Genomic DNA, 267113 nt, shown 5'->3' with positions numbered 1-267113 from the left:
TCAGACCCTCCGATATATAAGATGGAGTGAGATTATTTAAGGCTTTATGAACCATAAGCAGTATTTTAAAGTCAATTCTGAATGACACAGGTAACCAGTGTAGTGACATCAAAACTGGAGAGATGTGCTCGGATTTTCTTTTCCTAGTTAAGATTCTAGTAGCTGCATTCTGCACTCGTTGCAAATGATTTATGTCTTTTTTGGGTAGTCCTGAGAGGAGTGCGTTACAGTAATCTAGACGACTGAAGACAAAAGCGTGAATTAATTTCTCAGCATTTTTCAATGATTCAAGAGGTCTAACATTTGCTATGTTTCTTAAGTGAAAAATCCTAGTGGTCTGATTAGTATGCAATTTAAAATTCAGGTTACAGTCAACAGTTACCCCTAAGTTCTTTACCTCCGTCTTGACTTTTAATCTTTAAATAATAAAGTTTATTTCTAATAATCTCATTGTCTCCATTATTGCCAATCACTAAAATTTCTGTTTTCTCTTTATTTAGCTTGAGGAAATTACTATTCATCCAATTAGAAACACAAGTAAGACATTGTGTTTGTGAAGCATAGCTGTGGTAGCTCACGTTGTGCCCCAAGATAATCTGACCTAACAGAAGCATGTAGATTGAGAAGAGCAGTGGACCCAGGATAGAGCCTTGTGGAACACCATATAGGATATCATGTGTCTTTGCGTTGTAATTACCACAACTAATAAAGAATTTTCTCCCTGTCAGGTAGGATTCAAACCAATTTAAGACGCTGACATTGAGGCCCACCCATTGACTAAGGCGATTTCTAAGAATGTTGTGATTAATGGTGTCAAATGCGGCACTCAGATCTAAGAGGATGAGAACAGATAAATGGCCTTTGTCTGCTTTTACCCGTAAGTCATTTACTACTTTAACAAGTGCAGTTTCTGTGCTGTGATTTGTTCTAAAACCTGACTGAAATTGATCAAGAATAGCATGTTTATTGAGGTGGTTATTTAACTGCATAATGACTGCCTTCTCTAAAATTTTACTTAAAAAAGGCAGGTTAGAAATGGGTCTAAAATTTTCAGAAGCAGAGGGGTCGAGATTATTTTACTTAAGTAGGGGTTTAACTACAGCAGTCTTAAGACAGTCTGGGAAGACCCCTGCCTCTAATGACGAGTTTACTATGTCAAGAAAATTATCAATTAGCACGCCTGATTCTTCTTTGAAAAAACTTGTTGGTATTGGGTCAAGGACGCAGGTGGAGGGTCTCAGCTGAGAATTTTTTTTATATAAATCAGGTAAATCTATCCTGGAGAAAATTTAAAATGTTTAAAATGGAGTACCAGGGCTTAAGTGGTTCAGTATTGCGGAGATATACTTTATTATTTCTAATATCATTAATTTTTTGATTGAAAAAGACAGCAATACCCTCACAGGTTTCACTGGAAGTATTTTGGAGGCATTCCTTTGCATTACCTGTGCTTAGCAGATGATCAATCATAGAGAATAAGATTCTGGGATTACTAGCATTGTTATTTATAATCTTAGAGAAATAGCAGCGCCTCTCAAGATGGACTGTGATATTGTATTCTGTTATTTTAACCTTCAATATTTCATAGTGGATAGTTAGTATAGTTTTTCTCCATTTACGCTCAGCTCTCTGGCATGTTCTCTTTAAATCAGACACTCTTTGGGTCTTCCATGGTATAACATGGAGATTGTGTGTTTGAAGCCAGGGCTCCTAAATTGTGAAACTCTTTTCCTGTAAATGTGAGATCAGTAGAGCGTGTGGACATTTTTAACAGGAACCTTCAGATCCATTTTCTTCATGCTCTCTCTTGTGTAATTTCTCTGTGTTTTTCTGTGTATGTATATGCACTTTTACCTGGTCTTAATGTTTCTGAAGCTTGCTTTTGCAGGTTATCACGTTTTATTGCATACAGTATGTCTATGCATATTATTCATAGTTTAATTTGTGTGTTACTGTTTTTTATTGTGTTTATTCTTGGTTTTAATTTATTAGCTCATGTCTGTGATAACTTTTTGCAATGCACTTTGTGCTTAATGGTACTCATGAAGGCATTTTGTAGATTCCCTGAAAACCAGATAATATTTTGCAGTTTTCTGATACTAACACTAAGGTAAAAAATAACAATATAAAGAAGAAAAGGAAAAAGAATATTCAAAGAAATGTAATTAAGTTCAAATAAAAAGTTCATACCACTCTCATGAAGTACTCTAGAGTCATGCGTTCAACCAGGCCTTTTCACCACAACCTCAAGAATAATACTGCAACAAGCACTAAGATGATACACCAGATAAGAATTGAGTGTGTTTATTTAACAATAAATGATTTCATAGTGGCACTTCAAGAATTATCACCCCTGTTTCAGTTTGAGCCATAGGAAACATCTCAGAAAGTAACTGTTACTAATAATATGTATAAATCTACCTATTACCTCATGTCTTACAAAAGCAATCAAAGTTTGGTGCAAATACATGAAATGGTTGGTTGTGACCCTAACCCTAAGCCTAACCCTCAGAGCACAGATCTATCTTGCTCAGGTGCCACTTACTGCTGACCCGGTTTTGAATAGGAAGTTGTTCCAATTTAATGAGCAGTTACTTAGATGCGATATGACAAGAGTGATTTTGTCTCCAAGATTTAAACTATATAGGGAGGTAGATCACCCGGATCGTTTGGCTGTGGTTTCTGCTCATGAATTGGTCAACTACTGGGTGAATAAGACCTTGAGTAGTGATTAATGTGCTGCCTACAGGAACTTTTATGTATTTTTTAGTGTAGTGGGTGAATGTGGGAGTGAGTGATTATTGCTTTCTTTATTTCTTTTCTTTTTAATTGTTTTTCTTTTCCTTATTTTCACCCAACGTTAGCATCTACTTGGACTAGAAGCCCTTATGTTAAGACCTAGGGGTCATTGGCATGACCCAGGTTTAATATGCAGATAGGTGGGTGTTTCTGGTGTCTTGTTGTTTTTATAATAGGAACTACCCCTTGCCCAGGGACTAACCTTAACCACAAGGGGGTCAGGAGCCCTAATGTTAAAATAGCACATGGGACCCTGATGTTAAGACCGTGGAGATCGACAACATTGGATAAGGTGTGTAGGTTGATCCTTGGCAAAATTTCTTTTTTTGAGGGTTTTTTCTGTTATGACTATACCTAGCCCAAATTCTAACCCTAACCCCAGGTGATGCAGGGCCCTAAGGCTAAAATAGTATATTTAACCCTGACGTTAAGATCGTGTAGATCGGCAGCTTGGGTTGGTGATAGGTGGATGGTTTGGGATTTGAACTTTTTTTCTTGTCTTATGGTTAGTGTTTTTTCATTTAGTGAGGTGTGTAAGGGAAAGAGGTGTGGATGGGAGTGAGGATGTTTTGGTTATGATAGGCACGGTAAAATAAATAGAATAGGCCAAATAGGGGACGTGTAGGGATAGCTAGGGCAAATTAGAGTGTGTTTTAAAATACCGGATTTGAAAAATTAATAGGAGTGTTATTAATAACTGGTTGGTAGTGATTCCTTGATTTCTTTAAAAATTTCAATTTAGACTTTGGTAGGGGTAGTAGGAACAACTTTAGAAAGTGATGATTGTCCCTAATAAACCCGCTTTTTGGGACGGCAATCGATAAAAACAAAAAACATATTGTCCCATTTAAACCTTTATGGAAGTTTAGTTGAGGATTGTTAATAGGACAAATTGGAATTAATTAAGAGCAGTTTAAATTAGGAGCATTCTGGAAATATAGATGGAATGAGGGTCCATAAAAAATATAAACAAATATAACTGTAGCTGTGTACCAATGCACTTATACTCACCGCAAGGTGGGAATCCCCTACCCTAATCCTAACCCAAATCATCACAATTGCAAAGCTGCTTTTTTCCCATGACCAAAAAACATAACGTTACCACACTGTCATTTCGAAATGAGTAAATGGCTCAGCAACTCGATGACTGAGTTCTATGCAAGAAGAAGACTTGCCCACTAATTGATATGGCCAATCCTAAACATATAAACATGTTGAAAGAAGCTGAGAAATTTATTAAATAAAATAGCAGGAAAATTGAGATGAGCAGAAGGTTGGAACCAAGAGTGGTTGGGGAGTGGTTAGCACCCACCCAATGAATAATCAGAATTTTGGCTGTTAGTTGCCTCCCTAAATATTCAAGCACTTAATTTTTGATGATGTTGTAGTAATGCGACTCGTTGGTACAGTTGGTACAGAGCGGGGTATTACCAGGGGTATGGGAGTCTTAAGAATGCTCAACAAAGCTGTTAATAGCAATCATGAAATACTCTGAGGCTGCAAGCAAAATGCAGAAGATCACAATCATGGACATCATGAACATACCACATATCCTTAGAAAGATTTTGGTGTGGATCTCCTAGAAATGTTGTTAAAATATGAGTCTGCAATGCACTAACTATTAGACAGGGAAGAATGACACGTAACAATAATAACAATAAAAAATGTTATATTTATTTGCTTAGCAGACACTTTCATGCAAGTGACTCACAATAAAGGTCAACATACTTGAGTAACATCAGTCTAGAGGACTCTTTGGGAATAAGTGTGACAGGGCAAGGGAATAAAACTGATCACCACAAGTGAAGAGCTCACAACAAAACGCAAGCGAGTTACAATTTCTAGGTTGCAAAGACCTTACAACTAATATCGGTAAGACAGGAGTTCACCAAACAAAGCGGGTCTTCAAGCATTTCTTAAGTAAATTTCAAATGGAGGTGAGCAGCCTATTCTACCAGCTAGTAGCAAAACATAAAATGAGATTGGACTGACATTTGTTGCCATCACCAGATGCCATTTACCCGAAGACCTGACTGGTCAAGAAGAATCATAGAAACCTCACGAGTGTCTTCATATACATAGGTGCTGACCCATTGATTCCGCTGTAGGCAAGCATCAAAGATTTGAAATTACGGTAATACTTGCCACTACAGGAAGCCAGCATAGCAATCTGAAAAGTGGAGTGAAACTGGTGACACATGCTAGTAATCCTGCCAAAAGAGAGATGCAGTCCAGATATGAAAGAGCAATGCTTGGATCAGGAGTGGTGCATCATACTCTGTTATATACAATCTGATATTGGGGATATTGCATAGAGTGAATCTGCAAAATCAAAAGTCCATAGCAAAGAGGACAGTTTGTTATCTATCACCACTCCAAAGGGACAGGTACAGCTGCATGTCATCAACATGGCACTGATATGTGATAGGGCCTAGTGAGGAGATGCATGGAGAAAAGAGGAGAGGGCCCAGCACCTATCCTTGGGGCACCCTGTGCTTTCCTGATGCACTCTTGACATCTCTTCATGCCAGAACACACAGTAGGCTCTGCCCAAGTAGTAGGAGTCAAACCACCTGAGGGTAGTCTCAGTGATGCCAGGCAAGTAACATCTGGTTGGTGACTGCATTCAAAGGCAGAGAATAGACCAAACAAGATGAGGACACATGATGTTTTGGTAACTCTAGCTTGTCACAGTGTGTTGACAATAGTGAGTAGAGCTGTCTTGTTGGAATGGCCCTTCTTGATGACTGACTAGGAAGGAATAGTTTACTCTGTAGAAGGTAGGAAGAGATCTGGTTAGAGGCAGAATATTCCAGTGTTCTGGATAGAAAGGAGAGAAGAGAGATGGGTCTGTAATTACATACTTATTATTACGGGTCGAGAGTGGGCTTAGTGAGGACTAAAATAACACATATTATTTATAGAGAATCTTTCTCATGCTCAAAACAATTCTCAGTATTACAAATCAAGGACTCAATCGAACAATCTTAGTTTTTCAGTAAGTGCTACCCCTAAGTGCATCATCAGAATAGGATGAAAGGAGACCATTCAGTCTATCGAGCTCATTTGGTTATAAGTCACTGATTTAGAAAGGAGCTACCCTCTGATATCCCAAGACTGCATATTCAGAGCAGTCATTTAAGCAAACCTTATTTTATTCAGCTGTTTGGTTTGGTAAAGATGATTCATTATTTTGTTGTGCTGAGACCCTAGATGTTTTGAGATGGAGAGCCCTGCTGCCACCTAGCTCCAGATATTTGATTGATTGACATGATGAGCTACCTAAACATTTGCAGACATTGAAGAAGTTCAAATTCTTTCTGAGTCCACTGAATTTGGTGAAACCCCACACTTGCTTCATTGTGTGTCCCCCAGAAAATCAAATAACCAGTCTGGGCTTATATTATACTGATTATTATCTTATGGTATAATGACCTTGTAAGATGCTTAATGAAAGGGATATACCATTAAAGTGGCTAAAAAAAAGCAAAGATTGTATAAAACTACCTCCACCTACAACTATTATCATTTCTGTGTCTTTCTTTCTGCAGATTAATTGTTGGCCTGCTGCCTCAGCTGACAAAAATGCTTTGTGCTCCCAGCCAGCACACAACATCTCCGGTAGGCTGGTAACAGTTTGTTGTGACAATTACTTAGAAAAGCAGGAAAACCAGTTTGGAGGCACATTGCCTTTTGAGCTACTGGTCTGCATGCTTGTGTTAGCAGCAGGCATGGGTGTAAACCTTGAAGACAGTTTTTATTGCTTGTTGTCAGATGATTATGAGAGGCCATTTACCACCTTTGCATTTTAAACAAACTGAAAGTGTGGCTCCGGAGATGGGCATGTCGGTCTGTGGGTGGACCTATGACCCATAACCCCATCTGTCACACTGTGTCCTGTTCATACAGTACATGGCTGACTGTCTGTCAGACGCAGAATGGGGTGTGTGTTTCTTCCCCTCCCTGTCTTCTCTATGATTGGCATGGATGCTTACCAGTGCGTCGTGCAGGTGTGGCATTGAAAGGTGGGGTGAGTGAAGGGGTAAAGCTGTTCAGAGGCACTTAACTGGCATGTGGTGACTCAATACTGACGAAACACTGAAAAACAAACCAAATGATCATTATGTACACACAAAAGGGAAATGACTAGAATGTATCAATTAGAATAATAACACTTAAAACAAAAATGGACAACGAATAATCACAAATAAAATAATTTCCATGTATTTGTTTTCATTGTTTTATTTCACTGCGGTGGGCTGGTGCCCTGTCCGGGATTTGTTCCTGCCTTGCGCCCTGTGCTGGCTGGGATTGGCTCCAGCAGACCCCCGTGACTCTGTGTTAGGATATAGCGGGTTAGAAACTGACTGACTGACTGAGTGACTGTTTTATTTCACTGCATATTGTACTGTATGTATAATGTGAATGTAACAAATAAAATTTGATTTAAATAGATTTGAACCAGCACATTCCAGTTTTAGAGTAGCATGGCACTGAGCCTACCACCATAAGTTTAGTTACAAGGCACAAACCAGCCCTGGACGGACTGACAGTGCATCACAGGGCATCCACACCAGGCAAATTCAGAGTCACCAGTTGATCTGATCTGCACATCTTTGGGATACTGGAAGAACACCGGAGAAAAACCTCATAAAGATACAGGGAGAACACGAAAAGCATGTGATCAGGCTGTGATCTGAACCCAGTCTGCTGGAGCTGTGACCTAACAGCACGACCACCGCATTGTCATCCTGTCCATTTTTAAATGTGTTCTCCTACAATGCAATAATCACCATGTCTGTCCATCTGTGTGAAACAACTCTCCTCCCAGTGGACTGATTTGGAATGCTTATTCTTAGAGGAAATTTGCTAGGAAGTCCAATTTTTGTTAAGGTAACTCAAATAGAACTAACTGTACAAGTTTTTGAAATTGTAGAATCTCCCATAGAAACGTATTGGTGAATTTTTGAACTATGCAGTTTAAAACAGAGAAATATTCTTCAATTACATATTAGGGTATGATTTAAATTTCCCTTGGGAGAGGTCACTTCAGCTTGTATAGGTTGTGTACTTTAATCTTTTACTCTTTCAAAAGACGCCCCTGACAGTCCTCAGTACTAGTTAGTCGAACGTCAGGAGAGGCAGACATGGAAGCCTCTGGTGCAGCAGATTAATTCTCAAAGTAATTTAACCAAAGCAAAAAAATGCTATTTATCTAGAAATTAATGTAAGAGGGAAGGAGTCATGGAAGCCTTGATGTGTAAACACAGAGTGAACAAAAATGTCCTCAGCATTTACATTACACTAAAGTCATCTTCAAGGCTACATACTAGAACAACCATAACAATTTAGTATTTCTCTGACACTATACAGTATTTTATTGGCAAAGATCAAGACATGTGGCCTTTATTTATAATACTTTCCACGGATTTGGGCATATAACTATACACAGGCCAAAAAAACAGGAAAATGTGTACAACAAAAAAAAATCAGATTTGTAAAAATCCTGGCGTATGTTTCTATACAAACTTACCCTTTATAATTCAAAATCAACTTGTAAATATGCACAAATGAACGCACATCCATATATGGCGCATGCTAATCAGCCTCATACATATGCAATCATGATGAACTTCATTGGCTGGTATAGCAGCCTCCCACTTGAGGCATCGAGACTCTGCCACCTGCATTCCAGAGTATCTGACTTTGTTCTGTAACTGAATGCAAGATCCTGCCCGGCATTACAGCACCTCTCCTTTGCATTCCGGGTGTCTGGGAAGGACATAAGGCACCAGTGTCTACTAACCTCCACTACCACCTGGTACATGTACAGGTAATTACATGATTTCTGATACAATGACAAGTACAGGCCATACAAAACACTGAGGGTTCAGCCAGTTATCGTACCAGCAAGCCATTCACCTTGTACAGCATCATCACATCTGTCAAAACTACTTTGAAATAAACAAATTGTGGGTTGACTCAGGCCACAGTGACACGATGTCTGTCACTCTCATCCTGGTATCACAGATGACTTGTGCATTAATGGCATGTCATTGCTCATATTTAAAAAAAAGTAGCTTCATTCTCACTTGGTGCCCTTATTGCAGTATGAGTGCAGTAAATTGCTCTGATTATGATAGGCAAACCAGACAATGCTGTAAATTGCCTTTTTATGTTGATAGAAACCTATTGTGTTTTATGTGTGTACATCACTACACCATACAAAAACTGAATGTAGTGCCTCATTGGTCGGTTAATGGCTGCCAGCACACCAAGAATGATGGCTTGGCTGAGATATTCCTGAACTGTTGGTCATTTCCTTGAGAAGTGAACACAGGTAGCCATTATTAGAACACAAAAACAATCTGGATGAGAACAGGCTATTCAGCCCAACAAAGCTCACTAGTCCTAGTCACTTAATTCTTCAAGTCGAGTTTTGAAAGTCTCTAATGTCTTACTATTTAACACACTACTTGATTGTTTATTCCTAGTGTCTGTGGTCCTCTATGTAAAGAAAAACTTCCTTAGGTTTGTACAAAATTTACCCTTAACAAGTTTCCAACTGTGTTTCCGTGTTCTTGATGAACTCATTTTGAAGTAACCATCTCAAGCCACTGGACTAATCCATCCATCCATTCATCCTCTTCCGCTTATCCGAGGTCGGGTCGCAGGGGCAGCAGCTTGAGCAGAGAGGCCGAGACTTCCCTCTCCCCGGCCACTTCTTCTAGCTCTTCCGGGAGAATTCCAAGGCGTTCCCAGGCCAGCCGGGAGACATAGTCCCTCCAGCGTGTCCTGGGTCTTCCCCTGGGCCTCCTCCTGGTTGGACATGCCCGGAACACCTCACCAGGGAGGCGCTCCGGACTCCTGGACTAATTCCCTTCATAATTTTAAATACTTCAAACATGTCTCATCTTATTCTTCTTTTGCTTAAATTGAAAAGGCTCAGCTCTTTTAATGTTTCCTCATAGCTCATCCCCTGTAGCCCTGGGATCAGCCTAGTGGCTCTTCTTTGGACCTTTTCTAGTGCTGCTATGTCCTTTTTGTAGCCTGGAGACCAAAACTGCACACAGTACTCCAGATGAGACCTCACCAGTGTGTTATAAAGCTTGAGCAGAACCTCCTTGGACTTGTACTCCACACATCATGTTATATAGTCTAACTTTCCGTCAGCCTTCTTAATGGCTTCTGAACACTGTCAGCCAGCTGATACTGTTGAATCTACTACAACTCCTAAATCCTTCTCATAAAGTGTACTCTTGATTTTCTGACCGTCCATTGTGTATTCAAATTTAACATTTTTACTTCCGACATCTCATACTTTACATTTACTGACATTAAAATTTCATCTGCCACAAATCTGCCCAAGCCTGTATGCTGTCCAAGTCCCTCTGTAAAGACTCAATGCATTCTCGATTATCTGCCGATCCACCTATCTTGCTATCATCAGCAAACTTAACCAGCTTGTCACTTATATTCCTATCTAAATCATTTATATGTATTAAAAATAGCAGCGGCCCTAGCACTGACCCCTGTGGAACACCACTCTTAACATCGGCCAGTTCTGATGAGGTTCCTCGCACCATCAACCTCTGCTTCCTGTGTCTGAGCCAAAACTGCGCCCATCTACACACCACACCCTGAACTCCCACTTCTTTTAGTTTAAATTGATGAAAAAATAAAAAAAAAGTTCTTCAGTGCAAATATGCAGCATTGGGTCTCTTAAAAGGGGACTAAAATACAGTCTGTACTTATTCTGAGGTTTGTCACATCAATGCATATTATTATAAGAGCTTAGTGATATGAATTATTACGCACAGCTTTTGTGATTTAGCTGCTTTTCCTTCACTACCCAACTTGATAGAAAGTGTTGTCATTTCATCAGTTTCTCCAAAATTTTGCCTACACACAGGTCAGAGTTGTAAATATACATATATTCCTCCATCTCGTTTTCTTTAATAAATCCTGACACATATGTAGGAGGTTGCAAGTTTCTTATTGTGTAAATGCAACTTTTGTAAATGAGGTCCCTGCTCTTCATCATGATCTGAAGCAGCCACCAATGTTATCTTGAGACTTCCTCAGAGGATTTAACACTCCATTAGGTATGTCTCTCTATTATAAAAGGAAATCCTGAGACGAGACTTTCTCAGAGGTAATTTCAACTCTGGTGAGAGATAATTTCAGGTTCTGCAAGACGAGACTTTTTGCCAAGAGCTTTTGACAAGTCCTGCCATCCTCTCAAACATTGACAACCACACCCACAGTCCACTCACTTCTCATTCATGTGAATGCTATTGTCAGACACAGTTCCTGCACTCTCAGCTCCAAGCGGGGTCGGAAATAAAAGACAAAGAGTAGAAGACAAACTAGCACATCGTAAAGAGGTTCAAAAACGTTGGCGCGATACGCATGCAGAACAGGTTAGAGATTATCCATCCATCCATTACCCAACCTGCTATATCCTAACTGCAAGGTCACGGGAGTCTGCTGGAGCCAATCACAGCCAACACAGGGCGCAAGGCAGGAAACAAACCCCGGGCGAGCCCACCAGAGGTTAGAGATTATGAAAGTACTAAAATTCGAAAGTCTCAAAAAACTGATAGTAAAGATCACATTAGTGGTAACAAATGGAAATTATTACTCGGGGAAATAATGGAACAGCAAAAAGAGATTGAATATATTGTTTGGATTTAAACTAAGTCAGAGACTTGTAGATCATTTAATTCATGTTGCCGTCAAGGAAAAGTAGTGTTTCTTCCCAACGAAGAGTTGTATCTGCAAGAATTAAAAGATTTGTTGTTTGGTGAAAGTGAAATCCACATATGCGAGCGGCAGAGACGCAGAGTGGTGGGCGTGGGTTGGCGAGCAAAGCGTGCAGGGGGCAAAGCTACCTAGTCTTTCAATAACAATATATTGAAGATCTTTGAATTAAAATTAGTAAAAACTAACAGCAGCACACAAATCAATGCCATTTTTGCATCACTTGAGTTGGACTCTGCTGTTTATTAAAGTTATCGAGCAATCTAATATTGTGAAAAAAAAAGAAGAGAGAACAGATAGATTGGTGAAAAGCTAGTAAGCCAATTTAACTCTTCCATTCACTTTACAGTCCTTTACAAAAAAGAGTGCTAACAATTCATAACAATTTATAGCTAGGTTCTAAATGGTGGGCATAAGTGAGTCCTGTAATGTACTGGCAGCACATTAAGGTTGGTTCCTGCCCTGCTCCACAGGCTGCTGGCATGGTTTTCAGCTTTTGATGACAGGAGTTGGATAAGCAGCTACAAGAAAGAATGGCATACTTTCTTTCTCCCAGCACTAAAAGTAAATATTCTGGAGCATTTCCAGATATCAAACTTCAGGAACTTGGAGTTCAGCCCTGCAACAAACAACCTGCTGGCTGGTATCAAACATTCAAAAAGTTGTTGAAAACCGAAAAACAAGAAAAATGCTCTCTAGTGTTCCTCTGACTATCATTTGTCTGCTACTCTTGTAAGGTGCCTGAGAACTGGTCCTTCTCCACCCTTAACCTTTTTGACTCACCTTTTGGAAATGTGCCTTTTATGATCAAAATGACATATGCATTTAACTTGGGTCACACCCAGATTTTTGTTTGGCTACATCAGTGCCTTGGACTTCAAATCTAAGACATGCAGTGTTGTCTAAACAGTCTAGCCACCCTCAGGGCAAACTGTTAAATGAGATGGAGCCTGATAGACTCACCTGGGCCTAAGAAGTGCAAGCTGCCACCTTACCTGCGCAATGGAGGTGGCAGCCGCTCAGTATTTATACCCAATCATGCAGAGCTCAGAGAAGACAGTTTGTGGGCAGCCATTTAGACTCCAGGCTGAGGTGTAAATTCAAAGCCAGTAGGCTGTTTTGACTAAACTGACATCCGTGTGGGCCCTTGTTGATGAGGCCAGCAGACCTCCAGATAACGCACACTGGGAGACCCTATTTAACCTCTAGTGACGAAGGACTTAGGCAAAGCCGCATGCAAGTGTTCTGAAATATCCATGTCTCGTACCACATGCACAATGGATTTGTAGGTTGATCCTTATCATTAACCAATTGATTCATAAACTTTAAACCATCCATATTTCACATTTTTTTATTCTTTATCACAAGTTGACAAAAACAATGTTTAATGGACAGAGCTGGAAGAAATGAAACTAAAGCATATTGAACATCAATAATATTTATTTGAAAAGTAGAAGGAAATAACTACAGATTCTATTTTTTTATAACATTATCCAAAGGCAGATAGTCTTTGGGTCAGTTACAGGACACTTCACATGATGTTGAAATTTACAACTTTCCTGATACTTCAGCACATTTTAAAAAAAGGTCTACAACTCTCTTTCACTCTACCACAAAATAAAACTCCTCTCCCCGATATTTGGGCTCCTTGCTGTACAGCCGCATGTAGTTCGCGGCCGTATGAATTTATAAACCTGACATTGACTTCTCTTACAATGAGATGTGGCACTAGGGGGGCAGTATGGAGAATTTCACTCCAGAAGAAACCAAAGGTGTGAGGTGGCCACATGAGCCTAACATGCAGGTGTACAACACTGTAGCAGGTCAGCCATTTGACATTAGCCAATTAATATCGAATGACTGATCCATTCATGCATTTTCCAGCATCATAATTATAAATCACTTTCTTTGTAATATCCACTTTATTGTTATAGTTTGCCAGTGTGTGAGACTCTCTATATTATTAAAGACTCTCTGACCTCCCACTGAAATAAAAAAAAATCACTCTGATGTAATTCCTGCTACATGCAGAAGCCCCAGAAACTCATCAGTCTGCAGAAATGTTAAGCCAGGTCTCCACCCAGACACCAGTTCACTTCGGGAGTGTCACTTGACTTTTCCAACTACAGTTGAGCCACCTGCGGCAAAATTTTGCAGGACATAAAATAAGGATCCATATACTCCACCCAAATTGTTGTTCAATAGTGAAGGCAATTAAAGCCCACTGGTGAAGGCAGGAAGAAGCTATGGATCCTCACTGCTCATTCAATGAAAGCAAGAAAAGGTCTGCATAACTTTGTGGACCACTTGTTATCTGGTGAAAGAAACAGAAGGCTCATACATGATTTTGAGTGATGAAGGTAGGTGGAAGCTGCTCACTGTTCAGCTACTGGTGTAAAAGAAGGTCACTAGGACCATACTCTCCATTTTTTTGTGGCAATTGTGATAAAAGGCTGCTTCTTCACTGTTGAAGACTGGAGAGAGTTATTTACCAAATATGTCACCCAATTTGCTGGGTGACCCCGCAGTGCCTACGTGATGTTCACTGGTGAAGGCAGCAAAAATCTTTCAGACCCAGTGGTCCAGGTGTCCATTTACAAGTTTTGCCAAGGCAACCTGGGCCAAACTGTTTCTCTTGTTGTTAACTGGCAAAAGTGAAAGGAGGCCACTGGATCCATACAACCTACTTATTCTTCACCAATGATGGCTCAAGATGGTTATTTAACCCATATATGTCATTGTACACTGATTTGTCAAGTCAAGAAGAAAACCTCTCAATTGATGTCCATATCAGAAGAAGAGGTCATGATGCCCATACATCTCCACTGATGTTTACTGGTGAAGACAAGAATAAGACTGTTGGACCCATTAGTCACATGGTTCTTTCACTGATGATAATAGCATAAGGTCTCTGGGTTCTTGCAGTCCACTTCTTGTTCATTGGGTAAAGAGAGAGGAGCCCACTGGGCCCATTTAGTCTACTTTCTAATGGGTGAATGTAAGGGAAGGCCATCTGATTCAAACATCACACTGGTTATCCACTGTTTGAGGCAAGAGAAGGTCATGTGGCCCATAGTGCTAATTATTATTTACTGATAGCAGCAGGAGAAGGCTGTTGAGTCTATCTTGTCCCAATGCATATTCAGTAGTGAAGGCAGGAGAAGGCCACTTTGTCTATATTCCCACATGGTGCTCACTGCCATTGGACTCGTACTTTTCAATGTTTGTGCACTAGTGAAGAGTGAGGGGAGGTTACTGGGCCCATACATTCCACCCATTGCTCAGTGACACGGTATTTTTCCCCGTCAGAGTATGACATGTCACGCATTCCTCATTCTTCTTGATGGTGGCTCCGTCGTCACTTCAGAACACCCATCTGCACTGGCACAAATATCACATTAAGACTGTACTTCTCCAATCACTTGTTCTCCAGTGTCTCACTGAGAAGACCTCATGTTTTCAATGGAGCCCACATATCACTGCAATAAAGCAGAGATGCCCATCATTTTGAGCATTACATCACATTACAGACTGTGACACAACCAAGTTACCTAAAGTATGTTTATCTCATTGAAAACGTTTACTCCCAATTTTGATGATTCTAAAGAAATCAGGTAAGGTTTAGGTCATTTATCGTATGAACCTGACGCAGGTAGGTTCTATACATTCCGGTGAATTAAAATGTAATGGACAGGAAAGCATCACACTGTGATGGCCACGATCACTGCCGGGCCATACATTTTAATAACACTTTAATAAGTGAGGTTACAAATGCCATGTCTCATGAAAACCACATACCTGGGAACCCATTTCCTTTCTGCCATTGCACAGACCCTCCTAGTTTAAACACTTCTTGACTAAAGATAACAAGGTGTAGCAAGGCAAAGAAAGAGTATCTGCTGCTATGCAAGAGGGATCCATGTTATAAGCCCCAATTGGTCACTCTACCAAAAGAGCTTCTCCTTTAGTTCCACTGTCTGAAAGGGCTGTTCTACAGTCCTAAGGTCCCAAGTTTGAGTCCCACTGCAGCCATCACAAGGCGGACGGACAGCTTAGAGGGGTGGGTGAACAAGACCGAATTTCTGAGCAGCGTGCCTATAATGGGTTCATCAGTAGTGAACCCAGAGTTTATGAGGTTTTACCAGAACTGGTCTTGAGCACACTGTAAATTCATGCCAGAGTACATTTCCTATTGCTTTCTAATTGTCATGTACAGTAGCATGTTGGATCTTTTATACCTTTACAGGCTCCCCTCAACATCTCGTACACTGCTTGGGGGTAGAGAGGAGGTCACTTGTAACATGAGGGAGGTGAGCTTCTACCCCAGCATCAGAGAACAACATCCAGTTTGACTTTGGCAGGTTGTCCAACCCCACCTATTGGTGTGTCCCTAGAGCTACAAAAGAAAATAAAGAAATAAAACACAAAATGTACTTACTGCACACAGTGACCAAGCAGGTGTTAATGACCACATGCTACGTCAAGATATCATCCTTCCTTAGACAAGCAACAGCACTTTCAGACATACACAGTTAATATACTCAGCAAAAAAAGAAACGTCCCTTTTTCAGGACTGTGTATTTCAACAATAATGTTTTAAAAATCCAAGTAACTTTACAGATCTTCATTGTAAAGGGTTTAAACAATGTTTTCCATGCATGTTCAATTAACCATAATCAATTAATTAACATGCACCTATGGAATGGTCGTTAAGACCTTAACAGCTTACAGAAAGTAGGCATTTAAGGTCACAGTTCTAAAAACGCAGGACACTAAAGAGACTTGTCTACCGACTGTAAAAAACACCCAAAGAAAGATGCCCAGGGTCCCTGCTCATCTGCGTGAACGTGCATTAGGCATGCTGCAGGGAGGCATGAGGACTGCTGATGTGGCTAGGGCAATAAATTGCCATGTCCGCACTGTGAGACGCCTAAGACAGCGCTACAGGGAGACAGGAAGGACAGCTGATCATCCTCACAGTGGAAGAGCTCGGAACTCAATCCCATTGAGCACGTCTGGGACCTGTTGGATCGCAGGGTGAGGGCTAGGGCCATCCCCCCAGAAATGTCCAGGAACTTGCAGGTGCCTTGGTGGAAGAGTGGGGTAACATCTCAGAACAAGAACTGACAAATCTGGTCCAGTCCATGAGGAGGAGATGCACTGCAGTACTTCAAGCAGCTGGTGGCCACACCAGATACTGACTGGTACTTTTGATTTTGAGCCTCCCTTCATTCAGGGACACATTGTGAAACATTTTTAGTTTATGTCTTATGGTCTCTTTTACTCTTTTATCTCTTTTACTGTTCATACAAATATTTACACATTAAGTTTACTGAAAGTCAGAGGACGTTTCTTTTTTTGCTGAGTATATATGCAAACAATTGCGGGAATCTGGAACAAACTGCCTAGTCATGGAGTTGAAGGAGAAAGCTAGACAACCACTGAGTGGAATCTGAATAAGGTATTGGGACATCTTAGCAATTAGCAATTGTTGTTTGTCAGAATTCTTAAATTTATTATAGCTCCATTACTCTAAACACAAGCAAGTAGACATGTATGTTCAACCACGCACTCGTCAATACTGTATTCCTTAAGTGTGTAAGTTCTTAATGTGGCACAGCTGTTTGTTTCAATTGAAAACAGTGGTTAATATTGCTAAGAAATCTTCTTGTTTCTCTAGCCGTGACTAAGGCCTACATGGAATAAAATACAAAAGAGTGTGGTGGAGAGTAGGACTTTAGGGACCTTCAGATCTCAACTTAATATTATTTTACTTAATGTGTATAGGATGAACAAGCTTGTTGGACTAAAGGGCCTCTTCTTCTTCACCATTGTTGTAATATTCTATTGTTCTAATGCACTAGAAATTTTGTAACATGTTTTATGCAGAGGGTGGTAAATATTTTTCCTGAACATCTTAGTTAAAGCCTTATTACTTTTGATTTAAAGGATGGCCATGTGTGGGCACTCACACTCTCAGACCATTATCAGCACACCCAGGGATGCATGAGGATCTCTTCCAGAGTGGGTCGCTCCTTGGGACTCCGCGACAGACATTTCTTTATAAGGCTGGCACATTCTGGTGGAAAAAGGAAAGACTGAGATGGTACTCTTCAACTGCTTGTTATTGTAGCTGTGATGCCATCTTCCCACTTACCTTTGGATATATCTGCTGTGTAGATGACATTACACCGGATGACCTCCTCTTTCCTTTTAAATGGTACTTGACCGCACAACATCTCGAAGAGGAGCACACCCAGAGACCATACGGTGGCTGGTTCTGCCTCATAGCTCTTCTTCAAGCACCATTCTGGAGGAGCATAGAAATGTGTGCCTGCGAAAAAAGTTAGATCAATGAATTCAAAGGCTGTGGGACTTCATACCGATTAGACTACTAGGTGGTCATGTTGCTCACCAGTAAAGCTTGTGTATTCTTTCTGGTTGAGAAGAGTGCCACAGCCAAAGTCAATCAGCTTAGTCTGCTGAGTGCTGGTCTCCACAAGGATGTTCTCAGGTTTGATATCCCGGTGAAGAACCCCCCGTGACTGGCAATGGTGAACCGCCTGCACCACCTGACGAAAGATACTCCCTGCTATGGGTTCCGTCAGACACTGTCCCCTCTCCCACATAAAATCAAACAAGTCCATGCAAGGGTCAGGACGTTCCATCACCAAGAAAACACATGACGGGGTAATGACCCAGTCTAGCAGTTGGATGACTGCAGGGCATGCTGGGGGACGGCTGACCAACTGCATCAATGCCAATTCAAGGGGGACTGATTCTGTGTCATTGGGCTAGGGGGCAAACAACAGGAAGATACAGAGGAATGAGATGATTAAGAAAGAGGTCCTTGCCTTCATGATAATGTTCAACAAGAGAAGTATTATAGACTTTCATGTAGGAGAGTTAATAAAAATCTCAACTCGTACTACTCACAGGAGACATCGAATGGTTCACACTTTGCCTTTTGATGCGTTTGATAGCCACCTGCAAAGAAGAACCGAAAAAACTGGCAATAGGCACATCATTTTGGCAAGTCCACATCATCTTAAGATTCGCTGTGTGGCACTTCTACTCATAAGGCATCCTTGACGAAAGCGAAAATATAAATTTGAAAGTATTCAGACCCCTGACTTATAATCTTCTCTTATTGATCAACAAATTTGTTCCTTGTGATATTCTTATTGTAAAACAATCAAAACACAAAATTATTTTGTATGTGATATTGCCAGAAGAAAAAGGCAAAGTGCTGTTTGCAATCTCCCCACCTTTATCTGCAATGGCAGCTTGAAGTCATTTTGGGCAAGTCTGCCCCAGTTTCGCACACAATTGTAGAGTGATTGTGGCCCATTCTTTCAGTTAGATTTGCTCAGAGATGTTCAGGTTAAACATACCCACACCTCAATTTTCAAACGGTGCCACAGATTTTAAAGCTTTTCTGTGTCAACCTGTATAATGCAGTTGTGTTCTTGTTATGCAAACATAAAGCGTTTCCACAACACAGTTGTTAAATAATTCTCTCTATTATAATAAAAATATCCTGGGACGAGACGTGACTTTTTCGGAGAGATACTTTCACGTCCCATGAGACGAAACTTTGTGCCAAGAGATTTAACCATGCCCAGGGCCGGATATAAAAGACAAAGAGTAGATGACAAAGTAGAACATTGTAAAGAATTCAAAAACATTGGTGCGATACACATGCAGAGCAGTGTAGAGATAATGAAAGTACTAAAATTCAAAAGTTTCAAAAAAATTATAGTAAAGGTCGCATTAGCGCAAACAAACGGAAATTATTACTCAGTAAAATAACGGAACAGTGAAAAGAGATTGAATATATTGTTCAGATTTAATCTTTAAGTCGGAGACTTGTAAATCGTGTAATTTGTGTTGCCATCAGGGAAAGGTTATGTTTCTTCCCAACAAAGAGGCATATCTGTGAGAATTAAAAGATTTGTTGTTTGGTGAAAGTGAAATCCACATACGCTGTCACGCTTGGGTCACAGGGTTGCACAGATACGCAGGAGATTTTAGAGACAGAAACATTATTCACACACTCTTCAAACAAACATAAATCACTTTCAGGAGTGATTCGAGTTCCATCTCTCAATTAAAAGAATAGAAAATCTTCCTTTTCCTAGGGGCGCACCTCAGGAGTGGGACCCCCGAAACGGAGGATGTCTAGGGGAGAAGAGAGACAAGACAGTGAGACAAAAGGACAGCTGCTGTAGAGGCTTTTAAATGTTCAAAGTGCCGCATGAGATGCAGATCACACAGCATGGCAGCAGCAAGCCAGCAGCTGATCAAGCAAAGAGGAGGTAAAAAAACACTATATTTATTTCCCTTTGTATCACCAGGGGTTTTGGAGGAATGACTGCGTCTCCTTGGGGTACGTTCAGTCCCCCTCTTCACAATGCGAGTGGCAGAGACATGAAGTGGCTGGTGCATAGTACAGGCTGGGGGTTGGGGGGGATGGGGGGGTTGTCAAGCGAAGTGAGCAGGGGGCTTTCTTTTTTTTTTCTAAAATTTTTTTAACATGAAACAATCTAAAAAAAAAAACTATTTAGAATTTTAGTATTTAAAAATATAAATATCACAGAGAACAAAGTTTAGATTTGTTATTCAGCACAGAGAAATAATCAATAGTCCAAATGCTTCTGTAACGTATTGTATAATAAAAACAAAGAACAAATAGATAAAAGAAGTACATTAAAATATCCATCAATCAGAAACTCACTTAACAGTTATAAGTCATGAGACTCCATGACAACAGGTTCAATTCTGGAACCCCAAATTATTAGACACACACACTGACACTGGGATGACTTTCGAATGACCACATCTGAACATTTACTGCTCTGGTCCAGAGTCCACCCTGGCAGTGTTTTTGTGTTGATTTCCATTTTAATTTCAATTGTTATCTAAATGTTAGAAACAATTTATCTAACTTTATTAAAACCACTAATTAAACCCAGCCACAGGGAATGCACAAACCAGTGTGTTTCTTTGTGCCGGTCCCAAGCCTGGATAAATGGGGAGGGTTACATCACGAAGGCCATCTGGTGTAAAATTCTGCCAAATCAATATGCGGACAACAATGCAAATTTTCATACCAGATCGATCGAGCCCCGGGTTAACAACGACCACCACCAGTACTGTTAGCTAACAGGGTGCTGGCGGAAATTGGGCTACTGTTGGCCAAAGAAGAAGAAGGAGAAGAAGAGGGGGGAGACGTGTCTGGAGGCAGGAGGAAAGGCGGAAAGTAAAGTAGAGTGGAACTGAGGGTAGGAACTTTGAATGTGGGCAAAGGGGAGAGTGTTAGCCGATATGAAGGAGAGAAGGAAGGTTGATATATTGTGCATGCAAGAGACTAAATGGAAGGGGAGTAAGTCCAGGTGGATCGGATTCAAATTGTTCTATCATGGTGTGGATAGGAGGAGAAACAGAGTAGGGGTTATTCTGAAGGAACAGTATGTCAAGAGTGTTTTAGAGGTGAAAAGAGTGTCAGACAGAGTAAAGATTATGAAGCTGGAAATTGGAGGTGTGATGATGAATGTTGTTAGTGCATATGCCCCGCAAGTTGGGTGTGCAATGGATGAGAAAGAAGATTTTTGGAGTGAGTTGGATGAAGTGATGAACAGTGTACCCAAGGGACAGAAAGTGGTGATTGGAGCGGATTTCAATGGACATGTTGGTGAAGGGAACAGAGGAGATGAGGAGGTGATGGGTAGGTATGGTGTCAAGGAGAGGAATGAAGAAGGTCAGAGGATAGTGGATTTTGCCAAAAGGATGGACATGGCTGTGGTGAATACGTATTTTAAGAAGAGGGAGGAACATAGGGTGACGTACAAGAGTGGAGGAAGATGCACACAGGTAGATTACATCCTATGCAGAAGAGTCAATCTGAAGGAGATTGAAGACTGCAAAGTGGTGGCAGGGGAAAGTGTAGTTAAGCAGCATAGGATGGTGGTCTGTAGGATGACGTTGGAGATCAAGAAGAGGAAGAGAGTGAGGGCAGAGCCAAGGATCAAATGGTGGAAGTTGAAAAAGGAAGACTGCAAGGTTGAGTTTAGGGAGGAGGTGAGACAGGCACTGGGTGGCAGTGAAGAATTACCAGACAGTTGGGAAACTACAGCAGATGTAGTAAGGGTGACAGCAAGAAGGGTGCTTGGCGTGACATCTGGAAAGAGGAAGGAGGAAAAGGAAACCTGGTGGTGGAATGAGGAAATACAGGAGAGTATACAGAGGAAGAGGATGGCAAAGAAGAAGTGGGATAGTCAGAGAGATGCAGAAAGTAGACAAGAGTACAAGGAGATAAGGCACAAGGTGAAGAGAGAGTGGTGAAGGCTAAAAAAAGGCATGATGAGTTGTATGAGAGGTTAGACACTAAGGAGAGAGAAAAGGATCTGTACTGATTGGCTAGACAGAAGGACCGAGCTGGGAAAGATGTGCAGAAGGTTAGGGTGATAAAGGATAAAGATGGAAACGTACTCACAAGCGAGGACAGTGTGTTGAGCAGATGGAAATAGTACTTTGAGAGGCTGATGAATGAAGAGAACGAGAGAGAGAAAGGTTGGATGATGTGGAGATAGTGAATCAGGAAGTGCAAAGGATTAGCAAGGAGGAAGTAAGGACAGCTATGAAGAGGATGAAAATGGAAAGGCCGTTGGTCCAGATGACATACCTATGGAAGCATGGAGGTGTTTAGGAAGAGATGGCAGTAGCATTTTAACCAGATTGTTTAATGGAATCTTGGAAAGTGAGAGGATGCCTGAAGATTGGAGAAGACGTGTACTGGTGCTGATATTTAAGAATAAGGGGGATGTGCAGGGCTGTAGTAACTACAGGGGAATAAAATTGATGAGCCACAACATGAAGTTATGGGAAAAGTAGTGGAAGCTAGGTTAAGAAGTGAGGTGATGATTAGTGAGCAGCAGTATGGTTTCATGCCAAGAAAGAGCACCACAGATGCAATGTTTGCTCTGAGGATGTTGATGGAGAAGTTTAGAGAAGGCCAGAAGGAGTTGCATTGCATCTTTGTGGACCTGGAGAAAGCATATGACAGGGTGACTCGAGAGGAGCTGTGGTATTGTATGAGGAAGTCGCGAGTGGCAGAGAAGTTCATAAGAGTTGTACATGATATGCACGAGGGAAGTGTGACAGTGGTCTGCGGTAGGAGCGACAGGTGTATTCAAGTTGGAGGTCGGATTACATCAGGGATCGGCTCTGAGCCTTTTCTTATTTGCAATGGTGATGGACAGGTTGACAGACGAGATTAGACAGGAGTCCCGTGGACTATGATGTTTGCAGATGACATTATGATCTGTAGTGATAGTAGGGAGCAGGTTGAGGAGACCCTGGAGAGGTGGAGATATGCTCTAGAGATGAGAGGAATGAAGGTCAGTAGGAACAAGACAGAATACATGTGTGTCAATGAGAGGGAGGTCAGTGGAATGGTGAGGATGCAGGGAGTTGAGTTGGCGAAGGTGGATGAGTTTAAATACTTGGGATCAACAGTACAGAGTAATGGGTTTGTTGAAGAGAGGTGAAAAAGAGAGTGCAGGCAGGGTGGAGTGGGTGGAGAAGAGTGTCAGGAGTGATTTGTGACAGACGGATATCAGCAAGAGTGAAAGGGAAGGTCTACAGGATGGTAGTGAGACCAGCTATGTTATATGGGTTGGAGACGGTGGCACTGACCAGAAAGCAGGAGACAGAGCTGGAGGTGGCAGAGTTAAAGATGCTAAGATTTGCATTGGGTGTGACGAGGATGGACAGAATTAGAAATGAAGACATTAGAGGCTCAGCTCAAGTTGGACGGTTGGGAGACAAAGTGAGAGAGGTGAGATTGTGTTGGTTTGGACATGTGCAGAGCCTCTGCAGCAGAGGAGAGATGCTGGGTGTATTGGGAGAAGGATGTTAACGATAGAGCTGCCAGGCAAGAGGAACAGAGGAAGGCCTAAGAGAAGGTTTATGTATGTGGTGAGAGAGGACATGCAGGTGATGGGTGTAACAGAACAAGATGACGAGGACAGAAAGATATGGAAAAAAATGATCCGCTGTGGCGACCCCTAATGGGAGCAGCCGAAAGAAGAATATTAAAATCACTAATTAATTTAATAATGGTAGTGGAATTAAAATATAAAAATAATCAACACCTTTTTATTGCTAAACAAACTGCCAAAAGATATGCTGCTACACCAAGGGTGATAATCATCAGACCTGGGGGCGCCACGGTGGGTGCAGGTTTTCCTTCCAACACAACTGTTCAATTTGAAAACAAGTCTTGCCAGTAGCAGGTCTTATTTAATATTCTGGCTTGTTAGTGTTTTAACTCTGCAATGTCAGGCCATACTTAAATTGCTGATTTGTCTTTTGTTTCTAATGATTTCATCTAAATGATTTGAAGCCCATAACGGATCGGTAATTTTTAGTTCTTCACCTTTTTTCTTTTTTAGTTTCCTTCTAAGTATTTTATTAAACCAAGTAATGCACAATGAATACACACAGGTGTAAACGGAGAGAAGTTAGATGTAGAACTGTTGGTTTCTTTGTCATTTTCATCTTATTTCCAATAAGGAGGCATTAAAAACAGTGAATGCAGCTGTTTAAAACTAAAACAAACAATTAAGGGTTCAAAACCTCAACAAGTGAGAAAATTCAAATAAAGCAAAAAAATGTTACTTGAGCAATAAGTGCTCCAACTGCAATAAATGACTCGCATGAGGCAATCGGGTGGGAACAAAAACCTGCAGCCACTGAGGTCCTCCATTGCTGACTGACATTGCTCACCTCTGATTTGAAGGGACCAAGTCTTATGTAGCAATTGCTTATGCAGCAAAAGCTGTTCACTTATTAAGAAAATGGTAAGAATGAAAACCTGCGGCCACTGCGGACCACCAGGATCAGAGCTGGGCACCTGTGTGTTAAATAAAGGGACAGTTGCAGTCAGTTCTCAGTCAGTTGTCAGTTCTGGAAGAGTGCTAAATAGCACAAAAGTAAATAAATAAATAAATAAAAAAATAAAGGAGGGTTTTAGTAGAATTAACCTAAACATTTCAGAACTTTAAGTCTGAACCAAGACCCCATAAAAAAAGACTTTTCTTCACATGGGCTTCGTCATGGATGTTCATCAAAGGATGAGGAGCAGCACCATTGACAATACACACACACATCACCAGCCACGTTCTTAAAGATCACACGAGAGTAGAGTTCAAAATAAGGAAAACTGAAGGTACATTACAGATGTGAGAAGTTGGAGAGAAATTAAGCACAAGGAAGAGCTTACATAGGATGACCATGACATACACAGGGGCAGTTTGACAACAAGAGCTGATAAAACAAAACGGCAGGACTGGGACAGGATAGTCAGTTTGAAAATAACCAGGGTAACAGCGGCGGAGAGAGCAGAGTTGGAGATTCAAGTGGGGTGGAACATTAATGAAGGACTAAGAACTTGAGCTCCACAGAGTAGGAGCCAGAAATGTAGCTGACTATTTCCACTTTAACCGGTTTCTTAAGTAGAATTGTGTTCATTTACTAATAAAGCAGTATTTTTTCAATTATAATTGTTGCTTGATTTCTTAACGAGCCATCAATTAATAATGAGGTGTAAATGACAAAGGATCAAGCAGCTCTCCAGCTAATGTGCTTCCATTTAAACCTGTATATGTGCATCGTGAAGCATCCATGCTGATAATAATAATAATAATAATAATAATAATAATAATTCTTTAACTTTGTATAATGTTTTTCTCACTACTCAAAGCACTTTCCATAATGAGTGGGGAGTTTCTTCAACTACCACTGATGTGTAGCATCCACCTGGATGATAGGACAGCAGCCATTTTGTGCCAGTATGCAAACCACACATTAGCCATTAGATGGTGAAGTGGGGTAAGAGAGAGAGAGAGACAATTAAAGACAGACGATGATTAGAGGGTCAGAATGACTAGGCCATGGAAGGCAATTTAGTCTGGACATCGGGGTTCACCATACTCTTTATGAAGGATGCCCAGGGATCTTTTATGACCACAGAGAGTCGGGGCAGCACCCGAAGGACGGCACCACTTGTACAGCACAGTGTTCATCTTACTTCAATGGGGCATTAGGATCCACATTCAGACCACAGGGTAAGCACCCCCTGCTGGCCTCACCAACATCTCTTCCAGCAGGAACCCCAATTTTTCCTACATGGTTTCCCATCCATGTAATGACCAGGCCCGGTCATACTTAGCTTAAGGTGGACGACCTCTTTTGAAGTGCATTTTGTAATACAATTTTTTGAAATGAATGAAAGAGAAAGGAAGGACTGCAAAACATTTTTATAAAGTTATCAGAAAACAGAAAATATACACTTTTTTGTTTTAGAAGAATAAAATTACTAAACAGCCGCATAATTAAATACCAAGTCTCATTATCTGCTAGGCCTGGCATCTAATTACAAAATTGGTCAATTTCCAGACCTAAACTCACTAACAATGCTGTGATAGGACATGAAGCCAACAATTCATGCTTGAAAACCTACCAGAGCTTCTGAATTAAAGCAGTTCTGCAAGGGAGGCTAAGATTCCTCAACAGCCATGTGACTGATCATGAATTTTAGATAGATAGATAGATAGATAGATAGATAGATAGATAGATATGAAAGGCACTACATAATAGATAGATAGATAGATAGATAGATAGATAGATAGATAGATAGATAGATAGATAGATAGATAGATATCAAAGGCATTATATAATAGATAGATAGATAGATAGATAGATAGATAGATAGATAGATAGATAGATAGATAGATAGATAGATAGATATGAAATGCACTATATGAGGGTCAGTAATGTCACATGGACAGAGTAAAGAAAAATTCTGTCCATATAACATGCAACACATCACCATGATCAGTGAGTTGAACAATCTTAAAATGTCTCACTCCTTTACCTGAAAAATCTCGTTTATAATTAACAGCTAAATAGAATAAGCAAATTTATATTATACAGTAACATGGAAATATGGTTGTTTCTTGGGAACTTCTTTTAATGGAATTTAAAATTAATTCAAAAGCACATTTTGTGCTTTGTATATGTGACAGATATAGATACATATTTAAGATAAATATACGCTGGAAAACAGATAGATAGATAGATAGATAGATAGATAGATAGATAGATAGTTTAGTTACAGGTACAGATGTATAACTGCGTTTAACATACAGTATGACACCGGTTTAAATAAAAGAAATGTTAGCTGGCTTTTACTTAATATTAGGTTTTGGTTGAAGACACAAAAACACTGAAGTCAAAAATTTCCAATAATGGAGGAAAACAGAAAGGGGACAAATACTATTATCAAAGTTCTGCGTTATACTTCCATACTGGATTTTTAAAAGTGACAATAAAAAATGCAAGTATTTTTGGCTGTAAATTTTAAAAAGATTCTCATACAGGTAGGTGGTCAGACTTCCTTCGCCCAGCTCGCACTTCTCCAAATCCACCAGTACCCAGAACTTGGCCAACAAAATAGTTTTCTGAGAGGGCATCGTAGTCTAAAAAAAATGCAATGGTGATGTGAGATTTGATAGCACTGTATAAAGTTAACAGCTCTTTTCATAACTGGTGGTATTCAGTGACAAATGAGATATCTTATCTTAGAAAACTGGGAACAACAGGAAAAAAATGGTGCATCACTAAAGACTCCAGTACCTGAACTCGCATCACTGTCCACACTTCCATCTTCAGAGCTCTGCTGGTCTTTCTTCTGAGAGCCTTTGCAAGAGTCCGTTTCAACCTCTGTCTGTAGAAAACCGATTCTATGTGCATTACTTGAAAAATACAAAAGATAAACACCAAGCAGAATAACCATTCCAACATATAAGGAGTCAAGCTGTGTGAAGTTCCCACTGAAAAACAACATCTGGCCAGCTTTCTCAATTTACGAATAAGGACTTTGTGACATTAGACTAATGAAGATTTCACACAAGTGTTAGGACCTGTGTTGCTAAGTATGATCTGACAAGGAAATAGCTGCATCTGATCCACCAGTCTTCCTGTGGACTGCCGTAATGCTTCTGTATGGGTGTGAAAGCCAACTTGTAACGATTCTCACCAGCTTTATTCCAATCTCACATCCCTAGACCCAACACAAGCAAAAGAAAACCAAAAATTCATTGTTTATCAGGCTCTTTCATTGTTTGGCATGAGTGATACTGTAGAAGTACTGTTGGAGCATTTGATGTGACAGAATGGCAGAATGAACATCTCGGAGTCATCACAATCGTGATTATGTACTGTTATCACCATTTAAAGGCAGTCTTCTAGTGGCCATTGATTGAGATAAGTTGGCATGAACACCTAACAATGTGTGCATTTGGCTTTGCTAATCTTTCATGATTCTTTTTGGGTAAACTAGACCAGGGGTAGGCATTGTCGGCCCTGGAGAGCCACAGTGGCTGCAGTTTTTTGTTCCAACCCAGTTTCTAAATGAGCATTCAATTGCTGCTGATGAAGCACATATTGCTTAAGTGACATTTTGATGCTTCATTTTAGTGGTCTCATTTGCCACCCTCAATTTCTTATGTCAGTCGTAAACAGCTGCATTCACTGTGGCTCCTTATTAGCAATAAGATGTAAATGACAAAGCAGTCAGCAGATCACCGTCTAGCTTATTTCGATTTATATCTCTGTGTTCATCATGCACTGTTTGATTTATTAAAACACTTAATAGAAAATGTGACAGGCTTCAAATCATTTTGATGATATCCTTGGAAAGGAAAAAATCTACGATATAAGAACCTTACATTGCAGACTAACAAGCCAAAAAATTAAATAAGGTCTGAGATTGGAAAGGATTGGTTGGGTTGAAATGAAAACCTGTAGCCACTGTGGCCCTCCAGGACCGACATTGCTCAACCCTGAACTAGACCATTATTTCTAAATCCAACTACTTTTCTTTCCCTCAAGCTGCTATTTATGCAAGTGTGTGTCAGTGTTCTGAAAAGTCTTCGTAGTATGAATGTGAACAAAGATATCAATGTGGGGAGCATGTCTGCACATTATGGCCACTATGGCTTTTGAAATCAGGCCTGATCTGCACAACAGTCCAGCTTACCAGAAGTTGCTCTCCCATCATCCCACCTGAACCAAACGGACCTCGACATTGCTGTCCGCCATCAACGTCAGTTTTACAGCTCAGGTCTAAAAGGGAAAAAGACCACTCATTTCATTAAGGCTGCACTTCTAATGACAATTCCATAAAGAAGTGACTATGCTGATTGCATTCATTGGTACTAAAACTCAAAAGGCGCACTTTTACACATACTGGCTCTTCTCTGAACTTTCAATATCCCACACTTTGTAAGCCTTTCCTGCCCCCACATAAAGAGACACAGACCTTCAGCCAGAAATTACACTCTGTAGAGTTAGGCATATAGCAGAGATACCTTAGGAGAGACTGGGGGGCATCAAAAGGGGACTTCACCTCCACAATATAATTGACCTGCCTCCTCTGTTTTGGATGAAAGGATTTTTGAACACTTAACTTGTGTCCTGCAAACCAGTCTTACTTCACCAGTTGGCAGATAACTACACTAACCACTCACCCCTAATTCACACCAAAGCAAAATGTCAGCACTGAGTAAACGCTCATCCGTCCACTTCACACCAACTCCGACTCCAATCCTTATTTAAGTGCTGCAAGCGGGAATAAAAACAGCAGCATTTGTAATTTGGTATAACATTTATATGTTATGGTGTGAAATGCATTCCTGGCGAGTGTGCATTTTTGGTTTACTAATTGAAATGAACTTTCTAATTACAATAGTTATGTGTGTTTCACATACACCTCATTCATCTTGCATTAACATTTATGAACACATTGACCTAAACATTTTTAAAGGAATACTCCACCCAAAAATATTTTTTATGTTACTTACCCCATGTACTTTGTAGTGATGATACAGAAATATTTTTATCTCATTTTTTAATGCAAAACAGAGATATAAAAACATATGACATAATACAAGCCAATGGTGACCAATGCTGAACAAAAGCAAATGATGTGAACAACCTCCATAGGAAAGAAATAAAAAATTCACATTACCCAGGTCAGTTATCCATTGGTATGCTCAAAACATGTAAAACACGTGAATATTGTTCAAAAGGTACTTTGGGAAATATCAGTGCACTGGCCAGGGTACTGAATGGTCAAGAAGAAAGGTAGGCTGCTCCCTACCTTTGGCAGGAGGTTGGCACAGAATGAATATTCTGATGTCCCAGCAAGGATGGACCGAAGACCCTCACCCAGCCTGGAGGCCAATGTAGCAGAGGGTCAAGGAGGAGGACGCCTCTTCAGGCAGTTTACTTCCCTGACATGCCGGCTGGCAGCAGCCCTGGGATAAACAGTACTGCAGCAATCCCCAGGGCATGCTGGGAATTGTAGTCCAATGGGGCACCTAGGTGGGTTCTTTGGGTGTCGCTGGGGACTGCTGCAGGGATCTGTGATCCCTAACTTGTGGGCTTCACAGTGACCCAGAAGAAGTGCTTCATACAGGCCATGCCCTTTCACTTGAAGTATTCCTGGGTCTTCAATAAAAGAAGCTACTCTGCCTCACCCAGGTGATTTGGAGCCAGTTGGAAGGAGAATAAAGTTTGCCTGGGACGTGTGGAGGAAGAAAAGAAGAGAGAGAGAACAAGTAAATTTTGCTGGTGCATATGTTTCAGAAACCTGTTTCAGGTATTTTTGGCAAAGAAATGATTATTTATGGCTGTGGAATTGTGTGTAGGGTTTGGGGTCCTGAATCCTTCCTACAGGTCACACATATAATACTTTGCCCCCTACTTGCTTTACTCACCCACCCCCAACCCCCCCACCTGGGGGCGTACTTCACTCTCGCCATTTTGCGTCTCTGCTGCTCGCGTTGTGAAGGGGGGGGCTGAACGCACACTAAGGAGATGCGGACAGATCAGCTGCTGGTACCAAGCTGCGTGTTCTGCATGTCGTGCTGCGCATCGATCATTTAAAAGCCTATACAGCAGCTGTCCTTTTGTCTCACTTCCTTATCTCGTGGGACGGTTAAAGTGTCTCTCGAGAAATTGTTTGTAAGTAGTCTCCTGGGACTTCAAAGTGTTTCTCCAAGATGATCATGTCTCGACCTAAGATTTTATATATATATATATATATATACATATATATATATATATATACTGTATTTATACACAATATATATTTGTGTGTGTGTGTGACATTGACAGACGGGTTTAATTTAATGTTATATTCAAGAAAACATCTTTTCAAGTACTGTAGCTACTGACTTCAGTGGAGAGGCAGACAAGTTTCAAATACTTTGTATATAGTAGAATACTCATGGAGTATTCCGTTAGTACAGGTCTGGGTTGGCTGTGTTTTATATATATATATATATATATATATATATATATATATATATATAAACTGCTTAAAAAAATTAAAGGAACACTTTGAAAACACATCAGATCTCAATGGGAAAAAGAAATCCTCCTGGATATCTATACTGATATAGACTGGGTAATGTGTTAGGAATGAAAGGATGCCACATTGTTTGATGGAAATGAAAATGATCAACCTACAGAGCCCTGAATTCAAAGACACCCCAAAAATCAGAGTGAAAAAATTATGTGGCAGGCTAGTCCATTTTACCAAAATGTAATTGCAGCAACTCAAAATTGTACACAGCACTTTTATGGCCCCTATGTTCTTGTATACATGCCTGAAAACATCGGTGCATGCTTCTAATGAGATGACAGATGGTGTTGTGGGGGATCTCCTCCCAGATCTGGACCAGGGCATCACTGAGCTCCTGGACAGTCTGAGGTTCAACCTGGTGGCATTGGATGGACCAAAACATAATGTCCCAGAGGTGTTCTATTGGATTTAGGTCAGGAAATTGTGGTGGCCAGTCAATGGTATCAATTCCTTCATCCTCCAGGAACTGCCTGCATACTCTCACCACATGAGGCCAGGAATTGTCACGCACCAGGAGCCACTGTACCAGCATAGGGTCTGACAATGGGTCCAAGGATTTCATCCTGATACCTAATGGCAGCCAAGGTGCCTTTGTCAAGCCTGTAGCGGTCTGTGTGACCCTCCATGGATATGCCTCCCCAGACAATCATTAACCCACCACCAAACTGCTCATGCTGAATGATGTTACAGGCAGCATAATGTTCTCCATGGCTTCTCCAGACCCTTTCACTTCTGTCACGTGCTCAGGGTGAACCTGCTCTCATCTGTAAAAAGCACAGGGCACCAGTGGTGCATCTGCCAATTCTGGTATTCTATGGCGAATGCCAATCGAGCTGCATGCTCTGGGCAGTGAGCTCAGGGCCCATTAGAGGACATGGGGCCCTTGGGTCACCCTCTTGAAGTCTTTCTGGTTGTTTGGTCAGAGACATTCACACCAGTGGCCTGCTGGAGGTCATTTTGTAGGGCTCTGGCAGTGCTCACCCTGTTCCTCCTTGCCCAAAGGAGCAGATACTGGTCCTGCTGATGGGTTATGGACCTTCTATGGCCCTCTCCAGCTCTCCTAGAGTAACTGCTTGTCTTCTAGAATCTCCTCCGTGCCCTTGAGACTGTGCAGGGAGACACAGCAAACCTTCTGGCAATGACACGTATTGATGTGCCATCCTGGAGAAGTTGGACTACCTGTGCAACCTCTGTAGGGTCCAGGTATCGCCTCATGCTACCAGTAGTGACACTGACTGTAGCCAAATGCAAAACTAGTGAAGAAACAGTCAGAAAAGATGAGCAGGGAAAAATGTCAGTGGCCTCCACCTGTTAAACCATTCCTGTTTTGGGGTCATCTCATTGTTGCCCCTCTAGTGCATCTGTTGTTAATTTCATTAACACCACAGCAGCTGAAACTGATTAACAACCCCTCTGCTACTTAACTGACCAGATTAATATCCCATAAGTTTCATTGACTTTATGCTATACTCTGATTAAAAGTGTTCCTTTAATTCTTTTGAGCAGTATATACATATATATACAGTACAGGCCAAAAGTTTGGACACACCTCCTCATTCAATGTGTTTTCTTTATTTTCATGACCATTTACATTGGTAGATTCTTACTGAAGGCATCAAAACTATGAATGAACACGTGTGGAGTTATGTACTTAACAAAAAAAGGTGAAATAACTGAAAACATGTTTTATATTCTAGTTTCTTCAAAATAGCCACCCTTTGCTCTGATTACTGCTTTGCACACTCTTGGCATTCTCTCGATGAGCTTCAACAGGTAGTCACCTGAAATGGTTTTCACTTCACAGGTGTGCCTTATCAGGGTTAATTAGTGGAATTTCTTGCTTTATCAGTGGGGTTAGGACCAGCAGTTGTGTTGTGCAGAAGTCAGGTTAGTTGGACGATCATTTATTTTTCAACAGGACAATGACCCCAAACACACCTCCAGGCCGTGTAAGGGCTATTTGACCAAGAAGGAGAGTGATGGAGTGCTGTAAATGGTCATGAAAATAAAGAAAACACATTGAATGAGGAGGTGTGCCCAAACTTTTGGCCTGTACTGTATATATATATATATATATATATATATATATATATATATATATATATATATATATGTACATGTGTATGTTTGTGTGTGCATGTGAAAGTGAGAAGCTGGCCAGACTTGTTGCTGGTTTAAATGAACCATGATCTGCAGAACCCCCCCCAGTCAACAAACTTACTGTATAAAATAACTTATGTATACTCAGGGCCGTCTCACCATCATAGGCCCCCAGACAAAGCAGTGTGCTGGGGCCCCTATTTTAATAGCTTATCAGAAACATCATGGGCCCCCTATGCTCCAGAGGCCCCCGGCCAGTGCCTGTTGTGCCCACATGTTAAGATGGCCCTGCATACTGTAATTCTGGTTGGTGTGAGAAGGTGATTCCTGCGAGAGCCACTATGCTCCATTGATGTGGCCTTACTCAAGCAGGTAGCTTATGCAAATAAGCAGGAACTCAAGTACCTGGAAAAATGTGCTCAATCAGGCCCTTCTAGAGAAAAGAATGCATTTCACGCACTTGAATGGAGCTGCAGGCAAAAGGCAATATTTTCAACTGCGTATGACAGGTAAATTGAATGTGCCATTTGGTCTGAAATTTTACAACAAGTTTTAAAAATATAAAACAGCTTGCTTTTTAAACCCTTGAAGGCGACATTCTAAAGGGGTCTCTCTCTCTCTCTCTCGTTTGGCTCCCTTTTTTTGTTTTATAGTGATGGCGCTTAATGCAGAAGGTGCTATAGAAAATGCAGTTTGGGTGAAACGTTAACTTATGGGACAAATCCACATCAGGTGGGGTCATCATCTCTGTGGGGTTTACACATTCTCCCTGTGTCTCTGTTGTGTTCATCCCACCTCCCAAAGATGTGCAGGTCAGCTTGACTTGCCACTCTGAACTGTGACAATGTGTGTGCTTTACTGTCTATTTGTGTCCCAGCCATAGTCGCTCTCTTCCAAAATCCTAAAAACGTTGTTCTGTCTCTGTGGCAGTCATTTTTTATATCACATTGACTCCTTTGACAAATTTTTGCCTGGGCTCAGAATGTTTTGTAACACCAAATCTGCCCTCCAGAGAGAGACAAATGATTTGTCACCAGCTTCTGATTCTGGGGTGTGGGCAGTCTTAATTAGACAAGAAAACGCCATTCTACCCAACAAGGCTCACCAATCGTATTCTCCAAAATAATATAAAGTTTTGAAGGTGCCCAAAGTACTTGTCAACCAAAATGACTTTGTCATTTATTCCATGCATCTATGGTTATCAGCATGAAGAAAATCGTTTGTGTGCAATCTTCCCTTAACAAGTTTTCATCTGCGTTCCTGTGATCTTGTTGGAAAATGTAACTTAAAGTAATAACTGGATCTTTATGCTGCTCCCTCAACATGGTCCATTATACCATTCTTATTGGTTATTGTAAGGAGTGGGTTGGCATTCTGGGCACTGCCATTAAGTGGTTTATAGACTGCTTTAGTGAAAAGACTTTTATTGTCAATTTTGGTAATTTGTCATCCCCCTGTTATCTTCAAAAAGGGCACTTTGTTGGCATAAGCAAGCTAAGCAACTGCTCCATCCCAGATCTAGAAGAGTTATGAGGGGCCCCAAAATACAGTTAGGTCCATAAATATTTGGACAGAGACAACTTTTTTGTAATTTTGGTTCTGTCCATTACCACAATGAATTTTAAATGAAACAACTCAGATGCAGTTGAAGTGCAGACTTTCAGCTTTAATTCAGTGGGTTGAACAAAACGATTACATAAAAATGTGAGGCAACTAAAGTATTTTTTAACACAATCCCTTCATTTCAGGGGCTCAAAAGTAATTGGACAATTGACTCAAAGGCTATTTCATGGGCAGGTGTGTTCAAGTCCGTCGTTATGTCATTATCAATTAAGCAGATAAAAGGCCTGGAGTTGATTTGAGGTGTGGTGCTTGCATGTGGAAGATTTTGCTGTGAACAGACAACATGCGGTCAAAGGAGCTCTCCATGCAGGTGAAAGAAGCCATCCTTAAGCTGCGAAAACAGAAAAACCCATCCGAGAAATTGCTACAATATTACGAGTGGCAAAATCTACAGTTTGGTACATCCTGAGAAAGAAAGCAAGCACTGGTGAACTCAGCAACGCAAAAGACCTGGGCGTCCACGGAAGACAACAGTGGTGGATGATGTCAGAATCATTTCCATGGTGAAGAGAAACCCCCTTCACAACAGCCGACCAAGTGAACAACACTCTCCAGGGCTTGGTGGCGATCGATATCCAAGTCTACCATAAAGAAGACTGCATGAAAGTAAATACAGAGGGTGCACTGCAAGGTGCAAGCCACTCATAAGCCTCAAGAATAGAAAGGCTAGATTGGACTTTGCTAAAGAACATCTAAAAAGCCAGCACAGTTCTGGAAAAACATTCTTTGGACAGATGAAACCAAGATCAACCTCTACCAGAATGATGGCAAGAAAAAAGTATGGAGAAGGCGTGGAACAGCTCATTATCCAAAGCATAGCACATCATCTGTAAAACACGGTGGAGGCAGGCAGTGTGATGGCTTGGGCGTGCATGGCTGCCAGTGGCACTGGGACACTAGTGTTTATTGATGATGTGACACAGGACAGAAGCAGCCGAATGAATTCTGAGGTGTTCAGAGACATACTGTCTGCTCAAATCCAGCTAAATGCAGTCAAATTGATTGGGCGGCGTTTCATGATACAGATGGACAATGACCCAAAACATACAGCCAAAGCAACCCAGGAGTTTATTAAAGCAAAGAAGTGGAAAATTCTTGAATGGCCAAGTCAGTCACCTGATCTTAACCCAATTGAGCAGGCATTTCACTTGTTGAAGACTAAACTTCAGACAGAAAGGCCCACAAACAAACAGCAACTGAAAGTAAAGCCGCTGCAGTAAAGGACTGGAGAGCATTAAAAAGGAGGAAACCCAGCATCTGGTGATGTCCATGAGTTCAAGACTTCAGGCTGGCATTGCCAGCAAAGGGTTTTCAATCAAGTATTAGAAATGAACATTTTATTTCCAGTTATTTAATTTGTCCAATTACTTTTGAGTCCCTGAAATGAAGGGATTGTGTTAAAAAATACTTTAGTTGCCTCACATTTTCATGCAATCTTTATGTTCAACCCACTGAATTAAAGCTGAAAGTCTGCACTTCAACTGCATCTGAGTTGTTTCATTTAAAATTCATTGTGGTGATGTACAGAACCAAAATTAGAAAAAAGTTGTCTCTGTCCAAATATTTATGGACCTAACTGTACATCTACTGCCTAGGGCTACAAAAAACCCAGACACAGAGCCCCCCGCGAGGTTCCACAGAGGCCGGTTGTGGGGTCAGTTCTTTTCTCTTTGTGCATGTTATCACACATGACAGACACACAAATCTGTCTTCCATTGGACCCCCTAACTGCTCTTTTTAACTTCCTTGAGGATATTACATTTTAGTTGGTATTTCTCCAGCTAAATGAAATAAAAAGAGAGGTCACTCTTTATGTCCCTTTGTCTTCTCTCAATGGTATCAGCAGCGGCCAGGGTCCATTAATCCTGCACATCAGAAGCCTTGGCATCACCTTTGACTCCAATTTCACAGTAAATTTGGTAAGCAAATAATTGCTGTGCTTACAGCCTTTACTTTCTTTTAATGATTTGTAAAAGCCTGTTCAGACATTCGCTTGCCCTGCTTAGACTACTGCAGTCCCCCCCACTCCGGTGCTTGCCATCAATCTCAGTCTGGCCTCCAATTAATCTAACATGTTGGCTCCTTGCCATTGGCGCCCCAAGAAGTACAGGCTGCATTATAAGATATAGACAGGTTGGCACCATCTCAACTTGGTGATCTTATTCATCTGGTGACCAGTTATTACTATCTGTTCCATAAAATCATTTGAAGCGGAGAGCGACGGTGCCCTCACAACAGTGGCTCTGGAATGGATTGGCCCTCACAAGATGATCTGCTCCAACAGCTCACCATTATAACCCCAATTAAAAATCGATTTGTGTTTGGAGGGTGGATTTCTATTGGAGCTTTGTTGTTTTATCCTCTTAATTGGATGCCCGTTGTTCATTTGCCCAGTGTTGATTTAATTTTCCTTTAATTCTTCTGATCATTCTAATCTTTTTGACTTAATTTTATTTACTGTACATACATACTGTACATACTGTATGTATTTGGTGTATTTAGGAAAGCTGTACTGCACTTTGGTCGACTTCTGTTGTTTTTATATGTGCTCTACAAATGGAATTTGATTTGACTTGACTATCTTTTGGGGCAAACACTCTGTAGCACCATTTACTATGCAGGAGGGCCAAATGTCACCTACTTAACAAAATCAAACATTATAGTGAGCTCCATTTACTAGATCAGCTACCTGACGGTAAATGCATACATTCCCATTCGCTTTAAAAATAAATAAAAATAAGAAAATTAAAATAATTCTCTCTTTTTAAGCTAGGATTGCAGTAAAACGGAATTTTTCAGTTCTCTTTTACCCTCAACCTTGATGACGACTGCAATTTCATTTTTACCATCTCCACAACAGAATAAATCAAATGACAGGACGATTCGGACACACTGAAGTTTTTAATGACGAAGTGTTCATAAGCCACGGAAAAGTTGCTCGTCACCATATTTTTGTTTGCTGCCATCTAATGACAACAGCGCGTAACTGCAGGCACATATTCTTTATGCGAGAGGCAGTATTACATTACATTAGAAGGGATTAGAAGGGATCAGGGGTCGTACACAATTCAATAATAAAATGTTGAATGTCATTGAACGTGCCCACCTCCAGCTCCACGCTCAACTATAAATCTGTATTTTATTGCGACCCCTGAAAACGTTTTTTGATCAAATGGTACTGAGTCACAGAGCTCAAAACTCTCACTTATAGGTTACCAGCACTTATGTGTATCTAATTCAGGCACTGTGAAATGTGACCATAAATAATAACAATATGAAATGTGCGTATAAATAACTAGACGTGTCATGAACAGTGGCGTAGTTGATGCAAGGTGAGAAGGCCTCCAGACCTCCACAAAGCCACAAAAATCCAAACTAATAAAAGGATAAATGTCTGTGTCAGCCAAGATGCTATGTCTGTTATTTTAATAGATGATGCATCATAAACATTTGTGGTAATAAAACACATTGCATTTGTTATTCACATACATTATTAACATTGCTTTTCTTGAATCCCATATTAAATGACATATAACAGAGACATTTGCATTGCAGTTGTCATGCCAAAAGATGGCACATCACAAAATTTGAAGTAATGCATTTTATTCTTCAAATGTTTGTGATGCACCTTCTGTTGGAATGAAAAATTGAATGCATTTTATTCCTATATGCATTACATAATATATTCCAATAGATGGTGCTCTACGAACATTAACACTGAGGTCTACATTGATTACTTAAATTTCAACGCATCTTAGACAAGTAGAATAGCTGGTACATATTTAATTTTTGGAAAGAGAAAAAAACTATTCATAAGATAATATTAAATGCTTAAATCATCATAGAAGAACTGGAAATTACTGTACCCATGGTCTGCTCTAGACAGAGCAGGCACCAGCCTAGGTGTACAATATCTATGAGGGGGAGCAGCTAAAAACCATCCGAGGGCCTCCTCACCCTCGCCCGCATCCCTACCATAGACAGAATTACTAGATGCCGCATGACGAGCAGCATCGTACGTCAACGTCGCCGCCATATTGCGAGTGGCACTGCTGTGGAGTGAAGTAATGAATATAATGTGCGCCTTGGGATTGTACAAACCGCTGTACGCTCCAAACCAGATCCCGGGGGATTACATTTCATAGGTAAGGCTGAACAATTGTTTTGGTTATATTTGGCCATTAGAAAATTCCATTTTATAATCTTAACTTTAGCTACACCAGGCTAAGCTAGCAAAAGCTATGCATTTATGTGCTCATGTGAGGCTCCAAACGACGTTTTGGCGAAACATATTTAGTCACTAACTATGTAGATTGTGGTTAGCTGTTAAAATTTCTCAAACTTTGAAGGTTTCCCAAAGAAATCCACCTCAGGAAGCAGTGGGAGATAGCCCTTAGCTGGGATTTTGAGAAAGCTGTCCTGTGATGTGTGCCGTGCTAGTTTGGTAACAGATGCAGTACCGGCATCATATGATCAAAGCTACCACTTGCTCACATTAAAAAAAAACAAAGGAGGTTTGATGATTCCTTCTGAGGGTACAGTCAAGGTGGTCAAAGTAGCTGAGCGTGTTATCCGACAGTCGACATGAGGGCACGCTGTCAGTGTAACTTTGAACAAACATTTTGTTCGGGCTGGGATTGGTTCAGATGACGTGTTTTTTCTCAAGAAGCACATGGAGGAAATACAGTTTGAAATTGACAACCATCATTTCATGCTCATGTCTTTAGTTGTGTCTGTCTTCCACAAACTAAGGCTGCATCATAATGCCAGACTTAGTATTCTCAAATTACAGGATCTGAGTGAGCGAGACGAGTGCAAGTCTGGAGGAGATCTTAGGGGGGAGTGAGACTGTGGAGAGCTTTAAATGTTAAGAGCATTAATTTGTGTTGTATTCTGTAGTGAACAGGGAGCCAGTGAAGTTGAGAGAGCACAGGTGTAATATGTCCAGTGGATTTAGAACAGCAGGTTATTATCCTGGCAGCAGAATTTTGAAGAAGTTGTAAGTGATGGACACATTTTTGTGGGATGCCAGATAAAATAGCATTACAGTAATCTATATGTGAAGTGACTGGGGCATTAACCAATACTTCAGTACTGTGTTGCATAAGAACAGGACGAAGACTAGAAATGTTTCGGAGCTGGAAGAAGGCATCCCAAGAAATGTTACTTATATGGAAGGAATTATTTAATAATAATAATTATTATTTAATAATTGCCATTATTAGTGTATAAATGGATATAAATAATTGCATTTAAATGATTCGCCAAAATCTGTTGTATGTAAACGATACTTTTTAAAGCGTTATTGTTTTTCATCAGAACACCCGGTTTCCACGTCTACCTGTATTAGTTTAAATGGCACTTTTGCCACTCGCAATATGGCGGATACGCTGACGTATCGGGTCGACTGGGCAACACATTGAATGCGCCGTCTATCTATACAGTATATGCCTATGATCACTACCCCGATCCGCCCCCAACTTGTCGAGTTCCCATGCAGCCACGTGCTTCTCCTATTACATTACGGTCACAAGTGTCGCTCTATGATGGGGCCCGCTCGTTGATTTTAGTTACTAGTGCAAGTGGCCATATTTTCGAAGGGGTGACAACTAGATTGACTTCACATAAAATTGTGAGTGAGTCGATCTACAAGGGGGGCTATCCTTTCAGTGTGATTTATTAACTGTGGGTGCCTGCACCCAACACTGCCAAGGGGCGCCATGCACCCGAGAGACCGCCTTAACTGTACCTCAGGCAAGTGAGCGTCATACTGTGGTGAGCCCAACAGAAAATGTTGCTTCTTCTTGACCTTGTTGACCACCTCTTCATCTTGTAGATGACCATGAGCCTATTAATAATGATGCACAAAGTAACCGGACAGTCCCAGACCCAGGAAGAAATAACAAAATGTGCTATATGAACACAAATAAGTAAATAATAACATTGGCGTCTCCAAATATTTCATACATTAATACCCCTGAATTGCAACAAACTGAGCAGACATCTACTGGGTGTAATTTAATCTGCTATTCGAAAAACATTTGTTCTGTTCAGTGGAGAGCACATCCCAGCCATCCTGCTGCACCTTCACGGCTCCCTGTGTCTTACAGGATTGAATATCAAATTCTGTTCTTGACTTGCCCACTAAGGTCGTCTCATTCTGTGCCCCACACTAACCTGCACTCTGTGGGTGACAGCAGGGCCTTCAGCTGTATAGCGCCCTGACTGTGGAATGACCTCCTGAAATTAATAAGATCAGCTGACTCCATTCATTTGTTTAGGAAGACATTAAACAGACCGGACATTCTGCCCCTTCTTTCAGTTTACCCCCTTTATCTGTCCAGATACTCAGGGTTTGCATTTTTATCGCAGTTCATGCTATTTGTTCAATATTTTTTGTATTATTTTATGTTGTATTTTAGTCAGAATTACTGTCTTTTATTCTATTTGAATGTTTTGTATATCCCGTATTTATCTTTATTTAGTGAAGATATTATTTGTAGCCAATGTTATATAGGTCCTGTTGTTCTTTCTGTATGTTAGGCATATAGGGTACTATATAAATAAATTGTGTTCTTATTAGTATTTTTTTTTATGGCCCATCGTTTATAATAATAAGTGACAAAAACTATAACAGCTCTATATAAGGCAAGTAATATACAGCATACTTCAGTGTAGAATATGTATTGCCGTTTTTTTATCATACATGTTTAAAAATATTAGATTGGCTTAAATGTTTATTCTAAATAGATTTAGAACAATATTGCACATATGTATAGTACATTTTAAAAAACGTAATCACTTTTATTATTAACGTTTTACTTAACTCTAACGTGGTGCAAACACTGTGATTATATTGTATATTGCGTTTCATGAATGTAAACGAAAAACTGTTATCAATTAACACAGATCTTGATGATTTTAATTTTGTCGACATGTTAAATGGTTCCCACAGACCCGAACACAACGTAAATGTTAATGGTGTATTTGACAGAAACGATCCGTATTGTTTAGTTTGATGTATGACACGACTTGATGGCAGAAACCCTCTGAACCTCACAATGATGCGTATTATTTGGTTTAAAGTACTGTTTATCCCTTCTCATTTTTATCGCTTCATTTCTGAACGGGTCCTTCACCTGACGTTACTTTCCGGGCTTTGCCGAGACCTACCGAAACCTTCCAAAAGTAATTTTACAAAGTCAGTCCTGAAATGACGGAGACGTCACTTCCGGGTCTGTAACTGGGGTCTACAACTGCGGTGACGTATGGTGAAACCAAAACGGCGCCATTAAAATACTGCAGCTCCATTCAAATTTTTTCACTCATACGTGACATAGATCTGAAGTTTTTAGAGATGTGTCATTAGCAAAAAAATAGACAAAACTTGTCAGAAACTATTTCCATTGCCCTCGCAACAGCTGTTTTGCATCCAAACCTGCCCCGCCGCGCTCTCCTCTGTCTTTTGGGCCCTTTATTTCTATAGGCACAGAGCACCGGCACTGGTAAATGCGCACAAACCAACGGGCTTACAAATTCACAGACCTTCTGCACTGCTGCAGCGATGTGAAGTAGACCAGCAACCACCATCTGGCTGACAAAATGCTTTTATACGCGTTCCGTACGTGGGGCACGTTCATGATAAACGTGTGCTTTTATCAGACTTGGATCAGTCGCATTAGGATTCCAATGTTAATCAAGGGAGGGGCTTCTCAATGCTAATACGGTGTGGAGGCACGAATTTTCCGCAACGGCAGTGGTCACGAAATATGTATGTTTTTCTTTATTTCGTTAATCCATTTCAGTGACACGTACGCAGCTTTAAATACGCTCCAAAATGAGAACTGTCATTTCAGACAGCAACAAAACATATGCAGTGACGAATGTAATTTTTATCCTGCCATTTAATGATGGTTTCGTTTATTTTTTTTTGTCACACTTCACAGTACTATCCGAAATTTTCTTCCATAATACATGTTCCTACAGTGCCGACGCATTGGTAATCGTTTAAAAATTTCCAAGTGTGGAAATGGAGACGCATTGCGAAGAATTTATTTCTCCTTGAACTTCTGTTAATCTTGCACGTCAGCTTTTTTATGGGGTTTATTAAAAAGAGTGTTGTATATTGGAATAATTGAGCAAAGGCGACTTAAACCCAAAAGGCTTTCTGGCAACACAGCCGTGAACTTCATGGGCTCTGTGGTCCAGCTTGCTGTTGAACAAAACATGAAATGTTTTTTCTACTTTGCTGTACTTAACTTTAGAATGATTTTGTTACAGCTTTCTCTTGTGACGTCATGGCTTTGCATATGAGTTTGGTAGCACATGAATAGCATAAAGAAAAACAAAGCAAGTCTTAAGAAAAAGGCTAAATGAATGAGCCCAAATTGTTAATGCGTACTTGGGCTACCGCTCCGTTCCTTGCCGGCGCTCGATCGCCTTTCCATTGCGGCATTTCATCACTGATACCTCTGTGGCTTTTCATAATACTGCTATAAAACATTGTGGAGCTAAACCTTATATAATATACATAGCGGAAATGACGTCATAGTAAGGCTTGCGGAATATTTCGGTACGTGTGCAAAAAGGAGCTGTCAGATTCAGAGGGAAAGATGCAGTAACCGTAGAATAGGAGCAGGAAGATAAATGTGCATGGAGCAAGGAAGGTGTAAATGTAACTAAAACGAAAAAAAAGAACAACAATTAACGCTTTCGATCATGTTTATGACTCTTAATGAGAATATTTAAGTCACGGGCGTTCTGCGCGTGAGTACAATAGAACTGTACATGTGAATTTCACATGCGTTCCAGATCAGGGCACTTAACGGTGGAACGCTACATTGTAACTGTATTGTGTATTTCGTGTAAGGTACGGATGCTGGGAAGAATACTGTATAAATTAGTGTTTTTGGAGCGACCTCTGGGTACCCAAAATTGTCCGAAAGAACGTGACTTAAAAATTTGTAACAGAAACTCGGCACGTGCGTTGGCACTCATAGTAACACAAAACACGTTCAGTGTTAGCCTGAAATAAACAAATGCAACGCTCAGAATTTTGCGTTCTATACAGTTTATATTTTACAGACGAATTTCACAAAGTCAGTGCAATTTTTTTTCTCATTCCATTACAATTGTGTCCAATTCATGGTCGCAGGTGCTTGGCACAAGGCAGGAACCGATCGATTTTTCAGAATCGAGTTTATTTTATTTAATTACACTCAGGATGAATTGTATGCGTTTTAGTATTCAGTGACTTGTGTTTAATTGTGGGACTAATAAGATTCATTATGCACTCTTAAAAATAAAGGTGCTAGAGTGATAACTTCAGATGTCACAGGGGAACCCATCTATGTTCCAGAAAGAAGCATTTATTAAGTTAGATCCATAACAGGCTCCATACAGTAAATAGCTATGAATAAATGGTAACAAATTTATGAAATACCAGTGGGTCATAATTTTTAAATTATAATTTTTATAATAACAAAGACTAAGTTCAGGTTTTCTTAATCTGTTAGTTACCTACTAGGTAGCCTACCATACATGAATGATTTTGTTGCATTTTCCCACATATTAGAAAGTTTTTCAAAGGACAAAGAACCAACTTCATATGCAGAGAACCCATCCCAGAATGAAATCGTGCTTTATGGAGCAATAGTTCTACAAGAAACCACACATAGCCCGTTAAAAAAGCAATATTTTTAAGAGTGCAGTGTGTGTGCACTGTTTGGTTTAGACTCTTGTGAGTATGCATATTTAAATAGATAATGTTAAGTGAATATGAAGGATATGTGTAATTAGACAGATAGATTGATAATTAACAGAAGCCTAATACATACATACACACGTACATACTGTATATATAACAAACAGTTGCACACTTGATTTACTAAAAAGAAAGAAAACATCTAACCTGACTAAAGACACGAGAGCAGTCACAGTCTAAAAATATATAGGAGTATTACCGTTGGTGTGAAGGAGCCCCAGTCTTGTTTCTTGACCCACTTCTGCTGAATAAATGTTTGGCTGGAAGTCCTCAGTGGTAGCATGTCAGAGACTGGATGTGCAGCATTGCTCATAATGGCACTCAGTTTGGTTTTCATTCTCTACTTCGCTGCTTCCTCCAGTGAACTGAGAGTGCATCCCCTGACTGAAGCTGCCTTCTGTTAGCTAATTGATTAGGTGGGTCTCTCTTGAAGTGATGTTACCAGCCCAGTACAGCCCACTGCATACGCGAGTTGAGCCGATAAAGTGATTAACAGACACACGTGCGGCAATAGACACAAATGAAACTCTGCCAGAACTTTTAAGAAGTAGTGAATAAGTTCAAGTGCATCTGATCCACTTTTCAATTTGTAACCTCTCTCTTTTGCCAACTAATTCTTAGCACTTGTTGTGATACTGAACTTAGTTTGAGTGTACAAAGTTGCAAGTTCATATTGTTTATCTAAAACACTTTGACTTTTTGTAATTAGCTATACAAATGTTTTACCCAATCCTGATATTTAAATATTGGAACACTGAGGTAGTGGTAATGATATCATGAATACTGATTACATTAAATGGATATAAAGTAGTGCTGGTCAAGCACACCAGGAATTCTCTCATGCAGAGTTGATCGAGTGCCTATTTCTGCCATTGATTCTACAAAAAGATGGGTGACAAGCTAGAATTTCAAGAGGCAAGGATGACCAAGTATTTTTGCACCCTCCCCATCTACCATGTTTTGCTTTTTGTGACTACTGAATTTAAAATTGAGACTGAAGGGAAAAAGATTTGCTACAATGGAAGAACTCCAGGATAAAACTCACCGGGTATAGCCATGGTCATAAAAGAGGAGTACAGGAATTGTTTACAGGACTGGCAAAATTTCTGAGACAAGTGTACTGCATGTCAAGGAGAGTGATGATAACAAAATGGGAATTGCTGAAAATTGTATAGTTTTGTTTAAACAATTCTGGGAAATTTGGTTTTTCTCTCATATGTGCCTCAACAGAATGGAAAGAAAAAATAAATAAATAAATAAAAAAGGGTTTAAATTGCGGCTGAAGTTGCCATACCAGGGCTGCATTTGTACAACACCAACTCTATGTCAGAAAAAAGGACCAAACTTGCAGAACTTTGTAAATGTGAAACTCTGCCAGAAAGTCTTCATGGAATTGCATAACTTGTCATGTCCTGCAATTTTTAATCGTGTAATTTGACTTTCTCAGGCAACAAGATCAGCAATTGCTGTTATCAAGTTTGATATCCTCTGCAATTAACCGTCAGTGTTTGTGTCATCAGCATTACCAACACTCACTCATTCAAAGGTAAGCTAAGTCTGCCATTAGCCTAACATCTGTATTTTGCAGAAAAATGCACAAAGAAACCCCCTAAAAACTGAGAAAACATCTTATCTCAACCTAAACACCAGGCTGGGCCAGGAACTGAACCACATCCATCCATCCATCCATCCATCAATTCCAAACAGGCAGCCTGGACTTTTCAAAAAAAAAAAAAAAAAAAATTGTGACAGGCTGTCACATAATTGGAATGTTTAAAAGAAACGAAATCAGTGAAAAAAAAGTTATTTTCTTTTTTCAATTCACTTATAATTGACATTATTAGAATGTATATAAAACTTGATTATGATAGGTACCAAAAAACCCTCTGTATAATTCATTTGTAGCAGACTTGCCATAGGATCCCAACTAAATCAGTAATGCTCTACTTTTTTGAGTTAACTCCCTTTGCCCAAATTTCTGTTAAACATTAACTGTACATACACAATAAGGGAAAGCTAAAATGACCATTTTCCAGGGCTACTTTTATTGAACAAAAATGATTATGTTAACAATGTGGTTATTTCTAAAATATCCAACACTGCATGTTTGTGGAGGTTTCTTCATTTAGACAAGCCCATTACTTGAGGAACCCTTAACAGTGTACATGCTCTCCAGCATATTTTGGAAGTGTATGTTGAGAATCTGAGATGGATTCATTTCAATGATATAAGAAAGCAATATATAAAATGTATACCTCTGTTTTTGGAACTCACGCAGATATTTTTCTTAAGGAAAATTACAAAATAAGTGCAACAATCATGAAATCAGAACTAAAAATTATTTTGCTTTCTAGACATATCAGCTCACCCATGGAAGAAAGAAGAAAATAGTAATGCACCATTAGTATGGCAGCTCTTTTAAGATACATGGCAAATGAGAAGTCACTCTTTGGCCTAGTGAGACAAAAGGAAATAATCAAAGAGGCTTACAGTGGAAGAACTGATCATTGAAAAAAAGAATAAATCTGCACCTTTTTATAAATAATGAAACTATGACATTGCATGATCATAACAATCGCTTGTTACTTCCTGAAAAATTTATAATAGCTTATAACCCTCAGTCTGTCAAGGGGCTGATGATCTTTAAATGACACACCATTAGCATGTAATTACATTACAAGGCATGTAAACAAAACAATAATTTAACAACAGAGAAATGGCTCAGGATTATGAACACATTATGATTTCTCTAAAGTTGCTAGATATGTTGATTTAATAAATGCCAACTCCTAATTTTCAAATTTTCTATTAATGAAGTAATATGTAACCTGATAAACACCATTGGTATTAAGTTTACAGATATCTACTATATAGTCTTAGCCTTTTTATAGCATGGATTTTTAAATAAGGAATATACCATAACATAATTTACCTTCATTTCCCTAATACTTCTGCATAAGCATTAAAGGAACCTGACATTTTGCAGATCCAGTGCTCAGAAACACTAGTGTATTGCACAGCAATTAATATTCCACCCTTTCAAATTCAGACATACATTTGTAGTAATATTTAAGTCTTTTTAAACTGTATCTGATCAACACTAAGAGTTTTTACAGAGTGGTCAAACATACAGAAGACCAATGGACAGCAAGGCTTTTGAAATGTTAACAAAGTAGTGGAACAAGGGATATTTTCAACATTTTGATAAAAAACATTACTCATTAGCTGATACTTTATGTAAAAGTATTTTGTTTAAAACAGAGAGATGGCAATATTAATCATACTTTTTCTCTCAAATTTTTACACACTGTGTGAAAAAAAAAAACTGTCTACACAGAGTTAAAAATAAGGCAAAAACAAGTAAGAGATTTTGTTGCAAAATGTGAAACGTTACTGCTATTGTATATCATAATTGAAAACCTGTTATAACCTGCCTAGAACAAGAAAAAATGTGGATATTTATCAGGAACTTTTAATAACACACAAAATCTGATACTTCATTTTAGTGACATGCAGTACCTAAATATGTATGGTGATTATGATATACTATGTTTGATACAGTAAACTTAGGTAAAACACCTTTTTCCCCAAAAATGTTTGCAGTAAAAGGAATTCAGTCATTTAACTGTCTTTTTAAAGTTATTAGTAGCTGCTGGGGGCATATTATTAACATTCACATCAAACAATGTAGTTCTATTAAAATGTTAAAACAAAACTTGCGCCTTTGCTAGAGATTTCCGAACAATTCAGTTCTCTTTAAATTACAAGGTAAGCCCCAGCCATCTTTATGAGACACCCAGCTCCAACAGTCACTGTGACTTGACAGTTACTTATCAACAGAATGACTTACATTTTCACGGCTTACTGTTACATGTAGCATATTATACCTGAGCATCATCTTCAGGATTTTGAAGGCCCTATCAAATTAACATTTTTCTTGTGAAGATGCTCACGCAAATAACCATTCATAATGTGATCCCTTATGTATCTTGATGAAATGCATCAGCAATCACACTACCCAAGTTACCCCAAGTCCTTACATAGGTTTCAGAGAGTTACAATGAGGAGTCTAAGTTTTTGTCAAAATTGCAGTCTAACTCCAAAATATGCTATCATTACCAAACTTACATAGAAGACTGTGGACTTCTTAATGATTACAAACATGTTTTAGTTTATTAACAGTACATACGTACTATTTAAAAAATATCAAAATTAGATGTCTTTGTATTGTGAGCAAAACCTGTTTTGTTTTTTTTTTTAGTTTTTATCAGATGCTAAATGCTAATGTTGGTAAGCTGCATATTTTCCTGAAGTTGTAGTTCCACATTTCAGAAGCTTTAAAAGTTTTTTTTTCCCCAAATAATGTTTTAATTCACTTAAGGTATAATTCACAAAATATTTCATTGGCATTATTCAGGTTTGTTCTAAAAAAGAAATGAAGTGGGCCCAACGAAAGGGGTACAACCTGATTTTTAAAAGTAAGCCTAAAATAACAAGAGTGCAATGCCTCTGGCTCGCAACTGCATTTCTTTCTTTTTAATGTTTTACATTAACTATCATCTTACTTCACTATTATCATTCCCAGGAAGGTGAGATAGTCAGTGTTTTTCTCTCCTTGTAATGTCCTTTGGTTATTTTCTATACCCAGTTCTTCACTGCCAGAGGATGAGACACACTCAAAAATACTGCCATTTTCCAAGGACTGTGTCTTTGATTGCATCAACATATTGTGTAGGCACCCAATAAACCCAATAGTAGGAGGCTTCTGTTGGACCAAGTTGAAATGCCTGAAACCATAAAGCCAGGAAGAAGTATTACTACTTTTAAACATACAATATTAAGCTTTATTTAATGCTGAAAATATTGGTCTTAAAATAAGCACTAAATTATCGGTAAAGACTCATTATTTTAATGTAGCATTTTATTGATAGTTCTGCAAGCGAGGTTCCTTATATTCACTTTTAATAGTCATAACAAGCATTTAAAAAGCAAGTTACCATTCTTTCTATACTAGGTGTCCTGTAGTAGTAATCAGTAGTCACTGTCATTCTTTGCTCTCACCAGAAACTGAAACTTGACCGTGGAGTGGATGTTCTTGCTAATTATTGGCTCCCTGTTACACATTCTTAATACATGGAAAGGAAAAGCCATTGTTTGTCTGTGCCGATTCCTGATAGCTGGGCTGAGGACCCAGTTAAACAAGGACACTTGGACAGTTAGAATTGGAGAGTAGAATATTTGTTCCATCAAGAAATATCATTTGCACTAGGATGTAGTAAATTTGTACGTGAAAGGGTACCTACTAAGAATAAAATGACATAAAGCATTAAATCAATGAATTAATTCAATTAAAGGAATCAGATTAACTGTATGCTTTTTAGAGTAATTGCTGCTGACCAAAACACTTAACATTGACAGAGCATATTACAAACAGTGATATTCTTGTAATTCCAGTGCATAGGTATTAATGCAGTTAAAATAATTTCTGTTTAGGATTGTACATCACACTGCATACCTCATTCACTGATACTTTCCACTAAGTGCTTAAAAAAGTTAGCATCTCAATTTTGTTATGTTAGCTATGCCAGACAGAATAATAAGCATATATGACCCAATATCAGAGAGTAATATAGTTCAAAGGAAAAATCAATTACAACCTAAGGTCATCAGTAAAATTATCCTACTCTATGCCATATTGTTCAATAAACAATTCAAAAGAACTAAAAACTAAAAATTGTACGACTAGTACAAAAACGCTTCATGAAATTTTGTCTTAATTGGCAGGATTTGTACATTTGTATTAAATGGTTTCATGGTACTATGTGATCTGCACAACAAGTACATAAAAAAGGTGGTGGAAGGGCAGAGACAATTGTAATGCTTTTGTTTTTATAAATAAACAACTCATTATTATTACAATTAGCAAAGAAATTTAAGTAGCAGAAAATACAAAAATACAAACACAAACTTAAAATATGTCAGGAGATTATCCTGAACATTTATTCAGCACTTTGTTGCATATACATACCATCATATGATAGTCTTCATGTCCTTCAATGGGTTCATTTACTACATTTTTAATGGAGCCCATGGGAACCTTTTCTGTTCTTTCTGTAAAATGAAACCAATGCTGAATTTTATCAAGTACTTTTCCAGGGTAAATACAAATTATTTACATTCCTGTTTATAAATTCTAAAAAGAACTGTAAGCATAGGCTTTAAAACTGGAACTGCCAAATGGTTGCTAGTAACAATAAAAAATGCAGCTATGTATATTACTCTTTTTCAAGTCTTGCTACAAAATGATGTCATTGATTTATGCTCAGCATGACAATACTTGATATTGCCAGTAATAGACTTAACTTCATCAAATTACTTCCCTGTTTTCTAATTTGATGTTTTTATTTTCCTGACTAAACCTTGATCCAGTAACTCCTAACACATATCAGTTCATTAAAAATACGATTAACGTAAATGTGCACTAGTTTTTTCAGAGACTGCAATGAAATGTCCTTCCGTTAAGGACTGACTATCCCAGTACAGGAAATAACAGGTTCCAAAAATAAATAGGTGTATGAATGTTGCCGGAGCTGCTAACAGGAAGCAAATTCTTAACAGCTTGATTTTGGATTTTGCTTTTAATTTTTGATGTGTATGTGGCCACAAATGCAGTCATTTTTTGGCAAGTTAAAAAAAAAAAAAAAAGATACTTGTTTACTAGCAAATTGAATTGTGCAGTATACAAGTTGCTAACATTCTTAAACTATGTTTAAAGTATTTCAACTTGAGAAAGCTACACCGCATAACGTCATCATTTTTTTGTTTAAATAACAACTGTCACACCTTTCCTAAGATGTCTTTTCAGATAAATATGTATAACATCTCTGAAATGTGGGAGGGTATCTTGCTTTCTGAATGTCATGACTCACTTAAGAGACATTAGCCACTGGCAGAGAACGTTCTAGAGTCTAGACTCTACTACAGACTATAACCGAGTTCTTCTGCGAGGAAAGCATGAAATAACTGAAGGATCAATAACAAAATACTGTATTGTTTCCTTCCAAATTATGAGCAACATTTTTTTTGTAAAATAAACTAATAACCATAGATTTGACTATTAAAAAGGGTCTTTTATTTAGTCATCTCTAACTTTCACACATGGGTATGTTTGTATATGCCAAGGGTTGAGCAAACAACAGTATCAAGTTCTACTCTTGCTATATTTTGGGATGCTCTGTCACCAGTTCATATTTATCTCTATGGATAACAAATAGCTCATATGTCAGACTAAGACAATTTATCTATAGTCCGCAAAATATGTTAAGAGACAAACCCATCAATTGGAGACTGATTTCTTCTTTCAGTTAACTCCAATTCTGCCAATTTCATAAGTGAAACACTCCAAGAAACAGGTAAAGAAACCAAGTTTTGGTCTGTTAGTCAGAGAGTATCTGTCTCACTTGATGAGAAACAACAATGTACCAAAATCAAGAGTATCATTTTGCTCAGTTGCACTTTAATTCTTATATTTTACCTCTGACTCCACCAAATTAGAAATGGGTTTTATCATCACTGTAATAAACTTATTCTGAAAGATAAAGTCCATTTTGCTCTGCTTATAGTATTTGCAAATGTAAAGCATAAACATTGTTGGTTAAAAATAAAACTTATTGCTGTTCTTTGACTATTATATTAGTATTATATTAGTACTTTGAAATCCTTTAATAATCAAAACCATTTCTTATATTTCTAAAACAACTGACATATATCCATATGTTCTACATATTATTTAGTGTTTACATGAATTCATGCAACTAATAAAAAAAAACTATGAATTAGCTAATGTCCAAAAATGAACCAAAAACATATTAAATCAATTATTTACTGGTGCTAAAATAATGAAAGTCCCAAGTATCCAATTACAGAGACAATCACCAGTACAAAGTCTGAGCGGTTCACTAATTTCATTACACTAAGAAAACTAATGTAGAAGCAGTCTATCACTTCTGTATTTTTGAGGTTAAAGCCTAAAAGTTGAAATCTGTGCTACTCACTTAACACCAAACTAAACTGAACTCCTTAAGAAAGTAAAACATTGTGTAAAATGGTGAGTTTCTTAGTGAAGTACTTTTAGCATAGGCCTCTTGTCATGTAATCTACACACAGACTCAACATCTGAGTCTCCATCTAATAAGACCATTGTTAACCAAAGACAATACCTTATAATTGTTCAGCAAGTGCCAAACAGGGGCCATCACTGAACTGATCAGCAACAATGATGACCCAAAACTTGCCTCTGTAATTCCTGATGGTATGAATCTACAAACAGTATCAGTTATGAAGGGGTTGGACTTATGTACATCCAAGAATCTAAACGAAAATGTCAACACCATCCATTTAAGTACATGCAGCTACCAATTTTATGCTGTCTGTTCTGTCTGCTCTGATCTCTTGCTGACCCCTCTTAGCTACAGGTTCACCTAAAGACTTAGGCTAGAAGATGGCTTGTGTGTAAGTTTCTTTGATGTCACATAATCCAAACTCACTAAAGTGAGCTTCACAACCCCTCAAGACTACATGTAAAACTAATGGTTCTGTATAGCTGAAAGAAATAGTTAACTTTTTTTTTTTTTTTTTTAAACTCTAACCAGAATTTTTGAATGACTACTAAACTAGGATTTAAGCTTGAGACCTCAAAAAAACTGTAGAAGCACTTATACGCAGACACCATAAAGTGCAATGAAGCAGAGACACCCGGATGACAGGACAGGAAAAGTTCTTTATTTGCTAATATAATAGTGAAATCCTGGTGGGAGTTGTGAAACTTCAGGATAAATGATCATCTCCAACTCTTGAGTCCACAAAATCCAACAATGACAAAGTATAATTTTTGCTTTGTGCTTTCCAAAGCTTTGTGCTTTCCAAGGCTAATGCTAAATATTCTCAAACATCTATGCAAATTCCAGAAAATGTATATTACTGGTAACCAATGGCATTCTAAATCTTTTATCATTACAAATTCTTCAGTTTTTGCAAACTAAACAGAAAAAAAACAAATCTGCAAAAACAACAGTGCTATTTCTGTCATAACAGTAGTCACTGCTAATGCAACAATAGAAATGTACAGTATATTCAAAAATAAAGGATGTTAGAGAGATACAGCAGCAGTAATCTATAAGAGCTGGAGAATCTGTAAATAAAAAATAAGGTTCAATCATTTTACAGCTAAGAATACAGAAATGTTATAGTGTTCAACAATTGAGTGTGAACAAATTGTTCAAAGATATTTAATCATTTAAGCAAAAATTACGGTCAAATGTAACTCACCTTTAAAGACACGGAGAAAGACAACCAGGCTGTCCAAACACCACAATTTGTGTTGTATTACTAGCGTCTTTGGCGTTAGTATGCATTTTATAAAAATATATTTCTATTAAAACATTTCATGTTTATTAACAATGTACTTTGTTAATTAGCATGTGTGTGCTATTTCCACAACAATGTTTAAAAGTCTTATGCACTACAACAACAACGTTTAACACTGTTTTGTACTTTTTTTTCCTTATACACAAAATTTACAAATCACAACTCTCCTACAGTAGTACATTTCAGCTGATGCATGTAGGTTAGTATAACAGCTTGTTCTACAAAGTGAAAAAAAACTAAGAAAACTTTTGCTGACCAGTCTAGAATGAGTTCTGAAACAAAAGGTAAAATATCCTGGATTCAGTCTACTGTAACAAAAAAGGACCACAAATGGAGAAAAATGAAGACCACAGTGACTGCATCTAGATGTGAACATCCTTCAAAACTATCTTACAATGCAGCAAAAACACTATTTGTGTTCTATGAAAAAAAGTAGTGGTAAGACTGGAATCTGGCTATGCAGAAAGAGGAAAGGGGTGAGGGGGTTGGGGGTTGGAGGGTAAAATGTACCCCAAGATGATGTGTGAAATTTCTCGCCATTGTCAAAGATGTTCCACGGCTTATTGAATTAAAAGGTCTGTGTTGTTTGCACAAAGTAAGCACTGCATTTGTGTTAAGCAAACTTTTTAAATACATAATCAGTTATTTGAATTGTTTTCATTAACACCTAAACTGAGGAACTGTGGCTGTGCTCTAAGATTTGTGTCAATGTCACATGCAGTGATTCACGTTTCAGATTTGTGTTTTCAGCGTATACTCAAGCTACAATATGGATGCAACAGTGCAAATAGGATTATAAGTAAGTTTTTAATTTATGCAAAAAAAGAAAGAACATGAAAAAAGAAATTTTGTGCAGGAATATTGTGAAACTATTCAGGGTGACTTTTTTTATTTGTTACTAAAAGTTGTTCACCAAGGTCTTTGATATGTAAAGACTAATATTTCACCAAATTCAATTAGACAGATAAATAAATGCCTAAAACCCTTTGCACGTCGCTACCTTTTTTCAGCAATTATCTTCCTACTGCCCAACTCTCCCTATCTCCAAGACAAAATTTTAAAGATGTTTTGGAACATTTAATAAAAACATTACACTCACTATATACGTAAATACAAGTTGCCTGCAGTATTTCAAATGTCAGTATATGCAGAATGTGAGCAATAAAGGCCGTATGATTGAATAAATAGTACAAGCTGCTTTTTAATCAAGAAACCAGTTATGGAAGTCCAGTTAAGGAGTCTTGCCGTCACTGTGGCATTACCTGTACTGGATACATATGGCAAAAAACAACAACTTCATTATCCCTACTCTATGGCCTCCAACTACAACCCGCAAAGTTTTAAACAACAGCTTAAAAGGGTTATAAACCTAAAAAATACTATTTCAGTGTCTACATGTAACTTGCTGTGAAGCTTTAATTGCAAACATCAGATGTTTAACAGATGGTATTAGCACTCTATTTCTCCGCTTTCAACAGAATTTCTTCATTATTCTCTGAATACCTCTTTTCTATAATGTACCAAAACACTTGACAACTACTGTGACTGAGTGCAAGCCAGACTGCTATTTTAACAGCTATTAATTAGTTTTTCTAGAAAACTTGGATTGCAATTTTAAAAAACCTACTTCATGAAAGGATAATTTATTTAGCTTCCTTAATACAAATGGAGACTGGTGAAGGTCAGAATATATCTAAACGTTTAAACCTACCAGTAACAGAAAATGACTAAATGCAACAGCCTTGCTTCATCCCGACAAAGCATTGTATTAAAATATTATATTTGAAACAAATGTTTAGAGGTAAAACGTAAAACTATTAAATAAATTGATTAGTTTTCAGAACCTGCTTTTTTCCCCCAATATAGTGTCACGGGAGTCACAGCGTATCCCTGCAGTGTTCTAAGCAAGGCAGGTACTGGGAAAGCAGTCCTTTGGAAAGTATACCGACTAGCAGTGGGACAATCCACAGTTCAATAATTCAGCATACTGCATGTCTGTGAAATGTGGCAAAGCACCTGGAAAGCACACACATATTTTAGATAAAAAGGTGTATTACAAGTAGTTATCAAATAATTTGTATTCAAATGATGTAAATATTTTAGAATTGATATGTAAATTTTAACTTGTTTTTTTCTATTTTCTTTCATTATTTTATTTATGTCTGTTATTAGATGCAAATCTCATGTTTTCTTGTGTTAAACATGGCTAAATAAAAACCTTGATATACATACTTCATACAGACAGTGTCCAGGACAAGAATCACAATTACATCAAAGTTTTAACTGCTGTGCCATCAACATGCCATTCAACTAATAGTAAAATGAATTCAAAAATTAAATATATTAAATTCTTTTAAAAATTATTTTTGATAGTAGCATTAAAAACAAGGGCTAGGTTCTGCAAACAAGGTCACACACAACATATATAATTACTGAAAATCAGCTACTATCTTACCCTTGGTTCCAATCCACAGTTGATCTTGTTCCAACTTAAACGTGAGCCTCACTTTTCCACCAGATTTATTGTACATTCCAGATAAAGGCACTGTTGGCAAACGCTCCTTAAAAAATGCATAATCATTGTTGGTTAATTTTAAATACTTATTACAGAAATCTCATACATATTTGTTAATATATATATTTTCAAACTAATCATGTTTCTTAAACCAGCAATAAGACATTTACTTACTTTTCCTCCTTTAATTGATGGCATTATATCATCTGGTTTTCCTTTATCTAACACTTTTCTGTGTTGCTGCAAAATAAAATTGAAATATTACATTTTTAAGTCACAACCACTCAATTATAACCTTTTTTTATTTCTAACAATCTGCAAACAATTGTCATTACTTCCTTTAAAAGTAGCTACTTGACCATGCATGAACTGTTATGCAAGGGTCTATTATGCATGAACAATGAACTGTATAAGTATTCAATCCTTTGAACAATTCTCTAACTTTAGTGATTAGTGCATCCTATATATTGGAATTTAACTGTTCGATACTTTTATTTCAAAGTGATGAAACTCAAAGTTATCTGTTCAAAAAAAAAAAAAAAAAAAAAAGTAACAGTGTTTTATATTAAAGCAGAGAAACGGTCATGGGCCTTAATACTTGTGCAAGTCAATGTATGTGATAGTGTGCCTACTAGAGGCTGGAGTCAATCCATGGTTGATTCATGCCTTGTGTCCGATTCTATTGATATGGGATCTAGCTTTCATATGCTTATAATGCTGTGTCATGTGGCACCATAATGTGTTGTCTAAACTGGATATGATCATGTCTGATGAGTACTGTATTTTAATGCAATGCTCTAATTAGATAAGAAGAAAACAGAGCACACTGTCAAGAGATGCTGCGTAAATTCAGCACAAGCTATAAAATTTACAGAGCTATTATATGTTGCAGGTAATGTAATCTGTTATTTCTTCCTCTTATGTTCTTCATAATTTTAATAATGTACTAAAACAATATTTGATATTCTACCAGAAAAAAAAAAATGAAATAAGATTTTCATATAGTACCTTGGAAAAATGAGGCAAAAAATGTCAAAAACCAAAAACATAGGTCCAAACTAACACTTTCAAAAAGGAATGTGTTAACAATAACAGCCCTACAAAGAGAAAGGCCAGTCTATGTCTCCAAAACTATTGCAGACAATGAAAATAATTCAAGAATACCATTTTCCTCTACTCAAATCTGTCTTTATTGATCAAAAGTGGCAAAACTCAGGAGTCATAGGCGCCACCATGAGTGGCGGCCTTGCCAGCAGCTCTCCGTGTACAACTTTATATTTCAACCTTTTTCTCTATCACTTCTATTACTTTCTTTTATGTGGATTCATTTCCTGGACACTTTTTACTACTTGGACATGGATTTTTACACGCCGAGACTCATCGATTCAAGTAGTCAACTTCTAGCACGGAGAACAAGGGCCCGTGCCGGTGTGGTTCCCTATTTACCTTATGAGGTAAGAAGGCGGTATCATGGCAGCAGAGCCGGCGCTAAGCAGCTAGCGAGGAAGTGGCGATACAAATCTTCGGTGCCTTCTGTAATCCTGGGAAATGTGAACTCACTACCAAATATGATCGACAAACTGGCTGTGGTGGTGAAAAATGTCAGGACCTACAGAGAATGCAGTTTGTGTTTTTGTGAAACGTGGCTAATGACTAGCATCCCAGATGCTAACATGGAGCTACCCAGGTTTAGCATAATTAGAGCGGACAGAGACGCAAATACCTGCGGGAAGCGGAAAGGAAGAGGACTCACTCTCTATGTGAACACAAGGTGGTGTAACCCTGGACACGTAAACGTTAAAATCTCCACCTGCTGCAGGGACATCAAACTGTTGGCCGTAATTACTTGCCCAGAGTTTGGGCACGTCATTGTTGTTATTGTTTACATCACTCCCTCGGGCGGACGTGGAGATAGCGGATGACATCATCAACGCCGCTGTTCCTAAACTACAAACACAGCACCCCGAGGCACTTGTGCTGATCAATGGAGACTTTAACCATATGACGCTGGACAAAACATTACCTGCCTTCTCCCAGTATGTGGATTGTAACACCCGGGGAAATAGGACTATTGACCTACGGTATGCAAACATTGCACATACGCCGCAGCACAGCTGAGGACTGTGCGTTCTCCAGTCCTGTTCAGCCTATATACATCAGACTTACAATAAAACTGAGTTCTGCCACGTGCAAAAGTTCGCTGACAACACTGCTATTGTGGGCTGCATCAGGAGTGGGCAGGAGGATGAGTATAGGAACCTAATCAAGGACTTTGTTAAATGGTGCGACTCAAACCACCTACACCTGAACAACAGTTAAACCAAGGAGCTGGTGGTGGATTTTAGGAGGCCCAGGCCCCTCCCGGACCCTGCGATTATCAGAGGTGACTGTGGGCAGAGGGTACAGACCTTTAAATACCTGGGAGTACAACTGGATGATAAATTGGACTGGACTGCCAATACTGATGCTCTGTGCAAGAGAGGACAGAGCCAACTATACTTCCTTAGAAGGCTAACGTCCTTCAACATCTGCAATAAGATGCTGCAGATGTTCTATCACACGATTGTGGCGAGCGATCTCTTCTATGCAGTGGTGTGCTGGGGAGGCAGCATAAAGAAGAGGGACACCTCACGCCCGGAAAAACTGATGAGGAAGGCAGGCTCTATTGTAGGCACAGAGCTGGACAGTTTGACATCTGTGGCAGAGTGACAGGCACTGAGCAGACTCCTGTCAATTATGAAGAATCCAATGTATCCACTGAACAGTATCATCTCCAGAAAGAGGAGCGGCTTCAGCGACAGACTGCTGTCACTGTCCTGCTCCACTGACAGACTGAGGAGATCATTCCTCCCCCACACTATGCGACTCTTCAATTCCACCCAAGGGAGTAAACGTTAACACTACACAAGATTATAGACTGTTATACCTGCCTCACACTCTCCACCTTGCTTTTTTTTAAGCTTGCACTGTGTCTTTATTGCTCTTTATTTAATATTGATTTATCAGTATGCTGCTGCTGGAGTATGTGAATTTCCCCTTGGGGATTAATAAAGTATATCTATCTATAAATCTAAGCTTACAGAAAAAAATGCGAGGAATAAGCTTTGAATTTTCGTAACAAGACTTCAAGTAAAAGACCTAGTATTACTGAGAGTAAAAGTAGTTAGATATCCCTTTAAGTACAACTACGAATAATTAAAATATTTTTATAAAGATAAATAGAAATATGCTTAAAAATGTGGTCTCGCTAATTATGTCTTCTACTTGTTGTTTTAGCTCTGTTTTGACAAGGTTTTTCAGGGATGTATATGATTGCTTATCAGACAGTCTTTAGAAAACTGTAAACTTTCTTCAGAATATGGAGGATGGCTGTAGTAAAACCCTTGCTTAAAAAGAGAGTCTGGACAGCACTACTTGTAGTATTTTTCTGGCCAAAAACCAACCTTTTTTTATTTATAAAAGTAAAATCATTGATCTGTTGATTTTTAAACAACATAGTAGGTTTTTAAATAAGAACTGCATTCTGGAAATATACCAGTCATGTTTTTATAAAACTCATAGAAGTAAGACTGCTTTCGTAAAGGTGATTTAGAACCTCAGACTAACTAGTGACAAAAACAATGTATTCATGCTTATTATTTTTGGACCACAATGCAGTATATCTGATACAATTGACTACCACATTTTACTCTACCATCTTAACAACTGTTTGGTTGTTTCTGGTAATCCACTTACATGGTTTCAAACATATGTATTAAGCATTAAATTCTTTGTATGATATGTGATCATGTATCAAAAACAGAGATGATCTGGGAAGAACTGATCCACAGGTACCAATTCTTGGTTTTCTCCTGTTTTACTTGTACATGGTCCCTTTTGGTAGAATTATTTGTGAACATAGTGTCGATTTTCATAGCTATGAAGATAAATACACAATTATATCTCTCTGTATTGCCTGATGGCTAAATGCAGTACCTTAATTAACTGTATAAGTTACATTACAAATTGAATATCAAAATATTTATCAAAATTAAACAGGACAAAACATAAACTTGTAGATGTTGATTCCTAAAACTCAAGAGGTATTTATTTAAATCCAAAGTGGTTATCTAGCCCTAAGGAAGGAAATAAGAGATTAAAAAAAACATATTGTTCATTCTGACATTAGTTTCTCATCTCATACTCACAGTGGCACAAAAACTGTATTTTTCTGATCTACAGATATAGCAAAAGTCAGATCACATTTGTCTTTGTGTGATGCAGAGAAACTGATGAATGCATTTGAAACCAGCAGATTTGATTATTGTTAGGAAATGTACACTGGGCTACTTAAAATGTATCAAAGACCCATTTTGCAACATATTTTAGGTCTGTTAAATATATTGCAAGGGTCTGGTACCATATTTAAAAAAGGATTTGAGAAAAAAAAAAACCAAATAGAGCACTAAGGAGGTCTTTACCTTTTGCCGACAAATGGGTTCTTTCTTAGTTTCCTCAGCTTTTACTTCTTGTTGAATTACCTCCTTAGGAGTATTTACTGCTAAAACATCATTGATTGTTGATCCTACTACCATGATTTTTGCACCATTTGTCACTTTTATATCACGCAATGTTTTGTCTTCTGGGAGGAGTCCCTTATACATAACTTTTTGCATAGCAGGTGGAAGCCCTAAATGGGGGAAAAAAGTGAAGGTAATAATTCAATCACACTTTTATTGAAACAAATTAACATGTAACACAAATGCACTTGTGTCTAGACAATAATACATTTTCTCTGCAACCTCTTCATTTTAACACAACATACAACTAGACTTGTTCATTTTAATGAAATGCTATATTGTCTATAAAGATTATTAAGATACATAAAACATTAAGATCAATAAATTGACATAGTGTCAAAATGCAGAAGCCATCAAGAAACATGAAGTCCCTAACCCCACTCAGCACGTATGTTAGCTAGAAGTTAATGTTTACTTTGCAGTCATATGTAAATAATAAATTAAAATTCTGTCATTTCAAGCAGAAAAACCCTTTAGCAACACTGGTAATATCCTGGCTGTATTTTTAAATCAATTTATTTGTATCTTGATAAAAGAGAAGGTATCAATGTCTATCAAAAACATGAACATTTTTGGCTATGTGCAAATACACACACATACACACACTCACAGTATACATATACATTATTTGCCCCAGGAAATCTTGATAAGATCGACATCACCGAATATAAAATATCTGGGGACACTTTTTATTTTTTAAATAAAGGATCCAACTTTTCAAACATTTCAACTTTTTTCAATCACATTAGAAAGTTCTAATTTCAAGTTTCTGAGCACATTAGGTATTTGTGAACATTACTCAAACTCGAGTATCTATAACATCTACAAAAAATCAGGTATAACTACCTTTTAAATATTCTGCATACATTTAAAAATCAGAACTATGAAAATTATAAATAATTTTATTATTTTAAAGAAGATTTTACTTACAACTGCTACTTGTGTCAAAAGACACAGTTTTGCTGCAGATACTAAGAGTAATTAATTTTAGTATTGGGGCACACATGCACCAAGCATTAATAATAAAAATGAAATCACAAATACACCAATAGGACATGCATCTGAAAAATGTTTTCGACAAAAGATTATAAGTTAATTTGCATGTGGTATATGTGTAAAATGCACATTATGTTACAGATTTCAGAGTTGGACTCCTAATGAATATAGAGGACCAGTTAGCAGTCTTGTTTTTCCTTTCACACCCACAAAAACAAGTTTGACTAACTGAGTACTTAATTGGTCCATGTATGTCATGGAATGGTGTCTGTTGGAGAACAGCCATTATACATTAAAAAAAAACTGTCAGAATACTTGCTTGCAGATGTTTATTCAGAGTTTAATTAAGCACACAGGATAGAACAAACCTTCATCAGTATAATAAGAAAACAATTTAATCCCTATTTCATGTCACTCCCCCACCATTATCACATAATGAATAAATGTTTTTGCTTCACTACAAAGGGTGCAAATGTTTTAGAAGTGGATGATGGAAAATTAATATGTAACTCAAAATAGAAATGTGACATCATTACACAGCTCTTGAAGCTAGTGGGGCATTTCCTGTCAATTCCAATTTTTCTGTACTTGGATATTACCTCTTCAGCTGAAATGTCATATAGACAACGATGCTCCTACCTCAGATGTATTAATTTATCTTCTATGGACTTTGTCCAGTTCATTCGCCATGTTCTCGTTGTCATGTTAAGCAGTATCCACTTGGCACAATATAGTTCCGGCTGTGATTCTATTTGCTATTTGTAGTTGTCTTCCTGGAGTTGTACCATAACACCTCTCTCGCTAGACTTTTTCTTCCAAAAATTTCAAACATGCCAGAAAATAACAGAAAGAAATCAGTACGTCTTTGGGCATCTGAAGGGAACAGAAGCCATTATCAGGAGGTCATAAAGCTTATGCACGGTTATGATTTTCTGGGTACTGTGTCGATTTCACTATGACCATAAACTAGTTGCAGGGATGTAAATCAGCCAAATTTTTGTCCAACTCTGCACTTCAGACAGTAGGGTGTCGCATGAGTTTGTTTTGCTACTTCCATGTATTATAACAATTTTAACATATCATCTGGGCACAACAGCTGCATTTTAGAGAGCTAATTATGTATTAAGGGAACCAATGAAGGTGTTCAGGGGCAAACTCTGTATACATATACATGCAGTTTTTACATTATATAATATATACATATATATATATTATACATATATGTATAGATACATACACACACACACACAAACCCCAACAGACTACCTGCAATACAGGTTATGAATCTCAATTAACAATGAAATGAAAAAAGAAAAAGAAAAAAACACATGCAGTATTAGAACTTTGATCTGAACCCAAGAGGCAGGTTCTGTTCAAGTAGAGGAGATAAAAATAAAATGCTGTTTATAATTCTGTAAATAAAACACAATAACAGCACATTTTTCTTTAATATATTAGAACAATTCATTTGATACATCCCTATTTAGGATTAATAATTTGATTATAAAAAATAGTACTAAAAAAAGAATTACTAAAGATGTACATGAAACAAAGTTTATAAATCAATTCAAACAATTTTTGAATAATTATTTACTAATTGAATTCATATATTACAAATAATGCAAAATTGAACAATCACCATATGTTGTGTCCATACCTGTAAGTGAGTGAATTCTCTCCTTTAAATTGGCGCCTGTGCCATCAATAGGCATTTTAAGATCATATTTATTTTTATTCCATATAATTTTCAGTTCAACCATTTCTTTTCCATCATCACTTTCACCCCCATTGCTGACAGATTCTTTTAAGGTTTGGCCTTCTACATCAGTCTGTGTGACTTCTTCATTTACTTCACCATCGCCCTCATTTCCACATATTAGAAGCTTCTTCTGCTCAAGGCCTGAGGCATCCATTAAACCTTCGCTTCCTATGATGAAGCAAACAAGACAGAATTAAAAAGACAAAATAAACAAGCAAAAATTCTCTCACTTAAAACTTTTTGTAACCTCATTTACACCCTCCATATGAACTAGGTACTACGCGATTTACAAAGTCTTACAAAGAGATATCCACTCTCCAAATCTAGTGTTTAACCCAAGAACTGAAGGATGCACTATAAGGCTGCTGGTTTCTCACTCCAACAAATACCTCAACTAGATAGTAAACTCCATTCTTTAATTAGATGGATATTTTCACCCCAATGAGTGCGTTTAAGAAATTAGCAAAACTGTGTTTGCCTACTTCCCAGTGAATGTTCACAGCATTTTTTAAATACTTAATTTTCATTTTCAGTATATTTGAAAGTCTTAGTTGCAGGACTTTTCTATCAATTAATAATGAATTATAAATAAAAAGACAGAGAAATTGACACAGCCAATTTGGTGTAATTCGCAGATGTGTATAATAATCAAAACTGAACAAAATTTTTAAAATAAGATAAAAAGGCAAAAGACTAGGATGTACCTATGTACATCTGTCCACATACCATTTTGTTGATTTTCTCCAAAAACTAAATTACATGTCACATTACATTAACTGAATTCTAATTACCAAACTGATTTATAAAAAAAAAACAAAAAAACACATTGTCAGTGTGTGCTATATTCACAGCGAAAAGCCAAGGACTTAATATTAGGAAGGCAATAAAAGTAACTTCTGTTTATGGTGTTTGTCTTCTAGTTTTTATACAGCTAAAACCTTTCTAGACAAACAGAAAACACAATACGGTAACAAGTGCTTCAGGAATGCACAGTCAGATATTTCTACATATACAGATTTATAAGGACCATTTTTGCATGGCATAAAAAATGACTAATAAAATATTAGGTGTTATGGTTTAGGAAGACTGTCCATATTCAAGACTTGCATAAATTTACTATATCTCGCTAGTATGACTAACATAGGCCAAAAGCAAGTTTAGGAATGCCAAACATTTCTAATTTAACTTCAGATTTTAGAATTGCTTTATAAAACATATTGTAGGACTGCTATTTATCTTAACACATATTGCAAACACAAAAATACTTTTATTGTAAACATTAAAGTCAGAAAAAGAAAAATGCTCCCCAATTAGAAATAAGCCATTTAATCTATAATATGGTAGAAAATATAATCAAGTAAAAAGAAAACAAGATTTTCAAAGCAAGCAGTAACTGCATTATTTATATTACCTCAAAGAATGCACCTAACTTATTTCACCACTTCATTCCCTGCACCATTATCTTTTAATTTAAAAATAAAATAATTCAATTTCAACACTAAAAAATGATGCACATAACTGTAAGGTCTGAAGAGATTTGCACCAAGTTATGAAAAGAACCATAGTATAAATAAAAATGTGTCATTACACATGGAATCATCATATGCATAAAATGTATGGTGGACTCAGCCATGCTCTTTCAAATTATTGTCTAACAGACTAGTTAGTGGATGTTTCCAAACTCCCCTCATTGAACTTCAGTTCAGTAGTCAGAGATAATTTTTGTTTTAACACTTGACCACATACAATAAAAGCAAACTAAAGTGGTGAAAGCAAAGTGACCTTTTCTTAGTCATTACTAGTTTTTATGTCATATTATTGAATTTTCCACATTTTACTTATACTTTTAAGTTTTCAAAAAAAAAAATAATATAATAAAAGCATTGGCTGGTTACACAGTGAAATTAGTAGTGGAATACTTGTGCTTTACACTTCCACATCTTTTATAATGCTAGCCAGCAATATTTACATCTTCCCACTGCTGTGTAACATTATTTAAATTAACACTTTTTAACATTCATTTAACCATATAATGAATTTTTCACATAGCCATGAAGTAACCAGATTTCCACCTAATAAACCGAAAGAACATACTTTCAAAGAATTGGACAGAGTTGAAGCAATGTTGCTGATTATATAAAGTAGTAAAAATTACCTATTAATATTTCAATACAAACATATATGACCACAAATGTAAAGGGCCATTTACTAAGCATACCAATAGATTTTGGAGTTTTTCAAGAATATTAAAGTTTGGGGCCAATGCCAATTTGACCAAACCAGACTGTAAAAAGCCACCTTGTAACGAATGTCTTAATCAGAAGTTTCACCTCCTAATGTACACTAAACAACTTGCTGAATTACGTATCTTTCTTCTGTTTATTTGACTTTTGGCATTGCTATGACAAGTTACTAAGACAAACCACATTGCCATTGTTTCCTCAGTTTGTTCCCTTTCAATTGGGTTCACAAAAGTCTGATTAAATTGTCACAAGGCTACAAATACCACTTTGTCACCAGTAATTGCCGAGGACACATTCATGTGTAATTCCTAACATCAGATTTCTGATCCTGATTTTTGAGTATACCAAGACATCAATGATACCATAACAACATCCTGGTAGATATCTGTAAAATATATATATATTTTTTTTTTCAGTAAGGCTATAATCTACTTTTCACTATTCTCAAGTATAGCCCCACATAGGCTGGATAACATGCAATTAAAAATTACAATAATCGGTTACTTCAGATTCGTTTAAAGAAATCTAACATCTCACATTTTTCACAGACTGCTGTATGCTTCCCTCTCATGTTTTTGTCAAAAGTGCATTGAATGTAAGTGGTACATAAAAAGGTTTTTTTTAATTAATACTTCCCATTAAATTATTCTTGAACAACTTATAACCGCTCATATGATTTCATGTGAGCACGATTCCCTCAATTGTCACTGAATGAATATAGATTGTGTCCGTTGCCACCCCTGCCAAATTCTCATTCCGACTCTCTTTTTCTCTACTTCAAAATGAACACGATGTGCGTGAAATGAAAACATTAATAACGCAATCGCGTGTTCCTCCTGACCGTCAGCCGGCTTCATCAAAGCATGAAGTCAGCCCGGAATGAAAGGCCACTTCAGAAAGCCATCAGAGACGCTGCAACTTTGGTGCGGGCTGATGCGCCGCCTCAGAACTTCTTGCTTGGCAGCGGTACACATGGATAGAAATGGCAGCTTTAGTTGGCAGCACCTGCTTTAAAGGCTAATTTCCAGGCGGCGGGCTGTCTTTTCCATGACACGTACAATGAAGTTTTACGCAATGACAACTCGAGCTGCCCCGCTCCCCGACCCTATAGTCGCTCTTTCCCTACCTCCCGTTCGCCACGATCTACCCATCTGTCATGTTTGTTGTAAACTTATGTAAGCTCCGCGACACTAACGCTAGGTCGGCCCACACGGGGCTCGAGTTCCTGGGACCCCGTTTGCTTACTAACAAACAAACTAAGACGAGGCACCGCGGCGACAGCAACGACGCTCTAAATTTTACCCGGCAAGTCCCTCGCTCTGTTATGCACCACGAGAAAAGTCTCACTCGCTCTGTACCCACCATCTTCAGACGCCATGATGATTGTGTACAATATTGCGGTGTGCCTGCTGGGAAACGTACGTGCTTTCCAGAAACAGTGACGCGAACTGGCTTACGTACAAACCCGGCATTTGTTTGAAATTTCCAAGAGAAGAACGAGGAGTGCGTTTCCCGTATAGTGCAGACGAGACTCTCGCGCTCGCGTCTGGTACATGTGCGCGCACGCGCGTGCCAGCTTAAAGCCCCCGACCTCTAGTTTTTTCTGCGGAATTTTAGTGCTTACACGCCGCGCAACTTAACTCACTCGAGGCCCGGTCCGGATAACTGACAACTCCCACTCAACACTAACAAGGACCAATGAGTTTGCACGTTAGATTTTTAAAACCACGATCTGCCTTGTCACAGTGGTCAGAGATAGCTTTTTGTATATGCGCGTTTTGTCTTTATTTTTTTAATTAATTTTGTATGCATACATTCAAAGATTTTCAAGCATTACTCATTAAATGGATTCCAAGCGCATGTAAAGCTTTAATTATCAATAACAGAATTAGAGATTAGAGAACTGTACTGTACTGTTCTGCAAGAACACGGTTATTCTTGTGCCCCAGTTACGGTGATGTTTAAATACATACAGTAAATAAGATGGCCCTTTCCTACACCACTGCCCCAGTTATTTTAAAATCTGTACGGACAGTCTGTAAAAGGATGAATTTATGAACCTGGCAAGTGAGGCTACAAAACCCTAACATGATGAATCCAGTCAGAATATTTAATTAGTGTGGCTGTAAAAGTTTATTAGTGTTTTGGTTCTCACTCCAAAGCATTTTATCCTCCTTAGGAAAAAGAGCCTTTTCTAGTATGCAGGCGGTTTTAACGGACCACAAAAGTCTGAAGCTGCAAATTGTCTGCAGAGAGGAGCCGTTGATGTGTAGAGTGACTGCCTTTTTTCTTTCCGATGATATCAATGAATCTCCTTTTGATTTGTCGGCATTCAGAGAGAGGTTTTTATTATGGCACCATACAGTCAGGTCTTTTACCTCCATCTTGTAGGCAGCCTTGCAAACGATGATGCTGTTGACTCAATTCAAATATAATTTTCTATTAAATAGTGCTTCTAATTATATCTGTATAAATGATACATTCCTTAAACCATGTTATGTTTATACTGTTTCCATTAAAGAGTTGCATAGAGCCAGAGGCTATTTGAACAACATCAGGTACCAGATTCAAGGTTGGACACCAGTCCTTGGTGGGCTATTGCACATGTGCTCACACTCAATTACAATGGTCTAGTTATCCATATTTGTTAGACACAAAAGCCAAGAGGGAGTAGAATTAACTCCTACACCACCATGCAACCTTAAACGGATTCAGTTTCAGTCAGTAATGCTCATTAATAAATAAACAGTTTCATTTATTGCCTACAATTAGCTGGACTACAAATAAATGTCATTTTACAGTATGTATAGTAAATTGCTGCAGTTCCGACTTGATTTACTCTATGAATAAAAATGGCACTCTACTTGAATGAGTGATTGGCGCTCCAGTTGAGTAACACACATATTGCGTAAATAAGCAAAGCAAAATTTGCATAAGAAAACAATTGACTGCATTCTGTTCTAATAAGTCAAACTTGACAAATGTATCATCCAAATATGTATTTATAATAAACCTGACAGAAGGGAAAGTGTAAAGTGGCACCATGTTATGGTGCTTGGAAGTTGGAATCTATGGATTTCAAGCATTGATGCTTTGTGTTTGGAATATATGCACGTAATAAATTTCTCTGACAATCCAAAAATGTCCTATTAGGTATACATTTAAAACTAATTTCATCTGAATGCATAATGAGAGACATGAAAGAGGTAAAGTACCTCACTGAGTTTGAAATTTACTAGAATGAAAACCTGCAGCCACAAGGGGTCTCCAGGACTAAATTTGAGAACGACTGATCTAAAATTTCTGTGTTTTTTGTTCCTGTACAATAGAGACTTAAAAAGAACCCTCTGTTTTCAACAGTTAAACTTTTACAATTTTAGTTTTACTGTCACATCCCACTGATATTGGGTTTGGTTTACTGTCCATTCAAAATTAGTCAGTGTGAGTGAGTGTGTGTGTGTGACTATGAGTAAATGTACCCAGCAACGGTGGGATGTCCCACCTAGGGTTAGTTGCTGCCACCGTGAGGCCATTGTTCCTGGCATTACTTCAACTCTACACTGAAAAGGCAGAAAGCAAAATAGATGGATGGCTATTTGATTTTTATTTCATGTTTATTTTTATTTCTTTTATTTTTTAACTCTGTTAGTCCTGAATAGAGTCTTGGGAGGTGCTGGAGCCTATCCCAGCTAGCACAGAGCTTAAGGCAGGAATGAACTCTGGACAATGTCCCAGTAAATCTCAGGGCGAGCGCAACATACACATACACACACACACAGCGCAACCACACACTATGGCCACTTTAATATCACCACCTAACCTGCATGTCTTTGGATTGTGGAAGGAAACCAGAGCAGCTGGAGGAAACCCATGCAGACATGGAGAGATCATGCAAACTCCACACAAGGTGGATCTTGGACGGAAACCCTGGTCTTTTTACTGTGAGGCAGCAGCAATACCACAGTGCCTCTGTGCCGCCCCGATGCCTTTTATTTTATTGTCTAAATATTTATAACATTCTCAAACCTGCTTAATCCAACTTAGAATGGCCAGCCTTGTTAGTCACCTGCAGGGCCATCTCATGTACACCCTAAATTCAGAGTTACTAGTTAATTTAGCATACACATATTGGGGATGTGGGAACGGGAGTGTCCACACAGATGGTTTTTGGTAGAAACATGAAAACTGCTCACAGACAACAATATACAGTGGAATTTGAACCCAGGACACTGATTTCATTAGGCAGGCATTGCAAATTACTACACCACCAAATAAGAATTTAAAATTCTTTTTATAGTACTGTGAAAATGATATAGGCTACCTAAGAAAATTATTTTTAAAGCTACTTACCTCAGCAGCAAGTTTTTAAATGCTCATGAAAATAATGTATAACATTAGAATAAATACAAAACAGTGATACAATTAAAAATGACAAGCTTTTTTGGGTTGTCAAAAAAACATATAAATATTTTGTGAGATAACTATGCAGTTCTAGCTCCCAATTCTCTTCTTTAGGTAAGGCAGCCCCATTTAGAGTATTTACTAAATCAGCACACCTAATTCCCTGGGGTGGCCTAAGGAGTGGTTCAAAAATTGCTCAGCTGACACATTTTGACAGGCATCAAATCACAATTTTGTATCAACAGTGCTATGGTCACTAATCAATTACACACCAAACTGGATTTTCAAGATGTGGTGTTCAAGTTGTCCTAAAGAAATTAAAACAAAATGGCTAAGGGGAAGAAAATGCAGTGGAAATCCAAAAAGCAGTCTGCATCTGATGAATGGCACTTGAAGATCACTTTGATTCCGGGAACAAGGAAATCCAGTGAAATGCTTCCCAAGTATCTGGTAGAGTAATCTGGGACCAAAGTACATAGTTCAACTGTGTGATGGCGTCTTAAAAGAAACGGTCTTGCAGGGTGTGATATAGCTAAGAAACCATTTATGTGGAAACAAGCAGAAGAGATTGTAGTATGCAAAATACCATAAAGCATGGAGCCACAATCAATTGCAAAAAGTCTTATGGACTAATGATTCCGAACCTGAAAATTTGGGTTCATGAAAATGCCAAAAGAAGACTTAATTAAAATTACACTGATGCTTGTCTATAAGTGAAATAATGATTGCTGAGAATTATAAAAGGACTTGGTTCATTGTGTCAATCTTCAGAAAAACAGGAAAGGTAAATCACAATTAAGAACTACCTGGAGTAGGACTTTACACAAAAAGCAACCAGACTGGCCACATCTGAGCCCCGATCTCAGTATAATCGAACCAGGGTGGAAACTTGGACAGGGAAAAGAGCAAAGAGTACGACATTTGTAATCCAGCTAGAAAAATTAGCCTCAGAATTTTACCGTTTACCAATGCAGATTGCTACGGTTTTGCATTCTATTGGAGGACATGGCAAAGACTTGTTTAAGCTGTGCAGGCATATGTAGATTGACAAGTAAGACATAAGGAGTGTTCTGTATCACAGAAAACAACTAATTTTTGTTGTTAATAATTTGAATACAAACAGCTTTTTAATGTTGTTAATTTTGAAATTTCCTTGTAAACACTAAAATCATTTTATAGAATTTAGCTATAACTATTTTTAGTTTAGTGGGTGCATTACAAATTAAATGGATCAAGAAGATTTTGTTGCATAACGAGTCAATTTGGACCATATTTCAAGAATATACTTTAAGCGATGTGGTTACCTTAATTTTCTTCTTCAGTGTGACTTTGAATGTATGAAAATCCCATGCAGGTCCTTTATCACATTTTTATGCACTAAGGGCAGGACAGCAAAAATGTAGTTTTCACATTTCCCATCAAATAAGCTGACTATTTGGAATAGTCAGGGCCAGAACCACCATTAAGAGGAATTAGACATTTGCCTAGGCCACAGATTATAAGGGGGAAAAACCCATAGCCAAACCTAGCTACCGAACAGTTGATTGGCACACTAATAAACTTGGCCTAGGGTGCAAAATAACCTAGCACCAGTACTGGGAATAGTATATGTATTTTGTATAAAAATAAGTCATTATTTTTTAGATTCTTGGGCTAAAACAAAGTTATTTTTTAGTCTAGATTTATTTGATATTGCTTGCAGTGTTTTACTAATTTACAATATATGGTTTCTTTTCCAGAATTTATTTATCTTTTAACTGTTATTCCAAAGAATTAGTTATACTTACTGTAAAGATTATCACACAATTTTTAGTTTTCCCAAGCATTCCTGATATTTTTCTTGGAAAATAAATTAAACAGCTTATTTCAAAATATTTGAAACTTACCCTGTTGATTTTAAGTTAAAAATTTCCAGATGTAGATATTAATTACACATTTTGTCATTTACAAGAAGTTCAACACCTTTTTTTTGGTTGTCCCATCTCTAGAAACTTATGGAAAGAAATGTCTACTGGGATTACCCAAAATAATTTAAATTATTTTATTCTATTTCTATTCAATTTTATTCTTTCAAATTAAGGGATGTTATTTTCTTTTATGAGAAAAAAATCTATTAAGTATACCACTTTATTTCTGATCAACTTTTTAATATTAAGTTGGAAATGTTTCATTAGTATGGGACTCAGCCAGAGCTACTGTATTACCAACCTATAAATAAATTAACAAAAACTTTGTTAGGATTTTGACTTACCTTCGCACAGGGTTGGTTTAGTCAGGGGGTGGCCCAATATAAAATCATTTCATGGAGCCCGAAATCTGTCCCTGCTCCCCTGCTGGCACATAAAGTTTATTGCTCTGTCCTTTATTGTACCTTATGACATCTGATCAAGTAAGTCAAATGATCTTCAGGTGTAGAGCGATTGCCTTGGACAACTATGGAAACTCCAAACTAATGTTTAACCTCAAAGATATTGAAGCTGAATATCAATTTGTTCATTAATGTCAGTCCCCAATTTACCTATTGCCTCTTACCACGTCTCTTTGAAACAGGCATTGCAGTCGGTGTGGCAATGGTAGAGGTCCAGGAAGGTATCACCTTCCTTATATCAACTTAGGCTATTGTATTAAAAGTAAATGCCTAACCATGACTGTGATACAATGAGAAATCTAGCAAAATGAGACCTTTTATTTGCTAACCTGTATCTGTTCAATTAGCTAATAAAAGGTGTCATTTTGCTTGACTTCTCATTACATCCATAATGGCTAACATGGTACAACAGCCTACTACTACAGACATAGCTATGATAGAAATGGAAGATTTTTATTCTAAGATGACAGTATTCTGCTTACTTTGCTGTATGTTTTCGTCAGTGTCTAGACAGTGTACAGCGTACACTCTTTGCGAATACTGTACATTGCTTTTAAGGTTGTCATTAGCACGGTTACCTGGCAGTAAACTGCATAATATTTTGGAACCAAATGTTAATTTTTATTCTTATCTGTTGTGTTGCATTTGCTTGGAACGGCAGAAGGCCGAACTCAGAGTCATGTGGATATTAAAATAGACGAGCACTGACTGACTTTAGAGCGCGCGCACAATGCGTGTGCCAGGCGGTTGGGCCATTCGTTCAACTTTACCCGCGGCCTCGAGAGCGCGCCTTCGACGTCACGTAGAGAAAAGTAGCGCTTGTTATTATTTGGGTTTGCCTATCGGACTCCTTAAGGTCGCCTTCTTTTCAAATGATCAGATGCATGAAACAGTTTGACGCCGAGTGCCAAGCAGACGCTCGCATATCGCGATGGCAAACCTGAAGACTTTCAACGTTGTTGCACTGGGGGTTGGATTTATGCTTATTTTTACGGCGTTTACAACTTGCGGAAACATTGAAGTAAGTAGTCAAGATTTGGTTATCCACTCTTGCTGTTATGCTGTTTCTTAAATTCTTTGCAAAGCTGTAAACTTTTGCTAGTGTTGGAACACTTGTAGATCCATAAGTTTCACAATGCCGCATTGTGTCGGCGACGAATTACGGCTCTGCTACTTTTAAGTCTGACGGATTACTCATTCAGCTGCGCCAATAGTTCAAAGACACACCGCCAAATAAAAATAAAAACAAGCAAATTACAGTAGCATGCCGGGCATCAGCTTCACGTCATCATGGCTTGTCGATTCGATGAAATGCAACAAGCGAAGAGAGAGAGAAGGGAGTATCGCTACACAATCTGTTTTTGGACGAGATTCCTATCTGCATGTGATGCTGGCCTGCTGCTGACCCGCGTCCCATGTTTTAAACTCATTTAGCACCTAGCGGCTACTTTAGTGCTGTCGCTTATCGTGTCATCCACAAGTGCAAATGACCAGACGGGGCTTCTCAAATTCAGACCAGCAACCTCATTGTAGATTACTCAAATAATAAAGCCACTGCGTTTATTCTTGCCCTATCAGTAACTGAGTATTGCCAAAGAACTCGGTGAACTTTAGACTTATGTCATTCTGTTGGCACAAAGAAAAAATATGATTTCTGATCGTAACAGGTGATGTCGGTCGTTTTTTTATACAAAAAACTGCATCGGTTGTTAAGAACGTAAGATACTTATCTTCATGTTTAATTCACCTAGCAATCATTTGGAGTAAGGTCTGTTGTCAGACCTCCATCCAACAATCAGACGTTTTTTAATTAAACCTTTTGTACAGTTTATATCACACTAAAGCGCCCAACCTGACCACATTGTTTCGGTGTTTGCGTGTTTTCAGAGTGCAGGCAAGTGAAATTAACTAACTCTGATAACATGGTAAGTAAAAGCTTAGATTGGAACCTTCAATCAAGTGTGTAAAGACCAACTAAATTTGAAATGTTTGGAAATATACTTCAAAGTACATAAGCAGAGGTTATACATATGCTGCAGTAAGCATACTTACACTGATTTGCTTTAGATTGAACAAGATATTAACCTATTATTGGTCCTCTGAAAAGGGTGGCATGATAGTGCAGTGGTGGTGATGCTGCCTCACAACAAGGAGACCAAAGTTTATGTCCCCAAATGCTCCCTGTGTCATGTTTGCATGTTCTCCCTGTGTCTTCATTTGTTTCCCCCAACAGTTCAAAGACATGCAGGTTAGGAGAATTTTCCCATATGTGTTTTCCATGTAATGGTCTGGTGGCCTTGGTGCCCTGTCCGGGTGCTGTTCCTAGATTGCACCCGATGCTTGCTGGGAAAGGCTTCAGTAACCCTGCTCTGCATATTCAGGTTTAAAAGATGGATGGATGGATGGTGCTTTCTGTACCTTTTTGTTTATCACCAATACATAATTAAATGTTTGTTTGTTAGTAGTGTTGCACATTAATTTCTTCCTTTTACTAATGTTAATCTAAAAAACAACTCTTAACATCATAGACCGTGACTGTTGATATACTACCATAGATGGTAAGAAAAGAATGGTGCAAGAATTAAATTAGTAAACTAATAAGCTGATGCAGATATTATATTAATCCATCCATCCATTATCCAACCCGCTATATCCTAACTACAGGGTCACAGGGGTCTGCTGGAGCCAATACCAGAAACAAACCCTAGGCAGGGCGCCAGCCCACCACAGGGCACACACACACTAGGGACAATTTAGAATCAGCAATGGACCTAACCTGCATGTCTTTGGAAGGAACTGGAGTATCCAGAGAAAACCCACGCAGACACAGGGAGAACATGCAAACTCCACGCAGGGAGGACCCAGGAAGCGAACCCAGGTCTCTTAACTGCGAGGCAGCAGCACTACCTACTGCGCCACCGTGCTGCCTATTATATTAATCTTTATGAAATTTGTAGTGACAGGTTTTACATTTATATATTTACCAGATGTTTCAATCCAGGTTTATTTACAAACTAAATAAATGCGACAGAATCATATATATACTAAACTACACATACTCAATTATTCAGTTAAGTGCAGTTTAAAAGCTGCTGTAAGCCGGAGGCAAATCAATGAACTGCATAAAGTTTTGGTTTCAGGTTACTTACACTTCAATGCAGTTAAAAAAAAAAAGAAATTACAAATATCTTCACTTAAATGTTAAAGGCAAGGAAACAGATAACAGATAGCATTAGGTAATAGTGGCCCATTGATGTCAAGTTTTAGAAATGACAAAAAGTCAGGAGAGAACATAACAAGATTCTCCCAGTTTATGTTTTTGTTAATTGAAGTCTCCCTAAACTATCTGAATTATTATTATTATTATTATCATTATTTTGTTCTTGTAGGGCGGCACGGTGGCGCAGTGGGTAGTGCTGCTGCCTCACAGTTAGGGGACCCGGGTCCTCCCTGCGTGGAGTTTGCATGTTCTCCCCGTGTCTGCGTGGGTTTCCTCCCACAATCCAAAGACGTGCAGGTTAGGTGCATTGGCGATTCTAAATTGTCCCTAGTGTGTGCTTGGTGTGTGTGTGTGCCCTGCGGTGGACTGGCATCCTGCCTGGGGTTTGTTTCCTGCATAGCGCCCTGTGTTGGCTGGGATTGGCTCCAGCAGACCCCTGTGACCATGTAGTTAGGATATAGTGGGTTGGATAATGGATGGATGGATGTTGTTGTATATTGGTGTAGTTACGTTATAGCACACTGTCAATGCTACACCACAATCTTTCAACTCTATCTTGGTTATTTTGGTTCATCTTCCATTTTAAACTGTGTGATATTTAAATCCTCCAAACTTTTTCACATTTCTTTATTCGTGTGTGTTTTATAAATATTGTGTATAGTTTACTAATTACAGATTTACAACTTGCCTTGGTATAGGAGTTAGAGGAAGGTGAGTTAGTTAGAATTTAAATTAAAAAAAAATAAAAATAAATAAAGGTAATTTCCATTTAGAAACATAAAAACAAGCTTAGGAAGGTGATTATACAGTAACCCTCATTGCATATGATATACACTGATAAACCATTATTATTCAAATATTTTGCCAAATTTTATCAGCATGGAGAAGATCTTAGCCCAGCTGCCTATATTCAAGAAATATTTTTAACAAACTTTGATGTCAGGTTTGGTTATGGGATAAGATTAACTGTAGGATTTATGTTTTTCTCAACTTTTTACTTGAAATGCAAAAGCCAGTTAGATTACTATTTACAATCAAAGTTTAGCCAAAGTATGTTTTATTTTTTGTTGATACAGTATATATTAGCTGGGATTGGTGAAACCTGTTTTATTTTTCATATAAAATACAACAACCAATGAAAGAGAATGCTGTAATATCTAAAAATGGGAATTAGATATTCTATTTTTTTCTTCTGATTTTTATCAGGTGCTAGAAATTATTGAGGAGAGAAAGCTATTTACAAAGATGCAATGATATATGCAATTGAAAGTTACACTTTTTTTTCTCCACAAAAGATTGATTGTCAATGATCTGCTGGTGTCTGTTGACTACGCTCTTCAAGGATGTTTAAGTGGAGAGTTATCAGAAGTTTCCACAGATTCAATTTTTTAGTCTTGTGATTCCATCTGAATTACATGGTGTTCAATAGAAGGTTTGTGTTACAAGTATCTTATGATTCAATGTCTTTCCTCAAGTAAAGTTCTTTGAGCTTTTCATATCACTAAAAATAGTTAGCTGTAAAATTGAATAAAACCTCCCTTTCAGAATGTGGTGTAGGTCATGTGTTGGCCTGTATCTAAGATCATAATGACTTGCTGCAGGAAAGAATGCAGTACACAAGGACTGTCTTTTAAGAATATCCATCCATCCATTCATTTTCCAACCCGCTGAATCCAAACACAGGGTTATGGGGGTCTGCTGGAGCCAATCCCAACCAACACAGGGCACAAGGCAGGAACCAGTCCCGGGCTGGGTGCCAACCCACTGCAGCTTTTAAAAATATTTATTAGAAAATCAACACTTGCAAATACTGAAACTGTAATTCATTTAAATTCAATGTATTTTTCTTAACTATTATTTCACTTGTGTTTTGTTTCTTTGTGCAGTTCTGCACTTCAGGACCACCATACCCACTTATGAGCCCAGTATGTTATACCCTGATTAGACATCCATCCATCCATCCATCCTCTTCCGCTTATCCGAGGTCGGGTCGCGGGGGTAGCAGCTTAAGCAGAGAGGCCCAGACTTCCCTCTCCCCGGCCACTTCTTCCAGCTCTTCGGGAGAATCCCAAAGGCGTTCCCAGGCCAGCCGGGAGACATAGTCCCTCCAGCGTGTCCTGGGTCTTCCCGGGCCTCCTCCCGGTTGGGCGTGCCGGAACACCTCCCCAGGGGGGCGTCCAGGAGGCATCCTGATCAGATGCCCGAGCCACCTCATCTGACTCCTCTCGATGCGGAGGAGCAGCGGCTCTACTCTGAGCCCATCCTGGATGTCTGAGCTCCTCACCCTATCTTTAAGGGAAAGCCCAGACACCCTGCAGTGGAAATTCATTTCAGCCTTGTATTAGCGATCTGTTCTTTGGTCACTACCCATAGCTCATGACCATAGGTGAGGGTAGGAGCGTAGATCGACTGGTAAATTGAGAGCTTTGCCTTACGGCTCAGCTCTTTTTCACCACGACAGACCGATGCAGAGCCCGCATCACTGCGGATGCCGCACCGATCCGCCTGTCATCTCACGCTCCATTCTTCCCTCACTCGTGAACAAGACCCGAGATACTTGAACTCCTCCACTTGGGGCAGGATCTCTCCCCAACCCTGAGAGGGCACTCCACCCTTTTCCGGCTGAGGACCATGCTCTCGGATTTGGAGGTGCTGATTCTCATCCCAGCCGCTTCACACTCAGCTGCGAACCGATCCAGAGAGAGCTGAAGATCACGGCCTGATGAAGCAAACAGGACAACATCATCTGCAAAAGCAGTGCCCCAATCCTGAGTCCACCAAACCGGACCCCTTCAACACCCTGGCTGGGCCTAGAAATTCTGTCCATAAAAGTTATGAACAGAATCGGTGACAAAGGGCAGCCCTGGCGGAGTCCAACTCTCACTGGAAGCGGGCTCGACTTACTGCCGGCAATGCGGACCAAGCTCTGACACGGTTGTACAGAGACCGAACAGCTCTTATCAGGGGTCCGTACCCCATACTCCCGGAGCACCCCACAGGATTCCCGAGGGACACGGTCGAATGCCTTTTCCAAGTCCACAAAACACATGTAGACTGGTCGGGCAAACTCCCATGCACCCTCCAGGACTCTGCTAAGGGTGAAGAGCTGGTCCACTGTTCCGCGACCAGGGAAAACCACACTGTTCCTCCTGAATCCGAGGTTCGACTATCCGACGGACCCTCCTCTCCAGAACCCCCGAATAGACTTTTCCAGGGAGGCTGAGGAGTGTGATCCCTCTATAGTTGGAACACACCCTCCGGTCCCCCTTTTTAAAGAGGGGGACCACCACCCGTCTGCCAATCCAGAGGCACTGTCCCGATGTCCATGCGATGTTGCAGAGGCGTGTCAACCAAGACAGTCCTACAACATCCAGAGCCTTAAGGAACTCGGTATCTCATCCACCCCGGGGCCCTGCCACCAAGGAGTTTTTTGACCACCTCGGTGACTTCAGTCCCAGAGATGGGAGAGCCCACCTCAGAGTCCCCAGGCTCTGCTTCCTCATGGAAGGCATGTTAGTGGGATTGAGGAGGTCTTCGAAGTACTCCCCCACCGACCCACAACGTCCTGAGTCGAGGTCAGCAGCGCACCATCCCCACCATATACGGTGTTGACACTGCACTGCTTCCCCTCCTGAGGCGCCGGACGGTGGACCAGAATCTCCTCGAAGCCGTCCGAAAGTCGCTCTCCATGGCCTCTCAAACTCCTCCCATGCCCGAGTTTTGCCTCAGCAACAACCGAAGCCGTTCGCTTGGCCTGCGGTACCTATCAGCTGCCTCCAGAGACCCACAGGACAAAAAGTCCTATAGGACTCCTTCTTCAGCTTGACGGCATCCCTCACCGCGGTGTCCACCAACGGGTTGGGGATTGCCGCCGACAGGCACCGACCACCTTGCGGCCACAGCTCCGTCAGCCGCCTCAACAATAGAGGCACGGAACATGGCCCATTCGGACTCAATGTCCCCACCTCCCTCGGGGCGTGGTTGAAGTTCTGCGGAGGTGGGAGTTGAAGCTACTTCTGACAGGGGACTCTGCCAGCCGTTCCCAGCAGACCCTCACAACACGTTTGGGCCTACCAGGTCTGACCGGCATCTTCCCCACCATCGCCAACTCACCACCAGGTGGTGATCAGTTGACAGCTCGCCCCTCTCTTCACCCAAGTGTCCAAGACATATGGCGCAAGTCCGGCGACACACCACAAAGTCGATCATCGACCTGAGGCCTAGGGTGTCCTGGTGCCAAGTGCACATATGAACACCCTTATGCTTGAACATGGTGTTCGTTATGGACAATCCGTGGCGAGCACAGAAGTCCAATAACAAAACACGCCGGGTTCAGATCGGGGGGGCCATTCCTCCCAATCACGCCCTTCCAGGTCTCACTGTCATTGCCCACGTGAGCATTGAAGTCTCCCAGCAGAACGAGGGAATCCCCAGAAGGTATGCCCTCTATCACCCCCTTCAGAGACTCCAAAAAGGGTGGATACTCCAAACTGCTGTTCGGCGCATACGCACAAACAACAGTCAGGACCCTTCCCCCACCCGAAGGCGGAGGGAGGCCACCCTCTCGTCCACCGGGGTAAACCCCAATGCACAGGCTCCAAGTCGGGGGGCAATAAGTATGCCCACACCTGCTCGGCGCCTCACGGGGCAACTCCAGAGTGGTAGAGAGTCCAGCCCCTCTCAAGGAGATTGGTTCCAGAGTCCAAGCTGTGCGTCGAGGTGAGTCCGACTATATCTAGCCAGAACCTCTCGACCTCGCGCACTAGCTCAGGCTCCTTCCCCTTCAGAGAGGTGACATTCCACGTCCCAAGAGCCAGTTTCTGTAGCCGAGGATCAGACCGCCAAGGTCCCGCCGACCACCAACCAACTCACACTGCACCCGACCTCCTTTGCCCCTCCCATAGGTGGTGAGCCCATATAATATGAAAAATGAAATGCAACACACTCAGTATTGTATAATTAAATATCCAAAATTACATATTAGTAATGTCTAGTTTTTTAAATGTAGAAGTATAGTACTCTAAAATTGTACTGTTGCCTAAATAACCCACCATTAAAGTAATGCATGTGTGAATATTGTATATTGTTAGTTGTAAGTTAATTAATTAAAAAAAAATGACCACATAATTGAAAACCATTTTGCAAGACAAGTGGTTGTTTGAGAAATAGGGTGTCGTAAAGCCTTTATATATGCTATACATCCGAAGGTGTATTTCGTCAGGAACTTCTAGAGAACAAAGGTTGTCTGTACCAGTATCATTCATCCAAGGGGACTGTTAATGGAATACAATATACAGTATTTAACTACATAGTAAACAGAAATAGAATGAGCCATAAGCTTTAGTTTGCATGAGTGCTGGTAGTAATTAGTTCTACTAGTGGTAGCAAAGCCTTACACTTTTGAACTGAGGTTTGATCAAAGACTGAGCTGCACCTGCATATATTTCATTTAAAATTTCCAGTTTTCTTTCACAATTCCAAAAAAAATGTCTTCAGGCCGCTTACTTTTATGCGTGGTTTGTTCTGTATGGAACTGATATCTAATGTGGAGATCATTCCTTTATTGAAGTAACATGACTCAGTTTCCCAACTAGGAAAAGCAGGCTTTGAAAATGGAAGGGTGGTTTGCTTCCAGTTTGGTGTGCTAAGTGGATTTATTTATTTGACAAAACATTAATTTATCATGAAGTAAACTAAAGGCATGTTATCTGAACATACTTTAGGTCAGCCAGGTGACTTGCTCAGAGTGGTATGTTTGGAAAGAACTAGATGTTTCATTTGTATACGTGTCTTTATTTAATGTACTTTGTAACTATATTACATACACAGACATCTGAACTGCTTTAGGTGCAGGAGTGAATCACCTTTTACCTGTCACAGTAATGGATAAGAGTAAGTTAGGGTGAAATAAACAGTTGATACTTGGCTTTTACAGATAACTTGGCTCTGAATGTCAATCTGAATGTTACATTAATTTAATGACCACCTATTCATAAATCATCATCTGCCAATCCAAGCTATCGAGGGTTTGGAGAAAGATTTAATAAACTGTGAAGAGTTTGGCAGCTAATCTGATGTTAGATGTTGCTAGTTCATTTTTTTGTGAAACATTACGGGCTAAACAGCTGAAGGAGACCTTAAATGTTAAAAGATAAGAAAAAACGTTTATCCTCAATATCATTCATCCATTATACAACCCGCTATATCCTAACTACATGGTCACGGGGGTCTGCTGGAGCCAATCACAGCCAACACAGGGCGCAAGGCAGGAAACAAACTCTGGGCAGGGCGCCAGCCCACCGCAGCCTAAATATCATATTGCCATTAAAAATGAAAACATTGTGAAAGATACCTTATCTTGTGATAAAGTAATATTTATAGGATTTGTCATGCCTGCTGCTGCTGAGATAGGCTCTGCTTTTCACTGACGTTGTTAGTAGATAAATGGATAAACTAATTAAAGGTATGATTATGGTTAATTATTACACTGATTTGTAACCTGTAAAGGTTTTTCTTTTGTATAAGCCATATAATTTGTGAGTGGCGTAGAATACAGGGGCTAGTGCTGCTACATCATACATCCTCTTTCCTGGGCACAAATTTCACGCACAGTCACTGTCTGTATAGTTTCCACATCCACCTCCTGTATATCTGTGTTTTTCTTCAGATGATTCAGTCTTTCTTCTGCATCAGTAAAACAGGGATCTTAGCTTGGTTGATGATTCTAAATTGGCCCCATGTTGGTATCTGTGTTCCTGACTTGTGCCCACTGTTGCCAGAGTAGGTTGAGTCCTATGCATATCCTATAATGGTAAAAGCAGAATTGAGAATTCCATGTTTTATTAAATTGTTTGTATTTTGTGTTAATTTTTCAGCAAACGGTTATAAAAAGTTTAACCAACTCTAGTTTTGAAGGCAGTGGTTACAACAGGTAAGAATTTGTTTGTACTATTATTTTAATCACTAAAGTAGTACTAATATTCTATTAACAGTCGTTGCTATTAATTCCAAAATATGTATGCATACTGTATTACTGTTTATCATTACTAAGGTAACAAATAATTTGTTCATTTAGAAGAATATACCACAGCTCTTTTTTATCTTTTTATAGAATGGATACTGCTACTCCATGTATTGTATTTTAATTTTTGAGTCTCACTTGCTGACAGAACACAAAGTTATTTTATTTTATGTATTATTATGGTAAAGGGCCATGGTCCTCAGTTTAAATCTTGTTGTTGATTGCTGCCTGTTTGGACTGTTCATATTGCCTCCATGTCTGTATGAGTTTTCTGCAGTTACTCTCATATTCCTCCCATATTCACAAGATGTGTATTAGTTTAACTGATGACTCTAAATTCGCCCAGTGTAGGTATGTGTGTGATGAGTGTGTGTGTGTTGGTATATGTGGGTGTATGCGTGTCAGTGAGAATGGGCTCTGCAATGGAATGGCAGCCTGTCCAGAGTTAATTAACCCCATATGCCTGATGCTGCCAGGATAGGCTCTAGCTATGTGTGATTCTGAGTTGGATTAAATGAGTTTATTATGTTACAGTTCCTTTTCTCAAAAAAAATATTGGTATAGAGACCAACAGTCATCCTAACACATTATTATTCTAATATTAGTGTAAAGGCTACTTATAGTTTAAAATTGTATTCTCCTTTTAAGGACTGAAAATGTTACCATTCTTACAAAAAATGTGGAGAGGTGAAGGCAGAAGTCATCGTTAGACTTGGAATCTTGCTATTCCATCAGCATACAGTAGTTTATCCATCCCGCTATATCCTAACTACAGGGTCACGCTGGAGCCAACACAGGGCTCAAGGCAGGAAACAAACCTGAGGCAGGGCATCAGCCCACTGCAGGGCACACACACACACACACACCAAGCACACACTAGGGACAATTTAAAATCACCAATGCACCTAACATGCATGTCTTTGGACTGTGGGAGGAAACCGGAGCACCCGGAGGAAACCCATGCAGACACGGGGACTACATGCAAACTCCACACAGGGAGGACCCAGGAAGCGAACACAGGTCTCCTAACTGCGAGGCAGCAGCGCTACCCACTGCGCCACCGTGCCACCCCATACAGTAGTTTAGTACAATATAAATGAAAAATATTAAAAGTCATTATCCATTGTCCATTATTTTTTCTCCAGCCGTCTGGAGTTTTTTTTTGTTTTTTCTGTCCCCCCTGGCCATTGAACCTTACTCTTATTCGATGTTAATTAATGTTGATTTATTTTGTTTTCTTATTGTGCCTTTTATTTTTCTATTCTTTATTATGTAAAGCACTTTGAGCTACTGTTTGTATGAAAATGTGCTATATTAATAAATGTTGTTGTTGTTGTTGTTATTGTGGCACCTCTACATATAGACAGTCCCAGGTTTAAATAGGGCTGGTTTTATTTTTCTTGGTTGCATTTACAATAAAGTCATTTTCTTCATCCACGCTACAACCACAGTAATTTACTATTCAGTTCTTTCCTTTTTCTTTCCTATTTTCTTCATTCCACTCCAGTCCACTTCACTCTACCCACATGAGCTTTGTACATCCTCCACTCTCAATTTCAACTATTTGAACAAAGTGGAGGGCACCCTTTTAAACCCAACCTGGAAGTACTTCCAGTGCCAAAATCATTGTCTACGAGAATCACTTCTGGGCCAGGTGGAACCTCTCAGGAACAGGGGGTTCAACTCCTGACACCTCCTCATGAAGGCACCCGTAGTACCCAACAGGGCAGCTCTATAGAACCATAATTCCCAGTCTGCCCTGTAGGTGTGTAGACAGAGACTCTTGAAGAGGGATGCTACCATCCAGTGTACAGTGGAACTGCATGAGCATGGCAGGCAGTCTCCCGCAGTTTCTGATTTCTTCTGGTCACCCATCCATTTAAGTATTTTCAATTCCTTGCTTCTCTGTGCAAGCTTCCTGGCTGTGACAGGGAATGCCAGGCCTCTCTTAACCACCCTCCCTTATACTGGCCTCCTGTTTGGGTAAGGAAACAGTGTTATCATGGCTGGGATGCCAGACCATCCATGACACCATATTAATGAGTAAGTATAAGGTTGTCTGTCGGCATTGGGTTAGGTTGCATCACATTAATAATCAGGTCATTGGATCACATAACAACATAGTTCCTGCTTTTTCTAAATCTTCTTTTCAGAATTCTGCTGACATTACGCGGTATTGTTTTTACCTTATGGCGATTTCTGAAATTAATAATTTTGAGGAAATTATAAATGTCTAATTAACTAAGAAGTTTAGCAAAGATGGTGCTGTGTCCTCTTGATTCATTCTTGTTTAATGCTAACTACTGAAAGTGCCATGAAGTGTTCTGTTACCTTTTAGAGGAAAATAAGAAAATTTACATTTACTTCGTTTTTTCACTATTTTTGCAGTCTTGCTATTATTTATGGAGTATTTTCTGCCTCCAACTTAATTGCCCCTTCAGTTGTTGCAGTTTTTGGACCTCAGCTCTCTATGCTGTTTAGTGGACTTGTTTACAGGTAAGAAGCTGTGTTAAAAGTATAAATACACCCTGAGTAAGTCACTTAAATTACTTGTGTTACAGATATCAAAACTATCTGATCTTTCAAGTTGTTTTGTCGAAAAGCATTTAACCAGATAAAGATATAAAATAATAACATTTTTCAGTAACATTCTATTCTGGGTTTCATATTATATACTTTCACATAAGAGATACCATTTTTTTGTTAGGCAAACAAAAATTGTATGTTTTCCTTAATTTTATCATTACAGTACTGGTTAGTATTATTATGTCCACTGCTTCCTCACTGATCTAGTGACATGGGTTTAAATTCCACACTTATGTTCAGTTTACATATCATCATTGTGCCTGCATGGACGGAGTGGTGGCTCTGAGGCTAAGGATCTTTGCTGGCAATCGTCAGGCTGCCGGATCAAATCCTGTAAATGGCAGAATTGACTCTATACTGTTGAGCCATTGAACAAGGCCCTTAGTGTGCAAATTCCTTGTCCTGGGTATGATGTTAATCTGCAGGTCCTCCAACTTACTAGGAAAACTTGGGGGTTGGTGGCAGGATTGGCACTCCAGCCACCATAAAAAAACTCACACTGTTCCAGTGTGGTGCTGAGGTGTTACCTGCTGCATTCGGGTCTCAATCCAGGTGGTTTGTCATGTGGTGGGTACAGCAACATACTCTTAACATCTACACCTAGCCTCTCTTGTGTCTGTGAGGGATTGTTTCTGGGTATTCCAGTTCTTCACCCACATTCCATAGAAATTAATATTAGGCTAATTGTCATTTCTAAATTGTTCCATGAATGTATTTCCTTCAATGGACTGGTGTCCTAACAATGATTGTTTCCAGCCCCACCCAAGGAGCATAATGGGATAAGCTCAGGCCATCTGTGGCTGTGAATTGAAGTTGGCAAGTATTAGAGTATTACATATTTTATAATAAGTTTATTTAAATAAAATAGAAATGGGAATTTTTCTGTAACACAGTAAAGTCAATATATGTGTGACATTAGTTAATGGTACTCCATTGAAAAATAATATTTTCTTCATGTTACCTACTCTGTGATTTGTAGTGATAATTGAGAAAAAAATGTTAATTTCACGTTTTCATAGACAACTGAAATAAAAAAGTTTATGAGAGAATACCAGCCTATGGTGACCAACACTTTGACCACAGGAAAGGCACTATATAAATAAAATGTATTATTATTATTATTATTATTATTATTATTATTATTACACTGAACTACAGCAAACATTATCAAAAATCTCCACGAAAAAGACTCAAATTACTTGTTTGCATAATGCACATATTAGTTATCCTGTCGTATGCTCAAATCATGAAAAGTGCATGCATTTTTTGCTAAAATATTGTTAGATAACTGCGAAAAATGAGCACAGGGTGTAAATAGGAAACTCAATTCAAATTGGATAGAGCTTTTGAATTGAAGACAGGACTTTTGACCAATGAATGATGGGTAGAGGCAGATCTTTTTACTCCTTTATAGTACTCCTCTCTTGTGATATCATTTATTACATTTGGACTTCACACACGTCATCTTCAAATTTTTCAGTTTATTTTCTTTCTCATGCAGTGGCTATATTGCTGTGTTCATTATTCCAATGACATGGTCATTTTATTTGACGTCAGTTCTGATTGGAGTAGCTGCAGCTGGTAAGTAAAACTTGTTGCTCTTTGCAATAAATGACTCCTAGTTTCTTTGATAAATTACCTACTGAAGGCGCATTGTGAAGAACAACTAAAAATATGAAGCTGTGAGTAGTACGCTGCCTAATGCAAATTAACTTTTCCCAGACTGTCCTAGAGATTAATTTGTCATATCTATGATAACTGCATACTGGTTATGCTTAAAGATTTAACATTGCTTTTAAAACAATATGCTGTCTGCATATTAAATATATAAGCTGTTTACCCATGGAAAAGACATGGATGTTGAGTATTTTAATTTAAAAAGTGTCTATAGTCTTTTTTAAAAGGGAAGCTTTCAGATTGTTACCAGTCATGCCCAGTTTGTGGCAGCACAGTGATACAGCAGTTAATTGTCAAGTTGAAGCAGAATGGTGGAACAGCTGCTACTACTGCTGCTTCACTGATCCAGCATCATAAGTTTAAACACCATACTTAGTCACTAGTAGTATGGAATTTGCACATTCCCACGTGTTTCCATATTATTTTTCCTCTGACTATGCCAGTTACCACTCCCTTCCAAACATTTGTGTGTTAGGTGGATGATTGTGTTTGTGGATATATGTATGAGTGGGCCCTATAATGGACTGACACTCAATCCAGTGTTGGTTCCTACCTTCTGCCTGATTTTATCTAATGGCCCTAAGTGGTTTTGAAGCATCAGATAAAGACATTGCAGCATCCAATCCTGAAACATATCAAATTCATTTATTAAGTCACTGTGAATTTTACAAAGAGGGAACACTACAGAAAAGTTGTCTTTGTTGTTTGTTTTCTTTCGCACAGTGCTTCTGTTCTTAATCTGGCTTTTTTTTTACATTGATTAGCTAACAGACTGGCCCTCACCTTGTGCTGCATGCACAACAGAATATGGAACTTGGATTCAGCGTATAAATTTGGAAACACACTTTAAATAATTTAACTTGTAATGCAAAGGAAAAAACTATTTTCTGTCTGCCTTCTTATCATAACAAGTTACAAAATGTAATTCAATTAAAGGGCAGCATGGCGGTGCAGTGGAAACACTGGTGTATCGCAACAGGGACACCAGGGTTCACATCCCAGGCCCTCCCTCCATGAAGTTTGCATGTGCTCCCCATGTCTGCCTTGGTTCCCTCAGGGTGCTCTGGTTTCCTTCCAGAGATATGCAGGTTAGGTGGATTGGCATTGTTAAATTGGCTACCTAGTGTGTGTGTTTCCCTGGTCAGGAAAAAGCAGGTTTGGAAAACTGAAGGATTCAATGAACTTTTTTTTAATGCTTTTTGTGTGAGCATGCGTTTTCTAAATGTGATTCAATTTAAAATATGTTTTATATACCTGCTTTATGGGCTTGCTTTTATTGTAATGTATTAATTTTTTATGAAAATGTACACTTCATAATATTTATTTTTTAATTATTATTTATTTATTGGTGGCACTTCCTTAAGAGGAACCCCTCCTCTTACCCTGCCCCCATCTTCCCTTTGATCAGCAACTAATGCTACAGACAATTTTTCTAGGGGAAACTTTTCACTGTAAAGAGAGCTGAACTTAATTAAAATTTTAGAAGTAAAGTTCCATAAAATGCTACACAAGCATTTTAAGGGGGAAAATGTTTGCTGTTATTTTCCCCAGTATTTAGTTAAGGTTTTATCTTGTAACTGCATCTCAGTTTGGCTTACCTTGAATTGAATAGTTAAACATTTTGTGTTCATTCATAGTTTGACCAGTTGTTCTTGATGATAAGTAGTATTACTGTGAAAAGTCCCATAGTAATGTTATCTGGTTTCGTTTTCATTTACTTTGTATCAATGGGATGCTTATACAGCATTATTTCATGAAATGAGCTAAATAAGAATGTTCATTTGGCTTCAGATTCTGAAAGGTATACATTCTTTAACAATGAAAAGAGTTTCCTTTACTCTCAGGTTTGTTATTTTAAAGGATGTTTTTGGTGATAACTCTGGGCAAAATGCTGAAGATGTACATAAATGCTACAGAGCACAAGCACATATGGACAAAAGAATATAACCATATTTTTCTCTGTAGGTGTTATTAATCATTGCAAAGGTGTATGTTGTAATAAATATGATTTCCTTTATTGATTATTTAAATTTCAAACAAAAAATGATCATCTTTTGTATTGTAATCCTTGTATAAAATATGAATTTTGAAATTTTTAGTGCTTTGGACAGCACAAGGTAATTTCCTTGTGCTAAATTCAGATGCCACTACTATCAATATGAACACTGGAATCTTCTGGGCACTTTTGCAATCCAGGTAGGTAGTTGTTCTTAGTATGAAATAAAATTTAATATTGACCTTTTTTTTTTAACCAATACTGCTCAATTGTATTCAAGGAAATTCAAAATTTTCCATGCATTTACAGTAACCATATCATGACTTTACAGAAGTTGAATGTAGAAGACTAGCAATTGCCAAGAAAAGATTTTTTTTAACTCAATGAAAGTGTGAATATAATGAGGTTTGTTAGCAGTGATATACTAGAAAATATTTTGTCTAAGAGTCATAGTGTACCTATCTTAATTTTAGCATAACATCCATCCACTTACTGAATCAGGTTCATCCAATTGCATATGGGCTAGATGTGATAACCAAATTAGCTGCCATACAACATGTTGGCAGCAATATAATGTAAAAACATTAAAATACAACTTTTCAAAGTGACCTCAGCTCTGTCTGTCTTCCCTATAAGAGACAAATTCAAGTACATTTGAAATTGTCCTTTTAGGAGTATAAAGAAAAGGTAGCTTATTCTCTGATTTGCACAATGCTGGAATATGATGCATATTGAGGGAGGAGGGAGTGACAATAATCTAGTGAAAGTGGGTTTGCATGTCAGTCTATTAAAATTATAGATTGGATTAAGGATTTGGAAGCCTGTGAGGTCTAAATAAGCCTGATATAGACCTCACCACTAATATGCTGTGTAAACCAGAGCTGTTGCCTCAACAGTAAAACATGGGCATTAGCTATCCTAAGTCTAAACCCCATTATTTAAATTAAGCAAAATCGTGATTTAAAAAAAAATCACTTTTCAGAAAATCCTTACCTGTGCGATTTTGGGTAGTGCCTGAGAGTATGATCTTAAAAGTACAGACAGCTGAGGTTTCTGTGAATAGGTGTTAATCTCAGTGTCAATGATAAGGTGAGAAGCTCAGCAATGAGGGAAACCTTAGAGTAGAAGTGCTATTTCACTGGTGCCAGTTGAGGTGACTTGGCCATATGGTTAGAATGCCTCCAGGCACTTTCCATATCTTTGTACAAGGCACTGTGACTGGGAGAAGACTCAAAGCAGACACAGAACACACTGGAGGGATTGTACCTTTCGAATGGCCTGGAAATTATCCAGGAGAAGTGGGTAAAATAGGGATAGGTATTTTTTGATTTCATCAATCATATTCAAGATCATGTCTGAAGATAACTGGCATTATCCTAGGTCAGAATGATTCTGAGTACCTGGTTTTCTTCAAGTATTGTCCCAAAGGTTCCTTATTTGCAGGCGTGAAGTGATAGCTATGGTCAACGCGAGCTAACAAAAGATCAGTGGGGTAATATTGTGGAATGTACCAGATCAGAAATGGGATGTAAATAATTTCAATAGCCTTACATACTATATATCATAGAATACTGTGAAAACACATATTGTGTATTTGCCATAAGTCACATCTGTGTTAAAATTGAAGTGATTTCTTTTTTTTTTTTTTATTGAAGTAATTTCAAGTCCATCATGTAATTTTCTGAAACTATTTGAGAAAAAGCTTATGGTCTAATGAGACTATGTTTGAACTTAGTGGCCTTAATTTTGAAAGAAATATTTGGTGCAAAGTGAACATAGACATCAATTGAAGAACAAAGTTCCTACTTATGTAGTGGCACTATCAAACTATGGGGCTGCTTCTCTTAGGGAGGACAGGTGATGTAGTACTCGAAAGGAGAAAATGAATAGCTGAACATATCAAGATACTCTGGGAGAAAACCTTGTGCCCTCCGTCAGAAGGTTGAAGGTTAAAGAAGAAATATTGCTTTCAGTAAAATAAAGATTCACAGAATACGGTAATCTACAACCAAGATGTAAAATGTTTCAAAAAAGGGAAAATTGATTTCTTTGGGTGGACCAATCTTGTCTCAGGCCAATATCTTATCGAACAAGGGTGTCCAACTCCAATACTGGGGAACCACAGCGTCTGCAGGTTTTATTCTAATGGTATTTATAATTAGAAACTCATTTTTTCTATTGATTATGTTCTTTTGTCTTAGTTGTAATTGAAAAGCACTTTGAACTACTTTCATGTATGAAAATGTGCTATATATAAATATTGTTGGTGTTAACCTTTGCCTTGAATCTTTTAATTAATATTTGCATAAGATATAACAATAAATGTATGTGTGGTTATGATTTAGATTTCAATTATGTTTGTAGGTATGTAGTTTTGCATAATTAATGGATAAAAGATGTTTAATGAAAATATGTAATTTGTACCTGTGTTTATGTTAATTTAATTTCAGTATGCTCTTTGGGAATCTGTACATTTATTTTCACTGGAATGGAAAAAGTGTTATTACAGGTACATTTTATTCTTATGTTATAAGGAGGCAAATTAATCAGTTTTGTTTCCTCAGTGCTGAAAAGAAAGTGGCCAAAACAAAGACAGAGAAAACTGTTTGCTGGGCTCTTTGCCTTTTGATTATAAGGCTTCATTGCTGTTTAGTTCTGTACCAAACTTTCAGCACAGCAGTAAGTCGGTGAATGGCCGTTCACAGTTTGATCATTTTATCACTGTATCACATATGAAAATGTAGCTGGATCAGAATTAATTGTGGTTCCAAACATGAATAACAAAATGTTTAGATTTTCTTATTATGCCTGTTAAACAAAAAAAAGAGATTTTCATGTATTGCCTTATTGACACATGGGCCTATTTAAACACTTTCTACAGCTTGAGTTAATAGTCTAAACCATATAATATCTACTGTTCATATTTTTCTCCCAAGCATAATCACTTCCTAGGGACCTATAAAAATTCACATTGATATACTCTGTAATAAACATTGGATCAGAGATTGACGTTTCTTTTTTTCTAATTTTATAAATTTATACAAAAAACAACACATAATTCTCAGTAGAACCCAGTCTATTTTATATTTTATAGACATTGTTTTCACACTTGAGACAGAATGAAACAACGTCTTTTACTACTTGATATTAAGCCAGGAAATAAGATGCAAATTGCTAGCAAAGCCTGGCTGGTTTGTAATCTCTAAAAAAAGCATTTACTTTGGAAGTTTTCCTTACTTTCCTCACTTAAAAATGTAAATAACTGAAAAAAGATCTATCTTTGAATTACTGAAATAAATGTTTTAAAAAATTTCCAGCGGTTATTTTATAAACACTATTGCAACAGTAGGCAAACAACACATGAGTTTTGATGCTGAATGAGTTTCTTTTCCGGGCGAGAGAGAGTCAGATTAAGCTTATTAAAACGTATATTTTTGTGAAAGCAGAAGATGTAAAATAAAAAGTGTTAGAATGAACTCAATATGTCAATAAGATCAAACTTTGTATAAACCTAACTATAATTTTTAAAATAGTCATGCAGCAAATTAAATTGATTTCAGATTATTTTCATTGAAGAGTTGTGTAATTATATTATTATGACAAAATTCATGATTCTTAATCAGAATTTTGCTTTCAGTTTTATTTTTTAATAATTTTACATTGCATTATATTGTTAAAATGTTTTACATCATTTCATTCATTTTGTTTCTACAGTATATTATTGTTACAGTAAATTAAACTGATATACTAGTGAATACTTTTGGTAAGATTGTAGTCTAGTTTTTTTTAAAGAACATAACATAGCCTAACTTTACAAACCCACTAAATAAAATTAAGGGGCACAGGAGGTTTGTTGTAAAATACATAAATATCTTAAACTTATGATATTGGATGAAATATATTCATCACATTACATTTTTTTTGGCTATTTAGTAAATAGCCAAATTATTTTTTATTTTATACTTTTATTTTCTCTTGGATTTACTTCTACTATAATATGTTGGTGGTTTTTCTATTAAATGAAATTTCAATCTTTTAATAATGACAGAATATTTATACACTTTCTTATTAGATTCAGACAGACGGATGCTTTTTTTGGTTTTAACAATTATTTCTATCTTGGGAACAATGGTTTTCATTGTTCTGAGAAATAATTCTTCACAAGAAGAAGAAGAACCTAAGAGTGAAGAAGAAGGCTTATTACTTCCAGCACACATACAGTAAGTAGCTGTTTTGTTTTGTTATATGTGGTAATAATGAAAAGTAATGAAAATTATTTTTGTTAGTTAAGAGTAGTACTTGGTATGTACCAACATGTTTTATGTGAGTCCAGCATAAATATGTGCTCTAAATGTATTGTTTTTTCCCAGAGAGATGATTACTGTTTCATGCATCTTTTGTAGCAGTTGCTCTAAAAAGGGAAAAAATGATCTTTTAATGTTTTAGTTACAGTGAACAAGAATAAAATATGGAAGTAGAAACAGTATACTTGAAAGGTCAGTCTTTTTATCTGTTATCTAACTGGCTATTTAATTCTGCAGATGCAAGCAAAGGGCTCTATCAGCTGTTCGGGATGTCGTCACAGAATTCAGTAAGTAATTAGCAATATTTTAAAGCTTATAAAATATGCAATTTATACTGTATTCTATAATCTACTTTAAAAATGTATTTGTTCTTAGGGGAAAATTTATCATTTTACAGAAGCTCAGTAAGATAGATAGACACACTATGGTGTATACACACATCAGAATAACTAAAAATGAATTATATTAAAAAAGAAAGAAAAACTTCTGACTTGGCATTCACAGTCCCAGTGAGGCTTTATGCAGGTGTATTGCTGTTGGTATAAAGGAGCCCCAGTAGCGTTTCTTAACACACTTCTGCTGAACAATCCGCTGGATGAAAAGATGTGCTGCGTTGTTCATAATGATACTGAGATTGTTTTTCATTCTCTCCTTGACTGCTACATCTAGGCAGTCTAGATGTGTCCCATAACTTAGCCTATCCTTTTAATCAGCTTGTTGTTTTGTCGGGCATCTCCTGAAGTGATGCTGCCGGCCAGCACATCACATTAAAGGAATGCAGTCTCCTAAGAAAAAAGAGCCTGCTCTACTCTAATTTAGTTATATAGTTTCTCTGTGGTACAAGACCAGTCTGGGTTGCCATTCGTGTGGACCCCTAAGTACTTGTAAGAGTGGACCACCTCTACATCCATTTTCTGAAAAGTGACTGGACATATAGGCTCTTTGGTGCAGCGAAATTCAATAAAAGTTCTTTGGTTTTACTGATGTTAAGTTGCAGACAATTTTTTGTGAGCCAAGGAACAAAGTTCTCCACTTGACTCCTTTAGTCTGTCTCATGCCCCTTTTTGATTAACCCCATAACTGCAGAATCATCGTAAGAATTTATGCAGATGGTAAGACCAGTGACACAGTCCTTGAGTGACAAGCCGAGGTTTGTCTTACAGATAGTCCGTTATTCAGGACACCATAGGCTCATCCACCTGCTTATCTCTGAGCTTACCCCTTAATAGGGATGACTGGATGGTATTGAAGGCACCAGATGAATTAAAACAAATATAATCTCCACAGCTACCAGCTTTGTCCAGGTGATAATAAGCTATTACCTATTTTAAAGCTATTTTAGGCAACCTTTTAATCTTCAGTAACATGATAATAATAGGGAACTAAAAAGATCAGCAGAGGTAAAGTCCTTGGATAGTTCATTGAATTTCGGTGAAGATGGGAGAGCTACAAGAAAAGCAAATAGCAGTGAGTTACAAAAGTGACAATTACTCGGCATAGTGGCCTTAGCACACGTGTATATGCTCCCGGGGAAGCCACAGGGATTGATATGTCTTCAGTTTTACTCTTAGTTCATTTTTTACTTTAAACAAAAATCATACAAACCTCTTCCAATCATTACCGTACACATTTAATTTTTCACTAGCATTGATTCATATAATTTGTTCATAGATTTTCATTTGCTTATTGCTATTGTAAACTTAATATTTTTAGGGACACTCACAAGGCTTCTAAACACAAGAACAATAGTTCTTCTTAGTTTCAGCATGGCCTACACTGGTAAGTATAAATATTTCTAAAGCATTTCATTTTTAATTGCATTATTTTAACAATGTGTAAAAATGTCAGTCAATCTGAATTAATATCTTACTGAATGTTCACAGGTCTAGAGCTTACTTTTTACAGTGGAGTTTATGGTACTTGCATTGGTGCTACTGGACAATTTGGAAGTGCAGCAAAAGGATTAATTGGCCTCTCTGGAATTCTAATAGGGATTGGAGAAATTTTAGGTAGGTTTTCCATTATTACACTTTCCTTTTTTTAGAATGTTAGCTTTAATTCATAGTTCTTGAAGAGATTGTTCACCTGCATTATCTTTAAATTTGGATATGCTACTGTAAGCATTTAAATCATTGTATTTAGTCTCTGAGATGTTACTGTTTGTTTTTCTAATGCTTTTTTTAATTAGCTCATGGTTTTCTTTGATGACCCTTATAAATTGTGTTATATTTGAATTGTAATAGAAAGAGTAAAGTTACATAATATACATTGCTTAAGATATTGTTTGTAGGAGTCAGATGTGGAGAAAAAATATCAGCATGTATATAAATTATTTCATTAGTGTTTATAAGGCGTAATAAGGACAGAGCAGCTTAGGGTGAGAAATGGATAAATGTAAAAAAGCACATCAAGTAAGTATTAATGTACATTATTACAAGCAGGAAAATGGATTACCAAAATTAAGCTTTTAAGGGATAATAACCTGTCCTCATCACAGTTGTTCTAATGGAGAATCTAGGTGAATAGGATTGGTGAGCTTGTTGGGCTGAATGGCAGTTCTTGTTCCGTATTTTTGGGATTTGTATTCATGGATAAGACTATTTATGGAAGGCAGTGGACAAGTTGGTGTCACTTCCTTAGCCCCTCACTCCCACCCCCAGCTCCACAACTAGAAAAAGCAAAAAAGCTCAGGTTGGAAAACTAACCAAAGGCCTTGTGGACTTCTTCTGTGAATACAACAAAAAATTTAATTCAAGAAATGACATTCAAAAGGAATTTCAAAGACAGTTTAACACCTTACACTGCTTTGCTGATTGAATTAAAAAAAGAAAAGCCAACTTCTTATCATGATGTTTCAGGTAATGTAAAAATATGCCAACCCCGTAACTGTATGCCAACCCCACAACTGATTCGTCCTCATCTACAGGAACAGAAACAAGTACAGAAAGCAATTAACCTCATGTGATACATCAGTTTTTTCTACATTCATTTAAATTGTATATAGGTAATTGTTAAGAGTGTTAAGTTGCATTTTTAATTCTTTTTTTGATTTGTAAAATGTATACAAGTATGTAAATGTATAAACCTATTACATTTTTTTGTTAAAGATTTATATGTTAATTACTGTTGTAAATCTCTTTTACATAATATTAAAGATCTTGTTTATCTTTTTTAAATAAACTAGTTGCTTTTGCTTACATGAAAAACATTTAAAATTGCATATTTAAGTGAGAACCATAATATTCACAGACTTAAGCTTTCATTGGTGGTGTTTGACGCGTAACCCCTGTGAATGTGCAGACATTACTGTATTCAGGCTGATGAAGCTTCAAAAAGAAACTCATGGAGAGAGCTTCAGGTAGTAACTTACTGTACTGTATATAGCATAACCTGAACTGAAATGCACTTTACGTTTTATAGCAGAAACCAAAAGCCTAACACTGAAAGTTTGTACATAATACTCACTCCTTTTTTTTTTTTTTGGATTTTAGGTGGCGGCCTTTTTGGGCTTCTTTGTAAAAACAACCAGTTCAGACGTACATCTGTAGTATTTCTGGGCATGGTAGTGCATTTTGTTGCTTTCTATCTAATTTTTCTTAATATCCCAAATGATGCACCATCTGTTAATGAATCAGAAACACAGAGTATACCTTACCTAACGCCAAGGTAATCCATTTTGTTGTTTTTTCTTATTTCTTTTTTTTTTCCTAATGAAAAATATAAAGCTGACTTCTGTGGGCTTTCATTGAGGTGTTTTTAATAAATGATTTTACAAAAAACACCATTCTTGCAAGGCTCCATGTTATGAAAAAGAGTAGATGTGGGTTTGCCTCAGAGAAATTAAACTAAAAACCTAAATGAACCACCATTTGTCAAATGATGGAATGCAATGTGGATAGGAAAGCAATGACAAAGTAGTAGGGAGGTACAGGACAAAGCAGTATCTTAACTCAAAATACAAAAAATAAGTCAGAAATTTGGAAACAATGTCCTAATCAGTCAGTGTCCAACCCACTATATCCTAACACAGAGTCACAGGGCTCTGCTGGAGCCAATCCCAGCCAGCACAGGGCACAAGGCAGGAACAAACCCTGGGCAGGAAGGCAGCTCACCGCAGGGCACACACACACACACACAGGACAATTTTAGGATTGGCAATGCACCTAACCTGCATGTCTTTGGACTGTGAGAGCAAACTGGAGCACCCGGAGGAAACCCACAGGGAGAACATGCAAACTCCATGCAGGGAGGAACCGGGAAGCGAACCTGGGTCTCCTTACTGCGAGGCAGCAACGCTACCACTGTGCCACCATGCCACCCACAATGTCCTAATGAGAATGTTTAATTGGCTTTAGTTTATTTTTACTTTAATTACCTACTTAAGAGCCAACATGCACAACACAAGATACATATATAGTATGAGTAAAACTGATAAAACCTAAACATAAAACTGCTAAAATGTCTGCAGTATATTGAAATTTCTAATCAGGCCTTTGAGATGTTACCTATTGCATTGCAATAGAAAACAAATTCATTTTATCTGTTAAGTAAATCATTCATAAGATGCAACATTTCCTAGGAGTGACTTGGTGACACTGTATGCAGGTGCCTTCATGCCCCAGGTAACTTATCTGTATCACCCGCCCGGTTATTGTCTGTGTGAACTTTGCAACATCCCCGCATGCCTGTGTGGGCATTTCTTGAGCCATTTTAGTTCCTCTCCCACATCCCATAGTGATGCTAAATTGGATCAGTATGAATTATTGTTGGTGTTTACAAAAATGTACCTTTTTAAAGACTGGCACCTTATGTAGTGCTTATTCTTGCCTTGCATCCAATGGTGTCGGACTGTGTGATCCTAAATTAGAAAATGAATGAATGGTTGAACATTTGCTATTAGATGAACATATGGACTATTGTTTTTTGATACAGAGGATTATTCTCCTATACCTTTAAATGTAGTGGCAGTAGGTTTGTTATGGTCTTTTCTGACTTTTCTTTTCCCCTAAAAATATATTAAGCTACATGTGTATCCCCAAATCAACCATTAATAAGCAATGCAAATGTATTGTTTATTACAGTATATACACATTTTAATTTTATATGCATATATCTGTTTTTGTTTTTTCTTTAGTATCCCTTTAGCCATGGTGAGCAGCTTTTTGCTGGGATTAGGAGACAGCTGTTTCAACACCCAGATTTATAGTATCTTAGGATATTTATATGTGGAACAAAGCGCTCCTGCGTTTGCTGTTTTTAAACTCATCCAGGTAAAGTCAAGTGAACAGTGATGGTACTGCATGCAGTGTTGTGATTTTCTCTCATTCTTTAACTGACTGTCTCTTTGTTTCATCTTTCAGTCCATATCTTCTGCAATTGCATTCTTATACAGCAATTACATCCTTTTATCATGGCAATTGTTGATATTAGTAATCTTTGGATTTATTGGGACAATCTGCTTCTTTTTGGTGGAGAGGATTGAAGATCTCACCTTGAATTTAAGGGATGAGTGAATGTGCCTGAGGCCAATGTTATCTTTGTAATAAGCTCTATAGCTATGCAACAGCAAAGTCAATCATAATGGGTCACCTTTAGTTGCAGAGAAGAGACAATTTACAGAAGATTTAAAATGACTGCCCTAATTGCACTAAACTGATTTATCATTCTGAAAGCACAAAATACTTATGTCATTAAGAAGCAATTGTTTCAGCAAGTTTACATTGGCTTTGCGTTATTCTTTAAAATATATATAAATGGGTAATTGCCATTAAAATGTCTGAATCTCAGCCATATCAGCTAAATGAAGAAGTGTGCATTTTACTCTCCATTATCTGAATTGTTTTATGGAAGGAAAAGTAACGTTTCATGCTGTAATAAACACCTGAATTAAATGTAATGTTTTACATGCTTGCACCAACCATTTTAATTGCAGAAACCAGCTTTATACAGTGCAATAAGCTTAAACTTGTTCACTACAATAAGAATTTCAACTAGTTTCTGTGATTGGCTATTTCTACTTAAAGAAAAGCTGACATTATCACAGGTTAAGACCAGTGAATGCATTTCTTGAAGAGGAGTATGTTATATTGTATATTTAATTTTTATATATACAGTGTATTTTTATAAAGTGGTATTTTTAATGTTTAGAAAATGAATGTGGTTATTATTATTGTTTATATTTGTATATTCAATTCAGACTCCATTCCAGAGTTTAACAACCTTAATATATGATTTAAAACTTATTTTGTTCCTTGAGTAGCCTTAAGGGAGCTTAGTGTATTTTTTATGATTCCAGGTATTCACAGGCCCCCTGCAGGCTTGAAAAAATGTTATCAAGTAACACAAGCTGCTTAGTTTTTGACAGTATGAATTATTTTGATTAATATAATTAAATATTTTAAAGGAAGACAATCCATAATGATTATAATTCGTTTCGGATTCTGATGATGCAAAGCATGTTGCTCACAATAATGCAAGATTGCTTTGCGGTATGTCAATAATTTATTATGATTTAGTTACTGTATATGTTTGGTCACTTCTAACATTTTACTTCTGTTTCATCAATGTATGTTTTGTCACACAGTAGTATTTGTGTTGTATTTTTGACTGTATTATCTGTAGTGATAAATAAATTAATGACTGATTGGCTTCTTATTTTAAATATGAGTTATACTTATGGTACATTAATATTATAAAAGGTTCCAAATTACAAGTGACATCACTTGTGACATCAAGGGCCTTTTGAACCAGAAGAAAAGGGCTTTTAAAGGTGGTGATAAGCATGAGCTGAAGTGTGTGCAGAAGGAACTCCGAGTCCAGCTCAGGGCGGCGAAAGAGCAGTACAGGAGAAAGCTGGAGCAGAAGTTGCAGAACAACAGTATGAAGGAAGTATGGGATGGGATGAAGATTATCACTGGCTGCAGCTCGAAGCGGGTGCCGCCATCGAGGCAGACGTGGAGAGAGCAAACCAAATGAACAACTTCTTTAATAGGTTTGATCACAGTAACTCACTCTCACCTCGGAGTACTGCATCCTCCAACCATCCTTCTACTGATACCAGCATAGGTGAGACATCCCCACCCACAATTACAGCAGCCCAGGTGAGCAGAGAGCTGAAAAGACTTTGTGCCAGCAAAGCAGCGGGTCCAGATGGTGTATCGCCACGATTGCTGAAGGCCTGTGCGTTGGAACTGGGGAGTCCTCTACAGCGCATCTTCAACCTGAGCCTGGAACAGGGAGAGTCCCGAGGCTTTGGAAAACATCTTGTATCACTCCTGTCCCAAAGGTATCACGTCCTAGTGAGCTGAATGACTTCCGGCCTGTTGCTCTGACGTCACATCTGATGAAGACCATGGAGTGGCTGCTGCTTCACCACCTGAGGCCACAGGTCTGTCACGCCCTCGACCCTCTGCAGTTCGCATACCAGGAGAAGGTGGGAGCGGAGGATGCCATCATCTATATGCTTCATCGATCCCTCTCCCACCTGGACAGAGGCAGTGGTGCTGTAAGAATTATGTTTTTGGACTTCTCTAGCGCCTTCAACACCATCCAACCTCTGCTCCTTAGAGACAAGCTGACTGAGATGGGAGTAGATTCACACCTGGTGGCATGGATTGTGGACTATCTTACAGACAGACCTCAATATGTGCGTCTTGGGAACTGCAGGTCTGACATTGTGTGCAGCAATACAGGGGCACCGCAGGGGACTGTACTTTCTCCGGTCCTGTTCAATCTATATACATCAGACTTCCAATATGACTCAGAGTCCTGTCACGTGCAAAAGTTCGCTGATGACACTGCTATTGTGGGCTGCATCAGGAGTGGGGAGGAGGAGGAGTACAGAAAGTTAATCAAAGACTTTGTTAAATGGTGCGAATCAAACCACTTACACCTTAACGCCAGCAAGACCAAGGAGCTGGTGGTGGATTTTAGGAGGCCCAGGCCCCTCATGGACCCTGTGATCATCAGAGGTGACTGTGTGCAGAGAGTGCAGACCTATAAATATCTGGGAGTGCAGCTGGATGACAAATTGGACTGGACTGCCAATACTGATGCTCTATGTAAGAAAGCTCAGAGCAGACTATACTTTCTGAGAAGGTTGGCATCCTTCAACATCTGCAGTAAGATGCTGCAGATGTTCTACCAGACGGTTGTGGCCAGTGCCCTCTTCTACGCGGTGGTGTGCTGGGGTGGCAGCATAAAGATGAAAGACGCCTCACGCCTGGACAAACTTGTTAAGAAGGCAGGCTCCATTGTAGGATTAAAGTTGGACAGTTTAACATCTGTGGCAGAGCGACGGGCACTAAGCACACTCCTGTCAATCATGAATAATCCACTTAACAGTGTCATCTCCAGACAGAGGAGTAGCTTCAGTGACAGACTTCTGTCACTGTCCTGTTCCACTGACAGACTGAGGAGATCGTTCCTTCCCCACACTATGCGACTCTTCAATTCCACCCGGGGGAGTAAATGCTAACATTAATTTTATTTTAATTCATTTCATTTTTATTACTATTTAATTTAATATTGTTTCTTTGTATCAGTATACTGCTGGTGGATTATGTGAATTTCCCCTTGGGATTAATAAAGTATCTATCTATCTATCTATCTATCTATCTATCTATTTAAATGAACTGTCATTCAGTTGTTCACGACACAGGACTACCAGGTAGTGTAAAGTACCAGGTTTAGTCTATTAGTGTATTTCACATTATGCATTAAAATGGAAATGGCACAGAGAGTGTAGCTTTGGCACCTCCACCACTACTCTTGGATCTCCAGGTAGACTGGCATCTTTCTGCAGCTTGTATGTTCCAGTTTTTCCACTCAGACCAAAGACATGCTTTAAAGTGTATGTGCCAAGGGATGAACTGACCACCTATTCAGCACTAGTTCCTGCCTTGAGCCCTTTATGCTAGGATTATCTTGGGGGTATTCTGTGAATGAATAAATGGGTTTTGGAAAGTCAACAGTTGTCTGTCAGATTAATTTCTCTAATGGTAACATAGGATGACATTTATATAACATCTTCAACTTGCTTAATTCAATTAAGAGTGTGAGGAGCCAGATTCTACCCTGGCAGCCCTGGGCAAAGGGCAGGAAGTCACACTGGATGGTATGCCAGTCCATCACTGTACTCACTCACACAAACACGGAGAATTTGGAATCAACAGTCAACCGCACATACATGTTCCTTGAGGCATGTGGAGAGAAAGAATGGTATTTGCAGTAAAACCTATAACTACAAAAGCAGACCATGCAAAGTCCACACAGACTTAAGATTATGCATACATTATTTCAGAGAAGGGTGCATGTTGCCTAATTCAGGTCTTCAAAATTCTCAAAGGCATCAGTAAAGCTGACCCAGCAAAATTTGATGAATTACGTAGTGAATTATGTACTTGATGACATGAGGAAAAATTAAGGGGTATTGCATTTATAACTGAAGCCATGAAGCACTTGTTCACACAAAGAGTTGTGGGAATCTGAAACAAACTACTAAAACATGTAGTCTTAAATATTGGCAACTTTTAAAAAACACCATAATGAGATATTGAAACTAGCTAACTAAATGAGCATGAAGGGCTGAAAGGTCATCCCTCGTTTGTCAAAACTTCTTATGTAAATTTAATGGGAAAGGACTTGCCTGTTCTTTGACTACTGAAGAAACATATTACAATAACTCATTTTCTGAAACGGTTTAATCCAATTCAGATACACAGATCATGTCATTAGAGCCTGTCCCGACAGCTTTAATCCTGCCGCGGTGTTCATAACGGATGAATATTTATTTCCAGCGTACAGTATATATGAGTCATTCTTATGCTAATGTACCCTTAATTTAAAAAGGAAGTTTTTATATAATTTTTAAAATTAAATTGAACAGAAACTATCAACAGTAATTATTATAAAAATAACCCTTTTTCAATTTGTCAGTTTTTGGAACAGGCTTTTCCCAATAAAGGGTTGGAGTAAAAAATGTATTAGTTCATCCAACCCAACTTTTGAACCTGCTTTTTTCTACACCAGCATAAGGAGAAGCCAGTGCCCAAAGTGTGGTTACACAGATAAAGTGTAAATGCAACCTAAAGAAAGAAAATTTTTAATTAGTTAAACGCTACCTAGAAGCTTGCGACTTTAAGACAGGAATTCGTTTGTGATTGACACGTCCGTTCACCAATGACCTTACGAGTAAGGCACAGCTCTCGCCCAATTAGGCGAACGTTCCAAACACAGTGAAGGTGGGAAACGTACAAGTCCTTGAACTGTGTATACATCGATTATTATGGTAACCTTACGATGAACAGGTATCGATCGCCTATTTGCATTTCTATTCGTCTGTATCATGACAACTCACATTTTAATCTGTGCAAGATAAATGAATGCCCGAAAAGGAAAAGTTATACTGCATGTGGGCAACGCGTGGACGTACGCAAGCAATCCGGAATCTTAAGCCCCCTTCAAAAACTCGAGACCACTAAAAGGACTTATTGCGACGACAGGAGTGAAGTAAGAGTCCGCTTTGCGCCCAGTCCTACAGGTAAGTGTCTACTGCCTTTTCACGCTACGTAACTGTACAATATCCAACACTTTCGCCTGAGCCGTCACCCCGGCTGATGTCAGTACACACTCACTTGTATTAAGGATATCCCTCCGCTACGGCACGTAAAAGGAGCCAAAAAGACTAAAGAGTATGTATGGCTTGCTGTGGACAATCTGCAGAATTGAGAGTAGCAGAGCCCTTCGCTTGTTCAGTGGAATTGTTCAAAGTATTTGTAGGTCTATTGATGCTTTGGTAATTATTTCTTTTTGGCACTTGATTTGATCCGTGCAGCTCAGTTTAAACCTTTTTTGCATATGTGTTAGGTGCTCTTAAGAGTTTCATGTTGGGTGACATAAGTGAATCCAATGTCATTATTTGATATCCTGTCTTTCACGTAGAACACAACAAACATTTTAACATTAATAATTCAATGCAGCTTGTATATTTTTAGATTTTAATTGCCGACAAGCGAGACCAATGATTTAGGGTTACACAAATAAAGATAAATAATGCTTTATGGGTGTCCAAGTAATAAGTTCTTTACATAGACAGAAATTTACAAGTTGCTGTGCACACAGACATTTTGCAGAGCAGTAACCATAACACAAATGTCAATACACAACTGCAGTTTGCAGTACTGTTCACACAACTTGAATATACAGTACTAGCCAACCCGTGGCGTACCATACACCGTATAATCAGGCCGGTTTTTTAATGATTTTTAATCAGAGGGAGAAAATTAACATTTGAAAAATCGGTAATGTAATAAATCAGCAAGAAAAGCAACATTGTAACAATGCACGGAACGAACCAACACACAATCGTCCGTGACTGAAAACTGGTGGACCGCCATTGCGCCCTGCCTGCTCATGTGCCCACCTCCAACTCGTCACTTGAGTCGTTGTCGTCTTTGCACAGTCCACATGCACCTGTGACTCACGTAGACTTTTCATTGCTCTGTTCGGTTTTGGCTGCTTTTCTATATATAATCCACCAAGACACCCGACCACGGTAGTAGCGCGAATTGCTGTATGTAGCGTGTAAAACAGTTTGCTATGGTGCACGCGGTCGTGCTTCGTAACCGAAAACCCGGTTTTTAAAGACTGCTTACTTTATTGTGTTTTAACCTCAGTTGTAAAGGATTGTTTTAAGGATCCCATGCGATACACCTCACAAACTGTTTTACACGCTGCATATGGCGATTCACCTCCGCGAGAAACATGCCTCAATGAACAGTCAACATGGCTCGGAGTTGCATGTGGCCTCTACAACAGACGAATATAAATGACGCCGTTTTTTCTGTGTCGTCGTGTCCGAGTTGGTGGGCGTGGCTCTGCGAGTTGTCGTATCCAATGGTCTTGGAGTTGGTGGCTTTTTCCTGCGTGCGCCGTAAGTGTCTTACTTGTCAGCGGCTTAGTGAATCCACGCCCCTTCCAGCATGCTTTCCATGGGTGTCTTGCCTTAGTGAATTATATATATAGAGATACTAACTGAGCAAATTGTTAATAAACACTAGAAAACCTCATTTTACTGTCAAAACAGCCTCAGTTCTTCATAGCATGTATTCCACAAAATGTTGTAAACATTCCTTCGAGATTCAAGTCCGTGGTGACATAATTACATCAAACAATTTCTGCTGGTTTGCCAACTGCTGCAAATGTCCCTTTTTGCCACATCCCAGCCACATCCCAAAGGTGCTTTACTGGATTCCGATTCAGTGATTGGGAAGACCAATGAAGAACAAACACTGAACTCATTGTCATGTTTATGAAACCAATTTTGGATGACTTTCGCTTTGTGACATGGCACAAGGTAAATTGTGGACATGTAGGGATACACATGGTCAGCAACAATACTCAAACAGGCCATGACATTCAAGCAGTGATTGAGTGGTGTTATCTGGCCTGAAGTGTGTCAAGAAAACATTCCTCACACAATTACATCACTACGACCAGCCTGGAATGTTGTTATGAGGCAGGATGGGGTGCATGGATTCATACTGTGGGTACTAAAATCTGATTCTACCATCTGTGCACCTCCGCAGAAATCAACATTCTTCAAACCAGGCTGAGTTTTTCCAGTTTTTAGCTTTGCAATGTTGTTGAGCCTGTGCCCACTGCAACCTCAGCTTTCAGTTCTTGGCTGACAGGATTGGAACCCAATGCGATCTTCTGCTGTTGTAGCCAATACACTTCAAGGTTCTCATGTTGTGGATTTTAAGATGCTTTTCTGCTCCCTATTGTGGTACAGAGTGGTTGTCTGTAATGCCTTTTTGTCAGCTCAAACCAGTCTATGGATTGTCATCTCTGACCTCTCTAATCAATAAGGCACTCCCATCCACAGACATGACGCTTCCTGGATGTTTTTTTGTTTCTCAGACCATTCTGAGTAAACTCTAGAGACTGTTGTACTTGAAAATCCCAGGAGATTAGCAGTTACAGAAATACGTGAACCAGCCTATCTGTCACCAACAGTAATGCCACAGTCAAAACCACTGAGATCACATTTTTTCCCCATTCTGGTGTTTGATGAGAACATTAACTGAGGCTCTTGATGTCTGTTTGCATTGTGGTGCTGCCATCTGATTGGCTGATTAGACAATTGCATGGATAAGCAGGTGTTCCTAATAATATGTTCAGTGAGTGTTAACTGAACAATGCGTGGTTTCCCTAAAGACATTTTGTGCTTGTGTCATTATGTCTGTTTTAACTGTCTGTGGTGTAAACAGGCGTAATGCCTGTGGCCAGAAGGTTGCAAGCATAAAAAGAACCACAGTGGTAGCACACCATGGTACAATAAGCAAGTGGATAAAGGTCAGACAGAACAATTGATTACTATTCCTGATAGCCTGTAATTTTACCACCATCCATTTTTATGCCACTGACTTTATTTAATTTAGAAATTGTTTGGTGGTATCGATTACTTTCCTGATCAGTTTGTTGTGGCCTGAGGTGTCCCCTGGGCTGGTCTTACTGTTCCACCAAGACCGTATACTATTTCTAGCAGCTTGTCATGCAAATACCTGAGCTTCCTCTAAGTGAAAAACCTCCCTTAGCTCTTTATTGTACTCAAAGTCTAATTTGTCAATCCAATTCAGTCTGCTATTCAGATGGACCTCAATATATGGTTTGCATTTCAAATCTAACCAAACGTTTACCTCTGACCAGGATTCCTTCATCTGGGAGGACTCCGCACTGCCCTTTACAATTATATATTTGCTCAGAAGCATGGAGGAGCTTTCATATTAAGGCTGGAAGATACAGACCAGAGTCGACTTGTGCCAGGTGCTGCAGAACGAATTGAGGATATGCTGGAATGGGCAGGTAAGTTATTCTGACTTTTTTTAAATTGACATATAATTTTATAGTGTACATAATATTTGGCAAATTATATAATTCAGATAAACGTTTTTTGCCTTTGTCAGTTATTTTAATTTCCAGAATTACCTTTGAACATGGAATGAGATCGGAAAAAAACGCAACTTTAATGCACCAGCATAAGCACAGTAATCAAGCAGTTTGTGATAGCAGATATGTTTGTAGTTTTCCTCCTCATCTTATCCTGGGCATCACAAATTCAACTACCCATCCATTTTAAAAGCAAAGTGTTGCAAAGGAAACATTCTTTCAGTAGTATTTACTATAAAAAGTGGTTCCATCCATTATCTAAGCTTGTTGTTTTCAGTGTATGTTTGTAAAATACAGTTATGATGAAAAAGGTAATCAGTTCGTCTGCTCATTCATTTACTACACACATAGGCATACCGGTTCATACCCGGCCAATTTAGATTTACCAGTCAATCTCTTCAGTCTGCCTCCCTAGGCCATCTTCAGTTTGCCTACCGCTCAAACAGGTCAACTGAGGATGCCATATGCTCTGCCCTTCACCTCTCCCTGACACATCTGGATAAAAAAGACACATATGTCAGGATGCTATTCATAGACTTTAGCTCCGCCTTCAACACAATCATCCCTCAAAAGCTGGTTGTAAAACTGAGCAGGTTGGGCCTGAGCACCACCCTTTGCAATTGGATCCTGGTCTTCTTGATAGAGATGCCCCAGTCAGTTCGGATGGGCTGCAACACTTCCAGCATCATCACACTGAGCACTGGAGCATTGCAGGGCTGCATCCTTAGTCCACTGCTTTTCACCCTGCTGACTCACGACTGCAGAGCCACGCGCAACACCAACCACATCATCAAGTTTGCGGATGATACAACGGTGCTAGGTCTGATAAGCAGGGATGATGAAACAGCATACAGAGATGAGGTGGAACGGCTGTCCGCATGCTTTGAACATAACAATCTATCTCTCAAAGTCGACAAGACAAAAGAGATAATTGTGGACTTCAGAAAATCACATCCTGCCCACATCCCATTCAGCATCAACGGTTTAGATGTGGAGACTGTTAGGAGTACCAAGTTCCTCGGTGAGCACATAACTGAGAAACTTACGTGGACGCGTAACACCTCATCACTAATCAAGAAAGCCCAGCAGAGACTGCACTTCCTGAGGAGGCTGAAGCGAACAAGACTTCCCCCTTCCATCCTCACCACGTTCTACAGAGGCACCATTGAGAGTGTTCTGACCAGCTGCCTCACTGTCTGGTATGGCAACTGCAACATATCTGACCGAAAACGCCTGCAAAGGATAGTGAAGACAGCGGAGAACATTATTGGAGTGCCTCTTCCTTCACTACAGGACATACAGTGCATCCGGAAAGTATTCACAGCACATCACTTTTTCCTCATTTTGTTATGTTACAGCCTTATTCCAAAATGGATTAAATTAATTTTTTTCCTCAGAATTCTACACACAACATCCTATAATGACAACGTGAAAAAAGTTTACTTGAGGTTTTTGCAAATTTATTAAAAATAAAAAAACTGAGAAATCACATGTACATAAGTATTCACAGCCTTTGCTCAATACTTTGTCGATGCACCTTTGGCAGCAATTACAGCCTCAAGTCTTTTTGAATATGATGCCACAAGCTTAGCACACCTATCCTTGGCCAGTTTCACCCATTCCTCTTTGCAGCACCTCTCAAGATCCATCAGGTTGGATGGGAAGTGTCGGTGCACAGCCATTTTAAGATCTCTCCAGAGATGTTCAATCGGATTCAAGTCTGGGCTCTGGCTGGGCCACTCAAGGACATTCACAGAGTTGTCCTGAAGCCACTCCTTTGATATCTTGGCTGTGTGCTTAGGGTCGTTGTCCTGCTGAAAGATGAACTGTCTCCTCACTCTGAGGTCAAGAGCACTCTGGAGCAGGTTTTCATCCAGGATGTCTCTGTACATTGCTGCAGTCATCTTTCCCTTTATCCTGACTAGTCTCCCAGTTCCTGCCACTGAAAAACATCCCCACAGCAGGATGCTGCCACCACCATGCTACACTGTAGGGATGGTATTGGCCTGGTGATGAGTGGTGCCTGGTTTCCTCGAAACGTGACGACTGGCATTCACACCAAAGAGTTCAATCTTTGTCTCATCAGACCAGAGAATTTTGTTTCTCATGGTCTGAGAGTCCTTCAGATGCCTTTTGGCAAACTCCAGGTGGGCTGCCATGTGCCTTTTACTATGTGCCTGCCACTGTGCTCATTGGGATCTTCAAAGCAGCAGAAATGTTTCTGTAACTTTCCCCAGATTTGTGCCTCGAGACAATCCTGTCTCGGAGGTCTACAGACAATTCCTTTGACTTCATGCTTGGTTTGTGCTCTGACATGAACTGTCAACTGTGGGACCTTCTATAGACAGGTGTGTGCCTTTCCAAATCATGTCACATCAACTGAATTTACCACAGGTGGACTCAAATTAAGCTGCAGAAACATCTCAAGGATGATCAGGGGAAACAGGATGCACCTGAGCTCAATTTTGAGCTTCATGGCAAAGGTTGTGAATACTTATGTACACGTGCTTTCTCAATTTTTTTATTTTTAATAAATTTGCAAAAATCTCAAATAAACTTTTTTCATGTCATTATGGAGGGTTGTGTGTAGAATTTTGAGGAAAAAAATTAATCCATTTTGGAATAAGGCTATAACATAACAAAATGTGGAAAAAGTGATGCACTGTGAATACTTTCCGGATGCACTGTATTTTACAAACGCAGTGTCCACAAGGCCTGCAGCATTGTGCAGAACCCCTTACACCCCTCACATGGACAGCCATCCAAGAGAAGATACTGCAGCACTACAGCAAGATCTGCCAGGCTGCAGGAAAGCTTTTACCCTCAAGCTGTCAGACTCCTTAACACAAAGCTGCCCCCTGGGATCTCCCACACTACCTCAACCACCTCTAAAAACAGAACTTTTATACATGCAAGCCACTTTCCTGTAAAGACGAGTGGGCATGTAGAAAAGAACTGAAAATCTTATACTGACCTTTAAGTTTTTTGTATACTGCACTTTGACATTCTTTGATATCCTTCTGCTGTAAAACATTCTGACCTCTCATTGTTTTCACATGTCTTAAACAACTATTATCATACACTGATAATTTCTGTATTATCTCTGCCTATTATTTATTTATTATATCACATATTTATTGACTGTATTTATGTATCTAGATTGCATAATACCATACATTCCATCAATCTTGTCTTTGCACAATGTCTTTTTTGTGTTTTAATTTTAAATTTAAATTTTAATTCTGTTTTTAATTTAATTTTAATTTTTTATTTGCACTTCATGTTGTTACACTGTGGACCCTGAGCTTCGCAATTTCATCTGTCTTTATACTTGTATATGGTTGAGATGACAATAAAGTTCGCTTTCACTTTTGACTTTGAAACTGGAGTACATAGGGTAGACCCTTGTGCACACGGGCAGAGCATGAAAATCCAACACAGACAAAACAGTCACAGGTGGAAAAAAGAATTCACGGCCATGGGAGCTGTAAGGCTGCATTTCTAACCACTGTCAGTATGCTAGAGTTAAATGCAGCTACAAAATATCAAAATATGGAGAAAGAAAGTGAAAAGTATTTTTAAGGAAAGTTAAGCGTTTATGTGAAACTGGAAGCAGTATTTTTTCAATGAGCACTTCTCTCTTGTTTAGCACCTGTTCGGTGTTCAGGTCCCTATTTTACATCTGACACTTCATGGATAGGTTTCTGCTTCACACAACCCTAAGACTGGATTACATGGGTCCAGTAAAAAGACAGAAGTGACTGGGGTAATTAAATTTAAATCCAAAGTTAAAACTAAATTTGGCACTGAAGTCTGCCTACAGATCACAGGTCCAGTATACAAGGCCGTAAAAGTATAACCTCCATAAATTTGTAATACTTCTTTGGAAATGATATACTCCATTTTTTTGCTATTATCAAACTATTTTTGCATCACTTTGATCTCATTTAGAGTAGGACAAGCTGCCCAACATGGCTTCAAGACAAGTAACTGTTTAGTCTACTTGCATGAATGAAACTTTACTCCACAGGTCCATGTATGTGATTCTTCCTTTTTTATGCATGACAGGTGTGCTACCTGATGAAAGTCCCCGCAGAGGTGGACCCTTTGGCCCTTATCTGCAGTCTCAGCGCCTGGATCTGTATGAAGATGTTGCAAAGCATTTAGTGGAGAAAGGGGCTGCTTATTACTGTTTTTGCAGTCCACAGAGGCTAGAATTGCTTAAGAAGGAAGCACTCCGAAACAGACAAACACCAAGGTTAGTTGGGCATTTATTAATACTGCACACTAGGTTTTAGTCAGGAATGATGTGTGGAAAAAAGTACACAATGATAAATGATAAACTAGGTTTACACCATATCGAGTTGCTCAAATTGCTTAAATGATAATAAGGAGGCACCTCATAGAGATGAATTACTTAAACTGCTTATTTGCTACGCATGCATTTCTTTACATTTGATAAGTGTTAACATTCCATTTGAGGTGAATCTTTGGAATTTGCTCTATGTAACCAAGTGTGGAAATGTTGCCAAGGCCGCAGAAATATTGGACAGATGAAAGAATAAAAACAGAATATAAACATAGAAAGTCTATTACTTCTTTCTGTAGCTGTGCTTAATCCAAGTTTATAATTGCAGAGGGCTGAAGTTTAGGCCAGCGACACTGGGTACATGCCAGAAACTAGCCCAGGACAGGGTGTAAGTCCATTTGTGGCCCACACTTGCATTCACACGGACACCTATTAGGACAATTTAAAGTCACTAGGGTTAGTGCTAGTACCTCAAAGCTGAAGATGAAAGGGTTGAATTGTAGCCTGGGCATGGTAGGTAGAGTTCTCCTTATGTACATTTAGTTTATTTATTTTCCTGCTTCCCAGAAATGCACATATTAGGTTAATAAATGATTTAATGTTTTTTAACATGACTAGAAATAAACTGATGTTCCATTCAGGGTTTGGTGTTTGCAAAGTCCCTGAAGCTACTGAAGTAAGCTCTGGCCCCCTGTGACTAAGTAGTGCATTCAGCCTGTTTAAAAAAAGAAATGAGAAAATATTACCTCTATGTATTTTTGTCATATTCTGGTCCAGGTATGTTGCCTTCTTTCTTTTAGCTGTTACAGAGTAGACAGGAAGATGAGCCAAAGTCAACAAAATTATCAGGTTGTAAAGCAACTGAATCTAATACTCAACTCACTGTCCCCTTTGTATCTACCTAAAACAAATAACTGGTTGCATGGAAGCAAAGTGTGAGTCATATGGATACATTTTTTCAACTCTAACTGTACCTGTTTAGGGCCTATAAATTGGATGCTAATTCATTCATTTTGATCAAATCGTATTGAACTGGAAGAGAGCATTATCAAAGGTTTTCTTATTGCTCCCAATACTGACAGTTTCCTGCATCTCAGATTGTATAGTTTTGTTTACTTATATTTCAGTTATTACCTTTGGATTGTAAAAGAACCGGCAGAAAAATAAATATAAAGGGTTGACAAACCAGCTGCTTTTGTATTTATTTGGTGCACAATGCAAGCTGGAATTTCACAGATAAACCACAACTAAATGGCAAGAAGCCACTGTTGCCATCATTGTCATTGCTGCTTCATTGTCTCTCTCTCTCTCTTGCTCTTAGATTCTCAAAAGGACTTTTCTAGTCCTCTTTTCCACAAATGTCAGCTAACTAATTACTAGAGGAAGAGACACATTTTATAATGTTGAGCTAGTAGGCAGAAATAGGTTCTGTTGTATTTCAGTCAGGGTTCTTTTCATGTCTGGAGTTCAAATGCCGTTATGTCCATTTTGTTTATTGTTTATGTTACCATTGTTAATTATTTATTTAATAGTATTTACCTTCAATCTGGATCACAATGGTTCTCATTAGCAGTTTCTCTATGGAGAGTGCAATAGAGGAACATCTGTGCTTGGCTGTACAGAGACTACCCGTGAGAACTGCAAGCGGAGTGCTTTGTGGTGATTTCAGATGAGTCTTGTCTCACAACCAGTGCTTACCTTTCTTTGCAGCACACCCACTACAATCCACCCATCCAATGCAATGCAAATTCTGCTAATTCTACTAAGTGTTTTGTTATGTTATCACAGCACGATTCATCCTGGGATGCACATTTTGCACTGTGGTAGCTGCTGTTGACCAGTCACTATAAAGGCTCAGAAGCAGTTTCTCAATAGCCAGAACAATAGAAAAACCTATTTTCTTAGTTATGCAGGGACTGCCTATAAGCACTGCAAGCAGAGATCTTCCTGGTGTCATCAGCTGTGTTTTGTCTCTCACTCAGCACCCACCTTTCTGCGTAGCACCCACTCTACACTCCACCTGCCCATGTTACAAATTCTCCCGACTATGCCATGTGTTTTGTTGTAGAATCACACCACAATCTATCTCAGGTTAAAATCTGCACTGTGGTAACTGTTGGTGGGAAGATGCCAGCTTGCAACATCTGGAATGCAAAGGTCCTAAGAAGCACTTCACCACTGTCATGCCTGCCCTAATTATTTTGCTTTATGTTATTTTAACATATCATGTCATTTTTTTGTATACCAATGATAAAATAATTGTATCTGATGACTGTTCAAGTGTTAAGTTCCAGAAACCTGTGGTAGCAGAATGGTTTTTTTTTTAATTTTTTATCCAGGTATGATAACCGGTGCAGACATCTTACACCTCAGCAAGTTGAGAGCAAGCTTGCACAGAAGCAGGCACCTGTAATTCGATTCCGCCTAGAAGATGGAGTTGAACCCTTTGAGGACCTGGTTTATGGGTGGACCAAACATGAAGTTTCCAAAGTTGAAGGGGATCCAGTGATTCTCAAAACAGATGGTTTCCCTACATATCATTTGGCAAACGTTGTTGATGACCACCACATGAAGGTCAGTCACGTCCTGCGTGGCACTGAGTGGCTCATTTCAACTTCTAAGCACTTGCTAATGTATAAAGCCTTAGGATGGAAACCTCCCATATTTGGACATCTTCCTCTACTCTTGAACAAAGATGGCAGCAAGCTTTCAAAAAGACAGGGTGATATCTTTCTTGAGCACTTTGCTAAACATGGTTACCTTCCTGAAGCTTTGCTGGATATTGTTACCAACTGTGGGTCTGGGTTTATAGGTAAGGTATTTTCTTTTTTCTCATTAGAATTGAAATATATTCTCAAATGGCAGAATGTTGTTTTATTTTCCCCTATCCGGTACGTTTGCAATCTTAACATAAAATATGGTAAGATTTCACAGTACCAACAATAAAGTTTATACAGAAGCTGTTTGCTTTTCAATTATATAACATGCATCCAACAGTATGGTCTTATTAAAAATAATCACAGGTGCAACATCAAAATGCAATGCAGTCCATTAATCATTATGGTTTGTCTCATTTTGTGAGCCCCCAAATACAACTTGGTTCCAAGTATGCCTGCACAGTAAAAGAGAATCCTGTTCTTTATTTGTGATTTTTATTCCATTTGTTCTAGAAAATCGAGCTGGAAGAACATTGCGTGAACTTATTTCAGAATTTGATGTGACCAGAATAACAACACACTCAGCCCTCATTGATCTTGAAAAGCTGCCAGAGTTTAATCGGTATGTTGACCTTATTCTGTTCTCATTTTGTTTTATTAGTCTTACTTGGTAGTTGCCCACCAAGACCCTCATGCTTTTTATGTCACTGCCTACTGCATGCATTTGACATTTTCTGATACAGTTATAGGAGAAAGGGTTGGTCAAAAAGCATTCAAAAGTATTAAAAATTTGTTATGTTTAACATGAGCTTAACATGAAACAATTATGCTAATAATTTGCCTTGTTTTAGTTAAATTATTTAATTAGCTTATCATTTTGCATTGGGCACCATCTGAATTATTAAAAAATGCAGCCAATTTGTTAAAGATAGAGTATATGGCTAGGCTGACTAGATTCTTTTAGGACTATTAGAGGATGGCAGGGCTATGATGTCTTATTTTTTATATGATTAATGACTTTTTTCATATTTTTAAATTCTCTGCTATAATACTGTTATTAAATTGCACTCTAATATGTTTCATCTATGTTGACACTATTCGCACATACAATAACTGTGCAGTGCTATAAGTATGCCCTACCACTCAGATCAAATAGGCAATGTTATTAGTGCACTGTGGACAGCATGCTAAGCACATCAAATCTAAGATGACAACAAAGAAGAAAGCAGACCAGCTCATAGGACACAAACACCAAACCAGATACTCCATAAGAAAACCGGTGACAAACCAGATAGCAGTGTTACGGACAGCAACACTGACAGTTGTGCTATAATTAATGAAAAAAAGTATTGCTGAGCTAATTGTCTTGTGTATAAGGATTGTATTTTTCACTTCAGGCTATCCTTAGCAGGTGTGTTTATATATGCATGAACTTTTTAAACACAGTATATCTGACTGGTCATGCCAGGTCTGCTTTGAATAGAACTGGTGAAATTGTTGGTTAAACATAGTGCTGTGGAGGGCACAGTGCAATGTTTGCATAAAGTACTGCATTGGGAAATTATTCACATCTAAAATATAGTGTGGTGCCTGCAAACTTGTGTGGTACAGTGCCGGGGAATGTACATATCAAGACACCAAATATTATTGCAAGTTCTTTATTAATACCAATTGGAGACTGTTTAAAAAACTCATATAATGAAACATGAATAATCAAATTAGAATTAGGTTTACAAAAAGTAAAAAATATATACCGTACATGTGAATCATACCTAATAGCCTGCTGTATACAGTACATAACAAATAAATAACTTGATATTAATACACATAGTCATATCCTTCATAAAATAAAGAAAAAACAAACCCAAATAAATCCCACCCAGACCAAAGTTTGAGAAAAGTGTTTCAAATTCAGTTTGCCTCCAGATGTTACCTCCAACTGACCCATAAGCAAGTGTACACCATTATTTAAGAGGCAATAAGTAATTAAAATCAGAAGAACAGTGACAGATAATCCCGACCAAACAAACACATTACTGCAATGATCAACTTAACTTACTAATCAAAATATAACTAAAAGTTACCACTCTAATGTTCACCTAAAAGACTAAAACCATTTGTACATTGCCAGTACCAGCCTCCCTAAGAAAAGAAAAAAAATCGGGAGTGGTCTTCCCTCGACTTTCTCATATACTCAGATGGAATATGGGATGGATATTTAAGGAGAAAACCGCAAGACAATGATTATATTTTTATATTATGTACATTAAAGAGCTATAAAAAATCTAATCAAATTATTAATATATTGAACAATTATTATAAAAATAAAGTTGAATAAATTAGACTCTACAGCTGCATGAATAAAACGAAAAAATCGAGTATGTGTTCATGTAAAGTGCCACTTCCAGATATTGGAAATAGTCCAAAAGTTGATAGGTCTACATTTTGTACCTAATACTTTTATGCAAAATTTGGTTGATCTGTACTTGAATGAAGTGTACTCAACTTATCGTGTTTACACACACACACACAGACATAATTCCATAAATGGTAATTTCAGACTCAGGGAAGTCTGAAACGTCGAGATTCATCAAAATCTCAAAATTGAATTTTTGGAGGATTCCAATACTTTCCCTATACTTTATATGTGAGAAAGTCAGGGAGGTCTAAAACATTGAGATTCATTAAAATCTCGGCATCGAATTTTTCAATGACTGCAATAATTTCCCTATACTTCGTATACTTGAAAGTAAAAAGGACAAAAATCAGAAATGTCTTAAAAAAACAAGAAAACAACCAAATCAAGGGAAAGCACAGCACAGCAATCGCTCCATAAAGGGCTCTAAACACTGCCCATTTAAAATACTACACGTACGAACCACATGTCACTTTAGCAACTGCAGCTGCATACTACTCTGATCTAAATTACTTAAAATCAACCACAGATCTCACTTACCTAGTTCAGGGTACAATGGAAAAAATGACTGTTCTAAAGAATAAATTGGGGAACCTAAATAAGGAAAGTATGTGGTACTGCCCCAAGAAATGCAGCACCTTACATACTCTGTCCACTCCTACCAGTTCTAGTGGTATAAAAATGAATCAAGCGAAGACCAGTGAAATATACTGCTAAGGAATAAAATCAATAAATGTGCAATTCATTACATAAAATAACATTATTAAACACACTTAAACCAACCCAGGGTCATGAGTGGTTGGATTCTGTCTTAGCAGTAATGGCAAAAGGCTGGAAATGATCATGAAGAGTGTGTCAGTTCATTGTTGGTCCCCCTCACACACACATCCATACTCAGAATCACATAGGGCCAATTTAGAATTAACAATTAAGCTATGGCCGCAGGTTTTTTGTTCAAACCAAATTCATAAGCAGTGACAACAACTGATAACACTGAACAAGTTTAATTAGCTGGGATTTTTTTCCCTCTTCTCTTATTCTATATTCAGAAAAGCACTGCAGCATGATTTTTACATTTATAAGACATTTAGAAATATTTCTATTTTTGCTTCAGATTTAAATGCTTGACTCTCTTTTGTTGATTTCATTATATATCACCCTTTCTCTGTGCAGTTTGCTTCCTTCATTGTGTCTTAATAATGACAATTAAAAACTAGCAGAGCAGACACCCAGGCAAATAACACTGAATCATGAAAAGCTGCAACTATTTTAGTGTCAGCTCCACTAATTATTAAATAATGAATTAAACAATTAGAACACCTGGAAAAGTAGAATGACAATATTAGAAAGAAAGAAAAATAATTTTCCCATATAACTGCTTAGTACATTTTAATATACTGTATATTGTTTTCTAGTTTCTATATTTTTCCAAAAACACAGAGTCTGGGAAAGAACAGTTCACTTAATTAACCCAGGAGTCCAATTAAAAACAGAAGCTGGGTAGAACAAAAACTGGCAGCCACATTGGGTCCCCAGGACCGGGTTTGAGAATTTCTGAGCTAAAGTGAATGTCTTAGGGGCTGTGGGAGGTAAACCTGAGAACCAGAAGCAAAAAAAAAAAGAAAAAAACATATAAACATGGACCATTGTTAGTGCTGATTGATGTGTGTATGAGTGGGACCTGCGATGGACTGGCACCTTGTCCAGGTCTGTTCCCTGACTTGTGCCCAGGGTCACTGGGATAGGCTCACAACCCTGAATTGGATTAATCAAGGCTGAGAATGTTCTGTATTTTGTTAATGGTGAGTAAATATTTGTCAACAACCATCCATCCATTCTGGGTTTTGTCTCCTTAAGTCACTCTTTAATTGTGCACTTCATGCAACTATAATTACACCATTATGCAAATGTTAATTTTTAATCTAAAATAATTTAATAAAAGGAAGACTGGTAGCAGAGTCAGTAATAGGGTTATCAGTGTTCCAACTGACTTTTCGGTAGCTAACATGTGGAGCTGGGCTTTAACCCCCTTATGATCTGCGCCCTAGGCAAACATCTAATTCACCTTAATTGTGGCACCGGCCCTGTCTGTAAATCCCTTTTGACCCTTATCAGAAAAAAGTGTGTGTAGAAAATAAATATATGATTATTTAAATACAAATATTAAGATGTTCATTCTTTCAGCCTAGTTAACATTAGTATCACAGACTACACGAATGTCAAAAGGAGGTTATTTTTGACATTTGTAGTGCCATGTGTACATAATTAAAACTGATTTTTAATTTGGCATTACACTGCCTGGAGGGTATTAAATTTTTTTAATGTCCAATTTTATGATCTTAACTTGAATAATGTGTATTTTCATTGCCAATAAAAAGTACAATAAGCATCTGTGCTTAAAGTACACACACAATTACTTTTCAAAGCAGTACATAAAAAGCAAATTTATGGAAAGTCAGAATTTGCAGTCTCTGCATGTGAATTATCGACAGAGCTTCTTGAGCTGTTTAACAAATCAGATATTTAAAGAATTTTATCACCTTGCTTGTAAATAATTTGCTGACTACCTGGTGTGACTATGGGCAGAGGATTTTTTTCTCACCACCAGAAATAAGGTCATCAGGTTTTTTTCCTTCCAGTTGCTGGCTGATTTAGAATTCAGATGGTTATGCATCATCAGTTGAGCTATATACTGGAATCAGGCAGTGAGACCCTGCATAGATCAGATCAGACCAAGCAGGTGTTTTTTTTTTTATTTGTTCCTGTTATCCTGTCATTATACAAGTTTTTTTTAGACTTCTCCAAATTCATTTTAGTACCAAACAATTTGCCATTTTCGAATTCTGGGAAGTAAGGGCATATCCTAAAGATTGGCCTTAGGACAGGACAGATTTCCTCAGGCTAGAAAAAAAAATAATTATGAGTAAGATTGATTGATGCAAATAATGATCATGAGTAAGATTGATTGATACAAAAAGTAGTATAAGTTAAAGTGAAAATGAAAACAGCATCATGATGTTTTGGGGTTTTTGAATATTAACATTTTAAATTCTTTTTTTTTTTACTTACTGTAACTTGATATGATAAATCTCTTGAGATGTTGGATACTGGATGGATGGATGGATGGATTACAATACAACAAACGTCACATGACACATTTGTAAGTCCACTTTTTTCTATTTTAGGGTCCATCTGCTCCAGAAAATCAACAGCTCAGAACAGCGAGAAGCTCTGGTGAAGCATCTGAAAATACAGATTGAACAGACCTATGAAGGTCAGCTTTCAGACCAGGAGGTTTTACAGCCTGAATATATTGCTCGCATCCTTTTGTTACGGAAGGTATGCTTAATTTTGCTTACAATGATAGTGTGATGCATTGGCAAACAATTTAGACTGGATGCTCAAAAGCATTCTTTTCTTTCAATGTAAGAGCACTTTAGGATGCTGTTCACAAAAAATGTATTATAAAAATAAGGTTTGGACGCCTGAAAAACACCTGAAATGGTATTCCCATTGCCAGCTGGCATACCACAAGCACTTCAGAAGAGGCCAATCCATCTGAAGCTAAAGATGTTCAGGCCTGGTCAATACTTAAATGGGAGTCCAACCAGGAACAGCTTAGGTTGCTTCTTGAAGAGGTATTAGTGAGGCTAGCAGGGGATGCTTACTCTGTCATTTCAATGTGGATCTCAATGTTCCAGTGCAGTAATGGGGATGCTGTGCTACAAAAGTGGCACCTTTTTTTGGATGAAATGTAAAGCTGAGGTGCTGATTCTCTGAGGTCATAAAAGATTCCTGGGCATCCTTCGTAAACAGCAGGGTGTATCCTGATGTCCAGGCTACTAAATTGCCCACCATTGCCCAGTCATTTGTGCCCCCTAATCATTCCCTATCTCTAATTGGCTATCTCTCTCACAACTCACCACCTAGTAGCTCATGTGTAGTGACCATACTGATAAAAAAATAGCTTCCAGGTGGAAGCTAAACATTAGTGGTGGTTGAAGTGGCTCCTGATTCACTGTGTAAAGCTTTGAGTTGTGAGAAACGCACTATATATAATGTAAAGAATAATTATTATTTTCTGTGAAAGTTGGAGTATAAAATAAGGATGACTTGTTCTTCATAGATTTTTTTTTTACTTGCTGTAATTTTCTTTAATAGATGATCAGCTCATAATCCAGAAGATGGCACCATAGTCCACCTTAGCACTGAAGCTGTATTTTTAAATTATGTACTATTCAACTTAAAAAGTTTTATTTTTGAAATCTAGCTGCATTACACCACAGATATATACACCGTCATATATTGCTTTTCTGTATATTAATAATTAAAAGAAATTTTGTTATCCTGGTAATTATGTCTTTCTAAAAAGTTATGGTACTCCGCCTGGGTAGAAATTAAACAGAATCTACTAGAACATTTTACCATTCAAATACAGCATTAGGTGTGCTTATACTGATACTAACCTGGATGTGGTGACAGTCCATAGCAGGGCACACTCAGATTTAAGCATATACAGTATATTTTCAAATGTGAGATTCCAATTTAAATCTTTTTTTTTGTTTCTGCTGTGTTGCTATAACTTTTGTTCAGAGTGTTTTGTGGTCAGTCTACTTTTTACTGTGCTTGGAAATCTTACATAGACGCAATGTTTTTAACTCTTTCATTTAAATAGGGCTTTCAATATTAAACACTGTTTTAAAGTGATTATAAAATAACTGACAAGAGAATTGAAAAGTGTGCTAAATTGCCTAGTAAGGGGTGATATATAAAGGGCAGATTTAGACATGGTTACATATTCAAAGATATGAATATTTCAGTTGAGAAGAAGAAGCAAGGACCTTCACATGCAGATTCTACACAGTGTTCATGTGACTCTTCATGCTGTTTAATGGATTAGTATTTGCTGTTTACCAGTTTTATCTGTCTCCATGCATCCTTAATGACTAAGCCAAAGTAGGTAAAGATTAAAACTTGCCTCTTTAGTAATCTCAAATTATCATAATGTAGCAATCCACACACTAGCTTAAGATACACATCACATGAATTTATTCAGTTTTAAAAGGGAATAAAATGAAAATCAATTTAGGGTTATTCTGATCCTCTAGGGAATGTAGAGGAAATGTAAGTGGTTCCGTAAGTGAAAATGCAAATTTAAAATTGCATATTTCAAAAGCCATGTAAAAGAAAGATTGAATATGAAGAGTTTTTTTTCTCTCTTTTGAGTGGGAACAAATTTGCAAAATTGTAGGTGCAGAATGTCACTTCCTACAAAGATTTTGGAACAACTGAAGTGCATTCTGTTTGTGGCCTCGGTGTTGTTTTTGGACATCACTGAACACAAAAATTGGAGCAAGCCTCAAAAAAAAAAAATAACAGTAGGTTTGGGCCTAGTGAATTGGCCTCACCTCATGGCAGGCTAACCCCAACTCTAATGGCAATCTTTTGGCCTCCATAAGCCCAGGCTTGAGGTAAACCGTTTAAAATTCAAAAATCCAAAAATGATTTGAAGTGCAGAGGAAAAAATGTGTAAAATTCATATTCAGGTCTCATTCGTATTTAAATCCTTTAAAGCCATATATAGACAAATCAATAATAAAAAAGCAAGTCAGGAAAAAGGAACAAACAACAGTATTTGCCTAAAATGTCAAAAGCCTAAAAGAAACAAATCCAATCATCACAAAATCAACATCACTACCTTTCACTGTGGCACAGTTTCAAACCAGGAATCTGAAAACAGAAGTACAAATAGAAGTTAAGGGTCACAAACACAGTGCTGAAGCTGCAATGTAACTAGAGCTTTGCCTTAAATACCAGCTGGGGCAAAATCCCAGCTGCATAATCAGGTGGCCCCACCTCCTTTGGTTCAGCATAAAAGAGAGAGGACATATAAATAAAATGAAGGCATTGAAACTTAAAACAATACAAAAATAAAAAATAGTAAACCACATAACATTAAATAAATAAAATACATAAAAAAATACACCAATTTATTAAAACAATATATTAAACAAGAATTAAATTTGAGTAAGGGCACCAACCCTGGCTGAAGCATAACACTCCCCATAATTGGGGCAACAGCAGAAAACACTGGCCATTTGCATCAACCATTTTCCTATAAATGAGAATAAACAGGATGGTCCTTTATCGCATGACAACACTGCCTACTAGCTTTGAATGTTTATCCATCCAACCAACTATCCATCCTTACTGTGATGATACAGGCATGAAAAACTTAAAAAGGCCTGTATAATTTCAAAAAAAGATCTGATGCCTGCAATGTCTCATTGTTTTTGTTAATTACCTCTTCAAAAGGTAGTGAATTCATTATTCAGTACTACCAAACTTTACAATTCTTTAAAGAGCCAGGAACTGAAAATGAGTCACCCTGAATCTTTTGAATCATCAAAAGAGTACCAGGCTTACTGATATTAATGTGCTTCACACATAAAACAAATCTGATGATTCCAGCTTGTGACTTTCCCTATTTAAAGCTGTGATTTTAGTAGTTAAATATTGCAGACCAGGGCAATATTTAATTATGCAGAATGAAATAGAAGAATCATTTGCAAAAAATACCTTCTCCTTCTTTAGCTGTGGAAGATTAAATGTGGAAAATTAGTTATATTTATTTAACTAAATATAATTACAGATTACTACAATTTAATCTACAGGTGAGATTTTTGTAATAAAATGTAATATAATATAATATTGCATATTACGTTTGGAGCAAGAGATTCTTTTTTAAGTTATCTTGTCCAAAGCCTGGCATCCCTGATACTGGGGTGATTGTTCAAATGTGGTCAAATCACACATGGCGGTGCTTAAATGTGTAAATCTATTGCAAAAATGAGGTCATAAGTTTAATCTTATCATAGTACTTTCCCTATTTACATCTGATATTTCATGAAATAGAAGTTATTGAACTATGTGACCTTTGCTGTTACAAGTGACTTCGTGGTACAACTAACATGTCTTTTGTTACTGTAGTACCAATATAACAATGAGAGCAGAAAATTGAAGAGTTAAAAAAAATGATGAGGCTGCTTCAACATCAGAAAGTTCTTTATAAAGCTTTTCACAGCATTTCAGAATATGTGGCAGTACTCATGTTGGTACTTTGCATAAGGGCATTAAAAGAAAAAGGCAGTGTTAATATTATATAGTGCTTTTCATAATGAATACTAAAACAGATCATAGTCAGTATAAATGTACACATCGATTAACTAGAAACTGTAATTGCCTAATTTTTGTTTTAAAAACATGAATTGTGCTGTTTATAACATGCTTGTTTTTTCTGTTTTATGTTGTTAAGTTTATATTTTTAAAAATCAGAACCAAGTACATATACTGTACAGTATTTGAATGTTGCCATCAAATTAAGCAAAGGTGAGGAAGATATTTTATTATTTTTAACTTGTGCTGTTACTTTCTCTTTTAATTTCAAAACATCTTACTTCGTGAGTATGCTGATTAGTTGTAAAACAGTGAAACCACAAAACCGTTAAAATATCTCAGTCATCAGTAAATGCAGTGCTTGAAAGAAACCGGAAACATGGCTATGTCAGTCATACTTCAGACAGCATTAAGGTGGAGACTCTTGAGCATGTTTGATTAGTCAATGCTCATAAACACCATGGGTCCTGCCTCTAAATACTTAACATGAAGCTGCTGTTGATGTGCACATTGTCCATTGCTTGCAGTTACATTAGATCTCCAAAGTGAAGGAACATCCTCTGGTATGGATTTACATAGATAATGTTTTACATAATGGAAGTAAGCATGTGAGCTCTTTAAGGGCGGTGTTAGTGAGGCGCGATAGCAAAGTGAGGCTACGTGCACACAGTGATCAGATAAAGTGCCATAACTGAAAGAGAGAGAGAGAGATGTTGGGAAAGAGAGTGTCTTGGTGTAGTACTGTCATGGGCAAGTACAGGGGTTTAAGATTCGCGTAGTTACACCCAGAGAGGTATAAGGCTTTTTTGTGATTGTTTATTTGGCATTTTGAGTGTCCTATTGTTTCATTTTCCACAAAATATGAAACTTTTATATAAAAAGACTGGGAAATGAGACATTGTCAAAAATATGTGTCACAGTAGAAAACCAGAAAGTCAAAGTGATCATTCACCAATCATAATTCACAAACCATAAAATCAGGAAATTTTAAACAAAAATAACTACTGGTAATGCTCCTTGACTCCAGACCTCAAACAGAGAGGAATCTTGCATGATGGTCTAAATGCTGCCATGCAATTGATATCATCAATTCCAGTGAATGATGGGAGTGTCAGTATAGCAAAGGGAAGGCAGCTCTGTCAAGATGGTGATGACAATACCAAAAACAAAAATGGTGTCATGAAACAACGTGAAAAATGATAAAAATTGCAAATTATAATTCAATTAATAGTATATTTGAATTCTTTGCTGTAAAAAACAGAAACAAGGTATACCTTTCATAAACAAGATGCATAAAGCTGGAGAATAATTAAAGAAAAGAAGCCAATCATAACACTTATTTGTATACTCCTTCCTTGTGCATTTTTGTTTAATATAGGTGCCTTTTTTGTCTACATTTAACCTTTTTCCTGGTATTTCCAGGGTTTTGAGGGACATCTCCTATCATAAAGTAAATGTCATTTTTTTCCTTTATCCTTTATCTCATGCAAATCCAATACTGCTCAATCTATGTTGTTGGCTTGACTGTTTCTAAAAGTGCAACTGATATTCTGGTAATTTTCATATATGCATAATGCCTAATAATCATATTGACGTAAAATATTTTGAATTGTTTTTTTTAAATCAACAGGAAAACAAAATTATTTTATGTTCTGACTTTAGTGATATTACAAAAATGGGATCATCCATAACTCACTCACATTTTTTCTTCACCCATTCAGTTTATGTAAGCTTAGCATATACAGTACATCCGGAAAGTATTCACAGTACATCACTTTTTCCACATTCTGTTACGTTACAGCCTTATTCCAAAATGGATTAAATTCATTTTTTTCCTCAGAATTCTAAACACAACACCCCATAATGACAACGTGAAAAAGGTTTACTTGAGATTCTTGCAAATTTATTAAAAATAAAAAAACTGAGAAAGCACATGTACATAAGTATTCACAGCCTTTGCCATGAAGCTCAAAATTGAGCTCAGGTGCATCCTGTTTCCCCTGATCATCCTTGAGATGTTTCTGCAGCTTAATTGGAGTCCACCTGTGGTAAATTCAGTTGACTGGACATGATTTGGAAAGGCACACACCTGTCTATATAAGGTCCCACAGTTGACAGTTCATGTCAGAGCACAAACCAGGCATGAAGTCAAAGGAATTGTCTGTAGACCTCCAAGACAGAATTGTCTCGAGGCAAAAATCTGGGGAAGGTTACAGAATGATTTCTGCTGCTTTGAAGATCCCAATGAGCACTGTGGCCTCCATCATCCGTAAGTGGAAGAAGTTCGAAACCACCAGGACTCTTCTTAGAGCTGGCCGGCCATCTAAACTGAGCGATCGGGGGAGAAGGGCCTTAGTCAGGGAGGTGACCAAGAACCCGATGGTCACTCTGTCAGAGCTCCAGAGGTCCTCTGTGGAGAAAGGAGAACCTTCCAGAAGGACAACTATCTCTGCAGCAATCCACCAACCAGGCCTGTATGGTAGAGTGGCCAGACGGAAGCCACTCCTTAGTAAAAAGCACATGGCAGCCCGCCTGGAGTTTGCCAAAAGGCACCTGAAGGACTCTCAGACCATGAGAAACAAAATTCTCTGGTCTGATGAGACAAAGATTGGTGTCACATTTGGAGGAAACCAGGCACCGCTCATCACCAGGCCAATACCATCCCTACAGTGAAGCATGGTGGTGGCAGCATCATGCTGTGGGGATGTTTTTCAGCGGCAGGAACTGGCAGACTAGTCAGGATAAAGGGAAAGATGACTGCAGCAATGTGCAGAGACATCCTGGATGAAAACCTGCTCCAGAGCACTCTTGACCTCAGACTGGGGCGACGGTTCATCTTTCAGCAGGACAACGAACCCAAGCACACAGCCAAGATATCAAAGGAGTGGCTTCAGGACAACTCTGTGAATGTCCTTGAGTGGCCCAGCCAGAGTGCAGACTTGAATCTGATTGAACATCTCTGAAGAGATCTTAAAATGGCTGTGCACCGACGTTTCCCATCCAACCTGATGGAGCTTGAGAGGTGATGCAAAGAGGAATGGGTGAAACTGGCCAAGGATAGGTGTGCCAAGCTTGTGGCATCATATTCAAAAAGACTTGATGCTGTAATTGCTGTCAAAGGTGCATCGACAAAGTATTGAGCAAAAGCTGTGAATTCTTATGTATATATGATTTCTCAGTTTTTTTATTTTTAATAAATTTGCAAAAACCTTAAGTAAATTTTTTTCACGCTGTCATTATGGGGTGTTGTAAGTAGAATTATGAGGAAATAAATGAATTTTACTGCGGTGGGTTGGCACCCTGCCCGGGATTGGTTCCTGTATTGTGCCCTGTGTTGGCTGGGATTGGCTCCAGCAGACCCCCGTGACCCTGTATTCGGTTTCAGCGGGTTAGAAAATGGATGGATGGATAAATGAATTTAATCCATTTTGGAATAAGGCTGTAACATAACAAAATGTGGAAAATGTGATGCGCTGTGAATACTTTCCGAATGCACTGTATGAGCATTATGTTGTGCTAAGTTTGCAGGTAAGCCAATTGTAGCTTCAGGAAGGCAGCAAAATCTCATAGTAGAACTTTAGTTGGTACAAGTTTTTCTCCATTGTTTCCGTCTTCTGAAAGGCAAATCCTGTGCCAGATTGTACTGATCTATCTATACAGTATAACTTTGCCATTGATATGAAATCCACAGTCATGTTAGTGTGACTTTGTGTACTCAGTATCACTTTTTTCCAATAGTTTTTAATTCCTGCTCATCCCTAAAAGTGCTTGAGTTAATTTCCAAATCAGAAGTACATTTGCTGTGGGCAAGGTGGAGTAAAGTGACAACCTCATCTCTCAGGTTGTTAACCATGCAACAGCAGTGCTTCTCTCTGTTCCCAGAGGGTGCGGATATTCACAGTACAATGCTAGCAGTGACTGGGCAAATATTCCATGTTTAGGTAATTAATTAGCATGTGTTGAGTTTTGTACTTTGATTTAAAAGAGGCGATAATAAGAAGTGTGTCTGTACATACATTTGTGATTAAACCACATGGGAACTGGGAGTGGCAAGTTTCCATTAGTAGCTGGCCCCTGGGGAATTTTGAAGTTAAATGAGAATCAGGTGGTATTTATTTGCAAGTTTTTATAAAAGGTGTATGTGAGGTCACATCTTAGAGAAGACAAATTTTGGGTAAGAAGTTGCAAAAAGCAAGAAGAATGTGTTCTTTGATACTTGCTGTAGGTCATGTTAGTTTTCGTTTGCTTTATGTATGATATGCCTTTTTCTGGCTTTGCCTGTACTGCTTAAATTAAATTTAATTAGCAGATGCCTTTTCCATTGCGTTCTTAAAGGCAGTAGCAAATAACAACTTAAACACAGGTTACGAGGCTAGACTGGAAATAATAATGTGTTATCCTACTGTGTGATCCATTGTATGGAACTTGAATTTTTTTTTAATCCTTATCTCTAAATGTTGTAATGCTGTAAGTATATAAAATGCCTTAGGATTAAATTCCCTCATGAAATATCCCTTATAAAATATAAACTATACATACTTCATCATTATTAGTATTATTGGTTTATGTTACTTTTTTGAGTATGTAGGGGTTGATGATTTTGCATTAGGGGGTGTGACAGATTGCCTGGCTCATGTGGAATTGGCAGTGGCATGAGAGATAGCTGAGGTCAAGGCACCATTCCAATGAGATCCACATTGGCAGTCAGAGAGCATGTCTCTGGGCCACTAAGGGACAACAGGCCCTGTCAGAGTATTGTGTGTACTCATGAAGGAAATCCATAGCCAACACTAAAACGGGGAGAGTTTATGGGACTACAGAAAAAAATCTATCAATTATGACCCAAGGAAGTACAGGATGGTACAACATACAATATGTAAATGGCCTGTATTTGATATAGCGCCTACTAGAGTTCAAGAACCCCCCTAGGCGCTTCACAACACAACAGTCATTCACCCATTCACACACACATTCACACGCTGGTGATGATAAGCTATTTTGTAGCCACAGCTGCCCTGGGGCGCACTGACAGAGGCGAGGCTGCCGAACACTGGCGCCACCAATCCTTCCGACCACCACCAGCAGGCAAGGTAGGTTAAGTGTCTTGCCCAAGGACACAACAGCTGCATTCTCATGCCGGGAGCCAGGATCGAACCTGCCACCCTCCGATTGCTGGACAACCCGCTCTACCGACTGAGCTACTGCTGCCCTGTAATATATGTTAGTTATATATTCAGTATATAACCCTCAAACAAAACAATGAGTGAAGCCATAAAGGGCTGGTTGAAGTCCATATTTCTTCCTTTTGAACAAGTGAAAACACATGATACCAATCAGGGATAGAGGGGACTGTGCATCCCTTTTAATGGTGATTTCACAAAGGAATAGCAGGAAACTAACAAAATCTATTTTGGAACAATTTGTAGCAATCCATGATTGGTTTTGGGATATAGGAGGAAAACCAAAGTATCCATAGAAATTACCTAATAGACTCAGGAAGAAAAGGAAAGCTCTGTACTAGCATTGAGTTGTTTGGGATTCAGACCCTACCCTTTACAACAACAACAACATTTATTTATATAGCACATTTTCATACAAACAGTAGCTCAAAGTGCTTTACATATTAAAGAATAGAAAAATGAAAGACATAATTATAAAAAAATAAATCAACATTAACATCGAATAAGAGTAAGGTTCAATGGCCAGGGGACAGAAAAACAAAAACTCCAGACGGCTGGAGAAAAAATAAAATCTGTAGGGATTCCAGACCATGATACCGCCCAGTCCCCTCTGGGCATTCTACCTAACATAAATGAAACAGTCCTCTTTGGATTTAGGGTTCTCACGGAAGGGCTTGATGATGATGATGGTCACGTAGACTTCTTCCTTTTAATCCGTCCATCATTGTTGGAGCATCATGAAGCTTTGAGTAGGTGGAGGTGGCGCAGGCCACCACCACAAAGAAACCGGAAAAAGAAACAGAAAAGAGAGTAGGGGTCAGTACCGATTTTAGAGCCACCATGAATAGTTGTTATGATGAATTGAACATACAGAGTATCAGGATTAAGTTAAATTACGATTAAAATGAAGTTATAAAAAGGCCATGTTAAAGTAATGTGTTTTCAGCAGTGTTTTAAAGTGCTCTACTGTATCAGCCTGGCGAATTCCTATTGGCAGGCTATTCCAGATTTTAGGTGCATAACAGCAGAAGGCCGCCTCACCACTTCTTTTAAGTTTTGTTCTTGGAATTCTAAGGAGACACTCATTTGAGGATCTGAGGTTACGATTTGGAATATAAGGTGTCAGACATTCCGATATATAAGATGGGGCGAGATTATTTAAGGCTTTATAAACCATAAGCAGAATTTTAAAGTCAATTCTGAATGACACAGGTAACCAGTGTAGTGACATCAAAACTGGAGTAATGTGTTCTGATTTTCTTTTCCTAGTTAGGATTCTAGCAGCTGCATTCTGCACTAGTTGCAAACGATTTATATCTTTTTTGGGTAGTCCTGAGAGGAGTGCGTTACAGTAATCTAGTCGACTGAAAACAAACGCCTGAATTAATTTCTCAGCATCTTTCAGTGATAAAAGAGGTCTAAGGCAGCAGCCCTACCTAATGCATTATTGTTGTGTCCCCAAACATCAGTAGAGTCAATTCTTTGTTTATTATTCATAAATGTCTGCTATTTTCATTAGCATAGTAGCTGATTTTATTTAGTGCTTTTATGCCTTAAAGCATGATGTACTATATAAATATTGTACAGTAAAGTACTGTATATATATGGGTGATTACATACTAAAGAGCAGTTGTTAATTTTTGATGAGAGTATGATACCTTTAGATGTTGGTATGGGCAGTAAGGTGCCATTCATCTGCTTATTTATTTGATTGCATGGCCTTTTTCAGATGTGTCAACAGTGTAGTGTATGCTAGATCTGTATTGCAGTTATATGGCTTGTAGGTATTTTATAACCTTGGGAGCTATCAAATGATATGGCATAAGGGGTCAAACTATACCAAGGATTGGTAGGAGAGTAGGGTGAACATTTTACTGGCAGGGAGAACAGCTACATTAAAAAAAAAAACTGAGTTGAAAAGAAGTGTTGGAGTGTAGCTAGACACACATAAAGTCATCATTCATTTCATTTATCAATCAATCAATCAACATTTATTTATATAGCACATTTTCATACAAAAAAATGTAGCTCAAAGTGCTTTACAAAATGAATAGAAAAATAGAAGACACAATAAAAAATAAACATAAGTCAACATTAATTAACATAGAATAAGTAAGGTCCGATGGCCAGGGTGGACAGAAAAAAAAAAAAAAAAAAAAACTCCAAAGCTGGAGAAAAAAAATAAAATCTGTAGGGGTTCCAGACCAAGAGACCGCCCAGTCCCCTCTGGGCAATCTACCTAACATAAATCAAACAGTCCTCTTTGTATTTAGGGTTTTCATGGATGGACCTGATGATGATGGTCACGTAGACTTCTGGCTTTCAGTCCATCAATGTTGGTGCATCATGATGCTTTGAGTAGGTGGTGGTGGCGCAGGCCGCCACCACAAAGAAACCGGAAAAAGAAACAGAAGAGAAAGTTGGGGTCAGTATGGAGTTTGGAGCCACTGTGAATAGTTATTATGAAGAATTGAACATACAGAGTATCAGTATTAAGTTAAAGTGAAGTTATAAAAAGGCCATGTTAAAGTATTTATTTAGAGTGATTGTGGTTTTCTAAGTATGCACAAGGTGTGGGAAAAGAATGACTTTTAAGTTGTCCAACCCAAGGACAGAAAAATAATGTAGTGTGGGTTATATGATCACTCAGTTAAGTACTAATCATTATTACCTTCAGCAATGCTGGTAATTTGTTAAAACAATTAGCACCAGTGAGAGATCTCCATTTTTATTTCCAGCCAGGATGGCAGAAATGTGAGGAAATCTGTGCAATTTATGAGTGAAGTTCATTGAAACTCTGTATTAACACATTCACTTTCTCTGTTATAGTTTGAATGTGGCCAAAGACTTACTTTCACAAATAACTTAGATGTGCTTGTTTAAATAAACAAAATAATACAATACAAAACATATATATATTATGTATGTATTTAGACATATAGACAAAAGACAATAACAAACAACACAAAACATAAAATTACGAACACTAAGTTTAGCTTTTCATATTCAATAGAAAAAGTTACATAACGTGAATTCTAGCACGGCTGAGATAGTGAAAATTCAAGCAAAATGACACCTTTTATTGGCTAACTAAAAAGATTACAATATGCAAGCTTTAAAAGGTGTCATTTTGCTTGACTTTTCACTACATTCATAATGGCTAACATGGTACAACACCCTAGCACTACTTGGCTGGGATAGATATTTTCCTCTCTCTTATGTAAAAAGGCCCATAGCTTATGAATCCTGATCTTTCAAGACGGATAAGCTCTTTAGCTAGTTTTTAAGCTTGTTGTGTCTTATACTGTGGCGTTCATTTGCTCACGGCAGCCTCTGCGCTGGGTTACCACCAACCTCCACACAGAGCTCTCTCTCTCTCTCTCTGTGTGAGAGTGTGTCTGAGATGCTGCTGTACGCTTTTTTTTACTGGATTTAGGTTGAGAAACTCTAACCAGAAAATAACCAGAAGGTATCCTTCACAAAGTTATTACCTTACAGTGTTACTAATACCATAATATTTTAGTTGTTTTGGTCCTATCTATTAAATTACAATTAATAATTAACATAATCAGAGTAATACTTATGGTTCAAGGTGAGCAATTCTTTGTTCTTTTCCTGGCTGGCTTTCTCCAGGCACATGAAAGGATCTTCAGTGCGCTTTCTTTCTTAGTTCTGGAGCTTATGTCCTTCTTCGCCTTTGGTCATACCTTCTGGTACTTCAGTTTTATTTTGAGGGTTTTACACACACACACTGTGTCCTCAGTAGCTTGCACGATTATCCCTGCTGCATCACCTAATGATCAGTTAGCCCCCGTCATTATCAAGGCGAATGCGTAGTTTAAGTACGGTCTCTCTCTGTCTTCCTCATACACTTACTGTTCCTCAGCAAGGTTGGACTAATGCCAACCTCATCCAAACTCCAGTACAGACAAGTATTCTACCCTTCCAGTCCAATACAGTTGCAATTTTGAGTAAAGGGATTTCTTCAACCTCTGTTGCAACCTTATCAGCTATGGGTTCTGGCTATGGGTAGCAACAGTTGGACAGGTTGACCTGTATCTTCATGCGAGAAGAGCAGTTAGTTAAGGTGTGGTTAATGTTTTTAAAGGAAGGAATAGTGTCTTGTTATTGGCTTCTTGGGTGTACATAAGCCCATCCTATTGATTGACAACTGGTGTAAAGTTTTGTTCATCAGTGTTGCTTATCCTTGATTTGTGGTCCTTTGTTCAGAAATTGGGTCTCCTGGTAAAATGCATGATGTTATCAAGGGCCAGCAGAAATTTGTTGTTTTGTTATCTTTTTGTGTCTCCCCTGTGTGTGCATGAAAACAGAAAAAAATACTTGGTATCCTAAATGATGCCTCTTCTACAACTGACAAAACAAAGCTTAATTAAAAAATATATATATTTTTTTTGTTTTTTGATCCAGAATGATGGGTTAGTTCCAAGTTAAATGACAAGGAAATGCCACAGAAAATGCCATAAAAAGTTTATTTTACAGGTCTTATTCAGGAAAGTCAAACCTAAGTTTCCCAATCCCACTGAGTCTTCAAATCAAATTTGATGCTCAGGTGGCCATTGTGGAAGAGACGTGCAGCAGCAGTTAGACAAGGTTAAAGAAGTAGCAAGTGTTCTGTTTGGAAAATGAAAATCTCAGCTAAGTATCTTAAGTTATAATGAAAGATTTGTGGAATGGGCATCTTGATAAAATGTATTTTTTTCTTTTGCAATATTTCTAAATATTATTTTCCAAGGTACTACAGTTAACCAAAACAGGCTCTGAATAAAAACTGCTAAAATGGATTGAAAAGTAAAGACATCATTAAATCATGACAAAAACTGAATGATGGCATAAGGGTGTGATACAATAAAGACAGGACATTACAGACAATGTTTTGCATGCACAGGGTTAGAAGTAAAACATAAAATTGATTTGTGCAACCCACAGGGTCATATCACCAGCCTTCAAGAATTGCTGTTGCCCCAATACTCCTACCTCTGGATCAGACCCTCTGTGTCAAGGGATGAGTTACTAAAAGTTTCAGCTGAAGTAGATACAATCATTCAGCTTGTTTTGAAGTAAGTATGTTAATGGTAAAATTGAATGAAAAATGACTAAAGAAAATCTGTTAAATTCAAATTAGGCTTATGTGCTGATTTTAGAAGATATTTAAGCATTAGGTGCTTATGCATTTTTTGAATTTCCACACTTTCACTATCTTATGTCAATTTTTTAAGAAGAGCTTAAACATAAAGTTGCTTAATGCATACTATTTTTCTCTCACCTATATATATATATATACTGTATATACTGTATGTATATATATATATATATATATATATATATATATATATATATATATATATATATATATATATATATACAAATAGTAATATCCTTCTTAATTTCAGCCTCAATTAAACATTGTATTTTTGCCACTGTTTATTCTAACTACTTACAGTTGTTAATGGAAGTGTCTGTGAAAACATGTGGCTTGCTAAAAATAGGCTTGCATGAAAAGGAGTGTGTAATTTCACAGCAAGAGAACAACGCCCATTAATCAACGTTTTACTCAAAATTCTTGATTTTATTAGCTGTAGTTTACATTTGTATCACAATATTACCATGTGTTTGTCATGTCCTTTACTGGATATCAGAGGTGATCAGCATTTCTTTTTACATAATCATGCACATCTAATTTCTTCCAGCTGTTATGGTGTAAAAAAAGATAATTGAAGTGTAGGGTTCAAATCACAAGAGCATACTGTATATTAATCGAACAACATTTGGTAAGATATGTAGTTCAGACATTTTTATGAACAGTTGACAATTATTATTGGTCTTTCTGTGCATCTGTTTTGTACTTACAATTTTTAGAATTTATTAAATAGCCAGTGTTTGTGTGTTTTTTTAGACTGATTGATGTGGATAGTGCAAATTTAACAACTGAAACAATTAATACAGAACTGAAGGCTCTGCAGAAGAAGGTGAACAACACTAACTATGGCACCATGATGAAAGTCATTCGGCTTGTGTTAAGTGGACAACAGGTTTGTCATTGGACTTCTCAGAAATGAAAAGTAATTAAAAAAAAGTATTAGCCAAGGATTACATTAGCAGAACAGAAAATAATGTTTATTTCTCTATATATAAAGCATATATTTTCATGCCTTATGTGTAGTAGAATATTTTGAAATGTCCTGTTGCCATTACTGCAATGGGTTGACGCCCTGCCTGGGATTTGTTCCTGCCTTGTGCTCTGTGCTGGCTGGGATTGGCTACAGCAGACCCCCATGACCCTGTGGTAGGATATAGCGGGTTAGAAAATGACTGACTGACTTACTGTTCCCGTTAATAATGGGAAACCATTTAGGGGGCACAGCATATTTTTAAAATTCTTTATTAGTTACCAACCCAGGCTGTTCTTTGTCAATAGCAAAGGCTTACTATTGAGTAGATAGATAGATAGATAGTATAACTATAAGGAGGCACCACTGAGCCCCAAACCACAGACACCCAACCCAATTCCGAGTGCAAATAAAGGGTATTTATTTGTTACCACCTCCATGTTCACCAGAATATACCAAACCATCTATTTCTTCTGTCCTTCCTTCAAGTGAATGTTGCTCACTGCCTCCCAGCTCTGATTCATCAAGGTGAGGCCACAAGCTTGTACTTCTTGTCTTCAACTCCCATACCACCCTGCGGGTGTCTTAACTGGGTTTGGCCTGGAGGGACACTGCCACCTACTGTGTGGGGGAATGAATAGCTTTCGGCCCTCCCGTTTACCCAGTCCATCCATCATACTCTTTCTATACCAGAATGAAGAGTGTAAGGCGTTCCGGCTGAGTCAAGTCTCATCTCCTGCCATCCTTCCACTATGGCCTCCGATCCAGGCAAGAAATCCCGTTCCATCATAACTGGGATGCTTGTTCTTACCCCATGGCACTTACAATAGATAGACACATAGATAGTTACATTTATGTAATTCTTTTCAGTCTACCCTGCCATTCATCTTTCTTATTTTGTAAAAATAAATTCCATCTGTTCTGACAGAATCTATGCAATACAGCAACAACATATGTAAACCAGCCAATATGATCATTTTCAATCTTTATTAAAGTGTTTTATTTTACTAAAGGATTATGCTAGAAAGGTGTCCTGGAATTGCTTGCTAACTGATCAAAACTATTTCATTTTACAGCAGGGTCCTAGTGTTGCTGAGATGATGATATCCTTAGGACCTAAGGAAGTCTGCAGTCGCTTACAGCGAGTATCCTGCAGCAAATGAGAAGACTGCACAGTAATGAGAGGTTCCATTCCACATCCCAAAAAAGCCAGCTGGATTAATAAAAACAACTATAAAACATATCTTGAACTATGCCTATGCTTGAGGGCTTGTATTTTGCTTTTGCAGTAAAACTATCACCATCCTGTTAGCTTTCTAAACCATGCTTTTTGGAAGTGTTCTAAAGTCATCAGTGTATAAAATAATTCTGTATATACAGTAGAAAGAATGAAAATGAAATACACAATAAACAGTAATACAGTAATCGTTCCCTGCTTTTTCATGTTTTTAATGTAAGAAACAAAAGTACTAGTAATGTGAAATTCTGTTTACTGGAGTTATATCTCCTTTTGACATTATGTGCAATAAATATAAAAAAACTTTTTCAAACAGTTTTTTTTACAGCTCTATGAGGAATATAATTTTAACAGCAATAAACTTAAAAAGTGTTTTGAAAGATTTGGATTTTGTTTGTAGTAAACATTAGTCCTTCCATTTCCCAACTGCTATTACAACATCTGGGTCTTTGAGAACTGAAGTCTATCTCAGCAGCAATGGCACAAAGTAGGAACCAGAAGTGGATTGGTAGTCAGTCCTTTGCAAAAACACTTACAGACTTAGCAGTAAATCAAATGAGTTCTGCGTTCCTAATTAATAACATCCTGTGCCACCACACGTCTTGTTCCCTCAAGTTACAGTCCTCTATAAATAAAAACAGGTTTAACTTTTAAATTTCATCTCATGTATAAGAGACTTATATCAACCAAGAAAGAAAGAACCAAACAAACAAGAAAGAATTAACTTGGCTAGACTTGTGTCAAAAATGATTTTAGCATAACTGAGCAGCAAAAATTCTATCTAATTCATGCATTTTATAACCCATGAACTTTCCTTGAAATGTTTGAGGCAAGCGATGGCCTATTATAGCACCATCAGAATCAAGGCAGGAACCAACTGTGGACTGCAGTTCACCACAGTGTGTGTACACGTGTCACAAATTAGGCCAAAGTCAAGAATATGCAGAAAGAAACAATTTAACCACTGCGCATCCATACGTGCACAACAAGTGGATACCATTTGAAGTAAAACACAATATAACTACAAACTTACAAGCAGCACCTGAATAGATAATAATGCATTCATTCATATTAAAGCTAATGTTAATCATAATCAGTTACTTCAAAGTGACTAATGCGTCAAGTCTCACCTGCACATTCTACGACAACTTCACATCTCTGTGATTGAAGAAGTGTTATTTTTTGTAAGGATTTTTTAGTGTAATTGCCCCCTATTAACAAATATGGCTATGTGTGTGAGTATGCCATGTGATGAACTGTTGCTTTGTTTAGTATTGGTTCCTGCCTCGACCACCATGCTGGCATGCTGCTTGCCTGTCTGTGAGGTGGAATAGGATAAGTGGATTAGAAAATGAGTAAAAGCTACCAAAAAATGCAAAAAAAAAAAAAAAAAGTGTTACGCAAGTTTCATATTTAACTAATGCAGGTGAACAGCACATTGTTTACCAGATGTACAAGTAGGAGTCATAAAATACTAAATGCATAAAGTCTACTGCACAACATAAACAGAATGCAGACTGCAGTGAAACTTTATGACTGCAAGCAGTTTCAGTAAGTGGTACAAAATTTATAGCCTTAAATATTAAGTGATATTCAAACTGAAGTAATGACTTGTGACTTTTTTTTATAAATACTACAGTCTGACCAATGTGTTTTATTTGTTTTATATACAAATTAAAATGGTAATACATTAATTTAAAAAAACAAATATTGGATATTATTCTAATATGTAATTTTATTTTAAACTCTCTGGCTCACATAGAAAAATAACAATAATAATAAAAACGAATAATAATAATTATATAATATATATATAATATACAGGTGCCGGTCATAAAATTAGAATATCATGACAAAGTTGATTTATTTCAGTAATTCCATTCAAAAAGTGAAACTTGTATATTAGATTCATTCATTACACACAGACTGATGTATTTCAAATGTTTATTTCTTTTAATTTTGATGATTATAACTGACAACTAATGAAAGTCCCAAATTCGGTATCTCGGAAAATTTGAATATCAATTAAGACCAATGCAAAAAAAGGATTTTTAAAAATGTTGGCCAGCTGAAAGGTATGAACATGAAAAGTATGAGCATGTACAGCACTCAATATTTAGTTGGGGCTCCTTCGGCCTGGATTACTGCAGCAATGCGGCGTGGCATGGAGTCGATCAGTCTGTGGCACTGCTCAGGTGTTATGAAAGCCCATGTTGCTCTGATAGTGGCCTTCAGCTCTTCTGAATTATTGGGTCTGGCGTATTGCATCTTCCTCTTCACAATATCCCATAGATTTTCTATGGGGTTAAGGTCAGGCGAGTTTGCTGGCCAATCAAGAACAGGGATACCATGGTCCTTAAACCAGGTACTGGTAGTTTTGGCACTGTGTGTAGGTGCCAGGTCCTATTTGAAAATGAAATCTGCATCTCTATAATGTTCGTCAGCAGCAGGAAGCATGAAGTGCTCTAAAACTTCCTGTTAGACGGCTGCGTTGACCTTGGACCTCAGAAAACACAATGAACCAACACCAGCAAATGACATGGCACCCCAAACCATCACTGACTGTGGAAACTTTACACTGGACCTCAAGCCACGTGGATTCTGTGCCTCTCCTCTCTTCCTCCAGACTCTGGGACCTTGATTTCCAAAGGAAATGCAAAATTTACTTCCATCAGAGAACATAACTTTGGACCACTCGGCAGCAGTCCAGTCCTGTTTTGTCTTTAGCCCAGGCGAGATGCTTCCGACGCCGTCTCTTGTTCAAGAGTGACTTGACACAAGGAATGCGACCGCTGAAACCCATGTCTTGCATACGTCTGTGTGTGGTGGTTCTTGAAGCACTGACTCCAGCTGCAGTCCACTCTTTGTGAATCTCCCCCACAATTTTAAATGGGTTTTGTTTCACAATCCTCTCCAGGGTGCGGTTATCCCTATTGCTTGTACACTTTTTTCTACCACATCTTGTCCTTCCCTTCACCTCTCTATTAATGTGCTTGGACACAGAGCTCTGTGAACAGCCAGCCTCTTTAGGAATGACCTTTTGTGTCTTGCCCTCCTTGTGCAAGGTGTCAATGGTCGTCTTTTGGACAACTGTCAAGTCAGCAGTCTTCCCCATGATTGTGTAGCCTACAGAACTAAACTGAGAGACCATTTAAAGGCTTTTGCAGGTGTTTTGAGTTAATTAGCTGATTAGAGTGTGGCACCAGGTGTCTTCAATATTGAACCTTTTCACAATATTCTAATTTTCTGAGATACTGAATTTGGGACTTTCATTAGTTGTCAGTTATAATCATCAAAATTAAAAGAAATAAACATTTGAAATACATCAGTCTGTGTGTAATGAATGAATCTAATATACAAGTTTCACTTTTTGAATGGAATTACTGAAATAAATCAACTTTTTCATGATATTCTAATTTTATGACCGGCACCTGTATATGTATATATATTATATATGTAATAATAATAATGATTTGATATTTGTCATTAGATATTTAAAAAACTCAAATATGCTGTCTATCCTTGCACATGTAATATTTGATTAAACTCCTTTTTTCAGCATTAACAACTTTTAATCTTTTTAGGGTGGGTGTCTACCAGTTTTGCACACTGGGCAGGAGTGATGATTGCCTGTTCTTCTTGATAGATTTACACTGGATAATTCAAGTTACCAGAGGAGTTGTCATGGCATGCCTTTTGCAGATCTTGTCAGTGCTACTCAGTGGGAATGAGGACGGAACTTTGATTAGATCACTCATAAACACTCCACTTTTAATATATAAGCCACCTAAATGTTGCAGCAACCTTGTTCTTGAGGGTGGCTGTCCTTTGGAGAGATGACTTCTAAGCTTTTAGCAGGCTGCAGCTCCTTTTCAATGTTTCTTGTATGGTGCTCCATCCAATTTTTTTTTAAATTCTAACATGCTGTTCATTAATGGCTGGAGTCACCACAGGAGTAATATTTCTTGATGTAAGGATAATTTTAGATTCGTGAAATGTATACAGGCTTGGCTGACCAAAATAAGTTTTCCAAAGCACAGCAAGTTTGATTTTGTTCCTTATTGCTAAGTAAGATTATTCCTTTGGAGTAACAGTTCCTCCCATAAAACCTCTTGTATAGACCTGTATTAGGCAAACATTTTAGATGCATTTTTCTCAAATACATTTATTTTACTCTTACTAACAGAGATCTGTAGATCTGTCAGAGTGATGGTTTGATTCTCAGTGATTTTACTCACAAGTTTTCCATTTTCAATGCCATTTTATTCTTGACATACAGTTTATTCTAGGCCATGATAGGGTGGAGTGATACAGCATCCAGTTCTTGATTACTCTGATCGAGATCCAGATACATCAATATAGTTTTTCTTATAACCTTTTTCTGTTTCACTGCATTTTTATTAGTTTGCATCTACTTTGCTTAGAATCTTCTTTAGGCTTAATACCCATAGCTTTTCTTTAGGTACTCTGTATCAGCATGATTACATATACAGTATGGTTAAAAGATATACAGCAAACACCTCATCTCATCTTCCAAACCCACTTTTCCTGGTGAGGGTTATGGTGTATACAACAAACATAAATCATAAAGCTGTAAGAACCATGAGGGAATGTTTAGAGAGAACTATACATTTACACCAATCAGCCACAACATTAAAACTACTGATGGTGAAATAAGTGACATTAATAATCTCATTACAGTGGTACCTGTCAAGGGGTGGGATATATTAGGCAGGATGTGAGCAACTTTGACAAAGGCCAATTTGTGATGGCTAGACCACTGGGTCTGAGCATCTCCAAAATAGAAGGTCTTCTGGTGTGTTCCAGGTGCAGTGATTAGTACCTACCAAAAGTGGTCCAAGAAAGGACAACTGTTGAACTGGAGAGACGGTGTCATGAGTACCCAAGGCTTATTGATGCATGCTGGGAGTGAAAGATAACCTGTCGTAGCACAAATTGCTGAAAAACCTAATGTTGGCCAAGAGAGGAAGGTGTCAGAATGCACAGTGCATTGCAGCTTGCTGCATATGGGGTTGTGTAGCTGCAGACTGGTCAGAGAACCAATGCTGATTCCTGTCCAATGCCGAAATCTCCTACAAAGAGCATGTGAATGTCAGGTCTGGACCATAGAGCAATGGAAGAAGGTGGCCTGGGGCCATGTGTTCTTTTACATCTTCTGGATGAATGGGTGTGTGTGTCTTTTTCCTGAGGAGGAGATGGCAGCAGGATGCATTATGAGAAGAATGTAAGCCGGCAAAATCAAGATAATGCACTGGACAAAGTTCTGTTGGGAAACCTTGGGTCCTGGCATTTATGTGGATGTTACTTTGATACATATCACCTACGTAAAGGTTGCTACAGACTATGTACTGTACACCCCTTCATGGCGACGATATTCCCTGATGGCAGCGACCTGTTCCAGCAGGATAATGCACCCTGCCACACTGCAAAAATTGTTGTGGAATCCTCTGAGGGAGATGACAACACGTTCAAGATGTTGACTTGGCCTCCAAATTCCACAGATCTCAATCCGATCAAGCATCAGATCCATGGAGGCCCCGCTTTGCAACTTACAAGACTTAAATGATCTGCTGCTCAGTTCTTGGTGCCAGATAGCACAGGACACCTTCAGAGGTCTTCTGGAGTTCATGCCTGAACAAGTCAAAGTTGTTTTGATGGCACAAGGGGGACCTACACAATTTAATGTTGTGGCGGATCTGTGTATATATATTTTTATTGTCCAAGTTCCAAATGTCCTAGTCTTCTGAAATGGATCAGTACACTGGCCAAAGACAATAGTGTCAAGTGAAAATAAAAGATGTACGATTAGGTGCATCATCCACTCCAATGCCAACAAAATAAATAGAATGTGAAAGTCTTAGTAACAGCCAAACAAAACAATGTTTACAATTAATTAAAACAGTATGTGAAAGCATTATAAATATTAATAGAAGATATCTTATCCTTGATGTCATCCATCCATCTATCTTCTAAACCCAGGGGTCTCAGGGATGCTGGACCCTATCCCAGAAAGCACTGGGCACAAGGCTGGCATAATTCCTCTACAGGGCACCAGTCCAGTTAGGGTAATACTTAAATAGCACAGGGCTAGCAAACATCTTAAAATTGTTTCACAGTCATGAATTTTTCTTAATGCAGTAGGATCTTCTGTCACCCAAACTTAATTCAATCAAGCATCTTTGGAATATGAACAACCAAATTTTTTAATGTTGAAATCCACCACCAGCTAACCTGCGACAACTAGAGCTTAATTTACCAATCCCATAATTGCAATTTCAACATTTTTTTGAGTCCATACCCTAACAAATTTAGTCTGTCCTGGGGCTAAACAGATAAAGCCAACTCTTTATTGGTTTGGTAGCCACTATCTGCATTATAATGTTATTTTACTTTTTTTTTTTTAACAAACAAAAATCAATTTTCACTCTGTGTACCACTCACTCCAACAAGCTCATAATCTTATAAATCCTTATGGTGTTCGGCAGAAGTGTATGATCCAAGCACATTTCTCCAGTTTTGATGTCACTACACTGGTTACCTGTGTCATTCGGAATTGACTTTAAAATCGCACTTATAATTTACAAAGCCTTACATAATCTCGCTCCATCTTATATTTCGGAATGCCTGACACCTTACATTCCACATCGTAACCTTAGATCTTCAAATGAGCGTCTGCTTTGAATTCCAAGAGCTAAACTTAAAAGAAGTGGTGAGGCGGACCTTCTGCTGTTATGCACCTAAAATCTGGAATAGCCTGCCAATAGGAACTCGCCAGGATGATACAGTGGAGCACTTTAAAAAACTGCTGAAAGCACATTACTTTAACATGGCTTTCTCATAGCTTCATCTTAGTTTAATCCTGATGCTCTGCATATTCAATTATTTATCATTACTATTAATGGTGGCTCCAAAATCCGTACTAACCCCTATTCTCTCTTCTGTTCTTTTTCTGGTTTTCTGTGCACCACCACCACCTAATCAAAGCACCATGATGTCCCTACATTGATGGATTAAAGGCCAGAAGTCCACGTGACCGTCATCGTCAAGTCCTTCCATGAGAACCCTGAATACAATGAGGACTGATCATTTATGTTAGGTAGAATGCCTAGAGGGGGCTTGGCTGTCTCATGGCCTGGAACCCCTGCAGATTTAATTTTTTCTCCAGCCATCTGGAGTTTTTTTTTTTTTGTCCTCCCTGGCCATCAGACCTTACTTTTATTCTACATTAATTAGTGTTCTCTTATTTTAATTCTTATTAAAGTGCATCATGTAAAGCACTTTGAGCTACATTATTTGTATGAAAATGTGCAATATAAATAAAGGTTGTTGTTGTTGATTACAAAACAGCCCAGAAAATAATTTCTGATTAACTAAACTGGTGATCCAGGCAGTGCATGATGTCTTACCAAGTCCAGCAAACCTTCCTACCTGGGGCAAGAGTGAGACAGCGACTTGCCCCTTATGCTCAGGAAGGGGGTCGTTAGAAGCAGCAGCCCAAAAGCCCTGGGAGATGGTCACTGTTGTTGGTGACATGACCAGATGTTAAAAGCAGTGGTGAATATTCTTTCCTTACCAACAAGCATCATCGGCCCCCCCAGCAAAAACATCATCTTTGTGAGGGCAGGCAATAAGTCCCATTTACAGTCCAAATCACTGGCCGGCCTACTTCACTCTGCGCAAGACTGGCAGCTAATGGTAGATCTGGGTAAACAACTTTAGTTCCCTGTGCACATTGCAATAACATCGCAACGATCAGACATAGTTGTGCTGTCAGAAGCCACAAAACAACTACTTATTTTAGAACTCACTGTGCCCTGGGAGGTTCGCATAAAGGAGTCATAGGAAAAGAAGTATGCAAAGTACAAGGACCTTGTGGAGCAGTACCAGAGACAAGGATGATGAGTTTGTTCCCTACCAGTGAAGTGGGCTGTAGGGGCTTTGCTGGTCACTCACTATGTAGAGAGCCTTTACTCTGCTCGGCATGACAGGGGTTGAAAAATGGATGGCAATCAGAGCCATCACAGAAACTGCAGAAAGAGCCTCAAGATGGCTCTGGATAAAGAGGAGCAATCTGTGGATTACAACTACTGGGACTCAAGTCGGAGACTGACCACCTGGGTGAGGGTGTCTGATGTTGCGAGACCTGAATCACCCAATGAGGCCATGATACATTACTGATGATGCGCCTTGGTGCATCTGTAGGATGTATTTTAACATACTGGGATGAAACCAAACATCAAGCACTCTTACAGAAATACCACACTGTTAGGTTCAAGCAGTGTTTAAACAGATTAGAACATATGTACTGTAAATATTTGTATTTTCTGATGTAATGCAATCTCCTGGATGCATAGTAACTACAATATTTGTGCCAAGGCAGTGATTTTCAACCGCTGGTCTGGAAGAACTTTTCTGCTGGTCCGTGAAATAGTTATTGCTGCCTATATGCCAGGATCACGTGGCTGTGTGGAGCAGGACAGAGCTTCCTGGGACCCCAAGGAGCTATGGAGGGGGCAGCTTCATTATTTTGGTCTGCGAGTGTTGCATTAGCTTGCCTGTCAACAACGCACGCATCTTCTTTGCACATACTTTGTTGTGGTATTTTGGAAAGCAAGTTATTTCTTGTGTCATTGTGCTGTACAATTTTAAATCCTACAAAATAGTAAGAAAAAAACCTTTTAACCTTCTTTAAAAGCGATAACAACAGTCAGTGATGACACCATGATGTAAGCCAAGTGCTTCAAGTTTAAAGGTAACGGTGACAAAGTGATCTGTTAATAATTTGGAATGTGTGGCAGAAACAAAAAAAAAAAGAAAAGGAAACTTTGTTAGGTATTACGTTAAGGATTACTTAAAGTCTGGTTTCCCTGTAGCCCCAGGCTGGCAGTGAACTATTGCCATGGCTATTCAATTTTCACTCCTACTTTCTACTAGCTATTTGTGTGAGAAGCCTTTTTCAGCCATATCACTGATTAAAACAAACAGAGAGACCTAATGGATGTCAATGTGGCATTTCGTCTCTCGGAAGCAACATTGTGCCCGTCTTAATGTGTGGGCACTGGCCAGGTGCCGAATGGACTACAGGGGCCCACGATGTTTCTGATGCCTATGTATGTTTTTATTTTACTATCAAAACAGGGGCCCCATCACATTACTTTGCCAAAGGGGGGGGGGTTATGATGCCATTAAGTTATCAAGTATTCTTGCAAAGAAGCAACAGCAAATTTTGAACTAGCTTTATTTAAATTAAATATTGCACTCGAAAACTTTCAGTTCTATTCTGTTATATTCCGTTTAAACTCTTTTATTGGCATTTTTTACTGCTTGGTTTCTAGTTAATTTATTGTAATTTCATTGTACTGTACTATATTTAAAAACGAATACAATATACTATGTAGCCTAATGTTTTTTTTTCTGCCTTAGCGATTCCAGAAATAATTCTCCTATTTTCACCGGCCCCCCAAGTACAGAAAGTTTGAAAAGCACTACACTACGGTGTACTGATCCATAACTTAAGTTTTGAAAGATAATAACTAGCTCATGCTCAAAAGCGAAAGCTCCTTAGCGCTAGAGGTCTGCTGCCTCGGCACTTCCCCAACATGAAATCTTGTCACATGCTCCATGAAGCGCTCTCGCTGCGGCCTCGGGGAGTAGCCGGCGCGCTGTCCTGAAAGGTGCAAGCAGACGATTTCTCGGCCCGAGAAATGGAGCTCCAGGACTTGGCGGCCACCGGCGCCACTGGAAATGCTTTGGAATCGTGGCTCAGTAAGTTCAGCTGGAGGCAAAAGGGTGCGCGCAGAGCCTGGAAGCTGCCGTCGGGAGCGCGAGGCAAGACAAGGCGGAGGAAGTTAATGGCAGGGGAGAGCCGCGGGCGTTACACGAAAACTTAAAAAAAAAGTGAACGAATCGGCAAACCTTTCGGCTTGTCCGTCCGGAGACGACTTTCCGGGTTGATGTCGCTTGACTAGGACGGGAGGGAGTTGGGCATTTATTTTTGAAGAGATGGAAGTTTTTAGCGCGTTTCGACATGACTGCAAACTGTACCGAATGTCTAAAACTGTATGAAAATGCACTTGTAAAGTGTTGAGCGAGTAACAGAAGTGGAGTAGATTAATTTTTGAAAGTTGGCGAAAAGTGTCTAGCAATGTTCCTTCTAATTGCATTGCCTTGCAGCAGGGTTCTGTTAAAGGAAGGAAGGATGGATGATGGACACCCACGAGCGGGGAGTCGCGTGATTGCAGGTCACACGTCGGATCTCTAGAACAGCCACGACTGTCACAAGGGGAACGTAAGATCGTCACTTCCCCACTGGGTGGCAGTCTGCTCATTTTTTTGTTGTTGCGGTTACGGTGCACACGTAAGGACACGGGTGTCGTGTGTTCCATCAGTCTTAAAAGTTCCAAATAACACGTCTTTTATATGACGAGTCGAGTGTCGTTCAATTTGCTTCCACTTTTCAGTTTACAAAATATCTGGCTACTTTGAGCAATGACTGTTTTCACCCCTTAAAATATACTCTTCTAGTGTCCGTCCTCTCTGAGTACTTGAGAAATATGACCGAAAACATATTTTAATATAAATATGGCGAAAAAGTCTTGTTTTAAGCTCCGGATGTGCTTTGTAATACAGTACTTATATTATTCTCAGACTGCATAATTCAATTTAGGGTAACCCTGGAGCTCCAAGTAGGTGGTTTTTACTCCAATGGGCGCCGATATAATCTAATTGTAGACCTGCAAAGCTCTGCCTGGCTACACTGTGGTTAAGATTAGGGTTGTGGGGAGTTGTCTGACTGAAATAATGATGACTGTCCATTAAGTCAGTTCCAGGTATTTAGAGCTCCAGGATGGTGGCTTCAAACTGCAGAGATACGTATTTTGGGGCATTTAGTCTTGGGGGGAGGAGGGGATATGGTAAATTATTTGTGCCAGATTGAAATTCAGTCCAACGTGTAAACTACATTGCAGTGCAATGCAAATACATATGGTGCATTTAATTTTGGCACAATTTTATTGTGTTATAATTAAAAACATATCTACCAAATGATCAATTGCTTCTCACTAACGGCACACAATTTTCCTATCAGTTTAAAACACAAAGCGTACTGCATTCATGTCCATAGATCACATAACATAATTAAAATGTATTGCCTTTTGCTTAGTTGCTGCTTCAAGTGTATTGAATCATTCCAATCATTCCAAAACTGAATGTGATCAAATGACAAATCTGTGTCAAAAGGTTGGGTAAGGGGTGTTTGAATCACTAGTGTCTTGATCCAGTGCTAAACATGGGGAATTCATAATGCAGGAGAAGCTGATCTGTCATCTCATTGAACTGGTGGCATCTGGAGATGTAAGTGACATCTTCATTCTCTACTGTGTTGACTGGTTGCTGGAAGGGCCCAGTGTAGTAGAAGCAGCAACAGCAGAAGATTTTCTGACTGCTACTGTAACATATCTAGAACACATTCAAGAGCTAATGTCCAGGAGAGGTGCAGCATATAATTATGACAGAAGACATTGGTTATTAAAGTTTGTCTACTTAACTTATGTGAAAGCCGGAGCATTTTCAATTCTTTATTTTCTTCATCAAATAGGCAGATATCACTTTTTCCTTTTTTAAAAGCATTTTGTCAGGGTGATATTTTGTGTGATGTGCGATAGAGATTATCTTAGACCGTCACACCACTGTTAATATAGGCAGGCATAAGCACCTGGCATAGGCACACTACAGTTTCAGTTGCTTGTGCTGGCTACCTATAATCTGTTTTGCCGACAAGAGCGTTTGTCAGATAAATACAAGAGAAAAATACTGAACACAGAATGCACAAATTGAAATAACATCTCTCAAGTTAAACTGTGATCCTAATCCATAATTGAAATTTTACAGAATGTTTTGCTGTCTGTTTTAAGGATGGACGATGTGCAAAAGAGAGCGTTGCTTATAGTAGGAAAGTTTCTAGTGTTCATTGAGTCATCCATTTTCTTATCCGGGCATCGTCACGAGGCAGCTGGAGCCTATCCCAGTGAGCAATGGCTGCAGGCAGGAACAACCCCTGCATAGGGTGCCTGCCAATCACAGGGTGAACACACACATGGGCCAACTCACCTAACCTGCATATCTTTAGACTGTAGGAGGAAGCCCACATAGACCAAGATGCACACGCAATACAGGGAACACTCAGAATTTGAACTCCAGACGGAAAGGTAGCAGAGCTAACACTGCATCACCATTTTGAGTATTCATTGATTATTATCATATTTAAATTGGTTTTGGCCTTTGAGTAAAAAATATCCTTTATTTGAGACTTATTTTAATAAAATAGTGCAATTGTTGCGGGGAGCCAGGACCCCCTGGCAACCTCTATCCATGGTCACCGGGTGCCAGAGCCTAGACCAGCAGAATAAGAAGTAAAATAGAAACTGAACGGGGTGACAGTCCATTGCAGAGCCCACTGAAATACACACCCAGACTTGCATGGGAGCAATTTAGAGTAACAAGTTAATCTAAGCACTCTGCGTCTGGGAATATGTGAGGAGAAATGGAGTACCCAGAGGGAAACCTGTATATACATGAGAAGAACATGTAAACCTCATATGTCCAGCAACTAGTTGCAGCATTTGAATCCAGTATGCTAGATCAGAGACAGCAGCAGTAAACACAGCACCATCATGCCATCCTACACATACTGTTGAGTCACTAATATGCTGAATTTCTGTGAAGGAGCAACAAAGGAAAAATCAAAGAGGTGCATATGACATCATTTATGTTGATTTTCAGAAGGCGTTTCATAAGGTGCCACTTGAAACGTTAGTGATCAGACTAAAAGAAATGGAAATTCAGGGTGCAGTCTGTAGTTGGGTATAAAATTTGCTCAAACACAGGAAGCAAAAAGTTTTGGTAAACATTTTCAGAATTAGGCAGTGTTAAAACTGGTGTCCCTCTGGGATAAGTGCTGCAGGCTCAGAGTTTTTTAATTCAAATAAATGATCAGGACAAAATATATATTTAATAACCTAGTTATGTTTGCAGATGATACCAAACTAGGTAGAAGAGGAAATAATGGATAATCAGCTAAACTGTTAGAGGAGGATTTGGACAGCACACAGGTCTAGGTAGATTTGTGTCTGATGAAAATTAATATAAGCAAATGGAAAGTACTAAATAAGGGAAGTAAATATGTTAGATTGGAATACACAATGATAGATCTGAAACTTGAAAGTATACCGTACAAGATGGACCGAGGAGTTTTAGTGTACTCGTCACTCTCTATATCCAGTGTAGAAAAGAGATAAAGAAGACAAATAGGATGTTATGTTATATACTGTATCACAATATGTAGTGTACAATGCAAGGGAGGTTATGCTTTTGTTATATAATACAGTAGAGGTCCCACCTGGAGTACTGTATGCAGTTTTGTTCTCAATATTCCAATTAAGACATAGCAAGACTAGAGAAAGTTTAGATAAGAGCAACTGTGCTGACTCTAGGACTGATAGGTATGAAGTATGAGGAGAGACTGCAGGACCTGAACTTTTTCATTTTAGGGAAACTGAGATTAAGAAGTGATGTGATTGAAGTATATACAATTGTGAAAGTAATTAGTACAGTAGATTTCCATATGTTACTTTAAAATGAATTCTTTAACAACAGCATGGGAACACACTTGGGAACATGTTAAGGCAGATTTTGCACAATGTTAGAAAGTTTTCTTCACAAAAAGAACCATAGACACATGGAATAAATTCTCAAGTAGTGTGGTGGAAAGTAGGATTTTAAGCACCTTTAGTACTTGACTTGATGTTATTTTGGACTATCTAGATGAATATCATGGATGAGCTATTTGGGCTGAATGGCCTGCTCTTACCACAACTTTTCTAAGGGTGTAATACTCTAAAATAATACAGGTTGAGAATTGTGGAGCCGACCCGGACACAGACAGACGGACATGTTGTTCTTCACCACCACACGTATTTTATTTACAATATTTACAAATATATATGGTCACTAAGACCCACTGTCCACAAGTGCACAAACCCCTGGCCACTCAAATGCCTTTCTTCGGGCCGCCTCCACTCTCCTCTCTTGCCTCGTCCTCCTTCCACCCGACTCTAGCTCACTGAGTGGTGGTGGCTGGGCCCTTTTATAGCCCACCCGGAAGCGTTCCAGGTGATTAACCACCTGGTCCTAATTGCACTTCCGGGTGGGGCTGCAGGCTCGTCCAGCTGGGCTGTGGGAAGCAGGCAGCTCCCCCTAGTGGCCACGCCGGGCCCCAACCAAGCTGTGGAGGACTCCGTCTTCCATGGAGCCCTCGCGGTGGTTGAGAAAACACCGTCGGCCAGGGAGGCTGCCACCAAGCGTCCCGGGGGAGGTACTGGACTGTCCATGGTGGCTCCCCCGGAACATAAGCAGCAGGGGCGTCCCTGCCGGGCATGGGACCCGGCTGTCCTTCACAGTATCCATAAACTGAATTCCAAAATGCTGACGCTGACTTGACACCATCTATGTTTTCTGCAATTTGTTTTTTTTTCACTCAATGTTAATGGGGTGGAGTGGTGGCTCTGGGGCTAGAAACACCAGAAATGACTCTACTCTTTAACCTGCACCTGCAAGCACAGGAAAACTTGTGGGTTGGTGGCAGGATTGGCACTCCAGCCACTAAAAAAAAATCTCACACTGTTCCAGTGTGGTGCTGAGGTGTCACTCACTGCAGTTAGGTTCCAATATAGGGGGTTCATCATGTGGTGAGTGCGGAAACACACTATCGGCACATGCTGCTAACCTCTCTCACTCTACTGAAGTGAACAGCCTTACATGCAGATCCCATACAGCTTTATTCAGTCTGAGCTTCTCTGGTCTTCTGTGAAGCACTGAGAGCCACAAAGCTACATCACACATTTTGACCACCATTGATGGGGCCAGGAGACTGTCCCTTGTGAAGCGTCTTAAAGCAAAGACTCATGATCAACAATCAGGGTTGGGATCTCCATTGATAGATGGGGATAGATTGGCTGTTTCAATATGTTGTGCAAGGGAGTGAGAGAGCGAAATGATAAAATTTGCTTGGCAGTTCAAAATGCTGCATGGCATCTGCTGTCAGATGTATAAAAGTGAATTTTCTTAAAAGTTGTATACACACATTTTGTTTCTTCAGTGCAAATATGCAATGGCTGACTTAAAACAGTCCATACTAATAGTCTGACAGTAGTCTAACAGGCTATACTAATAGTCTATACATCATATTTCATCATATCACTTTTGAAGTTTAATATGTTTGTCACATCAACGCACATTATAATAACTGCTTGGTGATATGAATTATAATATGTGTGAGTTGTCATTTAGCTGCTTTGGCTGCATTTCCTAGTTGATCGAGAGTGTCCTCAAGATATCTTTTTATATATATATATATATACAGTATATAAAGCAGTAGTTATTTATTTCATCATCAAGTCCTTCCATGAAAACCCTAAATACAAAGAGGACTGTTTCACTTATGTTAGGTAGATTGCCCAGAGGGGACTGGGCGGTCTCTTGGTCTGGAATCCCTACAGATTTTATTTTTTTTCTCCAGCCTTTGGAGTTTTTTGTTTTTTCTGTCCACCCTGGCCATCGGCCCATACTTATTCTGTGTTAGTTAATGTTGACTTATGTTTATTTTTTATTGTGTCTTCTATTTTTCTATTCTTCATTTTGTAAAGCACTTTGAGCAACATTTTTTTGTATGAAAATGTGCTATATAAATAAATGTTGTTGTTGTTGTTATTTCACAATTTAGTACAGAATAATTCTGCCCTCATCATGCATTCTGTTTCTTGTAAAATATAAAACTGGGATATACAGGGTGCCTTCAGTTTAGTAACTTTGTAATGTACGCAATCTGTGCCTCATTTACACATGGAATAAATTCTCAAGTAGTGTGGTGGAAAGTAGGATTTTAAGCACCTTTAGTACTTGACTTGATGTTATTTTGGACTATCTAGATGAATATCATGGATGAGCTATTTGGGCTGAATTGCCTGCTCTTACCACAACTTTTCTAAGGGTGTAATACTCTAAAATAATACAGGTTGAGAATTGTGGAGCCGACCCGGACACAGACAGACGGACATGTTGTTCTTCACCACCACACGTATTTTATTTACAATATTTACAAATATATATGGTCACTAAGACCCACTGTCCACAAGTGCACAAACCCCTGGCCACTCAAATGCCTTTCTTCGGGCCGCCTCCACTCTCCTCTCTTGCCTCGTCCTCCTTCCACCCGACTCTAGCTCACTGAGTGGTGGTGGCTGGGCCCTTTATAGCCCACCCGGAAGCGTTCCAGGTGATTAACCACCTGGTCCTAATTGCACTTCCGGGTGGGGCTGCAGGCTCGTCCAGCTGGGCTGTGGGAAGCAGGCAGCTCCCCCTAGTGGCCACGCCGGGCCCCAACCAAGCTGTGGAGGACTCCGTCTTCCATGGAGCCCTGCGGGTGGTTGAGAAAACACCGTCGGCCAGGGAGGCTGCCACCAAGCGTCCCGGGGGAGGTACTGGACTGTCCATGGTGGCTCCCCCGGAACATAAGCAGCAGGGGCGTCCCTGCCGGGCATGGGACCCGGCTGTCCTTCACAGTATCCATAAACTGAATTCCAAAATGCTGACGCTGACTTGACACCATCTATGTTTTCTGCAATTTGTTTTTTTTTCACTCAATGTTAATGGGGTGGAGTGGTGGCTCTGGGGCTAGAAACACCAGAAATGACTCTACTCTTTAACCTGCACCTGCAAGCACAGGGAAAACTTGTGGGTTGGTGGCAGGATTGGCACTCCAGCCACTAAAAAAAAATCTCACACTGTTCCAGTGTGGTGCTGAGGTGTCACTCACTGCAGTTAGGTTCCAATATAGGGGGTTCATCATGTGGTGAGTGCGGAAACACACTATCGGCACATGCTGCTAACCTCTCTCACTCTACTCGAAGTGAACAGCCTTACATGCAGATCCCATACAGCTTTATTCAGTCTGAGCTTCTCTGGTCTTCTGTGAAGCACTGAGAGCCACAAAGCTACATCACACATTTTGACCACCATTGATGGGGCCAGGAGACTGTCCCTTGTGAAGCGTCTTAAAGCAAAGACTCATGATCAACAATCAGGGTTGGGATCTCCATTGATAGATGGGGATAGATTGGCTGTTTCAATATGTTGTGCAAGGGAGTGAGAGAGCGAAATGATAAAATTTGCTTGGCAGTTCAAAATGCTGCATGGCATCTGCTGTCAGATGTATAAAAGTGAATTTTCTTAAAAGTTGTATACACACATTTTGTTTCTTCAGTGCAAATATGCAATGGCTGACTTAAAACAGTCCATACTAATAGTCTGACAGTAGTCTAACAGGCTATACTAATAGTCTATACATCATATTTCATCATATCACTTTTGAAGTTTAATATGTTTGTCACATCAACGCACATTATAATAACTGCTTGGTGATATGAATTATAATATGTGTGAGTTGTCATTTAGCTGCTTTGGCTGCATTTCCCTAGTTGATCGAGAGTGTCCTCAAGATATCTTTTATATATATATATATATATATATATATATACAGTATATAAAGCAGTAGTTATTTATTTCATCATCAAGTCCTTCCATGAAAACCCTAAATACAAAGAGGACTGTTTCACTTATGTTAGGTAGATTGCCCAGAGGGGACTGGGCGGTCTCTTGGTCTGGAATCCCTACAGATTTTATTTTTTTTCTCCAGCCTTTGGAGTTTTTTGTTTTTTCTGTCCACCCTGGCCATCGGCCCATACTTATTCTGTGTTAGTTAATGTTGACTTATGTTTATTTTTATTGTGTCTTCTATTTTTCTATTCTTCATTTTGTAAAGCACTTTGAGCAACATTTTTTTGTATGAAAATGTGCTATATAAATAAATGTTGTTGTTGTTGTTATTTCACAATTTAGTACAGAATAATTCTGCCCTCATCATGCATTCTGTTTCTTGTAAAATATAAAACTGGGATATACAGGGTGCCTTCAGTTTAGTAACTTTGTAATGTACGCAATCTGTGCCTCATTTATGCATAGTAATGCACAGTAGGAAGTGCTGCTGATGAAGGAGTTTGGATTATAAATCAGAAAGCTTCTATTTTAGTCCCCATCTCTGACTTACTGTGTGACTCTGAGCAAGTCATTTAACCTGCCTGTGCTCTCATAATAAAATATATGTAAACAATTGTAACATATTTCTGTCAAAAGTCTGTACTTGTAAAATGACTTGAGGGTGTGTGCACAATACATAGGGTGCTAATGCAGTGAATGACATGAGCTGAATTACATTTCTATTAATTAAAATGAAGTTTCTTGATCTTTATGTTGGCTCTAGAGAAGGGTGATATGTTGCTGAATTGCAAGTAATAATTTAACTTTACTCTGTGCTTGTGTCAATGCTATTGCTACTACAGAATTGTATTAATTATAACATTTTACACCACATTTACCTGTTTTTTTATTCAAACATAGCTGATTATAAAACTAATTTATCCAGGAAATGTACATGCACCTATTTTTGTTACACAGATGTTATTTGTTTCTTCACTTTACAGCTGCTTCTTACTTGAAACTGTTTAGAGGTCAGTGGCATGTGGGAATGCTGGTGGGATTATGTATCCTTAGTACAGTATATTTTTATTCACACTTGTGTCTTGATTTATGTGTATTCTTGATATATCTTTGGGATGGATGGAGTGGCCAAATATAAGAGACAAAGTGTAATTCTGAAGTTTAAAATGCTAGAACATTTAGTGTAGATCAATAACAATACTCTAAAAGGCAACAATGTATATTATCGTGCACGTTAAACACTGAAGTTTCTTAACAATAAAGATAATATGAAAGATGACTTATGATATGACTAAAAAGTGACCTCTTGGAGACTTTGAAATTCGACCTTTGTTAGTAACAGCGGCTGTGTGTGTGAGTGTCCCATCTGGTGTCATTTCCTGCCTTGCTCTGGCCTTTCATGACCTTGAATATCCTGACATCATATTTGATAACCAAATTTTATTAGGCCTGTGGTGGGCTGGAGCCCTGCCTTGCACCCTGTGTTGGCTGGGATTGGCTCCAGCAGACCCCCATGACCCTGTAGTTAGGATATAGTGGGTTGGATAATGGATGGATGGATGGATGGATTTTATTAGGCTAATTGTAGCCACCAATCAGTTTTCCTAGCAGCACTGAATGTAAAATAGAAACTGATTTTAGGCAGGTGTCCAACGTTCTGAAGGCAAACACTTTGACATACTGGGTTAGTTTAGAGGTACCAAATAACCTGTCATCTTTAGGAAGTGGTTAAGTGGGTGCTGGATCTGCAGAGATAAACCACACGTAAACACCTCCCACAAGCAGTAATTTGTCTGATAGCAGAACCCAGGTCCCTGAATGGACATGTGATGAAAGATTGCTAATTACAATGCTGTCCTAATCCACTAACAGCGTGAGAGTCATTTGATTATGATTGTTAGCTATGCATTGTTGAATTTAGTTTGCATTTTGCTGAAGCATCAGAAGAAAAATCATGTAGCCAGTCAAATCTGAATGTAGAAGGTCAGTGATGGTTATATATCCAGGATGAAAATGCATTTCTTTGAATATTTGTGAACGTATGTGCAAATATTGTATTTTTAGTGTAATTGTATATTTCTATATTTTAGAGTGTTAAAACACCTATTTTTATTTTTTTAAGTCGGTAGACTATTTATGGTTACTCAAGTTTGAGTTATGCCACTTAATTTGTAAAGTATGCTTACAAAGCAGCACTTTTTACTTGAGCAAGACACATCTCTGAATGTTAATGTATTCATTAGTACTTATCATTCACACTCATGTCTGTTAATCTGAAATTAACATTTCAAGAAATAAGTGATCTGCTCGATGTAGGAGCTAGATCAGAAACTATGATTTAAAAAAAAAAGTACACAAACATTCCTTTTAAATGTTTGAAACGGAAAATTTCACTTATCACCTCTGTTAAAAGAAAAGCTGAAGTTCATCAACAACCCCAAATTCAACACTCACTTTGAGACTAGTGAAAATAAAAATGTGCAGCTTTCAAGAGCTGAGTATGCCCAGTTATAGCTTGAACAAACAGGATGTGCCTTTTTATCAGGAGTTTGTGAAATATATATATATTTTTCATATCATGCCACCCACCCTCAAACAGATTATATTGCAAAAGAACACAACCCCTGTTATATTGTAAAATTGTGTAGTGGTATAAAACCATATTTATTCACTGCACCTTAATATTTCTAAGTATAGCTGAAATATACCCATGCATTTACTAATTTTGTCTTTGTGATGTAGTGAGAACTCAAGCAAAGTGACACCCATTATAGGCTAACTAAAAAGACTACAGGCCCCTTCTTCAGGCTAGATGTACATTTTGCCTGAAGAAGGGGCCTGAGTTGCCTCGAAAGCTTCCATATTGTAATCTTTTTAGTTAGCCAATAAAAGGTGTCATTTTGCTTGACTTCTCACTACATTCATAATGGCTAACACAGTACAACACCCTAGTACAACAGATGTAAAACATTTTTAAAGCCTAAAGATCTGCTTTACTTTTGATTACAGTATTTACAATATATGGATTATTGCAATTGAATTGGGTTTTATTGTGCTAATTGCTGATGTATGTTGTTTTTTTTTTTGTGAAAGTTAATTTTAATACACATAAAATCAATTTTTAATAATCCAGATTTCATATGCAAGAAAATTCTTACATATGCAATAAGTCAACCTGTTTGTTTTAGAGTCGTAGGGGTTCTTCTTTCTTCTTTTTTTAATGTCCAGAAGAGGGCAGTGTATGACAAGCAGAAATACAGTATTTCAATTTGTTCCATTCTGGCATTTATTCTGGCATGTAAGAAGAGAGGAGTAGTAGTATTTTCAACACTGAATACACTATTATCTAAATTAATTATGTTCTTTATTTAACATTAACCATTTTAGTAATTTTTTAAATTTCCCGTTATCCTTCTTTTATTTTGAAACACATGACAATGAGTTATGACTCCTCCATGGTTTGTACCCACTAAGCACACTGTGAACTTTGACAGTGTCCTTTAAAAAGGGAAGTCTTCTGTTGCACAGTAGCAATGTGTTATCAGCATCTCTTATCTAAACTCATGTGATTTCAGCATAAACAGCATTAAACGTTATTGGTTTTGTATTTTCAGATAAAGCAACTGACCCAACTAACAAGGAGGAAAACTGGGAAAGCATCAAAAGCTTTTACGAAGAAATCAACAAACAACCAGATGGGTAGGCTTTTAAAATGGCTTGTTTGTATTTTAGTAAAAGTGTAGCACTACTTTTACCAAAAAAATTTTAGGTGGCCCACATTGGCCATTCATTATATTGTATCATATTTTATATTGTAAACATATAACTAGCAATGGGGGGACAGCAAATTGAAAGGGATGAGGTAAAACATTTATTGTTTTATTTACTGGGCATTATTATTTTACTATTAGGTAACTATTGGCTATGACCTGTAGAGACAACAGGGGGTTCATGACAGAAATAAACTGAGCAGAGTGCCAGACTACTCCAAGGCAGATACACTCACTTGCCCCAAGAGTCACCAGTCAGCGTCTCCTATATACTGTATCGTTGAGGAGACTAGGGCTTCTGAAGAAGATCCAGGCAGATATGGATACAGTGTGAAAACTGTGGTAAAATTTGAACACAGGTTTATTGAGCCGTCAGGCTGCTCTGCTAACCAGTGTGCCAACTCACAGTACATTACTTCTCCCAATACGTTACATATAGCCATTAAAACAGTCAACATTTGCTACTTATAGAAGATGCTGTCCTTCACATGCATTAAGCCATTGCAGATAAACCAAAAAGTATTTGTTCTCCATTTCTTAACACTTATTACTGTGACAGATTCCTTGTTGTATGTACTAACCACAAAAAAACTAATAGTCCAGAAAAATCATGTATGGACATACAGAGCATTATGTATATTACATTACTAAATAACTTTGACTTTCATACTCAAACATTCCAATCAGCTGCCCTAGTCTGTATATGACAGCAGTTTTGGTATTCATAGTTCTTTCCTTTGTGTTTTATGCACCTTTGAATAGAGGCCTTTTTTATCAAACAAAATTCACTGTCATCTACTGATGTTTTAGCCTTATCCCTTTATTTAGATAATTCTTAATATAGGTCATGAATACAGTTGAGTAGACTGTTTCTTATTGAGTTGGATTTTACTGTGAGATTGCTACATATGATCTGTCCTTCACTTAATACAAATTTTATTTGATAAAAGTGTTTTGCATCCACTGTGGTTTCTTAGGATGCTTTTCTTTAATAGTCTAACCATTCTCTGTAGATTCTGTCATTCTCTGCCTCTGCTTTCACTTTCTTCACCCTGTGCATCAACACACGTAAGCCATCTCTTTTTGCATTAACATAATTGAGAAAAAAAAACTTAAACTGCCTTTAGCACCTTTTTGTGACGAGAGAGATTTTTTTGACAACTACCAGAGGGGTTTTTTTACAGGTCATTATTATTCTATTGCACTAAACTACAGCATTTTTAGTGGCAGCATGTCTAAGTCTTTACAGAATATCAGAGACTTCTGGGTTCTGTTTTTAAACTTGACTATGCTAGTTACGTATTTTTCAATAAAGCTGAATGCATACACTCCTGCAGTTTTCTGTATTATCCCCAGGACTCTCTTCAATTTAGTAACATTTGTGGATGGTAGACCATTTTCTGTATTGCGGTCACTAAACTCCTGTATTTTCTAAGACTGACCCATAAAATGTGTATTTATTCACCACTATTGCATGTATTTTTGCTCATAATGTAATGCTTCGTTTCTCTCCAAAACTACGACATCTACGTGACTTCCTATTGAACCTCTTGTAAAACTTGACGCATTTTACAGAGGCTGGTTTTCATTAAAGTTTATCAGCCAAAACATAGTGTTTCTTTCTTTCTTTTAATTTTTCTGCATGGACTTAATATCTGGGGCAGCAATTCAATGCAGATTAATGCACACTGACAGATCCAGTGTTCTGTGTTTGAATCTAAGCCAGACATAGAATATTTTTTTTGGTTTATCAAAACATTTTCAGTACACATCAGTCTTAGATGTCTTTTTGTTTTATTTTCTTTATTATACCATGTTTTGTCCTTTTTTGTAACTCTTCTTTTACATTAGCTAGGGACAATTAGCTACATGTTTTGTGAGTACTGGGTTTTTTCCTTTTAAATCAATCTCCATCAGTTTAATTTTTGTTGTGCCAAGCATTCTAAAATACCCTCAGTTTCCTTAGTTACATTATGAATCTCATTTGTGGTGCTGTAAGTCTTCACACAGAGGATTGCAATAAGATGGAGCAAACTGCCATTTCTTCCACTTAAAGGGGAGACTCTGATGTTTATAAAAATCTCTGAATGACATACTGAGACAGCTTAGCTATTAGCTAATTTAATACATTGGAGGAACTGATTGGTCTATCACTGTTTGTAACATTTTTTTTCTTCATTTTTTTCATTTTTTTGCTTTGCCACTCAACAGCTTGTTAATATGTAAGTGATGAAAGGAATAATCACTTTCATTGAACTTTCCTTTGTCTTTAAATTGACTCTCTGAAATGTTCAACACTCTGTCCTGTTTACCTAAGTTTGATCTAATCTTGAACACAATGAAAACTCAGTCTCTGCAGTGTATGCTATAACTACACTTAAAATAAATGAATCTCTGATAACTTGTATACTTACTCATCTTGCAAAAAGTGAGCCTGGATAGAAATTGTATTTCCAGATAAAATCGAGTCTTTGAAAATAATATTGACTACCACAGCTATGTGCTATAAATGCCATGGTTTTTCCTTGCTTTCACTAGAGCTTATGGTGGTATGGTTTCCCTGTTAAATGGCATTGACTTGTGTACATTTCTACAAACTGCTTGCCCATTTGTGACGATGTGGGTTCTGGCTCCACACTCCCATCTGATATTTGGAAGCCCTTGAACCCAACACCGTGGATAATGTCACCGAGTGAGCTAAACAGTGAGACAACATTTGAGCAAGGGAATGGTTAAAAAAAAAAGTGCATAGTGCTTTTATTAAAATAGTCAATCAAAAGCAAACAAAGTGTTCAATAAATAAAGTGCGTTGCTTCAAAAATAGTTCCATAAATAAATAATCCAATAAAACGTGGAGGTTAAAACAATAGAAAAAACAATCCTTTTAAAATCAGAGGTTAAAAGTTCATCCAGGAAGCAGTCTTTAAAAACAAACAACAATGCCAAGCTCGGTGCTTCTTTTCCCGTTAGCGTCTCACCTGCTTCTCCCGGTTGGGCTTTGCAACAGGCGAGACGCTCTCAATGCAGTTGACCTTCTGCCTACTCCTCCTGCTACTGTCAGGCGCCTTTCCGATCCTTGGCTCCGGTCGGCTCTCCCTGACAGTGACTTGGGAATCCCCTAACGGCCAAGGCTCTCACGTTGGGGACACCACGTCCCAAGTCCCGACTCCCGCTACCTTCCGCGGAGAGTACTGCACCTTCCGGTCACTCCCGCCCCTGCAAAACAAACTCTGCAGGAGCGACCACAACCACTACTTCTCCCAGGTGTTGGCCAAACACCCAGGCTGCCTTCAGCTGCCTGCGAGCACTAGCTCGCCTGCTTCCTGCTGCACCGACTTGCTCTCTTCACTGCTTCCTGTTGCAACCTCCCTTTCCTTCTCTCTTTCTTTCCTGTTCGTTCTTTTCTCTTTTTCCTTCCCTCCCAACCGACTCACGCTTCTTTTTATACTGCGAGGGGCCATAGCAGCTGCAGCATATTAGCCACGGGAACAATCACGGATGTGGGCAGTTCCTCACCTGTGCACTCGGTGAGAAACGGCCACACTGCAGATCGCCCCGCGGCTTGCTACAACCACTACGCCCCCTCACGAAACCACGAGCACGGTGATTAGTTATTTAAAAACTGGCCCTTACTGAGAGCGCTGTGGACCTGCTATACCACACCATGTTTAATACTACCTTGCATTTGTATGCACCCATTTTAAAAAATTATTTTATATTCTGTAAGCATTCATAAATAAATTAGAAAAAGTATGAAATTTAATGTCTCATTTTAACGTGAACAGTTAATATTGCTTTATAGTATGTTAATATTAGTAATGGCATTCTACTCAAGAGAACAAAGGATGGATTCAGTTCAGTTCAATGTACTCTTTACACATAACCCCAGCTTGCTGTACTCTCTCTCTCTCTCTCTCTCTCTCTCTATATATATATATATATATATATATATATATATATATATATATATGATAGATATAAATATGTGTGTATATATGTACAGTATGTATGAATATCTGTCTGTCTGTCTCCTGTACAGTTCTACAACCTTTTACTTATTTGGACTGAATTTTACATAGCTGCTCTCTAGGACCATATGCACAAGACAGACTACTTTGGAAGCTAAAATTTTGACCCTGAGGGTTCCTATGTTTTTTCCCTGTATGCTACAGTTTGCACACCAGTGTCGCCTACTAACTCCGAGCATCCAAACAGACTAATGACCAGAACTTGATATTGCTTATCCAGGCAATGCCGTGTGCTTCTTCTATCAGCTATAATATAAAAAGGAGTATTTTGTGCGTTATCGGCTTTTTGTTATAATTTAAGCACTACAAACAGTTTGTAGTCCACCTTGATCTAAGAGTCAGACATGACATGGTTACAATCCTGCAAGGAGTTACCACAATTCTGGAATCCAATCAGACCAAAAAAGAATAAATTCTTGACTCAGCAAAGAAGAATCACTGGTAGATAGGCATTGTGGGTGACAGATGGGATAGCTAAAAATAACAAGAGGGTCACCATTTAAAAAGAAATAAACCTTTGCTTAACATGTTCTATAAATATACCTGGGTAACTCTGGATACTTCAGCTACTTACAAATAAAGGAGAGTCAAAAAAAAAAATACTCAACAAAACACAGAAGGGAACAATGCTGAACACATAGACTGCACAATATATGCATATATATATATATTTATGCATATATTTATTTATTTACGCATCTTTTATATTAATTAGGTTCTTATGTCATCCATATTATAGAAAAAGGAAATTGTAAATCTAGATTTCAACTCTCCAAGATCTGCCAGCCACCTAGTTCCTCTTTAGGCCCCCTACAGTTCAGTCTAGGATAGGAAAATGTTAACAATACAATCACAATAAGATGAAGGCTTAATGTCAGGTCCTTCATTGCCTCCATGCTCTCAGTCCAAGATTGGAAGCAGTAGTTTGATTAAAATAGCTGTTACACCAAGTACCACTGCAGGACTCCAGGACGGCAAAGAAAATAGGAAAGACTTACTAATAACCAGTAAAAGTGATTGCTACAGATATTAAACAAGCCACGCCTGCAGCCTTCAGATTGATTGCTGAAATTATTGGTGGCCTCTCTTATGTGGTTAAGTAGATCATCATTAGAGGTTACTGGTTAGACAGCTAAAGGATTGATGTAAAGAGTACTATGAGCAACTATTAAATGCAGAAAACAATAGAAGCAGTTTTTGAGATACATTATTTTTCAAAATACTCTTTTTACAGTACATTTGAGTTTTAGTTAATTTAAAAATCTTGAATCTGTTATTTTTGCTTTACAGTTCTGGTTCTTAATTAAAAGCAATAAAATAATCATCTGAAATGGTTTTGTTAACAGTTAAAATTAAATTTTTACACAACTAGATACAGTATAGAATTATAAATGTGAGTTGGACCATTAAACACTGTATGTTTAATCAACTTTTCCAGTGGTTTTCTTTTTTGTATATTTAGGTTAATTTTTGAGTTTTAACATTTATTATATTTTTTTGCCATTATATGCCTTCATGAACTTATTAGGGGCGGCACGGTGATGCAGTGGGTAGTGCTGCTGCCTTGTTTCCCAGGTCCTCCCTGCATGGAGTTTGCATTTTCTCCCCGTGTCTGCATGGGTTTCTTCCAGGTGCTCCGGTTTCCTCCCACAGTCCAAAGAAATGCAGATCGCATTGGCGATCCTAAATTGTCCCTATTGTGTACTTGGTGTGTGTGTGTGTGTGCACTGCGGTGGGCTGGCGCCCTGCTACACCCTGTGTTGGCTGGGATTGGCTCCAGCAGACCCTCGTGACCCTGTAGTTAGGATATAGTGGGTTGGATAATGGATGGATGGAACTTATTAGTACTTATTTGTTACTATGAATTGATTAAAATATTTTAATTAAAAACATAAATCTTCTGTTAGTCCACAGGTTGCTTTGCGACTTTTGGCACACAAAATACAGTCTCCTCAAGAAAAGGAATCGCTTCAAGCATTGACAGTAAGCTATATCTTTCTTAATTTGTACTGTTTCAGTCAGTCCTCGTAAATGTGAATAAAGAAATGTAATGATTTAAAAGACTGAAGTCAGGAAATGCCAATATGCTGCTGAATCCTTACAAAAGAATATGGTATAATCCCGTTTCTGTTTAGACATGGGCCAAAAGTTGTGTTATAAGGAGGAATACTAATAACAAACCTTTTATACTATGTAAAAACATGTCATACAAAACATTCTTGATAATTTTGGCTGGGGTATGCTAGTCACTATCTCATTTCATATCTGAAACTCTGGAAATTTCTCAGTGTACCATGTCAGAAATTTGTTGAGAGATCTGTGAGATTTGTTGTTTCACACATATCAGGGTGACCTGATATTGTTCTGTGGTACTTTTTACACATAAAACTCTCATTCCAGATAAGGGGATTCTAAAAGGTGGGTGAAATGCTGTAATGAGCAGCAATGTTTGAGTGCTATCTTTGTTTTGTTTATGCATTGCATTGAAAACTTTACATGTCAACTCAAGTTACAAAGATGCATTGAGACATAACAGGTAGGAAATAAAAAAAACACAAAAGCTGAGCCTGGAATGAAGAACAAGTATCTAAAAACTTTGACATTTAACTCTGTTAGTGGGCTACATGAACTTCAGTTTCTACTTAGCTTGCTCCATACAGTTTCGCCAGTGATGAACCACCACATTCCTTTTGCTATTGAAAAATATTAGCATTGCAATGAGTGATGTTTGACTGTATGTAGCAGTACATAGGTTCAGTGGCTTCCTCCTTTGAAACTGCTGTAGAGTAGCTCATTTATGATGAAATTATGTCATTGCAGTAGGCTATCTGAACACATTCTTCAACTCATACATGCACAATTCTCCATTCTTTAACATGTGTATAATCCTAAAAGTGCTACCTAAAAGAGATGTACTGAAGTTAATTTTCCTGTCTCATGAAACCACTTAGTTCCAACTTAACCTTGGTATCAACAATAACATTTTTGCATTTATTAAACCAAGTGAATCTCTGGCCACTTCCTGTACTATCTGAGGTACTTGTAGTGAGTAATATGGAATTTTCTAGAGCAATTGAGCTGAAACGTGCCCTTCAGCTGTTGCACATGCTATTGATGCTTTGTTTTGGTTGCTGAGCCTGTTTCAGGTGACCTGCAGGCAATGATAGTTGATAAAAGCTTGCATAAGACATTGTAATAATAAAGTAGAAGCAAATTTTATTTATTCTGATGTATAGAGTCATTTGCTTTCAGCTTGTTCCCAAAACACATAGAAAAGCCTGGTTTTCATAGATAACAATTTTGTTGCTTATGGAATTATGAGTAGCAGGGAGTCATTTTCTGTATTCATGTTTGAACTGCTATGGCATTAAACTTCTTCTGCAAGCACCATTGCATATGATGCTTAATTTGAATATTTATAGGGAAGGAAAAAAGCGGAAATTATCAAATAAAGATAGGGAAAAATAAAGTTCATTACTTAAGCTTGCCAAACAATCTGTGATATTTGATTATGTTTTTCATAATTGTTACTTTTTGCACAGTGATTGACTAATTGTTTACAGTAAGTTATTCTCTCCTCCTATAATATTAGTCACATTCTTTAAACACTGATGATATTTTGCTCCTACTCATTAGAGTGGCAGAGTGGTGGCTCTGAGGCTAGGGATCTGCGCTGGCAAGGTTCGAATCCTATAAATGCTTGAAGTGATCCCACTCTGTTGAGCCCTTGATCAAGGCCCTTAACATGCAATTGCGTCCATCCTGGGTGTGATGTTAACCTGCATCCAGCCCTGCAAGCAGGTCCTTCAACTTGCAGGTAAAACGTGGGGGTTGGTATCTCTAGCCACTGTAAAAATCCTTGCACTGTTCCATTCCATTTGAACTAGTGTGGTGTTCAGGTGTCGCCCACTGCATGGGTGTGGCAACACACTGTATCAGTGCATTCTCCCAACACATCTCTATCTTAATAGACTTATTGCTCTTTTAATTTCTTCCTGAAATCTCTTAACTAGTCAGACCTAGGGTTGTCATTGCTGTAAGTGGCTTAAGACTGTCATACCACATTGACTCTAAACAATCAAAGGTGTTACTACACTATTAACCATTATTCACATGTGTGGTCCTTTTTTGTCATACAGGGTCCTGTGTGATCCCAATTTCCCTTTTATACATTTATTTATGTGTTTATCCTAATACCACCCGGTCTATCCATCCACCATGAACACTTCTTTGTAGCATCTGTCAGTTATGTAGTAATACTTTGACTTCTTCCCAGTTCTTATTTCTCCAGAGGGTTTCCTTTTCTGAATATACGGTGCTTTCTGTAGTATAACGTTTGTTGCTAATTTAACCCCACTGTCCTCTTAGTGCACTTTTATGTTTGAGCCTAATATCAGTAATAGATGATTTAGCGTGGTGATGGGAAGCAAGAGTTTAATGCTCACACACACACACACACACACACGAAAAGTGTTCTGTTATAATTCTGTTAAAATTGCAGTATTGATGAAAAAGTCTATTAAATGTAAGTCTATGATTTGTAGGAATTTTTGCATTTCTTTTTATGTATTATAAATTTGTTGGAATTTTAGTGAGCTTCTTTGTGATTAAATGAAGAAGTCAGCCCATTTATACAGATATTATATTCTGTACAAGTTGAATATAATTCAAAAATCCTTTAGGTTTTGGTGTATCTTATAAAAGAGACTGCAAGGAGAAATTTTGAATTCTACAGCCTTGTTTTGCTTGTACAGAGTATTGTTAAAAAGAACAAAGAGAATTTAGAAGAAAAATTCCTTGGAGAGCTTCAGAAATGGAAAAAATGGAAATCTTAGTCAAACTGGCTCTTTAATTGCAGTATAGTTTTCATGCGTCTGCCTATGGTGAAGACACACTTTAATCAGTTATACTTCAAACACATCTTACAGTGTGTGGCTAACAACCCTTACTTCTTTTTTGAAAGTTTGTGAATATCTTACCTTATCCTAAGGTAATGTTTTTTAATAATAAATGGTTTTGTACTTGAATGATTTAACACAATATTTTACAAATAATATCATATCAAGAGATATCAACTAATATTAGTCGTATAGTGCGTTGATTTGAGTATCCCCTTTTCTCTGGGGTACAATCCTCACATACAGTATGTGAAACTTGCTTCTGTGAGTCATGTGTCCATCACATGTCATGGTCACATGCACACGTATCATTCAAATTTAAGAAAAGAATCAGATTCTGAGGACTTACTCTAATTGATTATAAATTAAGAAAAAAGTACAATTCCCTTAAAGCTGTTACTTGGTATTTACAGCTAACTTCTCTTTATGACTTGTTTAATTAATGCAGTTTTGAAAAATATAAAATGTTTCAAGAGCAATGGAAATTGATATTAGTCTTTATTGTTTAGTACTCTATACTCTATACTTACTTTTGTGTGCTGTTTCTTTTTTAGGTCCTGGAGGCATGCATGAACAACTGTGGCAAGCGATTTCACAATGAAGCTACAAAATTTAGATTTTTAAATGAATTAATTAAAGTGCTTTCACCAAAGGTACTGTACAGTGTTCAACATGAATTAATTTTAGGTAGACATGACTATTAATCATTTGTGTTCAATTTAAGGTAAACAGCGTTGTTTTTAAAATTGGAAAATACCTATACCTGAGCTTTTCATATATTAAAACCGTTTTTCGTGTTTTGTACCTCACTTTTTAAAGCATGCATATTGGGTTAACTAACGATTCTAAATTTGCTTTGTGAGTGTGTGTGAATAGCCTTTGTGCCGTACTGGCATCTTATCTACTCTTAGTTTCTGCTTTGTACCCCTTATTGCTGATACAGTTTCTTACCCACTGTGATGCTGACTAAATTGGATTCAGTGTTGCAATGTGTTATTTCCTTAACGCATGTCTAGTTTGCAATTTAAGTTTTTATTTACTGTGCCATCCAATTGCTTATCTATTTATAGTTATATGTTTCTTCTCACAAAGTAGAATGTACATGTGAAACTACTGCATAGATCACTCTAATCCAGATATTTAACTTGAATATTCATAATTGGTGAAACAATAGTCTTGAGCTTTACACTGCATGCTATCCTCCTGTTTTCCATTTTGTACATGGAATTTAATTCATTCATTAATCATATCACACCAAAAGCAAGACAACTTATGCAAAATTGTTCTGTCTCTCCCTTTTATTATCCCCAATTTTCAGGTACACTCATACTAAATAAGCATTTTCTGGTATCCGCTTCCTTTGAGAACAGTAGTCAAAATTCAAAATATCAATGGTGTCAAAATGAAATGTAATAAATGTAACTTTATTAGTGTTTATCAGAGCATTGTATTCAATAAAGATCACAAGTTATTATTCAAGAGAGGAGGCTATAATAAGTAAACACGTTATGCTGTTTAGTTGTACCCTTTGTTGGGCCTGCACACCGTGTGCATTTACTGTGTTTATTATGCCACATTGCTGTAAGGTAAAGATTGTCAGCTAACTGACATATCAATAATGAAAAGCTATACAGCAATAGGTGCTGTAGTAAATAGACCACTGTTTTCAAATAAAAAAATAGTAGTTGGTGGATTATGAAATAACATTTATATTTTATATAAAAAGTATTGCAACTTTTAAATAGTTTAGTGATATTACAACAGTATTAAACTTGTGTGTTTGTATTGATTAAGTGCTAGTACAGAATGTCTTATAAAATTGTTCATAGACCCACTGCACAGCACAGACTCTTCCGAAAACAATATTTCTCAGTTCTGTCAAAAGCTTGACAGAAATGTTTTTAATGTACGCTCAGTTCAGTTTAAGATCATTCCATTGACTAGCATTTCTTTCATCGTTTACAAACTTAGACTGTGCACATTTATGAAAATTCCTCAAATAAATTTAAATAATTTAAACTTTGCAAAATAACTGATGTGTTCTTGTGATGTCTTCTGTTTCATGTTTGCATTTACAGAATTTATCTGACAGTCTGAAATCATGTTTTCCAGTTTGTTTTTCTGTGCATTTAGATATGCTGCCTTACTGATAGTGATATACTTTGTCTATATCTCATCATTTTGCAGTGATTAATTTCAATAAAGATTTTTATTGTGAATTTTACTACAAGAAACTTTAGCTTTCTTTCAGACTAATCAAACACACAGTAAAGTAGGGAGAAAAGTAAAAAGACTTTTAAGCTTACACATAATAAAATTTAATAAATGTGAAATTTAAATGGGATGGAATTGTAGTGAACAAGATTTTCTTAAGAAGATTCATGTTACATTGTATTTGAATCCTCATTCATCTTTTAAACTCTATATAATTATTACATGTATCCATAGCTGGAAAATCTGTATTCCTCACAGATGCATGGATTTGTTTTGTATGCTTATGTGTTACTGAGTGTACCCTATGTATGTGTTGCATTGCCTCCAAAGAGTTTCTGGTTCTTTCTTTAAATTTAGCAAGTATACACATTATTATTCATTTAATTTTAAGATATATTTGTTGATGGTTGGTGGTTATCAATTGAAACAAATATGTCGGCATTTGACATCCCTATCCTTAGGAATAGGAGTATTGTATGTTGTGGGGTTTGTTTCTTTCTGAATTGCCCCAGCAGCAAAACTACACCAGAATCATTTGCATTAAAAGCTGTGTTTTGAGTGTTATATTGCTTTCCTAAATATCACAAATCTGACAAGTAAGTTACAAAATGTATTAAAATTGACTTTGTTCCAACATAGTATGTAAAAAGGAGAAACTTACTTTTGCCCTGAAGGCTTTTTATCTTGCAATATGTCTTGACACATTGATTACATGGCTTCTCTTCACTTCTGTACTGACTTCCTTTTGATGTCCTCTATCTGTTCACCTTGGACATTCTTTGTCTGATCTCTTTTCCTCCATCTGGTGGACGAATTTGGCTTATCATCACATCTATTTAACTTCAAAGAATCAAAATGTGGCTCTGTGTGTCAGTGTGTACTTCTCTTCACAATATCCTTCCACAAATAATTATGTCCATCCCATCAACTAGTTTGAACTGTTTTACTGCACAGTGGTCTTGTAATTACTGTTCATAGTTTGTCATGCTAAATCTGATTCTGAGGAAGACTTGTTAGGATGCTGTTTATTTTCTTGTGCTTCATAGAAATATTAACTTTATAGTCCCGGTGAGTGAAATACAATTTATTTTTATTCAGTACATAGAGTATATACTGTTCAGAGTTGTATCCTGAAATTTCAGTTATTATTAATATGATTTTAATAGGGGGGATATTGCAATACTTAGTATTTATTTGGAATTTAATGCATATTTGATCTATTAGCTGCACTGCTAAATACTATAGAGTGCAATGATATAGCAATTGCCCCATATTGTCTGTGAATGAGAGGACCAAAATGAAATCGTAATCTTGCTCACAATGTGATTTAATGTAATTCAGTGCTTATTTACATAAAACCTTCTACCTCTACTTGCTTTATGTCATACTAGATTTAGTCCTTCTCGGTATCTGTTTTATTTGACCTCTGTACTAAGAAAAGTTGGTGTGTTTCTATGAATACAAATTATATGAGGTTATCACTTACTTTTTAATATAACTGAAGGACGTTTTCTTTTACAATTTCACAGTTTCTGAATTTTAGACAGTAGCCATTGTATAAAGATTAAAAATGTGTGTTAAATTGTTTTATTCCAAACATATGTTTTTTATACAGTATGTTAACAATTCGTGTGATGTTTTGGGTTACAGTATACTTGAACCAAACATGACCTGGCAGTGTATGGCAAGGTGATGTTTAATTTGTGACCATCTTGATCTTATGTGTTTATTTATTGCAGTATCTTGGCACATGGAGCACAGATAATGTAAAATCAAAAATTATAGAAATAATGTACAGTTGGACTGTGTGGCTTCCAGAAGAAGTTAAATTACATGAAGCATATTCCATGTTGAAGAAGCAAGGTCAGTACTAAATAATTTGACTAATTTAATTAATTTGACTAACTTGTCTTTTAAATCTTCTTATTGTCAAAAGTTTCTGACTTGTAAAATCGTTAATGTTATGTACAGAAAAATGTGTTTTAAGGGATTTGTTTAAAACATTTTTATATTACTCATGTCATGTTAAAGCAACAAGTCATCATGATATGTGATTGTATTTCTTGGAGTAAAATACGATGAGGTGCAGAAAGCGCAAGTGTGTTTTAACCTGTTATGTTTCTTTCACATTGTTAATGGTCCCTATATGTGACTGGATATATAGTTTGTATTTGGTGCTTAAAGTTCTTTTCACAATTATTGTGTCTGGCATTCACATAGGACATGATCTGAGCTTATTGCAGAATTTCATCAGAACGTTCAGTTCAACTGAATATAATCTTATTAGCCACATTTGCAATAATGAGCCTACCACACTGTAGGATAATTAGAAATAGAGTATAAATAAAGAAGTGCAACAGGAACATAGAGTTTCATGTAGAAACATAAAATATCATCCAGTATGCACAAAAAACATTATATATGTCCCAGGTCAACTGTGTTGTTAAGGGATCAATTTATCAGCAAAGACAAGAAAATTGCATTTGGATAGAAGATGTCTTTAAACAGACATATCATACTTCATGACATATTTTGTCTAAGGCAGAGCAAGTGCCACCACAGACTCCAAGAAGAGAAAAATAGGGAAGACAGTTGGTAATGGCAAAATAAAAATATTTACTACAAATAAAAAAGCAATATAAGAGAGAAATATTAAACATCCACCTCAGCAACTCCAAAAATGCTAAGGTCTTTAATCTTGATTTAAATGCAGACACTGAAGATGCTTCTCTAATGTTGATAAGTAGGTCCTTCCAGTGTTTGGACCATATAGCTAAAGGCTCTAGTTTTATTCATCTTTACAATATTAAGAAGGTCTGAACCTTGAGGCTGTCTACGATGTGGAGTATAAGCACTAATAGGTTCAACAAGGTAAGGAGGTGAGCTTTGTCATTTCTGACTTTATATGTGCCAAAGGGTTTTTAAATTACCCTGGAATTACACTGGAAGCCGGTGAAGTGATTTAAGAATTACAGTTATACGCTCATACATCTTAGTTTTGTTAGTGATCTTAACTGCCATATTTTGAATTAACTGTGAAACAGTTAAGTTAATGTTATGAACTGTATTTTCCATAAAACATTAAAATAGTCAATTCTGTTTCAGTCAAAAGCATTAATAAGATTTTCAAGATACAGCGGCTTAAGAAATGCTCTTTATTTTTCATTATTTTAAGATGTAGAAGAAGGTTTTAAAAAGCACATAAATGTGATGATTGAAGGTTAAATCAATGTTACAAATTAAACCTAAATTTCAAATGGATTCAGCTAACCTAAAATTCAGGCTTTTTGAATTAGAAAGACTTTTAATTTTCACAAATTAATTCAAACAATTCGAAAAGTAATATTTTTTATTCATTCACTGTTTTATATCAATAAACAAATGAATTAATTAATGTAATTGGAGGAGTATTTATTGGTTTAAGTGAAGTATACAGCTCAGCATGCAAATGAAAGTTTGTATTTTGTGTCTGAATTACAACTCCTAATGGTAAAATATGAAGGAGAAAAAGCATAAGCCCCAGCACCAAACCTTGCAGTAAACCATGTAGGCATAAACAAGGGAGTATTTTTGCCACACTTCTACACATATTTAAAAATTATTTTTTAAATGTGACCTTATCACTATATTCTAAACCCGTATAGTAAAATGTTATGATCAAAAGCAGAACCTGCATTGTAAAAAAAGATTAAGAATGCTTCTTTCAGAGCTTTTACGAGGGACATTCAAAAAGTTTCCGTACTTTTATATTTTCGTGGGAAACTGAAGGCGGGAAGAGTATTAATTGGGCATTAAAATGTTGGTATGATGCTGGGAAAATTGCATTGCATCGGAAACAAAGGTGACTATGTAGAAAAGTGATGTATGAGTGTTTTTGAAATTCTTAATAAATAGAGTTAAAAAAAGTGCAGAAACGTTTTGAATGCTCCTCGTAGATGGTGGTATTTTATCGGAAGCAATTTTGTGTTGATAACATAAGTGAAAAATCATCAGGCCAAGTAAGGGAATGTGTGGACCAGTAAGGAAAAATAGTCATGCTGTAAGAGTTTGCAGGGACAGCAGTACTTCTTGGTAGGGTGTAGGTGAACATGTAAAACATTTAGTGTTTAACTGTTGATCCATCCACATGGAAGCTGCTACATATGCCTTCTGTTTGGAGTCTAATGTTGTATATGACAGCCTTTCATATATACCAGTGAGCTTTGGGTGGTTGATATTAAACAGAAAGATTGGTTTTGAATGTTTACATTTTCCACTATGTTGTACTTTTTACACTTACTGGATCTCTTGATAAACAGCATATGTTTCTGTTCATAAGCAAATTTATATTGTTGTTTTCTTATAATAGATAATCACATTGTTGTAGCTTGAAATTGTCATTGTGGTTATTCACCTGGTGGTGTTGCTGAAAAGATCCATTGCTGGCATATTTTTTATTGTTCTGGTGTATATTCAGGGGCTGATACTGTCATAGAAATAAAGCCTGGAAAAATGTTTAATATTGGAGTAGTCCTACATCATACATTAAAAGATTAATAGTGTATTCAGAATGTTCTATTTAGCATAACCAGATGATTTACGTTAATTTATTAATACTTATAAATGTAGAAAGCTCCTTGTTTTTAAATCAGGGTAAGTGCATATTACATGCCTTAATTTTGTGTAATTATTTTTTTTTCCTTCTGTGCTCTTATTTTCAGGTATCATTAAAAAAGATCCCAAATTATCACAGAGTATAATTGTTCCTCCTCCTCCTCCAAGGACAACTTGTTCTATTTTTGATGATGATGATAAGTCAAAGGTATTTTATCTAGAAATTAAAAAGCTATAGTATTTGTTTTTAAATGAGTACTTTAGAGAGGCAAAATGGTGTTTAAAAAGTGATAAGCTTCTCTGAACCCAAAAGTAGTTTATATAGTCATTACACAAAGCAAATGCCTCCTTCTTTTAAATTGGGACAAAGCTTTTTAAGGTAAAAATAACAGTGTGATACAGCTTCATGCTGGCTTAGGTACAATCAAGTGGAAAAAAGCAAAAAACATTTGACCAACAAAAAGACAATAAAGGATGAAGGCAGTAAAGTTGTAAATTAATATGACAGTAAACAAACCTTGATGGGGCAACAGTCCATCATGAGCCCACTCACATTTGTACAGAGCCAATGAGATTTGGTATAAATGGTTTTCAGCTTAAGGAAACTATACAAAAACAGAGGATGTTAGGGCCGATTCAGGCCATGTTGTTCTGATATTATTTGCAGGCTGTAATCTTGGATTTAAACACATTATTTACTTTCCAGCCTAACTGCCAGAATTGTTAGAAGTTCTGTGAAATAAGGCATGTGAGACTGAAACAGAGGAGTCATGGAAAAAAACCAACATTTTAGCTGTGAGCCTCAGTCCCCATTTTAATACAACTTAATTGACATGCTTAGTAATTTTTAAAGTGCCGTATTCTTTCAGCTATATACTATAGAGGCAATGAAGTCAAACAACCTTTTATTTGACATTTCATTTTTTTACAAACAAAAATAAATAAGATTTGCAGTCATAAAATGAGTCACACCCTGGGGTTATTTCAAGGTGTGTAGCAGTGATAAAGAAAGAGCCAAGCTAAAGTAGATATATCTTTGATGAATCTTTCCTTTTTTAGGAAGATATTTTTATTAGTTCTTTGTCATGCCTACATATGGTATACGGTAATTTTAAACACAAGAGCTACAGACGGAAGCAATAGTATTTTTAATATTGTGAGCAGATGGTTCTACCATACGTTACAAACTGAGTGCGGATTTGGAAATGAAATGTAGGTATCTGTCAAACAATGATAATTGGTTTTGCATACTGGCATCTTTTCAAAGGTAACAATATTTGAGATGTTCTAGTTTTATTCTTATTTATTCTTGGGAATACTACCACAGCTTTACCTTTTATAGAACCTTTTTATGTTTTGTTATGAGCAACGGCACAATTTTTTGCAGTCTTTTGTACTGGTATAATAATAATCCTTTAATAACAAAGAGAAAAACACTAATTTGTATAATGCTGAATATTGCAGCTGAATATTTGGCAATATTTATTTAGGACCAGTATCTCCAGTTTTGGTGGCACCTCAGAATCAGCACCTTCTTAATAAGTCAGTTACAGATAACTGACTTATTAATTTTTCCAAACAAACTACAAGACTAGAAATTTGGAAAACATAAAGTAATATATACAATGTAATGTTTTAAAGAGAAGCATGCTGGCAGCTGGTTTAGTTAAGGATAAAGAACTTAATACAGCTTTAATTAATTTATGTCAATGTTTCTTTCCTTCTCTTACTTTACACAACTCTTGCAAAGAAAGTTAATTTGTCTTGCCTTTTCTTTACCTGAGCAAATTTATTAAAACAAAAGAACATTCACTTTAAACTGAGTAAAAACAAATTTGCATTTCCATACAAAATGCTTGGTTTAAATTATATTGGCACAAGTCAGAATAAGAAATGTGTCAAGCAGAAATGTAAAAGATACATTTTGTAATAGGAACTGTGGTTTATCCAACCTCTCCTCCCCAAAGTCAAGGGAGAAGACCCATCCAATGTTGTTTCAGTTAATGGTAGGGTGCAGTTGTCAGGAATCTCTGCAGAAACATATTCACCTACCAACATCTGACTGCCAGTGTTTCCCTCTCTACATCTATGTCTCCCTGTCTTTGTCTTTCTCTCTCCTTGTCAACAATGAAACAACCATTTAGTGGCATCCAATGCAGGTCGAGCAAGGAGGCATAGTTTGGGCAGGGTTTTTTGCTGGATTAAAGTATATGGGAGCCTAGTTTAATTTTTAATCTGTAAAAAAACCAAAAAAAAAATAACAACCCTGAGAGTCACAATGTTGAAATGCAAACAGGAATGTGGAAATATTATCCTCAGACTTCTCCAAATATTGAAAAACTTTGATACAGTAAGTGTGAAATATATCAACTAAGGACAGTGCCTGATAGACCAAGAAAATTCCCAAGACTGTGCAACGGAATGCTGTGACCAATAATATCAGAAGCACCACTTAGGTCTACAAGTATAATAATCCTCCGAAAGTATCAATTATGTCATAACTTAAAACAGTTTCAGTGTTGTGAAAGTCAAACTTGAAGCTTCTCCTGAAGAGTATTTTTAAGGTAACATAACAAATTTTCTTAAAAAAAAGTAAAAAGGAAAGATACATTTGAAATTGTTTTTAATAATTCTTAAGAAAATTTTAATCTGAAGCTGCTTTTTTTAATAGTAGTCCACCAGTGACACTTTTAAGAAAACAGTTAAAATATCTTTTAACGGTTTATTTATTGTATGCAATATCAGTTGTACAATTATTGCAAGAGGCCTTGTTAACAAGCTAGATTTCAATGGGTCTAAAGAACAGGTAGATTTCAGTTTGGACATCTGACTTAAGATCTTGTGTCCAGTCATCAATTTAAAATTACAAAAGTGGTACTTGAAAGGGTTTCAATGATTTTACTTGGCACTGCTAAATTTGAAAGCAGGCCACTCAGTGTATAGTCTTATGTTCTCTAGTTTATTTCTGAAGTAATTCATATAGTTATTGCTAATAATCTCTATATATGTAAAATCCAACGTCTGTCTGCTTTTCACGAGAGAAGTACTTAATGGATTTTGATCGGGTTTTTTTTTTCATAATTTGCTTAAAACATTCTCTCATCATGCTAAGTATCATAGTTCGCTTGCAGGAGCAATTTATTCACATTAATCTGAGAGAATAGCTGTGGGCCGAAGGGAGGGGGAAGCATGACGTCAGGAGTAGGGAGCTGAGCAGGGCTCTCCTCACTCAAGCGCCAGCCGTTTTGGAGTGTAACTTGCCTACACTTAACTAGCAATACCTGTTTATTGATTTTTAAAGTTTGTCTTGTTTCTTATGTTTATGGGGCCAAAAAGACCAGCTGTGGTAAACTATATAGCTAGGACATTGGGGTAGCCTCTACTCTTTTTAAAAGATGCCCAGGGATATTTTATAACCACAGATAATCAGGACCTCAGTTTTATTTGTCATCCAAAGGGTGGTGCCATTTTTACAATAGTGTCTTCCTGTCACTTCACTGGGACATTGGGATCCACTCACAGACCCAGACAGGTAAGCTTCCTCAGTGGACTCACCTACACCTTTTTCAGCAGAAACCCAAGCTTTTCCTAGAATGTCTTCTATATAATAGATACCAATATCCTCTTGGCAATATGCTTGAATTTTTAATGGCACTTTTGGATCAATTTATTATTTTTTAAAGCATTTTGTAAAGAATAATTATGTATAATGAACTCTTAATTTGCCATCCAACCCACATGAACCTTAAATCGTTCTCTGCCTAGATGCTCAATACTTTTGCTAGTTCACAACTGCAAAATCTTATTTGTTGACTGTTATAACATTTGGCTTTACCATGTTGGAAGAACAGTAGCACCATCAGGAAAATAATTTTTCATAAGTTTTTATATAACCAAGAAACTTCTTCTTATTTTTATAGTTGTTAGCAAGACTTTTAAAAAGTAACCATCCAGATGACCTTCAAGCTGCTAACAGGCTGATTAAGAGTACAATTAAAGAGGTATGCGAAACTGTGATGAAGAATTTGAAAACCAAATGTACTTTGATTACTGTATGTCTCAAAAGGTTGCATGACTAATTAAGAACGTACCATGTGTATATATTTTTTTTAAAATCAGTGATGTGGGCACCTGATTACTAAGGTGCATATTATCAGATCAGTCAGATGCTGACAGGAATAACATTGCTTGCTCTTTTTTCAAATGCTACACTGCAAGAGACAATGCACTTCAATGGAAATGTTCTGTGTATCATAATAACATTTTATAGTGACAACTACATGATTTTTTCTGTTATATATTGTGTAATGTTGCACTTAATGTAAGATATAAGGGGTTGTTTTCATTGCTTATTTGTGTTATGCTACTGGCACTAGTCTGTGGTAGATATGCAAATAATTATTTTGTTGTGCTATGTACACATGACAAAAAAACGAACTTAAACTTGAAGCTAAACAACTGTAGCTTTCTAAGTTACACATCTTTGCTGTAAACATGCAGACATTAATACTAGTTTTGTTATTAGTTATGACATGATATACAGTAGTTCTAAATAACAAACAATTTGCTGGCTTTCATTTTTTTAAATTTACTTTCTTCAGTTGTGTTCAATAGCCGTCTCGATGATAACAGAAAATTTGTTCAGCAATCTGTGACTTCAAAAACATGAATTTAAAAGTGCTTGTGCTTTACCACTTACTGTAATGATGTAGAAATTTTAAAATAATCATTAAATGTTCAAATGAAAATAAAGCAATTTATTCATGGAACACCTATGTACACAATAAACTTAACTTGATTTGAACGTTTAAATGACAACTAAACTTAATCTTAATTTGGACACTTTGACCATGATGAGGGTTATATGTTGCACACCAAATATGTAAAGGAATGCAGACTCCTATTTTTTTAAAGTAAGCTCTTTTAAAAAATATGCACCAAGACATGAAAAAATTATATTTGAAATATAAAATATTTAATAATTTAGAAAATCTTACAGGAGGCAATATTTGTGCAAGATTTTTGAGATGCATTCTGTGTACATAGTTGTGGTGTCCATTTAAATGTTATTTTGCCAAATATATATATATATATATATATACATGTGTTCATTTAATATAATTTATTTTTATTATAATATTATATTTTGTTTAATAGTAATCTGCTCCTAATTTCTTTATATTCTTATATAAGTCCCTGTGAAGAATGTAAGGGTTTCTGAGCTATTCAGAGGTAGTTTGAAACGCATATACTTAAGTAAAAGATGGCAATTGTGGAGATCAACCATAAAATAAGGACTGCTGCTTTGTTTTAAATTAGAGATCCTGAGACCACTTTTTCATGTTATAGAAGAAATCCATTTAAGGAAGAATAAAGTTCACTTAATTGGATTAACTAAGGTGTTGTACCGTGTTAGCCATTATGAATGAAGTTAGAAGTCAAGCAAAATGACACCTTTTATTGGCTAACTAAAAAGATTACAATATACAAGCTTTCAAGGTAACTCAGGCCCCTTCTTCAGGCACATTGGATTAACTAAGAACATTTGAAAGCTTTTGACTTCAGTCTTCTAACCTAAGTGAACCTGAGGAACAGTTCACACTTTATGATTGAAAGGTTTACAAGCTTGAGAAAATAATTCCTGCAACAGAAATGCAGTACTTAGTTATTTCAAGCCATTTACAAATGATTTTATACAGAAGATGTTTTCATATAGTAAAATACATCGCTAAATCTAGAAATAGTGTGCATGTTAGCTTCTTGACTTTGATTTGTTAAAAATGTGGTACATTTTTGTCTTATATTGTGTGATGATAATTGCAGGATCAAGAAAAAACAGAAAAAGTGGCTAAGAGAATTGCTGTTGTTGAGGAAGTAGAAAACAACTGCAAACTTCTCAATGAAATGCTGATCAGCTACAAAAAGTGCAACATCTCTGAAAGTGATAGACAAATTATAAAGGTAATGACATTATACAGAGAGGTATTTAATGACTTTTAAAATGAAATAATAACACTTTTATTAATGTTTTTAAATGTAAGTAGACTTTAGTAGTGATTAAATATTACTATATAGTAATAGTACTATGTGACCATAATTCATGGGTAGGTTAGAAATTAAATTTGCTGTAGACCAGGGCTGATGTACAGTGTAGTGTTTGAGCTGAGTATTGTACCATGCCAAGTTCAACATCCAGCGCTGCCGCAAGTGGCAGATATTCCAGCAGCTCCGTGTATGACTTTAATAAAGTATCTATCTATCTATCTATCTGTCTATCTGTCTATCTATCTATCTATCTATCTGTCTATCTATCTGTCTATCTGTCTGTCTGTCTGTCTGTCTGTCTGTCTATCTGTCTGTCTGTCTATCTATCTATCTATGTCTTTATTTTATTAAACTGATCTTTCTTACTCAATAGAAGTTATATATTGTTAATTAGTAGTGCCTTGTGCCTTGTGCCCTGTGTTGGCTGGGATTGGCTCCAGCAGACCCCTGTGACCCTGTAGTTAGTATATAGCGGGTTGGATAATGAATGGATAATTAGTAGTGTCAGTCATAAATCTGTTAAAACTTTGTGCTATATGTACTACTGTATATGCATTTTACTATTTTCATTTAATAATAACAACTAATAAGGTTTCACTTTTGCCTGGCACAAATCCAGCTGATGCAAAGAATTTATTATAATGAAGTGAAGAATAGCCGGAGCTCAAAGGCTAATGGAATTTACCTTATCTGTTTTAAAATAGATTTTTTTTATTGTATTCAGGGACTTTATGACAGGTGTGAAAAGCTGAGGCCAACCCTTTTCAGACTAGCAAGTGACACAGTGGATGATGACCAAGCCCTAGGTAAAGGCACATTTTATGAATAATTTATTTTGCAGCTATACATACTGTACTTGTGTTTGAATGCTGGTAGTCAAAAGTTCTTAGAGACATTATTTAGAATAAGAAGACAATTTTCAAGTGTAAATAACTTTCAGACTTATTTTACCCATAGTATCATAACTAAAACCTTTTCAACTTATCTGTTCTTTTTCTATTTTTTTGATACTTTATTAAACCAAGCTAAATTTTAAAATAAACTAATTTTTTATTTGTATGTAAATATTTTTTTTAAATTATAGCTAATTAAAAAAACAAGCCTAAATACACAGGATTTGTGAAATGTTCAAGGACTTGAATTACACTTTATTCTTGAGCTAAGAATATATATGTTAAAATAAAAATAGACTGTGCAGGTTTAGTGGAAAGATGGCTAGAAGGAAATGCCTGTTGACATTATCAGCATGCTTTATATGAACCTTTGAGCAAGATGGCACTGTACATTTTTATAGTTTTGTGTCTTTATTTTTGTACCCAGCTGAGATTCTTCAAGCAAATGATAAATTAACTTTTGCAATTAACACATACCAAGAAGTTGTTGGCAGAGAAAAACTAAATGGAAACAATTTAAGTGATAATTCCAAAACTAAAGGTAATTACTGTGTATATTGGTGTGTGTATGTGAGCACATACTGTACATTGCTTGTATTTTTTTGCTTGATATCTGAGAGACAGTTACCAGGTTACTCAGTATAACAAAATAGACAATTACATTATATTTTAGAGTTCAGGTTTTGGAAAAAAATTATAGTAAAGTTGGAGTCAGTGGTCTAAGTGCAGTTCATTATTAGAAATTTGCAGTGTATTTTTGCAGTGTAATACAGTATGTGTCAATTCCAGCTTCCAAGGTAGTGTAAAATGAATGTAGTTCAATAAAATTTTCAAATTGCTTATTAGAGAAAATAGTTATTGTTGAATAACTTTAGTAAAATTAACATTCTGCTAGAGTTTTATAGTTTTATCTGTGATAAACTTTTATCAGTGTACAGTTTCTTTTTTGTGAGAGTGCCAACAATTCAGGTATAATTTTCTGGTCTTTCAGATTTTAATAACATATGGCCTTTTATGTTTATTCAGTTTAATTATCTTTTAACATATTTTTTGACCTAGTAGATCAGTTGTACTGTGACATTGAACATTTTGCTTGAGTATAGAAGTATAGAACATTTTTCATTTGACCTGTACTTGTAATTTTCTATATATTTCAACTTGTTTGCAATAGTTGTCAGTGCCAAATTATTAATTGAAGGTGATAACTGAAGCTGATATTTCTAAATGATTGGTTTCTCATTTAAAGCAAGATTCAAAATTTAAATAACTGCACTGTTACTGCAATTAATGAAAAACTGTACTTTAATACATAACAATTTTGGTTATTACTAACATCAGTCTCTTTCTACATAGTATTTACTATAAACTGTGCCCAGATGTCTATCTATCTATCTATCTATCTATCTATCTATCTATCTATCTATCTATCTATCTATCTATCTATCTATCTATCTATCTGACAATACACTTGATCTGTACCAGGAACACATTACTCCATTTAGTTACAAAGTCAGGAAGTACCAGTAATTATTATTTTAAGTGTTCACACCACTCTGTATAAATACTATGAATATATAACGGGTTGGATAATGGATGGATGAACACTGAAGGATGGGAGGACTGAACCTGAGTACTGGTTTATTGTATTAAAACTTTAATTATGGAATTTATTCATTCAATGATCTCTTAGTAGTAAATGTTCACAGTATTTGGGAAGTGGACCTCATCATTATGTGGGCTGAAGGAAAAAGATTTAAAGTACCACTGGCAGGGCGATCTTTCTAGAATATCATTATAATTATTGTTATTTCTAATTTTCATTTACAGTGTTAGAATAGTTTCTTTCCTTCTGAGAAATATGAATACTTAATGAAAATGCACTTATAAGTTCCAATTTATTTTTTATATGTTCTGCCACATTTAGATCCTCCGAGTCCATGTGGTATCAAAAGCTATCATCTCATAGATTTATCCAGTGTGGAATCAACATTCAGTAACACAATGGGGCAAACAGTCTCAAATCCCTACTCCACAACAGAAGAACATGTGACCTCTGCCTCACTCTTGGATGAAGATCTTATGTCACTTGGTTTGTAATTGTTATGTTTCTGTGTTTTACTCTGGTGACATTGAATAATGTCTATGAACCTTGAGGTGTGTCTGATCATTGTTTCAAATTTCAGTGGTTAAATTACTAAGTGCAGTTTAAGTGGTAGAATTTAACCCAAATCTTAAATAACACTATATCAACTGATCTGTGACACTATTTTTAGTGAAGTGCACAAAGTTGTTTATAAGATATAATATAGTATGATACTTTCACAAGTGGCTTAAATTTGTAGTGAACTTGATAGATTGTATACACATTGATAGAATGTATACACAAGTCGATTAAAATGTCATTTTAATGCCCTATCACAAAGAATGACATCTGGTTTTATTTCCTTGCTGAGAATTATCTTTTTGTGTAGGGATATGATTTGTAGATAGTTTCATTACACAATTCCCGTGAGTATTATGTGCAAGAAGCAGTATGTAATCCTTGGCTGCTTTTAGGTGAATCACTTTTAATGACTAACAATTTAGCTACTTCAGCAAACTTATTGCAGATGCATTTAGCACATTTAAATGCATTTAAGTCTTGTGTATATAAGGTACAATGCACCTGTTACAACTGCTTTCCAGTAGTAGATAAGTTTAATAAATTAATTTAATCCATAATGCTCACAACAGCAAAAGTAAAATGAAAAATGTAGCATACAGCCTCTGCAAACCCAAACAGACTCTGTTATTGAGCAAATTGAGGCATTATAGTTTTGTCATCCAATCCTTTATTTCACCAATGTGATCATCACTGCAAATACAGTAGTGGAGAATGCTGTCTGTTCTAAGTATTGATGCTTATTTACATATTGCATATATTTCTTTATTAAAATATTTTTATTAAAAAAAGAACAACAAGGTTTCTTCTTTTGGTAGCCTGAGATACAAATAATCTTGCTATTTTAACTTTGCAATCAAATTTCAAAAGCGTTTTTGTACCCAATAATGTAGAAGCTGTTTACTTAATTAAAAAAAATGTAACAAAAAATGCTTTGTATTATCTTGTAATAAAGGAAACATGTTTATTGCCTGTTTGCTGTGGTGCATGCAATAAAGGTGTGGTCAGGGTCAGGCGTTTTATAATTATATTGTTCTGCTTTTTATACAGCTGGCGCATGTTGTTGAGCTTTGTGAAAAATTCCACAAATCATACTTTTCTCTTGAAGAGTTTAAGGATTCTTTTAAAGAGACTAGTGAAGTCCTATAGCAGATCTAATGTGTAGCAACAGTTATCTATTAGAGCACTGGAGAAGTAACCCTTCTAGTACTCGATTAAAGGTTTTTGTAATTTTATAGACTAGTAGTCTAATTGGAGATTGTGCAATATGGTCTTTTGTCATGCTTATCATGTTACATGTCATTTTCAGGATTGAATGATCCTTTGGCACTGCCACCTTTGCAGAGGATACCTGGATCAGAGTCATTTGATTTAGATCTGGTAAGGTGTACTTATATACGTTGTCACAAGAATGACACAAAGACATTGCGAATATTATTAATATTTCCTGGCTGCAAAAATGCTTATCACGAACAGACATATTATCACAACTGAGTCCAAAACAGAACTGATATACTGAAGGCAAGATGGTGGTTTTATAGTCCAGTAAGGGAAGTGATGTCATCAGATCCAGAACCGGAAGTGACATCACTGGCTGTCCCAGAAACAGGCGGGATTTCCCGAGAATGGTCTGCAAGGGATTGAGAGAGAGAATTAGTACTGTTCACCACCCCCTGGCTGGGCGTGTAATTACATTTATTCAGGCCCTTTAGTTGTCTCCTAAACACGCATGTGTGACAGAGCTGCCCCCCTTCCTCCTCCCCCCCCCTCTCACCCAGAACCGTCGGGTTTGGCAATCTGCACTGAGAGGTCGTGAATGCGAGAGAGGGCATCGGCATTGGTATGGAGTGAGCTCTTCTGATGAACAAGCGAGAACTTATAAGATTGCAGATCAAGGAACCACCTAGTGACTCGAGGGTTAGAATCCTTGTGCAGGGCCATCAACTGTAAAGGTGCATGATCCATGACAAGTCTAAACTCCCGACCAAGAAGGTAGTACCTCAACTGTGTAATCGCCCACTTAATCGCAAGAGCCTCTCACTCCACTGCTGCATACCTGGTCTACCGATCCAGCAGTTTCTGGCTTAGGAACATGACGGGGTGTACAGAACTGTCAACGCTTTGGCTCAACACTGCTCATAGCTCTGTGTCCGAAGCGTCTGTCTAGAGGATAAAAGGAAGTGAAAAGTCAGACGCTTTCAAAACAGGTGCTGACGTCAAATCACTGAATGCAGCTTCTGCCATATCGGTCCATACCACAATGTTGGGAGCCCTCTTCTTTGTTAAATCACTCAAGGGTGCAGCTCTCTCCAAAAACCGTTGTACAAACCGGAGGTAGTACCCGTCTAAACCAAGAAATGCTTGGACATGCCGCTTGGTTCGCAGAAGGAGCCATTTCAAAATCGCATCTATTTTAGACCACTGTGGCATCACAGTACTACGACCCACTAGGTACCCCAAATATTTGGCTTCTTCAAACCCAAAAAAACATTTTTAATACTGCTTGGACGTGCTGTAGGTGTTCCTTCCAGGTGCTGGAATAGATGACGACGTTATCTAGGTAGGCAGCACTATATGTGTTATGGGGGCAGAGCACTTTGTCCACCAGACGCTGGAAAGTTGCAGAAGCCCTGTGTAACCTGAATGGAAGGACACAATACTGTCATTGTCCACTAGGGGTGCTAAATGCAGTCTTAGCCTATGTGGAGTCCATTAAAGGAACCGGCCAGTACCCCTTGGTCATGTCAAGTGTGGTCAATTATTCTGGCTGTCCAGGCCTCTCAAGGAGGTCGTCCACTCGAGGCATAGGATAAGCATCAAATTGGGAGACCTGATTAAGTCGACAGAAGTCATTGCAAAACCTCCAACGGGTAAGCCTTCGGGCTTACTAACCAAGACTATTGGACTGGATCAGGGACTATAACTTTCCTTTATGACTCCTAAGTCCAGCATGCACTTGATTTGAAGCTCCACTTCAGCTTTCTTTGCCTCAGGAAGACGATAGAGGCGCTCTCGGACTATAACCCAGGTTCGGTCACAATGTCGTGGGCAATCAGAGAGGTCCTTCTGGGTTTTTTGTCTACCAACTCCGGGATGGACGAGATAACTGCTTCAAGCTCTCGCCTCTGTCGGGGATTCAAGTTAGATCCAAAGTTAATTGTGTTGGCCTGAACAAAGAATGAGCGGGGCATGGTTTCAGCAGATTCACATGATAAACCTGCTCCCTTAGCCAGCAATTGGGTTGTTTCACCAAATAGTCAACGAGCCCTTTCTTCTGTTTAACTTCGTATGGTCCTTGCTGATGGGCAAGTAGTTTAGAATGGGAGGTGGGAACCAACACCATGACCCAATCCTCCGGTTGGAACTCCCGCAGCGTTGTGCCACGGTCATAATGGTGGGCCTGTGCTGCTTGCGCATCCTCCATGTGACTTTTTAGTATATGTCGAATTTTCTCAAATCTATCGCGTAAGTGAACAATATACTCCAAAACATTAGTTGAGGGAAGAGCCTCTCCTTCCCAACCTTCTTTCAAAATGTCCAGTATACCACTTGGTTGTCGTCCGTTTAACAATTCAAATGGTGAGAACCACGTTGAGGCTTGAGGGACTTCCCTGTAGGCAGAGTACGAGGGGGAGGAGTCGATCCCAATTCCTTCCATCTCTGCTGACCACCTTGCGAAGCATCTATTTGAGAGTCTGGTTAAAACTCTCCACTAGACCGTCAGTTTTAGGTTGATATACTGTGGTCCTCAAGTGCTTTACCTTGAGTAACTTGGGCGTTTCCCTGAACGTCTACGAGGTAAACGGTGTCCCCTGGTCTGTAAGGACTTCTTTAGGGATGCCAGCTCACGCAAAGACCAGCGATGGCTTTGGAAGTGGCTGAGTGCAACGGAACAGCTTCTGGATACCGGGTCACATAATCCACGAGGACTAATATATACTTATGTCCTTGGGCCGAGGGCTCTAGTGGTCCCAGTATATTGATCCCTATTCTTTCGAATGGGACATCAATCAAGGGAAGGGGAACGAGAGGAGCACGGTCCCTTCTAGGAATTTGCCACAGCTGACACTCTGGACAAAAGATACAGAAGCGGCGAACCTCCTCGTTAATTCCCGGCCAGTAAAATTGGAGCTTGATATGCTCCAGTGTTTTCTCGGCACCCAGGTGGCCTCCTAGGAGGTGGGTTTTCGCTAACTCATAAACCTGCTGCCGGAAGGTTCGTGGAATCAGCAGCAACTTCCGTCCCTCCCCTTCGTGTTCACTGACTCGATATAATAAATCATTCTCAATCACAAAGTGGGGGCCCTGTGGCATGGGCTGATGGGTATCTTGACCGTTGACTAGAATGACTGCATTCTTTGCAAACGTAAGGGAATCATCATTCCATTGTTCCCTTTTAAACAAGGCCGGCGTTTGTCTAAACTGAAAACTTAGATCTGAGAGACGGTCCGGTCTGACTTCAAGGGCCAGGGAGTCATCCTACTCCAATGAGACACGGATTGATGACGTAGCTGTCTGCGACAGTCCAGTTACTTCCCCCTCCTCCTCTTGGCCTCCCATAATCTCTTCCCGTCAGCTGGGTACATGGTGTGGAGACAACCTGCAACGGATTATTCCTGTCTGTTACTAGGCCTGAATTAGGTTTGGGGTTGGCCAGTACTTCACCGCTTTTACTATCAGTCCAGTCCTGCTCAAGAATCACAGCGAAAGGTGGATTTGGGAGGACCGCAACGGTGAGTTTTTTAACTGATCCTCCCTGGCTGATGAAACATCAGGCAGATTTAGAACCGGATGTCTCTGTGTACACAGGTTAAACTGGTCTTTACTTTCAACCACTGTCATGGCAGTACATACCGGCAATCAATAATAGAGATGTTGCTGCCGGAATTGAAGAGGGCTTCAACCTTAAATCCGTTAACAACGACCACTCCCATATGAGCCAATGACAGGGTGTTTGAAAGTACACACGATCCACCACCCCCCTCCACCTGCATGCCGCCTCGCTCCCAGGAAAAGGCTGTGGCCGCGGATTCGGGGACTCCGGTGCAAACTCCGGTTTATGCTGAGGGGGCAGATTAGGAGGGACGTAATCTCCGTAAATCCGCTAAAGGACCTTTCTGTTCTCCCAAATTGTGAGGCCGTCCTAGCTGTTTCCATGAGCTTGATGAGCTTGTACATAGAGGTAAATTCTCCCCAGACTGGCTGGGTGAAATGGGTGGGAAGGTTGCTCATTAACCATCCCGCCACCATTTCCCAAAAAGCATCAGCCTGCTCTTGGGGGGATCACTCACGATCCAGCTTCCACGCCTGCAGGATCCTCACCTGCTGGTGTGGGGAAGCCCCGTTTTGTTCCAGGGCCATGGCCCTGCGGGGAGGACAGCTCTCTCCTCCAAGAGAGTATAATAAGTCCCTGTCACTTCCCCCACAGAGACCAGTCCACTTTTGTATGTCCCATCGACACTCTCATTCCTTGTATTAAGTGGCACGGAACTAGACAAAGGGAGCAAAGTGTGCACCGGTTCTTTCCGAAATCTGGGACGAACCCCCCCCCACCAGGAAACTTGGTCCCAGTACTCTCCCACCTGGTCATGATTTAGGTCCTGTCCCATTCTCTTCAGGGTTTCTTTCATCCTGCCGGCTTCGCCACTGTCACAAGAGCAACACAAAGACATTGCGAAGGTTTGGGGCAGCCACCCATATAATATTTCCAGGCTGCAAAAATGCTTATCACGAACAGACATGTTCACACAACTGAGTCCAAAACAGAACTGATATTGTGAATGCAAGATGGCAGTTTTATAGGCCAGTAAGGGAAGTGATGTCATCAGGTCCGGAACTGGAAGTGACGTCGCTGGCTGCCCCAGAAACAGGCAGGATTTCCCGGAAATGGTCTGCAAGGGATTGAGAGAGAGATTTAGTAAACTTCGCCACCTCCTGGCCTGGCGTGGAATTATATTCATTCAAGCCCTTTAGTTGTCTCCTGAACACGCGTCTGTGACAATGTGTTAGATGTTTAAGTTTTGGGTGCATTTATATAACTTTATATTGTATATTTTTTACTTGAATTGTTTATCTGTGATAAAAGTGTTAGGAAGAGTAATCTGTTTTGATGATTTAATGCTTCTTGCAATTATTGCAGCATAGTGTATCATTAACCTGTCCCTATTGAGGTCAAGACTTTTTCACCATTGAAGAAGCATTAGAAATCTTTGCAAACATTTTGTTGGCAATCCATTTGCCCTCAGTGGATATTTGAAGGCTTAAATATAACTCATTATTCAATATGTACATTAAAGTATTGCTATGGAATATTACTTTTTATAACGATTAATTTTAACACTGTAGAAAATGTGATGAAGCAGAATTTCACATTTAACTGCAAAGTGTTTAATGAGGGTAATATCCAATGCACAAAACAATTTTTTTTTTCAGTTATCTTGTCATTGTCAATCTTTTGTATCATATTTCCACTTTCTATAAGAATATAGAGCAGAAGAAACTGACTGCTGGATCTGGGAGCTGCATAAGATTGGATCCTTTGGAGACAAGCAGAACCTCCTTGTTGCACTGCAGTGAAATATCATTTACCCAACAGAATAAAAGGTAGGATAATAAGCAACCTGGTACATACTATAAAAGGATCATTTGCAAATTTATGTTTATACTAGATCCATTAAAACCGCCACAGACTAAGATGTTTATTGATGAAGATAAAAGGAATTTTTTGTGATAGACAATGTTTAAATCAGCCATCGAGGACTTCCATGGCTGCATGTGGTTCTTCCAAACAATTTCATAATCAGTGATCATTTTTATTTTTCTACTAAATTCTGAAATATTTATATTTTTTCCAAAACTTGAAATGTATAAGTTCCCTTTGTCTTTTCATTGTAATTCCTCCTTTGAGTTTTCTCCCTCAATTGTATCCAAACACTGACAACACTGAATGCTAAAGGGGAAAAATTACTTCAGTGCTGTATTTATCTACAGTATCTGCACATTAGTAACACATGTTTCTTAATAAGCAGACAAGTGAAAATGGCAGCGAAGTAATTGCCTCACTGTAACATTCAACATTGTTTCCACCCGTGGCTGCTGTGCTCACTGCAAATCATCAGTATTTGAAAATAATTAAGGGAGCAAACTCTATAAAAAAGGGTAAATTAAAAAGAAAACTGTCAAAGAACCATACACATTTAAAGCTTTGACCAATTATAAAAATTGTTATCTATGGATTTTCTGGATGTGTGTTGAGGCCAAAAAGCTAAGAATAATACACTGAACATGAAATTTGTTAGTTTGTTTCTTGAGAACGAGAAGTCAAGACCACTGATTTAAATGATGCATGAGTGTTTGTATATGGTATTTTGTACTAATGTTTATACACTTTTTTTAAGCTTCTAGCATCAATTATGCACTTAAATTTAAACCCACTATACACAGCTGCTTGAAAGTGTGAACCTTTGTTGTGGGTCCATAAATATTAATTTGAAACCAGTTCATACTTAAATAAAAGACATTTCGAATGGATTAACGTCAGGACTTTGACTTGGCCATTCCATAACATTAACTTTATTCTTCTTTAACCATTCTTTGGTAGAACGACTTGTGTGCTTAGGGTCGTTGTCTTGCTGCATGACCCACCTTCTCTTGAGATTCAGTTCATGGACGGATGTCCTGACATTTTCCTTTAGAATTCTCTGATATAATTCAGAATCCAGATGCAGCACAACAGGCCCAAACCATGATACTACCACCACCATGTTTCACAAATGGGATAAGGTTCTTATGCTGGAATGCAGTGTTTTCCTTTCTCCAAACATAACGCTTTTCATTTAAACCAAAAAATTCTATTTTGGTCTCATCCGTCCACAAAACATTCTCCCAGTAGCCTTCTGGTTTGTCCACGTGATCTTTAGCAAACTGCAGACGAGCAGCAATGTTTTTTTTGGAGAGCAGTGGCTTTCTTCCTGCAACCCTGCCATGCACACCATTGTTGTTCAGTGTTCTTCTGATGGTGAATATGAACATTAGCCAATGTGAGAGAGGCCTTCAGTTGCTTAGATGTTACCCTGGGGTCCTTTGTGACCTTGCCGACTATTACACGCCTTGCTCTTGGAGTGATCTTTGTTGGTCGACCACTCCTGGGGAGGGTAACAATGGTCTTGAATTTCCTCCATTTGTACACAATCTGTCTGACTGTGCATTGGTGGAATCCAAACTCTTTAGAGATGGTTTTGTAACCTTTTCCAGCCAGATGAGCATCAACAACTCTTTTTCTGAGGTCCTCAGAAATCTCCTTTTTTGGTGCTATGATACACTTCCACAAACATGTGTTGTGAAGAGCAGACTTTGATAGATCCTGTTCTTTAAATAACACAGGGTGCCTGCTCACACCGGATTGTCATCCCATTGACTGAAAACACCTGACTTGAATTTCACCTTCAAACTAACTGCTAATCCTAGAGGTTCACATACTTTTGCCACTCACAAATATGTAATATTCGATCATTTTCCTCAATAAATAAATTACCAAGTATAATATTTTTGTGTCATTTGTTTAACTGGTTTCTCTTTATCTACTTTTAGGACTTGAGTGAAAATCTGATGATGTTTTAGGTCATATTTATGCAGAAATCTAGAAAATTCTAAAGGGATCACAAACTTTCAAGCGCAATTGTAAAGAAACGTACATATGTACTTTTGAATAATACACATAAAATTGAGTACTGTATTTTCATTATACAGTTAAAGAAAAGTACATGCATAATTCAATGTCGATTTACTTGCCTTTTTAGCCCACTCTTGCAGTCCAGATCATGTTACGCCCTGGATCATTCTCTTCTGTCCTCATCAAGTCAGAAACAAGCTGGAAATTCATCTTGTGCACTTTCAACTGACATTTTACTGTCTGATATTTTTGTTTCACTGGATTCAGTAAAACCAAGTAAGTGAACAATCCCATGTCACTTTTATTTCTAACAATTTACTAAACTCGTCTGTTTTCTCCATTAAGGATGTTTGCAATAGAAATTCCAAAAACAAAAAATGCTATTTTAAATATTTGCATCAGTCCTCCAATTTCAGTTAAGCATTGCAGCATGCAGGAACTACACCTTAACAGAACATTATTCCATATCATGGCACACTTCATCACACATTCAAGTCATTTTATTCCACAGTTAACACGTTATAAAAAAAACTAATTTATATAGAGACGGAGCATGTTAACACTTTCCCAGATGGTTTTTAAACAAGGGTCTAAATGATATTAGGTGACAACACTGTTTGTGGTGCCACTTTTTTCTCTGTTAACATCATATGTTTTGATCAATTAAAATGCCTTATGTAGTATGATCACTAATAGTTCATATGTATTTTATAAGATACAGGAGAATAAAATTACTATGAAATATTTACATTTATCTGCCACTGGTGCTGTTAAAATTTTAATCTTACACCAAAATGTAACTTTACTGAATTGTTTCTGTACGTTTATGAAGTATTTGTGGTTTAAGCTCTGCTTAGTTTCCTGAGACCGCAGACCACATTTTGCATGAAAAAACAATAAACATCCTGAGCTAAATGAAGCTTGTTGATTATAAGACATGTTTTATTTTTATACCTTTAAATTATTTATTTATTATGTTATTAACATTCAGTCTTTTAAGGTCTATTATAGAAAGTGGCAAGATACTAACTTGAATATAGCAAGAGGTGAAAGGGTATGGAATACTATCTATCAGCTCATTTATAACCAAGAACGCAAAATCAATCAATCAATCAATCACAGTCATTCATTTCACATATATTATGCATTGACTGTTTTGCTTTTTTTGTTTATTCATAAAAATAATTATAGTGCACTGATTTAAAAACTATCCTGGCCACGGTTTTTATTAATTTTATTGGTATGCTCATTTGAATTTAATGTCAGCACATCTATCTCATTTAAAATTGTCCAAAATGTTTCCAGGGCAACATGCAACGTTTGCAATCAAGCTCCAGCCTCACTGGGGTAATATGTTTTGGGTGTACACCAAATGAACATCATTCTGGACCAAAATCTTTAAATGCCTATCAGATAGTGTTGGTGTCACAACCACTCCTAATCCTTTAACAAATATGTTTGTTGCACACCCAGATGGGCTTAAAGTAGAGAAGGACCAACAAACTGTAATTGCCTGTACTTCACTGATAGCACATAGGCTTATCTTGCTCAGCTGGAAGAATCCTAGCCCACCTCTATTTGATGGGTAACTAATGTTGTATACTATTTGAAATGGGGAAAAAATCTAATTCTCACTTAGAGTAAACTGTTTTAAAGCCTGGCTTGATCTAATCAATAACCTTTTTAGAATAAGCTTTTATATTGTGGGAAAAGAATTCTCTCCCCTGTCTTCTGCTCTTAAACTTTTACTCTGGCTGTTGGCCTTCCTCTCTTTCTCTTGGGTTGGGGTTGAATTGAATATAGTTTTGTTAAGTTTGACTTGTTTGTATGGAATGTTGTTTGCTTTTAATAAATTTAATAAAAAAAAAAACTTTGCTTTTAATTAAAAAAATATTAACTTTTGTCTATAATATTAGTTACATAATTTATCTGATTTTTTCACATAAATACCTTCTTATGTAGTAGTTGCACATCCATATCTTGTTTATAATATATCTGATTTGGCTTTTAGGTTGTTTAAGCCTTTTTTTATGAAAAATTCCTTCATTATGCTGTCCTGACTTTTGTCAAAGTATCAGATCTGCATGGTATTTACCAATAAATGACACAGGAGTCCTATTTCATCCTAAGGATTCCTATCCGTGTAAAATCCAAAGGCTTTGTTTGACAAAAAGTAAGCCCCCAGTGCTGATGTTTTTCTATGATTTTTCACATAACCCACCCACATTGTAACACAGCTTTTATAACCTTTGGAATCAGAGGTATTGTTTCGGGCTAATTCACATAAGGACATTTATTAGAATTTTTTATTATTTTTTGAAAATGTATAGAGGTAAATGTACTTTGTACCTCTTTTACTATACCTATTGATTTAATACAATATTTTATAAAAAGTGAGTAGTAGCTATTTCCTGCATTGAATTTTAATGTTGTTATGGGTTTAGATTGCAACTTAAAATGCATCTGACAAAGTCTCATTCAAAAGATCTGTTTTTTCTTGAGTGTGTTATTTTAATTTCCATTTCCTAATTGGCATGTGTATGACAGACATATTTAGTGATACCCAGCCGGTAACATCAGATATGCTAATAGAACAGACTGCAAGCAGGAGACAGCAGAAATGAAGCAGTGGTGCACTGTTCATGTTTTTAAAACTATTTGGGGGTCTCCATAATTTATATGAGTATAAAATACAGTACTGTCAATGATATGGAGGGGCAGAGAAGCCTATTGTACAATCAACGATACAAACATTTTCTTTCCTATTGCACAGTAGTCTTTTACTTTAAAGTTAATTGTATATAGTTTCATAAATGTCTACTCCGAACACCTGCAATGGAAGTGTCCCTTTGTGGTAGGACAATGATTTTTTGAGTCATGTCATAACCAATGTTTGAAATTAAAACAAACTGCATTTTTATTTAATTTGTGTTCAACATTATCACAAAAGGATACAGAAGACTGTATTGTTTAAAGGAGTAATATTTATTAATGTAGTCCTTGGAAGAGTAGCTTTATAGTTCCTACTGTGGACCATTCAATTCAGTTTTATTCAGTTTATTTTTGTATAGCACTCAACACAGAGTGCTGTGACAAGTTCCCATGCAAAACGTAAATACAAACTTTACAAATTACTGATTATGTAATGAGTATGCATAAAGGCACAGATGTGTTTATAAACAGATGGGAAAACAAAGTAGTTTGAAACTGTTAAATATAAATTGATCCTAGCAATATATGTCCAATCAACATCAATTGTTGAACTAAGGTCAGTTAACAAACAAGCAGAGAAAAACAAAAACTCCAGTCAACCGTATCCCTGGAGAAAATAAACCTCTGGATGGCTTGTGGCCAATTCTAGAAAAATTCAAAGAGAAATTTAGAAACTCCTTGGGCATTCTATAGTAGAGTATGTGCTGTGCCATTTAATCTGATGAAAGAATCTTTCCATCCATTGGTTCCAAAGCTACCAGTATTTCAAGTGTCTTTTTCATGGACAGGAAAACATTTTGGCTGTAGTGAAGTGGCATTAAGTGCCACAGCAGGATACTAAGGAGAGAAACAGAATAGAGGAGGGCTAGTTATGGTTCATAGTTATTTTAATGCTTATATTTTTGTATAAAGGTTTAACAAAGAGAGATGTGATATGTACAGCTACTCATCATTTCTAATCAGTGTGCGGTAGACTAAAATAGTGAATCTTCAGCTTGGATTTAAAAGCTGAGACTGAGGGAGCATCTCTTATATAAGCAGACAGGACATTCCACAGCTTCGGAGCCTAATAAAAGCTACACTGAAAAAAAAATGTGATGATTCACACTTAATATTTTCAATCTGAACCAATATAATTCTTTTTAGCTTATTGATTCCACAATTTTAAGTTGAGGCAAATCATTTTAGAGCAGTTGGGTGCAATGCACTTGCTTTATACTGAAGTAAATCTATTTTTTAAGTTGTTCTTCTTTTTTGGCAATTGGAAAGACATAACGCTGGAAAGTTCGACCGGAAGAATATACAAACGGCCCCTCGCACACAGCACATGAACAACCTAAAATATTAAGTTAAATGAAATAGGATTTTTACGTTTTTTCCCTCCACCATAACTTAATTTGGTACAAACAATTTTTTTTTACTTTGATTGAGATCTGACACCAAATATTTCAAGCTGCAACACTAAATGGCTAATCTTAAGTTGCTTGAAAGAGAAAATTTACGTTGAATGAACAACATCAATGTTATACTTTTTTCAGTGTACTCCTCCTAATTTTACTTTGTTAATCCTTGGAATCTACTTGTTGAGTTTTGCACCTGAAGTTTGATGGAAGAAGAATATATACTACAAATCCATCCTTTCCTGAAACTTTGCAAAAATAATCTGGTATTATCTACTATACAGTACAGTATTATAAAATTCTACTGTCTTTGTGTGTGTGTGTGTCTGGTCCCTGTGAGCAATCTGGTTGGTCAGTTTGACTTTGGTGACATGATTGACAGAGAAGGTGCTGGGCAAGAGATGCTGAGGCACACGAGGAGGAGTCAAGGTTTTTGAGGCACAGTGAGAGTCGCTTTCAAAGATGGAGAGTATCTGCAAGAATACAAATGATTTTTTTAATAATGGGTAGCGTGAGCCCATCTGACAGACTCTGAGAAGCAGGCTTTATGGGAACACGTTCGAGAGAATGAGCATTAGAGGTTCAGACACACATGAATACTGAGGAGTGCAAGTAAGGTACACATAGGACTAGAGATATGAAACTTTTTTTAATTTATTATTCGTCTTCTACAGGTAATATGTCTAGGTGTAAATCTTTATCTTGAATAAGAGAGTACCTCTTTTCATAACAAATAATACAATACCATACATTTTGAATATTCCGGCCACAGCTGTGCAGCAGATATTAAAGTGTTTCTACTTCGCCACCAAGTTTGTCTCCAAGCTAGAATTCCTTTCATGTGAGTGTTACTTCCACACATTTCCATTAGTTTCCTCTCTCAATCTAAAGACAAACAATCACATCATTGGTTGGCAGTGAATGACCCTGGGTTAAGTGCATGTACATGTCTTTCATTGTTCTCTGCAGTACACTTGTGCTCTATCTAGGGTTACTTCTTGCTTTGGGCTTTTTTTTGCTGTGCTTAATCCTGAATTGAAAGTAAATACCTGGATTCACAGATTATTTATTTACACTAAGTGTTTTTCATCTTGAGACCATTAAATAAAAATATAGCTGGGAAATGTGTATATTTGAAAACCTAACTTTTGAGTACTTCAAAGCATTAAGCACTTGAGAGCATATATACTTACTTATATGCAAATACCTTATTGTGCATTTTCTTCCTGCAGGTAATATTCAGCCAATTACAGCGTATGATAAAAATGGTTTTAGAGTCATGCTGCACCTTGCTAAAGATCCCCCACCTGGGAGGCCTGACGTGCTAGTAATTGTAATTTCCATGCTGAGCACTTCTCCTCTTCCAGTGAAGAATATTTTATTTCAGGCAGCTGTGCCAAAGGTAAGAGCTTTAGTATAACACATTTACAAAACTTGCTGTTAATTTGAACAATGTTGAAAAAACTAGATCCAGAAAGCCATTTTGCCAGCAAATTTGGCTATGTCAGGTTATTTATCCATTCATCCATCCATTTTCTATGCCAGTTTATCTACTTTAGAGATACAGGAGCCACAGCCTAACATGGCTACATCATGCGTAAGGCAGCAACCAAATCTGTAAGGGAAGGCAGTCGTTTACTGGGCACACTCGTTCACACTACTAATGCACACTACTAACTCACAATTTAGAGTTGGCATATAACCTTGTGCACATATCCATACGATGTGAGAGGAAAACTGGAGTTCCTGGAGAAAAACTTGGAAGAATATAGGAAGAATTAGCAAACTTCACGTAAACAGTGAGGAGTCCAGGAAACCCACTCTTGCTTTTTCTTAAAATATGCTAACTGGATCAACTATTAAACAGCCCTTAGTCTTTGTGTACACATCTCTTGTGACTGGCCTGGAGTTCATGTCTGCTCTGCGTAGAATGGAGAGTCATTTAATAACTGTTAGATGGTCATCTGGTCAGGACTCAAGGGGTCCATCTGGCCTCTGCTATCGGTCCCATTGTTTGTAGAAACATTCAAGTTCTGGATTACACTTGACTGTATCTTGAATCTTTAGACCACTGTATTCGGTTGGTTCATGTCTTGCCTGATGCTGTGTTCAGGAAGTGGACAGATGATGGTAACTTTAACCTCTCTAAGTCTAAAAGCCCGGTGTTTGTTAAAATTTTGTAACAAGCATCTCTCTATGCCATAATGGTGATCAAAATATTATAATTGGTGTTAATAGTCAAATACAGTATATCAGAGGTATCTAATCTAATGTTTGTGATTCATTATTTTGAAAAGTATGCTTTCTTTAAAAAAATACCGGTTAGATTAAAAGCCCAACAAAGAATTTCATAATGTCTAAAATATTCTGATTTTCTAAGAATTGATTTAACCATTCAATTTTAAGGTAATACTTTATTTCAGTATTTTTTTCTGCCACAGCTGAATTTTCTTTGATAACTAAATAACATTTTCTGTTGTACAGCTCCACCATCCTACACCAACAATGAATAAATCTCCATACCCACATCACAGAAATGTAGTAGTAATAGTAGCACTGTTAGGCATACAGAAAAGAGTCAGTCAATCAACTATTATCTAACCCGCTATATCCTAACACAGGGTCAATGGGGAGTCTGCTGGAGCCAATCCCAGCCAACACAGGGCGCCAGGCAGGAAATAAACCCCGGGCAGGGCGCCAGCCCACCGCAGTGCAGAGATATTCTCAATTGTATGTCCTAGCAACATGCAATACATTTCCACTCTCTGGTGCCATGATAAACAGACTGTGTTAAAATATGTTACTGCATTTTATTTAATAGAAAGTTTGAATCGTTTCACCAAATGTACTCCATACCCCTATTTTGTTCAGTTATGCTCCTAGTTCCTGAAACCTTTTGAAGAAATTAAAATGTTCAACATAATTGACAATTTTAAATTCTTTTACATAATGAAAATTAGCATATTAAATACAGTGCAAATATTAATACATTTGCAAAAATCTCAAGTAAACTTTTTTCACGTTGTCATTATGGGGTGTTGTGTGTAGAATTCTGAGGAAAAAAATGAATTTAATCCATTTTGAAATAAGGCAGTAACATAACAAAATGTGGAAAAAGTGATGCGCTGTGAATACTTTCCAGATGCACTGTAGTACAGCTTTGTATGCCCAAGCAGAATTATTTTTCTATTCTAGGACTATTTTTCCTGGACACAAATAGAAGAACATACACAGGCTTGGACCACAATAGAAGTAAAATCCTGCAGTACTTCTTTGTATTCCCTGCTCTGCGCTCCAATAAACACACGCTATCGGCAATACACTAATAACCCAATTGTGCTCCATTCACTTAGAATCTGGAACCAATGTAGAAAGCATTTTAAGACGGAGAAGCTTCTATCTGTGGCACCTCTGCAAGAGAACCACCTCTTTCAACCTTCACAAACATATGCAGTTTTAATATCTGGAAAAAATTTGGAATTAACTTGCTTAGAGATCTTTATATAGACAACGTCTTTGCTTCCTATGAACAATTACATTCCAAATTTAACATTCCAGCTACACATTTCTTTCACTATCTTCAAATCAGGAACTTTGTTAAACAGAACCTTCCAGATTTTCCTCATCTTGCACCCTCATCCATGCTGGAAAAAAATATTGCTCAATCTCAAGGACTTAGACTCCATCTCTGCAATATATAAAATCATTTTACAATCCCTCCCTTTCAAAGATCCAAGAGGACACTGGGAAAAAGATCTCTCAATTAATATATCAGAAAAGGAGTGGAAAGTAGCAATACAGAGAATTCACTCGAGCTCCATATGCGCAAAGCATACAATTATACAACTTAAAATTATTTATCGAGCACATCTGTCTCGACTAAAACTCTCCAAAATGTATCCAGGGCATGATCCAACCTGCGACGCTGCAAACTAGTCCCAGCCTCACTAGGTCACATGTTCTGGGCCTGCACCAAATGAACATTATTCTGGACAAAAAATTTTAATTACCTTTCAGATAGCCTTGGACTCACAATCCCTCCTAACCCATTAACAGCTGTGTTTGGGCATCTTCCAGAGGGGCTTAAAGTGGAGAAAGACAAACTAATTGTGATTGCATTCACTACACTTTTGGCACGCAGACTTATTCTGATAAACTGGAAGAACCCAAACTCTCCTCTTTTAAGTCAGTGGGAAACTGATGTGTTATACTATTTGAAACTGGAAAAAATCAAATACTCAGTTAGAGGATCCGTACAGACGTTTTTCAAAACGTGGCAGGATCTAATCAGTAATATTTTAAAATAAGTTCATGAAGCATAGAGAATTTATTAATTTAGGTATGTTTAAAAGCCGTTTGGCTTGCTCTCTCTCTCAAGGGTGGGGATCGATCTGTTCTTAACTCTATTTTTCTTTTTGTAAAAACTTGATTGCTTTGTATGGAGTGCAATAAAATGAATAAAAATATTAAAAAAAAGAATTATTTTTCTCATGGACAAAAAAATCACTGCATATTAACAAACACGTGTTGAAAAGCTAATTGATATGTAGTTCCTAATAAAATAAAATCTACATTGTAGGCCATGACAATCAAGCTGCTGCCTGCTAGTGGGTCAGAACTTCCAGGTTTTAACCCTATACTTCCTCCATCTGTCATCTCTCAGATCATGCTTCTGGCCAATCCCAAGAAGGTAAGTGAATTGGTTTTCCGTACAGTGCAGATCATGTAGTTCTCTTTTTTTCTCTTGATGTTTGTATAAAATTCTACTCTTGAAATACCAACTTAAGTGTTACTACTGTAGAGATTTTGTAAGTAGCCAAAGATTAATGCTGCATACTAAAATATGTGAATTACAACTTTCTAGTGAAACGTAGGTTTTTGTGTCAAACCCAAGTAGGAAATGATACAAAAACCCACAAAATTGAGTGCCTCTGAGATGGGTGTTGTAAAAAAAAATTTTTTCTAAGCTAAAGAGAAAGTTAACTTTTTCCCGAAGTCTATAAACACAAATAATAACCGTATTTTGGCAGTTACTTGTCACATTTTATCCATGTATTCAATTAGGCCCAATTTCATTAATTTCTTTTCTCATCTGCTGGACAGAAATAAATATGGAACAAAGAAAGTGTAAAATAAAAATGCTATTGCAGATGCAATGTGTGTCAAATTAATATTTTCGCACGGCCTGCCTGAATCTGGAGTTGACCAACCAAATAAATGTGGGGTCAATGTATGACAACATATACAGCATGACTATACAATTTCTAGCCCCAGACACTTTTGGAATATTAGTATTTTATTGCAACTTTTAAAGAATAATGATCAAAGTCATTGACTAAGGAAAAATGTGAAAAGACCTTGTATTATTACAGTATTTTGCTAGGTTAATATACATACATATTATTGGATTCTTCATCTATTTTTGGTTGCAAGTGCTAGTATTTTTCTCAGTTTTTACATTGCCTCCTACAGTGCTAATATATTACATTTGGTAGACACTCATGAATATTATAAAACAATTACTTGATTAAAATCAGCTTGGAGTTAAAAGGAAATTAAAGGAAGGCAAATGTTAAAAGAGAAAAAAGAAAAACTCTTAGGTGTTAACATAATAAATTACATTGAGCAAAGGACATTTTTTTGTCTCACATAGGGGAAACATGAAGGGGATGCTGGAGTTCGGATATTACTAGGTACTCAGAAACAGAAGAGTAAGCCTTTAATAAAGATCATAAAAGTAAACCTGATAAAACTGGTCAAAGTGTTTGTAGATTTTATCATCTTTTATTCAAAAGGTTTGCTACTCCCTGCTGAAATCTGGTAGAACTTAACCTCTCACACATGAACTAGACACTCACACAGGGACAGTTTAGAATCACCTTCTAACATTGACATCTTCGCGGACATTTGAGGACAACCCATCAAGGCTCCACACAGAGAGTAGCCAAAATTAGGTTTCAAACCCAAGTCGATGGATCTGTGAGACAGCCATGCTAACCTCTGTGCTGCCATGCAAAATGTATTATTCTTCAGATATTTAGGAGTAAGAAAACAGGTTTTCAATAAATATAGTCATCCACTATAAACCGGCGGAATTGCACACAGTTTTGCTGTTATGTCTTGGTAGAGTTCTAGGGTGACTTTACTTTCTCTTTAAAACTCTTAACTACATAGACCTTAACTGAATGCTCCAAATCCCATCTATAACTTTGTATGTTTTTTCTTACCAGCCAAGCCACTGTCAGAAGTGGTGTATACTTTTTTGTGACTGCTATTGTAGTTCAAAACCTCACCATTTGTTTTACATCTGTAATCCTGGGCAATTAGATCACCAGATCAGACAGGCCAGAAAGTTGCACATTTATTAATGTATTAAATAATATGCCCAGATATATTCAGAATATGTATGAATATAGGCAAAATATTTTTAATACAACTGGGACAATATGCTACCAGGTGACTGTCTGTCTTGGCATGTTTATTGGTCTCTGGCCCAATATGGTCCAGCATAGCTCTTGCATGGAATGTCCTTCTCCATGAATGGAACAACTGAGAGGTATTTTTGGCTCTCTATCAAACCTTCATTTAAGTCCAGTCAGGTCATCCTTGACATGCCTCTTGGACAAGTGGGGGTCTGTTTAGAATTCATCTCTATCACATGACTCAGGCTAACTGGTAACTCAGTTTCTGCTTAAGAATTTCATTTCAGGCCTCCCTCAAGAAGAACAAACTTGTACCATAGCAAGAAGTGGAGAATCCAGCTTCCCTGCATTTTAAGATGAGATATTGTTCAAGATAAAAAAACATCAACCTACACTCACCTAAAGAATTATTAGGAACACCTGTTCAATTTCTCATTAATGCAATTATCTAATCAACCAATCACATGGCAGTTGCTTCAATGCATTTAGGGGTGTGGTCCTGGTCAAGACAATCTCCTGAACTCCAAACTGAATGTCAGAATGGGAAAGAAAGGTGATTTAAGCAATTTTGAGCGTGGCATGGTTGTTGGTGCCAGACGGGCTGGTCTGAGTATTTCACAATCTGCTCAGTTACTGGGATTTTCACGCACAAACATTTCTAGGGCTTACAAAGAATGGTGTGAAAAGGGAAAAACATCCAGTATGCGGCAGTCCTGTGGGCGAAAATGCCTTGTTGATGCTAGAGGTCAGAGGAGAATGGGCCGACTGATTCAAGCTGATAGAAGAGCAACTTTGACTGAAATAACCACTCGTTACAACCGAGGTATGCAGCAAAGCATTTGTGAAGCCACAACATGCACAACCTTGAGGCGGATGGGCTACAACAGCAGAAGACCCCACCGGGTACCACTCATCTCCACTACAAATAGGAAAAAGAGGCTACAATTTGCACGAGCTCACCAAAATTGGACAGTTGAAGAATGGAAAAAATGTTGCCTGGTCTGATGAGTCTCGATTTCTGTTGAGTCATTCAAATGGTAGAGTCAGAATTTGGCGTAAACAGAATGAGAACATGGATCCATCATGCCTTGTTACCACTGTGCAGGCTGGTGGTGGTGGTGTAATGGTGTGGGGGATGTTTTCTTGGCACACTTTAGGCCTCTTAGTGCCAATTGGGCATCGTTTAAATGCCACGGGCTACCTGAGCATTGTTTCTGACCATGTCCATCCCTTCATGACCACCATGTACCCATCCTCTGATGGCTACTTCCAGCAGGATAATGCACCATGTCACAAAGCTCAAATCATTTCAAATTGGTTTCTTGAACATGACAATGAGTTCACTGTACTAAAATGGCCCCCAAAGTCACCAGATCTCAACCCAATAGAGCATCTTTGGGATGTGGTGGAACAGGAGCTTCGTGCCCTGGATGTGCATCCCACAAATCTCCATCAACTGCAAGATGCTATCCTATCAATATGGGCCAACATTTCTAAAGAATGCTTTCAGCACCTTGTTGAATCAATGCCACGTAGAATTAAGGCAGTTCTGGAGGCGAAAGGGGGTCAAACACCGTATTAGTATGGTGTTCCTAATAATCCTTTAGGTGAGTGTATATGCTCTCCATTATAACTATTCATTCACCCATCCATTATCGAACCCGCTATATCCTAACATACGGGGGTCTGCTGGAGCCAATCCCAGCCAACACAGGGCACAAGGCAGGAAACAAACCCCGGGCAGGACGCCAGCCCACCACAGGGCCCATTATAACTTTGTTGAAGTCAAATGAAAGTAATACTGAATATTTTATTGTTCATTTTAAAGTGCGTTCAGGATCTGGGAAAAGAAAAATACCCATCTGTTCACATTCATTCTGCTAGAGTTTTGCGTGCTAGTGTCTTCACATCTGCACTACAGCAGCAACCTAAAATGAACACTGATGTTTTTGGAATAAATTTCATTTTTGAAGAGAGGTTGTGAGAAAATCTTAACTATGAGGTGACACCAACATCTTAGGAAAAAGTGTCATAGCAAATAAAAAGCAATGGATAGAGGGGGTGGAAAAAAAAAACTAAAAATAAATCTAGCTGACATTATTTTGACATAAAATATTGTTAACTTTTCCCAGCATTCCTGTTGCCTTCTGCCTGTTTAGTACCTGCTTCCTCCATGCAAATGATTTGTGAATCCTGACTTTTTGACCATATCCTCAAGGTACGCGTTTTTTATTTTCCTCTAGGAAAAAATACGGTTACGATACAAGCTGAACTTCACACAAGGCAGCACTGTCTTCAGTGAGTTGGGAGAGGTGGACGAGTTCCCAGCGACGAGCTCCCAGGCAAACATCTGAAGAAAAGAAAGAAAAAATGTTGAACTCTGTAGTCGGACCCTGACGGAGCTGATGCAAGGTTACTTTTGTGTGTACATGCCAAATATTAGGTCTACGTAAAATATATTTATACTGTTAAGTTATGTAAGAGGTTGAGAAATGAAAATTACTGAAATATTTATTTTCTGAAGAACTTTGAATATGGAGCATCTTGTTTTTTTTATTACAGTGTCCAGTATCAACAAAAATGCTAAAGTAATGAAGGAGTCTGTAAAGTATCTTGGTAGAAATGATTTGTCTCAGATTATCGGTGGCATTCATTACTGCAAAAAGAAAAGTATTACAGCAGCCAGACTAAACCCAAGGAAAAAGTTTAGAAAAATAAAAAGAGGGTTATAAAAATGGAACACGGTTTGGGGCATCTTGGGTAGATGTGGTCTGGTAGATCAAGCACCTTAATCCAGATAGCATGCTTAGTGCTTTTACAGTCAGTCTTAAATTATTTTTACTGAATTGCACTTTGCTTTTCAGAGCATTTAAGATTAATAGCTGCTTCTTAAACCAGCAGTAGCCATTATGGGCCTCCTTGAAATTGTGCTGCTCAGAAATCAGCAGGATTTCAAAGAAGTGTCTAAGATGAGAGGAGGTCATTTCTTAAATGCAGGGAATCCCACTCAAATGACTTCTTTATGTTTACAATACCCTACTGCTGTTGTAAAAAGTCTTCATTGATTTTATCCCAATTGTTAACATTTTGCCATTAAGAGTACACACATATCTGCATTGTACTTTGTGCTCTTAGCATCACGTAAAACTGTTGGCAAGTGGACTGAAGGCTGTCCTTCCCAGCACAGTATTATACTTAGCACAATGGTAGCATGACATTGACATGTTAGGTGCCATATGAGTAGCAAGGAACATGACATTTCTGTGTGTTGTAGAAGAAAGTGTAAAATAAAAATGCTATTGCAGATGGATTATGTGTTGAATGCATATTTTTACAAGGCCTGCCTGAATTTGGAGTTGGCTCAAAGATGGAGAATTCTAGTACAATAGACTGAGAAAATCTAATCAATCATTGAGCAGAGAAGATGGCATGGGGATCTCTGTGTGCTACTCCTTTCTAGGCTGCTCACTATTGGAGGCATCCCTTTTCAACAGTCTACCACCGTGGGACACTCTACTTATACCAGGTGACTTCTATTTATGTTATTTTTCCTTGGTCACCAAAGAAATCCATCCCGCTATATCCTAACTACAGGGTCACGGGGGTCTGCTGAGGCCAATCCCAGTCAACAAAGGGCGTAAGGCAGGAAACAAATCCCGGGCAGGGCGTCAGCCCACCGCAGGGCACACACACCCACACACCAAGCACACACTAAGGACAATTAAGGATCACCAATGCACCTAACCTGCATGTCTTTGGACTGTGGGAGGAAACCGGAGTGCCTGGAGGCAACCCACGCAGACACGGGGAGAACCCGGGAATCGAACCCGGGTCTCCTAACTGTGAGGCAGCAGCGCTACCACTGCACCACTGTGCTGCCCCGCCGAAGAAATATAGGAGCTAAATGCAAAGCAGTATTTATTAAGTATTAAATAAACACAAATCAAATAAAACTTGATAATTCTCAGTAAGGGTGTTAAAGCTGACAATTTATGATGAGTGAACCCCGCAGAGGTGGTTTACCACGAGTTTGGCGCAATCATTGAAATTTTCAGGAACTTCGCCAAACTCCATAAAATGCATGGGGAAGGAAGACCTGAACTAGTTCTGAGTGGATTATAATGGTGTAGTAATTGTCCCAGAGAGCCAGGGAAGCAGCTACCAACTATGCTGGGCCAAATAATGTGTTCACAACTATGATTTGAGCTGTGAGGAAAAAGTGCTAACCACTACACCACTAGGCCTCAAACAACAAAAGACGCAGACAGCCGCAAACAAAATACAACAAATGGTCACCAGCATGCAATAAGTACATAAAATAATGATCATTGTGCTCATAGCGTTCCAATCTTGGGACACACATTGGCTGGGCTACGAAGTGGTGGCATGTATTCTGCCCAGAGGGCAATAGAAAATGAAAATGACTTGAAGAAAAGACGTAGAGAAAATGAAGCAAGAGTCTGAACCAGGAGAACAAAAACTGTGAGATAAAGTCATTACCATCCGAACTTAGAAATATTGATTCATTCTCACTTTTCAAATCTAAACTTAAGACTCATCTATTTAAGAAAACTCTGATTATAATTGCTTTGCCCGATTTGAATTTTTGTATTTTTTAGTTTTGTTTATAATCTGTCTTTTGTCTATTATTCAGTGTCCTTGAGTCCTTCAGCGAATAAATAAAATGTATTATTATTATTATGATTATTATTATAAGAGCAAGGCCAAAAAGGATTGGAGAGATCAAAATCAGTAAAAGAACAAACACAAAATGTTGACCAAGCACAAGAGTAGTTTTGGAATCTGAGAAGTCTGATAAGGAAGTGAGCCTAGAATGAGCTTTTTATTCTGATGAGGATTGACTTCTGAAGCCACGCACACCTCTTACTGGGCAAAAACTGCCAATTTAGTGCAGATGAACAAAAAACAAAATGACAGCAGAAAAAAAAAAGCCAAAAATAAAACAAAGCATTGAATAAAAAAAATACATGATATTATCAGATTTCAGTGTCAGAAAACCCAGTAAAGATATGCAGCTCAGTACGAGAGCCTGCCAATAATTTACAAAAAGTCCCAGGACCCTGATAGTGTGGGCTTGGCTCGTTCCATTAGTTGAAGTCATGGCCCTGGGCGTCTTTTTTGTTTCCTATGTATCTGCACAGATGCTTCATACTTTTTTCTTCCATGGAAAAATAAATCTTTTGCTGTTACTATTATTTCACAGGGTTTCCTTTCTTGAGGGGCAGGACTCCTTTAAGGCTCGTTTTGGACAATATGCTTGTTATGCATGTAAATCAGCCACGTGGTGCTGTGCTAGCAGCTCACAGGGATCAGGTTTTATACTGTATGTTTACGTTCTCAATGTTTAAATCATGGCCAGTTAATGTACCCCTAAAATGAATACACTGCAAGTTGCAGGGCAGAATGCTGGGGTACCGATCAGATCGTGACATCACTCATGCCTGAAGCAGAGTGGCAACACACTTACAAAGTTCTGCACGTGGCTTCTATGGCTCTATGGAGTCACGCTGGTCTTGCAAAGCGAGATGGGGCACTGGAAGGAAAACGTTTCTCTGCTGCAAGTTGAATTTTTCAGAAAAATATTCAGTAAACAAGGTCCCCAGCAAATACGGCTTATTCACTGTGATGCCTCAGGGCAAGGCAGCTTGTCTTCATCGGGCTGGTATATGGACAGCATAGCTGATGTCCGGATGGGTGAGCGTTTTCCTTCCATCATGTGACCAATTTCTGCTTTTTATTTCCCTCCATTTTAATCCTCAAATGGGGCTTCAAACTCCATCTAACTTAACTCCAACCAGTTTCTTCATGAGAAGCTCATTTTTGTTGTTCATTGAACCCGTTTTCTAATTCCATGGCTTGTTGGTGCACTCATTTGGCCACAGCAAGACCACTGGTAAAATGTTTTATGAGCCTGAGGGGTTCAGCATTGCTGAGATCTTTACCTTTCTTTATTTTCAGATATTGTATGATGGGCAGTGGTTAGCTGGTCAGGTGTTGGCTTCTTTTGTACCTCATTATGGCTGCTAATTAAAGAAAAAAATAATGAAGAGGGTCTGAGTCTTAAATAGCTAGTCAATTACAATTACCACAAAAGAATTTAATTAGCAGCAAAAACTGGTCACTAATTAAGAACACTGTTAGAAAACATGTAGCCACCGTGGCCCTCCAAGACAAGAGTTTGGACCCCTGGATACAGAATAACATCGAGGAATGTTCTGGATGGTCATTCTTTGTTTTTCATGGTGCATACTTCCCTAAATGGTATTAATTTAGAGCACATTAAAATGTCCACAAGTGTGTATTCTCACCACTGGTGCACAGGGTGACTGAGTGTGTGGGCGGAGTTTGACATTTAGACTGGGTGGGCGGGGCCAGAGAGACAATAAAAAAACAATTGCATTTTATTTCCTAGATACAACTGTTCTCTAGCCCAGTGTTTCTCATCCAATGAGATGGTCATGGGTTATCACAGGTGGGTCACAAATTGCTATGGTTTATAATGGTAGTGGGTCAGAGTAAGTTTCTCTAATGATCGTGTTCCAAGGGGGACCTCTCAGTCCTGTTCTGATGTCAGTGCTTCAATCACCAAGGGGGATCCCACTACCCCTTCTTGGGTCGCAAAGATTAACCCGGAAAAAAAGTGGCTCGCAAAACACCAGAAAGGTCGCCAAACAATGCTGTTGACCACAGTTTCTTAAACTATGGGTGGTGGGTTGCCATCTTTTAGGTCATGTGGAGTTGTGGTTCAAGTCAGGTCAGGTTGGGGAGCAAGCACTGGTTCAACATGTTGCTACACCCACCCCACGACGAAACAGCTTGGGTTCCTGGTTGGCAACCCCTCAGGCAGACACGCAGTCCAGTCCCACCTTCCAGAAGTGACCCTCCATCTGCCGCAGCCAGGTGTTACGTGGGCGTCCCCTTGGCCTGATCCAGCCACTTGGGTCCTCAACAATGAGGATCCTGTGAGCTAGGTCACCATCTGGGAATCACACCACATGGACATAGTGGCGTAACTGACGCTCCCTCACAATGCAGGTAATTTGTGTCATTTGGGACTCCATGAGCAACCACTCAATCGACACAAAGTCAAGCCAGCGGTACACAGGGTTTCTCCGAAGAGACACAGTGCCAAAGGAGTCCAGTCTTCATCTCAGGTCACTGCATAGTGTCCAGGTCTCACAACCATATAGCAAGACAGGAAGCACCAGGACTCTTAAGACTTGGACCTTCGTCCTTTTGCATAGATATTGGGAGTGCCACACACCCCTTTCCAGTGACCTCATGACCCCCCATGCTCTCCCAATCTGTCTACTGACTTCATAGGAAGAGTCACCAGAGACATGAATGCCACTGCCGAGGTAAGTAAACATCTCAATGAGGTCGAGACTCTCTCTGTAGACCAACACACTGCTGATGGCTGTGCCCAAGAGGTCATTAAAGGCCTAGATCTTGTTTTTTATAAGGACGCTCACAAGCCCAGACACTCGGACCCCTTGCTCAGTCTCTTGAGCGCCCCGATCAGATCCTCCATTGACTCTGCGAAGATCACAGCATCATCAGCAAAATCAAGATCCGTGAACCTTTCTTCACCAACAGATGCCCCACAGCCACTGGACCCCATGACCTTGCCCAACACCCAGTCCATACCTGCACTGAACAGAGTAGGAACAAAACACACCGCTGACAAACCCCAGAGTCAACTGGGAAAAACACAGAGGTCCTGCCTCCACTCTGCACAGCACTCACAGTACCAGTACAGGCCGACCATGGGATCAAGCAACCTCGAGGGGATCCCGCGAAGTCTCGGGATAACTAACCTCTGAATTTAATGGAAATGGATCATGTTGGGTTGAAATGGTTGTCATGAACTGAGCCTCGAAGACACTAAGAAGGGCAAAATAGGGTTGTGAGAAAAAAAAATTGTGCTACCCTACTGTAAACTAATAAAAGGGGACAACCAATGAGTACAGTATGATACCAGCTAGAGTCTATGCACGTCTTACTGATATCTCAACCTGGTGAAGGACCACCTACAACTCAACCTGGCAAAAACTGAGCTTCTTGTGATCCCAGCCAGCCGGTCTGTTGAAGTCCCCATCTCTGCACAGCTTGCTGTTGCTAACACCCTTGGGGTGGTGACTGATGAGCAGCTATCTAGTTCTGATCACATTTCTGCTGTTTCTCATTCATGCAAGTTCACTCAGTACAACGTCCACAAGATCAGACCTTATCTGAAGGGGATATGCAGCACAACGTCTGGTCCAGGCTTTGGTCCTGTCACGTCTAGACTACTGCAACTCGTTTCTGGCAGGAGTACCCACATGTGCTATCAAGCCGCTGCAGATGGTCCAGAATGCAGCAGCCCCCCTTATGTTTAACCAGTTGAGACGGGCTCATGTCACTCCTCTTTTCAGGTTGCTAAATTGGTTCTCAGTAGCAGTAGCTTCAAGTTCAAATCCCTGCTGATGGCCTACTGAGTAGTCATGTGGGTCAGCACCGGAGTACATGGAGACACTGGTGATGGGCTATTCCCCTTCTCGCCCACACAGGTCTGCCAGGAGACAATGTCTGATGATGCCACCTCTACAAGTCATCATGTCTCAATCCAGACTGTTTACCCGTGTAGTTCCCAGTTGGTGGAATGAGCTGAACGCCTCCATCCAAACTGCTGACTCCCTCAATGTATTTAAGAGGCGACTGAAAACCCACCTGCTCTGTGAATATCCGCCTAAATGATTGGAAAAAAAAAACTTTCATATTGTTGGATGATTTGTTGTTACATTTCATTTAATTGCTTTATCGATTTTAATCTATGATTGTAAATTAATGAGTTGTTACCTCTTTCCATTACTGGCAATCAACTTTTGTTACCTGTCCTACTGCACTTGCTGAACAAACAGGCCCAGGCCTGACGTTAGTCGTTTACCACGTTTGGAAGTCGCTTTGGATTTTAGCGTCTGCCAACCAAGTAAATGTAAATGGAAAAGAATGAGGGGAAGAGGTGGGCCTTCAATTCTTACGCTTGATCGCGGGTTAATGGATTTCCTGCACTGCATGTACTGTGCCCAGAGGGGACTCGGCGGTCTCATGGTCTGGAATCCCAGCAGATTTGATTTTTTTCCTCCAGCCGTCTGGAGTTTCTTTTTTGTTTTTTCTGTCCCCCCTGGGCATTGAACCTTACTCTTATTCGATGTCAATTAACGTTGATTTATTTTGTTTTCTTATTGTGTCTTTTATTTTTCTGTTCTTTATTATGTAAAGCACTTTGAGCTACTGTTTGTATGAAAATGTGCTATATAAATAAATGTTTTTGTTGTTCTGATTTTCCAAAGTATTTAGTTAACAATATTTTAGCAAAAAATGCATGCGTTGTTGCCTGTTGTGAGCATAGAAGTGGAGGACTTGATGTACGGATTGTTTGACGCGAGCAATGGGAGAGTTTTCACCGTGTTTGCTGTGGTCCACTATTAGTTACCACAGATGCCCGTTCTACCAATGAGATTCAAATTTTTCTCGGCTATGACTACAAACCACATGGTGTGAGTAACACATTAAAAATACGAATAATTATTTGCACATTTACATTAGCTGTGACTCAAAGAAACCTTTGAGATTTATTTTAGAGGCCCATAAATGAGTGCCACTCAGTGTGCCAGCTGGAATTCCCTCGGTATGCCTTTGTGTCACCTAATTTTTCTTCAGATTGTATGCTGTCTTTTTTAGAATGGACACTCACATTTCTGCCGATCGAGTACAAGATGAAGCCGGCAGAACGTCAGCGGGTACTCTGTGTTTCTTTACGTATCAAGTCGAGCCGACGGTTTAACACCAGAGCTGGTCGGTTGCCTGTGATTTGCACTTCTGCCTGATGGATTAAGCAGCTGCTTGGGTTTACCTCTGAGTTTTTTGATTTTTCTCTCTGTGCTCAGTTAATGGGCCCTTGGATGGACTGGCACCCGATCTGGAGCTTTCTGCTTCCTTGAACCCAAAAGGTACCAGGAGAATTCTATACAATGTTACTGTACCAACAAGGCCACTGTGCCCATCATCCATCCATCCATCCATCCATCCATTATCCCCTAACTACAGGGTCTGTTGGAGCCAATCCCAGCCAAACCCCGGGCAGGACGCCAGCTCACTGCAGGGCACACACACACACCAAACACACACCAGGGACAATTTAGGTTCGCCAATGCACCTAACCAGCATGTCTTTGGACACGGGGGGGAACATGCAAACTCCACGCAGGGAGGATCTGGGAAGCGAACCCAGGTCTCCTAACTGTGAGGCAGCAGCGCTACCCACTGTGCCACCGTGCCCATCATTGTTACTGTATTTGCCAATAGAGGGCACACTTTTACAGAGGAGCTCTGCTGTGAACTTTGATCCTATCTACATAATTAAACACGTTCAATGCAATCTTTGTCTGCCCCAGTGAGATCGCCTGAAGGACGCCGAGCTGAACCTTGAGATGAAGGCGCTGGCTGCGTTCACTGGGGGAGTGGATTTTAAACACAGATGGTGTGCACTGGTGAGCTGCAGGAAAAATAAAATCTGAAATTCACTACGTGATCAAAATAAATATTTACAGGTATGAATTTTTCTCTGTACATTTTACAAGTTGCATTTAAAAATGAATTTAATAAAAAAAAAAAATGCAACAGATTCGCCAGTAGAGGTCAGATTCTCACAGAAAATGTGTGTTGCAAAGCTTATAGTTAATCTAATGAAAGGTTTTCAAAGCAGCCTTCATTTAAACCAGTGAGATCTCCTAAGAAAAGTCAATGTGGACCACCAAGTGTTCAGTAGACTTCACCCCAAAGAATTGGTGTATTTTTGAGCCTCACTGAACCTGCAGAAATTCATTAAATGGTCAAGAGAATGTGATTCAGGACAGGGGTGCATTTTTGAAATGTGTTCAGGTCATTTTGTAGCAAGTACAATACAATACAATATAATTTATATTTATATAGCCCAGAATCACGCAAGCAGTGCCGCAATGGGCTTTAACAGGCCCTGACCTTTTGACAGCCCACCAGCTTTGGCTCTCTAAGAAGACAAAGAAAAACTCCCAAAATAACCCTTGTAGGGGGGAAAAAAAATGGCAGTTCAAAGAGAGACCCCTTTCCAGGTAGGTGGGTATCAAAGTAAAGGGGGTCAATACAACACACAGAGCAGAACACAAGTGATCCTCAACACAATATAAGAGTGCAATAAAAATATTACAAGTACGGAGCAGAATTCAACAGCAGCTGATATCACATAATAGGGTTTGGATTTGTGCAGAGTCCTGGAGATTTCGCCTCCCCCTATTGGCCAATCCACAGCTGAGTCAGAGCTGGGCCAGCCAATCCGATGAAAGGACCCCTCTGCTCTGGCTCGGAGGCTAGGGATCTGCACTGGCAAACAGAAGATTGACGGTTCGAATCCCATAAATGCCCAAAGGGACTCTGCTCTGTTGGGCCCTTAACCTGCAATTGCTGAGCGCTTTGAGTAGTGAGTAAAGCGCTATATAAATGCAAAGAATTATTATTTATTATTATTATCTGATCATTCATGTGATCCTCCATCAGAGATGACTTTACCTTAGGCAGGCAAAGCAACTTGGCAGGTGGGCAGTGGCACCAAGTGCCACATTAGAGCAATAAGAATATTTACTGTAGTAGGCAAAATGAGGGAGTGTAGTGCATTGGCCACTAGAGGGCAGAATTTCACAGGCAATCTCTGCTCTCCCTACATGTCTGTAAATGCACAACTGTGATGTTTCCTTCATTGGGTGTTGAACCTGCTTAATCCAGTTTTAGGGTCGTGACAGCATCGGGCACAGGACAGGAAGCAGTGTGGGATGGGATGCCAAGGCTAATGAGCACATTTAGAACTTCTCATTAGCCTGCCATGAATGTCATGATGATGATGATGATGATGTGGATTAGCATCAGTATACAGAGTAACCTGGCTGGAAGCTGAGCCCAGGTACTTGAAGCAGTGTGGCTTAAGTGTTAAAGGATAAGTTTGCTATTTTTCAAGTCAAAGTTATTGCTTCACAATCTCAGTTGTCACACATGGGCATCGGAGGTCCCCATCGCAGGCTCAGTTATGGTATGTAGTAAGGCGACCGAGATGAGAGGGGGTGTCGCTGTTAACGTTGTCATCTCCTTCTTGGGCGGAGAAGCCATCTGGGGTAGGCATTTGACCCCACGCCTTTTGGTCGAGCCACCCTAAAACCCGAGGCGTCACTACTGGCTCCATGAGGCGGCCTACAAGAGGGAGGTGGACAGTCTGGCGTCATGGTGTGAGGACAACAACCTCACCTTCAACACAGACAAGATGAAGGAGATGATAGTGGACATGAGCAAGGAGAGGAGACCTCACCGGCCACTGTTCATCTGAGGGCTTGAAATGGTGAGGGTGAGCAACATTAAATACCTGGGCGTCCACATCACTGAGGACCTCACTTGGACACTTAACACCACACAGCTGGTCAAGAGGGCTCAACAGCGTCTGTACTTTCTGAGGAAGTTTGGTATGTCGACTAAGATCCTCGGCAACTTTTACAGCTGCACTGTTGAGAGCATCTTGACCAGCTGCATCACCGTGTGGTATGGCAACACTGCTGCTATGGACCGCAAAGGCCTGCAGAGAGTGGTAAAGACTGCTGAGAAGATCACCAGGACCCCACGGCCCTCTCTGCAGAGCATCTACAACTGTAGAGTCTGAAGGAGAACTGCCTCGATCCTCAGAGTAACACGAACTGTTCACACTTCTACCCTCAGGCAGGAGGTACAGAAGTATGAAATGCAGGACTTCCAGGCTAAAGAACTCTTAGGCTCTTAAATAGCTGGTTGGAGTTTATAACCATGAGCCACCTCATTCCATCTACCTCACACAACTGTATTTGACTTGTCCATCACACACCTACCTGCACAATTACACTTTATAGTTACTTATTATCTATCTACTACTTATTATTTATGTTTATCTTTATATGTTGGTTTTGGCATTTGGTGTGGACAGCAAAGAAAGAATTTCAGGTCTCAGCAATAAAGCTGACATGGCAACGGTTTGTAACGCTTATGTTTGTTTAGTGTCCGTGTCTGCTTGTATCTTTCGTCATTTCTGGAGTAGGTATGGGAAGCCTATGGACTACCAAGAAAGGAGCAGCTGACTCAGATGCCAATAAGAGCTGAAATGGGGATGAGGTGACCGTACCAAAAGAGCTTAATGGCCGTAGGGAAAGAGAAGAAGAAAGGAACATCAGCATCATGGAGAACTGGAGGAAGTCATCCGCCTAAATTTAGGAAAACCTCCTCACCTACAGAAGGCCATCAAGTGAACCTAGGCTCGCTTTTTCAGAAGACAAGAGGACTTGATGACAGAGAGCAGGGGTATTTAACTCCGGTCCTGGAGGTCCACAGTGCCTACAGATTTTCATTCCAATCCGTTTTGAAAATTAGAAGCCGGGACTAGCAGATAATGAAATTTGGTATTTAATTATATAGCTTATTATTCTGAGAGCATTAGCCATATGTTTTGTGGTCTGGAATAGATTTGCACGCCTTTGTCCCTTCCTGGGGGCGGCACGGTGGCGCAGTGGTAGCGCTGCTGCCTCGCAGTTAGGAGACCCGGGTTCACTTCCCGGGTCCTCCCTGCGTGGAGTTTGCATGTTCTCCCCGTGTCTGCGTGGGTTTCCTCCGGCGCTCGGTTTCCTCCCACAATCCAAAGACATGCCGGTTAGGTGGATTGGCGATTCTAAATTGGCCCTAGTGTGTGCTTGGTGTGTGAGTGTGTTTGTGTGTGTCCTGCGGTGGGTTGGCACCCTGCCCAGGATTGGTTCCTGCCTTGTGCCCTGTGTTGGCTGGGATTGGCTCCAGCAGACCCCCGTGACCCTGTATTCGGATTCAGCGGGTTAGAAAATGGATGGATGGATGGATGTCCCTTCCTTCTCTCTCATTAATTTCACGACATGGTATTAACCTTATGATGCACGTACACAGGTTACAGGAAATGGAAGCGCGTTAGCTGGCGAGCTGCTGGCTCCTTTGTTATTTACACCTCATTACTAATTGACGGCCGGTGAAGAACACAGGTGACAATTAAAACCTTAATGTCGCTGTTTAAAACTAAAGTAGGCGATTAAGAGTTCTGTATCGTAACAAACGAGTTAGCGAAAACTAAGCCCACAAGACATACTGCTTTAGTAGTAAATAATCAGATTCCAATTAGAGCAAAAGCAAAAACCTGCAGCCGCTGTGGACCTCCAGGACCAGAGCCGAGTACCCCCGACACAGAGGATAGTTTTTTTTAATGATGGATTTGGGAGAGGGTCTGACAGGGCTGTGTGAGGAGATGGTGGGCGATGGACGCTTTCCTGAATTAGACGTATGGCTCGATAAAACCCTGACAGTAACGAACATTAAGAAAACAGGGAGTCCGCTGCTGGCCACTTTTCATTCACAGTCAATTTCATTTCTTTTGTTATTTGCGTATTGGGGGTTGTAAAAAAATAAATAAATAACAAATTATGAAGAGTTGGGGTTTCAACCCCATATACTTGGCAAAGTGAAAGAAATAAATCGGCAATATGTCTTTACGTACGTGAATCCAAAGCAGAACTGAGGTATAACAGAAAACATGGCCGTCATATAGTATTCAGGCAGGAAGGGGCGGGTTCTAAGGGACTGGAAGCGGAAGTGATGTCTCTAGGAGGCGGGCTCTTCTGATGGTCTGCAGAGGAAAAGAGGAGAAGGTGTTAGAGAAAAGCGCCAACCCCTGGTCTGGCGGAGAAACACGTGTCTCCCAAGTGCTCGTGTGTGTGTGTGTGTGTGTGAGACACGGTTTATTTGTTGAGTGTTTTGTCTTGTCATCTGTGGAACTTTGTAAATTGTGTATTTTTCAGTATTTTCATTAACAATTTTACTTCCATGCTTACCTTTGCTTCCTGTGGTGGCCTCTGTACTTTGTACTGTGGCTAGTAAGACGTCGTGTTGGTCACTTGCGCTCCGTTTCAGTTGTCCGTTTTTTGTTTTTGCTCCAACTCTAGGGATTGGTTGTGGAGATTACATTCATGCCATCTCAGGACAGGAGAGGGGTACCTACCCAGTGCAGAATACCCTCTGGGAGTTTACTAACAAGAAAGCAGATCTGTTTATTTATATATTCATTACTAAGGGTTAGGAAGAATTAAGAAATCAGTGTTGAGAACAATCTCAAAATCTGAAGCCGTTAAAGTAAGATGAAGCAGCTTGTTCTCAGCGTTTCTGCGTCTTCAGTTTTGTCCTTCACTGCTGTAGTAGCATGCAAGTAAAAGCACGTGATGGAAGAGGGGCACACTGGAGGGGAGATTCTTGGGAAGATGGAGATGATGACAATAAAGAACCTGCAGTAATAAAAGAAGTTGGACAATGCAAGTATTAAATGTCAATCAGGATGAGTCTTGACAGAAATGATTGCGAGTGTTGAATTACAGTGTGGTGCCAGGAATGCTGGGAAGTGTAATTACAGAAAACACGGCTTTCTACCCCTTTGGGCAGTTATTATTAATGAAGGAGACAGCTTTCTGAACGTGCCCGTGCAGTTTCACATGTTTGCTTACACCATTCTGACGGTGGTGGGGTGCCAGCTCATCACACTGCACACCCTCAGCGTACACGGCGCAGCCAGAGAAACATGTCATAGGAAAATGGGCAAAGTTGAGATGGAGCTGCGAGACAGTGGCACTGGCCGTGGTGCCAGCATGCCAACACTATATAAAACAAATGTTAAAAATCAAGGCAAACTAGACTCTTGCCAATTTGGTACCGGAGTAAGAAAATAAATATCTATCAATGTTCTTAAGCATTTTGTCATTTGACTAACCCTAACCCTAATTCAATTTGTGTAAAGAAAAATAAGCATTTTTGCACAAAAATGTGAATTTTAATAGTTACATAAAAAAAATTAGCTATGCGATACAAGGTCAAGGATGCACAGTCAATGCTGCATCTACTGTAATAAAACACTAAGGTCTGTGTCTGCTCCCTCAGAGCAATCCGATTGGTCAGTTTGGCTTTGGCGTGATTGGCCAATTTGGCTTTAGTGATGTCATGAAAGAGGAAGTGTGAGTGTGAAACACACAAGGAGGAGAAAAGGAATTGGAAACATGTTGCCTTCAAAGACACAATGTATAAAACTGGACAGGAGGTGAGAAAAGTGCCCCGAAAGTAATGAGAGTCGGGGAAGCAGGCTGTAGGGGAACGCAATCAAGAGACAAAGTGCAGAAGAAGGGACGTTAGTAAAGATATAAGGTGCACACTGACAGAGTCACTTTTAAATACTGAAAGTATAAAACTGGCCAGGAGGCGAAAGAGGCATCTTGAAAATAATGAGAGGCTGAGAAGCAGACTTTATGGGAACGCACTTGAGAGTGGGACCACCGGTTAAGAGGGGTTCACACACACACACACACACAAATACAACGGAAAGATGCAGAAGTTACACGCAAGGAAAGAGACAGCAAATATGTCTACATACACGGGTGAAGGCGGATGTCGACCTCAATGGGTAGAGGATGGTAATCATTTGTATGCGTTGACAAAACCTGACGTTAACTTTATATATTAACTCTTTTTGCTAGAGGGCAGTTGGCATTTTGATTCAACCTCGAAAATCAACATTGGTGCAGACGAGCGTAAACAATGTCTAAAATGGTATCATCATCTAGTGAGGTAGCAAAGTGAATGCGGGAGGCAAAATACTCTGCGGACGATGTTTTGCATATTATTGCTGAATTAGACTGTGACTTGTGTGGCCCCAGCTGATCAGAGTGATGAACACATTCTCCCTGGAGGACTACCCAGACATAGATCCTTGGGAGACAATTATATATACTGTGGTGGACGGCCGGGACACCTCTTCTGTATATGGTCCGGGGGAACAGGCATGGACTGAACAGTACCTCCCCCAGGACGCTAGGTGGCAGCCCCCCTGGGAGATGGAGTTCTCTACGACCCTGTTGGGATCCTGTGGTGCCACTGGGGGGCGCTGCAGTGGTTCCTGAGTCCATGTGGGCAGTTCTTCCACCACACCCAGAAGTGCAGCCGGAAATGGGTCATCAAAAACCTGGAGCACTTCCGGGTGGGCTATAAAATGTGCCAGCAGCTATCACTCCGGGGAGCCAGAGCTGGGAGGAGGGAGACAAAGCATGCCAGTGAGCAGTGGAGGAGAAAAGAAGAAGAAAAAGTATTGTGTGCGTTTGGTGCTTATTGGGACCGTGTTGTGCCTGTCGGAACGGGGAAGGTGTTACCCACGGGCAGAAGAAAAGAAAAATAAAACATTTGTTTTATGTGTGCCTCCCGTGTGTGTCTGTGTCGAGTTGGGTTGCTGGCACGCCCCCTAGTGGTCTTGTTACTATCTATCTATCTATCTATATCTATATATATATATATATATCTATATATATATATATATATATATATATATATATATATATATCTATCTATCTATATATAGTGAACGCTGGCCCGGACACAGACAGACGGACAACATAGTTCACCCAACACACTGTTTATTTACACTATATACAAATTTACCGTGCACTCCAATCCCCAGTGCCTCCAGCACCGATCCCCCAAAGTCCAGGCCTTACAGTCAAACAATGCCTTTCTGGCCGCCTCCAGTCCTCTCTCCAGCTCCGTCCTTCTTCCACCCGACTTCCACCAATGACTGGAGGGAGGCGGCCCCTTTTATAGGAACCCGGATGGGCTCCAGCTGCTTCCCGACAATCAGTCCTAGCCACACCCCAGTGTGGCGGAAGTGCCGGCTGCACACCCGAAAGCTGTCCGGGTGTCCCCTGTCGTCTTCCCCCCAGCACTTCCACCACTCCAGGGTTCCTCAGGCATCTGGGCGCCGCCTGGCGGTGGCCACGGGCCCCTACAGGGTTGGGCTTCCAAGCCTTCTACCCGTGGCCCCCAACATAACCAGGACGGACGCCCCCTCGCGGTCTGGAGGAGGCACAAGCCCTATATATATGAATCATATATATATGAAACAGTTTTACTGTCAAATAATGCAAAGAGTACACGACACGTGTTTCGCCCAAATTCTGGGCTCATCAGGCGTACACACTCACTGCACCCCCTCTCGGGAATCGAACCTCGGACGTCAGCGCTAGACTTGCTGACCAACCACAAGCATTACCTGGTAGGTAACCACCCATACAGTCAGACTGTGATTCAGATTACGAATGCCTTGAATAAATAAATAAATAAATATAATGTATGTTCCCTTTACAATCCTACATCCGTTGACCGATCTTGACCAGGTTTTACATAGTTGCTCTCTAGGACCATATGGACAAGACAGACTACTTTCTAGCCCAATATTTTGACCTTGGGGTCCCTGTGTATTAACCCCTGTGTCGTTCAGTCTGTACACCAGTGCCACCTGCTGGATCAGATCAAGTACAACATCCAAAACACATCAAAGCCAGACTAGCAGCCAGAATGACCAGATCCTAACATCACGTACCCGGGCCGTGGTGTGTGCTGCTTCTACCTACTGTAATATACAGTACAAAGGAGTATTGTGTGCTTCTGCAGGGGTGGCCACTAATATGAAGTGGAAGTGCACTGCGACACGAAGGTGAATCAAAGTGTGTTTGTTTAACGCCTGCCATGTCAGCTTTTCTGTGTCATTTAAGCATTCTGAACTTTCCACCTTGAACTAAGAAGATGAGTCAGATACGACATCAAGGAGTGACCGCTGCTATGGAATCCAGTTGGACCAAAAATAAATTCTTGACTCATAAGATCAGAGACATTAAAAGACAGGCAGTGTGTGTGATGGATGAGACAGCTAACAATAACATGCGGGTCTCCATTTAAAAACACATTAACCTTTGCTTTTTGTTCCTCCACCTATTCTACAGACATAGACAGGCCAAGCAGGATTAACAATAAGTGTAATAATTGCGAGATCATCAGCTTCTTCACATTGGAAAACTTCAGAAAAACAGAAATTAAAAGCATTTGCCATTTCCTTTTCTGCATATTTTGATGTGCCCTCCTTAATACACTTTAAAATATTAAGGGCACATTTTGGTGATCAACTTTTTACATTTTTATTAATAACTGCCTCTGCGGTGGGCTGGCGCCCTGCCTGGGGTTTGTTTCCTGCCTTGCGCCCTGTGTTGGCTGGGATTGGCTCCAGCAGACCCCCGTGACCCTGTAGTTGGGATATAGCGGGTTGGATAATGGATGGATTAATAACTGCCTTTTGACATTTTGACCTTGCTTCTTAAACAACTGCTGTTTTTATAAGACTGGAGCCATCAGACTTTTAATCATGTTTTTTTATTCGCTGAACGATTTTCATTATTTATTTGCTAGAAAAAACTCCCACGTTATGTAATATTCTTTTAAATCAACTCCACTTTTCTTAAAAAAAAAACTGATTGCAGTTTGTCTTTGGTACAGAATAATAAACTTGGCAAAATGGGGTGTGAGACCTCCAAGAATAAGCCACAAAGCCAGGCCAGGCCCTTCACAGCTATGGCTCACCCAAGACAGCCAGACCCCGACTGATGCCAGCAGGCTCAGCATACACAGGCCGTTGTCTCACAAGGGACCAAAAACTGTCTTTTAAAGGCAAATCCCACACGGATTCTTTATAAATAATGAATGTATTGACAAAAATGGGAAAAATGTAATTAAAATGCACCAAAGTGCAACCACTTTTTGCTTACTTTGCCCCATTGTCTAACACTACTTTTGAATAAGTCTTTATTTAGGACAATTCTTTGTGGCCTTGTCCTTTAAGTTATACATTATTAAGGTTTACTCAACCTTGAAGGGCATTTTTGTATATCTGGGAAATTTACAAGTATTTTTGAAGTATTAAACACCGGTGCCCCATTTTTGGGTCTGACTAGGCTTTGAAGCCTACCTGTTGAGTTTGGGGTTAGGAGGCCTGGGGTAAGGCCTGTCTCTACAGAGACTGGTGATGGTCCTCTTTTAAGGCCTCACACCCATTACACCCATTTTTTTGTGCATTGCAAATCACAACATCTGCTCTTTGTATATTTTCTGCCAAAAACACGTATAAAGTCGTTATTATTATTAGCACAACGCTGTGAATTCTGTCTGGATTATTACAGAGCATTATGTCCAGACTAGTTTCTCCACTCGTTGCTGGTTTCGCAAGCTTTGTTAAATAATCACAGATTACACCCATTTAATTTCCTTCCTGTCATCCATACTTCAGGTTTTACCAGTTGGCACTTAGATCTAAGATGCTATGAAAATTTACAGATCCGTCCATCTATCCATTATCCAACCTGCTATATCCTAACTACAGGGTCACGGGGGTCTGCTAGAGCCAATCCCAGCCAACACAGGGCGCAAGGCAGGAAACAAACCCCGGGCAGGGCGCCAGCCCACCGCTGACATTTACAAATGAAAGGCTTAAAATTATACACTAAAACAAGTGCCAATCCACCTTAACAAAAGAATGAGTGGCTGTATGTTGGCCCAGTTGCTATGTCTCTGTCATGACAAATGATGGCACATCAAAGACATTTTTAGTAATAAAATGCATTGAATTCTTCATTCCAACAGATGGCATATTACAAACAATCACAGTGCTTTTACGAATCCCATACCAAATGTCATGTAACAGTGACACATGTATCACATAGTGAGTGCACTGTTAACGTTAATGCAGAGGTCCATGTTGATCACTTAGATTTTAATCCACCTTAGATGGGAAGCACGGCAAGTAAATATATAAACAAAAATGCAGACATTTTAAAATTAAGTCCTTGAAACACAGTAAAAAAAATTGAAATAACGCCAGCTGTCAACGGAAAACAGAAAAAGATGAACTTTGGTCTATAATGCTTTCCAGAGACATGAAACTTTTGAACTCCAAATTCATTAGATCAAAGTCGCCATTCCTGGGATATTCTACCACTCAGCCCAGCAGACAAGACAAAGTTACTCAACTGGTAAAGCCAAGCCTTCTACTTACCTGCTCATCTTTGCTATTTTGGCAGCAATATGGCAGGTCTGTTAGATTTAACACACTTGCCATGCTCCAGCTGGCACTGGCTTTTCGAAGTACGAACCATCCACAGCTCAGCAGCCCCACAACAAGCCGAGTAACAGGGGTACGCGTTTACTGTGCACACTGAAAATCTTTTATGTTGCCACTCTCCAGAGCCGTGATAAACTGATAGAACGTCTTAGAAACACACAGTTACTACTCGAAGGGGCTTTAAAAGACAGACGTAATCTCTGCATACTTGCTAGAAGGAATGTTCAAAACGTTTCTGCACTTTTTTTTAATTTCAAAACCAAATTACATCACTCTCTACAACAGTCACCTTCCTTTGCAATGCAATTTTCCCAGCGTCGTACCAACTTTACCACTCCTCCCGCCTTCACCATTTCCAACGAAAATATAAAATGTGCTGAAACTTTTTGAACGTCCCTCGTATTTTTGGGCTCACTTTTACCCAGGTGGATTCTTAGGAAAGCCAACAGCGATCAAGAGTTAGCGACTCACTTTAGTTACGCTGGAGACTTTACAATACAATACAGTTTATTTTTGTATAGCTCAAAATCACACAGGAAGTGCCGCAATGGGCTTTAACAGACCCTGCCTCTTGACAGCCCCCCAGCCTTGACTCTCTGAGAAGACAAGGAAAAACTCCCAATAAAAACCTTGTAGGGAAAAATGGAAGAAACCTCGGGAAAGGCAGTTCAAAGAGAGACCCCTTTCCAGGTAGGTTGGGCGTGCAGTGGGTGTCAAAAGTAGGGGGTCAATACAATACAATATACACAACAGAACAATTCCTTAAGACAGCATAATAATAAAAATTTTAGAAGTACGGTTAAACAGTAGATGATATGACATAATTAGGTTTGGATATTTTTAGAGTCCTGGAGACCTCATCCATCAGCTGCCTCCCCATTTGGCCATGCCACGGCTGAAACGTTGCTCCGATGAAAGGACCCCTCTTTCCCATGATTCCTGTGATCCTCCATCAGAACTTCAGACTTTACTTCTTCTAAACCTTGTTTCACTTCTTGATATCCATTTAAAAAACAAAAACTGCACAACACAGCTGCTGGTAACACATTTGGGGCACTTTAATCTTATTAAAAATACCGTATATACTCGGGTCTTGAAACCCGAAAAAAATCGATCATAAAATCAGACCCGACTTGTACGCCTGTTCAAAAATACGACACTTAGATTTTAGGTTTTTCCTCTTCCGATCTTACACCAGTTTCTCAGACACATTGAATTTTGTTGCAGCAGCACAGTTACCAATTTCTTTTGCCACTTCAACGACTTTTAATTTCAAACCAGCTTCATATTTTCTTCTGATTGAACGTTCCATCTTAGATAAGTGATGCTCTTACGATAAAGGTGTATGTGGGTGTGAGATACAAAAAACACGAAATGGTGCAAACTTCAAATAGTTTGGGTAATACCGTGTGTCACGTAGGCACAAAACATAGAAAAAAAATGGCTGTTTGCTGCGTGGTTACTCTCTCAGGTGGCCGTTAGCATAACTTAATCTCTTGGATCAATAGGGCAAGTTTTCCGCATTCGACTTATATGACCAAAATTATCAAACACTAAAAATTATACGGTAAAAATCAAGCCCCAACTTATCTACGGGAAAACTATATACGGTAAGCATTTTTCATCTCATTGAAATGCCTCCAAATTTTCACATAAACCAACCTGGGGCAAGTGAGGCCTGCCGTGCCACCTGAAAAATACAGAACAAGAAAACGCGGCACAGGGGACAGCAAATGATGTTCTCCCTCCCTTTTCAAAATATTTATTTAATAAAGGCTTTTTCTTAAAAGCACAGAAGTACCATACAGAGTAAAACGATGTAACATTATAGAACTTTTTACAGTCTTGCAAGGGTTTGTAGGAATTTGTAACTGTTTCAAAACAGGAGTTCCCCAGTAGCAAGTTAAACCAAGTTGCCATAGGAGCGACTTCAAGACAGTTTTTTATAACTGGAATCAATCAGCAGAGGTACAATAACGGAGGTCTCTTTACAGAAGGGAGGCTCATCTTCAGTTCTCACCGATTCATAGAACGCCCCCTGTGTCCCATTCAGACAGGGCTCACTGTCACGCACATTGAACTGGCTGCATATGTCCTGAAACACGTGACTGTGGCATTTAGGAGGCAAATCTCGAAGTCCTTGGTACTCTACTTGCCAGGAGACAGATCCCAACTCAAGTTCATTTTGGTTAGGAAGTGAAGCATGGTCATTAGTTAATAAGCAGTCCAAGTGTTGACCCTTACAGTGCAGAGGTTGGTAAATGTCATCCTGAGTGCAAAGAATATTAATAGCGTTTGGATGCTCTGAAAAACCACCACGTTTTGCGTCATTTAACAGATTTTCTTGTTTCCAATGTTCAGGTAACGTTGCTACAAACTTCTCTTGCTTTTGGACTCTATTTACATTGTTGAGAACTTTATAGCTTTCATACCCGTCGGCAGCTGGCAAAACAGTATGCTTGCTGAACTGATGAGAAGGGCAGTCTTTCTGCGGTCTGATTTCGCAATTATCCCATAATCGCAGTTCAGGAACTCTGAAAATTCCACAAGGTTGTGGATTCTTTGTGTCTGTTAAATAGTTCATGGAAGAGCTACACAACAATGTGAAATCAGAGTTTTGCATTTGCGGTGGATCCACATGAAGAACCCTGTAATTGGGATCAAAGGTCATTTTGTCAACTCTCGGTGCCCAATGATGTTCCCCCAGCAGGTGGCCTCCTAGCAGAGGATCCACATGTGCTGAGCAACAGTCATTTAGCTGCTGCTCCGGTGTGACCGCAGGGGACAAACTTTTATAGCCGGACTCGGTGGAACTGAGTGACTCCCCTGAGTTGCTGCCACCCATAAAGTGTCCACTGCCCAGTGAAGTTATGTTTGCAGGGAGTGAACATTCTTCATGAAAGTCTGAGCCCGGGGCTCTGTTTTCAGTTAGAGTATAGTTGTGAACAGTGCTGACGGACGTATTCCCACCACGTGTCCTGGACCACAAATTAGCATACTGGTCACACACTTCACAAAATTGATTTACAAGGCCTTTTTCAAGTACTGTACCCTCCACTTTATCAGGTATGTTTTGTACCAGGCAGTTGTCGTTTGGATCCGTAGGTAATGATCGATCTTTATCTTCAACATCGTATTTCTCTTTGATGGACTGTACAGGACAACCTTGATATTCTGGGGCCACTGTAACACTGTTAGCCATTTTACTGTTCAATAAGTTATCATCTTTACCAGAAAGTCCCCTGTAAAGAAAATCTTGCTGGGGTGTTGATAAAATATTGACTTCAGGACACCTATTTCAGACAAAACAAAATATATATTAGCAATACATTAGAATTTATCACTTTTTGTTTCTGTCGTAAATCAGGTCAGTTTTGCAAAGAGGCCTATTCAAGAAACAGCCTGGCAGGATGGGAGCCTCTTTAGAAGCAGGTACAATTTTATCACAGGAAATGCAAACAGGTCATTTTGTAGTTTAGAGATGCAAGTCTCCCTCACATTATGCTTTTGCATTGACAGAAAAAGTAAAAATTGACACACCATATACATGTAACACTGGACAGTTTTTTTTAAAGATTTCGCTTCCTGAAACATTTTTGGCTTTATGATAGACCGCTTCAAGCTCAAACCAAATATACAAGTAATTTCTGATTGATTGTGTCACATATGGATATGGAGAAACATGAAATTAACATGGGCGGCACGGTGGCGCAGTGGTAGCGCTGCTGCCTCGCAGTTAGGTCCTCCCTGCGTGGGTTTCCTCCCACAATCCAAAGACATGCAGGTTAGCTGGATTGGCGATTCTAAATTGGCCCTAGTGTGTGCTTGGTGTGTTTGTGTGTGTCCTGCGGTGGGTTGGCACCCTGCGCAGGATTGGTTCCTGCCTTGTGCCCTGTGTTGGCTGGGATTGGCTCCGGCAGACCCCCGTGACCCTGTGTTCGGATTCAGCAGGTTGGAAAATGGATGGATGGATGAAATTAACTTTTACTGAATTTAGTGGGTTTACTCACTTAAAGAAGCCGACACACTGCATTAGTTCAACCGAGCTAAAAATGATGTGCTATTCATTTTCATTTGTGCTCCAAATCTAATTCTTCTCATTTCGGTGTCCAACTTCTGTCAGCATTGATGGATTCCACTTTCCCTAACACTGCTTTTTCTATTGTTGCAATGCAATGCAGATCCAAGCAACTACAGGCCAGTAAGCTTAACGTGCATCACAGGTAAATTAATGGAAGGAATTATTAAGGAAAAGGTTGAGCAACACATGGCAAGAACAGGAGTTTTACTGCACAGTCAGTCTGGGTTCAGAAGAGAGAGGTCGTGTTTTACCAACATGCTTGAAGAAGCAACAAAAGGGTATAACCAAAGTGAAGGATATGATATTATTTATCTTGAGCTTCAGAAAGCATCTAATGAGGTGCCTCATGAGAAGTTGGGCATCAAGCTAAAGAAAGTGGCAGTTCAGGATGTGGTATGTAGATGGATGCAGAATTGGCTCAGACACAGGAAGCAGAGGGTGATGCTGCGAGGAACAGAATCAGAATTAGCCGATGTTAAGAGTGGTGGTCAGTGCTGGGGCTGCTGCTTATTTCAATATATACAGTATATAAAATCTGGATAGGAATATAAATAACAAGCTGGTTACATTTGCAGATGATACCAAGTTAGGTGGATTGGCAGATAATCTGTTGAGTCATTACAGAGGAACTTGGATAGCATACAAGCTTGTGAAGATTTGTGGCAGATGAAATTTAATGTCAGTAAATTGGGAGGTCTGAAAATCAAAACTTCACCTTATGAGAAAGACTTAGGAGTCGTAGTGAACTTGACATTATCAACTGCCAGATAGTGTTCAGAAGCCATTAAGATGGCTGACAGAGTGTCAGGTTATATAGCACCCTGATGTGTGGAGTACAAGTCACAGGAGGTAATGTTCAAGCTTTATAACACACTGGTGAGGCCTTATCTGGAGTCCTGTTTGCAGTTTTGGTCTCCAGGCTAAAAAAAAAAAGGACATAGCAGTGCTGGAAAAAGTCTACAGAAGATCGACTAGGCTGATTTCAGGGTTACAGGGAATGAATTATGATGAAAGAATAAAAGGAGCCGAGCTTTCAGTTTAAGCAAAAGAAGATTAAGAGGAGACATGACTGAAGTGTTTAAAATTATGATGGGAATTAGCACTGATTGCACCAGGATTAGCAGAGTAGAAGTCCAAGTGTAAATGAAGTTAACAAATCTTTTAGTGCTTAAATTGTGTTAGTAACCACAGAGCACCAAACTGCAGCAGGTTGACAAGAAAATTCCCCAATATCCTTGAATGCGTTTCACGCAATTTCTTCTCAGCCAAGAAGCGGATCTTCAAACAGCTTGTCACTGGCGATGTGTCGGACTTGTCGACCTACAAAAATGCCTTCCTTAATCTTGACTTTAGTTATTTCTGGAAACATCTCTCTCAGATATTGGAAACCCTTCATTTTCCTTGTTCACTGCTTTCACTAATTTTTATGAAGAGCGAGCAAAAATACCTTTGCTGGATTGACAGGTGGTTTATGTGCCACACCTTTTCTGCCCTTACAGAGCAGCCAGTTCTTTTTAATGTAATGAGACTCTTAAGCACGGCTGTCCCATTTGCAAAAGAAAAAGGAGTTGATGTATCTGAGCTGCATTCCTGGTAGCTAGGCCACAAGCTTCTGTATCACTACCGATGTTCCAGTTGTAGCTGTTATCCTGTATATATATATATATATATATATATATATATATATATGTATACTTATAATATGAAAGGAAATCACACAAATGGGCAATTGCAATAAAACAGGACGTGATAGGAAAATTTAAAGTCAATTTTTTTGTGATCAGCAGACCAACATCCATAAGATACACCCAAAAGTGTTCAGGAAGCAAAGTCTTATCCAGTGTAATAAATGGATCAGATTGCATCTCCTGTTCCAGCCATTTCTTAAAGCAGTTAAAAACTTTAAAACTTACAAAGTACACACAAAAAAGTAAGCAATAATTGCCTGCTTAACAAATTCTTAGGTGCTGTATTTTCTAAATGTCTACAAGAATATTGATCTGCAGGGGGTTATCTACAGTCAGAGAAGAGGTGCAGAGCTTTGTAAAAGCGGTCTTCTAAAGTAATGAATGAAGTTCACGTCATATTAATTAGCTTCAGAATAAACAGTTCAGGGGTAGTGGAAAAACTCACAAGCATATCCAATTAGTTCAGATTATCTCAGTTTAGCCTTGGCAGTCAGCACTGCCTGGCTTTAAAGCTTCCTACTGCCTGTTTTTGATTTGCATCTAAATGAAGTCAATTTAATTGTGTGCATTCGATGTGTACGTGTAAAAAGAATAATAGCGCTAGAATAAGACTCTGGATTCAAATTCATATACTGAGGGTCAAATGACTTGTCTGTGAGCAAATGACCAGCAGATCTGCATTACACGCACATCCTGTTACACTTCTGTTCTCGCTCGAGATTCTGAGCTACAAATTTGTGACGCCAGAATTCAAGAGGAAGCTTTTCCGTTAAGAATGGGCAGAATGTGGTGTAGCAAGGGGCCTCAGTGATCTTGGTATGTGTTTACATATCTTTCTTAGGAGAACATATTCCTGCTATGATGGTTTGGTTTGGACTGTAGCTTAAATACGGCTTCTTTTCAGGATATTCTAGACATGCACCACTGAGTGAGTACACAGAATGTGGCGCATGTTAGATGAACTTAAACTCAGCTGACCTCCGATTCAGCAGAATTCAGGAGAGATTTGTGCGCTATCCTTGTAATTATACTTCTATAAGCCTTTCTGGGATTAAATGAACTTAGGAAAAAAGAAACAAACGAGAGGGAAAAACATACTTCATATAGCATCTTTCATGATAAATATCCTTAGAGTCCATGAGCTTAATGCAAGAGAATTTTAAGGTACGCTTAAGTTTGGATGTGTTGTGCACAAGTAAGATAGCTGACTCTAAAGTTGGTGCATTAAGAGTGAGTGTGTGTGAGTGTGTGTGTGTGTGAGTGGGCCCTGTGAATGACCACCACACTGTTCAGTCTTTGTTTCTGCCTTCTCTCCAAACCTACAGTACATCAAGATCCAGAATGGATGGACATAAATTCTCCTTCAGTGTAGTCAGATTGTATGTAACCAGGCCTGCGGCATTATCTCAGTTCTTGGCTTTCTACTCCCAGCTCATCTGGTACACACTAAGGCCATACTATGTACAAAGAAACACATTCAGACTTACTGTGATTTAATTTTAATGGGCGCAGACTCCAGCAGTTCACAGGGCAAAATGATACTTTCTCTAAAATTTGCAATTTGTAGTGTCTAGGAAAAAGAAACAACAAAGCATTACTGTGACATCTTAATTTACAGTGACATGATCAATTATTTGCCTCTCTTTGATTTTCTGCACTGTTGTATATTTTTCACAGTAAATGTTATCTGTTCTTCAACAAAGACCTGACATTAGATAAAAAATGAACTTCACAAAACATAACATTTGAATACTTGTTTTTTTTTTGTTTAGTGAAGTTATGCAACAACATAGAGAACTTAAATACTCCATTATGCTGAATGAGTGGTTTCAGAATCTACAAAGGCAATAACCACAACCAGATGTTCTCTACAATTATTGAGTGTCCCACTCAGTACTATGGAGGGATTAAAGCTGAATTCATCTTGCAGAACCGCTTCAACCCAGTGACATTTGTGAGTTTAAATCCACCATATGAACTGTTTCATTAATCTATCTGCTCATTTGGACAATACAGCTACAACACTGAAAAAAGGGGTGAGGCCCTTTCACGATTGACCTTTGTGCTAACAACCTCACTCACAGAAAGGGCCAAAGTTCATCATCTTTACATTGGGCGGGTCTGCCCTCAACCAGGCTCAATCGTGAAGGAAAATATTGGAACAAATTAACCAAATTATCCATTTAACTGAGTTACGTTTACTTGCAAAGGGACAATTTTTTGCAGTTGCAGACTGCATCAGAATTCTTTGTATATGACTAGAACTCACAAAAATATCTAAATAAAACTGACTATTAAAACTGTATTAAAATACACACACACACATACACAACTATTTTTCCCTGTGCTGTACAAAACTGTTTCAGTCATTTTTTAAATACTGTATACTAAATTATACACCATAGAGTTTAAGCTCTGTCATTGGATGTCTGTTGTCTGCGGAATTTCTGTGCTGTATAATCCAGGTTACTTATGGATGTTTCAAAGATCACAGTGTTGACTACTACAGGTATCATTTTATTTTTGTGAACACGACTACCATACCTCATCCCGGAGGACAAAGTAGTGCAGGATATACAGTTTCATGTGGAAAAGTATTCACACAGTTGATCAATCCTCAAATTTTACTAAATAAACAAAAACTACACTGACCTTTTGTTCTCTGTAATATTTTTATTTCAGGCAACTAATACAGAATTACATTTTAATATGACATTATGTACATTGGGGAATACCACAGAAAAATAAGAAATGTGCTTTTATACATTTATTAGCCCTAATTCAGCAAAATTAGAGAATCTGTCAAGGGTCTGAAAAATTGCAAGATTCTGCTGCTATCACCAGGAAGCTGCATAAAGCGCACATCAAGTATTCAATCAGCACACATTTATGGGGCTTGTTTATCAACTGATGTCACCCTGAATCATTTATAACAGCAGTGGAGGCACTAGAAAGGAAGTTCTAGTTTTACACAATTATTACTTTATTTGCATATTTTTATCTTCTTCAGCATTACTCCACAGATGGATGGGATGTCTGAAGGTAAAACACTCCACATTAAGTGAGAGATCTGAACATGTTACATAGTGAACACTGCTGTATCTTACTCTTGTGGTACAACATGAAATACAAGTTTTGTTTTTAAAGCATAGCCAAAACTGTCATGTTCTTACACATCTAAATTCTTGCATTTTACTGGAAGTCGCACAGGTTTATACATGTTAGTCAAAGACACGTTGAAGGAGTGGTACTTACACAATTCCTTCAACTAATGCATTATACTAATTATGCTTAATATAAACTAAATGGCAAAAGTCCATCCATCCATTATCCAACCCGCTATATCCTAACTACAGGGTCATGGGGGGTCTGCTTGACCCAATCCCAGCCAACACAGGGCACAAGGCTGGAAACAAACCCTGGGCAGGGTGCCAGCCCACCACAACAATAATTAAATGATCTTTTTTAATATCAACATACATACTATGGGAAAAAGCCCGGACAGAGTCAGACAGACACTGATAGTTCAAACCCAAACACACGTTTATTGTACATTATTTACAGTTGAATGTCCAACAGGACGCAACCCAGTGCCTCAGCACCAAGCACCCTCAGTCAAGCCCTCTGTGACAATTCCTCTCCTTCTCCGCCTCAACTCCGCTCCTCCGAGCTATGTCCACTTCCACCCGACTTCCAGCCGGACATGCTCCATGTGCCTCCCAATGAACTTCTGCTGGCACTTTCTGGTGTGGCGGAAGTGCCGGTTGAGCACCTGGAGCCTCTCCAGGTATCCCTGACATCCAGGGCTTTTCAGGCATCTGGGTGCACCCTGGCGGTGACCACGGGCCCCTTTAGGGTTGAGCTTCCATGCTCTGTTCCCATGGTCCCCATACCAACCAGGGCAGCTGCCCTCTCTTTTGGTCTCCGGAGGAGGTGTAGTCCCTCTTCCAGTCCTTCCGGGCATCCCGTCTGGGTACCACCCACAGCCACTCGCCACAATATGCATACACATATATATATACACACATATATTTACACACTATATGTGTGAGTATATAAAGTGTAAAATCTGTCCATCTGTATATATGTCACGAGATAACTACTTAATGGATTAAGGTCGTTTTTTTTCTATAATTTGCTTGAACATTCCAGTTGATTTTGTGGCTTCTGTCAGAGCTCTAAGTATTATAGTTGGTTGGCAGAAGCGATTTATTTGTGCTAATCCGAGACAGGGGCTGTGGACCAAGGGGAGGGGGAAGCGTGACATCAGGAGTGGGGAGCCGGGCAGGGCCCTCCTCAGTCACACGCCAGCCTCAGCGCGTGCCTTGCCTCCACTTGGCTAGTGAATGAGAGATTTACTACTTAACGGATTTAGATCGGGTTTTTTTCTATAATTTGCTTGAACATTCCAGTTGATTTTGTGACTTCTCTCATTCCGCCATGAATCATAGTTCACATGCGGTACCAATTTATTTGCGTGAATCCGAGACAGACGCAGCAGGTCAAGGGGAGGGGGTGGGGCCCTCCTCAATCATGCACCAACCTCAGGATGTGTACCTTATCTCCGCTTAGCTAGTGAATGAGGGAACTACTTAACGGATTTAGATCGGGTTTTTTCTATAATTTGCTTGAACATTCCAGTTGATTTTGTGACTTCTCTCATCACGCTAAGAATCATAGTTCGCTTGCAGGAGCGCTAATCCGAGACTTAGGCTGCATGACGTCAGAAGTAGGGAGCTGGGCGGGGCCCTCCTCACTGTCCTGTTTCACTAATACGTGGGCAAATTCACGGGGGACGGCTAGTGTGTATATATATATATATATATATATATATATATATATATATATATATATATATATATATATATATATATATATATATATATATATATATATATATATATATATATATATATATATATATATATACACACACACACACACACACACACACACATACACACAGAGTAATCCCTTTCTATATCGCGCTTCGATTTTCGCGGCTTCACTATATCGCGGATTTTATTTGTAAGCATAACTAAATATATAATGCGGATTTTTCGCTGCTTTGCGGGTTCTGCGGACAATGGGTCTTTTCACTTCCTGTACATGCTTCCTCAGTTGATTTGCCCAGTTGATTTCATACAAGGGACGCTATTGGCGGATGGCTGAGAATCTAACCAATCAGAGCATGCAGTTAAGTTCCTGTGTGCTGAATGCAGTGTTAACCAGGAAGTCTCGTCTCGCTCATTCAGCATCAACATGTTTTGCTGTGTAAAGAGTTAACTTTTGTTCTCTTTTGTGTTTATCTTTTAGCATAGTCAAGCTCTTCATTATGGCTTCCAAACGATCTGCTCCTGCTACTGCTTCAATGAGGCTATGATTCTTTTTATTTAAAAAGTAGGAAAGGAATATAAGATCTATGGCCGCAGTGTCCTTTTAACCAGGGTGCAAAATGAGTTGTAAGTGGATGTAATAAGGCAGTAGCCTGGATGGAATCTGCTTTAGGGATCTGGATTAAAGTCTGCCGGAAGAAGAACAACGGCGGTGATATACAGTTGCCTGAAGAGGCTCCTTTAGAAGAGCTGTAACACTCTCCTTTGTTGTGCAGTAAAACTAAACTCATCGTTATTGGACAAGTCTTTGTGTCATTGTTGGTGAGTAACTATAATTAATTTTCTACTTAGAGTTCTTAGTACATGTACGTACGTTTAGTGTTACTGTACACACATTTACTTCATACAATTTTTCTTGCATTGTACGTATTTATTGCTGGTGGCCTGTCTATTGTAATGGCTGTAACATATGTGATATCGGAGACACTCGATATCTTTAAAATAATATTTAGGTTTTACTGTATATAAACAGTGTTTTTACATACATAATTTCAATGAATCTTACCTAATATCTAAGAGAATACAAAGGGTTTATGCTGTATAACTGTGCAGGGAATATTAATAAACAGTGTGGGAGAGTTTATAAGGGCTTAAAATATATAAAAATAACCAAACAAACATATGGAACGCAACCCCCGCGATCGAGGAGGGATTACTGTATTATATATTATTATATTATATGAAGGACGCCTCACGCCTGGACAAACTTGTTAAGAAGGCAGGCTCTATTGTAGGAGTAAAGTTGGACAGTTTGACATCTGTGGCAGAGCGACGGGCACTAAGCAAACTCCTGTCAACCATGAAGAATCCACTGCATCCACTGAACAGTGTCATCTCCAGACAGAGGAGTAGCTTCAGTGACAGACTGAGGAGATCGTTTCCCCCCCACACTATGTGACTCTTCAATTCCACCCGGGGGAGTATATGCTAACATTACTCAAAGTTATTGTCTGCTTTTACATGCATTTTTATTACTCTTTAATTTAATATTGTTTTTTGTTTAAAAAGATTTGATTAATAAAGTCTCTCTCTCTCTCTCTCTCTCTCTCTCTCTCTCTCTCTCTCTCTCTCTCTCTCTCTCTCTCTCTCTCTCTCTCTCTCTCTCTCTCTCTCTCTCTCTCTCTATATATATATATATATATACATACACACACACACATACAGACACAGTGGACTACAAGTACTCAGACTCCTTCATTTTCTGCACACTTTAATGTGCTGTAAACGTCATTTTAAATGGATAAATTTGCTGTTTTCTTCCCATCAATCTGCACTCAATACCGCATTATGGCAAAGTGAAAACATGTTTTCAGAAAGGTTTCCAAATTTATTAAAAATCAAAAGCTGAAATCTGTCATTTGTAGAAGTACTCTGAAAGCTGGAATCGCTGCCAAAGGGTCATCTACAAAGCACTGAATACATGTTTTCACTTTGTCACTATGGCTTATTAAGTGTAGACAGAAGGGCAAAAAATAGCTGATTTATCCATTTAAAATAATCAATAGCACAAAGTGTGCAGAAATTGAACAGGTTGAACACTTTCTGAATACAATGTACATACACCCTTATCCTTTTATTTTATTAATCTTTTTACCAGTTATGGAAAACTATTGGCTTTGTATCATTATTACCTAGAAGGATAGAAATAGTTGCATTTACTTTTCACATTAATAACAAAGTGCAAATCCTGCAATCATCCGTGTAAACAATATGTTTTTTCATGCTTTGCCCTCCCGGTACCACAGTATATTACAGGGACAATAATGTGGAAGTTCAGCAGTTCAGAGATTGACTGTAAAACGTTGAATGGTATTCTAGGCGTACATGCTGGTATTGTGATTCATGTTTGATAAGCAGAAATATTTCACCAGATTTTTATCTTTGTAAATGACAATCCCCCTGCTCCCCTCAATGACTCTAGGCTTATTCAAAATAATATATACAATGTCAAACATTTATCTTAAATATGAAATTAAAGATGTGGGATTGTGTGCAATAAAAGTGAAGGGAGTCATTTCGATGTTGTTTTCACTCCAGTGAAGGACTTGATCAAAGAACATTCCACAAACTTTTCAGTCGGATATGATTTAAACACTTGTGCTTTAAAAAAAAATAAAGCTTCTCATTACAAATTCCCATGAATGACAAAAGCAGACGCTGGAAGATTTCAAAACGCAGCTTAAAAATATTGCATTTCTAATTATACAAAGAACACTGGTTTAGCACCAGTAGATTATGTAAATTCTTTGAAAAGTGTTAACAGTACTTTAATAAAATAAATGGCAGACTAGAAACAGTTAGATACACTCAAATGCATTAATGTCTTTGTCTTTTTTGTACATAGTGCTGGACAGAAAGTTAAGAATGGGGAAAATTTGTATTCTTCTGGACTCCATTGTTGGCATGTAACCTATGCATGATATAAACTATTAGCTAAACTTAGGGGAAAAATAACATGCAGCATAAACAGAAAAATAATTAGCTTGGCGTGTAAAGCACAGCACAATAAGAAATTGTGTTGATGTTTTTGAAGCCCCCGACAATTTGTGGCTTTTCCTCATGATCGGCTTCTACACTGCAAGATAATTCAATTTAGTGTGCACATCTAAACAAACTGTAGTTACCCATTTCAGTACAGATACTGGCATGACAAAGTGCTGCCCTCTGCACACCCCAACCAACTCATTTTATGAGAAGAATGAGAAAAAAAAATGGTAATAATTTAATTGCATTATTTACCGTTGGCTTTATAATGACCAGATTACTCTTTCTTGGATTTGGAATTTTATCATACCATTTGTGTTTTATCCTGCAAAACAAAAAAAAAAAAAATAAGCTTTTATGAAAAGTTTTTCATTATTTGTGCTACAGAAGTCTAACGCATTAGCAATACAACATGTGCGGTGTTTACATACACATTCTCCATACCTAAGCACAAATGTAATAGATACATGCATAAATACAATTTTCTTTGTTAGTTGCATTATTTAAAAAGTCAACTTTGCCGTCCAGGTAATAAAGCACAGCCAGTGGAATGCCCACTTTGACTATCATAATAAATAAAATGTACTTCTATGTCATTTTCCAGACCTGTGTTACTCATGACAGGATCACTAGGTTCAAGAGTTGGTCCCATCAGATGGGGTCACAAGGCAGGCACAAAAAAAGCAGGCCCCTGTCAAGGCACCTCCATTTTCTCTGACAAAGCCATACGCTCTACAACAGACTGGCGCACTGTCCAGGGTTAGTATCTCTCCTAAAGCTCAATAGTACAGGGATTAGTTGTTGGATCTGTACTAAAATTCTGACTTTAGTGTCAATACCAGCTTTTAGACCTCAGTATTTATACTGAAATGGTACTGAAGCAAATAATGGATTACCTTCCCTCCCATTTCCTTACTGCACCACACAATCGCACGTTTTCTTTTGTGTTGTATGAACATGCGCCTCCCTGTCTTGCTGCATTCTGTAGTTCCCCATGGATTTTTCCAGGGTATCACTTGGGGTGGGAAGAACAGGGGCCTAGGTAGTATAGCGTATTGGAGGATGGAAGAACAAAGAGCTTACCACAAGGTCTTTAATACCTGCCATTTACTTTTGTTACGAAAGTACCAAACTGCTGGTACCATACCGTTTCAAAAATGATGTTTTTCTGTACTTTTTTCAGTACCAGTATGCTGTGCAACCCTAACGGGGATATGTTTTGACTTCTCCATGACCCTACACTAGATTTAGAAAACTAATGGAAGGATTTAATTGAAAAACACTTGTTTGTACAATGCCCTGTCTAACTTGCAGAAAGACCCAGATCACTGGTGAATTTAACTTCCCTGTCAAATTACACCATTTTTAATTTTTTTTTTTCTACATTCTGAAATATTGTTTCTGGCATTTAGTCAATTCAGTTTTACACTGTAAGCACTTGTTTCATTCTAAACATCATTTAAGACGACAACGGTTTATCCCAAACAGAGCAGCCAACAGACCTCTGTCTAACTGTAGCCATAGTTAAATAGTGAATCTAATTAAGGAAGGCTTCATTGCTATGCGTGAAGCAGACACCATGGCTCTTGGGGAGCAATTTTGCTTGGCCTTGCGTGTTGGCATTCTGGAAAAGCTAGGCAGTAAGAAATGTCAGAGTACATGGATAGACTTTCATGAGTTTCCACTCAGAATTTAATTTACTCATTTTAATACAGAATATTCCACAAGCAGTAGCATAAAAAGGTCACAAACATATATTTTTAAGTAGTATTGAAAAGTCCCAGGAAAGCAGGACACTTCTGACCACAGTAAGCACTGCCGTTTAATGATAATGAATATTAGATTTGATCATTTCTTAAACTATTTTCTGAATGTTGTGACAAATGTTTGCATTATTATTAGTAGTTTAGACTGTAGTAACTGTAGTTAAACTTACATGATTGCACAGCAGTAACAAGTGAGGATCACCACAATGAGCACCACACAGATTCCTGGCAAAGCTCTCTTGAGCACGTCTTCAGTGCTGTAATCTGTGACAAGTTCAAATGAGCACATAAGTCATGTTTCATTGTTGCAGGCCACATCTCACTTTTAACCCTTGTCTGGTGATGGTATTTTTGTTACTCAGCTGGTGTTCACAGATCTGGTAGACCCACATTATTATTGGTTTTTTTTTTAAACAATAAAATCATAAAATTTTATGTTAAACCACTTAACAGATGTTGACTTTATCTCAGAAGCAATATAGACAGCAAATATATTTAATATTTACTATTTACCTCTGTGAGACCACATTTATCAGTTAAAGTGCTATTCGATCCTTGTGATCAAATGTGTAGAAGTCAACAATAATCGAGACATGTTGGAATACATTATATCATATTACTCTTTAACAAATATTAATGAGACACGGTTTCCAGAGATACTGATGTTTACTGTTTTGAACTGAACAAATTAAAAGGGCAAAAAGCTCACATACTGGGTTGTGTTGAAATGATAAAATGATCTTGGTTGTGCCCAGATTAATAGTATTTACACACCACATGAAGGACAGAGTTTTGGGTGCACTGCAAATGTATTTTTTGCACTTGATACATGCAAACAGCAAAGCATGCACATCTCTAAGTGTCTCCATCTCTCACATGAACATAATATACACATATATATACACTCACCTAAAGGATTATTAGGAACAACTGTTCAATTTCTCATTAATGCAATTATCTAATCAACCAATCACATGGCAGTTGCTTCAGTGCATTTAGGGGTGTGGTCCTGGTCAAGAATCTCCTGAACTCCAAACTGAATGTCAGAATGGGAAAGAAAGGTGATTTAAGCCATTTTGAGCGTGGCATGGTTGTTGGTGCCAGACGGGCCGGTCTGAGTATTTCACAATCTGCTCAGTTACTGGGATTTTCACGCACAACCATTTCTAGGGTTTACAAAGAATGGTGTGAAAAGCGAAAAACATCCAGTAAGCGGCAGTCCTGTGGGCGAAAATGCCTTGTTGATGCTAGAGGTCAGAGGAGAATGGGCCGACTGATTCAAGCTGATAGAAGAGCAACTTTGACTGAAATAACCACTCGTTACAACCGAGGTATGCAGCAAAGCATTTGTGAAGCCACAACACGCACAACCTTGAGGCGATGGGCTACAACAGCAGAAGACCCCACCGGGTACCACTCATCTCCACTACAAATAGGAAAAAGAGGCTACAATTTGTACGAGCTCACCAAAATTGGACAGCTGAAGACTGGAAAAATGTTGCCTGGTCTGATGAGTCTCAATTTCTGTTGAGACATTCAAATGGTAGAGTCAGAATTTGGCGTAAACAGAATGAGAACATGGATCCATCATGCCTTGTTACCACTGTGCAGGCTGGTGGTGGTGGTGTAATGGTGTGGGGGATGTTTTCTTGGCACACTTTAGGCCCCTTAGTGAGAATTGGGCATTGTTTAAATCCCACCGTCTACCTGAGCATTGTTTCTGACCATGTCCATCCCTTCATGACCACCATGTACCCATCCTCTGATGGCTACTTTCAGCAGGATAATGCACCATGTCACAAAGCTCGAATCATTTCAAATTGGTTTCTTGACAATAAGTTCACTGTACTAAAATGGTCCCCACAGTCACCAGATCTCAACCCAATAGAGCATCTTTGGGATGTGGTGGAACGGGAGCTTCGTGCCCTGGATGTGCATCCCACAAATCTCCATCAACTACAAGATGCTATCCTATCAATATGGGCCAACATTTCTAAAAAATGCTTTCAGCACCTTGTTGAATCAATGCCACGTAGAATTAAGGCAGTTCTGAAGGCGAAAGGGGGTCAAACACCGTATTAGTATGGTGTTCCTAATAATCCTTTAGGTGAGTGTATATACATATACATACACATATACATATACACATATATATATATACAGTACATACTGTATATATACACATACATATTTTCCTGTGTTCCAATTTGGATTCAGTGCCATCCACTTGACAAATGCATTGTAAGCAGAGACGTCCAAGATATTGAAAAATAGTCCAAGTGGGCTCTTTTTTTCACAGCTGTAGCTACTCTCCATCTTATCCAAGTTATCTACTAATCCTTTTGCGGCATTGTAATCCATAATAATTTCCTATTTAATGATAACCCCCACCACAGATTCTCTGGTTCCTGTTTAGTGTTCCTCAAGAGTACCAGATTTTTCCTCTTTTTGGGGTGTAACACACCAGGAATGTGTCAGCCGTGAATAGAAACTTCCAGAATTGATGGGCCGGTTCAGCTGAGAAGGGAGCCCTGGCTTGTTTTGTTTCCCTTATTGCTTCCTACTATTAGCAGCGTTCTCTTCAAGAACTCCTGTCCCAAATTGTGTGACGAAAAAAAAAAATTCACATTTGATGTTGCAGCGGAGTGGTAGCTCTAAGGCTACGGACCTGCACTGGTAATCGGAAGGTTGGCGGTTCGAATCCCGTAAATGCCAAAAGTGACTCTACTCCATTGGGGCCTTGAGCAAGACCCTTAACCTGCAATTGCTCCGTCCTGGGTATTACTTTAACCTGCATCCAGCCCTGAAGACATGCAGGGTAAAACCTTGCCGTTGGTGGCAAAATTGGCAGTCCAGCCACCATATAAAACCTCACACTGTTCAATTCCATCTAAACTAGTGTGGTGCTGAGGTGTCATCCGTTTCATGGATGTACTCGGGTCCTAATCTGGGATTCTGAGCTGGTTTGTCATGTGGTGGATGCGGCAATGCACTGTATCAGCGCGTGCTCCTAACCTCTGATGTTGTAGACACAGTGTCCCTGTGTTATGTCCATTGCAGCTTGCATCCTTTGGTTTTTATCAGGGACTCCTCCAGTGTATTTCCACACTGGCTTGATTCCAGCTAGTTTATCTTGCGGTTGTCAAGCTCCACTGGTGTCTTGGTTGAAGCAGATAATCCTGGAAATATTGTTCAGGTTTTGTAGACACATTACTGCATGAAATAGTTCATGGCCAGTTTCTGTAGTCCACAGGAATTCAGTGGATTCACTATCAGATCTAAAAACTCCAGGAAGTATAAGAAGCCCAAAGTATATGTGTAAATTGGTGTGGTTTCGTTCTACCTGTCCAAGAATATGCCTTCCTTCTAGGTAAGCATAGTCCAGAATGATTTTCTGGATGGTGTCTGGAATAAAAAGTTCAAAAGAAGACCTGATGTGTTGCACAAAAGAAACTGCCATCCTTGTTGGCAGAGGTTGCATTTTTATCACATTGGCAGCTAGGCAGGGTGGCTCCTTCCTTGGGCAACAGTACCATTCAATTTCATCATTTTCTGACTTCCACATTCCTCCACCAGTGTGACATTTCATCCTATCCTCTTCTTCATACTCACGGTCAGACAGGAGCATGTTTCTTTGTTTTGTGAAAGTGGATGCTCCTTCCACATTGGCTTCTCTTTTTTCAGACAGCTTCTTTCTAGAGTCATCCAAGCAGAGATTTTCTTTGCCATACTAGGTTGGTTTTTGGAAAGGAGCCACATATGTAGAAGTGTTTATTTGTTGTGTCCCTTCCCAGTTCCATTTTGAAAAGAAATTAGAAGGATTGATCTGGATTAGGTTTTGGGTACAGTATTTGGAAACTATGGTATTATTCTTGTTTTATAGACAGCTTCCAAACATTTGTTACTCCTGGGTCTTGCAAATCAATGTAATGTGAACGTGTTTGTTGGTATGGAGGCCTGTGTCACTTGATAGAAAATCGTCCTTCATCATGTTCTTTAAGCACCACACAAGAGTTAAATTAGGTGCAAATTTATTGTTGAGTGTACACAGCAAAATGAGATTTTTACTTATTTGTCTCCCACAGACTAGTATAAATGGAACAATATAAATAACACATTCAACATAATGCATCAAATACAACATCAGACCATACTTATAAAGAAATGCATGGCAGATTTGCTCGTGCATCATTTAAGGAGTCCTGTACTGCTTGCCAGAACAAAGGAAATAAGAAATCATGACAAAGGTGAATAGGCAGGATGTGCCTATGTACCTATTGTGTGGTAGACGCCATGATATTTTTGGTGTAAGAAGTAATGAGATTACAACTACAGCAGTTCACAAAGCCATAGCTGGTCATGATGAGTGGCGCTACAACAACTGCCTGCCAGTTTCAGAACCTTGCAGAAGTCACAGACTATGTTGCTTACAGGTATCTCTGATCATATCACAAATCACTTAGAATTTCTGATGGAATCTAGTGACAGAACAAACAAATTAAAGCATTCTAGCTGTAAAAGTGTAAGACAAAATAAATTATCTAAACATATACTGTATATCAGTTACATTTCCATGCACTACGTACAGTATGTCAGGTCTGGTTTTACGTTTTTTTTTTTTTCTTAAGCCAATAACTGATAGATATCTGCCTAAATGTATCTCTTGAAAAATGTATCTCTTAACTGAATTTTTCCTTCACCTTTTTTAAGAACTGGCTCTATAAATGAAAAACAAGCTCAGGTAACAGGTAGCAACATGCAGTTAACTGAGACATGCTTAACTCAAAACAGCCACACAAATATGTACATAAAACTGCTTCATTTCATCAGCCTAGAGACCAAAGCCCTCTGATGACAGACGTCTTCCTCTCAGTCGGGCGTCAGCTGTTCCAAATCTAGTAATGTATTCACTTCCTCCTTAAAAGTGTGCTTAACACCACCTAATCTAAATAGAAACAACATTTTACGCTACATACTGTATACAGCCTGTGCACACACTCTCTATCTTCAGAATGGAATTTTCAGTATTTTCACTTTGGCACATTGGAAGAATTAATAAGATTAGCAGTTTTAGGAAAGTCAGGGCAGCACGGTGGCGCAGTGGTAGTGCTGCTGCCTCGCAGTTAGGAGACCCGGGTTCGCTTCCTGGGTCCTCCCTGCGTGGAGTTTGCATGTTCTCCCCGTGTCTGCGTGGGTTTCCTCCGGACGCTCCGGTTTCCTCCCACAGTCCAAAGACATGCAGGATTGGTGATTCTAAATTGGCACTAGTGTGTGTTTGTGTGTGTCCTGCGGTGAGTTGGTTCCTGCCTTGTGCCCTGTGTTGGCTGGGATTGGCTCCAGCAGACCCCCCGTGACCCTGTGTATGGATTCAGCGGGTTAGAAAATGGATGGATGGATGGAAAGTCATTGTATTAAAGTTTGAAAGATGTTACCAAATCTGTCCTATAAACACTACAGTACGAGTCAAAAGTTTGGACACAACCAGAAACTTTCATGTTTTAATAAAAAACGGATAACTTTTTTATCAAGATACCATTAAATTAATTTAAAAATATAGTCAAAATATTACTAGCGTTTTTAATGGCTATTACCGCTTTAAAAATTACTGATTTTTTTTTACTTATTATTTACAAATCCATATTTTTAGCAGCCATTCCTTCAGTGTCCTAATGGTCATCTCCCTTAGCTTATCCTTAATTAGTCATTTTAAATGCTAACTGGTTATTACAGAAAACTTGGTAATTGCATTAGTACTGCTGAAATATGTTATTCTGTTCACTTGGGTTGAAAGGTTCCTAAAGTTCAGTTCTGGATGCAAAAATGGCCAAAGTGAAGCAACTTTCTCAAGAAACATGTCTATTGTATTTTCGCAGGATGAAGGTAATTCCATGCAGACAGATTGCCAAGAAACTAAAGATTATATTAATAAAATACTCACAATATTCAATAAGTTCAAAATTTAAAATAAAAACTAATCCAAAACCTGCTTATATCCCATACGAGTAAAATTCCTATTTTACAATATTATTTTAGAACATAGAGAGGTATATATAGATACAGTATTTACAGTATATAGTACCAGAGTTCTGCCACTAGCCATAAAAGTTTGGCACACGTGAGCACTGAGATTCTTCAGATCTATAAGGTGCACATTCAAATATATCATTTAAAATGGAAGGGTGGTGGTGGTCCCAATACAAGTTAAGTTTACCGATTCCCGTGTTAATCTAGAAATGATAATCGGATTTATTTTATGCAATCCGGTGTGCTTCATATCAGTTGTAACTGAACCGTTCAAAATTTAAAGACATGCACAATCTTTTTTTTCACTATATATTTCACAATGGACTAAGGCTTGTCCTATAAAATAATCAATAAATATGGATTTTTTACTTGATGAACAAGTTAAGAAATAATCTTTGAAAACACCTTTCAAGATTTAAGTATCTTATTTAATGTTAGGCATCTAATACAACTGAACTGAATTTGTACCAAATGCATAGCTTCTATAAGGAAAACTGTAAATGTCATACTTTGGTTTGTAAGGACTACTGCCTAAGGTGCTAGGGATGTTCAGCTCAGTTCATCTGTTTGTCCCCCGAGCAAACCACTTCACCTAGCTGCACTCCAGTTGCAAAAAATACAACTGTGTCTGTGTGCTTAGAAAAAAAGCTTGGGGAATGTCTGCTCAGTACAGAAAGGAGCTATAATAACTTAGAATTGTGTTCGATTGCTTCACAGTGACATTATACAACTACACAAAGTGGACTTACCATTATACCACTCGATTTCTGATGTCCAATCACTTTTTTGTGAGTTATACCTTTTAGCAAATGATCGCACTTTTACAACATAAGTCCAACCAGGATCTAATGATTTTTTTATAATTTCATAAAAACAAGAAGTATCTGAAGATGTTTTTTCCACTGCATCCTATAAAAAGAAAAAATAAATTCTGAAATGTTTTGCAATTTGATTTTACATTAGGAGCTTTTGATTGACATCCAGGATAAGACAGGCATAGATAGATAAAAAAAGGCATCAGTTATAAATTCATGTTTTTTTATTGGGATCTTATTATTGACAACATAGGAGCACCTGCTGAATATAATTTTATTTTTCATGTTTTGAGTTCATTTAAACATAAGGAGGATTTAAAAAACGTCAGAAAATTACACTTGCAGCATGTAAACAATATAAACAAACAAATACATGGAACTCCAACTCCGGTTGGCCCCATGGACATACAGTCTCACACTGCACTCCATTATTGCAGTATTATGAATACAGTAGATTAGAAAGTTATAAAAGAGATGTCATGGATGAGGGACGGATGAATAGCCACCAAAATGTGATCTGGATAAGAAGGCATCGGTTTTAATCTAATATTACTGGCCAGAACACAAGGCCATAAAGATCAAAGCATAATGCAACATCAGGAATAGCAGATTGAGGTTTTCTACAGTTAATGTTTAAATGCACAACAAAATAAAAAGGTGCAATATTTGTAAACCCTTAATTATTCTTTACAAATTGGACATTTTATTTTTTCTTACTTTGTGGTCCTTCTGAAATTAAAAATCCTTTCCTTAAAATGTTTTGAAACAGTTAAAACCTGATGGTCACTCTATTGATTTTATTTGGTGCCAGCCAAACTGTAATAAGCATGAACAGGAGAAAACCCAGTGCTAGATGGGTAATCCTGGTCTTTGTGCTGCACAGTTCACGTGCAGTCCACATTTTCATTACAGAAAATAGCAAAAATATAAAGCGGAAATGCAATAATATAAAAAAAATCAACTAACTGCACATTGCGTCAGCCACACTGCAGATGAATGTTGCTCAAACTTAAGATATGGATTTTCCAACCATACGGGATGATGCTGCAATAATTGCTTGGTGGAGAGTTACAACACAGGTTAGAAAGGGGATTTACACGGAGTATAACTTGTACATGTCATTAATAATAGAAGTCATATGTTAATGTAGAAAAAAAGTGCGTGAGAGTGTATACCTCTTTAAATGTGAAGCGCTTTCAGAATCAAGAGTTGTTATTAAATAATTAGAATAATGCTATTAAAAATAATTAAAAAATGAAGACTCTTGCAATAAGTTACTGTCACTTTCTTTATATTACGTTTTGCATTTACTCACTTAGCAGATGCTTTCATCCAAAGCAACATACAAAAGAGGTACAATATAATCAAATAAACATCAGTCAGGAGGACTGTTTAGGGACAAGTGTGACAGGACAAAGTTACTAAACAGATCATCACAAATGAAGATCTCAGAACAACACAAGGCTGGCTAACCATTCCTTAGTTATGAGAATTTGTCCAACCCATTATCAATCAGACATATGATCGATATACACAACAAGAGAGTCTTCAAATACTTCTTAAACGCATAGAAGGAGTCAGCAGTTCATTCCACCAGCTAGTAACTACACGTAAAGAGTCTGGATTGGCATTTAATGCCACACAGAGATATCAGCAGCAAATACTGCTCACTAGCAAACCTGAGTGGTTAAGAAGGAACATGGGACCTCATAATGGCCTCCATATACATGGATGCTGACCCATTGACTACTCTGTAGACAAGCAAAGACTATTTGAACTTAATATGTGCTGCTGCAGTGAGCCAGTGTACAGAATTAAAAAGGGGATTGTCACGTACACGTGTCAGTTGGTTGACCACAAGAAATGCACTTTTGAATCATCTGCAGCAGTTTTTCTTAGTACATGTGGGTACTCCTGCCAACAGACAGTAATAGTAGTCAAGGTGTGACAAGACCAAATCCTGGATCAGGAGTTCTGCTGCATACTTCATCAGATATGGTCTGATCTTGTGAATCTGCATGAATGAGAGACACTTACAATGTGATCAGTGAAGGATAGCTGGTCATCGATCACCACCCCAATGTTGAGTACAGAATTGGTAAGTGTTAGTGATAATGAGCCAGGCTTTATAGTGGTGGGGTGTTGAACAGACAGTCAGACTGGCTGAAAGTTTGTCTTTGCCAATTTAGAGATATGGGTTCCTGTATCCAGTCGGAGATTTCAGCGGAACATGCAGACACTGGACAGAATGACAGGTACAGTATAGCTGTGTATCATCTGCATAGCTGTGATATGGGGATCCATGGGGTTGGATGAAAGGGCCTACTGAGGTGTTGTACACAGAGAACAGGAGAGGACCCAGCACCATAATGCGTGCCTGATACGTCCTTGACAACACTCCTCTTCCGGACACCCAGTAGGATCTTCCTGGGAGGTACATACAATTCAAATGCTCAGTCACATTTAAGTGTGTTCCACTATCATTCATGTGAGTGTTTTCCAGAGGCAGTTTAGTAAAAATACACGTTTGGGATGTTGTGCGCCTACAACTAGATAACTTGACAAATCGATTGTGCGACAAGAGTAATGGCAGAGTTTTTCATGGACGTTTTTGATATTGTTTGCTGTTATCCTGAGTTGCTCACCATAGATGCTTATCATGTAAAAAATGTTGTCATCCTCATTCTGTGTAAAAACATGAGATTAAGAATTGTTCTTGGTTTTCACTACAAACTACATGGGGTAAGCAACATATAAAAAATATCTTTTTGGCTAGTGTATTCCTTTAATGTTTACAAGTTCTGTTGAACTTCAGTGATGCAAAACATGAAAGAAGTTGCATAGGACTAATTTTGTAACAGCTATTTTTATTCATATTAGTTTTGTCAGACCAAGAATAAAATTGTTTGCAACGTTCACTAACACTTTCTTTTAACACCGTGTTTTATACAGACAAATATTGTACTCTATAGTATGGTGTGGTCTTGTTTTCTAAATAATTCGGTATAATTTAATACCTGCTCTCAAGAATAAAAATGTCACACCATATGAAAGTCAGAATATGTTTTGGTAGTCAGTCACTGATTTCTTGAGATGTGTGGATAGATATTCCATTTTTCTTTTTTTTTTAAGATAACAATTGGCCTCATGTACAAAAGACAAGGTTTTTGGCCACAGGCTGAAGAAGAATAATGTAAGGTGTGCAGATGGCTTCAAGGTTTGCAGAGAAGACAGCTGCACAGGCAGCCTAACAACACCCCTGTGCAGGGATTGAAAAGTGTGAAACGGCCCATATAACATTAATTGACACAGAAGCAGACCACTCATTTTCAAAAATACTTGATACCAATTAAAAAAATTGAAAAAGGTCAGAATACAATCTATCATGAACATACCTCTTTTGGTCTTTCCTTTTTTCTATAACTGATGTCATAGTTTAAATCTGACATGAAACTTTTTTTGGAATAATTTGAGATCCAAGTGAGGTTTACATTTCCATGTTCGTTTTTTGTTATTTTCAGATTGCCTGGACATCTTGGTTTGACTAAAATGGACATAAAATTACAAAGGTTAGCTTGCATTAGTTATACAGACAGGACGTTTGGTGCAGGGGCTACAGTATTGGAGTATAAACCTCAAAGTTTCAATTTCAACCTCTTTACCTCTCTCTGTGAACCTATGCAAAACATTTAACCCACCTGTGCAGCTGCTAAAAGCAAAATTAATATGTCACAATAAGTCACATTTTCCAAATATGTAATATATAAATAACACATCTTCCTGCAAGTATATTACCAAACACATTTCAATTGGCTAAGTTACTTTTTTAAACAAACAAACTCCTTCTCATCCCAAAAATCTATGAAGGCAGGCTACTACAATACAAGGAAATGAACCTTGTAGTGACTACCATTAAGGTAAGAGGAAAAGTATTACAATAAGGTTGTAAAAGCTATCCCTTTATAAAAAGCAGTTTGTATCCAATACATTTTTAATCCTACTCTGAAGATTGGTCATAAACAGGAAAAAGAAGAAGAAAACAGGACTTACTGGACTCATGAGGTACTACAGTATTCAGAATTATCAGTTTTGCTCCTGACCAGACTTCAATGACATATTTATCAGATGTCGTAAATGCATCAATATCATTGATTCTGCACTCACAGTATGAAACGGGTGTATGGTCTGTATTATGAGGTTTACAAAAACTGTTTCTAAAAATAAGAAGAGAAACAGAGAATGAAAATGTCTGCCTGCTTTAAAGTACAGGCACAATTCAAAACTTGGAAAATCCATACAGTAAAAATTGGACATATTCTCTGCAAGTATCTGTATACAATGCATGCTTTTAGAGAATTAAATCCTGTATTCAACATCCTGATGCAGTTAAGACTAAACTATCAAACACACAGGAGTCTGCTCTTAAAGTTCCCATGCTTAATTTAGCAGCTTTCATTGGTTGATACAGATGGCTCTTATAATTAAGGCTTCTCCATCTTTTAAAAAAAAAAATATATATGTTTTTAGATAATCATATAGCAAAGGCAAAATCGTTTCAAATTTTTGGAGAGGGAATGGCAACATTTTTCAGTGAGCACATAGTGGCTTACAGTACCTTCGAAACTGACAATAATTTCTCTAATATTTAAAATGTTAAAACAAAACAGAAAGGTTGCCTGTAATAATAATAATAATAATGATAATAATAATAATATACATTTATTTATATAATGCCTTTCCCATGCTCAAAATACTTCACAAATATTCAGGGGGGGGGGGGTACAAAAAGAATAAAAGCAATGAAAGAGATCACACAGACAATAATGGATACAAACTAATATCAAGCATTAAAAACCAACAAACAGATTTATATGTGAAACACAGCGTTATGAATTAGAATAAGAAAAATAAGCAGGAATTAAATATGCAGAAATTTAAACTAGTTAAAGAAACAAAAGGAACAAATGGAATAATTTAACCTGTAACCTGTAGGAAAATCAGTGCAGACATTAAACCACCCTGAACTAAGAGCATATGACCAGTCAAGAGCCTCACTATGAAGATGAACCACTATGAGCGTGTGTCTGGCCTCTTTTACAGTAATAAATATTACTATTTTATTTTCTGACATAATATTATTATTATGTCAGCTACCAGCTTCCCCTTGCTGCACTATACCACAAATTCCTATGTAAACTTCTCTGTGACAGTGAAAGACAATATATAAAAATAATGTTCTGGTGAATTGGTTACCTTGTAGTCATTTATTTAATCAATGACTGAATATACAAATCCATTATTTTATTGAATAGCACATTCAAGATAACATAACTCTAACAACTTCCTCTTATAAAAAGTCAATACCTGTTTACTTTCAATCTTTTTTAAATCTACATGGCACCGGTTGCTTTGTCATACTGCATTATTTACATACAAAACTGTTTTTATTTTCTTTTTTTTCCCCTGAAACTTAAGGTTTGTTACATGCACCATGACAGAAGTGGAGACTAAGAAGCAGACTAAAGAAGGAAAAGATGGAAGCACTAGTGGATTATTTGAAACTTAAGTGTTTGCTTTTCCCAAGGGTGACTATGACTGTAAGTTAAGTTTTGGATAAGCAAGCCATCTTAACTAAATCCAGATAACTGCCAAAAAGACAGCAGTTGTTGTTCATCAAGCTTTTCAGGTTTATGCTCTTTATTTAATTTTGCGCTTTGCATTACCTTTTTATTACTATAGAGAGATTAGGTGATCTGTAAACAGCTATTCCCAAAGTGACTTGCACACACTCTGTGCTTTGGGATAATGTTCACTATTGAAAGGCACTTCAGGTTTATCTGATCAAAGTAATGAAAACACTAGCTATAACATGAACAACTGACAAAAAAGTTTTTAAAATGTGCTTGTTTGAGCAAATTTGCAAATACGCCTTCTTTGGGCCAAGAATGCTCTGCAGGTCTGCTGCTGCCGACATTAGAACACGAGAAATCTGACAAATGAGTGGAGACCATTCTGTCCGCCAAGCTCGTTTGTTTATCTGAAAGCTAAGCTGCCTCAAGATTTTCTTAAAGGCTGTCAAGGTTTTGGGTTCAACACCATGTCTCGGTAGTGTGTTCCAGATTCCCACAACTCTTTGCATAAAAAAAAGCACTTCCTGGCTTCAGTCTTAACATACACTTCCTCTTAATGTCCACTGGTGTCCTCAAGTATGCGATTCATCCTTAGGTGGAAATAATTTTGCTGGAGTTCTGCCTATGTTGACCTCAGGATCACATTCATTTTTAAGTGACTGCAAACTTTTCTATTGGACATTTTTGGCACCCATTTCTGTACAGATACTGAAAACAAAATCTCCAGAAGTGACAAATATGATTAAGTAACTCTGAAAAACAGATGGATAGATGATATTGCACTTGAATGCATCTAACATTAATTTTTGAAACTGAATGCAAATACAATCACTCACTCCAAGGGATATTGTAGCCTCCTAAATCTGAAAATGTACTCTTCTGCACAGTTAATGTTCTTTCCTGGGTTCCAGATACAGACCATTTCTGCATCAAAGTCATTGTGACAGCTAAGCTCCTTGCTTTCTGTAAATTAAATGAATAAAAAAGGGGACAATTAAGGCAAACCACTCAGACAAGCATTTGTGTATCTTTATTTGAAATAACAAGTATCTGCTGCTCTTGAATCAAAAACTAATTGCAGAAAATCCACCCTTAAGAATGATTGTGTCTTTTCTATGGAGAGATTTCAGCAGATCATGTGTTCATTGATTTTTTGCACAGTGTACCACTGGAATGCTGAAAAGTGAGTCAGCGAGGATAAAATTTACTACAGTGTAAAAAAAAAATAAAAAATAAAAATCACATCATAAAATTGGCTGATAACAGAACAGTGGCTGGCCTGATTAACATCCAAGATGAAACTGCAAAATGAGAATAAACTGGCAGGTCTAACAAAGTTCACCTTGATGTTAAAAAAAAAAAACCACAAGTAGTCATTGTGAAAACAGAAAGAAAGCCACATCCCAGTCAGCATCAATGGAACAAAAGTGGACTGAAAAGTCTTATCTGCTACACATTTTTCAGTTTATAAATTGACAATATGAATTAGAAAGATAACTCATCCTGGTTCGGAAAGTCTTTATGTGATAAGATTATTACAATATGTAAATACATAAAACCAGATACGTATAACCAGAGATATGACTCAAATTCAGAATTATAAATAACACCTGAATAGATTTGACCCCAAAGTGAGGAGGAGGAGTAAAGGCAGGAAAAAAATTACATTCTGTTAAAACAAAACAACAAAAAAAAAAAAAACTGACTCAAAGCATTCTTTCAAAAATTTGACAGAAAAGTCAAACATTTAAATGTCATTCTTTTGGAATAATACATTGTGTTAAGGAAGTGGACAGAGTGATGCAAAGAATGCCATTTGGTATCACAAACTTGCCTGTTTTATGACAGCCAATATCGTGATTCTGGACAGAGCCAGTGTGAATGTAAAGGCCTTACAGGTACGGCAAGTTCAGCTGCAGTCTCAGTCCTTTTCTATTCTCGAACTGAAAACATGTCATATCATACAGACCAGCCTTTCTTCTGTTTGTCAGGCTCAACACTCCTGTGTCCCTTATTCCTCATTCCTGGATTGTTTTATTGTAGGTGGGTGCTCATTGGCTGACATCTCTGACTCACTCACACACCCCCACCCGTACAGCTCCTACAGACAAAACTGAACCCATTTGGTTTTGTCATGGTGAGTCGCAGACTGGTTGGGTTGAGTTGAAATGTGTAGTTTTTCATACAAAAGAGTAAGTAGTAACACACAGTTTGTAACACATTACTTTTCATTATAAGTAACTATATAACATATTACGTTACTTTTTTGGTAAATAATGGGTAATATAACTAAGATACTTTTAAAAGAGACATTCTCCAGCACTGTTCATAACCAAAAAGGCTTATAGAGCAGATTTAACAACTGTTGCCTTGCTGTCTCACAAATTAATGATGTGCTAGAGACCAAAATAAATACACTATTTTACACACAAGTTGAAGTTTGTCCCAAGTCATGAAAAGTTGCTGCAGTTAACTGTGCAAAGAACAAAGTGGCTGATGAGTCAAAACCACTGCCTTCCAATTTGGATATGTTACATTTTTTCTCCCCACATGTTTGTTACTTTTAAGCTTCAAACATTGCTTCCATCAGCCTACTAGTCGATTATTTTTTATGATTAAAAAAGATTTTTTCTAACCTGAATAACAGTCATCTTGACGGATCCAGGCACTCCATTCTGAAATATCAGGTTCCTGTAGCTTGGAACGGACCATAAATGAATACCTGGCACAATTCCCCACTGTGGTCATGGCTGATTGGTAATCTGAATAATCAGGACACTCATCATTGGACTCCTGGGGAAACAGCATTATTCTTTAAGTTTTTTTTTTTCTTCAATACATGCATATTACAAATACCAACTTAAGTGTCTAAAACTTACATGATCTTTGACTTCTACATTGGAAGGTGATTTTTTTACTGTAACTGTGACATGCAAGGCTGTATTATAGCAACTGCAAGATACTAAATTACACCAAAAAAAAAAAAAACCTTGGATATATCAAATTTGAAACAAATCAGATACCACAAAGTAGAAATACTTGGTGAAAATTCAAATAAGATTAGACCTCCAAGACTAGAGAACTTTGCTTACAGTAAGAAACACAAGGCATGTATGTAAAAAGCATCAATTAATACATTTGTATATCAAATTAAGATGATACAAAACTACTGAAAAATAATATTTCCTTATAAACTTACAAAAAAAAAAAAAATTTTGCATATTCTTCCATGAACGCTTTTAAGTTTTCAGTACTGGTGCCAATTTCCATTTTTCAGTCTGCAAAGATTTCACTCACACCTTCATAGAAGATACATACCATGTCACCACATTCGTTGTATTTAACCTGATATATCATCTTGTACAGAGTTTGGGTCGACTGATTTTTATAGCTACTTGTCCACATAAAAATCCCATCATCTTTGTCTGGAATTGCTGGCATGGCAGGTTTAACTAGGTTATAAAAAAATAAAGAAATTGTTAGACAATACGCATCGGTTATTGCCTCTACAATTTACCAATACACGTTATGTTGTTAACGCCACAAACATTGTGAGAATCTGATAGCCTCAAAGTCCACCAATGGAGATGCATAACTGAAAAAAATCTCTGGTGTAAAGGTCATGCTGTCAAAACATCAAGTAAACTTTCATCTGATGCCCATATAGTCGGAGTCACAAGTCAAAAAAAAAAAATTCACATCCACATGACACAATAATGCATAATAGCTTCAAGGAAAAAAAAGTATGTTCCAAGGTCACGCACATTGTTGACTCTAAACTGGCCCACTGTGTAAAAGAATTCTTCATTTGTGCCATGTGGCAGACTGGTGTACCATCTGGTGTTGGTTCTGCCCTGCACCAATACTGCCAGGACAGGATCCAGATGACTCTGAACTAGATAAAACAATGCTTGGAAAGAAACGAATGATCAGGCATAACATACATTTTGCTAATAAGAAGTATAGGAAAATACTCTTATTTACATATTTCAATATTATATAGCTAGAGAAAGTAATGACAAAATGTAATTGTGTTTAATACTTTAATACACTAATTCCAAGTCTGCAAGAAGCAGTACTGTTTTTATATTATGTTCTTCTTACTGTTAGCAAATGTTTCAAAACCCATGTCTTCCCCGGCAGCAAAGAAGTTTTATGACACTGAATTGGGAAAATCAAATCCAGAAAACTGATGGACAAATGGATGCAAAGTTCATAATTCCCCTTACTTTGGCGGTAAACATTCTAGTCCAGGCTGTTCACTCACCTGTTTCATTGATATTAATTGTGCTACTCTGCAAAAGCTTGTCTTTGTAGAAGAGCTGCAGTTTATAGGAATGATTCATTTCAATTGAAAATCGACAGGTGCAGATATCAGACAAATTGCCAGGCTCAGTGGTCAAGTTGACTGGAAAACAAGTTTTGATTCTATTGTAAGCAAAAAAACAAAAAAGAGGTTCATTAACAAATGAAATGTAATCTTTTCTAGCCATCAAACGTGAAGGTTTATGAACATTGCAGACACAGCAAGAACAGGTCAGCATCAAGGAATCTAGCACATATAAATATATGAAAACAGACAGACTTTATCTAAATGTTTCTTAAAACAATCAAGTCAAGCAAATATTGGACTAGGACAATACCTACACAATCTGTACACAGTTTCAATGTGGATAACGTGACTCTGTCAAGATTTAACATAAAATGTGCATGAGAACTAGTGAAATATGCAGAAAAAGACTGTTAATGTCAAATTAATAGCTGTTTAAATTTTTTTTTTAGCAGCATCCTTCTCTAACATTTGTGGAAGATGAACTGATAGACCAGAGTGTAAATAATTGCTTTGAAGGTACTGTCATCCCCAAGATACCTCAAATTATAAGGACATGCCCATGAATCCGTACAATTAACCATTGAATTCAAATCCATTGATCAATAGGCTCCAAAGAACGTACAATGTGTGCTAAAGAAAAAGCGGAGTGAAGTAAAGGAAGCTCACAAAGCTAAAATAGAAAGCAAACTCATTAGGAATAAAGTGAAGGATATCTAGAATAATTGCTAGACTCAAGCAACCCAGGGCTTAGATGCTAGATGGGGATGTGGACAAAGCGAATACCCTGAACCAATTTTTAATACATTTTCTCACTCATTACCATCTTCTTCTAATGACTAGTCTCCCTACACCATCAACAACTGCCTCTCAGACAAAGATTAGAGTGGAGGATGCAATTCTGTCTGCTCCACAATGCTTATTCTCACCTGGAGAAAGCTGGCAGCACTGTGAAGATGTTGTTGTTGTTGGAGAAATAAAAAAAAAAAATCAACAACAACATTTATTTATATAGCCCATTTTCATACAAAAAAATGTACTGTAGCTCAAAGTGCTTTACAAAATGAAGAATAGAAAAATAAAAGACACAGTTATAAAATAAAATAAGTCAACATTATTTAACATAGAATAAGTAAGGTCCGATGGCCAGGGTGGACAGAAAAAACAAAAAAAACAAACAAAAAAAAAAAACTCCAGACGGCTGGAGAAAAAAAATAAAATCTGCAGGGATTCCAGACCATGAGACCGCCCAGTCCCCTCTTCTTCAGTGTCTTCAGTACCAGCCATCCACACCTGTTAAGGGATAAACTGAGATATGCAGGTGGATGAGCCAATAGTGTCTTGGATGATGGACTATCTGTCTGGTAGACCACCGTTTGTGATACTCAAGGACTGTTTCTCTGATGTGGAAGTGAGCAACACTGGCGCACCACAAGGAACACACCTGTCCTCTTGTCTCTTCATTCTGTATACCTAGGACTATTAATAAAACACCAGGACATGTCACTTGCAGAAATTCTCTGATGATCCTGCACTTATGGAGTGTACAGATAAGGAGGATGAGAAGAGCGTAGAGGAGTCAGATGGAGAACTTTGTTTCTTGGGGCAAATAAAATTGTATGTACCTTAACATCAACAAAACTAAGGAACTGGTTATTGACTTGCACTGCACCAAAGAGCCTCTATGTCTGCTCACTTTTCACGGAGTGCATGTAGTGGAGATCCATACTTAAAAGTACTTGGGGGGTACACATTAATGACAAGTCGGACTGGTCTCGGAACACAGAGGAACTATATGGAAAGGGGCAGAGAAGGCTCACCTTCCTTAGGAGACTGCATTCTTTAAATGTGAGAAGTGACATCCTTCACATCTTGTACAACTCTGTAATGGCCAGTAGGATCTTTTATGTTATGTTGTGCTGGGCTGGTAACTTCACATCAAGAGAGGCCCAATAAATTAACAAGCGTATTTATGTGATGCACTCTGGACCTCCTGGAGGTCATAGAGAAGGAGAGAATTAAAAAGAAACTGTGCCATTATGAACAATGCTGCACATCCTCTTTCTGATACACTAACACTGAGGAATTTCAGCCAACAAATCAATCAGCAGACACGTGGGAAGAAATGCTAAGGGGGCTTCTTTATACTAACACCAGTACGCCTGCATAAGGTCTCACTGGGACTGGGTCTGCCAAGTCATAACTTTTCTTTCTTTTTAATGTTCTTGCTATATAGTCATCTGGTATGTGTTCAAACCAAAGTTTATGTGTATATTTATATATTTACTTATCTACCTATTTATGTATTTAGGCAAAATTTCCCCATGGGGACAAATAACATTCAATCAAGTTGTTACATTGTGCCTTTATTATCTTTAAATTGTTCGTCTATAGTCTGATCCTGTACTTCACATTATGGAGTTACAGATAGATGTGATGTTATCACATACAAGCAGGGAGCGGATTCTGGAAGGGGTGCCATTCTTCTGCAGGTCACATTCTAAACACCTGCACCAGTCTCTTTAGCAGTAAATAATTAACATGTATGTGTTTCACACAGCACAGGAAACTGGAGGGCCCACTCAAACAATTCTCTGGTCTGGAATTCAAACTTAGATTCATGGAGTTCAAGAGGTAAAAGGAGATAATTGCATAAAATCATGAAGAGTATTAGCATGGCAGAGGCTAGCTATTACAACTACAGTAAATTAATTTTTGAACAAAAACACGAAGGTATTGATGAAACCTTGTTAAGGGTAAATTGTACAATTCTTTACCAAGACAATAACAGACACCTGGAATGAATTGACAAATAGCACAATCCCTTTGGCTGCGGTGGGCTGGTGCCCTACCCGGGATTTATTCCTGCCTTATGCCCTGTGTTGGCTGTGATTGGCTCCAGCAGACCCCCGTGACCCTGTGTTAGGATATAGCGGATTGGACAATGACTGACTGATTGACTGACTGACAATCCCTTTGGAGTCCGTCATATCTTTCTTTTGTGTGTGGGTAGGTTGGGAGATTCCCTGTTGTTGACAAAACGTTTTCTCAAGTTATTGCAACTCTTAACTGTCCTTTTAGACTAGTAATGCAACCTGAGCTATAATCTGGTATAGTGTTGTAGCTGTTGCATAAAATGAAGAAAATACATCACTCTGTGATTTTTGAGGTGATGTAAAGTGAAGTTGGTTGAAGTTTAATTGCTTATATCTGTTATATACATATACTGTGAGAGAGAAATCAGGTTACATTCTCATTTTTTACTGCTGATTCAACTACAGAGAATACACACTTTCAGACAGGTTCTGGTTTGATAAATGTGGGGTGAGCTGCAGCTTTGTACAAATCTTATATCTCATGATAACAAAAACCTTTATAAGTAGGCCGGGATGCCTCTTTACTGGAAGGACTGGGGGAGACAGCTTATTCTGGAGTCTTGCCTCCCCTGGAGCACTAGGTGGCAGCACCCCTGGGTTGCAGCTGTGCCTCGAACTCACACAAGGCTCCATGGGAGTTGGAGTTTGGTGCAGCCCTGTTGGGCTCCATTGTGCATCCAGGGGGTACTGCCAGAACTGTCAAGACCTTTGATGCAGCACATCCTCCACAACTGCAAGTGCTGCCAGAAGAGGGTCATCGGACACCCTGATCACTTCTGGGTGCCCTATAAAAGGAACTAGTCGCCACTACTCTGGGAGCCAGAGTCGGAAGGAGGTGGACTAAGCTTGCTGGAGGAGGAGTGGAGGCGAGAGAGAGGAAGAGAAAGAAAGAAAAGAAGAAAAAAAAGTGTTTGTTTTGTGCGGTGGTGGGAACTGTGCTTAACTGTGGGGCACAGGTGGGAAATGGGGAAAGATGTAAAAAAAGAAATAAATCGTGTGTGCTGAACCTGTGTCCTGTGTCTGTCTGTGTCAGGTTTGAATGGCAGGAGCACCCTCTGTAGGCCACGCTGATTAATTGCTAATAAAAGCAGTTCCGTCCTCGGCAGTCTGTCTTACAGTCATTCGCAGAGCTTGTGCTTCTGCTCCTCTGCAGCTTGACAGTGCTGAAGGAGACATCTTTGAATTCTTTGAATTTCCAAGGACTCACAACTGTAGCCAAACAAGTGAAAAAGTTTATCACTTTTGCCGAGTGCCTTTAAACGACTCCAAAATTGACCACTGAGGTTCAAGAATAAAGTATGTTTTCTTTTCTGAGTGTTATCTGTGCAACTCTGAATCAGCACGCAACAAGAAATACTTATATCTTTATATGGTCTTTTCTGATGGAAATACTTCTTATTCTTGTCTTCATATGTAGCAGTATACTGAATTACGTAATTTCAAGTAAGACTTGCTCAAAGTTCAAGTTTATGTTTAATTCCGTTAAATAAACCTTCTGATTTTCTAGTATTTCCTGCATCTTCTGTGCCAATTCATTAGTTGTAAAGTTAAGCTTCTGCAATGCTGTGGTGGACCCCTGCTATAATCAAATAAAGCAGCAGGGGCGATCTGAGGAGCATTTGATAATTAACTTGCAACTAGACAAGATATTTCTGTACATTTTTTTTAAATTCTCTATAGATATTTGAATGAGAGATGTGATTAGTTTGAAAGGTGAATGTTGTTTAAGTAATTTGTCAAAATTTTGCTCAGGAACATGGTACTAGTGCATTCTCATATCAAACGCTGTTCACTCATTTTAAGTTCAAGCCTATTTAAAGTAAGCCCATGTTAAATTATCACCCAAAACTCTAGATGTGCTTGTTTTCCATTTTATGTTTGCTACCTCATGTTTTTCTGTAATATACAATGTTTGAAGAACACCAAAAATTTACAGACAGTGTTTTATAATAAATTTCTACAAAAAGCAGCAAAAGTGATGATTACCATATAAAATACCCTTTTAATGATAAACAGTATTTTCCTGTCACAGTGTTACCCATTTACTTTGTAAAAAGCTTTTGCAATAACCTCACTGTAAACGTAGCTACATGGAGTACTTTTTACTTGTTATACACACATAACAAAATACAAAAACAGTTAATTTATTTCCACAAATCAAAAATAACAAAAAACTAAATACATACACAACAATACCACAAAGATCACCCATAAAATGAGATGATGAATTGGTAAAAAAAAATCTTAGGACTGCACCAAATTTTAAATATGCTAATGCTTAAATGTTAAAAAAAAATAAACGTTACTCTACATTAACAAACAACAATATTTAGATATAAAATAATATTTTAAGTGATAGTGATGATGGGCACAGTGATTAGACCTGCTCACACACCTAGCATCTTGAATTCAAAGCCCATTTCCTGCCCTATACCTGATGCAGCCAGGGAAGGATCCAGCAGCCCCTTAACCCTTACTAGATTGTGCAGGTTTGAGAATAGTGAAATATTTTAAATAAGCTCCGTATTAGCATCATTGCCAAGATGGTTAATGTAGCATTTCTTAATCTTTACACTTGGCTCTTAATTGGGCAGCAGTTATACATTATACTGTGTATGTCATTTTGCAAATACACTACTTGACAAAAACTGTCAGCCCCTAGAGTAACCCTGTAGGAAACTCAAAAGCCACACTAAATATCTACTTACTGATTTGGCACATCTGTCTTCTGGTACTGCAACATGTACAGAGCTGTACAGTTTGAATTCACCTCAGCCTTCCACATGCAGGTCATTTCCTTTAAATAGTCATCATGACACTGGAGGTTTGTCAGCTGTGTGGAAGAACCTGTTTGGGCTACAATAAAATGTAATCATTAAAAGCAAAATCTCTAGTTTGTCATAAAAAGCACACAAAATCCAGAAGAGCTTGACTAAACTGATGGACTGTAACGGGAGGAAATATAAAAACAACTGAAAGTCTATCTTCTTGTATGACCTTTATAGATACACAAGAGGCGTGAAAATAGCCAAACCCACTAATGCCAAGAAACATCATCATCATCAATTTTTTAGGTCATCTATGGCTTGCCAACTGTGAAGATCAGGAAGACCCAATGCCACTGCCTTAGTTAAGACAAACATTAACTTTGTTATTGCTGGGAGCAGATATCTAACTGGATTAAATGGAGCCAATACTCGTTGGTGTCATTAAAGATAAAATTAAATTTGCATGGAGCAGTAAGATAATTTTAGTAGTAAAACTAATGAACTATAGAAGCCTATTTAGAGGAATTTGATGGTGACCCTGTGACAGAATTTGAACCAGGCTGCAATTGCTGATAATCCTAACAATCAAGCTAAAGGGCCACACATGAATGAATGGATGTGCGTCAAGTCAGACAACAAGATGAGGGGAAATAAAGAAACAGAAATTTCACCCACAATCTATCCTAGTGCATTAGGACTGACCCAACACAAACAATTTGAGAAAAAAGAACCAGGAAATATCTTACTCCAGTAAAGTCTCACTGCATGATACCGTGCAGTGAATACACTTGACTTGAGCATTCCTAGTTTTCATCCTCTTTCTCTGTCTCTGTTCAGCATTCGTTTGCTCAGAGGTTGATGCGCTTGCTGCTTCCTGAGCAGATCTTCTTTTCTCCACTCTAGCGGCCCGCTGCTTCTCTTCTTTCGTCAGCATCTTTTCGCATTAAAACTGATTAAGTTAATGTTTGTGTTGCAATTACTTAATATGTTTTCCTTAATTTTTCATTTAAGCTGGCACTCAACTCTTCAATCTGCCTCAAGAATGATTTAAGATATGAAGAGTGACGGTGAAGGTGGTAGGGAATGAGAACGGTGCCCGTACACATGTGCCGCATGGCCACCCTGCTGGCCTCGGTCGAGAGTTGATTCTACAATAAAATAAAAATAAAAAAGAGGAAAAACCTTGGAGGTCAATCCTCTCCCCAAAATCAGACAGTAGACGTAACGTAGTATTTGTGTACCAAATTTCAGGCCAATAGGTCAAACGGTTTGCGAGCTACAGGTGATTTAAAAATCCTGGACAGACAAACGGACAGCCACAGTAGTGTATTATATAAGAAGACAAGGACAGAAAATATAGGAGAATAAAAGAAATGTCACTGTTATTCACAGAAATGTATAAATCTAGAGTTAGAAATTATAGGATATTAAGAATTATTACAGCCACATATATTGAGCTCACTATAATGGGAGTTTCTTAACAACACCTTCTCCGGAAACCTGTTAAGTATATATTAATTAATTATAAATAAAAAGAAGAATAAAAATAATACTTTTTTAACCCAAATAAAACTTTTAGAGGATGCATAAATACAAATGATACAATTAAATATGTACTATAGATAATCCCTACTTTTAAAAAACTGACATGAATTTCTGCACTGTTCAGTTTCAGTTTTTTAATTTTTGATTATGATTAATCACTAAAGCTACAGGGTGATTCAGAAGAACAACACTTTCAAAAATGCATTACTCAGTAACTATGAATTATCAGTGTGCACCAGATTGTACATATGTACTGTATGGTATGTATGTGTACATTTATATATAGATTTTTTTTTCAAACAGGCTTTGTCACCTGAAGAAATGAAGTAACACATTGAGGAAGCCCTGCCAACCTTGGGCAGCAGTCTGCTACAAGGAGTTTGAGATGCATTAGGACAACAGGATTGACAAGCGCCAAGTGACACAAGGGATGCATATTAAGCATGTGTAAGATTAAAAAAAAACAAAACTGTTAGACTTTCTTTACAAACAGCTTTAGAATACGTGTTAATACGATATTTGAAATCGTTTATGAATCACCTAGTATATATGAGGTGTGTCAGTCACTCTTTTAGAGTAGATTAACCAAGTTAGAAGTTATGGCAAAGTCAGCCCTCACATTATATTTAGCTTATTACTGGCACCTAAATTACTTGTGAAAAACCCCAGATTTAAGACACACATGTATATATCTCACATGCATACTCTTACAGTATGTGTGCGAACACACACACACACACACATATATATATAATGTATATATGAGAACATTGCATATACACGGAGACACAAACATAATAGTTTTATGTTTCTGCTGATGTACGCATGTACATTTCCATTTCGGAATAATGAAATCTATCTAATAACACAGAAAAAAGAATAGAAAATAACAAGCACATATAAATAACACTTTTTGAGCAACACCCTCTTCACCCCACCTCATTAATCCCCTGACATTCAACTACCCTCCCCTCCTTATTTGCTATATATTGCCTCAAATTCCTGATATGTCTATCATTTCCTTCTGATGGGGATTTCTGATAGGAGTTAAAAACTAAGAAACAAAAAATGATGTTCAGCTTTGTAATTGATTTTCTCTCTTTGTCAATTTCCAGCTACAAATATAGACTACATACACATATACTTAACAAACAAGTACACATATGCATATCACATACCTACACACATTTTCATATATAAGATGAACTTGTTTTAAATATGGCATTCTCAAACCTATTAAAATCAATTCAGGGTGGCGGAGAGCTGGAGGCCTGCGTTGGCAGCATTGGGTGTAAAGTTGTAACCAATTTTGGTCAGGACGTCCTCTCACGCACAAACCCACACTCTCAATAGACCAATTCAGAATGGCCAATTACACCGTCACACATGGCTTGGATTTCTGGGATTCGCAGAGCTAAAAACAACCTCACATAAAAAGCAGTTTTATCCATGGAGTTCACAGAGTTCTGCTTCTTCATGGTCTGTCATTCATGAACTTCAGCATGCAGAGTCATTTCTAATCTGTATTGGCTGTGCATTTACTACAGGGAGGAGGACTTTATTACTTTATTTCAATCTAAATTAAGTCCTTTTTCCTAAAACGTCATTCTTTTGGGCAATTTAACAATTTTGTTGATATTCCTATGTGTACCCTCACATAAAGCATGTTATTTGCTCTTGGTCCTCTTCTGGCATTTTGTGTTTTTGTATTTTTTTAAAATTAATTTTATTGCAATCATTCCATACAAATCAATCAATTTTTACAAAAAGTAGGATTGAGAACAAGTCAACCCCCACCCCTGAAAGAGACAGCATGGCCAATGGGGTAAAACTGAAGGCTTGTAAACATACCTAAATTGATGAGTTTGATAAGCCAATAGAGATGAATGGAGAAGAAAAAGAAATGCGGAAATAATTGCTTCCTCGGTGCTTTAAGAGCTTATTCTAAAATATTATTGATTCGATCCTGCCATGTTTTGAAAAAAATCTGTACAGATCCTCTAACTGAGTATTTGATTTTTTCCAGTTTCAAATAGTATAAAACATCAGTTTCCCACTGACTTAAAAGAGGAGAGTTAGGATTCTTCCAGTTTATCAGAATAAGTCTGCATGCCAAAAGTGTAGTGAATGCAATCAGTTTGTTTGTCCTTCTCCACTTTAAACCCTATATTTTTAATTCTAGTTTAGTTTTCCTATTTTAATTCAGAACTTTGTCTTTCATTAATTAATCTATTAATATGTACTCCATGTGTGATACTAGTTTCTATCCAGTATTACTAATTTGAACTTGAACTGCTCTATTATTCCTTTTGAACCTGTTCAAATGTGAAGTGCTCCGAGCATAGTAGACGTGATATACAAATAAATAAATAAATAATAATATATTTGTACCTCTTTACAAAACGAGCACACTGTGACAGACACAGACAGGAAGGTGCTGATTTTATGTGCTGTGCAAAGAACCCCACATAATTGAATTTAATTGAAAAAATATTACTTCTCCTGCCTGTAATGAAGTCTTTATTTCTCTGCATAATGTGGGACCCTTGCTTAACCTATTATCTCTAATAATTAATTTCTTATTGACTTGTGCATATTTGTAATAAACAGCTAGCTTATGGGAAACCATTAGCAATGCAGAATCCAAAAAAAGCATCAAACATTTTATTATTGTACTTTTGAAAATAAACCATCACAGCTGCACTTTATTTCTTCTTTATTACGAAGTGTTTTCTATGAAAGACTTGGCAGTTTACGGTCTAAGAATGGCACCTCCACCCAAGTGGTCTCTTGGAAGTGGCGCACGATTCAAGAGGCATTTTTTTTTTTTCCAGGAACAAATTACATATTGTATATCATTCATTCTGTTTACTAAGAGTAACAAAGGAAGTCTAGCTCTTTACGTTTTGTTATGCTATTTTTCAAATTAAATAAAAAAAGCACTCAAAAACAATGTGACACAAGCCCATGACAAGACACATTCGGGCACACATTCCCTCTTACTCGCTGTGCTTTAAGTTTTCAGTTTCCAAATGATCTAAGACAATTGCGTCTGTGGGATGTAAAGGAAACCCAACGTAATGCCGGAGTGACATTAGAGTGTTATGTCCCACGTACACCTGGAGCGCAGTAGCATGAAGCTGAAGGAAAGAAATTCAGTTCAGTACTCACCAAAAACTGTGAGGGCTACAAGGTGTAGGAGAAGATCCAACTCAAATCCATCCATTTCCGATGCGCCTCTTTAATACGTAAAACGAAACTTTTTTTCACTACTCCAGAAGTCGGCAATCCATTCTACTCCCTTCTGAGTGATAAAAATCGGGAGGAAAAAAAGTCCACAGCCACAGCCACAGCCCAGCGCTGATTCAGTGTCCCTTCCGTCACTCGCTGTCACCTGAGAAAAGTCGGCTTTGTAGGCTTACCTGGCCGGCACATCGTTCAGTTACACCCGACAAGAACTGTTGTTTACAGCTGAGATGAAGCACTGAAAACGAACACTGGCAAGTGTGTTTCTAAAAGTTAAGCGGTGAAATACCTGATCTACTATCTAGTAGAAAAATAAACGCCTTGGAGCGGCCTCCCGTCACATCTCCGCCCCCACGCAATTCTCGAAACAGGATCCACCTTGCGGACGTCACTCGGCACTCGCACAGACTTGCGATTGGGTGCTCATTCAGTCTTAAAGGGAAACAAAATAGAACAGACGCGACAAAGAAAAAAATAAAGCACATCTTTCTCAAAATCCACAACGATACTCAGTGGACGCAGTCGGAAAAGCGAGAGGCATGCTGCTGATTGTTCCCCAAGGAACTTGGAGTTGATTTTTTTTTTGGTGACGCCGAAATAGTCCGATTTCACTGAAGCGGCGCCGTCGTTTTAGCTATCGAAGAAATCACGACGGATCCCATAAGCGGCGCGTGAAGTCAAAATGCTTTCGCAGTTTATGCCAAACTTTTATGAGTCCAGTAGGGGGCATGGACGTCAGCAAAGAGGGCGGTCAGCACGTGCGTGTAATAATAATAATTAAAAAATAATAATAACATCACATCGGGAACGTTGTTGACCCGCTGATACACATTTTCAAAGCGGTTTATCACATTTTTCTTTTATCCCTTTAACAGGAATCGTTATTCGATGAAACATTTAACTTAAATGTTTTGAAAAGCTTCTTGTAATACTTACTGTACATCTGCGACCTGAAATGGATGAGCGGGTTTGACATGTTTGGTATGTGTAATCACTGAGTAAAGTCGCTTTGATCTATACCACAAAACAAAATAAAAGTTTTTGTAGCCTTATTATGAGAAAAATAATTTTCTGTTAAACAGAATCAAGAAATGTAAAAGTCTGTTCAGTCAGAAATAAAATCAGCCCCACAGCAACAGTTAAGGTTTGTAATCATAAACCCCACTAAAGAAAAGCACAAAACGGAGAGCCAGTTAGTAATAAGAAGAGTCCCACTGTGATGTACCACTTAAAACAAATTCAAATTAACCAGCCCTGAAGAGTGTGTTG

At 38.3% G+C, this 267113-nt stretch overlaps 6 protein-coding genes across 8 annotated transcripts; 3 read left to right on the top strand and 3 right to left on the bottom strand.

Annotated features, from left to right (window-relative positions):
• Window positions 1-17549: 17549 nt before the first annotated feature.
• LOC120543346 (serine/threonine-protein kinase pim-1-like) lies at window positions 17550-45601 on the bottom strand. The gene is made up of 8 exons (XM_039776380.1): window positions 45589-45601; window positions 28667-28752; window positions 27262-27352; window positions 27004-27104; window positions 18499-18633; window positions 17978-18356; window positions 17720-17896; window positions 17550-17641 (listed from the first exon to the last, which is right to left on the bottom strand). Exons 1-8 carry the CDS (start codon window positions 45599-45601, stop codon window positions 17550-17552), a joined length of 1074 nt encoding a protein of 357 aa, XP_039632314.1.
• Window positions 45602-46565: 964 nt separating this feature from the next.
• Window positions 46566-67639, bottom strand: ubfd1 (ubiquitin family domain containing 1). Of its 3 annotated transcripts, none has more exons than XM_039776212.1 (7): window positions 67344-67639; window positions 63697-63966; window positions 60945-61153; window positions 56659-56724; window positions 56425-56530; window positions 50572-50654; window positions 46566-49330 (listed from the first exon to the last, which is right to left on the bottom strand). In XM_039776212.1, exons 1-7 carry the CDS (start codon window positions 67417-67419, stop codon window positions 49220-49222), a joined length of 921 nt encoding a protein of 306 aa, XP_039632146.1. In that variant the 5' UTR covers window positions 67420-67639; the 3' UTR covers window positions 46566-49219. The 3 variants fall into 3 exon arrangements, with proteins under 3 accessions (XP_039632146.1, XP_039632148.1, XP_039632147.1); XM_039776214.1 differs by having other exon boundaries at window positions 67404-67637; XM_039776213.1 differs by lacking the exon at window positions 67344-67639 and adding an exon at window positions 67168-67207.
• Window positions 67640-73583: 5944 nt separating this feature from the next.
• On the top strand, window positions 73584-100262 carry LOC120543244 (UNC93-like protein MFSD11). Its single transcript, XM_039776211.1, has 13 exons — window positions 73584-73831; window positions 82906-82961; window positions 85440-85547; window positions 87139-87218; window positions 89414-89510; window positions 91761-91819; window positions 93383-93530; window positions 93852-93901; window positions 95328-95393; window positions 95498-95623; window positions 97106-97280; window positions 98749-98884; window positions 98975-100262. The coding sequence occupies exons 1-13, from the start codon at window positions 73742-73744 to the stop codon at window positions 99125-99127; spliced, it is 1344 nt and encodes a 447-aa protein (XP_039632145.1). The 5' UTR covers window positions 73584-73741; the 3' UTR covers window positions 99128-100262.
• A 3577-nt stretch (window positions 100263-103839) lies between these two features.
• On the top strand, window positions 103840-136622 carry ears2 (glutamyl-tRNA synthetase 2, mitochondrial). Its single transcript, XM_039775141.1, has 9 exons — window positions 103840-104154; window positions 107325-107480; window positions 111633-111822; window positions 114213-114685; window positions 115044-115152; window positions 120132-120285; window positions 134250-134380; window positions 135217-135352; window positions 136507-136622. The coding sequence occupies exons 1-9, from the start codon at window positions 103914-103916 to the stop codon at window positions 136591-136593; spliced, it is 1677 nt and encodes a 558-aa protein (XP_039631075.1). The 5' UTR covers window positions 103840-103913; the 3' UTR covers window positions 136594-136622.
• Window positions 136623-146260: 9638 nt separating this feature from the next.
• On the top strand, window positions 146261-205415 carry LOC120542215 (ADP-ribosylation factor-binding protein GGA1-like). Its single transcript, XM_039774513.1, has 17 exons — window positions 146261-146453; window positions 157913-157997; window positions 164004-164079; window positions 167549-167647; window positions 170948-171071; window positions 173909-174009; window positions 177722-177802; window positions 179625-179762; window positions 180571-180652; window positions 181167-181280; window positions 182664-182828; window positions 184210-184280; window positions 189382-189503; window positions 191699-191847; window positions 196916-197085; window positions 200263-200373; window positions 204349-205415. Exons 1-17 carry the CDS (start codon window positions 146393-146395, stop codon window positions 204457-204459), a joined length of 1860 nt encoding a protein of 619 aa, XP_039630447.1. The 5' UTR covers window positions 146261-146392; the 3' UTR covers window positions 204460-205415.
• Window positions 205416-224929: 19514 nt separating this feature from the next.
• LOC120541967 lies at window positions 224930-266523 on the bottom strand. The gene is made up of 13 exons (XM_039773988.1): window positions 265770-266523; window positions 260994-261141; window positions 255347-255507; window positions 254398-254531; window positions 253716-253872; window positions 251916-252042; window positions 249500-249663; window positions 248845-248993; window positions 245384-245543; window positions 238781-238874; window positions 237100-237169; window positions 230452-230534; window positions 224930-226488 (listed from the first exon to the last, which is right to left on the bottom strand). The coding sequence occupies exons 1-13, from the start codon at window positions 265822-265824 to the stop codon at window positions 225126-225128; spliced, it is 2865 nt and encodes a 954-aa protein (XP_039629922.1). The 5' UTR covers window positions 265825-266523; the 3' UTR covers window positions 224930-225125.
• Between the last annotated feature and the right edge of the window lie 590 nt (window positions 266524-267113).

Source organism: Polypterus senegalus, chromosome 13, assembly GCF_016835505.1.
Source record: "Polypterus senegalus isolate Bchr_013 chromosome 13, ASM1683550v1, whole genome shotgun sequence".
Classification (NCBI taxonomy): domain Eukaryota; kingdom Metazoa; phylum Chordata; class Cladistia; order Polypteriformes; family Polypteridae; genus Polypterus; species Polypterus senegalus.
The sequence above is the reverse complement of the archived record's forward strand: the minus strand, read 5'-3'. Positions and strand labels throughout refer to the sequence as shown.

Coding starts and splice junctions, on each gene's coding strand:
- LOC120543346 (XM_039776380.1), bottom strand. Junction 27,353..28,666: donor TGATGGGAGAGCAACTTCTG/GTAAGCTGGACT, acceptor GGTTTTCTACAG/ACAGAGGTTGAAACGGACTC. Junction 18,634..27,003: donor GGAAGTCTGACCACCTACCT/GTATGAGAATCT, acceptor CCTTATGAGTAG/AAGTGCCACACAGCGAATCT.
- ubfd1 (XM_039776212.1), bottom strand. CDS start 67,419: ATGGCGTCTGAAGATGGTGGGTACAGAGCGAGTGAGACTTTTCTCGTG. Junction 63,967..67,343: donor CAGAGCGAGGGACTTGCCGG/GTAAAATTTAGA, acceptor GCTTCATCATAG/GAAGCGAAGGTTTAATGGAT. Junction 50,655..56,424: donor ACTGTGGATTGGAACCAAGG/GTAAGATAGTAG, acceptor TTCATTTTACAG/AAAGAACAGAAAAGGTTCCC.
- LOC120543244 (XM_039776211.1), top strand. CDS start 73,742: ATGGCAAACCTGAAGACTTTCAACGTTGTTGCACTGGGGGTTGGATTT. Junction 82,962..85,439: donor GAAGGCAGTGGTTACAACAG/GTAAGAATTTGT, acceptor CTATTTTTGCAG/TCTTGCTATTATTTATGGAG. Junction 98,885..98,974: donor CTGTTTTTAAACTCATCCAG/GTAAAGTCAAGT, acceptor TTCATCTTTCAG/TCCATATCTTCTGCAATTGC.
- ears2 (XM_039775141.1), top strand. CDS start 103,914: ATGAACAGGTATCGATCGCCTATTTGCATTTCTATTCGTCTGTATCAT. Junction 111,823..114,212: donor CGAAACAGACAAACACCAAG/GTTAGTTGGGCA, acceptor TTTTTTATCCAG/GTATGATAACCGGTGCAGAC. Junction 135,353..136,506: donor TTGTGTTAAGTGGACAACAG/GTTTGTCATTGG, acceptor TTCATTTTACAG/CAGGGTCCTAGTGTTGCTGA.
- LOC120542215 (XM_039774513.1), top strand. CDS start 146,393: ATGGAGCTCCAGGACTTGGCGGCCACCGGCGCCACTGGAAATGCTTTG. Junction 164,080..167,548: donor AATCGCTTCAAGCATTGACA/GTAAGCTATATC, acceptor TTTCTTTTTTAG/GTCCTGGAGGCATGCATGAA. Junction 167,648..170,947: donor TTAAAGTGCTTTCACCAAAG/GTACTGTACAGT, acceptor TATTTATTGCAG/TATCTTGGCACATGGAGCAC.
- LOC120541967 (XM_039773988.1), bottom strand. CDS start 265,824: ATGGATGGATTTGAGTTGGATCTTCTCCTACACCTTGTAGCCCTCACA. Junction 249,664..251,915: donor AGGCTACAATATCCCTTGGA/GTGAGTGATTGT, acceptor TCTTATTTTTAG/AAACAGTTTTTGTAAACCTC. Junction 237,170..238,780: donor TGTTACTGCTGTGCAATCAT/GTAAGTTTAACT, acceptor TTTGTTTTGCAG/GATAAAACACAAATGGTATG.